The sequence below is a fragment of the Phacochoerus africanus genome, chromosome 2 (genome assembly GCF_016906955.1).
Source record: "Phacochoerus africanus isolate WHEZ1 chromosome 2, ROS_Pafr_v1, whole genome shotgun sequence".
Classification (NCBI taxonomy): domain Eukaryota; kingdom Metazoa; phylum Chordata; class Mammalia; order Artiodactyla; family Suidae; genus Phacochoerus; species Phacochoerus africanus.
The window spans coordinates 143,322,174-143,610,531 of NC_062545.1; the positions used below are offsets into that span (position 1 = coordinate 143,322,174).

At 44.5% G+C, this 288,358-nt stretch overlaps 1 protein-coding gene across 2 annotated transcripts; it reads left to right on the forward strand.

Moving 5' to 3' along the window:
* Window positions 1-50,229: 50,229 nt before the first annotated feature.
* Window positions 50,230-224,697, forward strand: ATP10A (ATPase phospholipid transporting 10A (putative)). 2 transcript variants are annotated; one of them, XM_047766857.1, is made up of 21 exons: window positions 50,230-50,912; window positions 127,424-127,628; window positions 176,629-176,714; window positions 183,381-183,487; window positions 183,839-183,970; window positions 184,985-185,115; window positions 187,703-187,955; window positions 191,473-191,690; window positions 193,377-193,415; window positions 196,328-196,898; window positions 202,207-202,310; window positions 202,389-202,515; window positions 205,083-205,267; window positions 209,870-210,203; window positions 212,898-212,974; window positions 217,292-217,417; window positions 219,876-220,076; window positions 222,423-222,503; window positions 222,598-222,702; window positions 223,095-223,282; window positions 223,426-224,697. In XM_047766857.1, the coding sequence occupies exons 1-21, from the start codon at window positions 50,449-50,451 to the stop codon at window positions 224,024-224,026; spliced, it is 4,335 nt and encodes a 1,444-aa protein (XP_047622813.1). In that variant the 5' UTR covers window positions 50,230-50,448; the 3' UTR covers window positions 224,027-224,697. The 2 variants fall into 2 exon arrangements, with proteins under 2 accessions (XP_047622813.1, XP_047622812.1); XM_047766856.1 differs by having other exon boundaries at window positions 50,231-50,912; window positions 193,377-193,571.
* Window positions 224,698-288,358: the final 63,661 nt, after the last annotated feature.

Below are 288,358 nucleotides of genomic sequence, written 5' to 3' on the forward strand. Positions count from 1 at the left end.
CTCCCCATGAAGGCATCACCAGAGAAAAATGAAACTACCTCCCCTCAAGGTCTTACTTTGTTTTTTAAAAGGGAGATGGGTTTGCTCTTATTTTTGGTTCTAAAACGCAAGGAATGTGGGCAGAGGATGGGGGAAGCCTTCCCAGACCGAGTTCCCAGACGCTTGATGGGACCGAGGCGCCTGCTCAGATGACTCATCTGGGGAAGGGGAGACAAGAAAGCAGGGGAAGGGGAGGCAAGAAAGCAGAGGAAGGGGGAGAAAGTCCCCTGGGGATGAAGGAGGCCAGGCTCCCGAAGGCGCTGGGGGCTGGGCCTGGGCCTCCTTTCCAGGACCCCAGCTTGTGCACTGGGTTTTCTTCTGTTCTGATTCCCACCCTCCCTCCACCAGCTGGAAGACGTGGCTCCCGGGGATCCTCTGAGGAGACCCGGGTCTCCTCAGAAAGAGGAGCAAAACAGAAAGCAGGCTGGTAAGCTGAGAGCTGGGTTTTAAAACCGCAAGAGAATTAGGAAGTGTTTTACCCGGAAGGATGTGGGCCAAACAACTTCCAAGTGGGTGAACCCCTCTGTTGGATGCAGAATTGTAATGAGGTTTAATAAGGCTCCACATAAAAGAGGAACCACTGGAAAAGCGGTTTTACACCAACAAAAACAACAATGCTGAGGTATTTTTAAAGCAGGCCAAAGTCCCCCTTCAGACAACTCCTTCCACCAAAGTAGCTGATCCACCTGCGAGAGCAGGAAAGGAAGTGGATCAGGGCATCTGGGGAAATAGCTTTTCTAGAGGGAGGCACTGGGAGGCTGCGGGGCAGGAGTGGGGGGTGAGGGGCATGGGGAGGGAGGGTCCCACAGCCCCCCAGTCCCTCCGGCATACGCAAGATTGGGCAGACCAACGCCTGAACCTCAGAGAAGAGGCCTGAGAAAGTGCTCTTTACTGCCTGCTGGCTTTCTTTCTTTTTTTCTTTCTTTGTTTCCTTCTCTTTTCTTTCTTTTTTTCCTTTTTTCTTTCTTTTATTTTTTCTTTCTTTCATTCTGTCTTTCTTTCCTCCTTCCTGTCTTTCTTTCGCTCCTTCTTTGTCTTTCCATTTTCCCTTCCTTCTTCCCTCCCTTCCTCCTTCCTTTCCCTCCCTTCCTTTTCTCTCTCTCTCTCTCTGTTTCTTCCTTTCTCTTTCTTTCATACACTAGTTGCAGCTTGGGTTCAAATTTCTTCACACACAAGGAGTTCCCGCTGTGGCACAGTAGGTTAAGAGCCCAGGTGTTTCTCTGCAGCAGCTAGGTTAGTGCAAAAGCATGGGTTCAATCCCTGGTGGGCACAGTGGGTTAAAGATCGGCTTTGCCATAGCTACAGCTAGTGTTTTATCCCTGGCCCAGGAACTTCCTTATGCCATGAGTGCAGACAAAAAAAAAAAATTGTCTTCAGACACAGGCTTCTGTTTCCAACACCCTCCAGGGAATTTTGGAAACCTCACTTAGGGTTCTCCTGAGACACTGAACCAACAGGATATAGGGATGTAGGGTTGAAATGACTTTCTAAGCCCAAGATAGAACAGCTCCTGCTGGCATTCTGGACGGGGGCGGGGGAGCACGTCAGCAAAGCTAAACTTAGATCATTTTTTTCATCCCTGTAGATGCTTCACTTGACCAGTCAGCCATCCAGTCAGCCAGTCCCCAAACACCAAGCCAACTCTGGGCCTTTTCACCCCAAGAAAGGGTGACTTGGTGGCCCCAGCCAATCGGGTATTTTTGATTTATCTCTTCCTTATTCTCGATACTTTACTATTATTTTTTTAATTTTGTTACTGAAGTATAGTTGATTTACAATGTTGTGATAATTTCTGCTGTGCAACAAAGTGATTCAGTGATACATGTACACACATCCTTTCTCTTTCAGATTCTTTTCCAACGTAGATTATCGCAGAATATTGGGTAGAGGTCCCCCTTGTTTTTTATCCTATAAACACTTCCTGCCTTTTGCCTCATTTTGCAGTTCTGCTTCCTGAAGTGTTGAATACAATTTGTATCACCTAAATTGCCTTCTTTAATCATTTTCAAACAATAAGAAGAGGCTTATGGAGGATTGGCTGGAAACACCGTGGAGACCAAGTCCTGAGACCTCATGTTTGTGAATGGGGGCTCCAGACCAAGTCTGAAAACCTGAGAACCGGAGTCTGATGTCTGAGGGCAGGAGCAAACCCCAGTCATATGGAGAAAGCAAATCCTTCCTCTCTCCCTCTGCCTTTCTGTTCTGTTTGGGCTCCCAGCAGGTTGGGGATGCCTGTTGTCTTGGGGAGGGCCACCACCTCTACGCAGTCTGCCAACACAGATGCTGATCTCTTCAGGAGCCGTCCACATAAATATACCCAGATCACATTTTACCAGCTCTCCAGGCATCCCTTAGCCCAGCCAAGTGAGCACATAAAGGTAACCACCATACTGTCCAAGCTCAGGGAAAGCCTCCCATTCTAACAAGTTCCTCCTATTAAAACGCATCAGGCTTGGAGTCCCCACTGTGACACAATGGGATCGGCAGTGTCTCTGCAGCACCAGGACACAGGTTCGATCCCCAGCCTGGCACAGTAGGTTAAAGGATCTGACACTGCCCCAGCTGCAGTGTAGGTTGCAGCTATGGCTGTGATCAGATCCCTGGCCTAGGAACTCCATATGCCATTGGGTGGCCAGAAAAGAAAAAAAGAAGTCAGATTTGATACTATCACCACTACTGTATATCCAGGGATCATAAAATTCCAAAACTCCAACAAAACCAGGCAGGTGGTCCTCTGCATATCAAAGTAGGAGGTGTGGGAGTTTTGTCTGGCTCTGAATTCTGTGCGAGATAAAGACAATACTGCAGGCTTTTAGGTGCAGATTCACCCCAACATCCCTTGCAATCAGCTAAGAGCCCTCAGATAGCTCTCTTTATGGAACTCAGAGATGCCAAGAACAGAGGGAAAGCCTGGATGATCCCTAAGTGTATGTGAAGCAGCACACCTGGATTCTAATGATGCTTCAAGATATAGCCTCAGATGCCAAGTGAGGACTCGGTCCACAGTCAAGACTCACAGGCCTGCCATAATGCCCAGGACTAGGGATCAAACTTGCACCACAGCAGTGACAACACTGGATCCTTAACCTGCTGTACCACCAGGGAACTCCATAAGTTATTCTTGATGACCAGGAAATGAGTGCCAGGAGTGTAATAATTCACTTGTCATAAAATCACCAGCAAAAGTGGCACATGACTGCAGTGTTCAGGAAGAAACTGTAAAAATGATTGAAGACGTCATGTTATAAATAGGGCTCGTGTTTAAAATCACATGTCAGGACATTTCCAAGCCAAACATTTCAGATATTAGAGCAAATGTCAAGGTTGTACCTTCAGTAGCTTTAATTTGTAAGAGGGCACATAAAAAGAAAAAAACCACTATAAATCAAGGATACTTTAGAATTATTTTTTTTTAATTAGTCTAGCTAAGATCTGTAGACACTCAGGAAATTGTATACATATGTGGAAGACAGATCTTTATTGAGTCTAAAAGCACTGTTAAGCATACCCAGGGGTGATATTCCTGCTGTGGTGCAATGAAATTAGCTTTTTCTTTGCAGCTCCAGGATGCAAGTTTGATCCCTGGCCCAGCACAGTGGGTTAAAGGATCTGGCATTCCCACAACTGCAACATAGGTTGCAACTGTGGCTCACATCTGATCCCTGACCCAGGAACTCTATATGCCTCAGGGGAGCCAAGAAAGAAAAAAAGAAAAGAATATTCAGGGAGGTGCCAAAGGACTTTGGCCCAGGGGAAAATGTGATGCCAGCCAGTGTGGAGGTACTCAGCAGGGCAGGAGTAGCCCTGGGACGGATCTGTCTGACCTTTCAGGATACAAGCCACCTCAAACAAATAAGATTTTATTGTCTCAAATAAAAATGAAAGATGGTTGCTCCCAGGTGGTGCAGCAGGTTAAGGATCCACCATTATCACTGCTGTGGCTCAGGTCACTGCTGGTCACTGCTGCTGTGGCTCGGATTTGATCCTTGGCCCCAGAACTTCCACATGCCATGAGGGAGGCTCAAAAGAAAAAAAAAATAAACATCAAATAAAATTTAAGAAATGAAAGATGAATCATTGAGCCTCTTTAGGAAATTAAAATTCTTTAAAAGACAAATGCTAGACATTTATATTGTTGGACTGCTAAACTGTATTCATCTCCCACTTGGTTTGACTTATCTTCAATCTCTACAAAACTCTTATCATTTGTTACTAAAGTACATTTTCCAATGACTTTACTGGACTAAATCTTGGTACGATGATGCCGTAATGTATCAAACACAAATGAATCTGGGGAAAATTAAGGGATGCTTTTTTTTTTTTTCTTTTTGAGTGAATAGTAAAAGCTCCACTTTGTACGGTGCTACATTTCATTGGTAAATGTCCAAATGGCACCTCTTCCATGTCAGAAGCTCTGTGAGACCACAGGCTTCTCGGTGACTGCATCTCACACTGGCACAGAACATTGTGTTGTTCTTCCTTGGAGGATGTCATGTTCGATTTATTTTTATGAAGAGAAATTATTCAAGGGAAAGTCAGAGGTTTTAAGGGAAATGGAATTAGGACCCACATGAGTTATACATGTGTAACTGAATGCCATTGAATGTTCTTTGGGAGTCTTTGACAAATTGTCATGCCATCGGGATGTTAAACCCTCCAGCTGCTTTCCTGGATTTCTAGAGAATTCCCAGAACCAGAATAGATCCCATCTTGGTTTTCTAAATCCTCCCACTACAAATGTTGGCTTCAGATAAGAAGTCTTCTTTAGCTGAGGGTGTAACATTATTAGACAGAAATTTATTTAGAACATTTTTGTGTCTAACCTACCCAGTACATTACATGGAATTGAATTCCATTTCTGCATGAATGTTAGAACTCTCTTTACCAATTAAGTGGTTGAAAAAGGTAGGGGTAAAAACAGCTTACCTTGGGCTGAGTGTGTCTCCTGAATGAAATTCAAAGCAGTGGCTCCTGTTTTAAAAGTCCAGGTTCTGTTCTCTGTGCTGCCTGCTGCCAGCCCCCCACCTTCCTCTTCCTGGGTGATGCCTAAACTGCTTGGGGCGCCCTCATGCCTTCAGCCTTTCCTCTTTTTCCCATCATCACAGTGCCTTAGGGGGTCCTTCTGCCAGCCATTCATTCCATACCTCAGCCTCATTGTTTTTTGTTTTTTGTTTTTTTTCCCCTTTTTGGCTATGCCCACAACAAGCAGAAGTTTGTTTCTGGGCTGGGATCGAATCAGCAACACAGCAGTGCTCAGAGCCACAGCAGCAACAATGCTGGATCCTTAACCCACAGCACCACTAGAGGAACTCTTAAGCCTTGCTGTTCTTAAAAGTCTCAAGCATTTCCTGAATGACTATTAGGTTTAGACACAGAGCTTCCTAATTTCTTAGAGTTTTCTATCAAATACAAATTGAAAGAAGAGACTTTTCTTTATGAAATTTTTTTTCAGAAAACACAGAGGAATGGGTTTGGCGATAGCTTAGGCAGTTAGTGTTTGAAGAGTGAAGAGTGATTTTCATTTTAAAAAAGTTAACTGCTTGTGGGAAGAAAGTGTAAAATAGGGCTAGATAGATGATAAAATGTCTGTTTTTATTTAAAGTCCAAGACAAGAATCCAAATGAAAAGCAAAGCAGTGTTTTGGGGTTAAGACATTTCTACTGTGAGTTTACCCCACAAGGAGGTCAAGCATGAGGCATCCTCTGAATCAGACTTGCCAACAAACCTTTACCTCCTGAAATTGGAGGTGCAGAGTGTGCCTACACCACTAGATGGCACCATTGCCCACCGCACACTTCAAATCTCTGGCCCATTTTTGCCTCCAATGGCTCAAAGAAAAACCCCCGTTTATACCCCACCCCCAGTGTCTTGTATTCAGTGTTAAAGATCACAGATGCCTCTTTGCCTTGGAGTTATGTGCTGCCTATCAGAGGCCATTAGCAGAGCTCAGGACCCTCTGCAGCCTCCTCCAGAGCTTGGAAGGTGGCTGGAGACTGGACCCCAGTTTATACTATGTGTAGAAAGTCATGCATGCTGATGGATCATCTGGAATCTCAAAAAGAGGATCTGATTCAAGAGAGAATGTGGAAGATTGTTCTGGAGAGAAGGAGGGCAGGTGCCTGGTGCCAGATTTGGGAGAAGTGGGAGCCATGCAAGGGAGCATCAGTGAAGGGAGAGAACAGCCTCTGGGTCCAGGCCCGGGATGGGCTAGCCAGAGGCAGCTGTGTCCTCTGGTGCCAGCAGCCCATGAAGACAGGTAGTACTACCCCATGCTTCAGACGACATGCTCACTACAGCTTCTAAAGTAAAGAGTTGATGGAGTTCCCTTGTAGCTCAGCAGATTAAGGATCCAGCATTGTCACTGGTGGGGCTTGGGTCACTGCTCTGGCAGGAGTCCAGTCCCCAGCTCAGGAACTTCTGCATGCTCTGGGAAAAAAAAAAGAAAGAAGAAAAAGTAAGGCCTGACCCTCAACCTAATCATGCACACTGTGCCTTATCCCTGTGGCATTTGTTTTTTCCAGCAATCCCACTCCTGGGTATGTATCCAGACAAAACATTCATTCAAAAAGATACCTCTATGTTCACACAGCACTATGCACAATAGCCAAGAAGTGGAAACAACCTAAATGTCCATCGATAGATGAATGGATTAAAAAAATATGATACATTTACACAATGGACTACTATTCAGCCATAAAAAAAAACCCAAAAAAACAGTGCCATTTGCAGCAACATGGATGGAACTAGAGAATCTCTTACTAAGTGAAGTCAGAAAGAGAAAGACAAACACCACATGATATCACTTATATGGAGAATCTAAAATATGGCACAAATGAACCTATTTACAAAGCAAAAAAAGATCACGGACACAAAGAGCAGACTTGCAGTTGCCAGGAGGAAGGAGTGGGATGGACGGGGAGTTTGGGATTAGCAGATGCAAACTTAACATTTGGAATGGATGGACAATGGGATCCAACTGTACAGCACAGGGAACTATGTGTGCTTGGGTCACTTTGCTATACAACAGAAATTGAAAAAACATTGTATATCAATGATACTTTAATTAAAACATTAAACTAAAAATTAAAAAAATAAAAATAAAGTAGGGATGCACGAGACCCAGAGTAAATGAGGTTCCAGGCCCTGAGCCGCAGAAGGGCAGGAGCGAGCCCCTGGGAAGAGCTATTACCCCGAGTGGGGGAGTGAGGGGCAGATACCACCCACCCTCCTTCTCAGCCACAGTGTGGGCAGGAGGCTACACCCCAGCTACTTCCCAAAGTGGGTGCACTGTTATGAAATGTTCACTACTCTTCAGGCAAACATTATCATCAGTAGCTTTTAAAAGCACCTCAGAAACTGCTCAAACCTATGAAGCACTGTCCTGGCTCCTGAAGCCAGTGGGTTTGTAATAGGGAAGAAAAAAATCTGATTCCATTTTGGATCTGTGTCTTTTTCTTTAACCTTTGCCTTCTGTTGCTTTTGCTGCAAGTTAATCTCTAAAGGAATGTTTCCTATGAGTTTAAAGTGTACATACTGGCCCACCTCTGGTAACCCTGTCTTCCATGCCTGAGTGTTTAGCTAAAATACCTTTGTTTGAGCTCATGGGAAGCAGCTTCACCAGGCCCACCTGTCAATGGCTGCAGGAAAAAAGAAATGAATGCATCCCCTTAGGAGGAGTCTAGCCTGAACAAGGAAATATTTGCCTCCATGAATTACCTTTTTAACCCTCACCTTCTCCTCTTTGTTCTATAAGAGAAACTAGCCTCCAAACCCAGGCACGATGGTTCTTTGGGACATGAGTCCACCATCTTCTCAGTCTGCTTTCTGAATAAAGTCGCTATTTGTTGCCCCAACAACTTCATCTACTGACCTGTCCAGCGATGAGCAGCATAAGCTTAGGCTCAGGCTTAGTCATTCTTGAGAGGCTTTTTCCAACAGCTCAGGACTGAAGGGGAAGGAAGAGGTGCCAGTGAGGCTGGGAGCCCCTCTGTGTACATCCTGGGACCCACGAGAGGACAGGAGAGAGCCCATCAGGCACTGGCCAGGGGGAGCGGAAGGCACATCAACTTTCCCAGTGCCATGCGAGGCTAACATTTGGGAATGAGACATCCAGGACATCACATAGGTGACAAGCCCACCCTAGGCGAGGACAATAGCCCTTTTAGGAAACAGGAGGAGGGTTCTTTGAGGGATTTAAACACATTCCCCCTCAGGGGCGCCTTCTGGGCGTGGCAGCCCTTGAAGGAAAAAAGCCAACCACATCCTTCACTGAAATTTACAGATTTCAGGCACTGGCTCCCCACCTTCCCAATCCCGACCGCAGGCCTGTGCTCTGAAGACCAAAGAGGCCACTGACTGTTATTTTAAGAGCTAAAATTTCCCAGAACCCTGGAATGCTCTGAGAACTCTCAAAGAAAGCTATTTCTGTTCTCTGACAATTTGGCCAATATTTAACCTTCTCCCTGAATCATCCAATTTCTTTCCTATGAAAGTACTCCCCAGGTTCCAAAGAGAAAGCTGCATTCATGATGTAAATGTTTTGAGTAACACATGGGTTAACACTGGCCGGGGTACTGGAGCTCCTGACTGTTGGGGGGTCATACACACTTCCACAGAAGCAGGTTCGGGGTAAGATCTCCTTTGATTGGGCTCTTCGTTCCACTCCTGGATTCACTGAGGTCTGCCACTGGTGTGGAAATGGTGTCTTCCTACCTCAGGTCACTGCCACCTTTATATAGAAAGACAAGAGAAAATGTGTTTCCCTACACCTGAAGCTAACACAACATTGTAAACCAACTCTATCCCAATAAAATCCAATTTTTTAAAAAAGAGGGAGTTCGCATTATGGCTCAGTGGGTTAAGTACCTGACATAGTGTCCGTGAGGATGCGGGGTTTAATCCCTGGCCTCGCTTAGTGGGTTAAGGATCTGGTGTGGCCACAAGCTGCGGCAAAGATGGGCCTTGGATCCAGCATTGCTGTTACTGTGGCATAGGCCTCAGCTGCAGCTCCAATTCGACTTCTGGACCAGGAACTTTCAGATGCAGCAGGTGTGGCTGTAAAAAGTGAAGAAAAAGAGGAGTTCCCTCATGGCTCAGTGGGTTAATGGTCTGACATTGTTGCTTCTATGGATCCAGTAGCTGCTGTGGTGCAGGTTTTATCCCTGATCCAAGAACCTCCACATGCCATGGGCATGGCCAAAAAGAAAAGAAAAGAAAAGAAAAAAAAATGTGTGTTTCCTTTATAGAGCAGGATGATTGAATACTTTCCCTATTGCTAATTCAAATTCACTTAACTGTGGGAAGTTTTTAATGTGTGAGATTAACCATAACCATTCAAACCACCCTCTTTTCTTCCTATTTAGTTTTAGAATTTGAGCATCAGGGTTGTGAGTTCCCCCGCTGGCAGCTGGCCTGTGTTCTTCCTGCCATCCGTCCCCACATGGGAGACTCAACTGTGCAGAGGGGCTGACTGGCAAGGAGGCCCAGGCCCAGATGGGGTCCAAGTACCTGAGGCTATGTTAACTGTAAGACTGAATGCCCACCAGTGGTTTGAGAGAACAGTGGGATAAGTGCTCTGAGAGGGGTCACTAGCCTCTAGGCAATCCCACAGTCACCAGTGTGTAATGAAGGCTCCTTGTTGACCCAAGGAAGCATTTTACCTTGATTCTTCCTGCAGTTTTTCACCCTTGGCAAGGTCAACACGAGGCTGGGTAATTCCTTGGTGCAGGGACCATCCTGGGCCTTGGAAGAGGTTTAGGGTAAACCTGGCCCTCCTCACTAGAAGCCATTCCCAAGTCAGGATACTGAGACAGCCTCTGCGTACCAGCAAATGTTCTCTGGGAGGGGGGGGGGTCAGGCCATCAACCACCCAGTGGAGAACCACAGGAAAGGGTTGTCAGGAAAGTGGGTCAGAGCTATAACATGAACTGGGAGGGACATTCCCCAAGGTCCTTAGACATGACAGCACAGGCTTGGACACCCTGCAAGGGACAAAGGGGAAATGTGTCCAAGAAAGAGAAGGCTGATCGTGCTGCAGGATGGGAGGGACAGAGGCACAGAGACAAGAGGGACAAGGTGAGGCATCTGTGTGCTCATAGATGGCCCACCCATGCTGCATCTGTGGGCTGCGCCTGTCTCTTCACAAACCTGCTCCATGTGGCCATCTGCACAGGTCCATGTGATCCCACTGCAGAACCTGGGCAGCATGTCACCCACAGGGATGAGTCAGAGGCACTTTGTGCAGGGCATAGGCATACTCTTCTGTGCCCAAAGTGGTCATCACCTGGTAAAGGACATCAGCAGATCAGAGCAGAGAGACAAATGTGTCCAACATCACGAGAGCACCCAAGCCTACGTCATAGGAGGGATGACAGAAAGAATTAGACTCACGCTTCTGAGAAAAGAAAATGACTTTGAACAATGTGACAGAGGCTGGGGGGTATCCTAGCACCTGAAAAATAAAGGAGGGAGACAGAACAGCTGCCTTCACACAGCTGAGGGCTCCCGGAGAAAATCAAATGAGGGTGATGGATAAATGGTCCTGGGAATGCAAGCCTCAGGGGAGCTGTCCATCCAGACGATTCTGAGATTCTCTGGTTCCATCCAATCTCCCCACACCCCTGGGGACCAGCTGCACCTAGAAAGTCATGGTTGGCTCTGAAGGCCACATTTCAAAAGGAATTCTGCAAGCCCGAACAGGCTCCAAAAAAGCATCGTCTTATTGTAAGCAGCATTGTCATGTTCAGTTTTGTATTACTAAGTTAATGGGGAGAGTTCTCTTCTGTCTCCCTTAAGAATAACATCTATAAGAGTTCCCTGGTGGCCTAGTGGTTAAGGATCCCATGATGTCACTGCTGTGACAAAGGTTCAATCTCTGTCCCAGGACCTTCTGCCATGGGTGTTGTCGAAATAAAATAAAAATAACATCTATAATTTCATCAGATTATAAAAAGTATTCATATTCTTGATGCAACTAGAGATTCTCATACTAAGTGAAGTAGGTCAGAAAGAGAAAGACAAATACCATATGACATCACTTATATGTGGAATCTAAAATATGGCACAAATGAACCTACCTACAAAACAGAAATAGACTCACAGACAGAGAACAGACTTGCAGTTGCCAAGGGGGAGGGGAAGGCAGTGGGATGGACTGGAATTTGGAGATAGTAAATGCAAACTATTCTATTTAGAATGGATAAGCAGTAAGGTCCTGCTGTATAGCACAGGGAACTATATCCAGTCTCTTGGGATAGACCATGATGGAAGAAAATATAAGAAAAGCAATGTAGCAGTGTATATATATGTGGGGGGGGGGCTGGGTAACTTTGCCATACAGAAGGAATTGGCACAATATTGTAAATGAACTACACTTTAATTTAAAAATGTAAAAATAAAAGTATACCTATTCTTTTCAGGATGTTTAGAAAATACAGATGCAAATAATCCCACCAACTGAAAAAATATTTTTAATATTTTAATGTTCTCCTATGTTACATTCCAAGATTTTTTTTTTTCATGGCTGTACCCATGGGTATGGAAGTTCCCAGGTCAGGGATTGAACCTGAGCCACGGATGTGACCTACACCATAGCTGCAGCAACACTGGATCCTTAGCCACTACGTCACAGCAGGAACTCCTTCCAAGATTTTTTCTATGCATACATCAGATTCCTACCTTCAAACATAATAAAAAGAATATTATAAATTCCTAATGAACTCTGGCTTTCCAGACATGATCTTCCAACTTTATTCCTGTCACTGTGAAATTCATCATTAATTTTGCATCTTTCCTAGTCAATTGAGCATAAAGAATAAATCAAAGCAGGTATAATTGGGCTAATGGCCCCCTTCAGATTTCTAGCTTCATGCTGATTTCGTTATGTTTGAGATGACCTCTCCTGCTGCATGCATGATTCCATTTTCTTCTCTGTTTCGTAAAATAATAAGGGCAAAATGTAATAAAATTATTCAAATAATTGCTCAAACCTTGCAAAGATGAAGCTGCCAAAATTAGACATTTGGCCAGCAAGCAGTGTCCCAATGAGAAGGCAAAAAATTCTGTTCAGTTGACATATAATGTGTTCAATCAGCCTGAAAGGGGGAAAAATGTAGGAAATCCAAGATCTTTATTTTTTCTTCTCCTAATGAGATGTATGTTGTATGTGAGGTTATAGATCCCATTCTTTGTATATAATATATGCCAACATTGCTTCTATGTCATTCACTTTTCCTGGAATGCAGATTGGAAATGGGTGCATAATGCTCATCTGAAGAATTTCCTAATAAATTTACTATTCCCCTTTAAGTAATGGTTATGGTAAGACAATTTTTATCATAAATAAATAATCATAAAATTAAAATCCTTGTAGAGAAAACTCAAGTGCATTGTTTTTACAGACAATATGTCTAGAGGTGAAATATGACTTTGAAAAGTAAGCATTTCTGTTATACTTGATCCATTTTGTCAAATTGCTTTTCTGATATATAATTCTTTGTTTTTTTCTTTTTATGGCCTCATCTGTGGCATATGGAAGTTCCTGGGCTAGGGGTTGAATAAGAGCTGCCTACAGCTGCCTATGCCATAGCTACAAAACTCAAAATCTGAGACACATCTGCGACTTATGCCACAGCTTGTGGCAACACCAGATCCTTAAACCACTAAGCAAGGCCAGGGATCAAACCCACATCCTCATGGACACTATGTTGGGTTATTAACCCACTGAGCCACATATATAGTTTTTTAGTGATGTACAGCCACAAGAGCAGGATATAAAGCTACCGTTTTATTTTCCCTACCTTGTTCATACTTGCTATTATCTCATTTTTTTCCCCTTTGATATTTGACAATAGGCAAGATGCTTATTTTTCTCATTTGCATTTTTATATCTGAGGAGTGGAAATTTCTTGATATTTATTAGGAGATGGTATTTACCTTTTGTGTGTTTTGTTCATTTTCTATTCATCAATATTTAGAATATTAGGCATTTTCCAAATCAAAACTACAATGAGATACCACCTCACATCAGTCAGAATGGCCATCACCAAAAAGTCTACAAGCAACAAATGCTAGAGAGGGTGTAGAGAAAAGGGAGCCCTCCTACACTGTTGGTGCGAATGCAAATTGGTGCAGCAACTGTGGAAAACAGTATGGAGGTTCCTTAAAAAACTGGAAATAGAATTGCCATATGCTCCAGCAATCCCACACTTGGGCATATATTTGTAATTTGAAAAGATACATGCACTGCTATGTTCATACTAGTGCTATTCACAATAGCCAAGACATGGAAGCAACCTAAATGTCCATTGACAGATGAATGGATAAAGAAAAAGTGGTATATATTTATAGTGGAATACTACCTTTCCATTAAAAAGAATGAAATCATGCCATTTGCAGCAAAATGGGTAGACCTAGAAATTATCATTGTAAGTGAAGTAAGTCAGAAAGAGAAAGACAAATATCGTATATCACTTATATGTGAAATCCAAAATATGACACAATTGAACTTATCTATGAAACAGAAACAGATTCACAGATGCAGGTAACAGACTTACGGTTGTCAAGTGGGTGGAGTGTTAGGGGGTAGGGAAGGACTGGGAGTTTGGGATTAGTACATGCAAACTATTATGGATAGAATGGATAAGCAATGAAGCCCTATTGTATAGCATAGGGAAATATATTTGATATCCTGTAACAAACCATAATGGAAAAGAAGAATTTTAGCATTTTCCTTGATTTCTGTTTAATATTTTTTGATAAAACTTATCTCTCTCCCAGTCCTCTCAAATTCTCCACCAATTGAGAAATCTGCCCATCAGCCAGCAAAAGACCTGGTTCCTTGTGGAGCTGGATTTCATAGGACTGGAGTGGGTTCTAAGAATAAACATTTCCAACCAGTGCTGAGAAATGCTGATGTGCCTGGTCTGGGGTGTGGCCACACACATGCTAGAGGCACCTGCCTACTCTGCTCCATCTCTGTGCTCCCTCTTCTCAGAGACCTTTAAAGTCACCTTCCTGTTACCAGATTAGGTCTGGATGCTCAGCACTCACAAATCAATACAGGTGTTGGTAGAAAGGAAAGATACTTTTAATCAGAATGATGTCAATCTGGGGAGATGGTGGACTCACTGTTCCCCCAAAACCACCTCCGAAGATTTTGCTTGGCCATGAAAGTTTTAAAGGGAAACAGAAAGTGATCTCAGTTAATCATGGAGATGCGGGGAGGGGGTGTCAGAGTGGTCACCATCCCCCACTGTGTGCAGACTTGTCAACCTGTGTTTTTTCTTCAGATGCTATCTTTGCACAGTTTGTTTGTGAGATTACCAAGGGGGAAGCCAGGGAGGATATCTATCTGGTCATCTCTTCATTACTTACTCTTCATTTCTACTTCCTTGATGTACAGAAAGGGCCAACAAATTAAGCAAGTCATGATGTGATTGAAAGATTTGAAAGGTGTGCTTAGGCTGGAGATGAGTGGAGCATGGGGGGTACTGAGTTTAAGCTTAACTACCACATAGCTCTGTTAAAGTGACAGGTGAGGAGTTCCCTGGCAGTCTAGTGGTTAAGGATCTGGTGTTATTGCGGCTGTGGTGTGGTTCAATCCCTGACACAGGAACTTCCACATGCCACTGGCACAGCCAAAAAAATCCCAAAACAAAGCAAAAAAGGAAGAATATTAAAGATAATAATAGAAAAATAAGGTGGCAAGCCAAAGAGGTCTCCTGCAGAGAGCTCTTTCCTGCCCAAAGCTGCTTACACTGGGGGTAGACAGTGCCTTTGCGAGGAGGACAGGGACACAGGCAGGTATGGGGTAACAGTTCTATAGGTTATGTACACTCTGAAAGTTCTTTCCCAAGTCTCCAAGCCTGAGCCCCCAGAGGTAGTTTGCCCAAGATCTCCTTCTATCACGCTTCCCCCACTTAGCATGTGCCCCACCCATGCCCAGTTATATAAAGGAGCATGAAAGAGAGCTGAACTACATGACCCTTTTGAAATATCTTTCTTCAACAGCTGGTAAAGCACCTTAATCCTGCTTAAAGCATCTTTCCTGCTCTTAACACACAGAGCTATTACTGGTGACACTGCTATTAGAAGCTGAGACCATGGTCTTTGTTGGGTTTCGTTACTTAGTGTAGCGGTGAGCATCACCTCGTCCACACTTCCCCACATTATAGCAAAGGATACACAGGGAGGGTTCGATGAGAGTAAAGCCAAGTGTCAGCTTCTAAAAATATCTTGTGTTCCTTCTCCCGACTGCATTAGGAGAGAGATCCTTAGCAAGAAATAAATGTCCCTCGAAACAGGCAGGAGCAATGCATGTTAAAGGCACTGATTCTCTTTGTCCTAAAAAGAATGTTTTTTCCAAGACCATCAGATTTTTAAAGATATACAATACCTGCAAGTAAGTAAATTATGAGCTTTCTTTCAGATTCTGTTTGTCATCATTCAATAAGGAAAGCAAACCTATGTGGTCAAATGAGAACATGAAATATTTATTCTAATCATAAATTCCCACTTTTATTTGATCAGATAGACTGGTTAATACGTTCTGCCATTTATTAACAAAAAGCAAAAATTATACCCTTGGTATGACAACAAAGAAAAGTTTGGTAATGATCTCTTTTTAAAAAAAAAAAAAAGAAAGAATTGGGATTTCCCTTGTGGCAAAGAAGCAGGTTAGGGATCTGGCATTGTCACTGCAGCAGCTTGTGTCACTGCTGTGACCTGGTTTGATCCCTAGCTGGGGAACATCCACATGCCATAGACACAGCCAAAAAAAGTTTTTTTAATTTTAAAAAAGGACTTATTTACTGATACCTTAAAAAATAATTATTTGGATTTTTTCTTCTACAAATGTATATTTTGTAATTCTTTTATTGTATCACCAAGACCAGTAATATTTTGTTCTTTTTTTAATTGTATGATTGCATTTATTTTTTTATTTTTTAAAGTTTTATTGAAGTATAGTTGATTTACAATGTTGTAATTTCTGCTCTACCACAAGGTGATTAAATTATATATATACACATATTCATTCTATTTCAGATTCTTTTCCCATATAGGTTATCACAGAACGGGTAGAGTTCCCTGTGCTATACAGCAGGTCCCCACTGGCCAGGCATTCCATGTACATCAGTGTGCATACACCAGTCTCACCCCCGGTCCGTCCCTCTCCCCCCACCTGTCCCCTGTGATAACCATATGTTTGTTTTCAAAGTCTATGAGTCTGTTTCTGTTCTGCAAATATGTTCATTTGTATCCTTTTATTGGATTCCACATATAAGTGATATTATACAATGCTTGTCTTTAAAGGTCTTGTTTAATTTTTTAAAATAATTCTTGTTTAACTATCACTGAAGCCAAACACTGGTGTTAAGTACTTGCTTGCCTCTACATGTGTTGAAGGTTTACCATGGCTCCTCATGTGCTCCTAACCCCTGCGTGTGAGTCTGGCTACGTATAACATTTCATCATCACAAGTTAGGTGATGCTGAACAGCGTCACTCTCCTGTTTCCATAACTTAATAGAACAGATAATTGAACTGTGTTTAATCAGTATTGTTGTAATCTTGACTGCTATTGGTAGTCTATCTTCAAAAACAGGTTCCATGACTTAGGTTTCAGTGTTTTTGTTATATTCCTCAAAATGCATGTTAACATTTATTTGCATATACAAACAAAGTTCCCTTTTTTTCTAACAGAAAATGACTGTGACTGCTGGTTTACCATTAGGTTAATGTGGCGGACTTTTTCTGTAGGTTGAATAATCCAAATCAACAACAGCTTTGAAGCTTGGAGAAAAATATAATGTATGTGATAAAAAGTGTTTTATCAAAAAAATGTGGTATCAGGAGTTCCCACTGTGGTGCACTGTTTTAAGAATCCAACTGCAGCAGCTCTGGTCTCTGTGGAGTTGAGGATTCAATCCCTGGCCCAGGAATTTCCATATGTCATAAAAAAACATAGCATCAGCCACAAAAAACATATCATCAGCAAATGTGTTTTTGAAAGTCATGTCTCAATTTTTCAAACTCTTTATTAAGAGCCTAAAAGTGAAAAAGAACCAAGGAAAGTTTCTGTAGAAGAAAATGTGTGCCTTGGAGGAGAATTCTTCACTGTCTAGACTATAGGACACATCCTTCCAGCATGTCTAATTCTCGACTGGTTGTGCCATTGAGCTATTTTACATCGCTGTAAGTTGTAGACAGCTTATCTCCCTGAAAAACACTTTATGCCTGTAGCCCCATAAACCGGCATCCTCTGGGGTCCAGCTAACTCCTCCCCACAAAAGAAGAGGCCAGTTTGCTTCATTTTCCGTTTTCTTTCTATATTCCAGATTTCTAATCTTGAATTCTCCTTTGAACTGGTTGTAATATCTTTCTAGTTCCCTCACTCAATAATGAGCTTAAATAAAATCTTTAACATGTCCTCCTTTTATAAATAGATGAGAATCATGATCTCACTTTTTTTGAAAATCATCTTTTCAGGTTGTTATTCCTGATAAAGCCTCTTTCTCAGAAATTGAGAAGGTAAATGACTTTACAAACCGCACAGTAAGTGTGGGAAACCCCCACAGTAAATGTGGTTTCCAACTTTTACTTTTAAGAAAATTGAATCAAGAAGTCAGAAGATAGAGGGATGACAATAATGTATAATGGTGGATTACTATGAGATTTGGAGCATGGAACTCCAAAGACATCCAAAGTGTTGACTATCATTGCTGTTATAAAAATAGCCCATTTACGTCAAGACTTTCCAACACTACAGCTATAAAAATCTAAAATAGGAATAGAGTCAAAGCTGAACTTTAGCACAGTCTAGCATCAAGTAATGGTCAACCGTGGGGACATGTACTAAACTGGAACATATCCTCATTTATTTCATTGTGGTGTGTTTCCAGTACAAATTTCATAATTACTTAATAACAGTTTTACTGCATTTGTGTTTTGATCCATTTACATCCATGTTCTATGACAGAGCGCATGATAGAATAATCAAAGAATATTAGGATAAAATTGTGGGAGAAAGTGGAAAAGAAATAAACAAAAGAAAAAAACTTACAATTTCCAGCTGTCAAAGTTTTGTCCTTCTATATATATTTTGTGTGTGTGTCTCTTTTTTTTTTTTTCTGTCTTTTTGCCATTTCTTGAGCTGCTCCCGCAGCATATGGAGTTTCCCAGGCTAGGGGTCCAATTGCAGCCGTAGCCGCCAGCCTACGCCAGAGCCACAGCAATGCGAGATCCGAGCCGCGTCTGCAACCCACACCACAGCTCACAGCAACGCCAGATCATTAACCCACTGAGCAAGGGCAGGGATCAAACCTGCAACCTCGTTCCTAGTCGGATTCGTTAACCACTGAGCCACGATGGGAACTCCTGTGTGTCTTTTTTTTTAGGGCTGCACCTGCAGCATAGGAACATTCCCAGGCTAGGGATGGAATCAGATCTGAAGCCACCAGCCTGTACCACAGCCACAGCAATGCCAGATCCTTAACCCACTGAGCAAGGCCAGAGATCAAACCTGGCTCCTCATGGATACTGGTCAGATTTGTTTCTGCTGAGTCATGACACGAACTCTGCTTCTATATTTTTTTAAGGATGATGGTGTATTTCATTTTACTAGAGGATTTAGATTTCATTTCATACATGCATTCTAACATACACACATAAAATACATATATATGCATATTTAAATGTTAATATTTGCAATATACCAGAAATTGCGTTCTTTTCAAATATTTAAACTGGGTAAAACATGTCAAGAGCAATTTGTGTAAATATGTGTGTAGTTCTTCAATGTACTTTGAGGAGTTTATGAGAAAAAGTTTGAAAGTCATTATTGTAACTACTGATGTTTAAGTTTAGTTGGAATGTCATTTGACATTCAGTTGCTTAAGTTCCTTTTAGGGTCAGATCCTGTGATTCTTCTGGTGATTACTTTTACTGTCTTGAGGCTTAGAGAGTACTTCCTTGTTCATTTATATAGTCTAGGGATTTTAATAGCTCCCAGGAGTGGATTGCCACAGACCACTTCCCCCACACATAGCTCTCTAATCACTCTTTCCAGTGGCATCTTTTTATGACCTCAGAAAGGCACTTTGCCCATCCTGGTTCTCTGCACCCCTGAGGGATCTACAAGTTTTTGGACTCACTCTCTAAAAGAATGTGTCACTTTGCATATTTAAAGCTGACATTTACCATTTTTAATAACACATTGAAATAGTTTCAAAGATCTAACTTTCAAGAGTGTGACGTGTGTTGACATTACAAAATGTGCATATTCTTTTAAATGTGTCCAACAGAGTCTAAATAGCCCCAAAATGTGATACCCACTATCATTCATTTTAAAAATGTATCAACAAGTTCCTCCTTAACAGCTTAGTTTTATTTTATGTATTTATTTATTTATTTATTAGCAGCACCCACTATATGCAAAAGTTCCCACGCTGGGGACCGAACACGTGCCACAGCAGCGACAACACCACCTTGACCTGCTGAGCCACCAGGGAACTCCATTCACAGCTCAATTTTATAGTATTCATTTTTCTCCTTCATGTGACTTTTTTTCACTCCCTTTCCTCACAGGATATTACTATAATCATTTCTATCATTTTAAAATAATGTTATAATAATTTTATGATGTTTCAAAGACTTTTGCAGATCACCATCAAGTTTTCTGCAACAAAAATATGCATAGGAACTTAACATTTTAGTTTTCTATAAACATAATGTTATATATCTCTAAATGTTAAATGATTTTTTATAGATTAAGTTACATTGTAATGATTATTAACATTAAATTTCTTAAGGCAAATAATTACATTATAACTTTTGACAAATATTCTTAATAGTTACTGAAAACATACATTTATCAGAAGCACATCTTATAATGAGGCAAATGGTCCTGAGTCTTTTTTGAGGCTATACCACATGTTCATGGATGAATATTACCCATCAGCAGCATGAGATAGGGTTTTATATCAATTGTACTCCCGTTCTTTTTTATATATGTCAGCTTGGAGAAAAACTTGATATTAAATTAAATCTTTTAAAGCTATGTCAATATGTGATTATAAACAGCAACATGTGTTCTGTGGGAGTCATTTTACAAGTAGATGTGTTTTTTTGATGTGTTCTTGGGAGAAGGTGAAGGCGACCTCTTACTTCTCTGCCATTTTGCTCCGCCTCCTCCAAAAACATGTGAATGGAAGTTTTGTCACAAAGATTTCAGAAGTCCCTGAAGGCTCAGTGGGTTGAAGATCCAACATTGACACTGCTGTGGCATGGATTTGATCCCTGACCCCAGAACTTCCACATGCTGCCGGTGTGGCCAAAAAATATTTCATACCTTCCATTTTATGTGCTGAAAATTACCTGGTGAATGATCATGATAAATTATCATCTGATCTGTCAGTTTGTAAACTGACTAGCTCTTCCTTTAGTTCACAGAAAGCAAAGATCTAGGACTCTCTCACTTACAGAAGGACTTGTGACTCCATTAGTCCTTCACTTTCCAGGGCTACAAACATCCCCTTTGGGCTGTTGTCCAGAGAGCTTTTACTTTCCATAGGGCAGATGCGTCAAGACCCCTCCTGGCCACAGGGAGAGAGGGGAGACTGTGGTGGAGGGGAGAGGAGCTTCCCCCTCATCAAGAGGAGGGTGATAGGTTTCAGGAAGTGGAGATCTGGACCATGGTTCCCTTGAAACTGCCTGTGTGCCCCTGGAGTCTGCTCCTTGCTAGGGTTTGCAGGTCCCAGTCTGCCGATGCTGCTGGCATAAATCAGGTGAGGACAGAAGTATATGGCCCCAAACACTCCCTCTCTCTCTCTCTTCTTTTTTTTTCTTTTTCTTTCTTTTTTTTTCTTTTTTTTTTTTTTTTTGCTTAAGTCTTACTCTGTGTTTATCTACATATTCAGCAAACTGATGCCCCTGACTATATGGCCAGTCTTACTGCTGAGGGCCCCACCCTGCTAGGCAGTGGGGACTTACATCCTGGCCATGAAGTTCAGTGGCCCTGGGTGAGGGGCAGGGGTGGACAAGGGCATGGCCACACTGAACACTACTAGAGAGAAACTGCACACTGTCCTCAGACCCCAGACCCCAGGGCACTCCCTTTCCAAATGCAGCCCACAAGAAATGAGAAGCCCAGAAGTCCCTCTCTCTATCCTGTCGCAAATCTGGTTCTCTTCACAGCTGAAACCAGGTTAGAGACTGTAATTTAGTTTTCAGCACAGTGTCTGATTTTAAACACAGTGCAGTCTTAGTGGTCATACTCACACTATTACTATTATTAAAAAAAAAAAAAAACCTACATATTGGAGTTTCCTGGTCTTAGCAATTAAGGACCCAGTGTTGCCACTGCTATGGCTTGGGTCACTGCTATGGCACAGGTTTGATCCCTGACCAGGGAACTTTTGTATGTAGCAGGCATGGCTAAAAAAATAAAAGTAATTTTTAAAAAAGAAAATTATCTGTCTCAGGACACATATATGATACACATGGATGCATGGTGGGTATCTATAAGCTGTATAATACTTTGTTTTCTTATGAAAAGATGATCTGAAGGTTTGGAGGCCTAGAGGTCAATGGCTTTTTTCTGCCAAGAACATCTTAATGTCGTCACTGAAGTTCATGAATAAACAGAACACACTTGGGCCAGGTTACTTTGTCCCACACGCATTGGCCAGCATTCCAGGCCATGGGAGAGCATGGCCTGCAGCCCAGAGGACTGGGTGGGCCGAGTGTGGGCCCAGGAGGAATGCCTCCAATGGGAAAGTGACCGGAGACCAGCAGAGGGGAGGCCCTCTGGGATAAGGAAGATAGGCACTGAGAACTTGAGGAGAATCTGGAGGCTGTCTGACAGTAGAGAGCTATCTCATCACCTTGTTTTTGGGTGACCATGTGATGTGACACACTCGCCCCTCCAGGCTGGCATCTCAGGCTCTTTGGGGATGACGCTTGAAGGCCCTCTGGGATGGGTCAGGGCAGGGGCCATTGGGTATAGTTCAGGACCCAGCTCTGGACAAGAGTTCCCTCCTGACCAAACTCTAGCCAGGCCCCTCAGAGCCCTTCTCTGGACTGAGCCTCAACCTGGGCCTATAAAAACTTGAAAAAACTAATCTAGCTTCTGGGATGACCCTGGACCCTGCTCACCCTCATTAAAGTGCCAGCCTGAGAAAACTCAGCCAAAGGAATTTAGTGTTTGTTCCATGCAACTCCGGGTGTTAGGCTCCTATCTCTGTAGAAGCTTAACTTTGATAAGTGCTAGTTAACAAACCCAGATGGGTTACAAGGGAACAGCCCTCACTTCCCACTTTTTCTAACTTTCCACATCCCTGGCTCTGCTGAGGACCCTCTTCCCCACCCAGACCCACACCCCTTTTCCTTCTTTCTCCCTTTAAAATGCTCCTCTACCCCTGAGCAAATAGACATGGTGTTCAGTTCATACTGGGCCCTTTCTCTATTTCAACAGTGTATTTTTGATGAAAATCTGTCCTTATCCTTTATTATTATTATTATTAATTTATTTATTTTGTCTTTTTGCCTTTTGTAGGGCTGCTCCCGCAGCATATGGAGGTTCCCAGGCTGGGGTCTAATCAGATCTGTAGCCACAGGCCTATGCCACAGCCACAGCAACATGGGATCCGAGCCGCGTCTGTGACCTACGCCACAGCTCATGGCAACGCTGGATCCTTAACCCATTGAGCAAGGCCAGGGATTGAACCCACAACCTCATGGTTCCTAGTTGGATTTTTTAACCACTGAGTCACAACGGGAGCTCCCCCTTTGTTATTTTTAGTTTTAGTTTTTTAGGACCACACCCATGACATATGGAAGTTCCTGGGCCAGGGGTCAAATTGGAGCCGCAGCTACTGGCCTACACCACAGCCACAGCAATGCCAGATCCAAGCCACATCTGCGACCTACACCACAGTTCATGGCAATGACAGATCCTTAACCCACTGAGCGAGGCTAGGGATTGAATCTGTGTCCTTGTGGATATTAGTCAGGTTCTTAACCCGCTGAGCCACAACGGAAACTTCCTGTCCTTACCTTTTGACTGGAGTCTGGTGTGTTTATCTTTGACGCTCTGGATCCAAGTGCCAGGAGGGGCTGCCCACCACACCCTGACCAGTGACCCTGCTGGCCTGCTCTTTTTCCTCTCTGAGGTTTTGGAGTGGGCGTTGGTTCTGCTTTGTTTGTTTTCCTGAGTTTCAGTCTGTCCACACATAGCTGTGGTCAACATGGTCAGCCCAGGCCAGCAACCCAGTCTATCTGGAGGCCCTAATTGTGGCCTCTTGCAGTCCAACCTGAGTCCCTCTGCCCCAGCAACAGCCATGGCTTCTCACCCTTCATCCAGACTCTTCTTTGGCCCCAGTCTCAGCCAACATGCCACCCAGTGATTGACATTCTCTCAACACCATACAGATGGTCTCAGATGGGTCCACACTTCTTTTTTACCCTCTTCCTGGCCACTGAGGCTTTCATTAGCATCAACTGTAGTTTTTCCCTTAACAGTGACTGCCAGTCCTTGTATAGGCCCTGCACCAGCCCTGACACTGGTTCCAGCATCAGATGCCCACAGGTCCGCACCTGCTCAGAGCCAGGTCCCTGGGAGACCAGCAGTCAGTAAGTTTGGAGACTCCACTCAGGATGCTCCAGTGAGCCTTTGAGATAGAAGAATAATGCACCAGAGTTTACTGAGCACCTCCTGGGCAGCAGCATTGAGACCAGAGCTAAGGGTGGTCTCATGCAATTCTCCAAGTCCTATCTGGGGAGGGATATGCTTTACCGTGTTCTATAGATGGCAAGAGAGGCCTCCTTAAGAGGTGAATTGTTTCTTGGATTCCCATTGCAGTTTAGCAGGTTAAGGACCTGCCATACTCTCCATAAGGATATGGGTTCAATCCCTGGCCTCGCTCAGTGGGCAAAAGAGATAATGTTGCTGCAAGCTAGGAACAGGTCATAGATGCAGCTCAGATCCAGTGCTGCTGTGACTGTGGCATAGGCCTCAGCTGCAGCTCTGATTCATCTCCTAGCTATGAGAACTTTCATATGCCTCAGGTGCAGCTGTAAAAAGAAAAAAAAGAGAGAGAGAGAGAGACAGACAGAGAGAAGCTTCTTTCCTGAAGATCTCAGAGCAGCAATGCTGAGTCGGGGGAATTCCTCACTGAGGGACTTCTCTTAGAAATGCCCCCTTGGCATGTGCAGTAAATCCACTGGATTCCTCTTGAGCTAAGGGACACAACTCTAAAGATTCTCATCCTATATTTGCTTCCTGTCATAGAATAAGCAACCATCACACTTAGCCACTTAAAACAGCAACTGCTCATCTTCTCTCAGCTTTGGTGGGCTAGGATTCTGGACACAGCTAGCAGGTCCTCTGCTTGGGATGTCACCAGGCTGAGATGAAGGTGTCAACATGGACGGTGGTCTCATCTGGAGCCAGAGTTCTCTTCTAAACTCCCTGGTTCCCAGCAGAAATCAGTATTTGTGGTTGTCAAACTGAGATCTGCATGCTCTTGTTGGCTGGAAGCTGGGATCTCTCAGCTCCCACAGGTCACACTCAGCCTTGAGCCACATGCTAGCCCCCCACAATCAAAACATGAAGCCTATCACATGAAAGAATGCTCACCACTGCAAACTATTAGAGAAATGCAAGTTAAAACTACAGTGAAGTACCACCTTACACCAGTCAAAATGACCATCACCAAAAAGTCTACAAGTAATAAATGCTCGAGAGGGTGTGGAGAAAAGGGAACCCTCCTACATGTTGGTGGGAATGTAAATTAGTGCAGCCTCCATACTGGAAAACAGTATGGAGGTTCCTCAAAAACTAAAAATAGAATTACCATAAGATCCCATGATCCCACTCCTGGACATATATCCAGACAAACTATAATTTGAAAAGATACTTGGACCCCCTCCGATGTTCATAGCAACACTATTTACAATAGTCAGGGCATAGAAACAATTAAATGCCCACTGACAGATGAATGGATAAGGAATACGAGGTATGTGTGTGTGTCCTATAATACACACACACACACACACACACACACACACACACACATATATATATATAATGGAATATTATTCAGCCAAAGAAATGAATGAAATAATGCCATTTTCAGCACATGGATAGACCTAGAGATTATTGTATTAAGCAGAGTAAGTCAGAAAGACACTGTGCATCTATCCAGGGAAAACCATGACTCGCAAAGACACATGTACTCCAATATTCATTGCAGCACTATTTACAATAGCCAAAACATAGAAACAGCCTAAATGTCCATCGACAGAGGAGTGGATCAAGCAGATGTGGTACATATACATAGTGGAATATTACTCAGCCATTAAAAAGAACGAAATACCAGCATTTTTAGCAACATGGATGGACCTAGAAACTATCATGCCAAGTGAAGTCAGCCATACAATGAGACACCAACATCAAATGCTTTCATTGACATGTGGAATCTGAAAAAAGGACAGACTGAACTTCTTTGCAGAATAGATGCTGTCTCACAGACATTGAAAAACTTATGGTCTCCGGAGGAGATGGTTTGGGAGGTAGGGGGATGTGCTTGGGCTGTGGGATGGAAATCCTGTGAAATCAGGTTGTTATGATCATTATACAACTATAGATGTGATAAATTCATTTGAGTAATAAAAAAATTAAAAAAAAGAAAGCAAAGGCAAAATACCATATGATATAACTTATTTGTGGATATAAAACACAAATCAACATATCTATGAAACAGACACAGACTCATAGACATGGAGAACAGACTTGTGGTTGCCAAGGGGGAGGTGGGGTGGGGGGGGAACAGTTAGAGGTTTGGGTATTATAAATAGGGTAGCTAAACAATAAGTTCCTACTACATAGCACAGGGAACTATATTCAATATCCTGTGACAAACCATAATGGAAAAGAATATTTTAAAAAATCCGCTAGGCTTCCTTTCCTTTTAAGGACTCACCCAGTTAGGTCATGCCCACCCAGATTAACTCAAAGTGAGCTGATTAGGGGCTTGATTACATTTACAAAGGCCCTTTTTGCAACCACATAATCTATACTATTCATAGGTGCTGAGTGAAAGCCCATCCCCTTCTCACGTGCAGCCCCTGCTCAAGGGGAGAGTGTTATGTAGAGCATAGATCATAGAGCGCAGGAACAAGGGGGCTCTTGGGAACCACTTTAGAACTCTGCCACCACATGCTCCATTACTGGATTCTGTCAGATCCTTCAGGGACCAAGGCCAACTATGGAATCCTTCATTCCCTCTCAGGCCCTGAGAGCAGTGAATCACTCACACTTGAAAACAAAGACAGTCACACACGTGTTTAGATGTTGCAGGGACACAGGTGTCTATGTGGCCACCACATAACAACTGGAGATAAAGAAAGAAGTGAGTATGCAAGTCAAAGGGTGCACCCCATTAAGCCGCCCACCTACCCTGCCTGCCATTGTACCATCCCTGCACTGAATCTGCCACCAGACTGCCCTCTGCCCCATTCTGAGACTCCTACAGCTTGGGCCTGAGTCACCAGCTGTGAAAGCCAAAGTTGGTCCAAACAGATGAGGGCAGGGCTCCACCTTGGCCCCAGTCATGTCAAATAGACTCTCCTCTACACTCAGCATGAAGACTGAATCAGTTCCCCCTTCTGACAAGCCATGCACCAACCCAGGCAAAGGAAAGGAGAACTTCCTGAGGCATGAGGGAGAGAATAGGTGTGGAGATGCAGATTCCAGAGAGGGCCGCTCAAGGAGATTTGAGTCCTTTCTGTGTGTTCAGTGAGAACTCAGAAGAACAGTGCCAAGTGTGGTTGAATATTCCTATTCAGCGCCACCAAGATGGCATCAAGTTTAATCCATCATTTTTATCATGTGATGTTTGCATACGGCAAAAGAAGAAATCCATGTGGTTTAGGGCCCACAATGAAAAATCAAAGTCCTTCTTCTCTCCCTCCAGCCACACTCCATGAGGTGACCACTGGCCCAGGTTGCTGGTTTCAGTTTTCTAAGGGGCAAACTTTTTGTCCTTTTGCTCTAAGTCCATAGAGATTTTCTCAGTGCCAGATTTCCTCAAGTCAGCAGCTTGATACTCAGCCATCCCCCATTTATTACCCTGAACTTCCTTTTGACTCACATTTATTTACAATGTTTCTAAATTCTAAGAACACATTCAAGTGCTCAGAGGCTCCGTTTTCACAGCAGTCTGTTGTCATTTTAAAGCTGTATCTTCCAGAGTTCCCTGGTGGCCTAAGGGTTAAAGATTCAGCATTGTCACTGCAGTGGCTCAGGTTCAATCCCTGGCCAGGGAACTTCTGCATGCCCCGGGCACAGCAAAAGATAAATAAATAGGAGTTCCTATCATGGCGCAGAGGAAAGAATCTGACTAGGAACCATGAGGTTGTGGGTTTGATCACTGGCCTCACTCAGTGGGTTAAGGATCTGGCATTTCCATGAGCTGTGGTGTAGTTCACAGACGCGGCTTGGATCTGACGTTGCTGTGGCTCTGGCGTAGGCTAGCAGCTTTAGCTCCAATTCGACCCCTAGCCTGGGAACCTCCATATGTCATGGGTGTGGCCCTAACAGGACAAAAGACAAAAAATAAATTAATTAATTAAAAATAAATAAAGCAAGATGTATCTTCCTATAGCATGAATTATGCTTTCTACATATATGTGTATGCAACATACATGTATATGTAGTTCACACATTATTATAATGCATTGTGTGTGTAAGTAATCATGTGTGTTCATGCCTTAGTTTTCTGTATATTACATATTACTTATGTATTAATACGTAGTAATATATATGTAATAGTAATGCATATACACATGTTACATCTATGTAGTATAGGCAATACAATATTTGTACAACATACATATGTGTTCAATTAATATTTATGTCAATTAGGTTTGTCCTACTCTTTAGCTTCTCTCTCCTTTGAAGTCAGCTTGTTCATCTGGCTCTTTCTCTGTGGTTGGTAGTCTTCCTCAACTGTGGGGTTTTCCTTTGAAGGGAGGCCTTAAGGGCTAGTGCAGGTGGTAAGGGAGAGGGCAGAATTTTCAGCCAGGCAGGCCACTCAAAGGTGCTAGGTGTGTGAGGGCCTTGTGCCTTGTTATTTAGAAGCCCCGGGTAGAAAGTAAGGATGCAATGCCACTAGTGGCCCCATGTAGTGATTCATTGGACTTTGCCATCTCTCCTGCTTTCATGCTGAGAGACTCAGGTTTTTCCCCCAGTCTGCCATGGGACAACCCCTGCTGACTTATGGACATCAGATCCTAGTTTGTACCTCTTTCTGCTCAAATTGTCAGATCCCACCTGCATTATCTCTCTCAAGACCTAAAAACTCACAGCCCACTGATGGGTCCTTTCCTGAGTTGTGCATCAGTGTACTTTCTTACTTTTCATTACCATCTTTTCTGTCATTTCAATAGGACTCCAGGAAGGATGGAGTTGCCTGGGCCATGTCATCATTGCCATCATCATTGTGTCCTTCCAAGGCCACCACTGCCTCCTCTTTCTCTCCATCTTGTCCTCTGAGACCTGGCATGTGGCACTGGCTGAGGGCTGGATCCTCTCTCACAGTGGGTACATGAGACTGCCATGCTTTCTCCAGGGAAGGGGAACCCAAGGTCCCACTTCCAGATTCTCTGATTCCATAGGTTAGAATGGAGCTCAGGACATCAGTAGGGACATCTGGTCTTCCCATGAGAGGGCTCCAACCACTTTCCAGGAATAGGGCTATGCTGGAGCAGAGGGGGTGGTGGTATCCAGATTTGACCCTCCTCCATCACTTACTGGCTGAGTGGCCTTGGGAAATTCAGTCCTACTCTCCAAGCTATGACAGGGAGGGAATCAGGGTCCCTCCCTCACATGGTTTGCCTGGATAAGTAAATGGTAAAATGCAGCAGAGGACAGAGCAGAGCAGGAGGAAGCCCCAGAGGTTCTGGCAGGTATACCCCAGCTTCTGCTCCTGCATTTGTGGGTTGGGGGGATTTCAGCTGGAGACTCTAAGCTGGAGCCTCTCAACCAGTGGCATTCAAGCTGTATTACTTACGTGGTATCTTCACAAGTCAGCAGAGTGTAGAGGACAATCAAGTTTTTCATAAAGAGACTTGGGTCTGATGCCACTTGGATCCTCCTGACAGCTTTCCCGGGTCATTTTGACCCCTCCTTGGACAGTGGGCATTTCACCATCTCACTTCTCTTACCCTCAGATAATGTGCCATTGCTAACCTACCATTCTAAGGACAACACACCAAGTGTGTTAGAACAATACCTATTTAAAAGAAAGAGCAGAAAGACTCTTCAGTCTCTGATCTTATTGTCTGATTGGAGTGGTTGTTGCATCTACGTGTGCATGTCTAAGTGCCTTAATGAGACGGTGTGCCCTAGAGAGTACTGCACTTCCAGCTAGGACCAAGTAATTTTTTTTTTTTAAGGGCTGCACCTGAGGCATGTGGAAGTGCCCAGGCTAGGGGTTGAATCAGAGCTGCAGCTGCCAGCCTACACCAAAGCCACAGCAACACTGGATACGAGACATGTCTGTGACCTATACCACAGCTCACAGCAACACTGGACCCCTAACTCACTGAGCAAGGCCAGGGATGGAATTTTCATTCTCATAGATACAAGTCCGGTTCATTACTGCTGAGCCACAATGGGCTAAGTAATTTTTGTTAAATACCTGTTCTTGGTAATAAACACCTTCAATATCTGTAAGGAAAACCCAAAAAGCTGCAGTGTTCCTAACCCTCATCTAGAAATAGAGACGTATTAAGAACCACATTTTCACCAGGAAGCAAACTTGGATAATAATTCCAAAGATTTTAAAGTAACTTCTGAAAGCTGAATATGAAATTGAGGCCATACACAGAACAGATCTTACTCTGCTTTGAAAAGGTGAGAAGACATCCACTGGTGATAAATAAACTGGTTGAGCTGAAATGAAAAAAAAGTTTTCTTTTCTGATCTAATACAATGGTTGGAAAAGGAAGCTGATTTGGAATATCAGAGCAGGTGGGTCAGAGTTCATCTTGATAAATTTCAAAGGAAAAGAATGACCTTGATTTAAATTGTTGGTACGTAGCTCTTCAAAAGAGAAGGGAGTTTGTTTCAAACTCCTTTCATACACCCTGCTTTCTTTTGATCCTGCCACAGAGCTAAAACATAAAACACATCATAACAAAACGGGTGTCCGTTTAAAGAAGGTCTACTCTGGAAAACATAACTTTATCAGAGAAAAAAGAAGAAGGGAAGGAGGAAGGGAAAAGGCAACTTGCATTGAGCACAGCAGTTCTAGGAATTAAGATTATTTCCTTCTGGCACAAATGCAGGAAAATGGGATTATGAAAAAATTAGAATAAAATGCAATTATTTGTTTCCAATTCTTATTTGTTGTTATTGCATTTCATATTTTAATGAAATTTTAGGGAAAATTAAGTTCTCCATTTCTCTTTTTCAAAGCTTATGACCATCCCCTGCCCCACCCCGAGTGAGTCTGCTCTGTGAATGCAGCAGGGTTCCACCAGGAACACCAGCTCATCCTCCTCAGCCCATAGGTCCAGGGGCTCTAACAGAACCCAGTCCTCTGTGCTGGGCAGGAGGCCCCCTCTGGGCTGGCTCTGGTTTTTCAGGTCATTGGCCAGCTTCTGTTGACCACTGAGTGGTCCTGCCTCACCAGCCCTGAGCAGAGTAAGACCAAGAGAAGAGAGGCTATGCCCCCACCCAGGAGAGTTTCTGTATAATGTGGGTGTGAATATTGAAGGCTTTCCAGAACTCCTTTCCGATAGAAACCATCTTCTCAGATTTATCTCTATCGTTCCTGGATATACCCTTTGGCTGTTGATTCACAGTGGAGCTTCCTCACTACATTATATAGTTTTCCACTCTTCACTACTACACATTGGACTCAGTCTCCAAGAGCCACTGGCTGTCCTACTTACCACATCGTTCTTTTGATCCATTGGTAGAATATTTGTTATATATAATAATAACAATAATAATAATGAGCCTTCAAATCCAACAATGTCTAAAAGTAATTATATGCCATGATCAAGTGGGATTTATCCCAGGTAGTCAAGGATGGTTCAACATTTGGAAATCAATGAATGTAATTAATCACATCAACAGATGAAAGAAGAAAAATCACAACAGGATCATACTAACAGAGGCAGAAACATCATTTGACTAAATCCAAGATCTATTCATGACAAAAACTCATAGTAAAATAGGAATAGAGGAAAATTTTCTGCAACTGGATGAAGCACACCTACCAAGAAAACCCTAGAGCTAATATCATACTTACTGATGAGAAACCAGAATCTTCCCAATGAGAGGAGGAAAAAGACAAGGCAGTTTGCTTTCACCATGTTTTTCTTTTTTTCTTTTTCTCCTTTTGGCCAGGCTCATGACATGCAGAAGTTCCAGGGCCAGGAGTCAAACCTGTGCCACAGGAGAAACCTGAGCCAGAGCAGTGGCACTAGCAAGTCCTTAACCCCTGGGCCAACAGGGAACTCCTTGATATTATTTTTAACTAGAACAATAGAGAATTGGTTATGGTATCTGAAATTGACCACATCCTTCCTGCCCCAAGATTAGAATATTCATAATGACCTTAGGGATGTATGTTTTCCATCTCATGAGTCCAGCTATCATTTCTAACATTTTTCATGCTATGCCCTTGGTTCTCCTCTCTTCTCATGTCTCCTCCCTCAACCCCAACACTGTTTTCTCCATCACCATTTATCAAACCTTCCACAAGCCCCTTATCTTCTAGTCTTTACACACTTTCTTCCCCTGTCTGAGTCTCTCCTACCACACAGCCAATTCCACTACTGGAATCCACTCCCTCTCCAAAGTCAAACACGAATGCCACCATCTTGTCAAAGGCTTCCAATTCCAACTGAATATCCCCTTCTTCTGTTTCATGGGAAACCTGGGATTCCAGTCCAGCCTTCCCCACAGCTATCCATTCCATGTGATCAAGTACTTTATTTATGTATTGGGTTCTGGCACAGGTTAGGTAAATTTCTCTCAGAAGGTCTGTACCTTTCAGTAACTTAGGGCTTCTTCTTGAGTTGTGGCAATTTATGTTCATTCTCCTTCACCAGATTGCAAGCTTACTGAGAGCAGACACTCCTGTACTTAGCTTTGTGTCCTGGGTTATAGATCAAGGTCAAAGGAAGCCAGTGTAACTACACACTCACTTCCTTCCAGATGGCTGCTTTCAGCACCTATGGGATGGAAGATATCTTGCCTTCAGAAATTATCCAGCAGTAAAAGAAGACCTGAATGTACACTTTGATCACAGTGTTCATATGGAAAGATAAAAAGAATCAAAAATAGTCAGAAAAACTCTGGAAGAAAATAACAGCAGAGGATACTGTCCCTACCAGGTAATAAATTATGTAATAAATTTTCTTTCATTAAAGAAGTGTGCTGTCGACAAATGAAAGGACAGCAGGCCAATTAAACAATATAAAATCCTTACATAGAACCAAGGACATATGGAGATAGAAAACGTTATAAAAATGACTTCATAAGTCAGTAAGTAAAGGATAGTGTTCTCAAGTTTCTGCTGTGATGCAATGGGTTAAGAATCCCACTACAGTGGCTTGGACTGCTGTGGAGGAGCAAGTTCAATCCCCAGCTAGACACAGTGGGTTAAAGGATCCAGGGTTACTACTGCTGAAGCTTGGATTTAATCCCTGGCCCAGGAACTTCTAAATACCATGGCTGCAGCTGTTAAAAAAAAAAAAGAAGCTAGCATTCTCAAACAGAAGTTTTTGGTATAACAGGATAGCTATATAGACGAGTGAAATTGGATCTATACCTCACTCTCTAGGCCAGAATATATTACATATGTAACAGAAATTTAAATGTAGAGTTTTGAAAACTAAGTTCTAGAGGAAAATAAGAGGAAACTTCTTTACCACTTAGAGGGAAAAACCTCCCTAATTATGACTCGGAATTCAAAGTGTAGAAGCAGAGTTTCCTGGTGGCATAATGGGTTAAGGATCTGGCTTTATAACTGTGTGACTCTAGTTACAGCTGTGGGGCAGCTTCTATCCCTGGGCCAGGAAATTTTGCTTGCCGTGGGTGAGGCCAAAAAGATAAAAATGTAGAAACAATGAAAGAAAATACCAATAACACTATAAAGACGCTTGTAAAAGACTAGGCAAGATACAGAGAGTTCACAGGAAAAAAAAATCGCAAATAACCCTTACCCATATAAAAAGAGGATAAGCCTCACTCAAAATAGAAATACAGGGGTGTGGTGGGGGTGGGGGTGGGGTGAAAAGGGTGAAGGGAGTCAATAGGCACAAACTTCTGGTTATAAAATAAATAAGCCCTGGGGATATAGTATATAGCATGATAGACTATGGTTAATAATACTGTACTACATATTTGAAAATTGCTGAGAGTAGATCTTAAAAGTCATCATCACAAGAAAAAAAAAATGTAATTCTATGTAGTGATGAATATAACTAGACTTAGGGTGGTGATCATGTCATATGTATACAAATATCAAAGCATTATGTTGTACACCCAAAACTAACAATATTATGTGTCAATTATATCTCAGTAAAAAAAGAAGAATGAAGGAAAAACTTGCAAATTACATTGGGATACACGTAATTAATAAGGGTTGAACCCTAGGTAGTTGAGTTAAAATAACTACTGTAAATATTATTTAGATTAAAATAAGTGTTGACATTCAAGTTCAGTTTTCACTTATATAATCAATTTGTATTTCTGTACAAGAGATATTGTGTTCGGCATGTAAAAATGATTGATTCTAATGAATTAGGACAACTGAAAAATGCAACTCTAAAATTATACTGCGTATATAATATAATCTTTCTTCAAACCAAGAGATTTACTTTCAGATTTACTTTCTTTTTTAATTTTTTATTGAAGCGTAGTTGATTTACAGTGTTGTGTTAATTTCTGCTGTACAGCAAAATGATTCAATTATATATGTATTCACATATATATACATTCACATATCTATACATTCTTTTTCATATTCTTTTCCATTATGGTTTATCAGAGGACATTAAATATAGTTCTCTGTGCTATACAGTAGGACCTTGTTTATCCTCTGTGTATAATAGCTAACCCCAACCTCCCACTCCATCTCTTTCCCAATCCCCTGCCCCTCATATTTACTTTCGAAGAGAGGGAAAACATTTTTGTAGACTTTTCTGGTTGTTCTGATTCTGACCTAAGCAGGAGTTGGTTCTAACAGGAGTGGCAAAGATTAGGCATACCTACTACCACAGGTATCTTTACACCACCCAAAGCAGACAGCAATAGCTGATCGTGGAGTGTTTAATCCTACAGAGTCTGGATTCAACTATAGAACATTTTTCAACCTAGTGCTCAAGTCCATCCCAAAAGCCATTCCTTAGCATCTATTGCCATTCCTGGCCTTTACAAAAACAGTTTTTAAATAGGAGTAGGAGGAAACATAAATGGTCACTGAGGGAGCATGACCACTTCTTAATTCAGACCAAAAAAAAAATGAGAAATACAAATTAAACTAAACAGAGGAGTTCCCATTGTGGCGCAACAGGGTCAGAGGTGTCTCTGAAGTGCCAGCACTCGGGTTGGATCCCCAGCCTGGAGCAGTGGATTAAAGGATCAGCATTGCCCCAGCTGTGGCGCAGGTGGCAACTGCGGCTTGGATCAGATCCCTGGCCCCAGGAATTCCATATGCCATGGGGCAGCCAAAAAAGCAAAAAAAAAAAAACAACAACAACAACAAAAAAAAAAAACCCCTAAACTGAGATACCTTTTCTCAACTACAAACTGTGCTTTGTGTGACAAAATCACAAAAGGTTGACAACCAACTGTGTAGGGGAGGGCATGAGGAAACAGCCACTCTCAGATATTCGGGGTGTAATGCAACACAGGAAAATTCGGCAATGTGGAGAAAAATGACATACGTATTTACTCTTTGACCCAAAATCATGCTTCTTGGAATTCAGCTTAAAGCCACACTTGCAAAAATGTGAAAAGATATCGGCAAAAGGGTATTCGTTGCAGCCAAGGGCCAGAAACAGCCCACGTTTCAAAGTAACAGGAACTGACTGAATGCACTGTGAAACGGTAAAAAGGAAGAAGGGCTCTGGGCAGTAGTGATGTTAAGGTTGTTGTGTCGTTCTCCTGACTTTTGTATTTACCTAAGGAAATTTTTAATCATCAAATGTTAAACACTATACTTATCTTTCCCCCCGAGATTAGCCAGGGGGGAAGATCACGAAACAATTTTTTCTGCTGATCACCTCAAAGCAAAACCCTGAGGGTGGCCTATGTCTGTTTAGGAGCTGGCCACAGCCTTCTGTTTGGGGAGTAGTGAATGTTCCGAAAATCTGAAAAGCATTGCTGTGTAAGACATATCCCTGGCTACATTACAGAGAAATATTTTGTTGCCATTGCAATTCATTCCCACTCTTCAAATTTACGAGCCTGGCGGCTTTTCCATTGACTCCCTCCACTGCAGCTGGCGTCCTCCCGGGCTGCCTACATGCGACCCTGTGAAATGTTCCTGTAGCTTGAGACACCTCCTGCTTCCTCAATACTTCACAGCCCCCAAGTCTGTCTTCCTATGTTCTGAGATGACACTGCTCATGGGGCAAGGACGTTCAAAGTTTCAGAAGGACTGTGTCACAGCCAAATACACATCCCACTCCTGTGGCACTAGAGAGCAACCTCGTAAATAAATCAAACTAAAAGAGATTGCATTTATAAATAAAAGGTTCTGGGGAAATTGCTAGCTGTTACTCAAATGGGAGGTCTGTTACATAAAAATGCAAGCCGTGTAGCTTCACCATCCCAAGATTTTTAAGCCCTATAAGTCTGGCTTGGCTCAGAGTTTGGTCCATCCAACTTGCAACTGGTATGAATAAACATTTCCATTCTCGCTTAAACACAGCTCCCTTATGCTTCCTAAGCTTTTATTTCCTTCCCCAATTCAGGAGAAGTAAATGGAAGGTAACAAATTTATCATTCTATAGAAATTTACCTTGTAACGCATTAAAAAAGTTCTGGCATTGGATGAACCGGCACATACTGAATTAAAGATATAAAAATTGCACTGGAGTTCCCATCATGGCTCAGTGGTAATGAACCCAACTAATATCCATGAGGACTCGAGTTCGATCCCTGGCCTTGCTCAGTGGGTCAGTGGGTTAATGATCTGGCGTTGCCGTAAGCTCTGCCTCGGATCCTGCATTGCCGTGGTGTAGGCTGGCAGGTGCAGCTCTGATTCAACCCCTAGCCTGGGCATTTCCATATGTAGTAGGTTTGGCCTAAAAAGACAAAAAAAAAAAAAGAAAAAAGAAAAAAGAAAGAAAGAAAGAAAGAAATTGCATTGAGGGCGTTCCCGTCGTGGCGCAGTGGTTAACGAATTCGACTAGGAACCATGAGATTGCAGGTTCGGTCCCTGCCCTTGCTCAGTGGGTTAATGATCCAGTGTTGCCGTGAGCTGTGGTATAGGTCACAGACTTGGCTCGGATCCCGCGTTGCTGTGGCTCTGGTGTAGGCCAGCGGCTACAGCTCCAACTCGACCCCTAGCCTGGGAACCTCCATATGCTGAGGGAGCGGCCCAAGAAATAGCAAAAAGACAAAAAAAAAAGAAAAAAAAGAAAAGAAATTGCATTGAGGAGTTTCCACTGTGAGGCAGTGGATTAAAGGGTCCTGCATTGCCCCAGCTGTGGCTTGTATTCAATCCCTGGCCTGGGAACTTCCATATGCTTCCATAAAAGAAAAACGAAAAAGAAATTGCAGTGAAGTTGTAAGAAAGAGGTGTAACAATATCTGCCTTCTTCCACCCAAGACCAAAGCTCTGCATACCCAGTGTCCAGGTAAACTTGCTGGTCATTTGGTCCAAGCTCCTGGCTGATTGCAACCTCCAAGAGGTTGCTTGACTCAGAGGATACCTTGATACCACATCTCTCATCATCCCCAGAGACAGAGCAGTGTCTGAGCTCCACCTCACACCTTTGCTCCCCACCCCCCATCATCCCTCTCCTCCAAGACTTGGAGAAGACTCACACCTCCTTCTCATTCTAAAAGACCAAGAACAGCCATGATTCTGTCTTAGAAAATAAGTTAAACGCAGAAGCCAAAAAAAAAAAAAAAGATATGTATTTTATTTTATTTCATTTATTTATTTATTTTTTATGGCCACACCTATGGGATATGGAAGATCCCAAGTCAGGGATTGAATCTGAGTTGCCACTGTGGCAAAATCAGATCCTTTAACCCACATTTATCAGTTCTAGTAGCTTTTGTGTAGAATATTTAGTCTTTATAGAGTATCATGTCATCTGCATATAATGACAATTTTACCTCGTTTCTTCTAATTTGGATGCTTTTATTTCTTTTTTTTTTTAATGACCTCACCCACAGCATATGGAAGTTCCCAGGCCAGGGAATGAAGCCACTGCTCCAGGCTAGGAATCAAAACTGTGCCTCTGCAGCAACCCAAGCCACAGTAGTCAGATTTTTAACCCACTGCCCCACGGCAGAAACTCCAGGATATGTATTTTAAAAACAAAAATACAGCAGACTAAATTTGAAAACTATCAGGCACTGGGATTACCAAAGAGGTACAACAGTTAGATGGGAAACCAAAAGATAACCCAAGGAGAACTCAGGCTTCTAAAAATTGAAATAGTAAACATTAGGGAGTTCCCTGGTGGATCAGCAGTTTAAGGATCTGACACTGTCACTGCTGTGGCTCCTGTTGCTGTTGTGACTCGGGTTTGACCCCTGGCCCAGGAACTTCTGCATGCTGTGGATGCAGCCAAAAAAAAAAAAAAATAGCATAAACATTAGGAAATGTTAAGTGCAAACTAGAAATTAGGTATGTAAGAGAATAGGTTAATGTATTTAAAAATGTAAAAAAAAAAAAAAACAGTTATGAAGTTTCCAAGAAAGAAGTTACCTGTCGTGGCGCAGCGGAAATGAATTGGATGAGGAACCATGAGGTTTTGGGTTCTATCCCTGGTCTCGCTCAGTGGGTTAAGGATCCGGCATTGCCATGAGCTGTGGTGTAGGACACAATGCACTTGGATCCCGCGTTGCTGTGGCTGTGGTGTAGGCCAGTGGCTACAGCTCTGACTAAACCCCTGGCCTGGAAACCTCCGTATGCTGCGGGTGTGGCCCTAGACAAAAAGACCAAAAAAAAAAAAAAAAAAAAAAGAAGAAGTTACCTGAGGAATCAACAAAGCAAAGCAACCAAAAGAATAGCTTGTGCATACAAGAACAGGAGCCTATTGGAGAAATAGCTGCATGTGATAAAAATGCAAATTAAAGCAAAAAAGTGCAATTTTATAACTAACAAGTTAAAGTATAGATAATGATAAAAATCCCAGGCTTTTGGGCTCTGTGGAAGCTGGTTCCCTTGCGTGTGTACATGTGTCCCCCATACCCTTGCCTCTACACCAGAAACACTTCCCCAAAGTGAGACAGAGCCCTCAGCCGCTGGCATGGAAGACAGAAATTGGGGGAGATTTTGAGTGGGTAGGGAACAGAACCAGGGCCTGGGAGAAGTAGGGTGAACTTGGCTGGAGGCATTGAACTGCTCCCCCTCACTGGTCTTGTCCTATTACCCCATCTTTCTCTGTCCTTCCCCACCCTGTCACTGCCCTGCCACATTCTCTGCCTTTCCTGATAGATGGAGAAGAGCAAATCATTACATCCTAATACCTGCATGTTGAGATAGTCTGTTGATATTAACCATGGTCTTTTCTCATGTCCCTGGTCTCATTTTTGCAGCAATCTGGAAAGTCTTGTCTCACTAGCTCAATAGTGTGAGGGCAGACAAATAAACAAAAACCGCCCTAAGATCAGGTGGCAATGAGGGCTTTGGAGTTAATCTGGGACAGTGATTAGAGAGAGAGAGGAGAGGAATGGGCAGTGGAGACCTGGCAAAGGGATGTCCAGGGTGGAGGAACAGCACATCCGAGGGCGGACACGGAGTAGCCTCAGTTTATTTAGAGTGTGTTCCTAGCTGGGAGGTCGGCACTGCTTGTACAGGTGTGAGCGATGAGGCTGTGAAGACAAACAAAAGCAGATGCTCTGGGTTTCCTTCACAGTAGGAAAGGACTTTTTGAAGTCTAGAGAGGACTTCAAATAGAGGAGTAACCTCTTCTGACACACAGAGTTAAAAAGATCCCTCTGGCTGCTGGGCAGGAAATAGAACAGAAGAATGATTTCCAGGCCAGATGGAGGCAGGAGGCCAGTGTAGCCTCTTAGGGGTGAGGGTGGTAGCTGCAGAGGTGGCACAGGTAAAGGATGCATTAAGGTTTATTTTGAGTGTAGAACCTATAGGATTTGTTTATATAGTATATAAACAAATTCTTCTTCCCACTGAACTCTTCTAGTTTACTTTCTTGATGTTTCTCTTTTTTAACTTTTCTTTAAAAAGACCTGAACTAAATGTCATAATAAATATATTATTTAAATATATAAATTGTCTGGAAAAATCTTCATGCCTTAATTTAAATTATTATAATTCCTTCAAATATAATTCAATATATTTTAATATATCATAAATTCTTTTCTATAATTTAATATAATTTGAATATATTATAAATTCTTTAGAATAAAAAAAACTCTCTGATGTTTGTGATAAAATTGTTTTAAAAATGTATGTGTTGTTCCATTTCTCTTATCAGTGTGCCAAGAGCCATTTTTCTTTTTTTCATTCTTTCATTCTGAATGAAAACACTTTTTTTTTTTTTCTTTTAGGGCTGCTGCTGCAGCTGCTGGCCTGCACATATGGAGTTCCCCAGCCAGGGATCAGATCCAAGCTGCAGTTGTGACCTACACTGCAGGAGCAGCAACTCGGGATCCTTCAACCCACGGTGCCCACTGGGAATCGAACCTATGTCCTGGTGCTGCAGAGGTGCTGCCAATCCTGTTGTACCACAGTGGGAACTCTGTAAATTGATTTTAAAAACTCTGTAACCTGTCCTGCCTTTAATCCAAAGCCTTTATTTTTGTTGTTGTTGTTTGTTTTTTCAGTTTACTGTTCCTTATTTTCTTCTTTACCATGGTAATTCTGTAGATGGGTTGGTCTTTTGGATCTTTTAAAGGATAAAAATGGTGTTGTTTATTTATTTATTCATTCATTCATTCATTTATTTATGGTCGCATCTGCAATATATGGAAATTCTCCGGCTAGGGGTTGAATCAAAGCCGAAGGTGCTGGCTATGCCACAGCCACAGCAACACCAGATCCAAGCTGCATCCGCGACCTACATTGGAGCTCACGGCAATACCAAATCCTTAACCCACTGTGTGAGGCCAGGGATTGAACCTGCATTCTCATGGACAGTATGTCAGGTTCTTAACCTGCTGAGCTACAATAGGAACTGCCTGAAAATGATTTTTAATGTTATTTTTCTGTGTTCTTTGTTAGCTCTGTATTTTCTTGGTGGAGACAAACTCACCTGTGTGGAGTTGGTTTCTTTCTTTGCGGCTACTAATTCTCCTAAAAAACCTGGTGACTCTTGACTGTTTGATAGGTCAAACTTACAACTGCAGGTAGAGACCAGAGATCCTAAACCTACCAGCACTTGAGAATCACCAGTGAATAACTAGTCTCCAGTGAGACTTGCATGTTGGTGTGGCTTTTGAAGCTCACCAGGGGATGCTCACATGCAGCTGGCACGTGGAAATTCCAGGGCTGGAGATTGAACCTGCTCCACGTAGTGACCTGAGCCACAGTAGTGACAACACTAGATCTTTAACCTGCTAGGCCATCAGGGAACTCCTGGAAAACATTTTTTTTTTAAGTATCCTTTTCTACTTCGTTATATAATATGTTCTCTTATATTTATGCGACATCCTTGCCAACTCACTTTCACCTGCTTTGTATCTCCAGGTATCCCTTTCAATCATCTGAAGATGCTTTCCCCAGCTTACAAGTACATCTATACATTCGTCTTTGAAAAAAAATATAACCTGTTGGAGTTCCCACTGTGGCGCAGTAGAAACAAATCCAACTAGTATCCATGAGGATTTGGGTTCGATCTCTGATCTGGTTCAGCGAGTAGGGGATCTGGTGTTGCTGTGAGCTGTGGCATAGGTTGCAGATGCGGCTCCAATTCAACCCCTAGCCTGGGAATGTCCATATGCCTCTGGTGCGGCCCTAAAAGAAGCAAAGCAATAACAACAACACCAACTATATATGTGTATGTATGTGTGTGTGTGTGTGTCTGTCTGCCTGTCTTTTTAGAAGGAGTTTAGTTTGGAGAAAAGGAAAACAGTTGTGCTCAGGCAAGCTTTCTAAAATAGAAATCTTGAGTCTCAGGAATTTGGCATTTCTGGGATTTGGGATATTATCGTGGACCATAGCCAATTAATTTAACCTAATATTCCACAGCTCTATACTTTGATCTTATTTATCTGTTTATTTTAGCCACCCTGCAGCATATGGAGCTCCTGGGCCAGGAATTAGATCTGAGCCACAGCCACAAACTAAGTTGTAACTGTGGCAATGCCAGATCCTTAACTCACTGTGCCAGGCCAGGGACTGCACCTGCATCCCAGCACTCCCAAGACTCTGCCCATCCCATTGTACCACAGCGGGAGCTCCTCATAGTTTTTAAGTGAAAATTCAGGCTTGTAAATTAAAGGTTGGCATCTGTGCCTGATTTTATACATTACAAATCTCAGAAATTTCTTATGCATTTTTAAAAAATATTAGGGGCAGGAGTTTCCTGGTGGCTCAGGAGGTTAAGGTCACTGCTGTGGCTCCCATCATTGCTGTGGCTCGGGTTCGATCCATAGGACATTGGTATGCTGTGGATTAGGCCAAAAATAAATGTAGAGGCAATCACAGAGTAAATATTAAATAAGTGCTATCATTTTATGAGGTTGAGAATGTGATTTTCACTCCATAAGTATTGTTAAGCAAGCATCACACCATCAAAATTCCTCATTCTTGGTACATGAAGGCTGGATGCACTTTTGAGGAGTGCATTCTGAAAATCTGGTTCTCCACATTTTCCAGCACAAATGTCACACCAGAGTCTCTGCTCTACGTTCTATTTTCCCTATCTCTAAGTACTGGCTTTTCATTAAATCATCCTGTATCTCTGGCACTGGGCCCCCCTGTAATGTTGAGCCTTCACTAGCCATTGGTTACTTGGCATCTGTTTGGTGTCCAACAAGCACCTCACACGTAACAGGGCTTATGCTAGCTGCGTATTTTCTTTCACAATTCTTGCCTGTAGGGGTGTAAAAATGTCTTCTTCCTCCCTGCAAGGTGCCATGGCTGGTCTAATAGTTAAATTGACAGAGGACAAATTAATAGGAGAAAGAGAAATTTAATTTTGTACATATGGGAGTCCCATAAAAAAAAATGAGATTCAACGAAGTGACTGAAGCAGGCAGCTTTTACACCTTTTGGACAAAGAAACCATATATTTGTGAAGAATGTTGAAGTGGAATGTACAGACAAAGGGATTTGGGCTTGGGGCAGGGAGGAGCAGATGGGGAAGAAATAACAAGATTCGTGTATACAGCCTTCTCGTTTCCAAATTCTGGTGATAAGGATGTCTGTTACCCTCCTGATACAGGGAAGTTACCTCCACGTGGGAGATTTATTTCCTGACTTCAGGGGGCAAAGGAGGGTCAGAGTGTCCCTTTGCACTGGCTGTTTCTCAAGTAACTTTTAACTCAAAATAATCAAGGTGCCAAAGTATCATATTTTAGGGTGACATATTCTGCCTGCCCTCATCCCCAAGTCATTAACTAAACTCTTGAGTTAACACTACCCTTAATCAAACATCCAACCTGTTGGCCAGTTAAATGACTCTACCCGGAAGACAAACTTTCAGTTGTTCGACTCTGTCTATTCATTCCCTGGGTCTAAGCCACCTCCTAATCAATTCACTACCTGGCCTGTTCCCACTGGGCTCCAAATCCATCTCTCATCTTTCAAAAGGGAAAATTCGTTCTTTCATCTCATGCCTGTACTTGGGGGCAGTCTGTGACTTCTGGCTGCCCTTGGAGCAAATCCAGAGAGGCCTGTCCCTTCCAAAGGCTGGCCCTTTGGTCTCCCTCCCACTCCCAACCATGCTCTCCTCCACCCACACCTGCTCTTTGACCCAAATGACATCTTTGGCTGGGGTACGTACACCCCTGTGTCTTGTGCCGCTGCTCCCGGGCCTGGTGACCAACCTGCAGGCCTCCCCCCAGGAGTCTTCTTGCTCCAGCAACTCAAGTTCCCAGCCGTGCATCCTCAACTTCTTTCTTTCTTTCAACTCCACACCCAGGCCCCCAACAGATCCTGCTTGCTTTGGTAGTTATGTTCCAGCCTCCACCACAGCCACCAGGCCAGAGCCACTGCCCCCTCCCCAGGGTCACTGCAGTGGCCTCTAATGGCCTCTCTCTGCTATTCTCACCCCTCTTCCTTCTATTCACAAAGAAGCCCATGAGCTTTGGGAACCTGAGTTCACTCCAAGTAGTCCTCCACCCAAACCCATCAAGGCTCCCCTTCTCTCTCAGCTCAAAGTCAAACACTCCTCCAAGGCCCTGCGGGAGCCCACTCTGAGGCCCTAGTCAACTGGCCTGTCTGGCTTGGCCCCGAACCCCATGGTCTCCTGCACTTGGCATTTCTTCCCCCAGACACCTGGGTGTAGCTTGTTTCCTCAGCCTCTGCTCAGGGCTGCTTGGGGGAAACCCCACCACCACCACTGCCACCTACTGCTGTAGCCACAGCGAGCCAGACCCCTCCCTTTGGGGCTCCCTGTGCCCTTCCATTTCCTGTGCCCTCCTTGTCGGAATTCCCCCAGGAGAACACAGCGTTCCTGAGAGCAGGGACTTAGCAGTGTTCCCAGAGTGGCTTGTTCAGTTGATGCCTATGTTATGGGACACCAATTCCAATGTGTGTGGTGGTGGAGGGATGGATTTCCCCCACACCATCAAGCAATTCTGTGACACCAGCTGGGAGGCCTTACAATTCAACTCAATGCCGACTCTGTCCACCTGGATATAGGGTCAGCTCCCACAGGGTAAGGGCACAGTCCCACAAGATTGCTCCCACTTCAAGCGGCAATCACAAGTTCAGGTTTGTCAGTTGAAGAATAAAATATCGTCTGTCCTATCTATAAAGAAAAGATGTCACAGTCAGCAGCATTGCAGTCACCTCCAAGCAGGTAAATCCTGAGGAACTCAGGGAAGAAACAAAGAACACCTGCCGTCTAGCAGCCATCAGACTGCAGCCACTCCCAATGGTGAGCCCTGAGGATGTGAAAACACAAAATCTGGCCCCAGACAGCTGAGGTGCATATCAAAGGAATGATTTCAGTGAGCCAAGACCTCTTTTGTTCCTGCAACCTGTCTTTGAGGCAAAAACTTCTGTATATCTTAGCTGCCCCCTCTCCTCCTTGGAGCAGTTTCTCAGGGCTACCTGAGATGTTGTCTCCTAGCCTTAAGTCCTAATTTTGTCCCAAATAAAACTTAACTCTCAACTTTCAGGTTGTGCATTTTTTTAAATATCATTTTTATGTTTCATTTAATTATTTTTATTTTACGATGACATATTTTTTCCATTATAGCTGGTTTACAGTGTTCTGTCAATTTTCTACTGTACATCAAGGTGACCCAGTCACACATACATGTATACATTCTTTTTTCTCAAATTATCATGCTCCATCATAAGTGACCAGACATGGTTCTACACAGCAGGATCTCATTGCTTATCCATTCCAAAGTTAATAGTTTGCATCTATTAACCACAGATTCCCAATCCATCCCATTCCCTCCCTCTACTCCCTGGCAACCACAAGTCTGTTCTCCATGTCCATGATTTTCTTTTCTGTGGAAATGTTCATTTGTGCTGCAAATTAGATTCCAGATATAAGTGATATCACATGGTATCTGTTTTCCTCTTTCTGACTTACTTCACTTATCATGAGAGTCTCTAGTTCCATTCATGTTGCTGCAGATGGCATTATTTTGTTTTTATGGCTGAGTAGTATTCCATTGTGTATACATACCACATCTTCCTAACCCAATCATCTGCCGATGGACATTTGGGTTGTTTCCATGTCTTGGCTATCTTGAATAGTGCTGCAATGAACATGCAGGGGGATGTGTCTTTTTTTCAAGGAATGTTTTGCCTGGATATATGCCCAAGAGTGGGATTGCTGAGTCATATGGAGTTCTATGTCATTTTCTAAGTTGCTTCCATACTGTTCTCCATAGTGGTTGTACCAGCTTACATTCCCACCAACAGTGCCAGAGGGGTTCCCTTTTCTCCACACCCCCTCTAGCATTTGTTATTTGTGGACTTATTAATAACGGCCACTCTGACTGGTGTGAAGTGGTACCTCATAGCAGTTTTGATTTGCATTTCTCTAGTAATCGGTGATGTTAAACATTTCTTTCCTGTGCTTGTTGGCCATCTATATATCTTCTATGGAGAAATATCTATTCAGGTCTTTTGCCCATTTTTCAATTGGGTTGTTGGCTTTTTTGTTGTTGAGTTGTATAAGTTGTTTGTATATTTTTGAGATTAAGTTCTTGTTGGTTGCATCATTTTCAACTATTTTCTCTCAGTCTGTAGGTTTTTTCTCTTTTGTTATGATTTCTTTTGCTGTGCAAAAACTTATAAATTTGATTAGGTCCCATTGGTTTATTTTTGCTTTTATTTCTATTGCCTTGAGAGACTGACCTGAGAAAACATTTGTAAGGTTGATATCAGAGAATATTTTGCCTATGTTCTTTTCTAGGAGTTTGATGGTGTCTTGTCTTACATTTAAGTCTTTAAGCCATTTTGAGTTTATTTTTGTACATGGTGTGAGGGTGTGTTCCAGTTTCATTGATTTGCATGCAGCTGTCCAGGTTTCCCAGCATTACTTTCTGAAAAGACTGTCTTTTTCCCATTTTACATTCTTGCCTCCTTTGTCAAAGATTAATTGACCGGTGGGTATCTGTGTTTATTTCTGGGTTCTCTACTCTGTTCCATTGGTCTGTATGTCTGTTTTGGTACCACTACCACAGTGTCTTGATTACTGTGGCTTTGTAATATTGCCTGAAATCTGGGAGAGTTATGCCTCCTGCTTGGTTTTTGTTCCTCAGAATTGCTTTGGCAATTCTGGGTCTTCAGTGGTTCCATCTAAATGTTTGGATTGTTTGCTCTAGTTCTGTGCAAAATGTCATGGATAATTTGATAGGGATTGCATTGAATCTGTAGATCATTTTGGGCAGTATGGACATTTTTACAATATCAATTTTTCTAACCCATGAGCATGGAATATGTTTCCATTTCTTTGAATTCTCTTTAAATTCCTTGATTAATATTTTATAGTTCTCAGGATATAAGTCTTTCACCTCCTTGGTCAGGTGTATTCTCAGGTATTTGATTTTTTGGGGTGCAATTTTAAAAGGTATTGTATTTTCATATTCCTTTTCTAATATTTCCTTGTTAGTATATGGAAATGTGACTAATTTCTGAATGTTAATCTTATATCCTGCTATTTTGCTGAATTTATTGATCAGTTCAAGTAATTTTTGGGTTGAGTCCTTAGGGTTTTCTATATTTCTATACATAGTATCATGTCATCTGATTACAGTGACAGTTTTGCCTCTTCTGTTCCAATTTGGATAACTTTTATTTCTTTTGTTTGTCTGATTGCTGTGGCTAGGACTTCCAATACTATGTTGAATAAAAGTGGTGGGAGTGGGCATCCTTGTCTTGTTCCAGATTTTAGTGGTAAGGCTTTCAGTTTTCCTCCACTGAGTATTATATTTGCTGTGAGTTTGTCATAAATGGCTTTGATTGTTAAGGTATGTTCCCTCTACACTCACTTTGGGAAGAGTTTTTATCATGAATGCATGTTGGACTTTGTCAAATGCTTTTTCTGCATCTATTGAGATGATCATGTGTTTTTTGACTTTTCCTTTGTTAATGTGGTGTATGATATTGATTGATTTGCCTATGTTGAACCATACTTGTGAACCTAGGTTGAATCCCACTTGGTCATGGCGTATGATCTTTTTTATATGTTGTTGGATTCGGTTGGCTAAAATTTTGTTGAGAATTTTTGCATAGGTTGTGCGTTTTTTTAAGTCGACAATTTCAAAAAGACATAAATCAGAAACAGAAAGATTGAAGAGATGCACAGGGAATGCAGGGAACATCCTACCTTTTTGAGCCAACCACACTCCCAGAATCTCCACATGATTGATTATTACCCTGGAAGCTCTCTGAACATCATCATTTTTTTTGGGGGGGGGGGGGTTAGGGCCACACCCAGGGCATATGTAAGTTCCCAGGCTAGGGGTGAATTGGAGCTGTAGCTACCAGCCTATGCCACAGCCACAGCAACACCAGATCCAAGCCACATCTATGACTTACACCACAGCTCACAACAACACGTGATCCTTAACCCACTGGGTGAGGCCAGGGATTGAATCCATGTCCTCATGGATCCTAGTCTGGTTCATTACAGCTGAGCCACAATGGGAACTCTGAACACCATCCTTTTCCGTGATCAAAATCTTTGGTTACTGATGATTCAAACTCCAGGCTCCTTCCCCCAGAAGTCAGTGGGTAGGGCTGAAAGTTCCAAACTTCTAAAGGTGTGGCTGGTTCCCTGGCAACCAGCCCCCATCCTGAGGGACTTTCCAGAAATCACTCCATTAACATAAAGCCTAGCTATGGTTGAAAGAGGTTTGTTATGAATATAAAGACCCCATCATAGCTTGTATTACATAGGAAATTCCAAGGGATTTAGGATCTCTGAACCAGAAATGGAGATAAAGACCAAATACGTATTTCTTATTATAGATCACAAAATCACACTGCCTCCTCTACTAGAACATTAGGTCCAGGAGACAATTTTTCCCTATGGTCCTAGTGCCTAGAATAATGCCAGATACACGGTGATCATGAACAAGTATTTGCTGAGTGAGGAAAATGAAAGGGGCTCATCCAGGGGCCAGCAAGAGGGCCTCCTTAGAGCTCGGTGGTCCAGACAGCCAGCCCCAGAGTCCATCCAAGCCTCATCCTAAGGGTTCAGGCAGCTGAGAGTGTCTGAGAGTTTAGCTGACAACACATTCAAACCCCAAACCTCTATGGAGCCATCTTAGAGAGGTTTACATACCACTGCACATGTGTCAGAAGAGAAGTAATTCCACAAGGGTCAATGGATCGTGCAGTGTGGAAACCTTCCAGGAGGCCAGATGAGTGAGGCCTTGGTAGAAATGCTGAATTTGGATGGGTGAAGAGCAGGTGGGGAGAGGTTCCAGGCTTAGGGAGCAGTGTGACTCACAGAATCTTGGAACCTTAGAGTGGAATGTAGATGGGACTGAACAAGGCCTGTTCTGAGAAGGGTAAGGAGACCTCTCCCCTGGGGCTGGCGGGGGAGGAGGGCGGGGCAGAGGCAAATCAGCAAGTTGGTGCCAGTTCCCCTGAGGGCCTCATCGGACCTCTGCCTGAGGAGTCAGCCTTTGACTTTGTAAGCAGAAGGGGACTCCTGTAAGCTCCTGGGTAAGGAAACAAACCCAATAGTCAAGCAGGTCAAATAACCACTTTGGCTACCTGGGGACTGGCTATAGCTGGGAGACTAGGTGGCAGGGAGACCCTCCCTGAGGCTCTAGGGCAACCCTGGGGATACTGTAGGGATGGGAAATGGAGTGAACCAGTAGGCCTCAGGGAATTGTCAGTTCAGCGGTTGGGTCCAGTGATGGTTGATCCTTCCCTGGAGGCAAGGGAAGTTGTGGTCCTTTATGTGCTGTTAAGACTCAGTTTGGAATTCCACTGGTCCACTGTGAGATCTGATTTCTCTCCCTGAAAATGCAGGCACTTCAGTCAAACCTTTCTCTGATCTCGGCCTCCACACATCAATATAGTGCACCTAGGAATGGGGGGGGAAGAGGCTTGATATATGACATGGGTCATTTTCTTATGACCTGTCACACTATCATCCTTAAGCTGGATTCTAGTAAACACTGTGGTCTGTGGCAGGGGTCTCTGTAGAGACGTGAGCCCCTGGCCTGTCTGGCTGGGGTGTAAGATAGGGTTTGGGAGGTGAGGACTATCCTGAGAAAGGGTCATGGAAAAGAAACAAATGATTTGAGCAAAGCCAAGGGAGTGACTTGTCAGCAGGCTCCGAGGGAGGAACCCAGGGCCAGCAGGTGTGGCTAAGGTGGGTCCTTTTGGCATTGACAGGGTGTCCCAATTCAGGAAGAGAAATGAGGGGCTGGCCTACAGGAGAAGGAGGCCAATATCCCCCTCAATCCAGACAGGCAGTACCTCACCCACCCCAGCCACAGTCTCTAGGACAAGAAACCCCTGCTTCTCATCTCTGTAATTCTAAAGCGGAAGGCCAAACTGTCACAGCTGTACTACATCTGCAGAAGTGAGCATTCCCCATACCTTCTGCCATGCCCAGCAGCTGCCCACCCTTTCTGATTCCCCATGAATATTAAGGGGTTGACAACAGTGCCACAGCAGCCACTTCTGCCATCTCTGTCACCCCCGCCCCCCATAGTCATCTCCAATGCCCAGTCTCTGTCTGAGTCACAGATGATACTTCCGAATAGAGCACACAAGGTCTATTTTGGCGCTGAGGGTTTACCAGAGAGGAAAAGCGACTGAAATAGACCAAACCAAAGCTTGCCTTTCCTCATTGAAATATCCCTCCCTTAAATTAAAAAAAAAAAAAATCCTATGTAGGGAAATAAGGAAAGACGATGATCATGAAATTTAAAAGTCTAGTTCACCCACGAAGTTAATCTGCAGGTAGGTGAAGTCTGGGCAGGGTGGGGAAAAGTGTAGAGGCTGCGGAGAATCCGCTGGGTTCTCCATAAAAAAGATTTAAAAATCGGATTAGCGTATGCCATGGCTCCTCTGAATTTTGATTCTAGTTAAATCCAGAAGAGGCTCCCAGGCTAGGTCCCCTAGACCCTTCCCTAGATGGGCCCTGGATGAGACCGCCAGCCGCCAGTGACTGCGGTGCCTTTTCTCCCACCCGGGGCAGCTTCCTCTCTCCTCCGCTGACGGGGCGCTTCTGCAGTGTGCTGGGACCCAACTGATGCTTCTGGGAAACGAAACTAAGCCGCTCTAAAGTTTCCAGCTTGACTTGTTTCCCGCTCTCTGCGATGTCCCAGGCGGGGCGCGGGGCGGGGCGGGGCTGGGAGCCGCCTCGGCGGAAAGGCCCGGACCCGTGCGAGGACAAGGGGGCTCTGTGTGGCGCCCGGCCCCGAAGGCCGGCTGGGCGGGGCGGGTGCTGACCGCGTCTCCGTGCGTCCCGCAGGCGGGGAGCCCGCGCCGCCGCACCCGGGCCGCCGGCGATGATCACCTAGGAGGCTGGCGCGGGCGGGAGCGAGCGGTGAAGGAGCCGGGCGCGGCGACACGCGGCCATGGAAAGGGAGCCGGCGGCGGCCGACGAGCCCGGGCCACCGGGACGGCGGCGGCGACGGCGGCGGCGCCGGGAAGGCAGGACGCGCACCGTGCGCTCCAACCTGCTGCCGCCCCCCGGCGCCGAGGACCCCGTGGCGAGTGCTGCCAAGGGCGTGCAGCGGCGGAGGCGGTGCGGGGGCACGCAGCACCTGGCCGACAACCGGCTTAAGACCACCAAGTACACTCTGCTGTCCTTCCTGCCCAAGAACCTGTTCGAGCAGTTCCACCGCCTGGCCAACGTGTACTTCGTCTTCATCGCGCTGCTGAACTTCGTGCCGGCGGTGAACGCCTTCCAGCCCGGCCTGGCACTGGCGCCCGTGCTCTTCATCCTGGCGGTCACAGCCTTCAAGGACCTGTGGGAGGACTACAGCCGCCACCGCTCTGACCACGAGATCAACCACCTGGGCTGCCTCGTCTTCAGCAGGTGAGCAGGGCGGGGCAGCTCAGGGTCCGCGCTGGGCCAAGGCGCTCCTGCGAACTTGGCGTCCGGCATGGCATGAGTGGTACCGGTCAGGGAGACCCGGAGAGCAGCTCAACTCTGGGCGGAGGACCGGGCCTCCAGGGATCAGGGGCCCAGGAAACCCTAGACTCAGCACGCGCGGGGATGCCCTGACCCTGATTGTTACTTAAAAGCCGCGATGGACCTGGAGTGATCCCAGGGCTGGAATCCAGCCGATGCTGGGTGTCCTTATTCCCAGCTGTCCTGCCTTATAAGTAAAAAGGAGGGAAATCTATTTCTTGGCTCCCTAGCCTGAAGTCCTGCCTCAGCCTTTGCCCAGGCTGTGAGGGCCAGGATGTTGAACATCTTCAACAACTTAGGAGTGTAAAGCTTGGTCTTAGACAACATCTCTTCTTGGGACAATGGAGTGAAACTGCCCCCAGGTTCTGACATGCCAGGCACAGACCAGATAAAAGGGCAGAGGTAGGAACAGCGGCATCCATGCACTGATGTGAGCTGTGGGCAGGCCACTCAGCTGGGTTCCATCCCATAGTTGATTGTTTAGTTTTTTTAAAAAAATTAACCCCAGGAGTTCCCGCTGTGGTGGCACAGTGGGTTAATGATCTGGCCAGTCTCTGTGGAGGCGCAGGTTGGATCTCCTGCCTGGTACAGTGGGTTAAAGATCCAGCATTGCTGCAGATGTGGCATAGGTTGCAGCCCCAGCTGGGGTACCATCCCTGGCCTAGAATTTGCATATACCATGGGGACAGCAAAAAAATAAAATAAAATAAAAAATTAACCCCAGTTTCCAGATGGAAAGACTGAGGCTTTGAGGGGTTTTTCAAGCCTTGCCCCCCATTAGTACCAGGTAATGTACTTCCTCTGGGTTTCTTCTGCTCCTTCTCAATCCCTGCACCTCCCTGAAGTTTCGGACCCTCAGGTGGGGCCTGTCTGGGATACTGCTGTCTCTTCTGTCTTTACACTCTCCTATCCCAAGAGAGCCTCCTGCCTGCAGACCCACCTTGGGGCTTTGTCTGCTGAAGGAGTCCACCTCAAGGCCACACCCCTCAGGAAGGCAAACAGTCTTGGCTTCCAACCAAAGCTCAGCCCATCTTTTTCTTCTATCCTCTTTGTTTAAGTCTTGGTGTAGAGGCTTCTGAGTGAAGGCCATTAGCCTTGTTCAGCCTCCATCACATGTAAGTGGCCTCCAGGAAGCCCCTAGTACTCTCAGTGGGTCATGGTTATTCCTGCCTCTTAGATAGCTTAGATGAAGACCATGAATGCCTTTGAGTATCCCTGACCCTCCCAGCAACACTGGTTGTACTTTATACTTATTTTACAAATGAGTACACAAAGGTTCAGAGAGGTTAAGTAACCTACCCAAAGCCACACAGCTGCTGTATAGTAGTTCTGGCATTTCATCCCGGTCTAACTGACTCCACAGCTTTTACAATATTCTGGTGCTTATGCTTCTTAAATTTATGTAAGAATTGCCTGAAGAGTTTATTAAAAACAACATTTTAAAAATCTGAATCAAAGAATAAACAATTTAACCATTCTCAGGCTCCATCCCCAAAACATCTGACAAGCTCATTTGGGATTGTGCCCAGGAATCTGAGTATTTAATTAGCAAAGAGGTGATGCTTATACAGTGGCCCACCTTTGAGTAATGCTGCCCTGCTTGCTTTCAAGGGGTGGCCATTGTCCAGTCAGCAAGCATGACGTTGATGGAAAGGGCTGTGGGATTTCCTGGCTCCTGTTCACCAGACTCCTGAAGCCGAGAAAGGAGGGGGCACCCTTACACAGACGTCCTTACTGTCCCCAGTGACAGCACTCCAGTCTTCTGCACAGCATGACCCTGGTGGGGCTCCAGGTTTAAGTCTTTATACACATACCACTTCCTGTTTTTACTGAGCTGGTAGCTCCTGTAACCTCGTTTTTAAAAATACCAAGGCCTCAGGAAACATCATTTATTTTCAGTTTATAACAACCATCACCCACCAACCCCCCAAAATGCCCACAAGAAAACTCAGAGTGGAACCCAGACACAGTGGGCTCCATGACCTCGAAAGTCTTCCTGGGATTCTGAAACCTTCATCTCCCCCTTGGTTCCACCCGCCCAGGTTCTCCCCTTCTACCCTGACCCCACCTGGGTTCTCAAACACTCAGTACAGTCCTTGGCAGGGGCAAGGCCTCAGGCGCTAGGATGCTTTCAGGAGAAGTTGCCTAGCCCCTCCCAGCTCCCAAGTTGAATTCCTTAAATGCTTTTCTGCAGAGAGAATGTGCCTTCTACCTGGGGAGGGTCTGTGGGTGTGAGATGGGTGACAGCTGTGTGTGGAGAGGAGGCCTGTCTGGAAGAGAGTCATCGCTCTTCAGAAATCAAGTCAGGCTCCTCCAGGCCCAGAAAGCCTGGGATTGGTGCTTGCAGGCCTGGGCTCTGAGGCGTGTGGATGTCAGAGCTCTCCTGTTGGTCTTCTGACCTGGCACCTGTTGCCTTCCATCCTCCTTGTGGCTGCCTGGTCACGCCTGCCCTGAGCTGTTCCTCACCGAGCCAGGACCCCACCTGGGGACCCATGGCACCTTGAGGTGTGTCCTCAGGGGGCTTGGGTGGGGATTCTGGCCCAGTGAGGCAGCTCAGGAGACTCTCAGAGGAGGGCACAAAAGCGAGGGGCACGTGATAGGGTCAGGGAGCCCTGAGACTGCAACCAGGTCTTAATCTGTGTGTGGGGGAAGGGGGCGAGGAGGAGGTGCGGCCTTGATGTCAGGATCTCGGTGGCTAACATTGAGACTGGCCCAAGAGTTACTACAGAGTTCCTTTAGGGCCTTTGGTTACTACAGAGACAGTGGGCGGCACAGCAGTGCACACTTGGTCTTCTGCATTGTGTCATTGCTTTGGTGGATGTGCCAATTGGAATTTAGTCAGAGTGCTTTTAAAGCAGAGAGCAACCTTTAGTTGGGGAAACCTTGCCAGCTGACACTGTCTCTAGACTGTGGCTTCTTTGGGACCTCCTCTGTGTTCTAACTACAGTGATTTTTTTTGCATCATTTATTTACACCCGTTATTTATGTGGTGTTTCCCAAATACCTGAGGTCTTGCATTCTCACTCTAGGAGACTCTCCCATCAGGCTTGCTAGAAGGGCAGGTTCCCAGTCCCCCCGCACCCCCCACCCCCGGCTCCGCACTGCAAGCCTGGGCTGCTGAACCCCTGCAGGTAGGAGAGCTGGCACCCACTCATGGCTCCATTTGCCCACAGAAATCTGAGTAGTAATCCTCTGTTTCCAGTGCCTGAGTGCACTGTATCATCTCCTGGATTTCAGACTATGTTTATGAAAATCCTCCTGAGCCACTCCAGCAGGACGAGAACGCAGTGGGTGATCCTGGGGGCTCATGTCCTGCCTGTGACTCCTGCCCCGCAGGAAGAGTCTGTCTGAGCATCACTCGGCTGTGGGCTGGTGGGATGGGGTGTGCATGGAAGACCTTATTGGTCATGTAGACCTCCTTTAGTGCCGGCGATGGCTGACTGGAGAAGCCACCTCCCTCAGGTTACAGATGGAAAGAAAGGGGTTGACCAGTTTCTCCCACCCCCCCAGTTGCACTCTGTTTCTAGTGCAGGTGATGCGGCCTCACGTTTCTGTTGCTGGGGGCTTGGACTTGACTTTAGATGATGGACACTGGCTTCCAACACTGAGGGAGCATCCAGGTGGGACAGGGCCAGTGCCACCAGGGTCAGTGAATGATCGCAGGGCCCAAGGCTGGAGGGGGCTGGCAGAGGAGAGGGGACAGGAGTGCGGAGCCAGCCCAGAGAGTGGGTTCTGGTGGCTGGAAAGCACAGAATGGTTAGAGAAGAAGGGGTTGGAGGGAAATTGAAGAAGAAACATTCAGAAGGGGATTTGTCTGGGATGGGTGAGAGGTGGAAACAGGGGGAAAGCACTGTTATCCACCTCTCCAACCATAAGGCGAGTGGGTGACACGTTAAAACCAGCCAACCTTACCCCCGCTGCCAGAAATGAAGCGCGCCTCTGAGGGGCGCAGCCTGAAATGGAGGTTCTGGGCTGGGTGCAGACCCTGCTGGGCCTGGACCCTGCATAAGCCCCCCTGCCTCACCTCACTCTATTTCCTAATTTGTCAAGTGGGGTGCTGGCCCCAGGTCCACATGCCCTTTCCGGCCCTGATCCTGTAGCCCTGAAAGGGAGGGGCCCTTGTCCTGTGGCCCCCCCTACCCTGCCTGGGTTAATGTGTAATTTTTGGATGACAGACGCAGGCACCTTTCTGTGTCTGTCTCTAGGAGGGTGGAAACAGCAGCACTTCTACATGTATTAACCTGAGGCGACCTTCCCCTGAATCTTTGGGGCCTTGGGTGCTCCATTCTTGGATTTGAGTGTGGCATTTCGGTATCTTTCTATCTTTTGGGAAAACAGGTGATCAGGGCACGGTCTAATGCTTATCTTGGAATTACATTAATTTTTGTCTCTTTGTTCCTTTAATTCTCACGCCGTTTCCCAGTTCATCAAGGTTATCTGTCCTACTTGCTTATCCTGGGCTTCATGATTTGTTTTTTCAGAAGAGCCTGAAATGAGACCCAACAACGTTTTCCCTTTGTTTTCTGTCCATTTATCTTGTCTCCACCCTCCTTTGCTCCCTTTCCTTGACAGCAGTCTCTTCCTTGCCAGCAGCAGACACACTTCACCCCTGGGAAGTACAGCATCTCTATCTTACTTGACGTAAAAGATTTGTGGGAGCAGGAGTTCCCATTGTGGCACAGCAGAAACAAATCTGGGGGTTCTCAGGCTAGGGGTCAAATCAGAGCTACAGCTGTTGGCCTACACCAGAGCCACAGCAACACCAGATCGAAGTCGTGTCCGTGACCTATACCACAGTACACAGCAAAGCTGGATCCTTAATCCACTTAGTGAGGCCAGGGATTGAACCTGCAGCCTCATGGTTCCTAGTCAGATTTCTGCTGCGCCAGGACAGGAACTCCCGTCATGTTAATACTGTGTCCCCAGAACTTAGTTATAACTGGAAGCTTTTACCTTTTGACCACCTTTATCCATTTCCTCCGCCCACACTTTTCACTTTCAAATTCCACATGTAAGTGAGATCATGTAGTATTTGTTTTTCTCTGACTTATTTCACTTAGCATAATACCCTCAAGCTCCCTTTATGTTGTTGCAGATGGCCAGATTTCATTCTTTTTTATGGCTGAGTAATATTTCATTTTATGTGTAGTTACTTTTGGAAGACATTTTAAAAGATGAATCTTGGAGTTCCCTAGTGGCTCAGTGGGTTAAGGATCTGGTGTTGTCACTGGTGTGGTGTGGGGGTTCATTCCCTGGACTGGGAACATCTGCATGCCACAGACATGGGCAAAAAAAAAAAAAGTTAAAATAAATGATAAGGCTTGGAAATATTGGGAGGGGCCTCTGTGACTGCTGGGGTTCTGCCCTTCACAATGGGGTGGGTAGGCCAGCTCCTTGTTGAACAACCTTAAAGAGGAAACCCAGTGTACTTATTTGTACAAGACTTACTTTGCTATATATAGAGCATTGAAAGAATTCACAGGAAAAATGGAGAACTATTTTGATCTCTGCTTTTTTAGACTACACTTTGCTTGGCTTTCTATGTTTACTTGTTTTGCATTTTTCCAGAGTACTGTCTGTATGCATTGCCCCTGACATACCCTCTAGGTTATTTTTCCATTGGGAATACTGTAGGTTGAAATACTTTTGCCTACCAAACTATTTTTGTTAGGCAATAATGAATTACTTTGCCCACTTTAATTCAACCAGTGGCAATTAAAACACCCTTAATGAGGTGGAGCCCTTGCTAGCAGTAAGATGCTGGGCAGATGCATCTCTTCTATGGCCCAGTCTCCTCCTTTAAACAGGAGGGAGGACCATGGCTTCTGGGCTGCTGTGAAAACTAGTGAGCTACTGAATAAGATTGCAGAGCCAAGCCCAGGGAGGAGGGTCAGTATTGGACCAGGGGAGCTGCAGTACAGTTTAGTAGGAACCTGCCACTGATAATCATTGTTGCTAAGATCTTTTGGTCCAAATTTTCTTAATATTGTTATGACATTGAAGCAGATATACTTCTAGCCAAAACAAAGACCTTTGTCATTTTGGAGTTCCCATTGTGGCTCAGTGGGTTAAGAACCCAGCATTGTCACTTTGAGGATGTGGGTTTGATCTCTGGCCTTGCTCAGTGGGTTAAGCATCTGGGGTTGCCACAAGCTGCAGCATAGGTCACAGATTCGGCTCGGATCTGGCATTGCTGTGGCTATGGCGCAGGCCAGCAGCTGCAGCTCCAATTTGACCCCTAGCTTGAGAACTTCCATATGCTGTGGGTGTGTCCATAAAAAGATGAAAGAAAAACTTTATCATTTAGCCTGTGTCATTTTTTTAAAATTTATTTTTTATTTTTTTAATGGCCATACCCTTGGCATATGGACCCTCCCAGGCCAGGGATCAAATCCAAGCTGCAGCTATGACCTTTGCCGCAGGTACAGCAACACCAGGTCCTTAACCTGCTGTGCCATAGCAGGAACTCCTAGCCCATGTAGTTTTATCCTGGGTAAATGGACATCTTTTGAAAGCATTTTGAAATATTGATAGTAGCTCGTGGACTCCCATTGCTAACTTCTTGGACCCCAGTGGCTCAAGCATCTTCTTAGAAATGCACTTCACTGGAAAAGCCTGATGGGGAAATGGTGATATTAAGGCTCTTTTTGTTTGGATTAATAATTAGAAAGCAGTGTGGAAGCTAATATAAAAAAGGGAGTGTGTGTGTGTGTGTGTGTGTATATATATGTATGTATATATGTGTGTGTGTGTGTGTGTGTGTGTGTATATATATATATGTATATATATATATGACTGGGGTCACTTTGCTGTACGGTAGAAATTGGTACAACTTTGTGAATCAGCTATAATTTAAAAAAAGAAGAAAACATTGTAAAAAGTTTTATAAATCCACTGGATTTGGTAAAACCCTTTTGCTGTGGTTTTAAAAACATCAGATGAGTTAAATTCCTTGACCTATTTGGTGATGTCTTTGAATTTCTCATTTTTCCCCATCCACCTTTCTGTGTAAAACAACCACCACCACCTCCAGTAAATCTTTGGTTTTTCAAAAGGAGAATAAGCCTTGAGCAGTCTGGGTGGACTTCCTCCCATGATGGGCTATAGACATGCAGGGCTCCTCAAAAGAGGACCTCACAGTCCTCCTGAGATCCTAGAATTTAGAGTAGGAGCATCCAATCAGCTCAGGATCTGCTTTCATTTTTCTTGCACATCAGGTTTGCCTCTTTTGGAAATAGACTTCCCTAGAAAGGCCCGGGTGTGAATAGACTGGAGGGTGGGCTGGGTCTTAAAAGTCTGCCCCTTCTAAAGCTCTGGGAGCCCCTGAGAACATAACCACTAGGCCACGAGGGAACCCCATTAGCACTTTTCTGTTTCTGGTGGAAATGTCTGCCTCTGAAGGGATCCAGTATCTGAAGGGTTGATGAAAGGGAAGGAAGCTCAGGCTGTCACTAGGCACTTGCCTCTCCCCATCTGTCCAGCCCTGTCTTTCTGCATGCTCCTCTGAAGGCTAAAGAAAGTCAGGTACAGGAGAGCTCAGTTTTGATTCCAATCCCTCTCTTTGGTCAGATGTGACACTGGGACTCTTGGTGATATCTGCCCTAGGTGTCAAGCTGCAGATGGGGATGTGGACATGGTCCAGGCATGTGGATCCCACCCATGGTTCCTTGGCTCCTGGTCCCACCAGCCTGGAACAAGGGCAGCACCCAGGCTGGGGGGCTTCTCCAGAGAGCGAGTGGGTGGAGAGGGTACCCTGGGGCTTTATTCAGAGGGTGTGGCTACCTCTCATCCACTATCTTCCAGTGCTGTTCTCTCCAGCTCCTGGGGAAGAGACACAGATGGGGCCTCTCCCCTTGCCCTTGGCCAAGCTGCAAACCATTTTCATTTGAGCTACAAAATCCTTCCACTCTCCATATTCCAATCATCTTTAAATAGCAGCTCAGGAAGTCTGTTGACTCAGAAAACTCAGAACACCCTGAGGCAAGAAGACAATGCAAGGAGAGAGTAAGTTGACAGGAGGAGGAGCAGCCTTCTTGGGGTGCTCTCAGCTTGTTTTTCTGAACAAACAAGCCGTTTTAAAACATATCCAAGCAATTTGTTTCCCACTATCTCCTATAGACAAATAAGGGCCGCAAATGTTCCCTCTTCTTTTAATAGCCTCAAGAAACACATGACATTTCTTTATTTTTGAAAAGAGTGCTTCTATAAAATTGCATGAGATTTCAGCAGATATGTCTGGTTTCTCATGACTAATGGGTAGAAACTGAGGCTGTAACATTCCAGATCACAGTTATCATCATCATCCTTTACTTTTCCTTCTTTAATTTGCTGTGACAGACTTTGGTCACATCAGATGTGCACGACTGTTCCTGGCACTTGTAAGTGGCATTGTAACATTTTCCACTTACAGCTTTTCTTTGGAAGGAAAACCATGGCTTTCATGTAGGGTGGAAAATTTGATTCATTATGTTGAGATCTGGTTGCAGTGTTGCTGTCTTGAAATGCTTGACACATGGCAGCAGGCTGGGGCACTGGCCCTTGGGCTCCTTCACTGCAGCTGAGCATCAGGACTGGGCCAAGTCCCAGGCCTGTGGTCCCCAAGACAGGGGCGTCTCCCTGGGGTCTGTGGATATTCATCATTGGTCACCATACTTCCCTGTTTCTGATATTACTTTCTTCTTTTTATTCTTTCTGTTTTCTGTCTCATGGATTCCTCTGCGAGTTCATGGGAATTCCCTCACTGTGTGTGAGGGGGCTGGAGGAGGGAACGCTGTGTGTGTCTGTCATTCTTGGCACTAGTCCCAACTGGTACATGCAGTGACATTTTAAATCTGTTCCTGCTTCTTCAGGCCAGTATTACCCTTGTCTTCTTGTCTGTGTTCAGATGCTTTGACATTTGGGGCCTTGGCTCCTCCTAGGACCAGCCAATTCCTAGAGATAGCAAAAGGCTGGCCTGTGAGTATGCAAACCAACCAATCCATAGGCCATACCCTATGAGCCCTTTCATCAGACTGTCACACTCAAGGCCACCATCCCCCTTCCCCCAACCCCCAAGGGGGATTGGGGTACCAGGCAGCTGGGGATGGCCCCTATGCCACAGAGCCCCTGAAATGGTTCCTGGGCCTGCTTACCCTGCCTCTCCTGGTCCTTCCCATGAAAACCACAGGAAAAGCTCTAGCCCATGTTTTCCCATCACTCCCTCTGCCTCCTGACTGACCCTGGTGCTTTCCTCGGTGGCCTCTCCTCCCGGGAACCCTGAGAAACAAGCTGTCTCTTCACTGACAGTGTGTTGGCCTCACCACACCTGAGTAACAGTAAGACTTGTCTCCCCAGAGCTACTGCCCCAGGCCCTCTTCAGCTTCTTGTGTGTCTGACATCACCTTCTAACTTACCTACCTGCCTTTGTCACCACCTCATCTGTGGTCTCTCTTATTGCCACCAGAGCTGTCTTTTTTCCTTGGACTCTTGAAAAAAGAGTCCAGAGTGAATCTGGACATCTTCTGCACCTTTCAAGCTGAGCTGCAGCCCTGGACCTCTGTGCGCAGGGCCCTGGGCCACCTGCTGTGTACATACCTGCAGCTCCTCTACCCTACCCAGCCTCCCATCCCCATCCCAGGCCTTTTCTCCAGGGCCAGGTAACTGCGCCCTCCTGCTGCCATCTGCCCCTGGAACAGGAGTCCCTCCTCTGTACCCTGGGTGTCTGTGCCCCACCTGATCTTGATCGTGAAGGCCACTCCAAAGGAGGATGGTTTTAAACCTTTTACTAATGAGTGAGTTCTTGCTCTACCTACATATGGAAAACCTTCAAGGAACACAAAAATTGTTTTTAAAGGAAAACAACTTTATTTAATTGCCCCATGATTACCTGAGAAATTAATATATCCCTTTGAATACTGGACATTACAGGGAGTTCCATGGTGGTTAAGGATCCAGCTTTGTCACTTCTGTGGCTCAGGTTGCAGCTGTGGCGTGGGTTCCATCCCTGTCCCCAGAACTTCTGTGGGCTGCGGGTGCGGCCAAAAGGAAAATAGGACATCGTAAAAATGAATATGGATGGATAGAAAAGTATTTCTTAAGCTTCATTATCCTCATCAGGGTTCCCAGTTCAAGAAGGGGCATAAAAGCCCTTTTATTTGTGTCATAATTTTACTTGAGGTTGGAGTTTATTAATCTTCCCTTTTGTAGAGGGTTCTGCTGGCTGGAGGCGGGATGTGCGGAGAAACACCAAGACTTGTTATCTCAAGGTCATTTCTATGGAATGGCAAATTCTCTCCCTTTTTGAAAGCATTCAAATTGCAATGTTAGGACATACAACCAGTGGGAACTAGTAAACATTCTATTGAAGTGGGTGGCACAGCCGTTTTTTAATCCCTGTGTGCTTTGTGGCCTGTGCCATTTGTTTCTCCCATTCTGGCTCCTTCGTGTTATTTGAAGTGATAGTAAAGTAAGGTGTCACCCCCACTTGATGTGTCCTGAACAGAACTTTCTAGTGAAGGGGGCTTTGACAGACTTTTGGCAGAGAGCCATACTGTCGTGTTTTTGACAAATACTTCAAAACTGTGCTTGAAGACCAGGGGAAGGAGGAAATAAGTGAAAAGGAGACTCCAGCCCTTTCCGACAGTGTCTCTTGAGCTTCTAGAATCAATCAGGAAGAGCATCCAGAAATAGCTTCTAGAATTAGTGGTACCTGTGGCAGAACTTGGGGGCTGGCGTGATTGACCCAGAGCTCAAACATGGAGTTTCGTGTAAGTAGCCAGACATCTGTTTATTATTATTATTATTATTATTATTATTATTATTTTATGGCTGTATCTGTGACATATGGAAGTTCCTGGGCCAGGGGTCAAATTGGAGTTGCAACTGTGGCCTACACCACAGCCACAACAATAATGGATCTGAGTCACATCTGCAACTTGTGGCAATGCCTGATCCTTAACCCATATCGATTGAACCTGCATCTTCACAGACACAATGTTGGGCTGAGCCACACGGCAACTCCTGTCTTCATTCTTGAATGTACCTGAAGCCCCTTTTCTATTCTGGATGCTGGGATGAAATCTGAGTAGATGGAAATCTGTGAGGTCAGGGATGAGGGGAAGGATGTTGAAAGAAGCTGTCTTCATAGGAACGTAAGAGCCAATGTGCAGGTGTGTGTGTGTGTGTGCATTTACTGTCATGAGGGATGCAAATGACAAACCCCCTCACAGAGAAGAATGTCTCTTTTCTGCACCAAACCTGGGCACTGAGATGGGAACATCATACATTCCATCTATACAGAGGCAAAGTTCAGTCGGCGTCTTAGAGAAGATGCTTTGCCTCCCTGCTCTTTAATTGCCTCTGCAAGAGAGAGAGTTTCTTTCCGTCTGTCTCTAGTTGTCTGTTTTGAAAATTTGTTTTAAAAATTTTTAGATTTTTTTAATTAAATTATAGTTGATTTACAATATTTCCTGCTGCACAGGAAAGTGTCCCAGTCATACACACACACACACACACACACACACACACACACAAAAGAAACATAAAAAAGGGAATATATATATATGTATATATACATATACATATATATATATTTTCTTATGTTTTGAAATTTGACATCTGCAGAGGCGTGTCCCCAGGACCCTCTGCACACCCTGACATGGGTTTGAGTGGTGAGAAAAGACGTTGGAATGGCCCAGCCATGTTGGGGCCAGTGGGGGTGGAGAATGGACCTTCTGCCCCTTGGGTTCACATCTGCTCTGGCACTGGTGGAAGCATGTGGAGTGACCAGGGTGGACAGGAGTTTGCACAGCTTTATGTTGTACCTCTGCTCCAACTTTAAGTTGCTTGAATATCCTGCAGCTGTTTAGAACACCAGGTTTTGAAATTCTGGTTGGCAGAGGAAGGTAACTTTAACATTTAAATAAAAAACTCCTTGATAATAGAGTCAGATTTTTAGCGGTAAAAGAAACCTTATAAAATCAGAGGTGGAGTTCCCACTGTGGTGCAGTGGATTAAGAACCTGCAGTGGCTTTGATTGCTGCAGAGGTGCCAGTTCAATCCCCAGCCTGGCACAGTGGGTTAAAGGACCTGGCATTGCCACAGCTGTGGTGCAGGTCTTAGCTGAGGCTCAGGTTCAGTCCCTGGCCCAGGAACTTCCACATTCTGCGGGTGTGGCCATTAAAAAAAAAAAAAATCAGAGGTGACATTTGTGCCTAAGGTCTGAAAGACTTGACATTAATCATATAGATAATGTAAATTCTATTCATCACAGGGTGCAGAATGATGCCTTGCTGATAGAAATATCTCAAAAGTACAAGGTGATGTTTTAGTTTCTTGCAATTCATTAAAACTGGTAGAAAAATTGAACAACAGACTTCTGGTTCCAGAGTAAGATGGCATAGATTCACTTTTCCCAACTCCTTCCTACCATCAAATCCTAGGAAGAATTCAGCAGACAGCAGACAGAAGACCCAGGAAGCTGAGAGATGAAGGTGGACTGGTAGGGGACCTCAGCACATGAGGAATGACTGTACAGTGAATTCTCTGGGTCTCCTTTTAATCTGTCATGTATGGCCAGCCTGTGCATGGAGATTCCCCTTAACTAGACCTGCCAACAGGTATAGACAGAAAAAAGGTCCTGTCTGGCCATAGGGGAAGCCCAGTGGAGACCTGGGAGACCCCTAGCCTGCTCCACATGGGGACCAGCTGTACAAGTGCCCCCTGCAGGGTCAGAAGCTCTGGTTCCCTGCACTCCACCCAATGGCATAAGGAGACCCAGGCCCACCTACTCACACCACAGCAGAAAGCAGTGTAGGGATATGTCTTCCACTCACTTAGCCCATGTACAAAAATCCAGAGTAACATAATACTAACTGTGAAAGACTGATGCTTCCCCTCCTAAGAATGAGAAGAAGACGATGTTTGACTCATCATTCTTACTTAATCCATTACTAGAAGTTCTTGTTATTGCAATAAGATATGAAAAGAAACCAGGAGTTCCCATTGTGGCTCAGTGGTTAACAAATCCGACTAGGAACCTTGAGGTTGTGGGTTCGATCCCTGGCCTCGCTCAGTGGGTTAAGGATCTGGCTTTGCTGTGAGCTGTGGTGTAGGTCACAGACATGGCTCGGATCCCGCATTGATGTGGCTCTGGCGTAGGCCAGTGGCTACAGCTCTGATTCGACCCCTAGGCTGGAAACCTCCATGTGCCATGGGTGCGGCCCTAGAAAAGACAAAAAGACAAAAAGACAAAAAAAAAAAAAAGAAAGAAAGAAAGAAAAAGAAACCAAATGCATACAGTTGGGAAGAAAAATAAAACTCAGTTTGTGGAAAACATGAAAATCCTAAGGAATCTACAACCCAAACCAAATCAAACCAAAACAACAACAACAAAAAGAGCTCATTAAGATTACAGCATACAGGAGTTCCTATTGTGGCTCAGTGGAAATGAACTTGACTAGTATCCATGAGGATGTGGGTTCGATCCCTGAATTCCTCAGTGGGCTAAGGATCTGGCATTGCTGTGAGCTGTTGGTGTATGTCAGAGACCTGGCTTGGACCCTCTGTTGCTGTGGCGGTGGTGTAGGCTGGCAGCTGCAGCTCCAATTTGACCCCTAGCCTGGGAACCTCCATAATGCCATAGCTGTGGTCTTTATTTTTTTTTATTTTTATTTATTTATTTTTTTTGTCTTTTTGCCTTTTCTAGGGCCGCCTCTGAGGCATATGGAGGTTCCCAGGCTAGGGGTCGAATCAGAGCTGTAGCCGCCAGCCTACGCCAGAGCCATAGCAACACGGGATCCAAGCTGCGTCTGCAGCCTATACCATAGCTCACGGCAACGCTGGATCCTTAACCCACTGAGCAAGGCCAGGGATCGAACCCACAATCTCATGGTTCCTAGTCAGATTTGTTAACCACTGAGCCACAACGGGAACTCCATAGCTGCAGCCTTTAAAAAAAAAAAAAAAGTTACAGCTTACATGTAAAGCACAGGGAACTATATTCAATCACTTGTGATGGAACATGATAGAGAATGATGTGAAAAAAACAGTGTATATATATATATATATATATATATATATATATACATAAATATATAAAAATATATATAAAATATATAAAATATATAAAAAAATATGTAAAATATATAAAAATAACTGGGTCACTTTGCTGTGCAGTAGAAATTGACAGAACATTGTAGATAGATCAACTGTAATAAAAGTTATTTTAAAAAAAGAAGGTTAAAGAAAGTTACGGTTTTGGGGAAAATAAGATTACAGCGAGATAGAAATCAATTACTTTTCTATATACTGACCATGGACAAATGGAAACTGAAATCATAAACACAAAAATACCATTTACAGTTGCTCCAAAGAAAATGAAATACTTAGGTATAAATTTACCAAATCTCATACAAGATCTGTATGATGAAAGTTACAAAAAGCTGATGAAAGAAGTGAAAGGAGGTCTATATTAATGTCGAGGCATACCATGTTCGTGAATCAACATCATAGAGATATCCGTTATCCCTAAAATTATCTTTAGGCTTAACATAATCCCCCTCCAAATCTCAGCATGGTTTTCATAGACATGGGCAGGTTTATTCTCATATTTACATGGAAAAGCACAGGTCGTAGAATAGCCAAAACTGTTTTGAAAAGAGTAGAATGGGAGGAATCCCTCTTTTCAATATTAATGCTTACTCTTGAGTTACAGAATTCAGTGTAGTATAGTATTGGCAAAGAGATAGTCACATAGATCAAAGAAACAGAATAGAGAACTCAGAAATAAACCCACACAAATATGTCCAGTTAATTTTTGAGAAAGAACCAAAAGCAATTTGATGAAGTATAACACTTTAAGAAATTGTGCAGGAAGAATTGAGTATCCATAGGCAAAAAAAAAAGGAGAGAGAAACAGACAGAGACAGAGAGAGAAAAAGGAAAGGAAGGAAAGAAAGGGAATAAGCCCTAAACCTAACATCTCATTCAAAAATTAACTCCATACATCTGAAACTGTATTGTAGTATTGTATACTTCAATGAAAAAAAATTAAAAAGTTAAAGAGATCATAGATTTAAATGTAAAACTATAAAACTTCTAGAAGAAAACACATATATATATTTATCTTTTCTTTTCGGCTGCACCTGAGGCATGTGGAAGTTCCCAGGTCGGGGGTTGAACTCACGTCACAGAAGCAACAGGGGCTGCAGCAGTAACTATGCGAGGTCCTTAGCCAGCCGAGCCACAGAGGAACTCCAAAAATTTTTTTTCAGGACCTAGAACTAGGCAAAAAGTTCTTAGACACAGAGTTCCCAGGTGGCCTAGCCGGGATCCAGTGTTGTCACTGCTGTGGCACAGGTTCTAACCCTGGCCTGGGAACTTCTGCATGTGTGGGCATGGCCAAAAAAAGTCCTTAGACTTGATACTAAATGCATTATCTATAAAAGGAAAAGTTGATTAATTGGACCTCACCAAAGTTAAAAACATTTGCTGTGGGAAAGAACCTGTTAGAGAAAGAAAAGACAATTTGTACAAAGTGCTGAAGACAAAAGTACTTGTATTCAGAATACAGAACTGTAAAAATTGAATGTTACAAAAATCCAGTTTGAAAATGGGCTAGACATGAGGAGAAATTCACTGGAGAAGATATGTAGATGGCAGTAAGCACATGGAAAATGGTCAGCATCTTTAGTAATAAAGAAATGCAGATGAAAACGGCAAGGAGATATCACTGCACATCTACTAGAATGGCAAGAATAAAACAGTGATAACACCAAAGTTTGCCAAGAATGCAGAAAAACTGGATCTCTCATATATTGCTGGTGGGACTCTAAGATACACCCATTCTTGGAAATAGTCCTTTTAAAACCATAAATAGAATTTCTTTAGGATCCCGACTGTACTCTTGGGTAATTACCCCAGAAAAACAAGAACTTATTTTCATGCAGAAACCTGTGCACAAATGTATGTAGATTAATTCATAATAGCACAAAGCTGCCAACAACCCAGATGTTCAATGGGTGAATGGTTAAACATACTGCGGTCCATCCACACCAAGGTACTCAGCAATAAAATGGAATGAACTATTGATACCCAATTTATCAACATGATCCCATTTATGCTGCATTTGTGAAAGAACATAATTCTGGAGATGGGGAACAGATTAGTGATTGTGAGATTAGAGGTTAGAGATGGGGAGAGTGGGTGTAGCTACAAAGAGGTACGAGGGAGCCTTGTATCTTAATGTGGTGCTTATACGAGGTTACAGGTGGGATACTGTGTAGAAGGACACATACCCACAAGGGTGCCTCTAAAGCTGGTGATACCTGAGTAAATTCTGTAGCTTATATTCTGGTCATTTTCCTTGTTTCAGTATTGTTGAATATTGTCTGGTTATGCAGGAATGCAGGGTGTTAGCCTGGGAGAGGCAAGCTGAATAGTGCATGGGCCCTCTCTCTACTTTTCTTAGCAACTTTCTGTGACTCTCTATTTTAAAATGAAAAATTTAGGAGTTCATGTTGTGGCTCAGCGGGGAAGAACCCAACATAGTGTCCATGAGGATGCAGGCTTGATCCCTGTCTTTGCTCAGTAGATTAAAGATCCAGAATTGCCACTGTGGCGTAGGTCATAGGTGCTGCTCAGATCCCACATTACTGTGTCCTGTGGTATAGGTCAGCAGCTGCAGCTCCAATTCGACCCCTAGCCTGGGGACTTCCATATGCCGCAGGTGCAGCCCTAAAAAGGAAAAAAATGAAAAGCTTAAAAGTGATCATTTTAGTATTAAGTACTCCAACTACTAAATATGAAAAGGAGATGCAGCAATTCAGGGTACCTAGGACCTGACCAGTGAGAACGTGAGGCTGCCAGGACCACGGCCTCAAGAGGAATCCCTGGTCTGCCAGGTTGCTGTGCTACTGCAGACCAGAGGGGCAGAGGAGGTGTGCCTGCCACTCTGTCCAGAGGTCCATGGTGTCTGACGTCACACGTCCCAGCAGAGATGTAGCACTGGGGAACGACATCTCGTATGGGTGTAGGTATAAGCATGTAAGACTTATTAATAACTCTAATTAAAGGCAAATAGAAGAGTCTTGCTTTTATTCCAGACCTGACTTTAAAGAGACTTGGTCCTCTGATTATAAGCAACATATATAAAACACTAGGGAATATTAGCTTACATGCCTGGAAATATCCACTAGTACTTTATCTTGGTGTCCTTTTATCTTATTATTATGAGCAGTTCAGAAAGTTATGTTGGAAGGGATGCAGTAAAGCATCCTGGAGTGACTTATTAACCCTGTCTCAATCCTGAGAGTGTCACCACCCTTTGCCTTTGAAATCGGTATTGTAACTGGATGCTGGGGGATGGCCAGTGTCCTCTAGAAAGAATGGGCCTGGGATATCAGCATATTGTTATGTCACAGTTGACACCTAGGTATGGACTCATTTTTAATATATTTACAAGAAATACGCTATAGTGCATCGAATGTTCCTAAAATAAAACAAGCTTTCAGCCAGAGACATTCACCTCTGCAAGACAAGCTGTACTCAACACTGGCCAGTGTCTTGCAGTCCTATGGGAAGATGAGGAAGTTCTCAATAGGAAGTGCCTCTGAAAACACCTTGATTGCTAACTGTAAAGAAAGGCGACTTCTAGAACATCTTGGAGGAATGCCCGGCGCTTTCCCTGTTTGCTCATGGGAAATAGGTTTTAAGGAAGTGCCACATGCAATATCATTAATTAAGAACCTTCACGCTTTTTTTGTTTGTTTGTTTGTTTTTTGTTTTTGGTCTTTTAGGGCTGCACTGGCAGCATATGGAGGTTCCCAGGCTAGGGGTCAAATCAGAGCTGTAGCCACTAGCCTATGCCAGAGCCACAGCATCATGGGATCTGATCCCTGAGTCCTCATGGACGCTAGTCGTGTTCATTAACCACTGAGCCACGATGGGAACTCCAAGAACCCTCACTCTTAATGGGATACTTCCCTTATAAGAGGCCTCAGGCACTCCGTTGCACAGGAGTTGAAATCTGCAGAAAAGAGAAATTTGACCTGCTTTTGAATAACAACCCTTATTGTTGGATTAATAAAATATTATATGGGGGGGAGGGGTGAGAGAGAGATGGGTTGGGAGTTTGGAATTACCAGATGCAAACTAGTATGTATAGGATGGATGGACAGCAAGTTCCTACTGTATACACAGGGAACTCTCTTCAGTATCCTTTGATAAGCCATAATGGAAGAAAATATGAAAAACAATGTATATATATATATATATGTATAACTGAGTCACTTTGTTGTAGAGCAGAAATTAACACAACATTGTAAACCAATTATATGTCAGTAAAGGAAATTTTTAAAAAATATTATCTCAGCTCGAATGGAGCTCTGTGGCCTTGAGCAGAGAGCTGAGTCCTGAAGCTGTCACTGGAATGCTGTATACTCTGGTCCAAGCTGGGGCCGCTCTCAGGCTTTCACATCCACCGTTTGGCTTGGAAAGTTGTTGCCCAGCCCAGGCGTGACTCTGCCAGGGATGTGAATTTGTCCCAGGGCTGCACAGGACCTGAGCTTGTTTGGGGTCCTGGGCCTGGATTTGGTGCCTACCTTCTGGAGGCAGGTAACCTGAAATGAGACACATTCCAAAGTGTCAGTTAGGCCTCTGAGATTCTTATTGCTGAGTCATAAGCACTTTGAGTGTGTTGGTTTCACATTGAAAAATCAGAGTATCCCAGTTTCTTTTGTGTCTGGATCAGGTCAAACGAGAACCTGAAAACCTCAGAAGACTGGACCTAGATGGGGTACACACTTTCTGAAAGGGTCTTCCCATGGGGCCAGCTCCATGGGACCCCACTGTAAAGGGAAGCCAGTTTGCATGCCTCTCTGACAGGTGTGCAGCAGAATTAAATACCTCTGCCATCTGGTCTTTGATATGCTCAGCTTTCTTTCTTTTTAAAAACTGGTTATCTACCCCATTTTGCTCCAGTAGCATCTTAATAATTTTCACGTATTTTCTTACCCTTAATAAATTTTTAACTAAGGATAATCCTGTGACAAAATAATTTCTCTCTATAACCACTATTTCTCTAAAGGTTGAAGGCCGTTTCATATTTAATGAGATGTACTAAAGTTAAAATCTCAGGGAGGTCCCGCTGTGGTGCAGTGGGTTAAGAATCCAGCTGCAGGGGTTTGGATCACTGCGGAGGCTCGAGTTCAAAGTGGGTTAAAAGGATCTGGTGTTGCTGCAGGTGCCATGTAGGTCACAGCTGCAGCTAGGATTCAATTCCTGGTTCCAGGAACTTCCATATGCTTCGGGTGTGGTCATAAAAAAAGATCTCAGTATGTTTGAGTTTTTAATTAAGTAGTGAATCTTATAAATTATAATATACATGAATCCATTCAAGTTAGCTTTCTCAATTGTATGGAAGGGGGAAGCAAGCCCTCCTGGGGAAACTGAATTAAAATCAGCTGGAGAGCTGCTTTTTCAGAGTCTCTTTGCTTCCTACATGACTATTTCCTCTTCTCCGCTCCCCATCCACTTTACTGCCCTGGTTAGTAGTCATCACAAGGCTTGGTCTCCTGGAAGGATTCTCAGTGGGAAACATGCTTGCTTCCTGCTGGTTTATTCTTCTGCTCAGGATAGAATGAGGTCTGCTAAGGAAGGCTGGTGACAACAGGCACCTCTTCTCTGGAAAGCAGCTGAATCTGTGCTGTTTGTACTCAGGGACTTAGGTGGACCCCGTTTCTACTTGGCTAAATTGGGGGTGTAATGACAGGCAGCAGTGTGGAGCTTCACAGACACACAGTGACACCTTCTGCTAAAGTTATGGCTGGAAGTCTCTAGAGCAGTCCTTATCAAAAGTGTGGTCCCTCATGGAAACAACCCAAATGTCCATCGGCAGATGATTGGATTCAGAAGATGTGGTATATATACACAATGGAATACTACTCAGCCATAAAAAAGAATGACATAATGCCATTTGCAGCAACATGGATGGAACTAGGGGATCTCATACTGAGTGAAATGAGCCAGAAAGACAAAGACAAATACCATATGATATCACTTATATCTGGAATCTAATATCCAGCACAAATGAACATCTCCTCAGAAAAGAAAATCACGGACTTGGAGAAGAGACTTGTGGCTGCCTGATGGGAGGGGGAGGGAATGGGAGGGATCGGGAGCTTGGGCTTATCAGACACAGCTTAGAATAGATTTACAAGGAGATCCTGCTGAATAGCATTGAGAACTTTGTCTAGATACTCATGTTGCAACAGAAGAAAGGGTGGGGGAAAAATGTAATTGTAATGTATACATGGAAGGATAACCTGACCCCCTTGCTGTACAGTGGGAAAATAAAAAAAAATAATAATAATAAATAAATAAATAAATAAATAAATAAAGTGTGGTCCCTGCACCAGCATCATCAGCATCACCTTGGAACTTGTAATAGGTTTATATTCCAATGCCCTGTCTGTCCCCCACCAGCTGATCAGACACTGCGATGGGTGCTTTAATCTGTCTTTGGTGCTTGCTGAAGTTGGAGCACTGGCCCCAGAGCAGTGGTGCCATCAGCTGTCCCCCTCCTCTTGCCCTTCATACTGCCAAGGGCAGTGCCCCCAGACAGGCTCATCTTTCCAAGAGCATCGTCACCTGGTTTAGCCCTCCCTGAGCCATCTTCCCTCCTGCCCAGCTCCCCTTTTAACCAGCTGTACAGTGTGTTCCCCCTTTAGTTTGCCCAAAGCCTGCCCCCTGTCCTAAGCTGTTTCCTGCGAGCCCCCCTGATGACTAGAAGCATACAAATGACTTCCATCCACCTTGCTTTTTGTGAATCTGCATGGTTTCTGGTCTCTTACCAAATAGTGCCCATTTACTTAAGATAATAGGATCTTAGAGCTTAAAGCGCATTGCAGCTTATTATACCTTTGCTTGTTTTTCCCGCCAGCATGCAGAAGTTCCTGGGCAAGGGATCGAACCTATGCCATAGCAGTAACCAGACCCCAGCAGTGACAGCACTGGTTGCTTAACTGGCTGAGCCACCAGGGAACTCTTATACTTTCATTTTTGTTCAGTATCATCTACACATATAAAGCCCAGTTCAGGCACTCTTTGGGCACCAAGGTGAAATATTGGCCTTTGTCTTTAAGGAACTTAAAGCCCAGCAAGAGGAACAGATGGTTTTGCTAGATGTATGGCTCTTTGCAAGTGACCTCTGTCCTCTCTCTCCTCTGTGAGTCAAGGGTGATGGTGGTACCCATTTCCTAGGGTTGCCATGAGAACCAGCTCCTATGAGACAATACCCGCGGTGTATGTAGGACACTTCATGGTACATAGTTGGCACTAATTAATTAAATAGCTATCTGAGAGGACAAAGAGGATGATCTGTCCTGGCTGCACTGCCCAAGAAGACTTCCTAGAGGAAGTGGGATTTACCTGGGTCCTTCAGGATGTCTTAGTGTTTGAATAGGTAGACTTGAGTTTAATAATGTGCCTGCACTTGATTGCCTTGCTTTAGTGATGTCTGTGGCAGTTCAGCCCACACCACGAGCCTTGAATGCTTCTTCCTTTGACGTTGGTGCTGCCACCTCAGTGGTCAGGGCGTGTTTCTTTTGCCACCAGACTTGTAAGTTAGTTGGTTCAGACAACCCTCTGAAAGGAATTTAGGGAAGAGAATTAACCACGAGGAAAGGGTGCAGAAAGTGGAAATGAAATGAAGAGATACACCTGGGAAAGGTGGAACAGGAATAACATAAGGAACTGGAGGGAAGGAAAAGCTGGAGGGGCTTGGAAAGGTGGGAATGAGGGATGCCCTTGAGCTCAAGGACTCTGGGATCACCATGGTGCACCAAGCCTGCACCGACTCCTGCAGCCCAGAAAGCTGCTGCCGATGCTGTTGAATGGGTTCCTGTCCCTTCCCTTGGGACACAAGGGGAGCCACTTCTGGGGGGTGTTGCCCTGTTGGGGCCCATCATGGATTCCTTTTTTTTTTCTTTTCTTTTAAAATTTTGACTTTGAAGTGCAGTGTTTGGTAGCAGTACTCTACTGGCAAGTGACCCTTCAGAAAATAAAATTGAGGACCCTACAATAAAGTCAGCCTGAACTGGCCTCTAACTCCTCCACCTTGGCTGCTATGGAACCAGATTTCCATTCTGTAGAGACACCAGTTTTTCCATTTCAGTATCTTTGGGGAGCCAGGCCAACCTGCATAGGTGCCTTATGTTCCTTTAATTTCCTTTCTCTAGGCAGGAGGCTAGTGCTTGCCCGCTTTTGTTTTATTTTTCAGCTTTCCATGTAACATATGAAAGTAAGGTGACTTGGATGCAGAGGTAAAATGTGCTTGAAAAAACCTGGAGCCCATTTGCAGTAGTTCCCGCAATCATAAAACAAAAAATGGAATCTGTCGGCACATCAACGACCTGGGTTGTAAAAATGCCAGTTTGGAATTCCAGGGATGGACCCAGAATGTCCTATCTTTGGGAGGCCCGTGCCCTGTTGACATGGGGCCTGTGTCCGCATGGGAAAGGGAGCTCAGTTCTCTACCCTGGAGGTGGTAGTTTGGACGTGAACCAGGTGGCTTAAAGCAATGGAAATTTATTCTCTCACTGTTCTGGTGGTGAGAAGCATGAAATGAAGCTGTCAGCTGGGTCATGCTCCCTCTGAAGCCTCTGGGGAAGAGTCTGTCCTTATCTCCTGTAGCTTCTGGTGGCTGCCGGCCGTCCACGGTGTTGCTCGGCTTGTAGCTACACAGCTGCAGTTTTTCTCTTCATCTTTCCATGTGTGAGTCTCTGTGTCTTTGTTTTCTTTACGGCTGAGGACAGCAGTATTTGGATTTGGGCCACCTTGTTCCAGTCTGGCTTCACAGTTAACTTGCCAAGACCCTGTTTCCAAATAAGGCTGTGCTCTGAGCTTCTGGGTTGGACAGGCCTTCTGGGACACTGTTCATTACAGGGTAATTGCCTAGTCACTTACTGACACTTGCAGGTCTCTGTTGAGAGGGTTTGTAGGTTCTCATTTATAAAGGATTCCATTTTGGTGCTGAAGATTAAGTGTTGCCTAAACTAGGCCTCTGTCCACCAGTGCTGAATAGACATGCAGAGACAGAGTTTGGGGTGGAGGAGGAAAAAAATCACTTTATTACTTTGTCAGGCAGGCTCCTGTCCTAAAGATAGGCCTACTTTTAGGAGACAATTGGAAGTGGTTTTTATAGTTTGGGAGTAGGAAATAGGGCCGCACATAAGGATCAGGTTAGATGTAAGCTTGCATTCTTCTTCAAAGCAGGTGTTTAGTGACCCTGGGACTGGTTCTGGTGGTCCTGGGATGAAGAAGACTTCATAACATTGTCCATTTGTTGGGGGTTTTAGTTTTTCAAAAGAGCTCCGAGGTATGGTTATGTGTATCCCCAAGGAGGAACCAGGATCCTGCCCCAAGGCTGCACCATTGTTTCTTGATTGTTCTTCCCTTGTTTTTGCATGCCCTCCCTTCCCTGATCAGCAGCTGTTTGAACCTACCCTTTGGAACTCAAGGAAGGTTGTGGAGGTTACCTGAGGCCTATTTCCTACAAACAAGAAATGGGGGACACAAAGGTTTTTGTGCCCAGGAGCCCCAGAGGGTCTTGCTTGGTTTCATAAATTGTTAAGCTTGGAGGGTTGTATGGCTCTTCGGAAATCCCTGACCATGCTTGTCTTCGGGTCAGCACCTGAGCAGGCAGTGAGGTGGTGCCCAGGGAGCATCTGGAAGTGCAGGGAGTGTCTTGGTCATGGTCTCTGGCTCCCCACACCTGGTGCAACACCTGGCATGTCATATGCTCTCAGTTGGAGCTTGTAGATAAATAAAAACTCAGAAAACATGCTGCATCAATCCATGTGGTATTTGGGGAAAAAAAAAATCCTTGAAGACACTCTGATTGCCAAGTATTTCGAGGATGTTGCTGGGTCAGCTTTAATTTCACGTCACTACCCACTGACGTGTGTTTTGAGAGAACTCCCAAAAGTGGTTCCCTCCCCTGTTAGGAATTGCCCGCCCACAGCATTCCCCTGGAAAGTGTTATCAAGGAGATTAACTGTGTCCAGGAATAAATCTGGTGGTTTTTGGAGGGAGCATAAACACTCAGAACTCGTTGCAGTTATGACGCGTCATTGCAGCATGAGTACCTTCTATGGGTGGATCCGTGCAGCCCCAGCTGCACAGGGCTTTGGAATGAGCTGGGCTTCCTGAGGAGAGAAAGGGCGTGGGCAGCGGTTCCAGACGTCCAGACACAGTGGAGGGTGCTGGGTCAGGCCCAGGGTGCAGCCTGTCTGCGGGAGGAGGTGGTAGGCGGTGGGGAGACTGGCTGCATTTCAGTGGATTTGTCATGCACCCTGAGTATGGTTTTGGCTCTGAATGGTGCGGATGGGCGGATGCAGGGAGTCTGGTACATGGTGAAGCTATGAAACTGAGGGAGGGTAGATACCTCCTCTGAGAGCCTGGTCAACTTGACCAGTTGTTCTTTGGTATCATCTGTACATTTGAGGAAATTGATGCCTTAGATTTGAAATGTCAACTTCCATATGCTGTTAGGTATTGGAGGACTTATCGAGTGACAGGCTTCCAAAAGCTAATTTTTATTTTTACTTTTAAAATTTTTCAAATTTTTATTTTTGGTCATGCCTTGTCATGAGGAAGTTCCAAGGCCAGAGACTGAACCTGTTCCACAGTAGTGACCCAAACCAAGTAGTGACGACACTGGATCCTTAACTACTATGCCACTAGGGAACTCCCTAAAGCTGATTTTTTAAAAAAAGGGTTTAATAATTAAACCAAAAAGAGGTAGTCTTGTAGTGTCATGCCTTTCTGGCTGTGGAATAATTACAGCCTTAAAGTTACAGTCTTAGAGTTCAGGACCAAGGACCTCCCTCAACCCACAGTGAGAGGAGGGGTCCTACAGAACGAAACCTGTCAGTCTAGCAGAGGTGTGGCATCTGGAGACAGATGCTGAGTCAGGGTGATGGAGGAAGGGGGCACTGACCGTTGGCACTGTCTCTCCTGCAGATAAGCCCATGATGTGCCTCTGCTGTGCATCCTTACACCCCTTCCCTTCATAGATGGATCCTGGCTCCAGATGATTTTCCCTCACTTGTCACTTCACCACTGACCCAGCTGGCCTCCTAGCCTTTACTCTGTCTAGTTCCTGCCATGGCCCCTGGTTCCATCACATGCCACATACACCCTCTTGCCAGCGGTCAGAGCAGTGCCTTAAGATCTAAAGGCACACAGGCTTCTGCTCAGCAGCCTCCCTGCCTCCACACCTGGAGGAAGACCCAAAGCCCTCTCTCTCGGGCCTCCAGGGCTCTGTACTCAGCTGGCTGTGGCCCGCCTCCCTCCCTCCCTCCCATTCATGCCCCCCACAGGCATCCCATCACACACTCCACCATTGGCTGTGCCCGCTCAGGACCCTTGGCAGCTGCCCATCCCAGAACCTTCCCTGAACTCCCTGACTTGCCCTACATAGTACTATCCACATCCGAGTTCCAGTGTCATATCCACGGGGAGCCCTTTCCTGCCCCCTGCTCTGTTTATCCTGACGGCACTCACAGCAGTCCACCTGCTACTTGTCTGAGCCTTTAGTTATTTTGGAGCCCCCTCCTGTTAGCGTGTGAACTCCATGGGTGCACACGTGGCTTCTTGAGGGGAGCACACCTGCCTCCAAAACAAGCTCACAGTCTACATACATCACATATATTTTAAAGAGCAAATGACGTCACAGTGCTCACTAATGATTGCCTTCCTTATTTAAGACTTTTTTTACTGGGCTCCCCATTTTTATGCATTTTTTAATTTGTAATTTAATTTAATTTAATTTTTTTTGTCTTTTTTGTCTTTTTAGCACAGCACCTGCGGCATATGGAGATTCCCAGGCTAGGGGTCTAATCGGAGCTGTTGTTGCTGGCCTACCCCACAGCCATAGCAATGCCAGATCCGAGCCACATCTGTGATCTCCACCATAGCTCACAGCAATGCTGGATCCCTAACCCACTGAGCGAGGCCAGGGATCGAACTGCAACCTCATGGTTCCTAGTCGGATTTGTTTCCGCTGCACCACGATGGGAACTCCTTATGCATTTTTTTAAGTGGGGCTAATACTTCCCTGCTCAAGTTAAAGGGATGCAAAGTCCTGATAGCACTACTCTTAGGGTGTGACCAGGGGTTGTCCCCATCCTTGTTAACATGACCTCCTGCCATGAAAACACATGAAATGACGCCCCCAGAGAGATGTGATCAAGCTTTGTAAAATTCTTTTATAAAAAAGCAGTCTTTTGAGTTCCCTGGTGGCACAGTGGATTAAGGATCTGGCCTTGTCACTGCTATGGCTCTGATTACAGCAATGGTGCAAGTTTGGTTCCATCCCTGGCCTGGAACTTTCTGTATGCTGAGGATGAAGCTCCCCCTCCCCCCAAAAAAACCTATTCACATATTTGTATTATTATAAGAAACATGGGAAAGGAGGGAGCATGCATGGCCTCCTACCCCTCCCCCCGTGTTGATTCTCTTGAGCACAAGTGCAGTCACAATATCTGCCACTGTGGTTTCTCCCACATGTGTCCAGCATGTGTAGGATGCTAGACATGGATGGCCTCATACGCAATGAACAGAAGGTGGCCAGGTATCACCAGCCATAGAAATATCCACCTTCTGAGTGGAGGTTCCATTTCTATAAATCTATCCTGAGAAAATCATTTTTAATGCAGTAAGATTCAAGTGTCCAAAGATAGTTTTTACAGCAGTAAAAACAGAACAGAACTTAAATTCTGCCACATTAGCATAATAGATATGATGGTATATTCATTTTTTGGAATATAATGTATTTATTAAAGTTTATTTATTTATTTATTTATTTATTTATTTATGGAGGTTCCCAGGCTAGGGGTCGAATTGGAGCTGTAGCCACCGGCCCACGCCAGAGCCACAGCAACGCGGGATCCCAGACGTGTCTGTGACCTACACCACAGCTCATGGCAACGGTAAATCCTTAACCCACTGAGCAAGCCAGGAATCGAACCCCAAACCTCATGGTTCCTAGTCAGATTTGTTAACCACTGTGCCACCAAGGGAACTCCTAAAGTATATTTAATAATACTTTTAATGACATAGGAGTACTTATATTTGAAAAAAAGTACAAATGATGTTTAATATAGGATGTTAAATTCGTTCCTGTTTTAGGCCCTCTTTTAACCACATTCTGTAAGTTTTAGTGTGTTGTGTTTTCATTTGCACTTATCTCAAAGTATTTTCTAATTTCCCCTGTGATTTCTTCTTTGATCCATTGGTTAGTCAAGAGTGTATTGTTTAAAGTCCACACACACACACACACACACACACACACACACACACACACACACACATGTTTTCATGACAAAAACTTTGACCAAAGTGGGTATAGAGGGAACACATTCAACATAATAAAATCCATTTATGACATACCCACAACCAACATAATACTCAACAATGAAAAGCTGAAAACCTTCCTGCTAAAATCTGCACTAAGACAAGAATGCTCACTGTCACCACTTATGTTCAGCAAAGTATTAGAAGTCCTAACCACAGCAACCAGACAAGAAAAAGAAATAAAAATCTGTCCAAATTGGAAGAGAAGAGGTAAAATTGTCATTATATGCAGATGACATGATATTCTGTAAAGAAAATTCTAAAGATTCCACACAAAAGCTACTAGAACTGAGAAATGAATTCAGTAAGGTAGCAGAATACATGATTAACATATAGAAATCTGTTGTATTTCTTTACACTAACAATGAAATATCAGAAAGAGAGTGTAAAAAAAATCCCTTTTAAAATTACATTTAAAGAATAGTTAGGAATAAACCTGATCAAGGAGGTGATCAGGTTGATAAAGGAAATTGGAGATAATTCAAAGAAACAGAAAGATATCTCATGCTCTTGGATTGGAAGGATTAAATTAATATTGTTAAAATGGCCTTACTACTCAAAGAAATCTACAGATTGAATGTGCTCTCTATCAGTTTACCCATGGCAGTTTCACAGAATTAGAACAAATAATCCTAAAATACATATGAAACCACAGTAGACCAAGAATTGCCAAAGCAGGAGTTCCTGTCATGGCTCAGTGACTAATGAATCTGATTAGGAATCATGAAGTTGTGGGTTCAATCCCTGGCCTCGCTCAGTGGGTTAAGGATCCAGCTTTGCAGTGAGTAGTGGTGTAGGTCACAGAGGCGGCTTGGATCATGCATTGCTATGGCTTTGGCATAGGCCAACAGCTAAAGATCCAATTAGACCACATAGCCTGGGAACCTCCATTTGCCTTGGGTGCAGCCCAAGAAAAGACAAAAAGACCAAAAAAAAAAAAAAAAAGAATTGCCAAAGCACTTCTGAGGGAAGAAGAACAAAGCTGGAGGCATAACTCCCCCAGACTTCAGACAATACTACAAAGATAGAGTAATCAAAACAGCATCATATTGGCACAAAAACAAATACATGGGAGTTCCCATCGTGGCACAATGGAAACGAATCCAACTAGGAACCATGAGGTTGCAGTTTTGATCCCTGGCCTTGCTCAGTAGGTTAAGGATCTGGTGTTGCCATGAGCTGTGGTGTAGGTCGCAAACGTGGCTTGGATCTGGCATTGCAGTGGCTCTGATGTAGGCTGGCAGCTGTAGCTCCAATTAGTCCCCTAGCCTGGGAACTTCCATATGTGACAGGTGCGGCCTTAAAAAACAAAAACAAAAAAGACAGATATATGGATCAGTGGAACAGAATAGAGAGCCCAGAAATAAACACACACACCTATAGACAATTAGTCTTTGACAAAGGAGGCAAGAACATACAATGGAGAAAAGACAGTCTCTTCAGGTAAATCAGTGAAGTTAGAATATTCCCTCAGACAAACTGTATGACTTACTTTTATCATTATAAAATATCAATTATATGCAGAATCCAAAATATGATACAAACGAACTTATTTACAAAACAGAAACAGACTTACAGACATAAAAAATAAATTTATGGTTACCAAAGGGGAAAGTGGAGGTAAGGGATAAATTAGGAGTTTGGGATTAACAGATACAGACCACTGTTTATAAAATAGGCAAACAAGAAGGACCTACTCTTTGACATAGGAACTATATTCAGTATCTTTTAATTACCTATAATGGAAAATAATCTGAAAAATAATATATATGTGTGGGTGTATAAGTGAATCACTTTACTGTACCTGAAACTAACACAACATTGTAAATCAAGTGTACTTCAGTTTTAAAAAGGAGTGTGTTGTTTAATGTCCATGTTTGTTTGTGTTTTCCAAGTTGGCATCTGTTACTGATTTCTAAGTTCTGTTCATTGTTGTTGACAATTATATAGTCGGAATGATATCCATTCTTTGAACATTTTGAGTCTTATTATATGGCCTGCTTTATGGTTGGTACTTCAGAGCATCCCATGTATACTTGGTAAGATGTGTGTTCTGTTGTTGGGTGGTGTGTTCTGTAGTTTCCTTATATTTCTAGCTAATTTATGCTAATTGTTCAAGTCTTCTTTTATTTACTATTTTCTGGTAGCTATTCTACTCGTTATTGTAAATCCTATGTTGTCGTCTCCAACTATTACTGTTGAATAATTTGTTTCATCCTTCAGTTCTATTAGTTTTTGCCTCATGAGTTTTGGACCATGTTGTTAAGTGCCTTTATGTTTATAACTGTATGACTTTTATCATTACAAAATATCCTTCCTTATTTTTAGTACCAATTTTAAGTCTATATTTCCTAATATTAATGTAGCTAATCCAGTTTTCTTTTGATTACCATTTGCATGTTGCATACTGTCTGGGGCCACTTTGTGCTGTTGTGCCAGGGTTAAGTTGGTGGGAAAGAGATTTTTACATCCTGCAAAGTCTAACAGATTTACTCTAAGGTCCCTGCAGAAAAAGTCTGCCAAATTCTGGAATATAGTAAATCAAGTAGCTATAGTAAATGAAAATTTTTTTGGTATAGTAATGTATTGGTAAAGGTGTTAGCTTAAAGTTTGCCTGCTACCACAGGGTTATTTTCGAAGGTCTAATGTCAAGAATAAATTCATCTGAATGTTTGGGTTGTGAGCAATGTATGTGTGTGTATGTGTGTGTGTGTGAGTTTTTGTTTTGTTTTATTTTTTTGCTTTCCTTATAGCAACTAAGGATCAATGATAGTTGAATTAATTCCAGCCATGTTTTTTGTGCTCTGAAAATTGTATAGTAACTTCCTTGGAAAATCTTGTACTTGAAACAATTGGTCTCCCCACTTAAGTTTAAGCATTTGAAATATAATAATATGAATTTCTGACTCCAAGAAGGAGGAATGCCTATGTAAGGGCACACACCTGGAGGAAGTATTTAAGCTTTCAGGTGACTTTGCCTTTCTGGCCTCAGTTTTGTCCTATTAAGTGAGTATAAGATAACTCCTGAAAATGCTCTGTGAAAATAAAGTAATATTTGTGAAAATTCCTCATAAATTATATGAGTAAACAATTTTCTGCTACTATTGTTATAACTAATATTGTTATTAGTGTATGATAGAGATGCCAAAGAGATTTTTTTTTTCCTGTGGCCAATACATAACATTGAGGCCAGAACTCTTGTAACTATTAACCTCTGCTTTAATTTAAAAATATTATAGTCTTTTCCAAACTCAAACTTCTGTTTCTCATTTGCTTTTGAGCACTCTTCTTTTTTTGTGTTTTTTGTTGTTGTTGTTGTTTAAGTATGGTTGATTTACAATATTATGTTAGTTTCCGCTTTACAGCAAAGTGATTCAGTTATATATACTTGCTTTTCAAAAAACATTCTTTTCCATTGTGGTTTATCATAGAATTTTGACTATTCTGTATCATGGGATATTCAATATTTGGTCTTCTTCCCATTTTAGAGATAAGGAATCTGAGCCTGGGAAAGGTTAAATAATGTGCAGCAGTGGATCTCCATCTATTAAGAGTTGAATTGGTAGTTGAACCTCTTGATCCCTCCTTCCCCAAGGAAGTGACTAGTGTCCTCCTGGCTAGAATCTGGGTAAACTAAGAAAAGAAAGAGCTGATAGTATGTGTGCATTTGGGAAGCTGTTGTTCCCTCTAAAGAAAAGATTTTCTCATTCACTTTTAGATACTTTGGTAAGATTAAGTATGTTAAATATGTTAAGTCAAATTTTATTTCTCCAAATGAATAGTATTTCCATTTTAATAGTTTTCATGCTATCAAAATTGGAAATTGATCTATTAAACTGATATATATTTATTTTTAATGGCCCATACCCATGGCATATGGAAGTTCCTGGGCCAGGGATTGAATCTGTGATTTATATCACAGCTGCAGCAACACCAGATCCTTTAACTCACTGAGCCAGGGCACAGATTGAACCTGCACCTCTGCAGTGACCTGAGCCACTGTGCTACAAACCCACTGTGCTACAAACTGGTCTATTTAAGTACAGATTTACTTAGCAAGCTATGGACTGCATTGTATGTTAAAATAGAGAGGAAAATTGCATTATAAATTTTAGGTGTAGAGATTAGTAGATTGTAAAACTCAGGCAGAATTTTTTTCCTACACATTATCAAATTCCAGAGTGAGGACACACACCTTCCGTAGCCCTGAGTGTCAGCTACAACAGAAATGCTCATGCCTATTCTTAGAGTAGATTTTTCTATGCCTAATGAGAATTATGCTTTAAATGTGGAGATCTTAGATCGTTTCACTTTGCAGATAGATCACACCTCAAAAATTCATACGGATAAGAGAAAAAAATAAGTTTTTCTCATTTTAAAGTTTTGCCTAATGTCATATTATCTCAGAACTATGTAGCATGATAGCTGACCTAGCAGGTTAGGGAGAAAAGTAGCCAAATCTTTAGCATGGTTGATGATTACTTTTTAAAGAGATATTAAAAGCATGGCAATATTTTTCAAAATATTAAAGAACTGTATACTTTAAAAAACTTGCACAGAATTCTGTATTTCATGTATTTTTTACTATGTCATTAACAGAAATCTGATTTTTTTTCTTTTCTTTTTTTTTTTTTTTTTTTTTTTTGCCTTACATGAAACCAATTTTATTCCTTAGGCACAGTCAGAAAGAAAAACTGAGTTCATTTGGTTTTTCATATTTTTTCACTGTTGTTTTAAAAGCAAAACCAGGAGTTCCTGTTGTGGCTCAGTGGAAATGAATCTGACTAGTATCCGTGAGGATGTAGGTTCAATCCCTGGCCTCGCTCAGTGGGTTAAGGATTCGGCATTGCTGTGAGCTGCGGTGTAGGTCACAGATGAGGCTCGGATCTGGCATTGCTGTGGCTGTGGCATAGGCCAGCGACTACAGCTCTGATTGGACCCGTAGCCTGGGAACCTCCATATGCTGCAGGTGTGGCACTAAAAAGACAAAAAATAAAAGTAAAACCAAAAAAGCAACATGTGATCAGTCATTTTATTCATCCTAAGTTTTATTATTTTGCAAGTTCTGTTCACCAACTTCATACATTTTTTTTTCTTTTTAGGGCTGTACCTAAAAAGGGGGGCTAGGGGTCCAATTGGAGCTATAGCTGCAGGCCTACACTACAGCCACAGCAATGCCAGATCCTAGCGGATCTGCGACCTACACCACAGCTCACGGCAACGCCAGATCCTTAACCCACTGAGTGAGTCCAGGAATCGAACCCACAACAACCTCTTGGTTTCTAATGGGATTGGTTTCTGCTGTGCCAGGACGGGAACTCCACATTTTAAATTTTACATTTTATTGATCATAAAGGAGTAGATATACCTAACTTTTAGAAATATTTTAAGGTTTCTTATTAAGTTATTTATTACAGGCATTCTAGATCCCTTATGATGGAAATTTCTGGTTAAAAAAGATTTATGTAATTTTCCTCTTTTTCTTAAAACTCTTTCCCTAAGACACAATTGTCAGAGTAACCCTCAGATTATCAGCCTAGAATTGGAAAGGTAAAATTCCCTTACATTTGCAAGAGTTTCAACTGAAATGACCTGTTGATTGGAAGAATTAGCCCCTGTAAAGCAAAATGTATCATTCTAAGTGGGGAAACTAGTTTCTTGGAAGAGTTAACATTTCCTCTAAAATGGCTCATAAATAAAACCAGTCTTTTGTTTGAACATTTCCAACATAATATCATTTTCTTGGGAAAAGCCACTTGTCACATGTGCAGAAAATCTGGTCATTCTAGTAAGCTTAATAAAGCACATCTGCAGAATTTATTCCTGAGTTTGGCTTGAGCTCTAAGGTTCTTTGCCATGCAAGATTCTGCAGCATGAAGCATATCTGCTAATAGAAACAAAGCGATGGGATCCTGCTGTGTAGCACTGGGAACTCTGTCTAGTCACTTATGACGGAACACTTAATGGGAGAAAAAAGAAAGTATACATGTATGTGTAACTGGGTCATCATGCTGTACAGTAGAAAAAAAATATATATAAATAAATGATTAAAAAAAAAGAAAACGAAGTTGATGCATTTAAGTTTTCCATCTTCCTCCTGCCTGACTGCTTTTGGCAGTGAGAGGAGTTGGTGGGAGGGTCTACGGAGAGTGAGTAGCCAGGCCAGGAGAGCCATGTTCTCCCCGCTGCTATCAGGTGCCAGGCTGGATAGGCATCCAGACCCCCATGATGGATGGTGGTTTATGCTGTAGAAGCCAGCTGGGCCCCCAGACATGCCCCTTGTCCCATACAGTTGCAGTGCTGTCTGACTTTCACAACCAAGTAGACATCAAGATTTTTTTACAAATGTCTTTTTATAAGTCTCTCTTTTTGAACTCTCAAGGCAGAGTTTTTTTTTTTATTTTTTATCTTTTTTTGGTCTTTTGCCTTTTTCTAGGGCTGCTCCCGCGGCACATGCGGCACATGGAGTTCCCAGGCTAGGGGTCTAATCGGAGCTGTAGCCACTGGCCCACACCAGAGCCACAGCAACACTGGATCTGAGCCATGTCTGCGACCTACACCACAGCTCACAGCAACGCCAGATCCTTAACCCATTGAGCAAGGCCAGGGATCAAACCCGTAACCTCATGGTTTCTAGTTGGATTCGTTAACCACTGTGCCATGACAGGAACTCTTTAGGGCAGAGTTTATGGTGGACCACTGGTTTGGACCTTGCTGCACCCATGGAATAGGCCCTCCGTCAACTCTGGTGATGCTATTTTAGAAGTGTTCAATATAGAACCTTGAAGAGCCACAGTCCCTCCTTTATGCAGTGAGAAATCAATGTGGTTATAAAATGAGAAAACAGGCCTAGATGTGCAAGTGGCTGGTCTGTAGCTACAGCTTCCAGCTGTCCTGTCCCTGTTTGTGTCCCCTCCCTAAAATGCCACACATACTTCTTCTGGTTTGGAGTTTGAGGTTATGTTAATCATTTTGAGTACCAGTAATCTCAGCTGATCCATAACCTCTGCTTAATGGATGAGCGAATAGGTATCTATTTCCAAAATTGTTTTTGTTTTAATGGAGCACACCTGCCTCTGTTTTATGGAATTGAACTTCAGAGAGCCCAGTGGGTTGCCATCAGCTTGGTAGAGGCTGAGGGGGTGGGGAGAATTCAAATTAATTGAATTGATTTTAACAATGGCAGGACAGTTCATTGTAATATCTTTTCTTCTTGAAAGGACATTCGTTTCTTGAGAGAACCTTCCTACATACATATTCTTCACAAGCCAGAAGGGGATTTTGTGTTTGGGAAGTGAACACCTTACACAGTGCAGATATTTGTGCATTTTCCCATTAATTTTAGCATATTAGTCTCATACTCTGATAAACTTCCCTGTACCAGGTTCTATGGCTGGTTCTGCCTTTGTCTTCTGTCTGTTCTCAAATTTGGAAATATAAAAGGTTTTCCTCTTTTTTAAAAAATTATTTTATTGAAGGATAGTAGATTTACAACGTTGTATTAATTTCCACTATATAGTAAAGTGATTCATATATATATATGTATACACATTATTTTTCATATTCTTTGTCATTATGGTTTATCATGGGATTTGAATATAGTTCCGTGTGCTAAACAGTAGGACCTTATTGCCTTATTGTTTATCCATTCTATATATAATAGCTTGCATTTGCTCACTCCAGACTCCCAACCCTCCCTTCCCCCAACTTCCCCCTCCCCACAGCCATGGATCTGTTCTTTATGTCTGTGAGTCTGTTTCTATTTTGTAAATATGTCCATGTCATATTTTAGATTCCACATATAAGTGATATCATATGGTGTTTGTCTTTCTCCGTCTGAGTTACTGCACTCAGTATGATCATCTCTAGGTCCATCCATGTGGCTGCAACTGATTTTCCTCTTTTTATACACAAACTAAGTTCCCAAACCAGAAATAGTTCCAAAGGAGGTCCACAGTGGCCTAGTTTAAATTTAAGAAGGCATAGTCATTTCTCCTTCAAAGTAAGGAACTCCCATCTGCCAGCATAAAGACGTGAGCACCTCAGGGGTCACAAGGAAGCATGTCTTTCCCAGAGTAACTTTAAAAAATTGCAGGAAAAGGAGGCACCAGTTGGACTAGGCGGTGCTAAGGAAAAGGGCAAATGGGGACTTGGACTACAGACCCAAAGGTGTGGATCTGCAGACGTCACTGGTGACACCAAAGCCATGGGCATAGCTTCTGGTGCCTGTCACTACTTCTGTGCCTGCAGACTCCCATCTGACAGCACTTTCCTTCTGCCCAAAGGCTTTCCATTCCCTTTCCTTGAGGACAGGTCTGTCCAGGATGAAGTCTTTTCATTTTCCTAAGTCTAAAAAAAGTCTCTTTTTTGTTTTCAAAATGTATTTTCACTGAGTGTACAATTATAGGTGGACAACTTTTTCTCTGAATACTTTGAAAGAAAGCATTGCTCCACTGTCTTTTTTTTCCCTTTCTCTTTTATTTATTTATTTTTAATCGTTATTTCCCCAGTATACTTTTTTTTCATACTGTACAGCGTGGTGACCCAGTTACACATACATGTATACATTCTTTTTCCTAACATTATCGTGTTCCATCATAAGTGACTAGACATGTGGCTCTCAGCATAACTACTCAGCATTTCCACCGTCTTTTTTGCTTCAGTGTTTCCAATGAGAAGTTTATCATTCTTATCTTTAGTTCTCCGTACGTAATGTACCTTTTTTCTCTGTTGTCATGATTCTCTGTCACTGATTTTTAAAAAATAATTTTTATTAAAAATTTAAAAGAAATTTTATCGCTATGCCCATGACATCTGAAAGTTTCTGGGACAGGGATTGAATCCAAGCCACATATGTGACCTACACTACAGCTGCAGCAATACTGGATCCTGTAACCCACTGCTCCAGGCTGGGGATTGAACCTGAGCCTCTACGGTGACCCAAGCCGCTGCAGTCAGATTCTTACCCCAATGTGCCACAATGGAAACTCCTCTGTCATTGATTCCCACCCCCTCCCCGCCCCCGCTTCGTGTCCTCCCTGTGTTTTTGTTCTTGATTTTTATAGTTTATTTGCAATATTCTGTCAATTTCTGCTGTACAGCAATACACACACACACACACACACACACACACACACACACACACTCTTTTTTAACCTTATCCTCCATCATGTTCCATCGCAAGTGATTAGATATAGTTCCCTGTGCTGTACAGCAGGATCTCAGTGCATATCCACTTCAAATGCAATAGCTTGCATCAATTAACCCCAAATTCCCAGTCCATTCCACTCTCTCCTCCTCCCCCTTGGCAATCACAAGTCTGTTCTCCATGTCCATGAGTTTCTTTTCTGTAGATAGGTTCATTTGTGCCGTATATTAGATTCCAGATATAAGTGATATCATATGGTATTTCTGAGTTATTTCACTTAGTATGAGAATCTCTAATTCCATCCATGTTGCTGAAAATGGCAGTATTTTGTTCTTTTTTTATGGCCAAGTAGTATTCCATTGGATATATGTACCGCATCTTAATCCATTCATCTGTCAATGAACATTTAGGTTGTTTCCATGTCTTGGCTATTGTGAATAGTGCTGCAGTGAACATGTGGGTGCATGTGTGTTTTTCAAGGTAAGTTTTGTCTGGATATATGTCCAGGAGTGGGATTTCTGGGTCACATCGTAGTTCTATATTTGGTTTTCTGAGGTACCTCCCGTTTTCCATAGTAGTTGTACCAATTTACATTCCCACCAACAGTCTCCACACCCTCTCCAGCATTTGTTATTTGTAGGCTCTTTAATGATGGCCATTCTGACTGGTGTGAGGTGGTACCTCATTGTAGTTTTGATTTGTATTTCTCTAATAATTAGTGATGTTGAGCATTTTTTCATGTGCCTGTTGGCCATCTGTACATCTTCTTTGGAGAAATGTCCATTCGGGACTTCTGATTGTGGCTCAGTGGTCAACGAATCTGACTAGGAACCATGAGGTTGCAGGTTTGATCCCTGGCCTTGTTCAGTGGGTTAAGGATCCGGTGTTGCCATAAGCTGCAGTGTAGGTTGCAGATGCGGCTTGGATCCCGAGTTGCTGTGGCGTGTAGGCCGGTAGCTACAGCTCTGATTAGACCCCTAGCCTGGGAATCTCCGTATGCCACAGGAGCGGTCCAAGAAATGGCAAAAAGACCAAAAAAAAAAAAAAAATGGAAAGAAAGAAAGAAAGAAAGAAAAGAAATGTCCATTCAGGTCTTCTTCCCATTTTTCAATTGGATTGTTGGGTTTTTTTTTTTTTGCTATTGAGTTTTATGATTTGTTTGTACATTTTGGAGATTAGGCCCCTTGTTGGTAGCATCATTTTAAACTATTTTCTCCCATTCTATAGGTTGTATTTTTGTCTTCTTAATGGTTTCCTTTGCTGTGCAAAAACTTGTCAGTTTGATTAGGTCCCATTGGTTTATTTTTGTTTTTATTTCTCTTGCTTTAGGAGACTGACCTAAAGAAAAGATCTGTACGGTTGATGTCAGAGTGTGCTTTACCTATGCTCTCTTCTAGGAGTTTTATAGTGTCTTGTCTTATGTTTAAGTCTTTAAGCCATTTGAGTTTATTTTTGTGCATATTGTGAGGGTGTGTTCTAGTTTCATTTATTTACATGCAGCTGTCCAGTTTTCCCATCACCACTTGCTGAAGAGACTGTCCTTTTCCCATTTTATATTCTTGCTTCCTTCGTTGAAGTTTGACCATAGGTGTCAATTAATGGGTTTATTTCTGGGTTCTCTATTCTATTCCATTGGTCTGTATGTCTGTTTTTGTACCAGTTCCACACTGTCTTGATAACTGCAGCTTTCTAGTATTGCCTGAAGTCTGGGAGAGTTATGCCTCCTGCTTGGTTTTTGTCCCTTGGGATTGCTTTGGCAATTCTGGGTCTTTTGTGGCTCCATATAAATTTTTGGATTGTTTATTCTAGTTCTGTGAAAAATGTCATGGGTAATTTGCATTGAATAGGTAGTTTGTTTTGGGTAGTATGGCCATTTTAACAATATTAATTCTTACAACACAGGAGCAAGGAATATCTTTCAATTTCTTTGAATCCTCTTTAATTTCCTTGATTAAGGCTTTTCAGTTTTCAGCATATAAGTCTTTCAACTCCTTGGTCAGGTTTACTCCTATGTATTTAATTTTTTGGGGTGCGATTTTAAAAAGTATTGTATTTTTATATTTCTTTCTAATATTTCATTGTTAGTATATAGAAATGCAAATGAATTCTGAATGTTAATCTTGTATCTTGCTATTTTGCTGAATTCATTGATCAGTTCAAATAGTTCTTGTGTGGAGTCCCTAGGGTTTTCTATATATAGTATCATTTCATCTGCATAGCATGACAATTTTACCTCTTCTCTTCCAATTTGGATACTTTTTTTTTGTCTTTTTGTCTTTTTTTTTTTTTTTTTTTTTTTTTAGGGCTGCACCTGTGGTATATGGAGGTTCCCAGTCTAGGGGTCCAATCGGAGCTGTAGCTGCCATCCTACGCCACAGCCACAGCAACACCAGATCCAAGCCGCATCTGCAACCCACACCACAGCCCACAGCAATGCCAAATCCCTAACCCACTGAACAAGGCCAGAGATCAAACCCACAACCTCATGGTTCCTAATTGGATTTGTTTCCACTGCGCCACAACGGGAGCTCCAAATTTGGATACTTTTTATTTCTTTCGTTTGTCTGATTATTGTGGCTAGGACTTCCAATACTATGTTGAATAAAAGTGTTGGGAGTGGGGCCTCTTAGTCTTGTCCCAGATTTTAGTGGGAAGGCTTTCAGCTTTTCTCTGTTGAGTATTATATTGGCTGTAGGTTTGTCATAAATGGCTTTGATTTTGTTAACATGTGTTCCCTCTATACCCACTTTGGTAAGAGTTTTTATCATGAATGGATGTTGGGTTTTGTCAGATGCTTTTTATGCATCTGTTGAGATGATTATGTGGTTTTTGACTTTTCTTTTGTTAATGTGGTGTATGAGGTTGATTGATTTGTGTATGTCAAACCATCCTTGTGAACCTGGGTTGAATCCCACTTGGTCGTGGTGTATGATCTTTTTTATATGTTGTTAGATTCAGTTGGCTAAAATTTTATTGAGATTTTTGTGTCTGTATTCATCAAAGATAATGGCCTGTAATTTTATTTTTTGGTAGTGTCTTTAGTTTTGGTATTATGGTGATGGTGACTTCATAAAATGTCTTTGGGATTATTTCTTCTCCTTCAGTATTTTGGAAAAGTTTAAAAAGGATGGGTATGTTTGGTAGAATTCACCTGTGAAACCATCTGGTCCTGGACTTTTATTCGTAAAGAGTATTTTTATTACACATTCAATTTCATTTTTAGTGATTGGTCTGTTCAGTTGATCTATTTTTTTTTGATTTGGTTTTGGCAGTCTGTATGTCTCTAGAAAGTTGTCTATTTCTTCTAGGTTATCAAACTTGTTGGCATGTAATTGTTCATAGTATTCTTTTTTTTTCCTATTTCTGCAGTATCTATTGAGATTTCTCCTTTTTCATTTCTTATTTTATTTGGGTTTTTTCTCTCCTCTTCATGGTGAGTCTGGCCAGAGGTTTGTCAATTTTGTTTACCCCCTTCAAAAAGTCAGCTCTTGGTTTTATTGATTTTTTTCTATTGATTTTTAAATCTCTATTTTATCTATTTCCTCTCTGATCTTTATGATTTCCTTCCTTCTGCTTTTAGGTTTTTTTTGTTCTTCTTTTTCTAATTCTTTTAGGTGGTAGTTTGAGTTGTTGATTTGAGATTTTTCTTCTTTTCTAAGTAAGGCCTGTTTCACTGTGAACTTCCCTATAAGAACTTCTTTTGTGGCATCCTATAGATTTTGAATGGTTGGGTTTTCATTATCATTTGTCTCATATTTTTTAATTTCCCCGTCGACCCATTTTTTTTTTTTTAGTAGCATATTGTTTAGTCCATGTAGTCAGTTTTTTTTTCTCATTTCTTTTCCTGTGGTTGATTTCTAGTTTCATGCCATTGCAGTCAGAGAAGATACTTGAAATAATTCCTGGGAGTTCTCATCGTGGTGCAGTGGTTAATGAATCCGACTAGGAACCATGAGGTTGTGGGTTCGATCCCTGGTCTTGCTCAGTGGGTTAAGGATCCAGAGTTGCTGTGAGCTGTGGTGTAGGTTGCAGACGTGGCTTGGATCCCATGTTGCTGTGGCTGTGGCATAGGCCAGCGGCTACAGCTCCGATTAGACCCCTAGCCAGGGAACCTCCATATGCCACAGGAGTGGCCCTAGAAAAAGGCAAAAAGACAAAAAATAATAATAATAATTTCTATACTCTTAAATTTATTAGGTTACTTTTGTGCTCCAATATGTGGTCAATCCTTGAGAATGTTCCATGTGCATTTGAAAAGAATGTATACTCTGATTTTTTGGGGGTGTAACATCCTGAAAATATCAATTAAGTCTAACTTTTCTATTGTGTCATTTAGGATTTCTGTTGCCTTATTGATTTTCTCTCTAGAGGATCTGTCCATTGATATGAGTGGGGTATTAAAGTCTCCTACTCTTACTATATTCCCATCAATTTCTCCTTTTATGTCTGTTGGTGTTCATTGTATGTCTTTGGGTGCTCCTATATTAAGGGCATATATATTGATGAGTGTAATATCCTCTTCTTGAATTGATCCTTTTATCATTAAATAGTGTCTGTCTTCATATTTCTTTATGGCTTTTATTTTGAAGTCTGTTTTGTCTGATATGAATACTGCAACTCCTGCTTTCCTGTATTTTCCATTTGCATGAAATATATTTTTCCACACCCTCACTTTCAATTTATATGTGTTCTTTGCCCTAAGGAGAGTCTCTCATAGGCAACATGTTGTAGTCTCTTGTTTTTTTATCCAGTCTTCCACTCTGTCTTTTGATTGGAGCATTCGGTCCATTGACATGTAAGGAAATTATTGATAAATATGCATTTATTGCCATTTTAAACCTTATTTTCCAGTTGATTCTATGTTTCTCCTTTGTTCCTTTTTTTGGGGGGGGGAGTTGGATGTTTTCCTTTTATTTTATGCTTGTGTCCTCTTCTTTTTAGTTTTTGTGAATGTATGATTTGGTTTTGATTTGTGGTTGCCCTGTTTTTCAAGTATGTTAACCCCTTCCTGTATCTGCTTGCTTTAGCCTGATAATCATATAGCCTCAAACACATTCTTAAAAGAAGAGAGTCTAGATTTTCTTACTTTCCTTCCCACATTTTATGATTTTGATGTCCTTTTAAAATATCTTCATGTTTATCCTTTTGCTGTTCCTTGTGTTTACTGCCACTTTTACTATAGGTGTTTTTTTTTTTTCCTTTTAGATCTGTGTACTGGCTTATTTAAGTGATTACTTTCCAATTGTGATTTCATCCATCCTATTTCTTATTACTTCCTTTTTATTAGAGGAGTCCTTTCAGTATTTTTTCTAGTGTTGCTGTACTATTTTAGTTTTTGTTTATTGGAGAAATGCTTTATTTCTCCTTCTATTTTAAATGATATCCTTATTAGGTAGAGTATTCTAGGCTGCAAATTTTTCCCTTTTAGAACTTTGAATATATCTTCCCACTCTCTTCTGGCCTGTAATGTTTCTGTAGAGAAATCAACTGATAGCCTTATGGGGGTTCCCTTATAAATAACTCTTTGTTTTTCTCTTGCTGCCTTTAGAATCCTCTCTTTATCTTTACTTTTACTATTTTTATTATAACATGTCTTGGTGTGGGCCTGTTTGGGTTCAACTTGTTTAGGGTCCTCTGTGCTTCCTGTATCTTGGTATCTACTTCCTTTAGATTTGTAAAGTTTTCAGCCATAATTTCTTCAAATATATTTTCAATTCCCTTTTCTTTTTCTTCTCCTGGAATCCCTATTATGTGTAGATTTGCCCGCTTTACATTATCTCATAGATCTCTTATATTGCTTTCATTTTTTTTTTATTTGGTTTTCTGTCTGTTGTCTTGATTGGGTGATTTTCTTTATTCTATGTTACAAGTCACTAATTTATTCCTTTGCATTATTCATTCTGCCCTTCATTGCCTTTAACTGAGCTTGCATCTCTGCAAATGAATTTCCTAATTTTTCTTGTCCCTTCCTTATATTTTCTAGTTCCTTTCTGAAGTAATTTGAATTACTGTTCATATTCTCTCTTAATTTCTTCAGTATTTTCACTATCTCCTTTTTGAACTTGGTTTCTCTTAGACTAAAGAGGTCTGCTTCATTGTTTGCTCCTTCGGGGGAAATTCTCTTGTTCACTTAACTGGGAATGGTTCCTGAGCTGCTTCATTTTGCTTATACTTTTCTTATTCTGTGTGTTTAAGGAAAACAACAGCTGTAGTCTTGGAGGGATATTTATATGTGAGTGCTCCTGGGCATTTTATGGGGGCTTACTATTTATTTTTGACATGAGGGCTGCTTTGGTTTGGATGCTTGCTGTCTCTTTCTTCAGCATGTCCAGACTTTTGTACCCTTGATAAGGTTCTGCGTGTGCTTCCAGGAAGATAAGGAGGATAGGCAGGCCCTGGTTGCTGGGCCCTTGACAGTGGCAAGGACCCCAGGGAGGTGGTGCAGGCTGCTGCTATTTGCAGGGCCCTGGGTAGTAGCAGTGACCCTCATGCCATTGTATGTAGTGCCCAGAGTGTTTGGCGGTGGCAGTAGCAGGATGTGTGTATTCCCAGGAGAATAAGAGCAATAATCGGTGGTGTTTGGTTGTAGTACCCTCCTCTGTGCTGACCTCTAAGGTGACAGGATCCATAGATGGTGCCTGTTCACAGACCCCTAGTGATGGTGGACCACGCCCACCTCTGGAGTCCGAAGTGACTGCCATAGTTTGCCCCTGGTGCCTGTAGATCACACGAGAGATGCCACATCATGCTTAGCTGCATAGGAGGCACCCTGCTGCCCTTAGCTCACACAAGAGGTGCCCAGCCACCTGAAGCCCACACAAGAGGTGCCTCACTTCTCCTAGACTAGGCCAGAGGCACCCCACCCTCTGAGAGTCTGCATGTGCACAAAGAAAGATATCCTTGTGGTGGTCTGCAGCTTCTCCTCTTGCCCTCCTCAACAATGGTGACTTTCTTTTCCTATGGGCCCAGGCCTCCTACTGAGTTTCCTTGGCTGTAGCACTGGTTTCCCCAGCCCATGGTGCACTGCCCCTAGCCCCTAAGGCTGTCTCCACACAGCCAACCCTTGTCCTCCCCAGAACTGACCTTTGGAGCCTGAGACTCAGCACCCACCCCCTGACCTGAGCGTCTCAGGCTGTGGTGTCTGAGTGTGGTGGTACCAATGGTTTGTGTGGCTTTCCCTCTGCTTTGCCCTCCTCAGTCCATCTTCTGTGCTTTTCTCCAAGACTTTGAGGTGCCTCCGTCTCAGCTGATCCCCCTATCAGTTAGGTGGCTTCTCAGCGTGTGGGTTTCTTTCCTCTTTCACAGCTTGGAGTGCTAGTCCCATCCTGATTCCTTTTTTCTTTTCTTCTCTTTCTCTCTCTTCCTTTTGTTCTAGTCAGTTATGTTGAGGGTTTCTTGCCCCTTTTGGAAGTTTAAGGTCTTCCACAGCATTCAATAGATGTTCTGTGAGAATCATTCTACATGCAAGTGGTTCTTTTTGATTTGTTTGTGGGGGATGGTGAGCACCACATCTTAATCCTCCACCATCTTGATCCTGCCTTCTGTCATTGATATTTAATCTTGTGATTTGCCTGGGTGTTGTTTGCTTCTTGTTTGTTGTGCTTGGGGTTTGTTGAGTGTTTTGAATCTATGGTTGTATAGTTTTCACCAAATCTGGGAAATTTTGGTCACTATTTTTTTCATTTTCTCTATCCCACCTCTCAGATTCTATTAGAGATATTGTCCAACAGCTTTCTGGTGCTCTTTTTATAGCCTCCCATCTTTTTAAAAAAATATGTATTTTTCAGATTGGATGGTTTCTATTTACATGTCTTCGAGGTCCTTTTTTTTTTTTTTTTTTTTTGCAATATCTAATCTGCCATTAATCTCATCCAGTGTTACTTTTCATCTTAGATTTTTATCATTTTCAACTCCTGAAGTTTGATTTGGGTCTGTATTTTGAAAATCTGCTCTGAGTATCTACTTAATAATTTAATCTTTCCTCTAGTTTCCTGAACATACCAATTGCAGTTATCACAACTATGCTAAGGTCCTACTCATTCTTTCACCTATATCATTTCTATATCTGTATGTATTCCTTGATTTTTGTATTCATTATCACTTATATTTTTCTTCTTTGCATGCCTGTGTTTTTTTTTCAATTAGTTGATCAAGTATTGCAAATTTTACTTTATAGGCTATTGGACACTTTTGCTCAATTTGAACTAGGAGACGTTCAACCCCAGATGATGACAACAAGGACTGTTCCTGGACCACTGGGAGCTTCAGAGATCATTCCTTGGCTTTTTTTTTTCAGGTGGTTCTTTCCCTGGCCTTGGGTCCTTTTCCTCAGCAGAAAACTCAGGGGATTCTCCATTGGCTTCCAGAGTAGCCAGCCTCTCTGGGCAGCTCTCCCTTTCTGGCACCTCACCCTGCAAACTGCATTGGCCTTGGTCTCCCTGGCTCCGTCCCCAACTGGGTTTGGGAGACTGAGGGCTCTGCCTTGTTCTCAGTCATATCTGCAGCCTGAGACCCTCCAGACAATAAAATGGGGCAAGGGTGAGGCTTACCTTGTTCACTTCCCTCTCACAGCTTTCTTCTGTCCAGTGTCTGAAAACCATCTTTCGAAAATATATTATGTCCCAGCTTCTTTTTTTTTTTTGTCTTTCTTTTTACTATTTCTTTGGGCCGCTCCCGCAGCATATGGAGGTTCCCAGGCAAGGGGTCTAATCGGAGCTGTAGCCACCAGCCTACGCCAGAGCCACAGCAACGCGGGATCCAAGCCGCGTCTGCAACCTACACCACAGCTCACGGAAACGCCGGATCGTTAACCCACTGAGCAAGGCCAGGGATCAAACCTGCAACCTCATGGTTTCTAGTCGGATTCGTTAAGCACTGCGCCATGACGGGAACTCCACCAGCTTCTTAATTATTTCATAGAGGAGGATAAATCCTGTACTTTTATTTCACTTGGTCAGAAGTGGAAGTTGGGGATCATTTTTGAAAATGGAATTATACTTTGTCTTTTCTAAAACTCTAGCTCAGAGGAATTCCCTGATGGCCTAATAGGTTAAGCATCTGGCATTGTCGTTGCTGTTGCACAGGTTTGATCCCTGGCCTGGGAACTTCTGTATATCTCAGGTGTGGTCAAAAAAATTAAAAAATCGGGAGTTCCCTTTGTGGCTGAGTAGTAATGAACCCAGCTAATATACATGAGTACGCGGGTTCAATCCCTGGCCTCTCTCGCTCAGTGGATCTGGTGTTGTTGTGAGCTGCAGAAGCAGCTTGGATCTGGTGTTGATGTGGCTGTGGCATAGGCTGGCAGCTGTAGCTCCAGCTCTGATTTGACACCTAGCCTGGGAACTTCCATATGCTGCAGGTGTGGCCCTGAAAATAAATAAATAAATGAATAAATAAATAAATAAATAATAAATAGTTTTAAAAAACCTCCAGCTCAGAGATTAATACTTTGTCTTGCACTGCAAAGTTTCAGAGTTTGAATCCCTGTGTTCAAAGAAAAATAAAGACAGCCTAGTGCCTAAAAAATAGCTTGTTTTAATTTAAAGTGGAACAGAATGAGTATTTTTTCCTCTGTGTTTAAGTCAGATTGATCATAGATAAATTAAAAGGCTTTGATATCATCAGCAAAACATTCTTGCCAGTCCAGGGACAAATGCAAGTGTTCTTGGAAAAGGTTCGTGGGTGTGCTTAGGGCGTCCTTGTTATTTTCCCTCACTTTGAATGAAAAAAGAACCTTATTTATTTTTATAGTAATGTTTCCTTAAAGTGATTGTGTAGCAACGGTAGAACATAACACTCAACATTACAAAGCAGAAACAAATCGAGCTTTGTACTCAGCCCAGGGCATGCTATCCAAACTACAGAAGTGTTCTTTAACACGGTAAGAATCTGAGTGAGGTTCCTGTTTCCTGACTTGTTATTTTTAAGTGTGATTGATACCATGCTCTTTATCAGAGAGTAGTTAGAAACTCAGGAAACTGTTAAAAAAAAAAAAAGAAAAAAAAAAGAAAAAAACTGACCTCAAACTCAAACTCATTTGGGCTTTAACTCCTGAGCATCAGCTTCTCAGTGCACCAGGTGGGCACTACAAGGTCATCTTAGCTATTTTATTTTATTTCATTTTATTTTATTTTCACACCTGTACCTGTAGCACATGAAAGTTTCCAGGCTAGGGGCTGAATCAGAGCTGCAGCTGCTGGCCTATGCCATAGGTACGGCAACACTGGATCCCAGCCACATCTACAACCTATACTGCAGCTTGCAGCAGTGCCTGATCCTTAACCCCACCGAGCAAGGCCAGGGATCCAACCCGAATTGTCGTACAGACAACGTCAGGTCCTTCACCTGCTGAACCAACCACAGCAGAACTCCTTGGCTCTTTTAAATGTTCACTGTCTCCAGAACAGTCAGTCCACTTTCGAGGAGCCAAGTGGGGTGAAACTCGGACTGGGCACTGAGCAAGCATTACCATTGTGCCAGTTTCTTTGTGAAGCTCTGAACTCTGCCTGCTGGCATCTTCCAGCCTGTGCCTTGGTTTCCCCAGCCACAAAGAGTAGAGAACTGTGGGGTGTAGCCTGGCCTGAGCAGATGCAGTGACAGGTGGAGCCAGCTGTGGTCCATCTGGATTTGGTGTGACCTTGGTGTCCGTGTGGCAGAGGACTCGTGGGCACCGTCTCCGTGAATTCCTGACCCCTGTGTTGTTTCTGGGTCCCCAAGTCTCTTCTTCCCCATAATCTCACTTGTGCTTTTTCGTTTTCTTCCTTGTAAATTTTCAGGTGGCTTTTCCACTTAGGCATTGATCCTGCCGCAAACGCTTAGGCAGTAAGGATGGTGGCCTGTGCCTTCTCTGCCTATGAGGAGCTGAAGGGGTGTTACTGGAGCTCTGGCGGCCCCGCCCTATTCATTTTCTTTCTCCTCTCTCTTCCCTCTCTATCTTCATTGCCTGCTTCTCTTTACTTTCTTCTTCTTCTTTCTTCTTCCACCTGTGCTTTATGTCTGGGTGGGATGCTTCACTCCCTCTGTGTCCACAAACTGGCCAGTCAGCAAAGTTTGCCTCTGGCCTTCATCTCCTTAATCATCAAACTCTGTGTCTGCAAAGAGCCTGCAAGAGCCCGAGTGGTCCAAGTCTGCCTGGGGCATCCTGGCAGCTCTCTGCTGGGCTCCTATGGTATCCGGGATGCTGGCCTTCCCTGCCTCCTGTGTTCTACCCACGCAGACCTCTCTAGGACCTATTCTCACTGGACCCCATTGTCTGGTGGCTAAAGGATGGTAAAGGTTGTAATTAGTGCAATGAAGTGAAATTCCTACTAAGGTGCTCTCAGGTCATCTGGGACCCCTACTGGATAGCATGAGTCCTCCACCTCCTTAAAACATAGGATCCATGGCTAGGAGAGTATGGCTGACTCTAGATCAGGCAAGTACTTCTCTGCTTCTGTCAGGTTTTGGTTAAAGGGAAGGCTGTGCTCCACTTGGCTTCTGGACATAATTTCTTTTTTTTTTTTTTTTTGTCTTTTCTAGAGCTGCTCCCACGGCATATGGAGGTTCCTAGGCTAGGGGTCTAATCGGAGCTGTAGCCACCAGCCTACACCAGAGCCACAGCAACTCGGGGTCCAAGCCATGTCTTTGACCTACACCACAGCTCACGGAAACGCCGGATCCTTAACCCACTGAGCGAGGCCAGGGATCGAACCCGAAACCTCATTGTTCCTAGTCAGATTCATTAACCTGTGGGAACTCCTGGACATAATTTCTGATGTGTCTTTTCTCCCCTTACCCCCATGGCTTTGAGGATGAATTAATTGCTGGTCACCCCGGGACCACCTCCTGGATCCCAGGACTGGTGCTTTCTGGGGAAGCCTTTTCTATCAGATCTGGGAAGACCTGGCCTTATAAGTCCTGGCTAGGACTGTTTCCTCAGTTTTTAGACTGTGGTACACATGTTGTTTGTTGTAGGCAGGTAGGAGATAAAGCCCTGTGGACACAAAGTCTGAATTTTTAGCTTGTCTGCTGTTTTCTTTGGCCACCTTTCATTGTGTATTTTTAACTTTTGCAAAGTGGTCTCTGTGCCCAGAGCTCTGTTGGCATTGTTACACATTGAAAACATACAAATAGATAGATGGGCATTTCCCAGAACATCTTTAGATTTAAAAGAACTGTAAGATATGCAAGAGAGGGGGTTGGTCTGCCCTTGAACTGTCTCCCAGCAGCTCTGAGTTCTAAGTGGTACAGGCACCTCAGGCTCTAATGGTCCATTTGGTAATTCACCCAGCCTTTGTCCCTGCACTCTGTCTCCTGGCAGCCCCACTGCTTTTGTAAAGGCTGTACTGTTGGGTGACCACAGCCAGGAAAGTTAAGGAAACTTGAACCAGCCCCTCAGGCTTTCGGCAACAGGTTTTTTAGAAGGTGTGCAGGAAATGAGGAGTTGGAGGATTGTTTTCCTGCTCTGACCTCCTCATTCCTTATTCCCCACCCTGTGACACTGCTAAGAATCACAGTGAGTTAGCGTTGAGTGATGGGGGAAGCTGCCAGCGAGACTTCATCTCTGGCCAATGACTCTGATGTTGAATATTAGACTCTAAAATACACTGTCATTCTTTGGAAAAAATGTTCTTGCAGTTAATTTCTTACATCAGGCTGTTTACCTTATGTGTCCTGGATCCACCTGAAGTACATAGAATCTTGGGTGTGGGTGACCCCGAAGCAGACCTCTTCTGTCCTGAGTGGCCAGCCTGGGTCGTAGAAGCACTGAGAAGGCGGAACTGAGAATTCAGGCCGTGGGAAAGGTGTCAAGCGGCTCCCCATCCCTTTCTCGTTTCTGCAGCAAGTCCTTATGCTAAAATTACCATGTGCTGCTGGAGACCAAAGATGAGCGGTGGTTGTGGAAACGTCTTACCACCTCCCAGCACATCCGAGGTCATGCACTGTTCTCAAGCACATGGTGCATCCTTAGGACCTTGTGTGAGTTTGAGGATGTCCCAGGAAGGAAAGGAAAATGAGTATAGATAAAACATTGATGGCAACCTTGAAGATAGACTTTAACACCCTCCCCCCACTCCAGTACCATTCCTGTGTAAATACGCCCTTTGTTAGTGTTAGCTCACAGCAGGTTGGTGATGAAGTGGATAAAGTTCTTAAGGTTTGCTGCTCATATGATTTTTTTTCTAGTTCTTGGTTTTAAAAGAAACTCCATTCCCTCCCCCCCCTTTTTTTGGGGGGGTGCTGCACACACCTGCAGCATGTGGAGATTCCCAGGCTGGGGGTCAAATTGGAGCTACAACTTCCAACCACAGCCACAGCCACAGCAATGCAAGGATCTGAGCTGTGTCTGATACCTACACCACAGCTCACGGAAACTCCAGACCCTTAACCCACTGAGCGAGGTCAAGGATTGAACCTGCATCCTCATGGATGCTAGTCAGCTTTGTTTCCACTGAGGCACAATGAGAACTCCTGAAACTCCATTCTTTTGAGAAAGTCAAAGTGAAGTGCGTGCCCTCCATCCCTCTCCCATGCGGTAACTGTCCCCTGATGCCTTCCCTGCCACCCTAGACTCTGTGTAGGAGTTACGGGTATTGCAGGCTTCCTCCCGTGTCCTACCTCTTGGGTGCTCCTCCGCTGGGACAAGTTTCAGGGCTTCTGCCATCCCCCACTCAGCTGGGCTCTTTCAAGGGGTAGACCTACCTCTCTGCCTCATGCCCTCTCATCTGTGGCTGCCCAGGGTGCAGAGTGTCCCAGGGCTTAAGAAGCTTCCGCAGGGTCAGGGGTCAGAGAACACAAGCAGGGCCCCTCCCATGTATCCCTCACATCTCTCCTCCCCACCACATGGGCCAGCTTCCTGAAGGACCCCACTGCTCACGTCTGACCTCTCTGCCCACCCCAGTCTCATGGCCAGTCAGGAAGCACAGCATGTCCTCCCAACCACATCCATCTTCCTCAAACCGTGGAAAGCCTGTGCTGATGTGAATACTTGTGATTCTCCCCAGCCTTTAATCCTAAAGCCAAGCCACACCTCTTCCAAGAAACTTCTCCTAGGTTCTCCCAAAGAGTATACAGCACTTGGCATTCCATAGATCCAGGCTGGGCACCCAAGGGGGAAGATGCTGGCAAAAAAAAATACACAAGTTGGGAATCACTAGTTACTTACACAAACTGCCTTCCTACCTAGGAAACAGGAAACAGATAGGAAAATGTTCCTAGGAGAGTTGTTGATCAGTTGTCCTGAAATACAGGTCTCCATTGCTTTTTGCCAGTTTGCTTTATGTCACTTTTGTTTTGTTTCATTTGCTTTTACTTTTGCCTTAGTACCTGTTTTTGATAACCAAAAGAAATCACTCTTGGGCATATATCCAGGCAAAACTTTCCTTTAAAAAGATGCATGCATATGCATGTTCATTGCAGCACTGTTCACAATAGCCAAGACGTGGAAACAACCCAAATGTCCATTGACAGATGATTGGGTTGGGGAGACGTGGTGTATGTATACACAATGGAATACTACTCAGCCATAAAAAAGAACAAAATAATGCCATTTGCAGCACCATGGATGGAACTAGAGACTCATACTGAGTGAAGTTAAGTCAGAAAGAGAAAGACAAATACCGTATGATATCACTTATATCTGGAATCTAATATATGGCACAAATGAACTTTTCCACAGAAAAGAAAATCATGGACTTGGAGAATAGACTTGTGGTTGCCAAGAGGGAGGGGGAGGGAGTAGGGTGGAAGGGGAGCTTGGGGTTAATAGATGCAAACTATTGCTTTTGAAATGGATTAGCAATGAGATCTTTCTGTGTAGCACTGGGAACTATGTCTAGTCACTTACAGTGGAGCATGATAATGTGAGAAAATAGAATGTATATTTGTATGTATAACTGGGTCACCGTGCTGTACAGTAGGAAAAAAAAATTGTATTGGGGAAATAATTTAAAAAAAAAATAACAACAACAACAACAACAACCAGAAATAGACTCACAAACATAGAGAACAGATTTGTGGTTACTAAAGGGGAAGGGGGAGAAGGGATAAATTAAGTATTAACAGATATACATGACTATATATAAAACGGGTAAACTACAGGAACCTACTGTATAGCACAGGGAACTGTACTCAATATCTTGTAATAAACTATAGTGGAAAAGAATGTAAAAAAAAGAATATATATATATATACACATATAGATGGAATATAAATATATATATGAATAACTTTGCTGTATACCTGAAACTAGCACAACACTGTAAATCAACTCTATTTTAATAAAAAAAATTAAAAAAAGAAAGAAATCCAAAGAGGATTTTATTTTGCTTTTATGAAAAAAGGCAAAAAGCAAAAATAGCATGCAGCGAGCTCTGTTAGAAGCAGTGCATACCTGGGCAGTGAGGGTGGCACCACGAAGCAGGCTCCTGTGAACCACTTTCAGCATCTCTGCATCAAGTAGCTTCAAACTGTGTGAGCATCTGCACTTTATTTTGTGCATCCCTTAGCCAGATGTGTCCTATGGTAATTACTTCTTCCCTTTCGCCATTTTGGGTCAGGAACGGTTTTGTAGGAATACTATACTTTTGGATAGTTGGCCATCCCATGGCATTTGGAGTTTCCAGGCCAGGAATTGAATCCAAGCCACAGCTTTGACCTATGCTGTAGCTGTGGCAATGCCAGATCCTCTAACCCACTGTGCCAGGCTGAGGATGGAACCTGTGTCCTAGCGCTGCAGACACTACCCATCCTGTTGGGCCACAGCAGGAACTTCCTGTTATCCTTTCTTGCTCATTTAATCATTAATTTATGTCTAGCTGCTTTGTCTAAAATACCCTCTATGGTGGTAAGGCCATAGTGAGACCTTGAAGAAAACAAATGCAACAGTGAGAACAAACCCTAGAACTGGCCCTCACTACCCAGGGGTGACTTGTAGCACTGTTATTTTCATATTGTGAAATGAAGGGCCTTTTACATGCAGGGAGTCAACAGTTAAATTTGGGACTGTCTGCTCTCAGCCTGCTGATGTATTTGGCATGTTTGACAGTAAATAGGATATATTTAACTTTCAATATTATTTAATTATTTGTTGCTTTTTTTCTTGCTAAAATGTTCTACTGCTTGTTTGTTGCTTGTTTGTTGCTTTTTTTCCTTGCTAGTATGTTCTACTGTGGTCTTCCTGAAAGAAATCTTTCATTTGAACTATTAAAAATTTTTTTACTGAAGTATAGTTGATTTACAATATTGTGTGAATTTCTGCTGTACAACAAAGTGATGCAATTATATATATATATACTCTTTTCCAATATAGGTTTATTACAGGACATTGAATATAATTCCCTGTGCTATGCAGTAGGTGCTTGTTATTTATCCATAATAGTTTGCCCCTGCTAATCCCAAACTCCCAATCCTTCCCTCCTCCATTCCCCTACCTTTTTGGCAACTACATGTCTGTTCTCTATGTCTGAGTATGTTTCTCTTATGTAAATAGGTTCTCTGTGCCATATTTTATATTCCACATATAAGTGATATCATATGGTATTTGTCTTTCTCTTTCTGACTTCACTTAGTATGAGAATCTCTAGTTCCATCCATATTGCTACAAATGGCATTGTTTCATTCTTTTTAATGGATGAGTAATATTCAGACACACACACACACACACACACACACACACCCCACATCTTCTTTACCTCTTCATCTGTCAATGGACATTAGGTTGTTTCCATGTCTCTGCTATTGTGAATAGTGCTGCTATGAACATAAGGGGGCATGTTATCTTTTTGAATTAGAGTTTCGTCTGGGTGTATACCCAGAAGTGGGATTGCTGGAGCATATGGCAACTCTATTTCTAGCTTTTCGAGGAAACTCCATACTGTTTTCCATAGTGGCTTCACCAGTTTACATTCCCACCAACAGTGTAGGAGGGTTCCCTTTTCTCCACACCCTCTCCACCATTTGTTATTTGTAGACCTTTTAGCAATGGCCATTTTGACCAGTGTGAGGTGGTACCTCATTGTAGTTTTGATTTGCATTTCTCTAATAATTTGTGATGTCAAACATCTTTTCATGTTCCTAGTGGCCATGTATACGTCTTTTTTGGAGAAGTGTCTATTTAGGTCTCCTGCCCATTTTTCAGTTGGGTTTGCTTTTTTTGTGTCATTGCTGAATTGAATGAGCTATTGTATATTTTGGAAATTAAGCCTTTATTCATTGCATTGTTTGCAAATATTTTTTTCCCATACAGTAGGTTTTTATTTCATTTTGTTGATGGTTTCCTTTGCTGTGCAAAAGCTTGTAAGTTTGATTAGGTCCCATTTGTTAATTTTCGCTTTTGTTTCTGTCACCTTGGGAGCATTCAGTCAAACTTTTCACCTTCACCTCCACTATAAAGATAGTTAACAAAATTCTAAAGGACATCATTTCAGAGTCCCAACTGGCACTGATGAAGGCATTTTTCTCTTCAAATGATTTGGTTAATTAGGACTTCCTTAAAACCATCATCCTGTGAGGAATGTTTGACTGCTGCAAGAATTTCAAAGCCTTCTTCAATTCAGCCAGCAAAGCCAACTTCACATCTGGGGGGCTGGGCCATGGGCAGGGTGAGGCGATGGGTGGCTCATAAGCCCATGTCCAGCCTGTGCTGTGGCCAGATGGACTGGGTGAGGAAGCCCACAGACAGGCTTCCCATCCACCCTGCCTGGTGCAGGTGCATTGGTCCCTTTCAGCGATCTGAGGCAAGTAATGGAGGAGAGGGATGGAGTTCGGGTCAATTCTTGAAATATGTGAAGATTCCATGAGTGGAAAAAGGGTGTTTTCCTGGTCTAACATGCGAGGTCGCCACACTTTGAAAGTCCTGAGAATGTCTCTCTTGCCTGTCTTTTGTTGCCTCCTGAAAAGCTGCCCGCCCAGCCCAGGTGGAGGTGGTCAGTGTGATGGAGATGTGGGAGCGTTGAGGGGTAGGCTGTGATCAGAACCATGCCATTTAGACGCACGGGAGAAAACGTGTGCCTGCCCTCCAGGTCTCCTGGTTTGGGCTGAAGGAATATTCCCAGTGGAGGGAGGGCAGAAAGTGTATCCAGGCAGCTGTTTCTCTTGTATTAGAAAATAATCGTGTTGAGCAGCTCTCAGTTGCTTCTTCTCAAAGCAGTAGGGGGCTTTTCTAATAATTAAGGTAAATGTCTTGGGAAAAACTATCCAAAAGAACTAGCAGATGTGTCTGTCATCCTCGATTCTAAAGTATCTTTTCCTCCAGTCTCTGTGAATTATGGGAATTTCAGGTTTCCTCTCTTTTCTTTTTAATAAAGGTAGAAGCTCATTTTCATGAAGCAAATCCTAAAAATGATTGGCAATTCCTAGAGCTAGGTGAGAAAAGTGTCCAACATTCCTTTTTTTTTTTAACCTATGGATTTAGCATTTCCTCGTGTTCTGCCCCTTGAGGGGAAACATAAGCCTCCAATCTGTGGGCCCAGGAGATAGAGAGGAATACTACCCACGTGTGTTGGGTTATAGGACTTGGGCTTTTATCTGGGACTTTCTTGTATGTTCATGCATTATTTTCCCCGTCAAAGTCCACAAACAGTCAGCTCTCTGCTGTTCTGACTCAGTGATCATGCAAAAATACGTGTGAAGTATGATGCAGTGGGTGGGCCCAGGTTTTTTGGTAAATGCTACTACCGACACATTGATTATGATGAAAGATGTTCTGTTTCCTAATGAGGCCACGTCTCTTTTCCTGGATCGCCACCCTTGTACATCAGGAAGCACTGGAGTTGATGCAGTGGGGGCCCTGAGGCTATCTGCACACTGGGCAAAAGTAGTCATTCAGAAATGGCTGGAGAAGCACTGCTGGGCAGGTGTCCAGGCCCCGTATGTGGATGATGTGGATGTGGAGGCTGGTTCTCTTGCCCTGCTGCATGTGCCTTAGAAGATTGCAAAAGAGTTTTTTCTTGTCCTCTGTTCCCACCTTGCTGTTTTCCAAACCAAGAGTATCTCTCTGCCTAGGATGTTTTGCAATCTGAGTCAATCTAAAAGCCAATACTTCAAACCCCTGATAGTTCTATATTTTGTTTTCTATTTGTAAAGAAAATATATCTATTACTCATTCAACTATTTAACAAATATTTATTTGACTCTATATATTTAATATTCAAAAGTGTGTGCTGTAAAAAATTCTGATTTGGTTCCTAAGGATAGTTCTGAGAGGTGACTCTCCTGTGTCATTGGCCTCATTTTACAGAGAAGATGACTTATGTTCATGTTCATGGTGGTTAGGTGGCTTATCCAAGCACACATGCTGGGTGGATGACAGAGTGGGATTTGGATGCTTCTGTCTTCATAGAACTCAGTCTCTTTCTACTCGACTTCCACACCTCTTAGTTGTCCTCATGTGTGTATCTGTGTGTACCCATCCATGTGTATGTGTGTGCACACCCCCGTACAGGCAGACATACCACACACACTCACTTGCACATACCCCACACACTCACATGCACACCCCACACACACTCTCACATGCGCACACACACACTCATACATACAACTGCACTCACACATCTCATGGGGTGGAGACGGACCAGCAGTGTGGATGGTGCTAAGGCTCATGGAGCCTCCTCATGCGCCTCATCCCCGTCTCTACTCGCAGAAGCCAGGCCATGGAGTTTTGGGAATTGACTAGCATGATCCAGATATGGTATTTCCTTTGTGGGTTTCTGAATTCGCTATTGGGTTTCATGGGCACTGCTGGCCTGTCCACTGTGGGCCATCTTGGCATCACAAGCAAGATGGCAGCACTTGGAACCCGAGGGTCACGTCCTTGTGGAACAAGGGCTGGTGACAAGGGATCTTAGGAATAGGACCTGATTTCACCCACCAGGGGACAGAGGCACAGCTATGTCATGGCCCAACACTGATTTCTGTAGACTGACTAGGACAGCAATGTTGGCTGCTTGTGCTGGTCATCACTGTCTTTAAAGAACTCTTGAGGGGTGTTCCTGTTGTGGCTCAGCAGGAATGAATCCAACTAGTATCCATGAGGACTCGGGTTCAATCCCTGGCCTCACTCAGTGGGTCAGGGATCCGGCATTGCTGTGAGTTGTCATGTAGGTCTCAGACTTGGTTTGGATCCCAAGTTACTGTGAACTGTGGTGTAGGCCAGCAGCTGTAGCTCTGATTTGACCCCTAGCCTGGGAACTTTCATATGCTGTGGTTGTGACCCTAAAACCCAAAATAAATAAATAAAAAATTTAAAAAAGAACTCCCAAGGTGGTGATTTGCTCTAGAGACTCAGCCCTTGTGTCTGAGAAGCACGGAGGGCAGCATGGGGATGTTCAGAGGGCACAAGGACATCAACATCCCCCCTGCTCCATGTCATACCTTGTCCCTGAGCCCGCAGCCTGTGTCTGACCAAACGAACAGACACTGAATGGCTGAACGAGTGAATGAGTCAAATGAGGGAAGTGCCCAGCCAGCATGTGTAGTTCCTAGGGGGCCACGTGGCAGACAGCTCGAGGGACAGGAAATAGAGGCTGCAGAGTCATGACCCACGGCCCGGCCACATTCCCACTAACCACTGTCTCCCATTGGACCCTGAGGCCCCTGTGTCCACTGTGATGTGACCAACCTGGCCTTGCCCTCTCACTAAAGTCCTCGAACCATGAGATCAGCAGGTGGAAGCTGACTTCTTCAAACTGCACATTCCTCAGTATATTGGCCACACCCACCTCACATCTAAAATGTGGTTTTATGTGACGTCTATTTATGATTCATTTTAGGCAGAGTAATGGTCCCCTAAAGATGTCTGTGTCCCAGTCCTCTGAACCTGTAAACATTTTTGTTTACATGACAAAGCACAAATAAGGTGGCTCATGAGATGACCTTAAGAAGATTATCTTTGGTTTTCTGGGTGGACTTCTTCTTATTTACAATTTGGTAACCTCTCCTTCCAGCTAATTCCTGCTGACTGGTATGAAAATCACAGGGGGTCTTAAGGTGAAAGGAAAAATCAAGAGAGAGCCAGTGGAGCTCAGTGAAAGAGACCTGATGCCACATTATTGAATTGGAGGCGGAGGAAGGGCTAAGTGCCAAGGATAGGAGTGACCCTGGAAACCTAGGCGAGTTTGCCCCTGGAGCCCCTGGAAAGGGATGTGGCCCTGATGACACCTTGATTTAGGCTCGGTGAGGCCAGTGGCAGGATTTCGACCTCCAGGACTGTAAGGCAGTAATTTGTATGGCTTTAAGCCATTGCGCCTGTGGTCATCTGTGACTGTCACCAGAGGAAACAGGTCCACAGTCCCAGGGCTCTGGCTTAGTGTGTCCCTGTTGCCCCGGCTGCAGAAAGGGGAGCCCAGGGTCCTGAGAGAAGCTGCCTCAACATTTCCCAGACCAGCGGTCTCGGTTTTCAAAGAGGCAAGCCCAGCTCTGGGTTGCAGTGTTAAGACAGCACGATCTGTACTGCAGGGACAGGCATAGGTTTCCCCCATGCACTTTGCCCAGTTTCTGTTCTGCTCTCAGATGACAAGCATCCAGATGGAGCATTCCCAAATAAAGTCTTGGCCCCAAAGCAACACTGAACAGACTTGAAAGGGGAAAATAATTTTACAAGTCTCCCGGTGAACAGAGATGGCTCTGTGTGTGGTGCTAGCCTACGTCAGCCACGTGCCCCCGTCACATGGAGCACATGTTCCCTGTGTTGGTAGAAAAATGTCCGTGAGGTCTTCCCTTTCAGACACGGGGAGGTTCTCAGCCTTTGGCTCAGGGCACGTGTGCTGCTCGCCAGCTCAGATCACTTAGCAGAGTGATGAGATCAATAATGGAGAAGATTTATGGCCATGTGGCCACATGCTCTGCCAGGCATGTCGGGCTTGGGGATTAGTAAGGAAGGTTCCCCTGGCACCCCTCCTGCCCTGTGGTGCAGAAGGACAGTAGCCAGGAGAGTCGTAGTTGCAGCAGGGGCCAGGGCAGGGGGCTTTCTAGAGCAGAAAGGTGTGTTTTCTTTAAAAAGCTGTTTGATGCTGGGAGGAATCCTTTTACCAAAATGAGCAAATTGAGGCCTGATGGATGGGGAGCTAAGGGTGACAGGCGTTGGCTGCCAGGAGGGTGACTGGGTCGGCATTCGGGGCTCTGTGTTTGCCTTGACCCCCATCCCCCAATGGCTGGTACCCAAGACACCCTCACAGCAGCCCCGAGTGAAGAGCTGAGCTCAGCCCTGCACCCACCCACTCCCCACCCCATCAGTACAGGTACTGTCACTATTCCCTCCTCTGCAGATGGGGACACAGACTGTGGCCACACAGCTCCTAAGTACTGACCCTGGGGTTGAACCCGGGATCTGGGGTGTGACTGGCTGAGTAGCCTCAAATCCTTGTGTATGCAGGACAGCGAGAAGCTAGTACACGTTGCTGGATGTACTGTCCGGCCCATCTGAAAGCATCTGTCCCCCTGGGGTCACAACACACACTGGGCTCTCCTCCCTGGCTGTCACCCAAAGGGTTTTCTTCTGTTCAGGTTGGTTACCTAAGAGGAGACACATTTTCCTTTCACCCAGAGTGACTCCCCGAACCCTCTGCCTTGTGGCCAAAGCTTTAGGAGGGGGAAAGTCTCAGGACTATTCGGTCAGCTAAAGTTACTCAGATCTGGGGGTGGATTAAAGGTTCGGACTTTCCTTCTGTGAAAGCTGATGTTGAACTACTAGGAATAAAATAAAACTGAAAAATAAATAAGGTGAGAAATAGATGGTGAAAGTAGTTACCGTGTACTGATGTTTGAAATAAAGCGATTTTGTTAGGACGGGTGGGAAGCCTCCTGAGTGTTCCAGAGTGAGAGGTGGGCTGCCCGAGGAGCCCCCACATGTGACACTAGACTCAATTTGCATTGTTGGGGGTGTCCATTGCTATTGCCATTGTACGTTTCTAAGGAGGGGAGGGGGCCAGCTGACCAGAGAGAGGGGCGGGACACTCCCACCAAATCAGGTTTTGCCCCAAGGATTTGTGTTGCTGAAACCTGGCCTCTGTCCACTGGTGCCAAATGGAAACACAAAGACAGAGTTTGGGTGCAGGAGAGAAAAACAGCTTTATTGCTTTGCCAGGCATAGGAGGCCACAGCAGTTTAACACTCTAAAGACTGTGCCCTCCTTTGGCAGAGAATAGGAAGTGGTTTTATAGTTTGGGAGTAGAAAATTGGGCCTCAGATAAGAGTCGGGGTAGATGCAAGCTTGTATTCTTCAAAGCTTGTGTTTAGTGGCCAGGGACTGGTTCTGGTGGTCCTCCTCTCCGGTTTTCATTTGTTGGGGGTTTTAGTTTTGCAGAAGAGCTCAAAGATAATGTCATGTGTATCCCTTGAGGAGGAACCAGGACCCTGCCCCAAGGCTGTGCTTTTGTTTCTTGACTTTTCTTCCCATGTCTTTGCATCCCCTCCCTTCCCTGATTAGTACCTGTTTGAATATGCCCTTTGGAAGTCAGGGAAGGTCACAGAGACTGAAGATTATGCCCTAAGAACAAGAAATGGGGGACACAGAAAGGCTGGTGCCCAGGAGCCCCCACAGGACCCTGCTTGATTTCATCTAGAGCCTGTTCTTTTGTTGGGTGTCTGTCACCAAGTCCCCTGTGGCCCTGGAGCCCCAGACTCTGCCTCCCCAGCCTAGAATTGCACATTGCAGGAAGTAGAAAAGCCTTTCTTCTTTGGCCAATTTGAATCTTCTGTGCTGTCCTCCTCATGCCCTTGGCCTTGCTATGGAATGTCCACAGGCGGTAGTGTTGGTGGTGGTTTAGTGTGTGGGGGGGTAGGTACACTGACCTCATGCCCATATGGGCAGCAGGTCGGCCCCTTTTCATGACCATGACCAGCTGGAAAGTGTCTCCTCAGCGTGGGGGGCACCTGTCCTAGCTTTCCTGGCAGTGGGGAGGGACTCTGGGCCCTGGGGTAGGCTGATGCACACTTCTGGCCCAGGAGCAGTGGCCTTGGGGAGGAAGCCACCCTAGTTTAGAATCCAGTCCCTTGCAGCACAAAGCACATCTTGCACCTGGCACCCCAGCAGGCTGATATGCCTCTGAAATACTTTGATTCTGTTGCTTTGGGAACCAGCGCTTCCAGCCAAGGCAGGGCAAAGCTGCCCTTAGCAGCAGAGTGTCCAGTGTTGATGGAGTGGAGGGCGTGTTAGTAAGTTATTAACTCCAAGTGAAGGGAAAAAGGCAGAGGCCAGTCAGGGAGGGCCTCTCTCTTTGGGGTCATGAAGTTTGTGGCCCACATTCCTGGCCTGACAAAGTCTGCAAGGGCCGTGCTTTTAAAAGTAGCTTAAGACTAAGTTTGTAATTGGCCACAGAAGTCTTATGTTCAACCCATTCTCAGAAAACTTCTTACTGGGGGGCACAGTCACTGTGGGGATAAGGATGTACGCTGGGTGTGGAAGCCCAGCCACGGGTGAGACTGGGCAGCTCATCCTCTCTACCCTGGGGTCTCTGTCCCCTGCCCTCAGGCCAGCATCTCTGGTTAAGCTGGAAGCCCAACCTTTCATCCCAGGAGGGAAGGATGATCCTTCCTGGCTATCCTGGGTGACTGTTCCCATTGACAGGGGCATGACCACTGCTCACCCTTGGCAGAGCACCCATCTCCATCAGGAGAGAGTCTGCAATTCCGGATGTTTCAACAATGTTCAAACAGTTTTTGTTTGGAGTTCCTGCTGTGGCACAGGGGGTTAGGAATCTGACTGCAGTGGCTCAGGTCGCTCTGGAGGCAAGGGTTTGATCCTTCACCCAGGAACTTACATATGCTGGTGGGCACAACTGGAATAAACAACTACAACAACAACAGTTGTTCCTGTTTAAAAGTCCTTTCGACTCAAATCACTGGGGAGAATCAAGGGAAGAATCTGTCTCCCTAATTTCAGGAGGCTATGTTGACAGCCCGAAGTCATCCTGATTACATGCTTAGAATTGGGCCAGAGGTGGCCAGTTGGCAGGCCTCCCTGCTGTGGGGCTGTGTGATGGTAGGGTGGGCTCAGCTGTGTGACAGCGAATTGGTGCTGAGGGGCTGGGAACCTCCGGTGTATTTAGTTCCTTGGAAGGGGTGCGCTTCTTACCTTTGTATGTTTATGGATGGGCCAAAGATGCTTTGTCTGGAACTAGTTGTAACCTGCTAATTTCCCAAAGAAGAAAAGAAAAGTTTTTTTCTAAATAGAGATAGGCGAGAGTATCTATGATCCAACAATTCCCATTTCTAAACCATTTAGATTATTGTCCCCCTCCCCAGAAATCTGAACTTGGAAAGCATGTTTGGGGCTTCCTTTCTCTATGTGGCTTTGCAGCAGCTCCCTGTGAGTTTTGGGGCACCCGTGAGTTTGGGGGCATTGACTTAACCCCCTCTGACCCTCAGCATCTTCATCCTTCAGGTGGGAGTGGCACCACCCCACAGGGCCCCTCGGAGATGGACCAGTGACCGTGACTCTGCAGTGGCCTGTGGGGTGTCCGGCGCCCATGGCACAAGGCAAAGGTGACTGTCCGCATGGCCAAACTCACCGTGTTTTTCCCCGAGGAGGGGGTTACATCAATTCTAAACTCCACCATTGTTGATCATTCTCAGGAAATTACTGGGTGCAGTCAGTTTCCCAAGGTTACTTGCTGCTGTTACTCCCAGACTGTGAGTTCCCAAGGTCTCTGACATCACCACACAGACTGTATCAGAAGAACTCAGGTCACCACAGCATAGTTTGATTCATATTTGAACATTTCTTCCCTTCCTGGGACTTAATCTCCTGAAGCACAGGGCACGTTCGAGGTCTTTCACAGACTGTGCTTGGCACGACTGCAATAAATAGGTTATGGAGAAATGTTACTTACCACGGTGATCTCATATAGAGAAGAGGCTGCCTTTGTGATTCCTCATTCCTCATGGTGGGAGGAACCCAGGGTGGTGGTGGTCAGGGACTGACCTGAAGGTGAGTGCTTTTCAACGAGCCCCAGAGAGACTCCCAGTGGTGCAGGGAGAGGCGCAGGGCTGCTCTGACCCAGACGCTACCCGCAGCGAGTGAGAAAACCTGTCCACCTTTCTGGCCCTTAGTCTCCTCCAAAAGTCAAATGAGAGAGAGGGACCTTGTCATCCGTGAAACCTTCTCACCTTCAAAATGCAGACAGAGGAAGCAGGGGGCTCTGGGGAAATGGAGGCCTGGAGTCAGACCCTTCACCCCTCCAGAGCTTACGCACAGGAGCAGAGTGGCCACTGGCTCTCTGCACATCTGGATCGGGCTTGGTCTGTCTGGGTCCAGGGATAGTGCTGGCTCAGATTCCCCTACATGTCACAGGCATTTGAAAAACAGCTCCCAAAAGCCCTGGGTGGGTCCTGTGAAGCAGAGTGTCTTGAAGGAAGCCTCACCCTTTAGTGGGAAGGCGGCCATTGGTGCATGCAGGCATGCCATCAGTGGTGGCATTGGTGCATGCAAGGGTGACCTATTGCCCTGGCATCCAGTGTGCTTTTTATTTACCCCTGGGGCTGGGAGAGGCTGCCCAGAAGGCCTGGATGATCTCCATGCTCCTTGCTCTCTGGGGGCCCCCTTCGCCTTCTCCAAGGTGGGGACCTGCCATCACTTTGGAAAACAGAGCAGAGCCTGAACATGCTCACCCCATTCTCCTATGGGGCCTAGCCACCAGGAGAGGAAGGTGTTTTGAGCAAAGGGAACTCATGCCCAGAGAAACAGCTGCTGAGGACAATGTGGATCCACAAAGAACTACTCACACTAACCCAGGGAGCAGTGAGCATCCAGATGGGAAGTGGGAAAGATCATGCTGAAAATAGGAACCAAGATCTTAAACTACCTAGGAATCAATTGAACATGAAGCACTCAGAACCTTCATGAAGGCAACTCCAGTATCTTTTTGAAAGATGCAAGCAAGCAGGAGGCTTGCAAGTGGCCATGGTGGGAGAGTGAGTTCTCCAAGAAGACTGTGCCTGTGGTGTCCTGCAGCTCTGCCGATAAGGTTCTCTTGCAATTGAATAAAATGGCCTTGGAGTTTATAATGCCCTGATATAGCCACGATTTTTTTTAATTTTTTATTTATTTTTTAAATTTTATAGTGGTTTTTATTTTTTCCATTATAGCTGGTTTATAGGGTTCTGTCAATTTTCCGTACAGCAAGGTGACCCAGTCACACATACATGTATACATTCTTTTTTCTCACATTATCATGCTCCATCATAAGTGACTAGATACAGTTCCCAGTACTATACAACAGGATCTCACTGCTTATCCATTCCAAAGGCAATAGTTTGCATCTATTAACACCACATTCCCAGTCCATTCCACTCCCTCCCCCTTCCCCTTGGCAACCACAAGTCTGTTCTCCATGTCCATGATTTTCTTTTCTGTGGAAATGTTCATTTGTGCCATATGTTAGATTCCAGATATAAGTGATATCAAATGGTATTTGTCTTTCTCTTTCTGACTTACTTCACTTGGTATGAGAGTCTCTAGTTCCATCCATGTTGCTGCAGATGGCATTATTTTGTTCTTTTTTATGACTGAGTAGTATTCCATTGTGTATATATAAAACACATGTTCTTAATCCAATCATCTGTCAATGGATAGCCAAGATATTTTTTTAAAAGATGAAACGGGGGTACTTTTCTTGCCAGTTAGTGAAACCTGGGCTGCAGCATGATGTTGTAGGTGCCCTGCAGAGGCAGGAGCAGGAAGTACCTGGTGTGACCCAGCCAGGGCCCTACCTTGGGGCTGGCTCCACTCAGTGGTGGCAGTGATCCAGCCCACAGTGCTGTGGGACCCAGTGTCACTGTGTAGACATGGAAAAAACAAGATGATTGCCTGAACATGATAGATAAGCCCCAAATGATATTGTATGCAAGAATGATAGAATGAGTATTTAAGTTCAGTGGGAAAGGATTGTTTAATAATATTTATACAATTGGCTGTCTGGAGGAAGCAGGTTGTACTGTATAAAAATGAACCTCTGGGAGTTCCCGTCATGGCGCAGTGGTTAACGAATCCGACTAGGAACCATGTGGTTGTGGGTTCGATCCCTGGCCGCGCTCAGTGGGTTAATGATCTGGTGTTGCCGTGAACTGTGGTGTAGGTCACAGACGTGGCTCGGATCCCGCGTTGTTGTGGCTCTGGTGTAGGCTGGCGGCTACAGCTCCGATTAGACCCCGAGCCTGAGAACCTCCCATATGCCATGGGAGCGGCCCAAGAAATGGCAAAAAGACAAAAAAAAAAAAAAAAAAGTGAACCTCAGTTTGTGTAAACGCTTGAATATTAAAAAAGTACTCTGCACTCCCCCACAAAAAACAAAGATGCAACATATATAGTCCAGAGACACAGGGGATGGACTTTCTTAGCCAGGCCTAGAAAACTCATATGTATTTAACTCTATAAACATTTTAAACTGTTAAATGACAAAACACACCATAAGCAAACATTAAAGAAGAAAAAAACTTCAGTGAAAAATATGTTCAAGGTGGAAGACAGTAAAGGGGTTAATATTTTTAATATAGAAGCCCTCACAAATTAACTTGTCAAGAAGGAAGCAAACAATATAATAGGAAGAACAGGAAAATAGGCAGTTAATTCCCAGAACAGGTTCAATGGCCTAGGAGTCAGGCAGGAGCAGTAAAAAGGTAAGATTTCCTGTCTGCCTTATCAGACTGGTAGGGGGCAATTTCAAAAAGAGGGAAAGAAGCAGCTCTTGTTTGCAGAACCAGGATGGCAGGTACTCTTAGATATCTCTGGGGAAATATGGATTGTTGTAGCCTTTTGGGAAGAAATTGTTAAAAATACACAGACCTCTCCCAGCTTTAGGGATTTGCCCATTTGTGAGAACGCTATACCAACCAGTGAATTAAGTTAGAAGATAGTGAATTAGGGTAGAGCAGTTACCTTGAAAACTCTGAAAGTGCCCCCGAAGTGTCTTGCATGCTTTACAAATGGGCATTGTTATTTTTTTCTTTTTTTCCTTTTTTTTTTAATGGCCGCACCCATGGTATGTGGAAATTCCAGGGCCAGGGATTGAATCTCAGCCTCAGCAGCTGTGGCAATGCTGGATCCTTTAACCCACTGCACCGGCCTGGGGAATTGAACCCTTACTTCTGCAGCGACCCCAGTCTCTGAAGTCAGAGTCTTAACCCACTGTGCCAAAGCAGGAACTCTGCGATCAATGATATTATTGAGATGATGAAGCTGATCTCTGTGATTTGATGTCCACTGAGATATTTTCGAGACTGTTCTGTGAAACTCAGAAGAGACTGCGGTAGAAACAATTTGTCCAAAAAAAAAAAGTTTTATGTTAAAACTAAGAGGTTTCTAAGGAGTCTTGGGTTTTTTTAAGTTTCATTTTGTTATCACAAACTAGTACGTTTCCTAGGAAAATTCCTTTCTTCTGGATATTCAGTGTGGCATTGGAGTGAATAATTGTGGGGTCCCAATGCAGTCCAGTGTGGGCTGGAAAGTCAGCATCCAGCCTTCATTCTACAGAAGCCAGAGGCCCTTGGAATCCTGGACAACTTCCCCCAGCATCCTCTGCTTCTAGTATTAGATTACGAATCCATTAGCCCGTCTCACCCAAAGAACAGCTGTTTCAGTTTAGGGTGAAGAGGAGGCACATTCTGGAGGTTATGCAATATATGTGGCTCAAGTTCCTGATGCAGATTTTGCCATTTCTCTCAAATGATTTTTTTTTTTTTTTGGCTGTGCCCACTGCACACAGAAGTTCTCAGGCCAAGGATCAAACATGAGCCACCCAGGGAACTCCATGCCCATATGATTTTTAAAATATGTTGGTCCTATAAACATTTGCTTAGCAATCTTAGAATATATATCTCAAGTGCAGTAAAGCAGTGGTTGTCGACCTGGGGTGCTTTTGCCCCCAGGAGGCCCTCGGCTGCTCAGACTTGTGGGGAGGGGCTGCTGCCTCTCTTGGGTGGAGGCCAGGTACTGCCCAAGACCCATGGTGCAGGCCATGCTCTTCGAAAAGAATGACCTGGCCCCAAATGTCAGCTGGGCTGAGGCAGAGAAACCCTGCTTTAAGGCCATTGTCTCTCTCATTGTGGGCTTTCCCCTTCTCTGCCTGTTGTGTAATGGGTGTGTATTAAATTCCGAAGTCTCGACAGGTTTTTTTTTAAAGTGCTGTGAAAACTGTCCCTGTCTCTGTCTCCCTCTTTCTCTTCATGCCCCACCCCCCCCCCATGTGTCCACAATCTGAATTGTGACTCCACAAAGGGTTTTCTTATCCCCAAGACAGCAGAATTTGTCACAATGATTATTCCACGAGATTCTTGGATCTCTTGCTGTGACCCTCCCATTTAGGGCTTGCCTCACTGCATCCTGTTTTCTCATTTGTTCTCTTTGCTTAAAAAGCGTTGTGCAGCTCTCCTCTGTGTGGGCCAAAGGAGTCCTTCCCTCAGGTCATGCTTGGGAGGCCTGACCACTCGATTTGCATGTTTAGTTAGTTCTGTCATCTTCTCTTTTTCTTAAAAAAAAAAAAAAGTGTTTTGTGGTCCTTTCTAGATACTTTATGTTTGACCCTACCTCATCCTTGAACCATTTGCTGGAAAAGAACATGCATTCAACTGTCTTGCCTGTAAGATGCATCCATCCTAATATGTTGCCTGTTGGGACACATCCCAAAATTTCTGGCTTAAGTCTGTTTCTGTTGGTTTAGTAAAGGAAGCATAACTTTAGCTAGGACATGCCTTTCTTATCCAGGGGATGTTGTACCAACAGGAAATGCGATAAACTGACAGGTGAACCTGAAGCAGCTTGATGTTTGGAAAGAGTTTTCCTGTACCCGGGTAATTGTTCCATGTCCGTGATGTCATCCAGAATGCTGCTTATTCTGATCTTATGTGATCTTATTTTCTATATGACTATACATTCAGCACCACCCAGCCAGGTGCTTCATTTTCTTAACTGCTGTGAACAATTACACTGTCTTTCTAAGTTAAGAAAACAGAAGAGCAGCTCTTGTTTTAATTACAAACCACACATCAAAGTTGAGATGTAACTGCTGTAGTATTTCTGATTTTATTAGTCAAAATCAAACTCTCGCTTCACAGGTAATAGGGAGAAAATCACACAGAAAGATGGAAAGGAAGGTCAGGATAGAGATGGTGGCCTCTCTCTTGAGGGGTCTCTGTGGGCTCTCTGATGGGAGAGTGGGCAGCCCCCAGGGGCCAGAGCCAAGGCTGCTGGGGTCAGCTGTAGACCGGGTCTAGGGAGGGGACTGAGGACTGTCTGCAGAGCAGGACCCAGGGCCCATAGTTCTGGCTCCTGAACCTGGCCCTTCTCTTCCTCTGTGCCTCTTGCTCCAGGTGAGTCCTTACCTTGGTGACATAGGGCTGACCACCTCCTGAGCCCCTGACCCTCAGTGAGAGGGTACTTGTCAGTACTGATTGTAAATATTTTCCAGGGAGGGTTTTTTTGAGAAAGGGTGGGCAACTTTGTGCAAAAGTGACAGCTATGGGGTGGGGGTGAGGTTTCCCTCTTTGAAAATGGCCATGCCTCCAGCAGTATCAGTTGTACCCTTCCCAAGGTGAGCGCACTTTTTTTTTCCTTTGGTGAGCTGCCGAAAGCCGTGAGAGTAAACCTTTGTCCAACTCCAGCCACAACCCACCAGCCACCCTTCAGCCCAAGGGTCCCTTTGCAGGTGGCTACAGTGAGCCCTGAGCCCATCTCTCAGTCTCCGCACTTCCCAGGTTGTAGCCAAGACCATAGTTTGGTGACTTCTGACCTTGTATGTGGCCTGGCTCATTATTTGCAAATAGGCAGGTGTTCTGGCCAATGGACTGAAATGTGTTATTGCATGTCAGGGTCACATACCACCTGGGTCCGGAACTGCCTCTTTTCCACCCTTTTTCAAGCATAGCAATAATTCATTTTCAGACCACATCAGTCTCTTGGCCTACTTTTCCTTTACAGGGAAAGGAACAAACTTTTGGTGTTTCACATTTTGGCAATGAGAATATTGCCAAGTTGTCCTCCTTGGGCCACAGATGAGGTGTACTTTCAAAACCTGACCTCCCAGAGGCTTCCCGGGCCCTGGAGTCAGCCAGATTTGGCCCTCAAGGTGCCCTTTTCTGGGGTGACTTTGGACAGGTCAGTCTGTCCACCAGAGAGTGAGAATGTAGTGTTAGGACTGAGTGAGAATTTGCTGGGGGGAAGAGTGTAAACACCCTGCACAGTGCCTGCTCCATGGTGGGCTGTACCCATCGTCCTGTTGCTGATTAGGGCTATGCTGATGTGTCAGTGATGATGGAGGTTTGGTCTTAGCCTCCAGCTCATGTTGGCTGAAAGCCTTGTCCCAAGGCCATTAAGCTTTTGTGAACCTTGTGCAGACAGCCCACATCTGGAAAACATTTCCCATTTTTCAAACGACTGAACTTGCCCTTCGCTGGGCAGGAAATTCAGCTTGCCCTGGAGTCATGAACAGGTCTGGAGTGGGAGGAAGAAGGGCCAGAGGTGTTTGGAAAGGTGACCTTCAATCTTAACGTGTGTGCCGTGTTCAGGTGTGTGCCACTGAAGGTTGTTGCCCCACAAGAGGAAATAAAAATGCAGTGACTATGAGCACACATTTGGGACAGTTTTCCCAGATGTGTTCACTTGGCCGTGGGATGGAGAGGCGTTGGAGTGAAGGTGTGGCCCCTGGACTCCTGCCCATGGCTGCCTGCGGCTCCCAGCCCCCACCACCGCTGGCTTGACCTTCCCTCCCTTGTCCCCACTGTCCCTGCTCACTTTTATCACTGTCTCCTTCTAGCCAGCTCTTTTTCTGGTAATTACAGCAACAGTGCCTACAGTGGTGGTCCTGTCACCTCCATGCATGAGCCCTTTTCTACCTTGGTCTTGAAAGCACCTCCCACCAGCCCCACCAGTGCCTTGGACTCAGAATTGCTCACAACTGGATTCTGTTCCTTCCCACAGAGGCCCCACTCCTGGGTGAGTTGAGTGGTACCCACATTCCAGCCACCAGGGTTGGAGAACTGAACACCCCATGCCTGTTCTCCTTCATCATGATGTCCAGTGACCTCAGTGGTACAAAGTCCCATGCTTGGTCTTTCTTCCATTTCTGTTTCTGAGTCTCATGATACCTTTAGCTCTGCCTCTGCCTTAGCTTTGGTTTGGGCACTGCCTGTCTAGCCTCTCCCTAAATTCCACTCTTTAGTATAAATAGTCCCCTTGGGGTAGGGTAGGGTATGGGTTAGGCTAAGATTGTTTTCATCCTTTAAGAGCTAAATTCAGATACCCCCTCTTCCAGGAGGCACTCCCTGATTGCCTAATGAGAATAAGTATTCTTTCTCTGAGCCTTGACTGGTACTTAAAACATAAGTGAGGGGATTGTACTTTCATCTTTATGCCTTGTTTTCAAATGGATTTGCTCAAACCTTAAAAACCCTCCATCACGGAGTTCCCTCTGTGGCACAGAGGTTAAGGATCTGGCATTTTCTCTGAGGCGGTGCAAATTTGATCCCTAGCCCAGGATCTTCCATTTGTCTTGGGCGCGGCCAAAAATGAAAAAAAAAAAAAAAAAGGCCTCCATCTCTTCTTTATTTTCCTCACTCTTTCCTACCCATGCAAACCCCAGACATGCTCCTTTGTTGACTGGTCTTGCTAGAGGAGAGGCAAGTTTAAGAGAGGAAGAAATCAGGTGAGGTGAGTGAAAAGTGCCTTCTTTATTCCTATGCCACCGTCGCCAGCACCTGAGCATGGTGTGGGTGTGGTGAATGGTAGGAGGGCAATGGGCGGGGTGTTTCCTCTTTGCAGTTGTGAAAATAATATGCAATTGAATTAAAGCCAGCATTTTTGGAACAAAGGAAAGTATATGGTAAAATATGGCCACGTAAAGTTGTTAGATAATGTAATGGTAAGAAAATCAAATATGTATTCAAGTTATAAGCACTTCAGACTTCTCATTCATTTCCTAAATTACCAAGAAATGGAAGAGGCAAGTGTCTCCAACGGTAAGATGCCCTGGGAAGCTGGCTTCATGCGTGTGTCATGGGTGTTTCATGGACACGCTTAGAAGTGTGAGCAGCCTGTCACCTTGTCACTAAACTGGAATGGTCATATCACATTACAGGGGAGAAGTCACCTGCTGTGGGTGGAATGGAAAATGGGCATGTGTCTTCTTCCTTTTCCTCCTTTCTCCAGCTAGGAGGACTCTCATAAAGGGACATACTCATGTGAATCTGCAGACCAGGTTGGAGACAGGGATTGTGATGGGCCAATTATTGTTGTGATTGTCATTGTACAGGGAGCAGCAGTGGGTCACCAGGGATAGTAACTGGTTTATCAAGTTTGGAATCTGTTGTCACCTTAAAAAAATAAAGATGTTCTTTTGCTATTAGGGGAAATGGTAACCCTATTACCGAGATGCAAATCCATTTGAAAACAAGACTTTAAAGATGAAAGTACAATTCCCTCAATTCCTGCAAGTGCCCATTTAAAAAAAAAAAATTATGTAGGTTTGTTTGGTTTTATGACACAGATCCTACCTTCGCCACATTGTGTTACTGAATCCAAACCCGCACTGCTCACCCACGACAGGCCAATAAATCGAGAGATGGTTATTGGGACAAGGAATAGTGATTTTTTTTGGAAAGCCAGCAGACCAAGAAGGCGGTGTATTTGTGACCCGAAGAACTACTTTGCCTGAGTTAGAAGTCAGGCTTCTTTTATACTAAAAGGGGAGGGAGTAAAAGCGGACATTTCCTGGTTCCCATCAGCCTCAGGAGAAGATGTGTTACTCATGGATACTAGTTGGATTTGTTACTGCTGAGCTACAAAGGGAACTCCATCCCCACGTTTTAACAGGTTCTTGATACCCTAGGATGGGCTTCCATTTTGTGGGGAAAGAGAAGGGTGTTTGGCTTTAAACCAGACTTGCTTTGCATTCCTTTCCCATGAAGTAGTCCTTGCTCAGGTTGGCAGATTATAATGCATAAAGAGTTTTCAGTTTGCTGCGCCCTGCAGAGGACCAGACTACCTCCAGCTTCTGCTGTGGGCAGAAGACAGGAATGGTGTGTATTTGCTTTCTCTTGCCTTGTGACAAGTTTCCAAAGACTCAGCAGCTGGAGACACCTCAGAGGTGTGCTGTCACCATTTCTGGGAGCAAGAGTGTGCTGACGGACTGGCTGGGTGCTCTGGCCTGGGTCTTGCCAGCTGTGGTCCAGTGTTTTCCAGCTGAGGTCTTGTCCCAGGCTTGTTCAGGTAGTTGGTGGAATGGAGCTCTGGTGGTGGTAGGCCTGACCCCTGCTTTTACTGGCTGGTGGCCAGGGCCACTCTCAGTCCCCTGGCCCTGATCGTGGGGCCCATTCCATCAGGCCCACCTGCTGGTTCCCCTAGGTACTCAGCTCGTAGTTCACTGATTGGTCACCTTCAAGTCCACTGCGGGAGTGACTTCTCCCACATGCACAGCCCCCACCTTACTGGGGCCAGGCCAGGGCGTGCACACCAGGCCTGGGGATCTAGGGGCCATCTCAGAATCCTGCCACCACGTGGTAGGGGGTAGCACCTATGCTTAGAAGAAATGTCACAGGGGCCAGCTAAACAGTGCCACTTACTAAAAGTGCTGTCAATAAATGCAGAGAATTGATGATTGGGATGATTTTAAACCTGGTATCTCAGGAGGATCCCCTGGCCCCTGGAGAAAGCCAAGCACCTGCCTGGTTGAGGTAAGAATTTGGAGGTTTCTCTGTGTACACCCTGGAGACTTTTCCCTTGGAGGGGAAGGGTCTTGTATCCTGTAAATGGCATCCACTGTGACCCGAGGAAACAGAAAACAGTATGAAATCATTTACCTGCTGCTGGAAGTCTGTAAAGGAGAGTTATTAGGAGGCTGGTGTTACAGTGCAGTGTTTGTTTCTGTCTTCTCTGTGAAGCTTTTCCTGTGCACAGACCTGGGGGCATGTGGGACACATGCTGTGGAAGTCTCCTGGTACAATGCCCTCTGTCACTTTGTCCTCTGCTGCTCCCCCTTTCCTGTCCTTGTCTTTGTAGCCTGGGAGCCACCTCTTCCAGCAGGAGTCATGGCAATGAAGTGACCAGGTGCTAGTCTGGGGGGGCTGCCATGACAGCACCACAGATGGGGTGGCCTAAATAGCAGTTGTTTGTTGTCTTACAGTCTGGAGGCTGGACATTCAAGATCAAGGCCTCGATGGGACTGGCGTCTCTGCCGACGGCTGTCTTCTCCCTGTGTCCTCGTGCGGTCTTCCTCTGTGCACATACCTTCCTGGTGTCCCTCCCCTCTTCTCTCTTTCTTTTTTTTTTTTTTTCTTTAATTTTTATGGCTGCACCTGTGGCGTTTGGAAGTTCCCAAGCCAGGGGTTGAGTCGGAGCTGTATCTGAGGCCTACGCCACAGCCACAGCAACAGCAACGCCGGATCTGAGCTACATCTGCAACCTATGCCATGGCTTGTGGCAATGCTGGATCCTTAACTCACTGAGTAAGATGGGGAATTAAACCCACATCCTTAGGGAGATAGAGTTGGGTCCTTAACCTACTGAGCCACAACAGGAACTCCTCCTTCTTGTTATAAGGACTCTGGTCACATTGGATCAGGGTCACACCCTATGATCTCATTTTGACTCAGTCACCCCTTTAAAGACCTTCTGTCCAAATACTGTTGCTGGGAAAAAATAAATATTATACCTTCCCCATGAAAAGGAGGGATACTCATATATATATGTGTGTGTGAATATATATATATATATATAAAAATATAAAAAATATGTATGTTATCCATAATGTATCTGTATATATGTATATACATACATACACTTGTAATATGTAATATGGTATATTTTTCAAACTGTTATATAATGCATATAATGTATGTATTATCATATGAATATAATATATAATTATATTATATATTAATATATAATAACACTACATTATTTTATTGTATATACGTATAATAAAAATATATGGGTAACGCAGATGGGGGTTGCAGGATCAATGTAGGGTCCAGACTCAGTGCCGGGAGCTCCAGCAGGAATAGTTGAGAGGACTATGGGGCTTCAATGAGGAATCTTTGTCTGTTGAGGTGATGAAGGAATTCTGTGATGCTGTTCTGCCATGAGCGATGCCAACTCTGGGTTTTTAAGGGTCTTGCCATTTTAGGGTCCGTGGGAGCTGCAGGGCCTTTTTCCTTGCAGGGGTCCTGGGGCAACTCTGCTGCCATTCCCTTTGTTTTCCGTGGCTGAGGCCAGTCTTCCCGCCAGGATGTCACCTCCTCATCCATCGCTCCATGTTTCCAGGGGGGAGTGGAGTGGACTCTTGTGCCGTCATCAAAATTACAATTTTTAAAACATGCTCTAAAAAACAAACAAATAAAAAAAGGAGCTCCTGTCATGGCTCAGCGCCGACAAACCCAACTAGTATCCACGCCGACACAGGTTCAATCCCTGGACCTGCTCAATGGGCTAAGGATCCGGCGTTGCAGTGAGCTGTGGTCCAGGTTGCAGGTGCAGCTCGGATCCTGAGTTGCTGTGGCTATGGTGTGTAGGTTGGCAGCTGTGGCTCCAGTTCGACTCCTAGCCTGGGAACTTCCATGTGCCGTAAGCATGGCCTAAAAAGACAAAAAAAAAAGTAAAATAAAAACATGCACTGCTGCGTTGGGCAAGCTAATGTTTTAAGACTTCAAGGCAGATGGAAACTGGCTTAATTTTTGATGAGTTTTATGCATGGAATATAGCTAAGATAAACTGAATCCAGACAGCATTGCGCCCCATCCTCCACTCCACCGTCACTGCCCTCTGCCTGTGACCTGGGCCTGTGCAGGACCACCAGTCACCTGGAGCCGTCCAGCTGGCTCTCAGCATGCACTGTCCCCCTCTGACTGCAAACTGACAGAGTTTCAGGAACTTTCTTCTGGGAAGAACGGGCCCTTTCAAATTCCTTTGTACTTCTGTGGGAGGCCAGCGAAGGGCCCTGATAAGGAAGAAAGAGTAAGTGAGAGAAAGTCAAGGTTTGACTTTTAGAAAAGGAAATAGGAACATGGTTAAGTCCTGTTTGATCTGTCACTCATCAAGGCTCTCATCTGTCCATTGGAAAGAGGTCAGACTGTGACAGTGAGCCAGCTGTGCCCTTGGGCTGGGGCAGGGAGACAAGTCACAGATGGAGAAGGATAGTGAGAACCTGGAGAGCAGTGGGAAGAATTCCCTTGTGCTCAGTGGGGGCTTGATTCTGTAGCCCCCAGGGGACACTTAGTGCCTTGGTCTTGCCTTGAATTTATTTTTGAGTACAAAGTTGTATCTAATTTATCTTTGTTGGTCCTATAGTGACCAGATTATGGTGGATCTTGAATGAAAGGAATGAAAGAAAATAGAGGCCACCTTTCTCTTCAGTATCTGGGGCAGTATCTGGGGCAGTGATGGAGCCCCTGGAAGTTTGCCATAAAATAGGGGAATAAAACAAAGGTCTGACATTTTCAGTACTTGTCACCCAAGCTCAGGACTTGGATCCACCTTGAGTCCACCTTGAGTCCTAAATTCTCTGCCTAGATTCTCTCTCTGGGAGCTCAGGTGAGGCAGGTCGTTTTGTGAGGCAGGGACCAGTGACAAGGTCGTGGTGAAAGTGAAATGTGTTTTAGGACTTTTTATTTTCATCAAGAGTGTGGTCCAGAGGATTTTTTGATGCACTTTCATCATATAACATGTTGAGATAAAGATAAAGTCTTGTTCCTTTTTTTTTTTTTTTTAATTTGTGCTTAAGGAAGGCATGTGGAAGTTCTCTGGCCAGGGAGTGAACCTGAGGCCTAGAAGTGGCAACACCGGATCCCTAACTTGCTGCACCACCAAGGAACTCTGAAAAATGCCTTTCATAGGATTAATTAGCCCATTTTTCCAGAGTTTAAAAAAAATCAAAAGCAGAAATCTACAAATAACAGTTTCTTTCTCCTGTCTATTAATAAATAGTAAGTAACAGGTGTTGAAAGCTGACCATGGTGGGCACTGTTCTGAGTGGTTGCCTACTCGATCTTGAGTGATGAGGAGAGGATGCAGTTGCTGTGAGCTTCGTTCTGCTGATGGCACAGAGGTTCTACTATCTGTCTGTATGGATTTGTCTATTGTAGGAACCTCAGAGAAGTAGAATCAGGCAGTCTTTGTCCTTTTGTAACTGGCTTATTCCATGTGGCATAATGTCTTCAGAGTTCATCCACATTGTAGCCTGCATCAGAACTTCCTTCCTTTGTGTGGCTGAATAATATTCCACTCTATGGGTATACGACATTTCGTTTATCTGTTCAGCTATTTGTGGGCGTTTGGGTTGTTTCCACTGTTGGACTACTGTGAGTAATGCTGCTGTGAATATGGATGTGCAGATATATCTATTCAAGTCCCTGATTTTAATTCTGTGGGGCATCTACCTAGGAGTGGAAAGTTTAGCCATTTTAAAGTGGACAGTGCCGCAGCATTTAGTGCAGTCAGTGTTCTGAAACTATCACCACTACCGAGTTCCAGAACATTTAAATCACCCCAGTGGAAACGTCTACCCTATAAACAATTTCTTTCTCTCCATCTCCCTCCCCTCAGGCCCTGGAAACCACTAATCCACCTTCTACCTCCATTGATTTGCTTTTTCTAGATATTTCATGTAATTAGAGTGGTATTATATGTGGTTTTCAGAAGTCTTCTTTTCTTTTTTAATTTATTTTTTGTTACTAAGGTATAGTTGATTTACACTGTTAGGCCGATTTCTGCTACACAGCAAAGTGACTCAGTCATACATATATATATACATTCCTTTTCTTATATTATCTTCCATCATGGAGGAATCTTTTTAAAAACACTTCTGATTATGGAAGTTTTCAACATATCAGAAAATGGCACCAAGTATTCCATGAGTTCCCAGATTTGGCCCTGATGGACCCCCTCCAATCCTGTTAATGGCCATCTCTTTACCAGGGAAGAGAAGCAGTACGTGAACCGATTCTGGAAAGAAATCCGCGTGGGAGACTTTGTGCGTCTTCGCTGCAATGAGATCATCCCTGCAGACATCCTGCTGCTCTCCTCCAGTGACCCTGACGGGCTGTGCCACATCGAGACGGCCAACCTGGATGGGGAGACCAACCTGAAACGGCGCCAGGTGGTCCGAGGCTTCTCCGAGCTTGTAAGTGATCTGGCACATCCAGGGTCCCAGGCACAGCATCCACTGGTCTTCCCGGGCTGGCCCTCTGGGCCTTAGGACACCTGCATCCCCTCTATCAGGCCAGGATGATTTTCCTAGTGGACGGGTGTGGGACTGAGGGTCTGAGAGGACCCCAGCCGCCCTGAGCTCATAACCGGGCTTGAGGCTGGGGTGGAACAGAACCCAGGTTTTGTGACTGATTTTCACTGAACACTTCTTAGATTTGGGGTCCCTTTCGAGTCACAAGGGATACCTAGGCCCTGCTGGCTTTCAGCATTTGCCCAACTGTTCGCTAGCTGGCAACAACAGCAAAAGTAATGACCTGACCCCAGCTTAGGCTCAGGAATTTTTCTCCATGAGAGTGTTCTGAGTTCAGTGACATTTCTATGACTGAATTCTTCTGGCTCAGAGGTGCTGGGCCTGTAGGAGTGAGAAGTCAGAAAGGGAGCAGGGCTTGACCACCTGTCCCCACCCATAGCCTTGTGGCTGGAAAATTCAGACCCCATCGGGGGTTTCCAACCTCTGTCTCACTTCAGGTCTGCAGAGGCTGCAGGGGTGACAACTCTCAGGGACAGAAAGGACCTTGAGTGCCCAGGGGTCAGGAGGCATCTGGCAGGGCAGAGAGGCAACCCACACCTTGTTCTCCTGACACTGAGCTGCCCATGTCAGTCAGGCTGGGAGCCTTGCCCTATAAGGTGCCCAAGGAAGTGAGGGCCAGCATTTCAGGAAGGAAGCCATGTCCTCTATCACCTAATGGGTGTCATTCAATGTCAAATGCTGGGGATTTTCACCATCTGTCTTGGTGCCCTCTCTACCAGTTCCTCCAGGAGAACCAGGCCTTGGAGTCAGGACTGGGAGGGGTGGGTTCTGGAACTGTTGGCTTGTTTTAGAGCTTGGGCTCTCCCTGGGGCATTGCTGGCATTTGGGGTGGGGTGTTCCTTGGGCAGTATTATTTTTGGGCACCCCTGCCCCCCACTATGAGTGTCCATGCCATTTACCCTTGGTCACCATGACAGCCAAAGGTGCCTCTATGCATGTGCTAAGGGCCAGATGACATCCCACATCCTGGGGCTCCCACCTGGCCTTGGCGGCAGGACATTCTGAGCCTGGCTGTCACCCACCTCCTGCAAACTGCCTAGTCCTCTTTCCCAGCGTCTGGATTCTCCTGCCCTCACTTCCTCCCACCCCTGTGATTTCTCCATTTTAATCTCCTTTTGTGCCAAGAATGCTGTGTCAAATCTGTCTTAGAATGAGGAAAAGCATACAGTAAACAACAGAAATGGTATTTTTTTTTGCCACACCCATGGCATGCAGAAGTTCCCAGGCCAGGAATGGAACCTGCACCATAGCAGTGACAACAACAGATTCTTAACCCTCTGGGCCACCAGGAAACTCCCCTAAATAGTAATTTTTTTAAAGGGGTGCTCTCTTTTACCAGATCAGGAGAGTTGGAGACAGTGCTTGTTAGGGACTCTCAAGGCCCAGGATCCGGTTCCGGCTTCTGCACTGACCGTGCTCCAAGTTTTTGTAATAAATGTGGGCCCACCTTCCAATGCCCCTACCTCTCCAGGCCCTGTGTGCATGTGCTCTGAGGTTGTCTCACCCAGGCTTCTTTCCCTAGCCTCCCCCAGCCCCCAGAACCCAGAATTCCCAAGCCCTCTCCAGGGTACAGCCAGGCATGGCAACAAGCCCTAAGGTCAGCAGGGATAGACTTAAAAGGACACAGTGACTGCACGGACTCCATTTCCATCCTGGAGGGGCAGCCAGTATACACAGAGGGTGCCTATAACATAAAGGAAAGCACAGAAGCATCTGATGGATGAATGATCAGGCAGTGTGGAAGGTCTGGCTAATTTGGGACCGGATTTCAGAGGGACCTGTTTGGGTGGCTGGTGGGGAAAGCCATGAAGGTGCATCTCCTTGATTAGCTCTTGAGAACAACTTCCTTATTTCCTGTCTTCTGATTTATTTTTTCAAGAATTGAACCCAGTAAAATCAAAAAGCCTCTTCCTCCCACTTTTTCCCCAAACAAAATCTGGAACACTAGATAGCTGAATGGTTCTTTGCATAAATACCCGCTATTTGTAAGACTGATGTAGAAAATTCCCGGATGGCTGCAGATAGACACATCCTATGTCCCCCTCCTTAGGGCCCAGGGAATGTCTGAGGACGTCAGTGCAGCTGAGGTGTAACGTAGTCAAGATGTTCAAAATTAAGAACCAAAACAATTTTGATTAAAAACAAATTTCTTGGAGTTCTTCCTGTGGAGAACTGGGTTAAGAATCCCACTGCAGTGATTCTGGTCATTGTAGAGGTGCAGGTTTGATCCCTGGCCTGGTGCGGTAGTTTAAAGCATCCATTGTAGCCAGATATAGGTTGCAGCTGCAGCACGAATTCAATCCCTGGCCCAGGAACTTCTGTATGTCACAGGTAAAATAAATAAATAAAAAGAAGTTTCTTAATCAGCACCAAAATACATGCACATTCAATATGCATATAATATTCAACATGCATACACATTCTTGTCCCTAATATTGGTATATTTCTTCACCGTCTGTTTTTTTTTTTCCCTTCTTTCCCTAAGGTCCAAAGGCATTTTTCTGGTACCTGAATTCATGCATTATTCATACATTATTATTCTGAAATATATGAACTACCCTAGGCACAATGGAGATAGGAAATCTCTGGCTTTTAAAAGCCTGACAATTGGAAAACTAAAGTTCTGAATGCAGCATTACAAAGCCAAGAACATTTCAGTCCTGTGTGCTGAAGTGGGTTTTTCATGGACGGAGTCTGCTGGCCTCTCAGGCAGGTGAAGAGCAGGTTCCTATCCAGTATACAGACCATGGTGCCATGTTGATGAGTGGGCAGTTGGAAGTGACAACCCTTAGGAAAACTTAAATTGGAGGTGATTCACAAAACTTGGTGAGGAGGAGTTCCCATTGTGGCTCAGTGGGTTAAGGACCCAACATAGTGTCCATGAGGATACAGGTTAGATCTATGGCCTCGCTCAGTGGGTTAAGGATCCAGAGTTGCCACAACCTGTGGCATAGGTTGCAGATGTGTCTTGGATCTGGCATTTCTGTGGCTGTGGTATAGGCCTGAGCTGCAGCTTCAATTTGCCCCCTAGCCTGGGAAGTTCCATAAGCTGCAGATGTGGCTGTATCTTTTCTAAAAAGAAAAAGAAGAAACTTAGGTGAAGAATAAGAGGGGACCTTGACATTAATGTAGGGGATGGGTAGATCTGTCAGGGTCCATTGTGGAGGCAGAAATCACACCTGGTTCATTCAGGGAAAGTTTGATGTAAAGAGCTCCTCTTGGGGGATACATAATAAGCAGTGACTCCCCAGAAAGCAGATGAGCTGATAGAAGGAATATCAGGGCCCAGGATCTGAGATAGTGCCCAGGGACGAGGCCACCAGGCCTGGGTCTTGTTCTCATGGCCAAGGGTATGGCTGTCCCTCTGCCAACAGAAGTCAGCTCTCACAGGTTCAGAGGAGCCATCCACTGGAAGGTGCTGGGCCAGGAGCTAGGGTGGCTCCAGCCACCACAGTGGAAGACCAGGGGTGGCTCTCCTGGACAGCAACTCCTTGGAGTCCAGGCCTTATGCATGCGGGGGTTCAGGAGGGGGCCAAAGAACAGCAATCCTGGCTGAGGTCTGAGGCTGAGCCTCAGGGTCCTGGTTTCCCTGAGCTGAGAGCTGGAGAGAGCTTGTGTGGGCCAAGACCTAGAGAACAAATCCACTGGCCCCTCTAGCATCCTCGGTTGCTGTAGCAAGAAGGAGGCTCCTCTTCCCAGCCTCTCCAATTTCCAAAGTCATTTATGAAGGGCTTGTTTGCTTGGAGGAAGGATGCTAAGAAAGAGGAAGGTGGTGCACATGCTGTGGGGGTCTGGTCACTTAAGGCACGGGGACAATACCTAGAGGTCCCAGGCCCCCTCACCAGCAGACACCCAGACTGGGGCAACGAGAAGAATCCCATTAGGGAGCTGTGTTTGGAAAGTGGCCTTCTGGGGTTGGAGGGGTGGGGAATAGGGAGACTCCCAGAAAACAGGCTTAAATATATTCTATAGGCTAGGGTGGGAGGGTTTGGGTGTCAGGTATGTGTTTGAGGGAAGGACACGAGTCAGAAGGTGTCTCAGAGGTGGAAATAGGATTGTATTTAATGAAGAGCATTGGATAAATTGCACAGAATTGAGGGGCTAGAAGCACTGCTGGGGTGGGGTCTGCCAGACCCCTGAGTCCAAGGACAAGGCCCCCAGACACCTTCAACCACCCAGCCATCTTGCCTCTGGAGAAGGAAACATAGACATTGGGACTTCAAAATAAACATTTAATTAAAAGTTGGGGTCAAATTGGCTATCCTGGAAATAAGTGGAACCTCAGAGCTGAACATGAGCTGTCACAAAAAAGCAATTCATATTTGTTCCGGCTTCCTGGGGGCCAGGCCTTATCATGTTTCTCTCATTCATAGTGGTGCAGACATTTTTGAATCATATTTTTAAATACAAATTGTGAGGTAAATGATGATCATACACTTTTGTAGATGAGAAACAGAAAGAAAAGTCAAGAGATTCTATCAAAGCCCCACTCCTCTGCCCCTTAAATCAGAGTAGGGTCTGGCAGCTCCTGGGTTGGCAAGATGAGGTTCTCCAGTGCCCCATCTTGCCTGTCACACTGGGCATCTGTGTTGCTTCACCCCACATGTTCATTCAGACGTATGGCCCTGCCTGTGATGCTGCATGCATTCAGCCTCTGTACGGGGAGAAGTTTATAGTTCGTCTGCAACATTTGCTCAGTCATTTCTGCAGAATTGGAGTTCCATGGCCAATAATTTTATATAAAATCTTTCTTTTTCAGACTCACTTTTTTTTTTCATTGTTTTAACAAATATTGATTGAGCACCTACCGTGCTTCAAATGCCATTCCAGGCACCCACCAAAACAGGCAAACATCTTTCCGCTTGTGGCAGTGTGCAGCGTGGAAATAGGTAAATCAGGCAGAGTTGGGGAGAGATTCTTGCTGAGGAGAAAGCAGAAGCAGGACCCTGATGTGTCAGGTGGTTTGAGAGTTTCAGAGGGGGTGGGGCAGGCAGGGAGCCCAGCCCTGAAGCTGTGCAGGCCATGGAGCCATCCAGGAGGTGACTTACGTGTGGGTTAATTTCCTGGGGAAAGAAACACTTCTCCAAATTTTCTCTTGGATGGACCTGTGGGATTGTTGCCCACACCCGGCTACACCCACGGGGCCATCTGCTTCCCGCAGTTTGGAGCAGTGATTGTAAGGCCTGCAGGAAGAGCTGAAACCACAAGCCTGCCAAAGCCAGCACTTCCCAGGCATGTGTGGGTGTGAGCCCACGTGTGTGCACGTGTGCTCAGCATGTGCTCCTGGTGATATTAGTGTGGATGTTTACAAGGCTGGAAAAAGTCTAATCAGCACTCCTTAAGAGATGCACATGTCCAGGCCAGCATGGATCCTAAGGCAGTGACATGGCTTTACCTCCACTTTGCACATACATTTTACTAAATTCCCTGCAGCTGGGTGCGAGGCTCTCTCAGGCAGTGACAAAGCTCAGTCCTCCCCCAAGTTACTTGGCAGAATTCAAGGAACTTGGAGGAATGCCTTTAAAATTCCAAATATGTAGGAAACAAAACTAATATTTTTTGTTCCTGCCTACACTGTGCTCCCTAAGTTATCTCTCCCACAGGAAAACTAGTGGTTTGTAAGATGGTTCATGCACCAAAGTTTCTTTTTCCTCAAGCTTTTTGAGTAGTCTTTAAATTAGCTGCGTTCTCTGCTGTGGGATTGAAGAAGGAAACCATCTGTCATCTAAGCAGAAAATAAAGACAGCTGGCTGGGTGTGTTAATTGGATCAGTCAATATCAATCCTTGACAAATAGATTCATGGTTTTTTTTAAAACGTAATGAGGTATAGTCATTAAGCTCATAATTTATACTGTGGGATATTTTTGATCTCAGATTTAACCATCACATACTTTTGTGGAAAGATATTAAATAGGCAACAAGAAAGACTGTGAGAAAGAAAATTACTTTGAGTATACAATAACTATGTTTGGACTAAAATTTTAATTCTAGCAAGTGTGGATATGCAAAGAAATTCCATGAGGTAGATAATACAATAATCTTAGACATACCGTGTTTTATAATATCAAGTGTGTTTACTTCATGTGGAGTGTAAATTTGGTTGTATAATAAGATGTTTGGATTTCTAATCCTTGTGACTTTGCCATGAATCATTTGCCTTGAACCCATGGTGTCGCAAAGCATAGGTAACAAGTCGTGCTTGGGATCATGTTACAGGGAGTGAAACACTGTAATCTTAATGAAAACAATTAAATGCCATGAATTTGATAATAGGAGGCTCATCTGAAATGTTAATCCTAAAAGATCTTATTACAATGTCTGGAAACTTGAACACTGTGTGCATTTAACTTCATGTTTTTTGTGTGTGAAAGTGGTCATTTTTTTATTCTAGGAGAAAGGCAAGCAAAGCAGTAAGAGGTTTGTGTTCTATTTAATGGTGGTATACAATGTGAAATACTGTTTCTGTACTTTCATTGTTAAAAAAAAGGATTTTCTCAAATTCCAACTTTTCTAAATGTAGTTGAATTGCATCGGCAATTGCAAAGGGTTTGAGGCTGTGTGTGCACGAGTATGTGAGCAGGCATTTCTTTGCCAGTAGAAAGAGCTGGTAGCATAAGATACGCCCAGTTGGCTGTAAGTTCCTCCTCACAAGTGGGTATGGGTGTGTATGTAAGCACATCTGTGAGTGTGTGCATGTGTGTGTGCCCACATGTGAGTGTGCAAGTGTGTGTGCAGTCATGGGTATGTGTGTGTGTGTGCAAGTGTATGTCCGAAAGAATAAAGCAAAACGATTGGAACATGCCCAAGTTACCACTTTCTACCATCTTTGAAGAGAAGATAAATATGCTTTCCTGGGCTAAGACATGGTGTTCTAGAATAAGTTTGATCTGGAGGAGCTCATTCTTGGGGGATCTGGAATTTTCACTCTGGTTGTTGAGCATCTCAACAGCACGCCTTAGGCTACATTGCCTGGTGGTCCCATCTCTGTGCAGTGGACTGTGGGACCCTTTGTCCTTTGATGGGGCATCGTGCTTGAGGTCCTGTCCCTTCCCCTGGTTTTCTGAGCAGAGCCTCCAGCAAGAGGAAGATCCTTGTTTCCACAACACAAGACTGGTCACCATAGCATTTTGACTGTTTTGAGTTATCCTCCTTTTGTTTTGTACTGTGGAAAGCTCTAGTTCCCCATTTCACTGAGAATTACTGAGGGAGTGATATAAAGCTTTTGACTTGCCTGAGCTGCTGCAGGAGAAGGCAGTGCTAGGTTCTTGTTTTGACATGAGTTCTTCTGATTGACTGTCCTGTCCACCAGGGAGACCAGAGCAGGGATCCTTATCCACACCTATGGGGTCATCACGGCATCTGTGTGAACCACTCCTGAGAAGGGGATCTGTCTTTAAGAGGAGGAGAGCTGTACTGCAGAGCAGGACCTGGCTGGGGGTAGATGGAACCTTGCTCCTGACATCTCCGTTGAATCACATTAAGATACACCTAGGGATTTTCCAGCAGTGCTGACAGATAACCCATGCTGTGGAAGGCGCCAGGATGCAACTTCAGTGTCTCAGTGGGTGTTGTTACCCAGCTGAGGTCAGGTTGAAATGCACTTCTGTAGCTTGTGGGTTTCCACTGAAGCCACTTGCAGTAACAGACATGTTAGAACGCCACCCCCTCCCCCTCTAAAAGAGTGTCATTGCCGGTGACCGGAAACCCTCCCTCCCCAACTCTCTGTTCCAGAGAGGACCACTGAGATATGGCTTCATGGGTTTTGTGAGTTAAGAATTGGGCCAAAGCTTAACACACAGACACACCAGACTTACCTTAACAGAAATATCCATGTGTGATTCTTGTGTCCTTGAGAAAAAAGGAAAAAAATTAGTTCTCACTCATTTGTGACGAGTGACTTTTCAGCAATTCCTCTTGCTGTTGGTTAGAAGTGAGCCCTTTGGTTTGGGTGGTAAACAAGGCCAGCTTCAAAGGACCACAGATCTAGGTTTGTTTTGGAAGGAACTTCAAATGGCTAGTTTGGTCATCCGGCCTTTATCGAGTGTTCTGGAGCCTTGACCATCAGGCAGGAAATCTTGTAAGGACAGATTTTATGAGGTTGACACGAGGACATACACTGGGGTATTGGGGAATGGGGGGAACATTGCACCCTCAGCCCTGGAGACCCTCCCCCAGGATCCTGGTGTTGGCCTATCCAGGCTAAAGGTAGGCAGGGAAGGTGTGCCAACAGGGTCCAGCTCTGTAGCCAAGTTGGGACCATTCGTCTCGTCTCAAGCATTAGAGACTGGAGACTCAAGGGCACTTGGATTCAACAAGGGGGAGCCAACCTGCCTGTTCTGAGTGGTCCCACACATCATCCCTCCAAGGATACAGGCATGGTTGTGACAGCTGCCTACCAACCGCAGGGTTGACAGGAGACTCTGAGGCTGGCACTATGCAGAACCCAGAACTGGGGGGCTCCATGCTGGTGTCCAGAAAGCTTATGACCCTTCCAGTAAGACTAAGGAGACCCACGCCTTCACCACTCCCCTGGGCTGGGGTACCAGCTGATGCCCTCTCGGCAGTCCCCAGGCCTCTTTGGAGCCTCTCAGGTCACTGCTTCCTTTGATTCTCTTAACTCCAGGAGGGAGGTGCCCATTCCCATGTGATAGATGAGCTCTAAGACACACAGAGGCTCAGCCTCTCGGCCCAGTGTGGGGCAGAGGGCAGCTGGAACCCAGGGCCACCTCCAGGGAGCCTGTTGCCAGACCATTGCCATTGACCATTCAGGATGAGGAGGGCCAGGCTAGGCTCATCCAGAGTCATGGTAAATACTGGAAGAAACTGAGATTTTCTCTGCCAATAAAAAATTTATCTTCTGCAAGTGATGATAGTTTCTGATGCTCCTGACACATGGACTTGGGACTTCTGAAACTGGGGCAGGACACATATAGGTCAGTGTGATGGGCCGGAAGGTTTTGCCAAGTTTCTCTACAAATGCAGAAGGTGGTAGCACCTTGAGCTCAGTGACCTGCCTGTGCTAGAGATGGGATTCCTCAGTATCCAGCTCTCTCTGGTCCTATGAGGGGGACTGTTTCTCCTCTACTAGGCATGCCCAGGCCTGTGGTCAAGGCCCAGAGGTACCAGTCGCCTGAAACTGCGGGGCCCCTGGACCCAATGAACTGAGCGCGCATTCTCCCAGTCTCCACAAGATGTCACCTTGAGCAACAGGATGTACGCAGACTTGTATCAGGGCCAGAAAGAGAGAGAGGGACCCTTGTGTAGGTGGTCTGAGTCCAGCTCTCCAGCCCCAGCTCTGAAACACCAGCCCCCAGCCCCTCATGGTGCCTTCTGCTCCTTCCAGGATTTGTTGACAGGAGCCGGTGAGTGTAGACACCAGCTGAAGTTTTAGCTTCAGGCTTGGGGGCCTCACAGACGAGATCCTTGGGCAGGGATGGCTGAAGGCTTTGCCTGGTTAATTCCCAGCTTCTGCACTGTCATGTTTTCACTGCATTGTACTCCTTTGCCTGGATGGCCACAAGGAGCACCAGATGGTGCTTAAATGGTGGATATGTACTGTCTGGCAACCTGGAGGCTGAAAGTTCAGGGTAAGGTGTGGGCAGGGCTGGTTCCTCCTGAGTCCTCTCTCCTTGCTTTGTAGATGGCTGTCTTCTCCCTGTGTCCTCACATGATCATCCCTCCAAACCTAACTGTGTCCTAGTCTCCTCTTCCTATAAGGACATAGGTCAGATTAGATGAGGGTCCACCCTAGTGAGCTCATGTTAACTTGATTACCTCTGTAAAGACCCTACCTGCAAATAAGGCCACATTCGGAGGTGCTGGGAGGTAGGACTCTAATATATGAATTTGGGTGGAGCCAAGGGGCTGCACAATTAACCGGTAACAGTGGTTTCAGGGTGAAAGTGAGAGTCCTTCCTGAAGGTATCATGCTGATCACCTCGACTCACTGTTCCAAATGCCTGCCTTTCTGATGCTGGGAGGAGAAAAATGCTTTCTCTTGATGAACTTATTGCTAGAAACTTGATCCTTAAGATGTCTGCAGAAGGCTGAGACAGGTGGCTTTCTCTAGCTGGTCATCAGCCAAGCAGCTGAAACTCAGTATATGCATATATCATATATTAGGAACTCTGTGACTGACAGTGGGTCGAAAAGACCGAGAATTTTACCATGGAGCAGATTTCAAAAATTCAGCTAGAGTTCTTTTAAGTATTTCTGTGCATGTGAGTGTAATTCAAGGTATTAATAGTTAAGGCTAGGCTTCCTGCTGTGTCATAATGGAATCGGCAGCATCTCTGCAGAACCAGGACACAGGTTCGATCCCCAGCCCGGCACAATGGAGTAAAGGATCTGGTGTTGCTGCAACTCCAGCTCTGATCTGATCCCTGGCCCCATATGTTATATGCTGTGGGGCAGCCCCCCTACAAAAGGAAAAAAAAAAAAAAACCTAATGCCATGCCAGGACAGAAACCCTTTGTCTTCCTTTCCCTTACTAATGTTGAGTGAAAAACCTTTCAACTTCTGAGAAAAATCCCTTTTTTTTTTTTTTTACGTTTTCATTGGAGTATAGTGTATTTATAATGTTGTGTTAGTTTCAGATGTACAGCAAAGTGATTCAGTTATATATATACACTTTTAAAAGATTTCTTTCCATTATAGGTTATTGCAATACCAAGTATAGTTCCCTATGTTATAGACTAAAAGCTTCTTTTGATCTTAGAGTTTCCTTCAAGAAAGATGTCATTTCCGATAAACACGGTATCTTGTGTTTTTCCTATTCATCTGTTCATTTTACAGGATAGAAAGGATTTCAGAGCTTGTTTTATTTACACCATTAGTAAAAAGAGATCTCTTCTGAGAATCATTTTGGAAAAATAAGACCTGGACCTGAGGGGCAGAGAAGGGCCCTCTTTAGGGTGTCTGGACGGAGGAAGAGTCTGGGGCCTTGTGGCTGCAATGTCACACCTGTCCTGGCTGGGCTTTCTGCCCAACTTGGAGTGTGTTCTTCTGATTCCACTCCTGTGACATGAGGGGAGCAGGAAATGTTCATTTTTATTCTAAGCAGAAGCCATTTGTTCCCCTGATGTCATCACCTTTCACCAAAAGTCCACAGTGAATCAAATTGAGCTGCCGTGGCAAGAACAGGCCATTTGAGCACCCCTTCTGTCTATACCCACCCCACAGCTCAAGGGGCTCCCCTGACCTGACCTTCCTCTTGGTCATGGCCACGCTTCCCACTACGCAGTGTTCAGCATTCAGTTATCTCTTGGCCACTCCATCCCAGCATTTGGAGCTACCACTGACCTAACCCTCCCTCCCTGAGTTCAGAGAGCTGGTCCGAGTCCTATAGATTCTGCAGCACAAGGCCCTGGATCCCGATGGTCAGCCTTGCGCTGCAGAATCTATGCTGGGGATGCCTAGAGTCCTTCCATGCACCCATGCAGGCTGGCACGTCAGATTCATCCTGAATACGTGACTTTGAAAGGTCCCCTTTTCTTCAGCTGCTTGAAGAGCATCGCCCCTCCCCTCCCACAAGAGCTCTTCAGAACTTTGAAAGCTGCTGGCAGCCTGCCCAGGGCAGTGGTCGCTATAGCTGACTGCCAGGCACGTAACCACTTCGCAGCGTTTACTAGTGTTGTTTCCCTAAACCTGTCCTGAGGGTGCACGGGATCCCGGGCCAGCCCCCGGCACTCTGCCTCCCTTGCTGTGGGGTGGGCAGGCACTGGTCCTTCCTAGGCTCCCCAGGGCTGAGGACAACTGCCCTGAGATAAGAACAGTTGCCTTCCTGTTTTACAAATAAGGTGGCCCAGGTCCAGAGAGGTTAGGTGGCTCCCCACCCCATCCTGCAGCTGCAGGCAGGCATCCTGGCCTCACACCAGTCCTGCAGCGCCCCCGCCTGCACTCACCCTGTACGGATGCTTGGGTTCACCCTTTACAGGACAGCACCTGACGTGGCTCCTCCTTGCACCTTCCCAAGGTTGTTGCAGTGTATCCATGTGGCGTCTGCCCCCCACTGACGACCCTAGGTGCTGTAGCAGCAGCTGCTAGAATCAAGTCCAAATTGCTGCTCCTACCTTGGCACTGGCTCAGAAGTCTGCAGCAGGGGTGGGCACTTTGGAGCACCATGGCACAGTTATGAGACAGCTCTTTGGGCCTGAGTGGGCAGAAAGGAGATGGATTATTATCCAAAAATCTAACTATATTGTGCTGTGTAGCAGAACAACACATTTGGGTTTTTTTTTTTTTTTTTGGAGTCGGGGGTGGTCTTTTTGGTGGTGGCATACAGCAGCTTGATGTGGGATCTCAGTACCTAGACCAGGGATTGAACCTGGTCCACAGCAGTGGATGCACCTGACCACTAGGCCACCAGGGAACCCTCCAGGTCTGTTTAGAGAGATACCAGAAAACCAAGGCAGGGCAGAATACATGATATGTGTTTGTCTATATATGTGTTTCTATGTAGAGATAGAGCAGGTAGGGATGGACATGCACACATGTATCTGTGGCTTCCACTTGAGGTTTGATTTGGTGGGAGAATGCCAATGGTTTGAGTGGAAAGGTTGTTTCCAGGGCCTTTGGGGTACAGACCTCACTGAATGGTGGTCCTCATCCCTGGCTTTTTTCCAGGAGGCCTTGCTGAGCATGGGGTGCTCCGAAGTCCAGCAGACACCGAGCTCTGGGATTCTGGAGCTGAGTAGAAGGCTCTGTCTCACCCCAGCTGGTCAGCCAGAATGATGAGGGATCCTGGGCCTGTGGGCAGGCAGACAAGACCACCTGGGCCTATGTCATGTCCCCATGGAGCCTGCTGCTCTCAGGTGGCAGGGACAGGAAGCATTTGCTTGTGGGGAGGGTGGCCCTGGGAGCGACTGGATCACTGTTCCCACAGCAACGCTGCACTTGGGCTTTTAAACAAGCATGACAGTTGTCATGGGATCTGACCAAGATGTGGAGGGAAAGCTGAGCCCTGGCTATCTTTGCTCTGCACTGCTTGAGAAGAGCAGCTGGGGGTAGGAGGGGTGGGGTGCTGTCCCCCTCACAGGGTGGCAGGATACAGCTTGTGTTGGTGAGGACCCGGAGGCTCTGAAAGGCTCTTTCAGTGTTCACAGAGTTACTAAGTAAGTACTTGATATGCCAGGCACTGAGATGAAAACAGAAAAGGAAGCACAGGTTAAGTGACCTGAGCTACTGAATGGAGCAGAGCTGGATTTAAATTGAAGCCTGCCTGAAGCAGTAGGAGGGACATGGCCCAGCCTCCAGGCTCCCCGACCACTCCCCAAACCCTGCCCTTATCCCCTATGGGTGGGGGGATACCAGGCATGCAGTTTCTCTGTGTATGTCAGCCTTGCCTGCCACATTCCCTCTAAGACTTTCTAGGAAGAACCCAATTAGAGTAGAAGCTGGCAGAACTGGGGAGGCTGGCTTAAGACTGCAGCCCCTCAGTAGTCCACACAGAGTAGAAATAATGCTGACCTTCTGTGGCGTGTGAAATGGCATCTGGCTTCCTGGCTTCCTGCCTTCCCAGCTTCCCAACATTCTGCCCCAGTGGTGGCTGGCTCTTCTCACCCCTTCTTGCTGACTCAGAGCAAAGCCCTGTCTTAGGAGGGGCCATGTGACTGCAGGGGCCCAGGGAGGAAGATGCTGGTGGACAGTTGGTCATCTGAGAGGGAAGCCCAGGTGGGCTTAGTCACCCCCAGTGCCCAGGAAGATGGGGGCCTCAGGAGGGTACCATGGAGAGCAGGCTTTGGGATCTACCCATGCTGGCTTGTGGCCCAGGAGGGTCATGTGACCTTCCAGGCCTCAGTTTCAAAACCTGCAAGATGGAAACAGTGTCAGAAGTTCTTTCCTGGCAGGCCAGACCCTGGATGTAGCTTGAAGGGCCTCTGTAGGGAAGGTGGAAGCGGCCCCTGTGGGCCTCTCTGTGCAGAAGATCCTGATAATAAACACAGTATGTCTGTCCAAAGTGGGAGGCGTTGCCTTGGGCTCAGTGAATCCAGAGCAGAGAGAGAGAGCTAGAGGGTTTGGTATAAGAAAAATCGTGCAGGGTTCTGGGGAGGAGGAGGCTGCAGCTTAGAGTGGCTTGGAATGCCAGTCTGCAAGTGTGGGATGCTGGTTTCACCTGACATCCTAGTGCAAGAAAGCTGGAGTAGGAAGGGCAAAAATCAGGCACCCAGGGGGAGGGGAGCTGCTCCTTGACTCACCCGCAGGGCAGGGCTATGTGCTTCTAAGGCAAAGTCTCAGTTTTCAGAGGGAATCCTTTTGTCACATATTGTGGCTCTTGGCAGGTATTCCACAGAGGAAGGGAGGGTGCTGGCTTGATGTGCCAGGGACAGTTATGTTACACAGATCTGCAGCCCAGGCGCTGGGCCCTTGGTGCTGAGCTCAGCAGACATGACACCCCAACCCTTGCCTCCTAGTGCTGACTTCATTACCGGGATCCACGGAGCCCCCAAGGCTCTCTGGAGATGCTCCATTTCAAACCCAAGGATGGTTGTAAAGGCCAGGCTTGCAAACAGAAAACAATCCAGAAGCAAACCTTAATTTATGTTCACAAGCCTCACACACATTTACCAGGCACACTGCAGAGTTCTCTGCCATTGGTAGGCTGGAACCAGCATCTCTTGGCACCTTGAGTCCGAAGCCAGAGCCCATGTGGTTTCTAGTATCACAGACAGGGTACTCAGAAAGAGTAACAAACCGGAGTTCCCGTTGTGGCGCAGTGGTTAACGAATCCGACTAGGAACCATGAGGTTGCAGGTTCGGTCCCTGCCCTTGCTCAGTGGGTTAACGATCCAGCGTTGCCGTGAGCTGTGGTGTAGGTCGCAGACGCGGCTTGGATCCCGCATTGCTGTGGCTCTGGCGTAGGCTGGTGGCTGTAGCTCTGATTCGACCCCTAGCCTGGGAACCTCCATATGCCGTGGGAGCGGCCCAAGAAATAGCAAAAAAAAAAAAAAAGAAAGAAAGGGTGATGAACCCTAAAATGTTGTGGTGCAGTGTATTGGGGTCCTCCAGAGAAATGGAACCAATAGGGTAGATAGATAAATAGATAGATCAATCTCTATATATAATCTCTTTGTATATCGTTTTCTATATCTATGTTTATCTCTCTCTAAGTCAATATCTATATGAAATCTCTCCATATATGTGTGTTTATATGTTATATATTTGTGTGTGTGTTTTTCTCTAGAGAGATATAGGAATTTATAGATCTCTCTCTCTCTCTACATATATATATGTATTTAGAGATCTATGCATATAGAGAGAGATTTATTATAGAAACTGGCTCACATGGTTATGGAGACTGAGAAGCCCATGATCTTCCATCTGCAAACTGGCAGAAAAGGCCAGCGGTATAATTCTGTCTGAGTCTGAAGACCTGAGAACCCCAGGAGCCAACAGTGTGAATCTAAGCCTAAGCACAGAAGACGAGGTGAGAGGTCTCAGCTCAAAAATGAGGCAGGAGAAAGGGTGGATTCCTCCTTCCTCCATCTTTTGTTCTCTTCAGGCCCTTGGTGGTCTGGAGGATGAACGTGTGTGCAGTTTGGACGGGAGGGGCCTCAGAGCCCTCATGGTCCAGTGATGTCCTGGTCTAGATGGTCAGGGAGAAAGAGAAGTCAGGGTCAGACCAGACTTGGTCAGAGTACCAAGGCCATGTCATGGATGGCCTCCCCTCCCCCTACCCAGACTCACTGACTCCTGAACCCATTCACCATGACTCTGTCCCTCCCACTTCTCCTGTTCCCTGGTGAGACCCTGGGATGGAGTCCTCCCACTCAAGCAATCAGTCGAGGTCAGAAGCAGGAGAGTCCAGGGAGCTCCCTAGTGGCTCAGTGGGTTAAGGACCTGGTGTTGTTACTGCTGTGGCTTGGGTTTGATCCCTGGCCCAGGAACTTATGCATGTTGCCTGAACCTCCACTCCTCAAAAAAAAGAAGCAGAAGAATCCACACTCAAAGAGTACTTAGGGCCAAAGCAGAGGTACCAGAACTACCTTCCTCTGCCCTTTCACTGGTCATACTCTCCAAGGAAAACCCCACAAAATGCCAAGAAAACACAGGTGGTAGTTAATTTTACATGTCAGTTTGATTGGCCCTGGGGTGCCCAGATTAAGCATTGTTTCTGGTGAATCTAAGTGGGATGAGCCTTTGCAGCAGTGGACTCTGTAAAGCAGATGCATGGTGCATCTTGTCAGAAGCCAGCACTAGTGGAGAGTTTGTGCGTGCATTGGTGTCTTTGTTAAAGTATCTATAAAATGATCGGCAGCCTGGAAGAGAGGGACATTTATCTGTTCCTTCTGTTCCTCGATTTTCCTCTGCTTTGATCAGGATGAACCAGATTAGCTGTCCCAGAAGGTCTGTGAGTGCACGTGGCGGAATTAAGTACACCGCACCACCGACAGACCAAGCCCAGCAGGAGCTGGGAGTGTCCCTCCATGTGCCCCAGAGGACAGAACTGCAGCTGCCCTTGCTGCCCCAAGCAGCAGGTGCCCTGAGAGCCTGAGAGGGAGCAGAGGGTGGGGCTCTTCGGCAGGGAGGAGAATTGCCATCTGACTTCATACTGTTGGATAACAAAGAGGTCTAGTTTATTTGCTCAGGTTTTAATCCTGAGAAGTATTATGATCAGAAGGAAAATGAGTGTTGCTAGCCAGTTAAGCGTGGGATTTGGAGCATCATTCTAGGTCCGCTGCTTTTTATCCACTTGGTGGACCGGGGGGCAGCTGCTGACACCAGCGTTGCCAGAGGAAGAGAAGCAAAGGAGATGTGCATGAGAGCAGCATATACAGTGCAGCTATTCTCTGTGATCCGGAGCCCCCTTTCTCCATCCACCCCATCAAGCTAGATACTGACACTGGGGGCAAGAAGAAACATAGGGAAAAGGAATGATGTTTTTTTTTTTTTGGCCACGCTAGAGGCATGCAGAAGTTGCTGGGCCAGGGGTCAAACCCACGCCATATCAGTGATTCGAGCTACAGCAGTGACAAGGCCAGATCCTTAAAACACTGAAGATCAGGGAGTTCTTGTCGGGGTGCAGTGGTTAACGAATCCAACTAGGAACCATGAGATTGCAGGTTCAATACCTGGCCTTGCTCAGTGGGTTAAGGATCTGGCGTTGCCGTGGGCTGTGGTGTGGGTCGCAGACGTGGCTCGGATCCCGTGTTGCTGTGGCTCTGGCATAGGCTGCTGGCTACAGCTCTGATTCAACCCCTAGCCTGGGAACCTGCATATGCCATGGGAGCAGCTCAAGAAAACGCAAAAAGACAAAAAACAAAACAAAAACACCGAGGATCAGAAGGGTTGTGAGTGGAAGCTGCGCTGAGCCTCAGGTGATAGGAAGTTTAGACCACGGGAGGGGCAGAGAGAGCAGATGTGGATGGAGGCTTGGGGACCACAGTGTTTGAAGGGATGCTGGAGAGCTACTCCGGGGAGGAAGTGAGTTGCTGCAGGCTTGGGCCTGACCAGCTGCTGTCATCTGGGATAAATTGTGCTCAGCAGTTGCTGATATTCAAGAGACAGACAAATAAGCTTATGTTAAATGAATGCTCTAGAACGAAAGGAATATCTAGTCCCAGTGAAAATAATTTATTTATTTATTTTTTTGATTTTGTTTTTATTTTTTTTATTTTTTTTTAATTTTCCCACTGTACAGCAAGGGGGTCAGGTTATCCTTACATGTATACATTACAATTACATTTTTCCCCAGCCTTTCTTCTGTTGCAACATGAGTATCTAGACAAAGTTCTCAATGCTATTCAGCAGGATCTCCTTGTAAATCTATTCTAAGTTGTGTCTGATAAGCCCAAGCTCCCAATCCCTCCCACTCCCTCCCCCTCCCATCAGGCAGCCACAAGTCTCTTTTCCAAGTCCATGATCTTCTTTTCTGTGGAAAGGTTCATTTGTTCTGGGTATTAGATTACAGTTATGAGTGATATCACATGGTATTTGTCTTTGTCTTTCTGGCTCATTTCACTCAGTATGAGATTCTCTAGCTCCATCCAAAAAAAAAGCAGAGTACACATTCTTCTCAAATGCTCATGGAACATTCTCAAGAATCAACCACATATTGGGACACAAAGCTAACCTCAATAAATTTAGGAGCATAGAAATTATCTCAAGTATCTTCTCTGACCACAATGCCATGAAATTAGAAATCAACCATGGGAAAAGGAAAGAGAAAAAACCTACTGCATGGAGACTCAACAACATGCTACTAAAAAACCAATGGGTCAATGAGGAAATCAAGAAGGAAATTAAAAACTACCTTGAAACAAATGATAATGAAGACACAACCTCTCAAAATCTATGGGATGCTGCGAAAGCAGTGCTCAGAGGGAAATTTATTGCAATACAGGCCTTTCTCAAAAAAGAAGAAAGATCCCAAATTGACAACTTAACCCTCCACCTAAATGAATTAGAAAAAGAAGAACAAAAAAGGCCTAAAGTCAGCAGAAGGAAGGAAATTATAAAGATCAAAGAAAAAATCCATAAAATAGAGACTCAAAAAACAATAGAGAAAATTAATAAAACCAAGAGCTGGTTCTTTGAAAAGGTGAACAAAATTGACAAACCCCTGGCCAGACTCACTAAAAAGAGGAGAGAAAGAACCCAAATAACCAAAATTAGAAATGAAAAAGGAGAAATCACAACGGATGCAGCAGAAATACAAAAAACCATAAGAGAATACTATGAACAACTATATGGCAACAAGTTTGACAATCTGGAAGAAATGGACAATTTTCTAGAATCTTACAGCCTGCCAAAACTGAATCAAGTAGAAACAGACCAACTGAACAGACCGATCACTAGAAATGAAATTGAAGAGGTCATAAAATCACTCCCTACAAATAAAAGTCCAGGACCAGATGGCTTCACAGGTGAATTTTATCAAACATATAAAGAGGAAGTGGTGCCCATCCTCCTTAAACTCTTTCAAAAGGTTGAAGAAGAAGGAATACTCCCAAAGACATTCTATGATGTCACCCTCATTCCAAAACCAGAGATACCACCAAAAAAGAAAACTATCGCCCAACATCATTGATGAATATAGATGCAAAAATTCTCAACAAAATCTTAGCCAACCGAATCCAACAACATATCAAAAAATTATACACCATGACCAGGTTGGGTTCATCCCAGGTTCACAAGGATGGTTCAACATATGCAAATCAATCAGCATCATACACCACATTAACAAAAAAAAAGTCAAAAATCATATGATCATCTCAATAGACGCAGAAAAAGCATTTGACAAAGTCCAACATCCATTCATGATCAAGACCCTCGCCAAACTGGGTATAGAGGGAACATTCCTGAATGTAATCAAAGCCATTTATGACAAACCCACAGCAAATATAATACTCAATGGGGAAAAACTGAAAGCCTTCTCACTCACATCTGGAACAAGACAGGGATGCCCACTCTCACCACTGCTCTTCAACATCGTTTTGGAAGTCCTAGCCACAGCAACTAGACAAACAAAAGAAATAAAAGGCATCCATATAGGAAGACAAGAGAGAAAACTGTCACTGTATGCAGATGACATGATACTATACATAGAAAACCCTAAGGACTCAACCCCAAAACTACTGGAACTGATTCATACATTCAGCAAAGTAGCAGGATATAAGATTAACATTCAGAAGTCAGTCGCATTTCTGTATACCAGCAATGAAATATTAGAAAAGGAATACAAAAATACGATACCTTTTAAAATTGCACCTCACAAAATCAAATACCTCAGAATACACCTGACCAAGGAGGTAAAGGACCTATATGCCAAGAACTATAAAACTTTAATCAAAGAAATCAAAGAAGATGTAAAGAAATGGAAAGATATTCCATGTTCCTGGATTGGGAAAATCAATATTGTAAAAATGGCCATACTACCCAAAGCAATCTACAGATTCAATGCAATCCCTATCCAATTACTCAGGACATTTTTCACAGAACTAGAACAAACAATCCAAACATTTATATGGAACCACAAAAGACCCAGAATCGCAAAGCAATCCTGAGAAACAAAAACCAAGCAGGAGGCATAACTCTCCCAGACTTCAAGAAATACTACAAAGCCACAGTCATCAAAACAGTGTGGTACTGGTATCAAAACAGACAGACAGACCAATGGAACAGAATAGAGAATCCGGAAATAAACCCGGACACCTATGGTCAATTAATCTTTGACAAGGGAGGCAAGAACAGAAAATGGGAAAAAGAAAGTCTATTCAGCAAGCATTGCTGGGAAACCTGGACAGCGGCATGCAAAGCAATGAAACTAGAACACACCCTCACACCATGCACAAAAATACACTCAAAATGGCTGAAAGACTTAAATATACGACAGGACACCATCAAACTCCTAGAAGAGGACATAGGCAAAACACTCTCTGACATCCACATCATGAATATTTTCTCAGGTCAGTCTCCCAAAGCAATAGAAATTAGAGCAAAAATAAACCCATGGGACCTCATCAAACTGAAAATCTTTTGCACAGCAAAGGAAACCCAAAAGAAAACAAAAAGACAACTTACAGAATGGGAGAAAACAGTTTCAAATGATGCAACCGACAAGGGTTTAATCTCTAGAATATATAAACAACTTATACAACCCAGCAGCAAAAAAGCCAATCAATCAATGGAAAAATGGGCAAAAGACCTGAATAGACATTTCTCCAAAGAAGATATACAGATGGCCAACAAACACATGAAAAAATGCTCAACATCGCTGGTTATAAGAGAAATGCAAATCAAAACTACCATGAGATATCACCTCACACCAGTCAGAATGGCCATCATTAATAAATCCACAAATAACAAGTGCTGGAGGGGGTGTGGAGAAAAGGGAACCCTCCTACACTTTTGGTGGGAATGTAAACTGGTACAGCCACTATGGAGAACAGTTTGGAGATACCTTAGAAATCTATACATAGAACTTCCATATGACCCCGCAATCCCACTCTTGGGCATCTATCCGGACAAAACTCTACTTAAAAGAGACACGTGCACCCGCATGTTCATTGCAGTACTATTCACAATAGCCAAGACATGGAAACAACCCAAATGTCCATCGACAGATGATTGGATTCGGAAGTGGTGGTATATATACACAATGGAATACTACTCAGCCATAAAAAAGAATGACATAATGCCATTTGCAGCAACATGGATGGAGCCAGTGAAAATAATTTATTTCAAGAATTCTTTTCTCTTTGGGGCGATGGAAATGCCGAATGGATGGAATTAGGTGGTGATGATGGTTGTACAACACTGTGAATGTTCTAAAAAGCCACCTACTGGAGTTCCTACCATAGCTCAGCCATAACGAACCCAACTAGTATCCACGAAGACTTGGTTTCAATCCCTGGCCTTGCTCAGTGACTTAAGATCCAGCATTGCCATGAGCTGTGGTGTAGGTTACAGACTCGGCTCAGATCTGGCTTTGTTGTGACTGTGATGTAGGCCGGCCACAGCCTGGCATTCGACCTCTAGCCTGGGAACTTCTATATGCCACAGGTACGGCCCTAAAAAGACAAAAAATTAAAAAATTAAAAGCCACCTAAACTGGCTACAATAGTGAATTTTATTTTCAGTGATTTTTTTTTTTTGTCATTTTGTTATTTCTTGGGCCGCTCCCGCGGCATATGGCGGTTCCCAGGCTAGGGGTCGAATCGGAGCCGGAGCCGTAGCCACCAGCCTACGCCAGAGCCACAGCAACGCGGGATCCAAGCCGCGTCTGCGACCTACATCACAGCTCACGGCAATGCCGGATCGTTAACCCACTGAGCAAGGGCAGGGATCAAACCCGCAACCTCATGGTTCCTAGTCGGATTTGTTAACCACTGCGCCATGTCGGGAACTCCCAGTGATTTTTTTATGCAATAAAAAATTATGCATAAAAAGAAAAAATAAGAATTCTGTGTGCAGGCAACCAAGGCTTGTCAAAGTCAAGCCCTTGCTCTGGGCAGGTTAATTTTGCTGTAGAGTGAAGTAAGCGTAGGTGGAGGATCTGTTATTTTCTTTCAGAAATAAGTTTCTCTCTTCGTAAAGTGAAAATAGCCTGGGAGAAGTCTGATGACAGTGCCCTTGAAGGACAATTAAGCGGTTGTTTCACCTGCTCTGAAAGGCTTGTTGAAAAAATAATGTTAGGGAGAGTTAGTGTGTTGCTAGGGGAAAAAAAAATCCAAACAAAATGTCTGCCATTTAATTATCAGTTGCAAACTTCAGCAGCCCTTTCATTTTAAAAACTGCTTCATTGAGGTGCATTTGATATACAATAAACTGCACATATTTAAAGTGAGCAATTTGACATATATTATACACCAGGGAAACCATCACCACAGTCAAGTAAGAGGACACATCCATCACCCCTAGAAATTTGTAATCCCTCTCTCCCATCCTTCCCCGAGGCCCTGGACAAACATTGATCTTCTTTCAGTCATTACCCATCATGTTGGATTTTCTAAAGGTTTATAAATGAAATGATAAAGCTGGTACTTTTTTGTCTGGCCTTTTTCTCTCAGTACAAATATTTTGAGACTCATCCCAGTTGTTTTGTGTTACTAATTTGTTTCTTTTCATTGCTAGTAGTATTCTTTTATATAGATATGGCTCAGCTATATATATTCCTTTATATAGATATGGCTCCATGCATTTATTTTTTATAGATGTGTGGGTTGTACAGTTTTTGGCTGTTACAAATCAAGGTGCTATGAAAATTCATGTCTAGGTCTTTGTATGGAAATAGGCTTTCATTTTTCTTAGATAAATCAAATACCCAGGAGTGGAATAGCTGGATTTCATGGGAGGTGTCTGTTTAACTTTTCCGAGAACTGCCAACTGCTTTCCCACGGGGCTGCACCATTTTGCATCCCCACCAGCTTGTATGAGAGTTCTGGTTCCTCCACATTCTGTTTTTGGTGTGGTGAGTTGGCCAGCCAGTATTTTTATTCTAAATGTGTTTAAATAGGTATTACCATAAAATTAGCTTTTTGCCATTGTTAAGTGTACAGTTTAATGGCATTAATTTCATTGTGTTGTGCAAACATCACTACTATTTCATTTCAAAACTTTTTATCACCCCAGATGGAGCTCTGTCACCCTTAAGCTGTACCTCACCACTCTCCTGGTCCCTGGCAACCTTTGATCTACCTTCTGTCTCTATGAATTTGCCTATTCTATATATTTGTATAAGTAGAATAATACAATATTTGTCCCCTTGAGTCACTTATTTCACTAACAGTTAGGTTTCAGTTTTCATCCATGTATCAGAAATTTATTCCCTTTTTACTCTAACATTCCATTGTGTGTATATAGTACACTTTGTTTATTCATTTGCTGATGGCCACTTGGGTTTTTTCTACCTTTTAGCTATTGTGAATGATGCTGCAGTGAATTTTGGTGTGCAAGTATCTTTGAGTCTGTGGTTTCAGTTCTTTTGGGTTTTTACTTAGAAGTGGAATGCTGCATCATATGGTAATTCTGTGTTTAGCTTTTAGAGGAACCATTGAACTCTTTCCATAGTGACTGCACATTTTACATTCTCACCAGCAATGCACAGGGGTTCCAATTTCTCTAGATCTTTGCCAATACTTGTTATTTTCCTTTAAAAAAGTGACAGACATCCTAGTAGATGGGAAGTGGTATCTCATGGTTTTGATTTCTGTCTTCCTAATGACTGATAATATTAAGCACCTTTTTTTATTGAAAATTTGTATATTATATTTGGAGAGTTGTCTGCTCACGTTCTTTGCCCACTTTTAAAGTAGGTGATTGTCTTTTATTTTTCAAATTTAAGAGTTCTTTATATAGTCTGAATAGTAAACCTTTTACAGATGTATGATTACAGATTCTTTTAGTCTATAGGTTGACTTATCAGTTCAATGGTAATGTTCTTTCATTCCCAAAAGTTTTAAATTTTGGTGAAGTCTGTTTTATCAATTTTTTCTTTTGTCGCTTGTGCTTGTGTTATCATAGCTGAGAATCTATTTCTAAATGCAAGGTCAGGAAAATTTACCCCCATGTTCTTCTACGAATGTAATGATCTTACTTTTATATTTATATCATTGATCCATTTTGAGTTATTTTTTATATGTGATTTGACTTAGGGGTCCAGCTTCATTCTTTTGCATAGGGATAGCCAGTTGTCTCAGCATCATCCACAGAAGAGACCATTTTTTCCCTAGTGAATGGTTTTGGCATCCATTTCAAAAATGATTTGACCCTATATGCAAGGGTTTGTTTCTGGGCTCTCTATTCTGTTTTGTTAGTCTATAAGCCTATCTTGGTTTTTCATTTTTGTTTTATTTTGTTTTATAGGGCCATACTCATGGCATATGGAGGTTCCCAGGCTAGGGGTCAAATCGGAGCTACAACTGTTGGCCCATGCCACAGCCACAGCAACTCAGGATCCGAGCCACATCTTCGACCTACACCATGGCTCATGGCAACATGGGATCTTTAACTCACTGAGCGAGGCCAGGGATCGAACCTGCAGCCCCATGGTTACTAGTTGGATTAGTTTCCTCTGTACCACAATGGGAACTACTGTAAGCCTATCTTTATGCCAGTACCACACTGTTTTGACTATTGTAGTTTTGTAGTAAGTTTTAAAATAGGGATTGACAGAACACTGTAAACAAGCTGAAATGGGAAAAATAAATAAATAAATAAATAAATAAATAAATAAATAAATAAATAAATAAATAAATAAAATAGGGATGTGTGAATCCTCCAATTTCATTCTTTTTTCTTAAGATTGTTTTGGCTTTCAGGGGCCCCTTGGAGTTCCACATGAATTTGAGGATTGACTTTTCCATTTCTGCAAAAACGGCTGTTGGGATTTTGATAGAGACTGAACTGTATCTGTAGATTACTTTGATTAGTATTAGCTTCTTAACAGTAGTAAGTCTTCCTATTCATGGACATAGAATGTCTTTTCATTTATGTAGGTATTCTTTAATTTTTTTTCAGCAATATTTTATAATTTTCACTATACAAGCCTTTCATCTCCTTGGTCAAATTCATTCCCAGATATTTTATTCATCTATATGCTGTTGTAAATAGAATAGCTTTATCAATTTCTTTTTAAGAATGTTTGTTCCTAGTGTATAGAAACAGCTGATTTTTATGTGTTGATCTTGCACCCTGTGACTTTGCTGAATTTATTAGCTATAGTACTTGAGGATTTATTGAGACTTTCTCTATATAGTATCATATCATATATCACTTTTTTAATAGATACAGGGCTATTCAGCTTTCCTTTTTCTTCTTCAGTGTATATTGGTAGTTTGTGTCCTTTAAGAAAATTTTCCCTTTTTGTCTAATTTGTTGAATTTATTGACAAATTTTGTTCATACTCGCTCAATCCTAATACCACTAATTTGAGTCTTCCCTTTTCTCTCTCTCTTTTTTTCTTGATAAGTCTGACTAGGAGTTAATTGGTTTTTATTGATGTTCTCAAAAGGAAAGCTTTTGATTTCAATGATTTTATCTCTTTTTCATTTTCTTTTTTTTTTTTTTTGGTAATTTCCATTTTGATCTGTATCACTTTCTTATTCTTACTTTGTTTTGGAGGGTTAACTCTGAGGTTACTGAATTGAGACCATTCTTCATTTCTGATGCATGAATTCTCTTCTGCTTTAGTGGAATTCCACATGTTTGTGTTCTTATTTTTGTTCAGTTCAAAACACGTTCTGATTTCCATTTTTATTTCTTTTTGACCCATAGGTAATTAAGAAAGATGTCATTATGTTTCCCAATATTTGTACATTTTCCAGAGGTCTTTGTTAATGCTTTCTAATTTAACTCCATAGTAGATAGAGAACATATTTTGTATGAATTCAACTATGTTAAATTTCATGATACATGTTTTATTATCTAGAATATGGTCTGTCCTGGTAAGTGCTCCATGTGCTCTTTTTTTAGTAGTGTGAATTGTGCTGTTGTTAGGTAGAATATTCCATTAAAAATCAAGCAGATCATTCTGGTTGATGGTATTGTTCAAGTTTTCTATGTCCTGATTGATTTTTTTACTACTTGTTCCATGAATTATTGGAAACAGCTATTGAAACCTCTGAATATAATTGTGAATTTATCTATTTTTCTTTGCAAATCTATCAACTTTGCTTCATTTATTTTGAAGCTTTCTTTGGGGAGGGTATTTTGACCCCTATATCCCTATGAAATAACTTTCTACATACTTAGCAATACTCTTTGCTCTAAAATTTACTTCTCTAGTAGTAATATAGCCATTCCAGCTTTCTTTTGACTGGTGTTAACATGCTGACCATGTATGTATTTATTTATTTTGCTTTTTTTTTTAGGGCCACACCCTTGGCATATGGAAATTCCCAGGCTAGGGATCGAATTGGAGCTACAGCTGCTAGCCTCTGCCATAGGCACAGGAGTGCAGAATCTGAGCCACATCTATGACCTGCACCACAGCTCTCAGCAATGCCAGATCTCCAACCCACTGAAGGAGGCCAGGGATTGAGCCCACATCCTCATGGATATTAGTAGGATTCATTTCTCTTTTATTTTCTTTCTCTGTTCTCTTCTTTAGCTGTAACTCTTTATTTTGATGTTTTAGTAGCTACTTCAGGGTTTATCTTTAACTCATCACAGTTTATCTCAAGTTAAATTATTCTACTTCACATATAATAAAACTTGGTAGTGCTTACATTTCTTTTCTCTCAGCCTTGCAGCCTTTGTACTAGTGTCATCATACAGCTTACTTTTATAAGTATGTTAAACACCACAATACATTGCTATAATTTTTATTTACATATATGTATTAAGAGATTTAAATAAGAAACAATACGTATCTATCCGTGTAGTTACCATTTCCTGTACTCTTCAATATTTTGTATAAAGTCAAATATCCACATGGTACCATTTTCTTTCAACCCAAAGGACTTTAACAGTCCTTTTAGATAGAGTCTATGGTGATGAGTTTTGTTTTTTTTTCCCAGCTTTCGTATATGTGAAAACATCTTTCTTCTTTTCTTTTTTTCTTTATTTCTTTCTTTTTCTTTCTATTTTTTTTTGGCTGCACTTGCAGCATGTGGAAGTTCCTAGGCTAGGGATTGAACCTAAGCCACAGTTGCTGCCTGAGCCGCAGCTATAGCAACACCAGATCCTTAAGTCTCTGTGGCACAAAGGCACTACCTGGTTTTCTTTTCGAAAGATGTCTTTTCTAGGTATAAAATTCTAGGCTGACAATATCTTTCCTTTCAGTGCTTTAAGGATGTGGCTCCACTGCTTCCTGCTTCTGTTATTTCCAGTGAGAAATCTGATGTCATCTTTATTTTTGTTCTTTTATATGCAGCATAGTTGCTCTGAGGATTTTTGGTTCTGAGCAAATTGACTATGATGTGCCTTTGTAGTTTATTTATTTATTTCAATTGTTTTTAGGGCTGCACCTGCCACATATGGAAGTTCCCATGCTAGGGGTTGAATCAGTGCTATAGCTGCCGGCCTGTGCCACAGCCACAGCAATGTAGGATCCAAGCTGCATCTGTGACCTACACCACAGCTCATTTGGCAAAGCTGGATCTTTAACCCACTGAGCGGGGCCAGGGATTGAACCCACATCCTCATGGATACTAGTAGGGTTCATTTCTCCTGAGCCACAGTGGGAACGCCTGTGGTTTATTTTGTAACTTGGGGCTTTGGATTCTTGAATCTGTAGGTTTATAGTTTTTATCAGATTTGGAAACTTCTTGGCTATTACTTACTCAAATATTTTTAATATCCTCTTCCTCCTTTGAGGGATCTAAGTATTGAAATATTAGGCTTCCTGACTTTGTTCCATTAATTCACCAATGCCCTTTTCCTTTTGATTCTTAGTCTCTTTGTATTTCATCTTGGGTAGGTTCTGTTCCTGTCATTCAAGTTCATTAGCTTTTCTTTTGGCATTTCTAATCTGTCAATTTCTTCCAACTTATTTTTCATCTCGAACATTATAGTTTTCATCTCTAGGTGTTTAATTTAGGTCCTTTTTGATACCTTTCCTGTCTTTACTTAAATTTCCAATCATAGGAAATCTAGTTATTACTATTTTAATATCCTTTCCTGTTAATTATAACATCTGTCTCCTTTCCGGATCAGTTTCAATGGATTTATTCATACTCATTATGGGTCTTATTTTCCTGCTACATATTTGGATTTTACATTATTGGGTGCTGCCTATTTTCATGTTCTTTAACTATTCTCAAACTTTGCTCTGGACTGCAGTTAAGTAACTGAGAATAATTTGATTTTTCAGTTGTGTCCAAAGCAGTACTCATTTAGCACCAACTATTCTCCACACCTAGAAAAGGGAACCCTCCTACACTGTTGGTGAGAATGTAAATTACTACAACCGCTATGGATACAGTATGGACATTCCTCAGAAAACTAAATACAGAACTACCATATGATCCTGCAATCTCATTCCTGGGCATATATCCAGAGAAAACTATAATTCAAGAAGATATAGGCACCCTAATGTCATTGCAGTGCTATTTACAATAGCCAAGACATGGAAGAAACCTAAATGGACCTAGAGGTGATCATACAAGTGAAGTAAGCCAGACAGAGAAAGACAAATACTGTATGGTGTCACTTATTTGTGGAATCTAAAATATGGCACAAACGAATCTGTCTACAAAACAGAAACAGACTCAACAACAGAGAGAACAATCTGTGATTGCCAAGGTGGGGTGGTGAGGGAATGGAGTGGAATGGGAGTTTGGGGTTAGTAGATGCAAACCATTACGCTTAGCATGGATGAGCAATGAGGTCCTACTGTATAGCATAGGCAACTGTATCCAATGTCTTGAGATAAAATATGATGGAAGATAATATAAGAAAAAGAATGTGTGTGTGTGTGTGTGTGTGTGTGTGTGTGTGTGTGTGTGTATTATTCTTCACACCTGAGTACTTGCCAATGCCCGTGGATTATGCATTTTCCCAGGCTGGCTGGTGAGCACAGGTACCTTTCAGGATCTGTGTGAGCCCAGACACAGTGCCCTCTAATTCTTTTCAGTTGTTTTTCTCCCTACCGCATGCAGTTCCCTCACATGCTAGATACTTGAGGTGTACCCTCTGCATGTCTCTGGGGTTCTCTGTGCACTTTTCTCTTCTGTGGTGCTCTGTCCTGCAAACTAATTCTCCTAGTCTTCTTGGACTCCTAGGTCCAGCTTCTTAACTGAGGAAATCTGCCAGCTGGTTTCCCGTCCCACTGTCATGGCCTGTAAAGTCTTTTAAAGCAATAATCTGGGATGTTTGTAGGACTCGGTTCCTTTGTTTTCCATCTTTCAGATGTGTTCAGTATCTTGCCTATCTTTGGTTTATATATTTTGTCTGTTGCTTTCGATGGTAGGTTCAGTCTGGTCTCTGTTACTAAAACTTGAACTTTAAAGAAGTCCTGAACTTTAAAAATCTCCTGCCCTGTAGAGGATGCCTTTTCCATAGATACTGTACTTGTCTTTCAGTTCACTCAATTACACATGCCCAACCTCTTCCACTGAACAAGGCAGTCAGTTCGGCAAGAAGAATGCCCCTGAGGAGGATGGCCTCAGCCTTCAGGGCATTTATGGTCATGGGGGAGTTTACATGGATTGCGTTCATCCAAGCAGGAGTTAGTGAGGCTCTTAACAGTGTAATGGAAGAGAACTCAGAAGCTGGGGATAGAAGAAAATGGCTTCAGACTGAAGATGAGATTTTAAAAGTCTTAAAGGATTTAGCAGATCCTTACATCAGTATAGAAAAAGTCACCTCTGAATAGTACTTTACAATTGGCAGAGTTTCATACTCCTCTCTCTTAATGAAATTACGTGGATATTGGAACAATTGAAGGAACCCCCACCCCCATCCCTGGCATAGGATACAGCTTAAATAGGATAGGGTGTTAAGAAAGCCTGGAATGTATTCAGAAAATAGAGTGTTTTTCAGTTGGTGTACAGGTGCAAGATGGCAGCAGATAAAAATTCTGGGGAATGAGACGGTTAGGAGGCCATTATGTCAAGGTGGTAAATGACAGGTAAAGGCATTTATAGTTAATTTCTTAGGCAGCAAGGGTCATTGAGGAGAGCATGGGATCAAAATAATAGAAGCTATGGATTTTGAAATTAACTTAGAAATAGGGTGTGGCAAGGATGAGAGTGCAGAGAGAATAAAGGTTAGAAAACCAAAAACCATTTCAACTGCTACCTCTTCTCCATTCTTTCTGAGTTTTCCTTTTGATCCTATGCCATCTTGTTGCCTTGAAACAGACACTGGAGAAAAGCTCTGAGTGTAGGCATTTATGAGTGTGTGGGACACAATTCTAGGAAACACAGATAGAGGAGTGGAGAGTAAAACAAGGGGGGGAAGGCAACCAATCAAGGGTTCATTGTCAAGCAGGTACCACTATGGGCACCTAGAGCTGAACTGCAGCAATTTATTAAACTGTGGGAGGCGGTATGGACAGCCACCTCAGATTCACCTGCCTGAGAGGATGGATGTTCATATGCTGATAGCTGCCATTCCCACACTTCTACCCTGCCCTAGCAGAGTGGGCTCTGTTAGTCCCCCAAAGCCCTCTGGTAAAGAAAGGCAGGTGCTGGCTGTGGAAGGCAGACAGTGACTAGGATGTACAGGACCCCTCTCCGCATAATTCCCAACCAGCTCATTCTCCACATCTGTCAGTTCTTCAAAGTGGAGGCCAAGACAGTGTCTTGTGCAAGAACAAAACAAAAGATAATTGTTGATCCTGAGGCCATAATTAATATTCACTATCACTCTCTTCTTCCAGATTCCCCTTCCCCTCAACCAGCTCATCTGTTGGTCTAGGCTGTCTGCTTGGTAGGGTGACCCAGATCTCTTCCTTTGTTGGCCATACTTGCTGCAGCTGCCCATTCAGTGTCATCAGTCATGGAAGCATCAGATATGCCCTAGCAAATTCTCTAAATTTCGAACGTACCCCTCCCTTCCCCCTGCCCCTTGCAATGTAGTAACCCTCTCTACTCATTAATGTTTTGGCTTGAGGAGCCTGGGACAGGTGGCAGCCATAGCATCAGGTTAATGGACAGGTTTTCTGATAGAAAACCATGCCCTCCTCGCATCTTCCTCAAGGAGCAGGACTTCTAGTCCAGCAGAACCTATAGGTAGAGGTACAGGAAACACCGATTCCCCATAAGGTCACTGGGGAGAGTGAGTGCTGAGGAGAGGGGCCATTCTGCTTCCATACCATCTTGACAGATAATCCCAAACGGTTGTTCTCCCTAAAGGTCCTCACTAAAGCTGCGAGTTCACTCTGCACCAACTCCTCACCAATACTTGGTTATTTTTTTTTTTTGGCCATGCCCACAGCATGTGGAAGTTCCCAGGCCAGGGATCGAACCCATGCCATAGCAGCGCCCCAAGCTACAGCAGTGACAATGTTGGATCTTTAGACCTCTGAGCCACAAGGGAACTCATACTTTTTTTAAATTGTCAATCTGATGGGTATATGGAAGTATCTGATGGGTATATGGAAGTATCTTGTTTAATTTGTACTTTTCTAATTAGGGCTATTGAATCTGATGGGTATATGGGAGTATCTTGTTTAATTTGTACTTTTCTAATTAGGGCTATTGAATACCTTTTCTGATGGGTATATGGAAGTGTCTGATGGGTATATGGGAGTATCTTGTTTAATTTGTACTTTTCTAATTAGGGCTATTGAATACCTTTTCTGTTTTTTGTTTTTTTTTTCCTACTTAGATATTACCTTTTATAACATAACTATTCAAGTCATTTGTCTAATGTTCCTTTTGGTTATCTGTCTTTTTGTAATTACTTTCAAAGTAATGTTTTACATAATTGTTTTCATAATTCTTTCATAATTATTTACAAAGAATTCTTTGTGTATAAAAGCCTTGTGCAGATATTTTCTCCCATTCTTTGGCTTGCCTTTTCACATTTTCTGTGGTGTCTTTGGATGAAGAAAAGTTATTAGTATTTCTAGAAGTTTATTGGTCTTTTCTTTTGTGACTAATCCCTATAGGTTCCTGTTTTATTTATTTATTTATTTATTTATTTATTTATTTATTTATTTATTTATTTATTTATTTTAAATGTCTGCACCCTCAGCATGTGGAAGTTCTTGGGCCAGGGATTGAATCCAAGCCACAGCTGTGACCTATGCCCAAATCCTTTAACACAAAGGGGTTAAACCCACAGGGGCTGGGGAGCGAACCCGTGCTTCTGCAGTGACTGGAGCCACTGTGATAGGATTCTTAAGCTGTTGTGTCACAGCAGGAACTTCTAGAGTCCTTTTCAATAAATCTTTCCTTATCTAGGTATCATGAAGATGTTTTCCCGTTAACTTCATAAAAGCGTTATTATTTTATCTTTCTTTCACGTTTAGGACCATAGTCAGCCTGGAATTGATTTTTGAGAGGACTTCCTTTTCCCATATGGATGCCCAGTTATCCCTAAGTCATTTATTGAAAAGACGCCCCTTTTCCCAGAGCAGTACCCCCGTATCAGATGACCATCACGCACAGCTAGTGTTTGGAGGCCTCTCTGCCTCTGTTCGGTTGTCTGTTCTTACTCCAACACTGCACTGCATTAATTGCTCCAGCTTTCTGATAAGTGTTGTAACATGGTTGACATCTTCCTCCCACTTCCCCACTTTGTTCTGTTTTCAAGAGTGTCGTTACTATTCTCAGTTGTTTGCATTTCCATTCTTTTAGAATTAACCTGGTCCTAAACAAATTTCCAAAGATGTTGGCATTTTGATTGTGATTACATTGAATATATCAATAAATTTGGAAAGACAAGAATTGATACTTTTACAGTTTTGAACTCTCTAAATTCATAAATTTTATGTATTTCTCCACTTAATTATGTCTTCTTTAATCTCTCTCAATAATATTACGTAGTTTAAAAGAGTCTTTGTACATTCTTGTATTTAACCCTGGCACAATGCTTTTGTTAGCTCGTTATAATGTGTAAATGAAACGTGTGCATTTACAAAGTAGTAAATGCAGTATACATACATCTATGTGTATTTAAGTGTATACAATCTGTAGAAATACAATGGATGATCTTGTTTTTAGAAATCTTGCTACATCCACTTATTAATTCCAACAAGTTTTGTGGGGATTAGTTTAGATTTCTATACCTATAATCATTTCATATGCAATAATATGCATTATTGCTACCTTTCCAATTATTATACTTCACTTCTTTTTTGTTTCCCCATTTGCAAAGGCAAGGACCTCTAATACACTCTTGAATAAAAGTGGTGATAGCAGACATCCTTTCTCTGATATAAATCTTAAGGGGAAAAATTTGAACATTTCACTACTGTATGATAATTCATTATATTACTGAATACCATTTACTGACTAAGGATGAGCCCTTTAATTCTTATTCTGTTAAGAGACATTATCATGAATGGATATTGAATTTATAAAATGCACATTCTGTTTCAATTGAGATGATTTTAGGATTTTTCTCCTTTTGTGCTAATGGGGCTAATTACACTGATTTTTCTAATGCTATACCAACCTGGAACATTTGGACTATATCCACTTACCTAATGTATTATCTTTTAATATGTATTGTTGGGCTTAGTTTACTAATGTTTTATTAAGAATATTTGCATAAATAAGATAAGCACGCAGTTTTCTGTTTTCATAATGTGCCTTTTGGATTTCAGTATCAAGCTGATATTGGCTTCAGAAATTAAATTAGGAAGTATTTGTCCTCATCAGAAGTTTTTTGCCTTTCTTTTTTTTCTTAAATACTTTTAATATATCCAAATAGACCCTTAATTTCCCTAAAAGCAAGCAATATCCCACAAATTTTGATGCATAATATATTTAATTTCATGTAGGTAATTTTATGTCAATTTTTCTAGTGACATTTTTCTTTGACCAGTTGGCTCAAAGAAATAATAAAGAATTTTATTTTTTAATTTAAAGGAAATTACTTTTAAAAATCATTTTCTGTTTGTTGTTTATTCTATTTTAATTGAATTCTGTATTAATTCATTTTTTGAGATTTGTTACTTGCTTTATGGCTCAGAATGTGGTCAACATTTATAAATTTTGTGTTTGCAATTGAAAAGACTGTATTCTATAATTGTTGGGTGCAGTGTTATAAGTTTGTTAATAGAGCTGTTCAAATTTTCTATACCTTCCAGATTTTTTGTCTGTTCCATCAAATACTGAGAAAGGAATATTAAAATCCCCTGATTAGGAATTCCCTGGTGATTCAGTTGGTTAAGGATCCTGCATTGTCATTGCTGTGGCACAGGTTTGATCCCTATCCCTGGAACTTCTGTGTTGCCATGGGTGTGGCAAAAAAAATTATTTTTAAATCCCTTTAATTTTTTTTTTTCTTTTTAGGGCTGCACCCGCAACATATGGAAGTTCCCAGGCTAGGGGTCGAATCGGAGCTACAGCTGCCGGCCAATACCAGAGCCACAGCAACGCAGGATCCAAGCCATGTCTTAGACCTGCACCACAGCTCACGGCAACGCCAGATCCTTTACCCACCCAGCAAGGCCAGGGATCGAATTTATGTCCTCATGGATCTTAGTTGAGTCTGTTACTGCTGAGCCATGATGGGAACTCCTAAAAAATTTTTTTAAGTTTGTAGATTTATGTCTCCTTTGTTTCCGTTAATTTTTGCCATCTGTAATTTGAGGTTATGTTATTGGGAGTATGTAAATTAAGAATTTTTATTTTACTTTTTGTCATTTCAGATTAACCCTTTTTCTGTATAGTTATGTTTTTTGATTCAAAATCACTTTATCTAAGATTAATACAGGTACACTAGTTTTATTTTTGTTACTCTTTGTCAGATATATATTTTTTCCTCTCATTGTTTTCTAGTATCTTTATATTTCTTAAAAATACCATACTGTTTAGTGTTTAAAAATTCATTTTATCTTCATATTTTCACTAAAAGAATTTACATTTACTTTTTTTTGATAATGGTTTTTTTTTTACATTTACTTTTAATGTTGTTGGGAAGTGTATTTGCATGTGAAGATTCTTTTATTTGTTCTCTCTGATCCATTTTCCTTTCTTCCTCCATTTTCCCCTTGTTTTAGATTGAGAGTTTTATTTTTCTTTCTTCAGTTGGGTTGGAAGTTATACATTCCTTTACTCTTATGTTAGTGGTTATATTAGAGATTACAGCATGCATCTTTGACTACCAGTATTTAGTAAACATGAATTGATTTTTACCTTCTTACTGGACAATGCAAGGAACCTTTTTTTTTTTTTTTTTTTGTCTTTTGTCTTTTGTCCTTTTAGGACCACATCTGCGGCATATAGAGGTTCCCAGGCTAGGGGTCTAATCCGAGCCATAGCTGCCAGCCTATGCCACAGCCACAGCAACGCCAGATCCGAGCCTTGTCTTCGACCCACACCACAGCTCACGACAATGCTGGATCCTTAACGGACCGAGCAAGGCCAGGGATCAAACCCGCAACTTCATGGTTCCTAGTCAGATTCGTTTCTGCTGCGCCACGAAGGGAACTCCGGAACCTTTTTTTCTAACATCTTTTTATTCCCTCTTAACTTATATGCTCTTGTAGGCACGTGTTGTCATCACATCTGTTTATAAATCCCCCGAGACATCATCCTTATTATTTAATACAGTCTCCAGGTATTTACATTTGCCTGCACATTTACCATTTTGTTGCTCTTCATTCTTCCTTGCATCTGAACCCTTTTATCAGGGCTACTTTTCCTTCTCTTTGAAGAGGACTGTTTTGAAGAGTACTGATTTTCTTTAATTCTAGTTTGCCAGTGACACATATTCTCAATTACCTTTTAAGATTTTATCTTCTTTGGTCTTCAGCATTTTAGTGTTGTGTGCCTGGGGATAATCTCCTTTTACCTATTTAAGGTTTTTTGGATCTGTGGTTTGGTGCTTTTTATCACAGTTACTAAATTCTCGGCTATTATTTCTTCAAATATGCCTCCTGCATAATCCTTTGTCTCTTTTTCCTTCTGGAGCTCCAGTGACAAATATGTCAGCCTTTCCCTCTCTCTCCTCTGTATCTCTTACTCTGTCTTCTGTTAGCTTTCACCCTCTAGTCTCCCCATGCTTTTTATTTTTTTAATCTTTTTAACTTCATTTAACTTTTTTTGGCCATGCCTGCAGCATGTGGTGGTAGTTCCCGGACCAAGGATTGAACCCCTGCCATAGTACCTTCTGAGCTGCTGCAGTGACAATGCCGGATCCTTAACTGGCTGCTCCAACAGGGAACTCCTAGTTTCCCCATGCTTTATTCTAAACATTTTTCCTAACTTTTTTCCTACTTTACCAATCTTCTCTTCAAGTTTATCAGATCTTTTATTGAACCACTCATTGAGCTTGTCATAGGTTTTTTTTTTTTTTTTTGCAGGACTAGCTGTTTTTTTGTTTAATTTTTATTGAAATACAGTTGATTTACAATGTTGTATTAGTTTCAGGCATACAACAAAGTGATTCAGTTATATAAATATTTATTTTTAAGATTATTTTCCATTATAGGTTATTACAAGATATTAAATATAATTCCATATGCTACACAGTAGGTCCTTGTTGGTTATCTATTTTATATATTTTAATCCCATACTCCTAATTTATCCCTTCCCCTTCCTTTCCCCTTTGGTAACCATAAGTTTGTTTTCTCTGTCTGTGAATCTCTTTCTGTGTTGTCAGTAAGTTCATTTGTATCATTTTTTTTAGAGTCCACACATAATTATAATTGTCTTTCTCTGTCTGACTTACTTCACTTAGTATGATTATCTCCAGGTCCATCGATATTGCTGCAGATGACATTATTTCATCCTTTTTTATGGCTGAGGAATATTCCATTGTGTATGTATGCCACATCTTCTTTATCCAGTCCTTGTCAGTAGACATTTTGGTTGTTTCCATGTCTTGGCTATTGTGAACAGTGCTTCAGTGACATTGGGGTGCATGTATCTTTTTGAGTTATAATTTTCTCCAGATAGATGCCCAAGAGTGGGTTTGCAGAATCATATAGTAGTTCTATTTTTAGTATTTTAAGGAACCTCCATACTGTTCTCCATAGTGGTTGCACCAATATACATTCCCACCAACAGTCTAGGAGAGTTCTCTTTTTCTCCACAACCTCTCCAGAATTTGTTATTTGTAGATTTTTTGATGATGACTGTTCTGGCTGGTGTGAGGTGTTTGTTGTTTGTTAGGTTATGTTTTAGTTTCTAGCTCTTCTAAAATGTCAGCCTAGTCAGTCTCATATTTAGCTTCACCACAAGTGCGGTAATTTAAAATTTCTGTGAGCCTGATCTTAGTCTTGTTTTTGTTGATTCTTATTGCATGATGCCTGATCTTGTCTTATGCTTGGTTATCTCTGAGTATATTTTTGACATTGTACTTGGAAATTTGTTTTTTTATAAATAATTTGAAGACTAGGGTTATGTTTTTTTCATTAAGTGAGGACTTTTGTTAATTATCTGAGCATTCCAGCAATCTGGAATCACCTTAGTCCTATACCAGTGGTTGATATTTTCTGGGTCACCCATTTGACTCTAAGCTGGAGAGCAGTTTGCACAAAGACTCACTCTTCTAGTTTACTCTTCCTCCAGGGTTCAGTTCTTCATGGTTCCATGAAAAAGCATAGCTGTTTTCCAGGCCCCTCTGTTTGTGAGTTCTGGGGTAGGCAGAATAATAGCCCCCTAGGGATTCCCATGTCTTACCCCAACCTCAGGATATGTTGTGTTACATGAGGAGGGAACATTAAATTTTCAAATGGAATTAAAATGATTAATCAACTGTCCCTGAGGTGGGAACTTTGTCCCTAATTATCCTCCACTATTGAGGCCGGCTCCTTGTAATCCCAGGGGGTCTTGGAAGTGAAAGAGCAGGCAGGTCAGTGAATATTGGATGCTGTGTAAGAAAGAGGGCCTACAGCTGCTGACTTTGAAAATGGAAGCTGTGAGTGAAAGAATGGGAGTGGCCAGAGAAGCTGGATGAGGCAAGACAGTGGATTTTCTCCTATAGCTTCCAGAAGGAATGCAACCCTATGGACATCTTTGGTTTTTTTAGTTCAGTTAGGCCCCTTTCCAACTTTCTACCTGCAGACCTGGAAAATAGCACATTTGTTACAGCAGCAGAAGGAAACTGACTCAGGTCCTGCACTCAGCAGCCCCACTCACTTTTCCACTAGCTCTTTCAGAGACTGAAGACTCCCTGAAGGCAAGAGAGACTCTAAGACCAATCTCAACTCTCCATACTTTTGTCATTTTTAGATCTTGGTTTGATTCTTCTTCACCGTCTTATTAAATCTCTGATTCCTGTGGGCAGGTGTTTTGAATATTTTTGTCATGGTCCATGCACGTGGGTTGGAAGAATTTCCAGACTCATAGCAGGTGAAAAGAAAGAGTTTGTTGAGATAAGAGTTGCTGCTAGTGCAGTGGGATGACTTCCTGATGATCAGGGAGAGCCAACCTTCAGTGTGTGGTTATGTCTGTTTTTATAGTCCAGGGAGAGAGGAGAGGTCTTTTGATACACCTGCTGATTGGTTGGCGAAAGAGGGTCTTAGGATACACTTACTGATTGGTTGGAGCCGTATCAGGCCCCTATAGGGGCAGGGTGAGGAGTGGGCCACATACCTTCCTAGTAGGGCCAGGAAGGAGTAGGCTAGGTTGCTCAAAGGGGGAGAGGTGGTATTACAGTGAGATAGATGAAGTTCTGATAAGGGTCTGGTAATTCTTGTCTTGGCCAGAGGCTTTGAGTTCTACCTCCTTGAAGAGGCCTTGAAGTACCACAATTTCGTCCAGTGTTTTTGTTTTCCCACAGGCAGACATTTGGTCCAAATTGCCTATCTTTAATGCTAGACATTTTGTCCCCTTTGAATCCCAGTGACTGAATTGAACTTCTGATTGTGCTTTAGAATTTCATGCTCCTGCTGACATTGGGGGTCATTTCCCAGGTTAGTGCTATATTCTGATGGTATGACAATTCAACAGCCATTTTTGTGCCTTCAATAGGATTGGAAAGTGTAATCAGCCATATTGAAACCTTAAAAAATTCATTCAGCAAACTTTCAATAATAGTAACCGGGCTATTAGCCTGCTAAATTCTGAGGTCTCTGTGCTGCTTTAAGTGACTCACTTCCTAGTCTTTTTTTTTTTCACTTTTTTTAGGGCTGCACTCAAGGTATATGGAAGTTCCTAGGCTAGGGGTCGAATTGGAGCTACAGCTGTTGGCCAACGCTACAGCCACAGCTATGCAGGATCCCAGCAGCATCTGTGACCTACACCACACAGCTCATGGCAACACGGGATCCTTAACCCACTGAATGAGGCCTGGGATCTAACCTGAAACCTCATGGTTCGTTTCTGCTGCACCACAACAGGAACTCTTCACTCCCTAGCCTTGACAACATCTTCAAAAACTGGTTTGGCATAGAAAGCTCTTGGCTTAAATATTTACTTGTAACTCTATTAATGTTCTTAGCGATATTGTTTGTATTTTGACTTGTAAATCTATTAATGTTATTAGCGATATTGTTTGTATTATTTGATATTGTTTTGCAAGATTATTGTTTCTGATATTACCAAATGTGTGACTATGCCTCCAACAAAAATAACGATGGCTAGGCTCCTTGAAGCAGCTGATCAAATGTATTGTTCTTTACCAGATCAATGATTGTACTCATGTAACTCTAGATACGGGAAGATGCAACAAGAGAGAATATTTGCCTGGACCATAACAGACTAGTAAGACCTCTGAGGTCCAGAGACTTTTGGCTACTGTTAATAATGCCTGGTCTGGTGATAGCATGTTGAGTGGCTTATCAACAAAATCTTCATCAGACCTGGGAGTGAGGGCTTGAGACAAGTATTTTCAGGAGATTTTATGAGCCCAATTCTTGCATCTCCTTGTATTTAGAAAAGCATGAAAATCCTTCATGGTGATGTCTGCTCCTCATGACTAGCAGCACAACCTTCTATAAAATGTGTGCTTGGTTGCATGTACCTTCCCCTTCACCAAAATCATATGCATACTGACCTCCCCACTACCTCTTCAGAGCGGTGGTTCAGAACTATTTGAAATGCTTTCTCCCAGACAATGGTCCTCATTTTGCCCCAAATAAAATTTAACTCTCAACTTTTAGATTATGCATATTTTTTAAGTTGATAAATCCTTAGCTAACCGCTTCTTTTTTTATTGCCTCCATCCTGATTATCTGCTAGCACTAGCAGTATGACCCCCTCCTACATGGTCACCTTTGGGCACTGCCCTCAGGATCCACTTGGTTATAAATATACTGGAGGCTCCAGTTCCCTTCAGGCCACCTTGTAAGAGAAGATGGCCTTTTCTTCAGCTAAGCTGTCTGCTCCATGATCTCCAAAGCCTGATAGGTTCACACCCTGCTGCTCTGTCTGTGCCCACACGTCACACCTACCTGTGGTGATGAAAGAGGGACAGGATCCCTGTGGTTGGAAGAAAACCTGTCACGTGGCAGAGCAGAGCAGATCAGCTCAGCAGTGCAGATCCAGATATGTTTTATGCAGTGGCACCATGTTGGATTAAGTACAGATTCTTTTAAGAGGGCTTTTTTAAAGAGCAGCCCTCATTTAGGTTTTGAAGTTGGTTTTCTATAAAAACAACTCGTATTGCTTAACTGTCTGAATGCACAGCCAGCCCTTAGATATTCTTAACACATTTGATAAAAGAAAGAGCGGGGCTCTGCTGGCAATCACAGCCCACAAAGGCAATATGGGGCATTTGTAGCCAAGAGGGAAAAAAACCTTTTGATTTTGAGAATCCAGGCTCAAACCCAGTACTCTGAGCCTTTGCATTTTACCACCCTCTAAACTAAAGCTTTGAGGCTTTTTGACTGTGAACCAGCAAAGGATGAAAAGGCAGGGAAGGAAGGGAGGGCTGGCTCCTGCGTTTCCAAGCCAGATTTAACAAATGAAAGGCTGCTTTCTACCTTTATACAAAGGGAAGTCCATTTGATCTCTAGAGGCCAGACTTAAGGAAGGAAAATTTGCAATTAGAATAAGAAGTCTGCAGTAGGACACCCCTAGACCAGGTCTCTACCATCTGTCCAAGGTACTGGAAGCCTCCTGTGAAGCCCACAGAGGCCCGCTGCCTGCCTATCTCCCGGTCCCCATCAGCTTTGTTTCCCTGGAGATGATGATGGAATCAGGAGTGGGTGTGGCTCAGAAAACCCTCACGTGCTGTGCTGCCTGCCATCTAGAGCTCTGTCCTGGGCTGCTGTGCCAGCTTCCTTATGCACATATACATTTAGGGCATGTCAAATGATACAGGCACACTACATTAATTGTAGACTAATGACAGGTGTTTCATGATTATTTCTAGTCTATTCGTGTCTCTGTCGGGGATTAAACTCCCAGTGTTACACTAAGTCTGAAACTGATCAGAGAAAAGATTCTTTGGTTTAAGGTTCCTGATAAATTTGCTGTCACCTGACTCCAGTACCAGAATGCTTTTGGTTCATGTAGGTTTTTATTTAATAAAAACTGACTGAGCACCTACTGTGTGGCAGGGGATGCTGTGCTAGACCAGACACTTGCCCATTTCAGGTTAATGGATTTGTTGACTGAAAAATATGCACAACCTAAAAATTGGCTGATACTTTTTATTTGCTGAACAAAACTGAGGACTTCAAGCCTGGGAGGCAGCAGCTCAAGTAATGCTGAGAAAACTGCTCCTGGAAGGCCAGGAGGCAGCCAGGATATATAGGAGTTTTTGCGGCAAAGGGCAGGTAGTCTGAACAAAAGATTACTGTTAATAAAAGAAAACCAGATATCTCAAATTGGGAATTTAGCACTCTTTTGTGTTTGGGGAGATGCAAGGATCTAGGCTTACTGAAAGCATTCCTTTGATATGCACCTCAGCTGTCTGGGGCCAGCATCCTGTGTTTTCACATCCTGAGGGCTCACCTTTGGGAGTGGCTGCAGTCTGATGGCTGCTAGACGGCAGGTGTTCTTTGTTTCTTTCCTGAATTTCTCAGGGCTCACCAGCTCACCCTTGGAGGTGGCTATACTCACTGATGACTTTGACATCCTTTGTTTACTGATATGGCAGACAATATTTTGTTTCTCAGGTTGAAAATACTGATTTGGCAATAGAGTCTTTGCTGTCACTAAGTAAGTTCACTCATTCTTCATTCATTCTCTCATTCCCTTTTGTGAATGCCCACAGCTTGGACAGGCATGTAGTAAATATAGTTTAGATTGAAACTGGAAAACAATGGTTGGAGTAGTTATTCTATTAGTTTGGGCTATATGCTTTGCCAAAATTAATGCAGATGTTGTTCACCTTTTGTCAATAAATAAGCAGCTAGATTCGAGGCTAAAAGAAATCATTTCATATTGCCATCAAGTGAAATGCACTAGTTTTGTTTTTGTTTTTGTTTTTTTGGCCATACCCTTGGCCTGTGGAAGTTCCCTGGCCATTGATTGAACCCCTTCCACAGCTGTGACCTACACCACAGCTGTGGCAACACCTGTGCTTAACCCGCTGTGCTATAGGGGGAACTCCTGCACTCATTTGTAAAAGGGGCTGTGCTTTCTGGAACACAGTGAGGCCCTACCAGCCCCCCTGGCAGCCCCATCTGCCTTTGTATCAGGTGAGGGGTGTCCAGTAAGCAAGGGATCTCGGTCTCCAAGCTCGGGCCTCAAGGAAACAGAGCTCCTATTCTCAGAGAACCTGAGGATAGTGAAGGAGAAATGTGGGGGAGGGCAGGTGTGCAAGCTCAGAGCAGCAGGATCTGCCTGCCCCACCTAGAGCAGAGGGCTGTCACATTCTGAAGCTCAGGCAGCAGTTAACTGGGTGGAATCAGGAGGGCGGGCAAAGTAAGCCATGTGGAAAAGTGTAAGCCTCTCCAGGGCACCTGAGTGCAGGAACAGGTGTTCATTGGGGGCAGGGCAGCCGACAAGGTCAGCTTGCCCCCCCCCCCCCCCCGCTTCCCGCCCCGGGGCAGAGCCTGATTGCTGTGTGGAGGTGCAGAGTTCATCCCTTAGGGCAGCAGCTGATGTCCAGTGATCAGCCTTCGAAGGCTATGGTGGGGCAATGGTGCTGAGGCTGGAGGTTGTTGGGAAGCCCAAGTCCCTTGTGTGCAAGAGCATTGTGACAACCATGGACACAAAGGGCATCTGCAGGAATATAGGATTGGTAACAGAATCTTCCTGATGAATCAAGCGTTTACTCAATGACTGGTCTGGGCACTGCTCAGTTAGACAGGGCGCTCCCCTGGGTGGTTGAACCGGGGACACCTCTCCTGCACAGCTGGCTATTCTACCTGAGGAAGTGCCAAGCAACAGGAGGAAATGGATGCTTGGCATCTGTGGAGGAAAGAGGGGAAGGACCACCCTTTGGGGTGACTTAGTTACAAGCTTCTCAGCTGCTGCAGTTTCTAGAGAAATGCAGGTTCAAGAACAGGGCCCAGGGCGCTCCCCTGTGTCACTGCACTGCCTCTCCCTTTCCACCTAATCGCTTTGTCTGGAGAAATTTGAGCAATGTTTGGAGAATCACAGCAGAAACCATGAATATTTTGTTACCAGTAAGGTGCTTGTTTGTATGCGGGGGCTCTGCAGTGAGTGATGTCAGCTGCGCTTGGCCAGGGATGCTGCCTATGCTGTGGCCAAGCTGCAAAGAGCGGGCAGCTTGGCTAAGGGCCCATGGGTGTGACAGCACTATGGCAGGTCATGCTGCCTCTGCAGCACCTCGCAGTACCCTGGCCATCACAGCTGAGGTGGGCGGGTGGTTGGAATGACCTCAGCATGCATGGAATAGTGAATTCACAGAGTTCCAGTGACCTCCAAGAGCCAAGTCTAAGTGCCAAGAGGCCCACATTTCTTTTTTTTCATATTCTTTTCCATTATGGTTTATCCCAGGATATTGCATATAGTTCCCTGTGGTATAGGACCTTGTTGTTTGTCCATCCTATATATGATAGTTTGCATCAACTAATCCCAAACCCCCAATCCTTCCCTCCCACCCCCTCTCCCTCTATCTTGGCAACCACAAGTCTGTTCTCTGTGAATCTGTTTCTGTTTTGTAGATAAATTCATTCATTCCATATTTTAGATTTCACATATAAGCGGTATCATAATTATATTTGTCTTTCTTTGTCTGACTTATTCGCTTAATATAATCAGAATCTTGCTGCAAATGGCAGTATTTCATTCTTTTTTGTGGCTGAGTAATATTCTGTTGTTACCTCTATATCCATTCATCTGTTGATGGACATTTAGTTTGTTTCCATGCCTTGGCTATTCTAAATGGTGTTCCTATGAACACAGGGGTGTTTGTATCTTTTTGAATTAGAGTTTTGTCTGGATATATGTCCAGGAGTGGGATTGTAGGATCATATGGTATTCTATTTTTAGTTTTTTAAGGAACCTCCACATTGTTCTCTTAGTGGCTGAACCAATTTACATCCCTAACAGCAGTGCATTAGGGTTCCCTATTCTCCACACCATCTCCAGCATCTATCTTCTACAAATGGAAGAAGCCCACAGTTTCTTAACTCAGAAGTACTAGAGTAAATCCCAGGTCTCCTGACTTTTCACTCCAGTTTTTCAGCTTTACATCCCCAGCATTGCTGAAGATGGGAAGGGGGTATATCTCATTGATGCATGTTTTTGAAACCATGAAAACTTTAAGACTTGTTTAAGTTTCTTTGAGAATTTCTGTAGAATTGATTGGCTTATTATACAGAGCATCGTCTTTTCTTGTTAACAAGAGATATTCTTGGCGAAGCGGGGACAGCAGCTGAGCTGGATGTCTGAGAAGCCAAGGAGCCTCCCTTAGTTACTCCAAGGTCTCTTGACCTTGCATGACCTTGGGTATAGTCCTTAATCACCCACATTAGAGGTCCTAAGGAAACTGACCTCCTAGTGGTGCTATTGAGCTGTTCAAACATCGTAGTTGTGATTGATGGTGATGATACAGATGATGGGGTACAGAGGTGCCCTTGGGTTGCTTAAGCATGATGCTGTCTGTATTTGCTCTGAAATCCCTGATTTCCGAGCTGGGTTCTACTTGATGATTAACCTGTTTCTTCACCATCAATTCTCAATGTTTGTTTATATTTTTCTTTTAAAAATTTTTTTGGGAGTTCCCATCGTGGCGCAGTGGTTAACGAATCCGACTAGGAACCATGAGGTTGCGGGTTCGGTTCCTGCCCTTGCTCAGTGGGTTAACGATCCGGCATTGCCGTGAGCTGTGGTGTAGGTTGTAGACGCGGCTCGGATTCCGCGTTGCTGTGGCTCTGGCGTAGGCCGGTGGCTACAGCTCCAATTGGACCCCTAGCCTGGGAACCTCCATATGCCAAGGGAGCGGCCCAAGAAATAGCAAAAAAAAAAGCCAAAAAAAATTTTTTTTTGATGGTAACATATGCATACCACCGAAATATACCATTTCAACCATTTTTAAATGTACAGCTCTGTGAAAATAAGTACATCCCCACTCTTTCACAATGGTCACCACCATCCATCTCCAGAAATTTTTCATGTTACCCAACTGTATCTGCTTGTTTCCTTCCTTCCTTCCTCCCTCTCTTTCTTTTCTTTTGTCTTTTTTTTTTTTTTTTAAACACAGTCCCACCTGCAGCATATGGAAAGTTCCTGGGGTAGGGGTTGAAATGGAGTGGCAGCTGCAGGGATGGCAGCACTGGATCTGAGCCACACCTGCCACCTGTGCCACAACTTGCACAGCAATACCAGATCCTTAACCCACTGATGGAGGCCAGGGATAAAACCTATACCCTCATGGACACTATGTTGGGTTCTTCACCCGCTGAGCTACAGTGGAAATTCCTGCTTTTTAAAAAATGGAATTAGTGTACTTGAGATGGAAATGCAGACTAGACCCTCTGTTCGTGCCCTGGGGCTGAGTTGACAGAAGTTTGGATGACCTTGAAACCAGTTGAGTATGAAGCAGACGGGTAGATGATTGCATGCAGGGATAAATAATTTTTTTTTGTCTTTTTGTCTTTTTTTTTAGGGCCACACCCAGGGCATATGGAGGTTCCCAGGCTAGGGGTCTAGTCAGAGCTGTTGCAGCCGGCATACACTACAGCCACAGCAATGCCAGATCCAAGCCATGTCTGCAACCTATACCACAGCTTCCGGCAACGCTGGATCCTTAACCCAGTGAGCGAGGCCAGGAATTGAACCCTCAACCTCATGGTTCCTAGTCCAATTTGTTTCTGCTGCGCCAAGATGGGAACTCCATAAATAAATTTCTTAAATGGAGATATTATGATATGGCCAATTAAGTTGGAAACAATCAACCTAAGCAGAATTTTCCCATCCAAAAGTTGGGCTCCAGATGTGAAACCCTTTTAAAATGGGAATCTTAAAGGTGGTTTCTGTATTAGTTTTTTAGGGCTACCCTATCAGAATACCACAGATGGAGTGGCCCACACAACAAATGTATTTTCTTGAAGTGCTAGAGGCTGCAGTGTCCAAGATCAAGGTGTCCACAGGGTTGATTTCTTTTTTTTTTTTCTTTTTAGGGCTGCACCTGTAGCATATGGAAGTTCGCAGACTAGGGGTCAAATCCGAGCTGCAGCTGCTGGCCTACCCCACAGCCACAGCAATGCCAGATCCAAGCCACACTTGTAACCTACGTTGCCGCTTGTGGCAATGCTGGATCCTTAACCCACTGAGTGAGGCCAGGGATCGAACCCACGTCCTCATGGATACTAGTCAGGTTCTTAACCCCCTGAGCCACAATGGAAACTCCAGGGTTACTTTCCTTGAGCCCCTCTCCTTGGCTTGCAGACCAAAGAGTGTCTCCTCCCTTTTTCTTTCCACGGTCTTCCTTCAGTGTGTCTGTGTCCAAATTCCCTCTTTTTATAAAGTATGCCAGACAGATTGTATTAGGGCTCATGATGATCCCATTTTTAAATTAGTTATCTTTTCAGAGACTCTGTGTCTGAATATGATTTTACATTCTGAGGTCCTGGGAGGTAAGGCTTCAACCAGTGACTTCTGCGAGTGGGGGTGAGGGGACACAGTTCAACCATAACAGTCTCTAAAGAGCCCTCCAGTTCTAAAAATCCTTCCCAATTCCAGACAAGGTAGATGAAGCCAGACATCCCGTGCCTTGGACATGCACATTCCCCAGGCGCATGGTTATTGGTAGAACATTCTGAATGCAGCTCTGACACCCCGGAGACAGAATGTTCTACCGTTTCTGAGCCATGCACGTTACATTTTTCTTAGAGAGAAAGAATAATAAACAGAGACAGAGTATTTTAAGTCTGCCCTCCCAGTCTGCCAAGAATAACCCTGGTCTGTCATGAACCTCACTCCCTTCATGGCCATCCTGGACCCTGTATCTGCAGATGTCTGCTCTGGAAAAGGCAACCAACTGGCTCCAAGATAATCCACAAGCCTTTCCCCTAAACACAGGGCTCCTTGAAACATAGCCTTACCCTGAAGCAGAGCCAGAGGCCATTTCAGTCCAAGGGTAGAGGGCCAATGGTTAATTGAACTTCAAGAAGAGCCTTTTAAAACTTTTCATTCCAGCTGTTGAATTGAGCTACTACTATGTAATGGGTTCTTTTCATGTACAGGGCACACTGGAAAATAGTCAGGACTGATTTGGGAGTCATGACCTTTCAGCCCTATTCTGTGCTGGGAAGGGCATGGTCGTGCTGAGTGGTAGTTACCAGGGAGGCTGCCAATGAGGTTTATGCCACTCCTCAGATTTTTAACCACTAGCATTTGCGTGTGTACGTGTGTGTGTGTGTGTGTGTGTGTGTGTGTGTGTGTGTGTGTGTGTGTGATGATATGATTGTGTGAGCAAAGACAGTTCCCTTTGTTACTATGTTATGACGCTTGGTGGAGAAAAGACAATGGCCGGCCTCATCAAAGTGAGCTGATTTTTAAAAAGCCACAAATCATGCTCAGTTATTTATACGAAAGCTGTCCTCCCCATATTGCTCTCCTCTCCCGTATCCTACTCCCCTTCCCTACTCCTCACCTCTCCAGGAGAGATAGGCCCTCCTTCATCTCTCAATGTCAAATGCCAAGTGGAAGAAAGACTTTCTTTTCAAGTGGTGAGCTGTTGTTTTTTTCATCAGGCAGAATAATAAATCATTGGCTTGCACATTAGTTATTTTATTTAAATGTTTTCCACCAAGTGTCTGTGAAGAATTTTTAGCACACATTGAAGAAATGATATTTTTATTCTAAGTTCATATTTTCTTTCTTTCTTTTTTTTTCTTTTTATGGCCACACATGTGGTGTATGGAAGTTCCTAGGCTAGGGGTCAAATTGGAGCTGCAGCTGCCAGCCTACGCCACAGCTATTGCAACACCCCGGATCCAGGTCACATCCTCAACCTCTGCCACAGGGCTCCTTGAAACATAGCCTTATCCTGAACTTATGACAACAACAGATCTCCTACTGAGCCAGATCAGGGATCAAACCTGCATTCTCACAGAGACAACATCAGGTCCTTAGTCTCCTGGGCTACAATGGGAACTCCCATTCTAAGTTCCTATTTTCCAGATGGAATCTGTGTCTCTGAATCTGTAGAGAAAGTTGGAAGGTGCTGGTCTATCTTAAGAAACTCACTCATCCCTTCCTGCCTCCACTGGCTTCCTTTGCTCTCATCTCATATGCACTTAATTTGCATTAGAGCTACAGTCATTTGGGCTCACTGACAGCTGTCACTCATTGAAAAACAAAGATGCAGGGGCCAGGCACCGTGTGTGTGTGTGTGTGTGTGTGTGTGTGTGTGTGTGTGTGTGTGTGTGTGTGACTGACTCTGCACAAGCTATAACGCAGAGTCCTTCATGAAATGTCCCTGCTGTGGGTGTAAGACAGAGAAGCAGTCACCTTTTAGATGGACAGGCCGAGCCCAGCCCTCTCTAATGTCTACATGCTATTATTTTAGGTCTCCGAATTCAATCCTTTGACGTTCACCAGTGTAATCGAGTGTGAGAAGCCCAATGACGACCTGACTAGGTTTCGTGGGTGCATGTGAGTATCAGACTCTGCCTGTGCTTGCCCTTCTCTTTGTCAGACAACATATATGTATGCAGTCGGCCCTTGAACAATGAGGGGCTTTCTGTGTGAGTTCTAGCCTTCTGCTTTGCTGATGCGAGCAGCATCATTGCCCGTGCCCAGTCCAGGGTAGGCTTCCACTCATGCTGGAGTGGGGGAGGCAGTGAATGAAAATTGTTGAACAGTGAAGGGGGAGTGATGGCCCATCACCTGCTGTAATTGCTGATTCTTGCCTCAGGATGGACCAGAACTTTGAAGTGTTAGATTACCTCTTAAAGGAACTACCTAAAGGAGGGTAAGACTTGTAAGAAAAGTGCTAAAATGTAATCTGTAAAAGCTGGGGGAAGATACTCCACCGTCTGTTTCAAACTGGCCTGCTGTGGATTTCCCGGACCCAGCAGCTTCATGCACAGGTCATGGACCTCAGCATCTCCCAAGATCCCCAGGGCCACATGGGCAGAACAGAGCAGATGCCAGGTTTATACAGACCGTGAAACGATGACTGTAAGGCGGTGGGAGCAGCCTCTAGGGTCATGCCTGCTGATGGGGTAATTTTTTTGGTGCCACCTTCCCCAAAGAACAAGCTAGACCCCCTTCTCCAGGCTGTACCCTGGCTGCATTCCCCTGGTCTGTGGAGCTCTCTGAAGCCCTGTGTTCAGCCCACACCTCACACCCTCATTGCCTGCCCCAGACTTGGATTAGCCCTGGAGGGGATTCAGCCCTAAGTCAGCTGTGCTCAGGGCTTCCCTCAGGAGCCAAGGCTGTGTTCAACAAGGGCATCAAACATTCCCGGTTTAGTGCTGAAGCTGGCAGACTCTGGAGCCCACACTTTCCAGCAAGATAGCTCAGCAAACTCCTCAACTTGACTCCTCTTCTGCTGGGGAGAATCCAGGAGCCCCTTGTGTCATGGGTACAAAGCTTTGTCACTTTAATCCACGGAAAACTTTTGGAAGGATGCATGCTTAATACATATGGGCCACTATTATGGTCATTGCTGCTGTCATTAACATTTCTGTGACCATGTTGCTATATAATAATATGGTATTTTTGTAATAGTGTAGAGCAGGGAGAGAGAAGAGGCAGAACAGAGGCCAAGGAGAGATTTCAGATGTTCCCTGGGGAGGGAGAGCCAGTGGAAGAGGAGGCTGGGAGGATGGTTTGTCTCCAGTGTATGGATCAGGAGGGGCTATAGGTGGAGGGAAGATGGGGTTTGCGGTTTCCTGAATTTGAGGAGTTGGCAAGTGCATCTGGTGGAGCAACCCAGCTGGCCGAAAAAAATATATATGTGTTAGGAATTCAGGCGAGTAGAAGCTGAAGATAGAGGTTTGGTGACCCTCTTTCTAGATGGCATGTTTGAAGACGGGGGAGACACCAGGCCAACATGGGACAGAGGATTTGGGGAAAGAGGAAAGGAATGAAGACAAAGCCATCCCAACAGTCAGGAGCAGGAGGCTTTGGCTTGGATGGGATGCCGTTCCAAGGTCAGTGCCCAGTGGAGGGGGCACAGATGGACATTTAGGAAGGCAGTCTGCCATGGACCTGGCATTGAGATGGTGTGTAACCACATCAGCTAGACTCCAAAACGGGAATATTTTCATTTTACTTTTAGCACCTTTTTTTTTTTTTTTTGGCCGTGTCCAAGGCATGCGGAAGTTCCCTGGGCCAGGGATTGAATCTGTGCCATGGCAGTGACAATGCCAGATCCCTAACCCATTGAGCCACCAGGGAACTCCTACCCTAACACCTTTAACTGATATTTACATCTTGAGAAAATCTAACATCGGCACAAAACACAGTCGGGTGATTTTTGCGCTTACATAAATAAACAGAAACCTGAACAGCTATTGTTTTAAAGGAAACTACACTTGGGACTCGGCAGAGGAAGCAGTTCTCTCCTTTCCATGCTCCCTACTTGTCAGTTGTACCCTCCAAACCAGATCAGATGCTCAGATTCCAGTGTGTGGGGGCGCTACTAGCCAAGGGTCCATTTCCGAGGAAGGGGATAGGGCTTAGGGCAGCCACAAGGCTTAGGAGCAGCTGAGCTGTTGTCACCGTGAGGCCCAGTGGTCCAGGGGGAGGAGTGGTCCCTGGGGACTCATGTTGAGGCTGCCTGGGAAGGCTCATTGCCCTGGTCAAGGGACACAGCTGGCTCGGCACTCTCCCCAGGAGGAGCCAAGAGGCATGCCTCAATCCTTGCTCGCCTCTGTCCACTCCTCTCATGTCCTTCTGACACCCCTATGGACAGGACCCACCCGGAAGCTGAGGGGCAGGCAGCCTCAGCATTTGCCAGGGATTGAGGTAGGTGTGGGTTGCATAATATTAGAAGTAAGGAGCCCATCTCTACAAATGGAGACAGGGAAGCAGAAAAGAATAACACAGAGTCTCCTGGCTATGGGGCTGGTAGAGAACTTAGCATCAGCAAGTTCCTGAGAGCTGTAAAATGTGAGCCCAGGGTAGCAGGCCACATTCCCTCAGGCAGAGGCAAGCTCAGTCTGCTCTGGGCCGACAGACAGCGTGGGTGGCAGACATGCAGTATGGATGGCTGGGGCCCAAAACCTGTGCAGGCAGGGCCATCCTGGGGCACAGAGTGGCCATGTGTACCAAGAGGAATTAACCTGTACCCTGAGACATCGCTTGGTGCCTGGGTGAGAAAGGGATGGAGGGATCAAAGCTGGTGACATCCAGGTCATGAGAGCTGTGTTATAATCTCCAGCAGAGATAACTGGAAGCCTGAATCAGGGCACTGATGCACAGATAATGGGAGAAGGAGGGGGATTAGAGAAATAGCCATGAGGGGGTACAAAATCGAGGACTGATGTCTGAGTGGATATAAAGTGAGGAAGCAGGTGGAGAAGGGCACCAATGCTGCTGGTCCCAGTGACCAGTCAACAGTGGAGCTTCTTTGGGCAACAGTAGAGCAGAGGCCTGGGCGCTGGAGGGATGTGACCAGGGCAGGGGCTGGCTGCAGGCTGCTGCTGTCCAAGGTCCCCAGCCTTTTGTACCATAGCCGTGGCGGTGGGGGAGACCAGGCAGCTCATGCTCCTTGCACCTCTGTGTCTGGACTGATGGATGGTGACCCCACTGCAGGCCCTGTGAGCTCCTCCCGTGCTGGGACTCAGATGGACAAGCACTGACATGTAAGCCCAGTACCAAGAGCACAGACTGTCAGGAGATACAGCCTCTCCAGAGAAAGAAGAGCCAGTCAGGATATCTGTGAGCTGATCCCTGCCACTTTCCAAGGAACCTGCACAGGGCATGTCCTGGGTCACTTTTGTCAGTTTTGATTTTGAAGAGATTGGTTGGATGAGTCAGGTGGCTTGGGGACCTGAACTGGAGAAGCTCTTCTCACTGGCTCAGATTAGATGTTAAAGGATGTATCCATTTGTTCAGGCTGACACAGACCTGGCAGCTTAAATAATAGAAATATATTGTCTCGTGGTTCTGGAGGCTGGAAGTCTGAAATCAAGGTGTCAGCGGGACTGGTGTCTCCTGAGGCCCCTCTCCTTGGCTTGAGGATGGCCACTTACTCCCTATGTCTTCACATTGTCTTAACTTCTATGCCTGTCTGTCTTTGTGTCCAAATCTCTTCTTAAAGAGACAGCAGTTGGATGGGGTTAGGGCCCATCCATGTGACCTCATTTTAATTTAACTCTCTCTTTAAAAACCTAACTCTAGGAGTTCCCATCGTGGCTCAGTGGTTAATGAACCCAACTAATATCCATGAAGATGCAGGTTCGATCCCTGTCCTCGCTCAGTGGGTTAAGGATCCAGCATTGCCGTGAGCTGTGGTGTGGGTCGCAGATGCGGCTTGGATCCCACATTGCTGTGGCTGTGGCATAGGCCAGCAGCTGTAGCTCCAATTCAACTCCTAGTCTGGGAACCTCCATACGCCGCGGGTGTGGCCCTAAAAAGATAAAAGACAAAAAAAACCAACAACGAAACAACCCTAACTCCAAAGGCAGTCACATTCTGAGATACTAGGGTTAGGACATAAAAATATGAGTTCCAGGGAGACACATGTCAACCCATAAGAAGGAGGGAGGTGCTGAGGGCAGTGTGATGGGCTTGCATTCTCGTGCATGTCTTCCTGGAGTTGAGCTTTGTGCCTGCAGGGCCCTGGGCTTGTTGGCCCTTGGCAGGGCCTTTCCCCCTCAGGAGACCAAGGCAGAACTTGAGCTGCCAAGCACCACTCTCCAGCCTTCCTCCCCTTCTGATGCAAGGCCACTCATGAGAGCACAGCCCCCATCTCAGGGTGTCTGCAGCTAGGGGTCCAAGCTGATGCATCTGCCGTGATCAGCTCTGGTCTGGCCTGATCTGATTAGAAAGCACAATCATTGCTAAAAGGTGTAGGTCACATGAAAGGAAGCTTAATGAGATGCATTTTTCTTGTTTCTGCTGAGTTCATCTCTTGTTGCGAATAAGCATGTCTGGAACTTTGGTTTAGAGGCTTCGCTCTCTATTGCTGTCTTGAGAGATGGTTTCCATGCCTGGCTGTTTCCGAGAGAACCACGGCCATGGCATCCTCTGACTCCAGTGGCGGCAGCTGGATCCTGTGTGTAATGTCTTACCCACACGGGCCTCTTGATGCTTTAGCTGGCACTGAGGTTTCCAGACTTGAATCTCTTTTTCAAGCAAAATTTGACACTGTTCTGCAGTTGCTAAGAGAGAATGGGGTCCTCGCACCTCCTCCTGCATGCTCCATTGCAAGAATTCTGCAGAAGTGCCAGCGGTGTGTTGGTCAATGACAGGCTTGTAGGAAATGCGTCATCCCCCCAATCCCCCACATGTGTTTTGGCTTTATCTTTATCATTTAGCATCTTTTCTTAGCCATAAAATATAATGATTTTCCTGGTTGTGAGGAACACAGGTTATGTCTGAGGTTGACAGGTAGCCCTACCCCTCATGATGGTGGCCAGGGTCCAGATGTGGCAGGAAGTGCTATTTTCCTGGAATCCTTGCGGGCTTCTTCTGACCCTGTACCCCTCCACACCCACTCTGCTCCCTGGTCAGGGGGCACCATGTCATAAGCTGGTGGGAGGGGTGACACATTCAGGAGTCCTTGGTGAGCTTCAAGAATGGCAGAGGAGTTTGGGTTGTAGGCGTGTGCGGGAGTGCTGTCCACCTGGGGTGAGAAGGTGGCTTCTTGGAAGGCAGTAGCTCTGCCTGAAATAGGTTAGGCATGGATCCTGCTCTAGTTCTGACAGCTTCCAGGGCTCCCCCTTGTGACCCACTAGTCAAGCTCCTGAGACCTCATCTGCCCTACTGTGGCCCTAGCATGGGACAGTCCTCTAACAGGAATGAGGGTGTGACCATCATGAGTGAGTCAAGAAAAAGAATTTGAAAGCCACTGCAACATGGGATTGCTCTGGATCTAAATAACAGTGAAACTCAGTTTTATATATTGTGAATATATAAAACTGAATTAAAAATCACTTTGCTATGTACCTGACACTAAAGCAACATTATAAATAAACTATATTTCAATTTAAAGAAAAAGAGAGATTAAAATTTTTAAATAATAAATAGCTGTGAATCTGGATATATAAAATTGTCTCATGGAATATACCACATTTCAAATTGAATTTATTAATATTTCTAATAATTTTATGACCTTTTATAAGCAGAATAGGATGTGGAAAGTATTGCTGCAGAGTTCCTGTTTCAGCTCAGTGGTAATGAACCCAACTAGTACCCATGAGGACATGGTTCAGTCCCTGGCCTTGCTCAGTGGGTTAAGGATCTGTGGTGTAGGCTGGCGGCTACTGTCCCAGTTCAATTCCTAGCCTCGGAACTTCCATATGCTGTGGGCGCAGCCCTAAAAAGACAAAAAAGAAAAAAGAAAGCATTGCTGAAACAAATATTACCTCCCCTTTCTAGAGAAATGTTTGTATCTTTGTGACGGCATGAGGTACTGGTGAGGAACGGTGTTGTCTGTGATGAGTAGGACATGGGTGGTCACCACCTGGCAGGGCCTTCCTGGGCCAGCTTCCCACCTCCATCCACAACTTCTTGGCTCTGCCCTCTCTGGCTGTGGCCAGTCCCTGTGGCTAAAAGCCTACCATGGTCCTGGTACCAATTCTGATGTGTGGGTCTTTTCCACACCAAGCAATTCTGTGACACCAGGTGGATGTCACAAAATGTAACTCTGCCTGCCTGGGGATGGCTCTCGATCCCAGAAGTTGACTATCTCGGTCCTTTGTCAGGAACAGGAGGACTTAAAGAACAAATATTAGAACAAAACATATTCCTAGTGCTCTGATCAATTAGGAAATAACCAGAATTTTAGGAATTCTGTGCCAGGAACTGGAATCCAAGTCTAACTATTAGAAGAAAAGATTGTCCCAGCACCTCTGTTGGCATAGGTGTCAGGAGTTCTGTGTAGGAACTGGGGGCAGAGATGAAACCATATATTTCCTATTTCACAAAGCCCATGGGCAAAGTAAGTCAACAGACATCAGGCTCTGGAGGGTTTCCAGAAGCCTGGTTGCTGTGAGCACCAGCCCCATCTCAACTCCTGCAGAGGTCCACTGAGATCCTCCGCTCCTCCAGCCCCAGTCTAGGCTTTCCTTCCCAGGGTGGAGCAGCTGGAGCTGTGAGGCCATGTATGCACCTGTGTGACAATGGCCAACTATTCCTTGACAGCATACATGACAATGGGAAAAAGGCCGGGCTCTATAAAGAAAACCTGCTGCTTCGAGGCTGCACCATTCGAAACACGGAAGCTGTCATCGGCATTGTCATATATGCAGGTAGGCTTGGTGGACTGGGTGTTCTTGGGCGTTGCTCCCTGATGGTTTTGTTCTTTTCTTGATTATCAAAGGACATAAGCTCATTGTAGAAAACCAGGAAAGAAAGAAGCAAAATGTCTAATGCTATCTGGACGAGCATCTTAGTGTATTTCTTAGCATCTCTTAGCATCTTAGCATGTTTCTTTCCAGGCATTTCCCCAAGGTGATTACATATTTAAGATTAATTGTAGAGCCTACTTTTTGGATGGAGCTTATCCTGTAAGAGTCATTAGATGGCAGCATCCTTGTCTAGTCCACAGAGTCAGCATAGCCCCTCCCTTAGCTGCTGGGCATTGATTTACCTCCCCGCAGGACATGAGACCAAGGCTCTGCTGAACAACAGCGGACCCCGCTACAAGCGCAGCCAGCTGGAGCGGCAGATGAACTGCGACGTGCTCTGGTGTGTCCTCCTCCTCATCTGTATGTCTCTGTTTTCTGCGGTTGGTAAGTCTCCCAGAAGGTTCACAGTGAGTGGGTGCTGCTGGACAGCCTCCTGCCAGCTGCCTCTGACTCCTCCTGACCCAGGGCTCTGATTAACACACACTCACCACTGACTTGGACTCTGGGGATATGTGCATCATTGTGGCCACGTGCAGAATGGGCTTGGCAGAGTCGTGGTTTTCGAGTTGGCAGCTTTTTGGGTGGGAGAAGGGTTTAATCATGCCAGTAGTAATGAGTCAGGGGGAGAAAATGTTAGTAACCTGGTAATGAACAGGAATCATAGCAGCAGAAGCACCAATGCTACTAATGGAATCTCCATGAAACAGGAAGCCTGTTCTTTAGGTCCTAAGAGGAGGCTGTCAGGTGGTACAGATTCTGATGCTCTCCAGCCTTTGGTGACCTCCAGACCTGCCAGCTGCTTTGGGAAGGGAAGTGCATTGGGCCTTCAGCTAGGTGATCATCCCCATGTCCCTGCTCAGCTGTCACCCTGCACCAGACGGGGGTGGCATGGGCTCTGAGCTCAGTGGTGAAAGATGCAGGTCTGTGGGGCATGCAGAAGGCTCTGTCATCACTTAAGCACAGGGCTCAGTTGATGAAATAATGTGAGTTGCTGTTGGCTTCTTAGAGTCTGTAAATGTGAATTTTACATCTCCAAGAAGGGACAAACCATAATGGGCAGCATCCAGAGCCTACAGAGACCAGTGTTTTGCCAGGCACACAATGGGAACTTCCTTTCCAGGGGGCTTCTCATGGGCAGCTGTGACCACACATCCAGTTCCTGAGTTATGGTGCTATTCAGTGCTAACAATGAGGTGAGGCAGAATCCAAATCCCAGGGCCTTCCAGAACTCTGATCATGGTGCCAGTTCCATGGGTTTTTTGCTTTCTTAGGTGGCAAGATGGGCTCAAAAACCCCAATGCGCTTATGTCCAGTTGTAGAGTTTTGCTTTGATTTGCACTAGCGGGGTTCTTATTTTCCTGGCAGGTGAATGATGTTTCTCTTTAAATGTTGCTACAGGACACGGACTGTGGGTGCAGCGCTACCAAGAGAAGAAATCATTATTTGATGTCCCTGAGTCTGATGGTACCTCTTTATCCCCAGTCACGGCTGCCGTTTACTCATTTTTGACAATGATAATAGTTCTGCAGGTAACAGTACTAAGTGCCATAGGACAGTCGCCTTACCTTTCTGATGAGAACTTAAAGTCATCATGGTCTGCTAAGAACCTTCTACAAATTCTGCATCTGGGGGAGGAGTTCTCCTGTGACGCATCAGGTTAAGGATCCTGCTGGTGCTGTCACTGCAGTGGCTCACATTGCTGCTATGGTTCAAGTTCGATCCGTGGCCTGGGAACTTCCATATGACATGGGAGCAGCCAAAAAAAAAAAAAAAAAATTCTGCATCTGGGAGGAGCAGATTCACCCACCTACTGTGTTGCATTTTGTTTTCCCACTTGAATTTATCTAAAGGGTCTTTTCTTGGGTGCTTTTCAAGTTAAAATTCTTTTTTGCTGTTCTGAAGATTCCTAGGCTTTAAAGGATTGTTTTGTTTTGTTTTTGCTTTTTAGGGCCACACTTGGGGCATATGGAGGTTCCCAAGCTAGAGGTCTAATCAGAGCCGCAGCTGCCAGCCTACACCACAGCCACAGCCATGAAAGATCCGAGTGTCTGTGGCCTACACCACAGCTCACGGCACCACCAGATCCTTAACCCACTGAGCAAGGTCAGAGATGGATCCTGCGTCCTCATGGATGTTAGTCAAATTTTTTAACCACTGAGCCACAACAGGAACTCTAAGATTGGTTTTTTTGATCATTGTTTTTATTTTGTCTTTCTATTCTGTTACTTCTTAAAAAAAAAAACAAACCCTACATTTTATTTTGGAATAATTTTAAGCTTTATAGACAAGTTGCAAAAAAATAATATGGTGTGTCTCACTTCATGTGAGCATATTACTATACTATGGTACATGGTCAGAACTAAGAAACAACTTTGGGAGTTGCCATTGTGGCTCAGTGGGTTAAGAACCAGACTAGTATCCATAAGGATTTGGGTTGAACTCCTGGCCTCATTCGGTGGGTTAAAGGATCCTGTGTTGCCACAAGCAGCAGTGTGGGTTATAGATGCTGCTCGGACCTGGCGTTGCTGTGGCTGTGGCTTAAGGCTGGCAGCTGCAACTCCAATTCTACCCCTAGCTGGGAACTTCCGTATGCCGCAAGTACAGCCGTAAAAAGGAAAAAAGAAAAAAAGAGAAAAGAAACCAACTTTGCTGTGGGCTAAACTCCAGAAGGCATTTGAATTTTGCTAGGCTTACCACTAATGTGCATTTTCTGTTCCAGGAGTCAATTCAGGATATCACATTGCATTTTGTGGCATTATTTCTATTGTTATATTATTGTATTACTGTTGTTAGTTCACATGCCTCTGGAACAATTCCCCATCACTAACTGAGAATCTACGCCCTGAAGGTCTTTTAGTGTGGAGAGGGGCCAACATATTTGCCACTCCTTAGGAATACAGTGAATAGAAAACATTGGCTTAGTCTTTGCCTGAAAGAGGAGCCCTGCTGCCTTTTATCATGTGTACTTCCTACAAGGAAACAGTCTTTGTTAACTTTCCAAATTAGTCTCCTTTAACTTCTCAAAGTAGTCTCCTTTTTAAAATTTATTAATTTTTTATTAAAGTATAGTTGATTTACCTTGTGCCAATTTCTGCTGTACAGCAAAGTGACCACATATATATACATTCTTTTTCTCATACTGTCTTCCATCATGTTCTATCCCAAAAGACTGGATATAGTTCCCTGTGCTGTATAGTAGGATCTCATTTCTTATCCATTCTAAATGTAATAGTTTGCATCTACCAGCCCCAAACTCCCCGTCCATCCCGCTCCCTCCTCTTTCCCCTTTGTACTTCCCTTGTGGCCTAGAGCAAAGTAGTCTTCTTTGATGAATGCAAATTTTATAGAACAGAAGCCTGTGTTAGTGCTGTAGTAGGTGGTGGTGTACTAACATTTACTTAAGTTACCTAGAGAACCCGGTTAGTCTGGATGAGAAAGTCTGAGCTCATAAATATCGGTTCAATACTGTTACTCCACAAAAAAATAAAAAACTGAAGCATTGATGTCGTGAAGGTTCTTCTTGAATCGTGAAGATTCTTCTTGAATTGTCAAAGCATAACTGTGACTATTCTTCTCAAAGCCTGCTTCTGCTCTGCTCTGTATTGCACGAGATCCCGGAAATTGTCCTTTGGCGTAAAACCAGCCTCTGAAAAACCTCTCTTCTGAACTGTGGGGCTGTATCTGTGCGACAGGCAGCTCCTGTTGCGAGAACCCCGGGACAGCCTGGGTGCGAGGTGACTTTGCTTTCAAGGACTCTGACTATGACATGTGTTTTTTCCCCTCTTTTCTCTCTTTCCTTTCCTAGCTTTTCTCAAGCACAACTTAGTAATATGAAAACACTTGCTTCTGTCCAAGCCCTGGTTACCATACTTCCAGATATGATAGTGGATTTCCGCTCTGCAGTGGCACCGTAGGCTGTCCTAGTTTAAACTCTTTGCCAGTGTCCTAATACTTTCCAATACTGACTCTAAACCAACCTGTTTAAGCTCTTAAAGGTACAGTATAGTCCCTCCTTACTTGGCTGTAGCTACTTGTCATTTAAATAGATTGAACTGATTCCACAGCTCCCAGGTCCTGAGGGTCATTCATTCATTCTCTGTGCCTCATGTCTCCTAGGTTTTGATCCCAATTTCCTTATATGTCTCCATCGAAATTGTTAAAGTGTGCCAAGTGTACTTCATAAACCAGGACACAGAGTTGTATGACGAAGAAACAGACTCGCAGCTGCAGTGCCGAGCTCTGAACATCACGGAAGACTTGGGGCAGATACAGTACATCTTCTCTGACAAAACTGGCACTTTAACTGAGAATAAGATGGTTTTCCGAAGGTGCACTGTATCTGGAATTGAATATTCTCACGATGCGAATGGTAAGTCTGGGGACAGGGGCTCCCAGCCTGAGCTTGACCAGAGAGCTGCTAAATCATCTTTTGTGTCTGTATGTGCTCTGTACACACACACACACACACACACAGTTTCAGGGATTGCTTATTTTTCTGAGAAGATAACAAATTATTTGTTTAGGTTAATGAACTAAAAAAAAAGAAATATTCAAACAGAAGTCTGTATATCTTTCCAAAAGTCACAGAACAAAGTACATGTTGAAAATGTTCTTTTCTAGCCGACACTTTATGAATTACATGGTGAACTGATTAAATTCTGATATCTTTGACTAGTACCCGGTCACAGGTTTTAAGATGTGAGTTTAGTCAAGCATTTATTCCTGTAAACCCTCTATATATCACCAGATTTTGAATTAGTATGTGAATCAACACCTGCCAGAAAAGCTTTTGCTGCTTTTTGAAGGAGAATACAACAACAGAAAGGCTGTCAGAGCAACTCTGGACCAGCATCTATAGCAAAGGCACCTCCTCATTGCTAAGGGCGCCCTGCTGACTTCGCTATCTGGTGTAGTGGGCATTGGCTTAAACACTCATTTTCTGCCAGACCAAGCAGAACCAAGGAGGGCAACCTTGGGTGAGGAATTCAGTTCAAAGGCATCCACTGTCTGTCACACTAAGAGGCAAAGAGATGTTTCCTTTGTTACTGGTTGATCTCCTTGTTAATCAGCTCAAAATTCTCAGCAGGGCATTGGCAGTTTATGCTGCATTCTTTCCTCTGGAATACAACGTCCGTCCATGTCTGTCTGGAGAGCTAGAGGGAATTTAGGCAGTCCCGCCTCCCACCTCTCCTTCCCCATCCTTGGCTGCCTCCATCCCTCTGAAAGCACAAGGGAGCCATTTGCTTCCTAAGTTGTGGGGTGACTGGAGCCAGCCACCCCCCCCCAACCAGGAGGGGTTCCCCACACCACAGTAGTATTTCCGGGGCCCTCACACCTCTGAGCGGACATCTGCTTTACAACCAGGACTCCCCTTCTTTCCTGTGAGAGCATCTGAGAGGATCAAAGAAACCCTGCCACTGAAACAAAAGCAAATCCAGAACAGGGGATGGCGTGGGGGTGGGGGTTAATAAGAATCTGTTCTTTAGGGGTGTTTGTTGGGAACGATATGTTGGAAGCATGGGATTTTTGTGAGTTCTATAAAACCAAGAATTATCATGATATCCACGAACGAACATCCTCACGTAAAATGAATCATATTAACAGAAGGCCCAGGAACGTAACCAATTTATTTCATGTTTTATTTGACAATCCACATAAATTGTCAGTAATAGTATCTCATCCACTGGCCTCCCTCTCTGGCTCCCCTCTTCCCTGACTCCTCAGCCTGTCGCAGAAGAGCTCGTTGGCCTGAAAACAGAACTCAGCCTGGTTGTAAAGGAGTTAGAGGACCCAGATCTGGAGTCAGGCTTTGGGAACTGGAGATGAGGCTGTGGGCAGAATCCCAAGTAGGATTACAGAAGGGTTTTGACAGGAGTCACATGTTTCAGCACAAAACCAGAGGCCACTTGACACCTACCCACCGCCGGAAGACATAGGAAAGCATTTCTCGGGAAGACAGAAACAACCGGATGTCTCTGCAGCACTTTTTGTTTTGTTTTGTTTTGTTTTTTTAAATGGCTGTACCCATAGCATGTGGAAGTTCTCAGGCCAGGGATCGAACCTGCAACCTAGTAGCAACCCAAGCCACTTTAGTCAGATTCTCAACCCCCTGCACCACAGCAGGAACTCCTGCAGCACATTTTAAAGTAAAGCTGCCATCAGTGACTAGTGGGCCCCTGGGGCCAGAGCACCATCAGCAGCTGCTCCCTGGATCCCACCTCTCAGATCTTGTTAGTAAAATGAATTCAGTGGGTTTGGCTCTGAGCTCACGTGTACCTGAACCGGCTACCTTGAACATGGGTATGTCTTTTTCTACCTCATGTCCTGGTGACAGTGCAGGGCCAGGGCCAGGCATCACGTGCTCCTTATCCCCATCTTCCCCAAGGACACTGAGGGCATTGCTGCAGCCACAGCTGGTCTGAAACTGCTACGCAGTCACAGAGCACAGACACAGTGGCAGTGGCCTGAGGGATGGCCACTTGCAGGCTAACATCTGACCACTGCTACGGGAAGGTGGGCTGGGCAGGTGTACACCTGGGAGGCTGATGCCACACCCCTAATGCCCAAGCTTAGGAGCAGCACTGGCCCGGTCCAGGCTCTGCCCTTCCTTGCTATCCACTCACCAGCACACTGTTGGGAGCAGCAGGTATGTGTAAGAGCTTTGCTCCTCGAATGAGGAGCTCCCTGAGTTGGAATCCTGGCATTGTCAGTTATGTGGCCTCATGGCGATGGGCAGGTGACTTCCCTTTCCTTATCTCAAAAGAAAAGTCTTTCCAAGGAAGCTGCTGAGTGCAAAGTCTGGCCCACAGGACAGACTGCACCACGTCATGTCCAGACTGAGACCCTTTCTCCTGGCCCCTCACACGGGCTACCTTGTGCTGCCATAATTCTTAGAAGTTGCTTATTTGGAGGGAGCAGGCTTCCTGACTAGTCTCCTGTTGCTCCTCCCTGATGGAACAAACTGAACGATCTGGGCAAAGCCAGGAAGATGTGTTAAGAGCCCTCCATTAATAAGTACAGCAGTACAGGTGCACTTCTGTGAGTCACTGAGAGCTTTGATGGCCCCTGGGACCATTGGTCCCCAGCACCCCCTAAGGACTCAGCACAGGATCACAGTCAAGGTCCTCTTAAGTGGAGTTCTGCTGGCTGGGTCTGAACTCTGGTGGCATTCATTCTTCTGTGCTATGTGACCCCAGGAGGACTGTGAGCCCCTCTGTTTCATAGAGCTTCATCCTTACAGAATGAGTGCGGATGGTACCCATCCTCTATCTGGCCCTGAGCAAGGAGCCCCCTCAGGAGAGTGCAGTCAACACAGCCTGAGAACCATTATTTATGTGTGACTGCAAGGCAGATGCCAAACATGTGATCTGTCCTGATGGCCCCAGGGAGCAGGTGGCCCTGTGACCCCAGGATGAAGGTCAAAGCCCAGAGCCCAGCTACCTTGTTGGCCAGGCCTTCCTCCCAGCCACCTTCCTGCCAAGGCTGAACAGAGGCTCTGTATGTGAACCCATCTCTATCCACATCTGACTTGTGTGTGGGATGCGGTGGCCTCTGTGCCATCAGGGTCAGGATTCATGCTTTGGCCTCACACGGTCCTGGGTGCCATCTTCACCCCCTGCCCCTGCATCCTGCATCCTTAACAAGCTGAGACCCAGTCTCCTGATCTGTGAAGTGGGGTTGAGAACATCAGTCCTATGGGATTGAAGGGTGCATGTAAATGAGAATGTCCTCCATCCCTCATGGAAACATAGCCTTATCATTAGATAGCAAGGGTGGCAAGTGCCTGGGGACGCCCTGCCTGGCAACTCATGGAACTGAAAACACACTGAATCAGTTTCATGTCCAGCCTCCCCATGACCTGTCATTTCGTGTCCCTCTCCCCACAGCCCAGCGTCTGGCCAGGTACCAGGAGGCGGACTCAGAGGAGGAGGAGGTGGTGCCCAGAGGGGGCTCGCTGCCCCAGCGTGGCAGCACTGGGAGCCATCAGGGCACCCGTGTGCTACACAGGAGTCAGAGCACCAGGTCGCACCGGCGCACAGGCAGCCGTGCCGAAGCCAAGAGGGCCAGCATGCTGTCCAGGCACACGGCCTTCAGCAGCCCTATGGTAAGTCTGTCAGCCATCCCTCTCGCCATCACCTTCCTGGTCACCGAAAGTGTCTGTATCTTCAGGGTACAAACAAGCTGTTGCGGGGAGTTACCTCTGTTCAGTAAGGGGACATTCTTCTGGCCAGTGCCTTTTCCCCACACCACTGCACTTTCTCCAAGACGGCTGCCTTACCTGGCTTTTCAGGCTGGGGATTGCTGGGGACCCCCTTCCAGAGAGGAAGTCTGTCCTGCCCTAAGAAATGAATAAAATATCAGAGGAAGAGGAAGATGACAACTGTGAAAAAGCAAAGTCAGATTAAAAAAAAAAAGTTAATTAGATGAGCCTGAATGCAATAAAAATCCTTTCTCCCTTGCCTTGTCAGCAACCCAAATATTTGTGGACCATTCTCATCAGGCAGGGGAATTTACAGAAGTGCGTGAATGACAATCTCTAAAAAGTCCTTTCACCTCTAAAATTCTTAAAAACCAGAGAAGGAGAATCTATTGTGCTCATGTATGGCGGCCTCATTACTTTCTATCCTTAGAAATCCTATAGAAACTGCCATTTGAATAGAAGTCACTGAGAATTGTGGTCACTGGTGGTCACGGGACACATGGACGGGGGTCCCTCACCCTGGGCAGGAGGGAGGCTGTGTTGGAACAGATTTTTCTGACATAGATTTGGCAATATTGGTCGAATATTTGAAATGTTCCGACTTTCTGATCTAGGAAGTTAGTGCCCAGAAGCTTATCAGTGTGTTATCTATGTCAGCAAACACTGGAAAAAAATGTACCCAGGGTTAAAGGAAGTCTCAAATACATTATTTATGTCCATTTTGAAACTGGTGTTTTTCAAATAGCTCTTAAAGGCCTGGTAAAGACAAGGTAATGTAATGTTTTAGAGAAATGGAAAATATTTTGATTCTGTAAAATGTGTAGAAAAAAGACTGGAAGGAAAGGCAGAAGCATGTGTTTCAAAAAGTAATATTGCCTTAAGACGGTGTAATAGAGATTTGTTACATTTTTCTTATTTTCTTATTTTTCCAAATCTTTCCGAGTAAGAAGCTTTACACATAATGCTATACATAATGTATACATAATTATTATACATAATGTTATGTATAGTAATATTTTATAATATACTATATAATACATGTCATGTTATATAATACATTATTGTACATTATGTATTATATGTTGTATGATATTATGTAACATACAATGCAAGAATAATACCCATTCTTGGATGTATTGTTTTATAAAAAGAACATGTGTATCTTTTTTTTTTTTTTTTGGCTGCACCTGGATTATGTGGGAGTTCCTGAGCCAGGGATTGAATCTGAGCTGCAGCTGTGGCAATGCCAGATTCTTTAACCCAGTACATGGGGCTGGGGATCAAACTTGTGCCTCCACAGTGACTGGTACCCCTGCAGTCAGATTCTTAACCCACTATGCCACAATGGGAACTCCCATGTGTATCTTCCTATGTATAATAATATATTCATTTCATTTCATATGTCAGCTGTATATTCTAATACAGTTAAGATTATATAAAATCTGTTATTATAAAATGACATGTGCACGTGTGAGATGAAGATCTGTTTGCAGCTACTGGTAAAATCAAGGTGCCCTAAGTAGTCAAACCCCAAGACACTTGGCAGGTAACTGGGTCAGACTGACCGCTTGTCCTCTGTGTTCTTCCCAGGAGAAAGACATAACACCTGACCCGAAGCTTCTGGAGAAGGTGAGCGAGTGTGACAGGTGCCTAGCCTTCGCAAGGCACCAAGAGCACCCACTTGCCCACCTCTCGCCCGAGCTGTCTGACATTTTCGACTTCTTCATTGCACTCACCATCTGCAACACAGTGGTGGTCACATCCCCGGATCAGCCAAGACAAAAGGCAAGTTCTGGAGCATCTGTCATGTGAGCCCACAGAGCCCTGACCTTGGGTGTGACCCCACTGTCATCACTTCTTGAGAAGGAGCCCCACTCTTCCCTTTCCTACAGGAGCCTGGGTCACTCAGCATCACTCCCAGGTTTGAAGGGGTGCACTTGGGGCTTCAGACAGGGTAAACCAGCTCAGTAGTTCTGCAGTGACATCCCCAGACTTCAGTGGGCAGGTGCCAGGGTCGTGGCCAAGTGGGAGAGGACAGACAGTCAGAGACAGCTACTGAGCCTGAGACACAGAACAGCAGTTCAGCCAGAGGTGTGCAGGGCCAGGAGGAGGCTTCCCCCTGTTGACCAGCGCCTTGGGGTCCTAGATTCTTATCGGAGAAAGTACAGGATGGGCTGGGGCCTACCTAAGCTCTTGGGGGAGCTACCTGGACTTGAATCCTGACTTCACCACAAGCCAGTTGCCTCCTATGTCTTGGGCCCCTGGTCTGGGATGTAGGTCAAAGGTGGAGCTGTAGGTAAGGGTCTCGGAATAGGACTTGGCACATATCTGACACATATTTAACATTAATAAAGGCCTTTGGAGTTCCCATCGTGGCGCAGTGGTTAACGAATCCGACTAGGAACCATGAGGTTGCGGGTTTGATCCCTGGCCTTGCTCAGTGGGTTAAGGATCCGGCGTTGCCTTGAGCTGTGGTGTAGGTCGCAGACGCGGCTCAGATCCCGAGTTGCTGTGGTTCTAGCGTAGGCCGTAGAACCCCTAGCCTAGGAACCTCCATGTGCCGTGGGAGCGGCCCTAGAAAAGGCAAAAAAACAAAAATAAAAACATAAATAAATAAAGGCCTTCAACACTGTCATTCAGTAAGTAGTTGAGACTCAATGAGAAGTTGCTTAAGGTGGTGGAAATAGCAATAGCCAAGTTGGGTTTGGTTGGCGTTAACGTCAAGGTTCTCTCCAAAATGAGGAAGGTTTTATGTGCAAAAGAAACCTCTATCACCCAAGTGCTCCTCAGAAGGTCCTCCAGGTGGGCCAGGTGGTATTGGGTCGAGGGGGTCATGGTGAACACCTAAGTGTGGCAGTGCATAATTCAACTAGGAAACTTTAAATGGCTCCAAAGAAGGTGTTCTGAGATGTATGTTCGAAGATAGGTGTTCTAGGTTGGATGTATGCCATAGGCCTATCTCCTGAACCCTGCCCTCCACCCCAGACCCTTTCCCCTCCTCCTGAGCCAGACATTCCAGGAGGTCCCACTGGTGATGCCATGGGTGATGGAGGGTGAACAGGGGGCCTCCACTCCTTCTGAGGCAGCAGTGTATCTGGCAGCAAGGCTGACCACCCCCCACCCCCCCGCCCATGGCCTTGTTCATGCCTGGCAAGGGTACGAGGCCTGGTAGGTCCCAAGCCGACAGGCCCCACCACTCAGAGACCACTGGCTGTGCCATCAGCCCTGAATGGGGATGCTTGTTGCTGCAGCTCACCTCTCAGTGGCCTTGGCATCCCAGCGGTCTGGCCTCTGGGCTCTTCCGCTGCCCTGTATTCAGTCCCTCTGGTATTCCCTGAGGTATCTAGTTTCTAGGTTACCCTATCTGATGGACCCAGGCATTGCTGCAGTTACTGAGTAAGAGAAACTCTGATAGGACTAAGGTGTGTGCCAGTGGTCACACGTGCAGTGAGTTCCATGTAGGGAGCAGAATATTTAATTGCTCACCTTTAGACTGCAAAGGAACTTGTCTCTGGATGCCTCTTCTATACCCCTATATGGGCGGGTACTACCTGGAGGATGTTTGGAGGCAGCAGGAGCTCCAGCGTGGCTGCCTGAATCTCCTGCGTGGACATGCAATGTAAAGTCGTTAAAGGACCAAAGAAAAATCACTTTTATCAAAATGAGTCCTCTGTGCCTTGTTTTACCAAATGCCTGACTTTTCTGGAGGCTATTACTATAATTCACAACTTCAGACCCATGGGCAAAATTACAAAGATTTAGAGATTGATTGTAATTCAGCAGTTTAACTGTTTCAACATTTGCTTTAAATCCATTATCTAGCAGAAAAGTAAAATTGGTATATCATACCAGCATTAGTAAACAACACTGATTTAAATAGTGTTGCTCTGTTGTTCCCTTATTGAGCATTTTAAAATTTTAACAGTTGTATATGTATCGTTTTATTGCTTTCATTCCTTGCTAGAAAAGATATAATTTCCTGTGATTTTTTTTTTTTAAATATTTGTTTAAAGATTTGGGTCCTGAATTTGTCTGTTTCATTTCTTTAGACAGATTCTTTTGGGTTTGAGAATTTTTTTCATGTATTTAAATGTTTTATGGACGTAATTCAAAAGAATGTGGAAATTGGTCTGTTGTTCAATGGTTTTTTAATTGGAAAAAAATTAAAATAATAAAAAGCCAGGTAGTGGTAGGCCCACTCCTCTGAATGTTTTGGTAAAGCAGTGGGACACTGCATTGAGGGGATAGCTTCAAAGCATCAGGCACCACCAGCCACCAGTGCACTGAGTCCATCCAGGGCCTAGGTCTTGCCCCCCACATCCTGAAAGAATGAAAATTGCAGAACCTTTGTTAGAGGCAAGAGTGGAAGAGGCGGAGGAATAATCTTAAAGACTAAGCTCCAGCCCTGGTTGCAGTTTTCAGTGGGAAATGGGAGATCTATTTTCCCAGCCCCTACTGGGGAAGTGGAGGGAGGCCCTATGGGAGTCACGGTGGGGCCTTAGGGGAGAACCTCACTCGCCTTCTGACTGCTTCCCTGGCAGGTGAGGGTGCGCTTTGAGCTGAAGTCCCCCGTGAAGACGATCGAAGACTTCCTCCGGAGGTTCACGCCCAGCCGCCTGACCTCTGGCTGCAGCAGCATTGCGAGCGTGGCCACCAGCAAGTCCGCGCACAAGTCAGGGTCCAGCCTCCTGTCCACCCTGGCCAATGACGGTGCACTGCTTGGGTTGGAGGAGAGGCTGGGCCCTCCGGCCCCGGGCCTTACCAGCAATGGCTACAGCAGTGGGGCAGATGGCTGGGCCCAGCACAAGGTGGCGAAGGAGCCAGAGCCTGAACAGGAGCTGCGCTATGAGGCCGAGAGCCCTGATGAGGCAGCGCTGGTCTATGCAGCCCGAGCCTATAGCTGCACGCTCGTGGACCGGCTGCACGACCAGGTGTCGGTGGAGCTGCCCCACCTGGGCAGGCTCACCTTCGAGCTCCTACACACGCTGGGCTTCGACTCCATCCGCAAGAGGATGTCGGTGGTGATCAGGCACCCACTCACGGACGAGATCAACGTCTACACCAAGGGTGCTGACTCCGTGGTGATGGACCTCCTGCTGCCCTGCTCCACAGGTACCTTGCTCCCCTTGCTCCAGGGTCAGGGGCCCTGGGGGGGCGAGGGTGTCGGTTCCCAGAAGTCAACTCCTCCCCCATCGGCGCTTTGGGTCTCTGGGTGGCCATTTCCTCCCTTTAAAGGGTTAGGGCTGGAATGTACCAGATGCTGGTGGGGATACAAGGCTTCAATAGGTGAAGCCACCTCAGAATAATGTGATTGAGGATTACTGGGGGGTGAGGCCTAGTAATTTTTAAGTTTTTAAATCTGTCTGATGAAAGTTAAGAATTTTTAGACTACAAGTCCCAGAAGTTTCCTTTCTGCCCTGTGATTGCCTGGACCTCAGACACCTATGAAGCCCAGGCCATGGTTTTCAGCCCATTTGTGGGGCTGCCTCAGGCTTCAGTGGGGGCTCAGGTAAGTGGGGACTGCTGGCCTTTGGCCAACTTCAGGCAGAGAAGCTCCATCCTGGTCTTCTGTGTGCTAGACTTCCTTGTAACTTTTCAGTTGAAAAAGAGGAGTTCAGAAACCACTGCTGGTGCTCTACACTCCTTGGTGTAGAAAGTGGAACTTTGTTCAGCAGAAAGGCTTGCACTTCTCGCCAGAAACAAATGCTTCTGGGGCTTGGGAGGGAGAAGGCATGGGTCCCCACTGGTAAACCTGGTTACTCCTCCCTCTGTACCCAGAGGACAAAAGGGTCACATCTGACCTCTAGGGGAGAGAAACTGGATAGAAGTGAGGATGCTGCTGGTGATGGAGGGGGACCACCTGGAGCCTGACCCCCTACAGCCTTTCTCTCCTGTATCCTGGAAACACCTCTGGGTACCACCTCTATGAAACCTAGTATGCTGAATATGCCCTTTTGGAGCTCTGGAACAGAAAGGGGGGAATACCACTCTGCTTCCCATGGTCCTCTCACCATGATCTCAGTGCTTCAGTACAGGACTCACTTGGGGCTCCAATTAAGGGAAAGTGCACTAGAGGGTCTCGTCAGACAGGAAATCCATTTTCTAGTCTGTAGAAAGCGATTGCCTCCCAAAGGCAGCTGAGCGATTTGCAAATGTGTCTCTGAAAGTGGTTTGCATGGCCTTTCTTGGGAAGGGCCTACTTCAGGGCAGAGTTTTGCCTTAGCAGCCCTGCAGTGGTTCTGCCCTAGGGCGGACATAGAATCCAATGTCCAGGTTGATTTTGCATTCCAAGGGCATACTTCATGATGAAATTTGATTTTTGCATTCATGCAAAAGAAGAACAGATAGATATGGCAATTATTCTGGGCAGATTTCAGTCTACTGCAAAAATATCACCTTTGTCCTATTCCACAGCCTTGTATTAAAGACAGTGTAATGGACCACTGTGTTTCAGACTTGAACATGTACAGTGGGTCATGAATAGGGAAAATCCTGAACCAGCACTAGCCAGCAAGGGTAGGAGGGAGTGACAGGAGAGGCCTACCCCCACCCTAGAGAGAGGGCGGGGAGCCTGCTGAGCTGTGCAAGGCACAAAGGAGCAACTGAAAATGTAGCAGCAGTGGCCAAATTTGTCCTTGGCTGGCAGTCCATTTTTTTTCTCAAGTTTTATTTATCTGTTTATTTTGGCCCTAGCAAGTAGCAGCTTGATATGGGACCCCAGTTCCTAGTCCAGGGATTGAACCTGGACTACAGCAGTGAAAGCGTGAACCCCACTAGACTACTGGGGAACTCCCAATGCACTTTTTAAAATACATAGAACGCCTCAAATTTCTTGACAAGGCACAAACGAAATTTCTAGCCCTCAGAGTCGACTTCAAGGTCAGGGGGTGCGGGGAGCCCATGGGCAAGCTGGGGAACCTCCCAAACCCCTCCATCTGGTCCTGCTGCCCCTGCATAGGTTTGTTGTTGCACCCACCTCCTCTTCTGCTGTCCACCTCCTCCCATGGGTCTCTGGGAGGAATTAACTATAGGTGAGAAAGAGCAAAGTCTTCCATCCATTGCATCACGGAGCAGACAGGTCAAAGCATGACATTATCCAAACCATAACACTGAAGGGAGCAAATTAGTAATAAGCAGTTTGTGTGGCTCTCCGCCCTTCTTCGGGAATTTCCAGGCAGTGTCCACTTTAAATAGATTTGAGTAGAGATGATCTATGAGTAGATTCCAAGCAATTTAAGATTCAGGACATTCAGAGCCCCCTGTGGTTTCCCAGGTGACAGGATGGCTCTGGGGTAATTTTGTAGTTATTCACCAGCGATACCCTGGCAGTGTGCATAAGCTTTCACCTTGGAGGGGTTGGCGGGGTGTGGAGTCAAGCAGACTTGCAGATGGCCAGGCTGCTCTACCTGTGTGCAGGTTATCAAGTGAGGAGGGCACCACCTTTCTTCACAACGCTTTTACCCAGAAAGGCATGAGGAGGCTCAGCTGATAATGGATGGGGAATGTGTGTATTCACAGGATGTGGCTGGGTCTTGCCCCCCCAGTAGTAGGTTGTGGGGGATCGAGTAGAAAGCCTGGACTATACCTCACCCTAGTATCTCCAGACCACTGTTCAAATCCCAAGTCTACAGTTATGGGTCAGGTGACCCTGGACAAGTCACTCTCCCTGTGCCTCACCTTCCCTCTGTACAAAGAAATCCGGATGCTGAGCTCACAGGAGAGCCCTGGCCAACCTAATAGCCCAGTGCCTGGTGTGTTATAGACATAAAGCATAAGCTGGGTCCCTTTTCTTCGCTCTGGTTTCATCTCCAGACTTGCCCGAGGTTCAGTCCAGTTGCCATTTTGTGTGGTCATTAAGGCATAAAGCTGGGATGGCTCCACCCACTCCAAGGGCAAGGATGGAGGAGGAGGAAGGCGTGCCATCAAAGGGGTTACCACGTCTCTCCTTGCAGGGCTGCCTGGGCTCTGTCCCACACAGAAACATGTCAGTGTTTTGTGTGACCACACTCTCCTCCAGGGCATCCTGGGTCCTGAGTGGCCCTGCCTGCCTTCTCTCTCTCATTAGTTTTCTCTTGACCAGTGTGGTTAAGGGCAGCATCACAGCCCCTGCTCCTTCCCTGCAGTGCACCCTTACCCTCCCCCTCCAGACAACTCAAGTACTTTATTAGTATTAATTCCAGAGCCCCCTCAGCCACATGTGTCTTTGCTCAAAGAACAGTCAGAATCTGGAATAGCATTATCACAATACCAGGAGTAAATTGTAGTCAAAATTAAGATGGCTTTTTCATCTTTTCAGGAAATTTAATTTCCTAAAGCAAAGTGATCTAGGGCAGAATTTCCCCACTCTCTTTCTCTTCACTAAGAAGACTCCTTAAGGAGTCTTTTCAGATTTTTTTTTTCCAATTGTCCCCCCTCTGACATTTTAATGCCACAGTTATGCTGTAGCTCTCTTTATGTACGCTTTGTGTATTTGTGCTTTATGCTTTTTTATGCATAAATCTTTTTATGATTTTTTTTGTCCCCAAGGGACCAATCTTTGGTCTTTTGGGGACACCATCTTCTCCCTGGAGAGCACAGGTCTAGGAGATTAAGAGTGTTTCTCCCAGGTCTTGTTTGTCAAGCAGCTAACTTGGACTGTAGACGACCTTCCCCAGACCAGGGGGCTCACCACTGGAAAGTAGGGTTACCAGATTTAGCAAATAAAATATATTGAGAGTCCAGTTAAGATTTAATTTCAGATAACTGACAAATAATATTTTTAGTAAAAATATATCCTATGTGCTGTTTGGGCATCTGATATTCTGTCTGGCAACACTGCTGGTGTAGAGGGGATATAAACTGCACTTCTTTCTATTAAATATGATTTTTCATAAAGAGAAGTTTATGTGCCTCCGTTTATGTCCACCTCCTGGACAAAAGGACACCAGATCACTCTTACTGAAGTCTTTTTGGTTCATATGAGATTCTCATTTCAACAAGGGGTATTAGAAATAGTCTAAAATATGAGGTTCTTTTTTTAATTTTTAAATTTTATGTCAAAGCATAGTTGATTTACAATGTTGTATTAGGTTCAGGTGTACAGCAAAGTGATTCAGTTATATATATATACATGTATCCATTTTTTCTCAGATTCTTTTCCTATGTAAGTTATTATAGAATACTGAGTAGAGGTCCCTGTGTTATACAGTAGGTGCTTGTTGATTAACTATTTTATATCTAGTAGTGTATATATGTTAATCTCAAATTCCTAATTTATCCCTCCCTTCTTAAAATAACATTAACTCTAAGTTTTATATGGGATGTGTATAATACTGACAAATAATGAAACAGACATGAGATAAGTCTAGTCGTGCAGATGTTTTCTGGGTGCCCCGTACTGGAAGCTGGAATAAATCATAGCAAAAGGATGTGCTTGTGACATTCCTGCATAATGAATTGCAACAAAATTCTGGCCGGCTCTCCAATTACATCCAGCTAGGGCAAGGCAGTATAGGGAGGTCCATGTAGTCCTCACTGGCTCTGAAATACACTAACTTATAGCATACTTTTATCATGCAAAAACTAAAGCACCTTCTGCTTCTCACTCATAATCATTGACCCAAAAACACGGTAGACTTAAGAAGGTATGTGTTGGGAATGCCTGCTGTGGGGCGACAGGATCACTGACATCACTGCAGCTGCAGGATGCAGGTTCAGCTCCCAGCCCTGCACAGTGGGTTAAAAGATCCCGAGGTGCCACAGCTGCAGTGTGGGTCGAAACTGTGGCTCAGATCTGATCCCTGGCCCGGAATCTCCATATGCCACGAGGCAGCCAAGACAGAGTCAAAAGAAAGGAAAAAGGTGTGTGTTACTTTGCAGTGGACTCCATAGTTGGGGGAGGCTCAAAGCATTTCTCCAGTTTGGTAAAAATAAGCAGTGAGTCTGCTCCCCATCTGGGTCTACAGGAGATAGAAAACGGGGTGGATGCTTGGAAAACTCTTACTAGTTGGTGCTAATTTCTTAGTGTTTTAATTTTTTTTAAATATGGTTTAAAAAAACAACATGCTATAAATCTTAACCATTTTTAAATGTACAGTTAGCTAGTGAGTATATTCACACTGCCTTGGGACAGTTCTCCAGAACTTTTTCGTCTTGCAAAACTGAAACTCTGTATCCAGAAAATCTACTTTCTCCCCAAGCCCCAGCCCCTGGCAACCACCAATCTACTTTCTGTCTTTCTAAGCGTTGATTACTTTAGAGACCTTAAAATATGGCTGTTGTCTTTCCTGGGGTGGGAAGACAGCTCAGCTCCATCAAAGGGTAGTATAAAACGCATCAGCAGAGTGACTTCAGTGGGCCCTGGGGTCTGGAGAGGTCCAGGGCGGTCCACTGAGCTCTGTAGTAATCTCTCACCCGTGTTTCTGCATCTAATCCAATTTAGATGACGCCAGAGGACGGCATCAAATGAAAATCCGAAGCAAGACCCAGAATTACCTCAACCTGTATGCAGTGGAGGGCCTGCGCACTTTGTGCATCGCCAAGAGGGTGAGGGGGCGTGGCTCTGTAGGAGGGGCGGGGCCGGCCACTGGGCTGTCTCTGCACTCATCAGGGGGTCTCTCCCAGGTTCTGAGCAAAGAAGAGTATGCCTGTTGGCTGCAGAGCCACTTGGAAGCGGAATCCTCCCTGGACAACCGCGAGGAGCTCCTCTTTCAGTCTGCCATTCGCCTGGAGACGAATCTGCACCTGTTGGGTAATTACGCTCAGAGCGGGTATCTCATGCCATGGTGTGGAGTTTGCGAGTCCTGGACGCTGAGGTGCCCTGGCTGTAGTCAGCGGCAGCTCTGAATGTGCTGGGCTTGGTTAAGAGTACTTCTGGCCTGACGCTAGCGAGAACCCCAGATGGGCTGTCCTCAATTGAATGCTTTGGCAGTGGCCTGTTTCTGGGGCATTCCGTGTGCCAACCTGCTGGGCAGATCAACTGCACCCAACTTGCTTCCCCTGAAGCCCTGCCTTCCCACCAAAAATAGAGATGAGGAGCAAGCCTTTTCAACAACAGATGCTTGTAAGGCTACCCCCATTCCAGGAAACAAACAGAAGCAGTTGGACTCCAATCAGGGCTGCATTTTACATCTTGTGCATGTTTCATGGATTCAATTTGGGTGCAATTCATTTTTACTCAAATATGCTCATATTTCCTACTGAGTTAATAAGAGTATTTATAAGAGTATTTATTACTTTGGTATTTATTTAATTTAGTATTTAAGTATTTAATATTTAGTAGTGTATGTATTAAATTAGCTGGGTCTTTGTATGTGCATGCTCTCTCTCTGCTCTCACCAGGAGCTCCTTGCGACAGTGTTGTGTATACACCAGCCCCCAATCCCATGGTACTGGTGATCAGATGATACTCCTGAGGCACAAAGAAATAGGGGTTCATCTTTTAACAAGAAAGGCTGTAATTTATTTGGTCCCCTTTCCTGGGCAAAGGAGTTGGAATACCTGAATATCTCCATATGGATATCTAAGAAAATATGCATGTGAATTAATATTCAGATATTTAAGAGTATTACATATAGACACTTTCTACAATTTTCTATTTTGCCTATGGTGTCCTATGGGAGACCATGCACTATTCAAAAAAGCCCGAGGATCCAGAGGCCCAGAGGCATTCTGAGCGGTATCCTTGGGGGTGAATTAAATGAAACACTTGGAAAATGGCTGTGCCTCCTCTCTGCTGTCAGGGTCTGATTTCCTGAAGCAGATTTTCTGTTCACACCTGGAATGTGCTTCTCTGAAAGACACTATCATAGACCCATGGGAGGTGGGTGGGTCCCACTGGTTATCCTGGCCCACCTTGATGACCTCCCCTACCAGGGGCCCTCCCCACCGCCCCGTTCCCCCCCCCATCTCCACCACCCCGTCTAACTTCTTGACATCATCCTCTACGCACCTGCCGTCTCATCTGTTCCAGGCAGAAAAAGGGAAATGGAGTCTGTTTTAGTTATTTCAGGCTGCTCTAATAAGAATTCCATGGGGCTGATGGCTTAAGCAACAGACATTTATTTCCCACAGTTCTGGAGGCTGGCAGTCTCAGATCAAGGTGCTAGTCAGTTTGATTTCTGAGAAAGGCTCTTGTCCTGGTGTGTAGGTGGCTGGCTTCCTTCTGCATCCTCACAGTGTAGAAAGGTTGTATCTCATGCTTTTTGTCATAAGGGCACTAATCCATTCATAAGGGATCCACCCTTATGACCTAATCACCTCCCAAAGGCCCCACCTCCTAATGCCATCACCCTGGGGATTAGGACATAAACCTACGGATTCTTAGGGAGGACACAAACATGCGGTTCATAGCAGCACCCCAGCACAAGGAGCAACGGGACAAGAAGTAGGGCTGATGCAGGTCCCTTGGGAAGGAAGAGACCACCTCACCAGGTTGCAAGCAGAGGGAAAAACTGAGGCTGGCCTAGAGAACACTTTGTTGCTCCAAGTTGTATATTTTCCCCAATATATGGAAACCTGTATGGGAAAATCTGCATCTTAGGTGTTATGTCTGGAAAAATCATATTCAGGATAATGTTGCTTTCAAGAAATAATAGACCTCTGTGGTCAGTTTCAGCAGCAGATGGTAAACAGGGTTGAGAGCAAGCACTACTGATGTCATTTGCCAGAAGCTTTGTGTGGGATAGGTAATCTTAAAAACTTTTTCGTCCATTGGAGCTCCTGTTGTAGCTCAGCAGAAAAGAATCCAGCTAGTATCCATGAGGATGCCGATTCGATCCCTGGCCTCACTCATTGGGTCGGGGATCCGGTGTTGTTGCAAGCTGCTGTGTAGGTCATAGACAGCTCGGATCCTGTGCTGCCTGGGCTGTGGTGTGGTCTGGCAGCTGTAGCTCCAATTCAACCCCTAGCCTGGGAACTTCCATATGCCACAGGTTTGGCCCCAAAAAGCAAATAAAATAAAAATAAACCTTTTTCATCCCTTGGTGTATGGGTCATTCCCACCATCTTTCCACAAGCTTTGTTTCCAAGTTGTCTGAAAAGTTGAAAGTCAGCTGACTGTTAGGAAGCACTGGAGGTGCTCTGCACATCCAGAGAGTTATGTTCAGTGCCTCCCAGTTATTCCTACTGTGTGAAGTCAAGAGAGCTAGTGGATGAGAATCACCCCATGCTTCCAGATGAGTTGGACCACAAGCAGGGTCCAGTCTGCAGGGGCTGGCCAGTACCTCTACTGTGTTGGAGTGTGGCATTCATGCCTGTCGGGGAGGGGGTGGTGCCCATGAGCAGGGGACTCATCCATACCATTGTGTCTTTGACCAGGTGCCACTGGGATTGAAGACCGCCTGCAGGATGGTGTCCCTGAAACCATTGCCAAGTTGCGTCAAGCAGGCCTGCAGATTTGGGTTCTCACCGGGGACAAACAGGAAACAGCCATTAACATTGCATATGCTTGCAAACTATTGGATCATGACGAAGAAGTCATCACCCTGAATGCCGAATCCCAGGTGGGTGGAGTCCCAGGTGGGTGGTGTCCCAGAGCCCTGCCCTGCCTGGGCAGCCTCCTACCCCACCAGCCCCAGGGCAGAGCAGGAAGGAATGCCTGCCATTTCTGGAAGTGGGCCTTTGCCCTCTGCCTCTCTCTTTACACCTGTGCTGTGCTTCTGGCACTTAGAATGCGGTGCTTGTCATTGTCTCAGAGTCTGGGGAATTTAATGGGATTTCTTAGTTTCAAAGGAATGCACATCTGGACTTTATAATGCAAAGTTCAAGCCACATTTTCCTGACACACCATCCAGCTAATAGTATCAGAGAGTGTTTTTCATGTGGTCAGGTGGAGCCAAGGCAGCATGGTTATCCTCAGGATGGTTGTCTGACCGATGTCCCAATGGCATTGGGGTTTTAATTCATCATGTCTGTCCCCAAGTGTGGAGGGGAGATCTGCTTTCTATGGGCCCTGGCCTGGGCTCTGAGTCCTTGATTGACTGCCCCTTGGAACATCTCCAGAGGATGACAAGTCCAACTTTTATGGCTCATGCTCTTGGTATCACACTAAAGATGTGCCTAACCACAAAGATTTCTCCTATATTTTCTTCTAAATGGTTTATAGTTTAGTTTCTCAGCTTTAGACATAGTCCATTTCATGTAGAATTTTTTGTAAGGTGTGAGGTTTATGGCAGACTTCATTTTTCTGCATGTAGCTGGCCAGTTAATCAGGCACCATTTGTGAACAGTCTTTTTCCTTTGTTGAAAAATCAGTTAGTCCCGGAGTTCCCACTGTGGCTCAGTGGAAAGGAATCTGACTAATATTCATGAGGACGCAGGTTCACTCTCTGGCCTTTCTCAGTGGGTTAAAGATCTGGTGTTGCCATGAGCCGTTGTGTAGGTCAGACATGGCTCAGGTCTGGCGTTGCTTTGGCTGTGGTTGTGATGTAGGCTGGTGGCTATAGCTCCAATTTGACCCCTAGCCTGGGAACTTCTGCATGCCGTGAGTGTGGCCCTAAAAAGATAGGAAAAAAAAAAAAGAAAATCAATTCAGTCCTATTTGTGTGGATCCATTTCTAGACTTTCTATTCTGGTCCATTGATCTGTGTGTCTGTCCCTTTACCAATACCATGCTGTCCTTTGGTTTTTTGTTTTGGCTGTGCCCACAGTGTGTTGAACTTCCTGTCCCAAGGATAGAACCTACACCACAGCATTGACTCAAGCTGCTGCAGTGACAAAACTGGATCCTTAACCCACTGTGCCGCAAGGGAACTCCTGTGTTTTTTTTTTTTTAATATAAATCTTAAACTAGGTAGTATTTTGTTTAATTTCCAAGTACTTAGTGTTTTCCTGTTGTATTTCTGTTTGATTTCTATTTTAAACCTATTCTATTGTTTTCAATTCATTATTGTCATAGAACATGCTTTTGATGATTTTAATTCTTTTGCATTTGTTCTTTTTTTTTATTTTTTTTTTTTTGTGGCCGCACCCAAAGCATATGTAAGTTCCTGGGCCAGGGATTGAATCCGAGCCAAAGCTACAACCTACATATGCTACAGCTGTGGCATTACTGGACCCTTTAATCCACGTGCCGGGCCAAGGATTGAACCCATGCCTCTGTAGCAACCCGAGCCACAGCAGTCAGATTCTTAACCCACTGCTCCACAGCAGAAACTCCCATATGTTCTTTTTTTTTTTTTTTTTAATGACCCAGGGCATAGTTTATCTTGGTGAATGTTCATATGTGCCTGAATGTGTTTTCTGCTATGTTGTTGGCTGGTGGGTTAATAAGACCCAACTGAGAGATAGTATGATTCGATTCTTTTATAAGAGGGGTCAGCAAATTGTAGCCTATGGGTCAAATCCAACCTACCACCTGTTTCTATAGATATTTGTTGGAACACAGCCTTCCCCATGTTTTTATGTACAATCTTTGTCTGCTTTTATGCTATAATGGCAGTATTCAGTAGTTGCCATAGAGACCGAATGACCTGAAAAGAGTGAAATATATACTCTGACCGAAAATAGCCACTCCAGCTATTCTGATTTCTGTTTGCATGGCATACCTTGTTTTATTCTTTAGTTTATAATCTACTTATAGCATTTCATTTGAAATGAGGTAGGGGTTTGGGGGGAGGTTGGTAGTTAGGTCATGTTTTCATTCATTCAGACAGTCCCCTTTAATTTGATATGCTTAGATCATTTACATTTATTATAATTTTCGATATGTTTGGATTCAAGTCTACTCTTTTATTTCTTGTTTTCTTATTATTCTGTTTTCAGTTTCTCTAACACGAATTCTTTTTGCCTGTCTCAGGCTGACTTCTGGAAGGAGGTCACTGTGCACAGCTCATACTTACAGAGTGTGGGGTTATATTCCCCCTCCTTGAGCATAGAGAAATTACATAAACTACTTAATGTAGTCCAACAGTGAACACATAAATGGAATCCAGTGAACTTTTTATTTTGGTTAAAATGTTTCGGCGTTCTAAAACTTTTATTTGATTTTTCTTTATATCTTCTCTTTGTTTCCTGAGACTTCTTTTGTATTAAGTTCTAGAATGGTCTCTTACTCTTGGAACACTTTTGTAGTGGCTGCTGCAGAGTCTTTGTCAGATAATTCCAGTCTGTGGGTCATCTTCAAACTGGCTTCTGTTGATTATCTTTTTCCACAGGCACTGAAAATTTTCTAGTTCTTTATATGCTAATAACTTCAGAGTTCTATTGTGGGCATTTGTAATGGCACTCTAGTCATTTTATTTTAATCATTATTATTATTGTTTACAATTTTTACTAAATTATTTTTTAAATTAATTTTTAAAATTAAAGTATACTTGATTTACAGTGTTGTTCCAATTTCTGCTGTATGGTCATTTCAAATTCTACGGAGAATGGGGATTTTTTTAAGTCAGTCATCTTGGGTTCAGGCTGCTTGCTCTGAACAGCCTCGGGGTGTTGGTTTCAATGTCAATTTTGTTAAGTCTTTGCTAAGCTGTTAAAATCTGTCTCATCTCTTTGCCAAGCTCAACCCTCTCCCAATTTTTCCATTACTTTCTGATTCTCTGGGACTCCCTCTGGCAAGAAAGCTAGGGTTGGAGTTACCTTGATCTGCCTTGTACTTCTTCCCTGACCCTGACACAGGGGCCAAGTGGTGGTGGGTCAGACAGCATGGAGGACAGCACTTACCTTGCCATTCTGGATGTTCTGATGGGAAGGAAGGGCCACCTCCCTCAGTGTCCTCAGCAGCAGATGGCCCTGTTGTTCCTGCTGCTTCCCCCAGAGCAGAACTGCCTGGGGCTGTGCGCAAGAGAACAGAGGAAAAAATAAATAAAAATGTGGTTTCCTCCATCTTCTCTGAGCATTTGGAGTTCTCTTTTCCACTCCTCAGGCCAGAAGTAGAAGGCTTCTCCAGGAGCTGGGGCATACTCTGTCCCTGCTGTGGAGCCCACCTCCAGCTTCCATGATGCCTGAGTCCAGACCAGAGGCTGCCAGAGTGACAGTAGAAACCTCACTGTTCAGTGTCCTCAGAAGGCTGGCCTTCTTCCCCAGCCTGACAACTGCTGTTTGCTCTGAGTCCTCAACATTGCTCCAGGAATTGTCCAGATGCCACAGCTGCATTCATGGGGAAGGCAGGGCGTGCTTGCTCCTTCTTACCTTGTCAGTGCCTTGAGCTGGGACCAGATGATTCATGCTGTTTCTGAGATGAGATCCCACATTCTCTGCAAGGCCTTCCTGGTCGCCACCACTCCCAGCCCCTACCAGAGGCAAGCCTTTCCCTCCCTCTATCCAGTGACACTTTGCAAATCCTGGTCAGTGACTTGCTATGGTCATGGATGAGTGCACATGTGTCCGTCTGCCTGCCTATCACCCACGACCAATAGCTGCATGTTCTTGGTCTTCTTTTCCCTAGTCCCATTCACATTCCTAAATGTAAAAGGTCCCCGGTAAGCGCTTGTTGGACACCGCTGGATTTCCACGGTGCATTGCAGGAAGCTGGTCACTAACCCACCGTCTATCCGTGAAGAACTAGGAACCACTTATGTTCCCTGGAGTGTGTTCATTCCTAGAAACACTTATCCCACCTATGCCTCTGTCCCCTGACCCTGCAGATTCCCCAGTAAGTTCCCCTGTTCTTTTTGGAGCTCTTGATACAGCTTTAGAAGGGCACAGCCAATTAAAAGCCGCAGTAATTATGCTTTTTACTGGTCAACTGCAGAGCTTAGGGAGACACTGATTACACTTCTTTTGCTTTTGCTGGTGCCTCACTAGGAAACAAGAAGGGCTGCATAAGGGCCTCCGAGGACCCACAGGAAGTGCTTGGAAAGCTCCTGCAGCCTAACCAGTCAGCAATTCATAGTCCACAGTCTGGCCAGGCCTCCCAGAGTGAAGGTGCTCTGTTCTGACCTCTACACAGGATAATGAAGTCATGTGGGCTCTCATAGGAACCCTAAACTGACTCGATCTCTTACACGTTGAAAGTTATCCTCTTCCACTGGCTCCCCAGTTTCAGGAGGGTGGCCTTCTGGGCAGAGCCTGAAGCCCAGGATCCTCAGATGAGCTATAGGGAATAACCTAGTCTGTGATGTGGCCGAGTGAACCGCACCAACCTCTCATGTTCATTTCAGGAGGCATGCGCGGCCCTCCTGGACCAGTGCCTACACTACGTGCAGTCCAGAAGCCCCCACAGTGCCCCAGAGAAGACTGCCAGCAGCGTGAGCGTGAGCTTCTCGCCCGTCTGCCCGCCCTTGGTGACCACCACCCCCAGCCCCAGCCCCAGCCCCAGCCTTGTGATTGATGGGAGGAGTCTGGCCTATGCCCTGGAGAAGAACCTGGAGGACAAATTCCTCTTCCTCGCTAAGCAGTGCCGGTCTGTCCTTTGTTGTCGCTCGACTCCCCTGCAGAAGAGCATGGTGGTGAAGCTGGTCAGGAGCAAGCTTAAGGCCATGACTCTGGCCATAGGCAAGTATCCACACCGGCCAGGCAGGGCCTTGTGTGAATGAACAGCCCCCACCTCGTGCAGCTGCTTCCTCTTGAAGCCTCCTGAATTTCCTGCCTTTTCCATGCTATGCCAAGAGCTTCCTTGCTCTTTTTTCTATTTATAAAATCACACTCAGTGCAATAAAGCAGCCTGTTCCAAATATAAAGCTTAGATATGAAAACCACAAAATACACTAGCAACTGATATAGATATTAGAAAGTCAATAATAATGTAATGATGGTTTAAGATGAAGCTTCTTACTGCTTCCTGGGAGGCAGTAGACTACTGTCACAGGCAGCCATGGCCACAGCGGAGCCCTGCACATGAAACACTATCCCAGGCCCTTTGCAGGTGCCTCTGATCTCTGTGAGCTGCCTGGAGTCCAAGGCCCTGTAATGCTGCAGGACCCAGAGGCTCAGTGGTGATCAGAACTCCCATTGCTTCTTGTCTGCTGAACTTTGTTTTAAGACAAGCATCTAATTTTTTTAAAATTCATCCTAAGGTATAAATAGTTACTAAATTTTGCATCCTTCCCTTAAGGGTTGTGCATCTAATGGTGGTTTTTCCTTCCTTCTCTGCCCCTCTCCAGTGGTCACCTGTTTCCCCCCAGGGCAGCATCCTTGCCCACCTCCGATTCAGGTCGTCTCCCGTGAGGTTCAGGGACTTGGCAACGCCACCTGCTGGTGAGGGCCGGGAGAGACTGCGGGTAGCCTAGGAAACGGGAGGCTCCCCAGGGTCCCCGGATATCCAGCATAGAACAACCTAGGTGAGAGATGGCTCTGAAATAAAGCATCCTCACCAATCAGTAACAATTACCATATTTTCTACAAAAGCTCTGGGTCAGTCCCTCTTTGCTGCTGTGGGGATGGCTGCCCTATCACTCCTCATCAGGACAGTTGAGGCCTCTGTAGAGCTTGGGTCTGGGGTGGGATGGCCTTAGCAGTGTTACCATGGAGGCGGCCCTGCACTCCAGAGGGCTGTGGTAACTGTTAAGGGGAATGATCATGTTAAGACAGGCAGCTTTCCCATGGGTGGCCCCTTCTCAGGGAGGCTGTCCCGGGACCACCTTTCCCTCCTGTGTCTGGAATGGCTTTTAGGTCTCTCTAACAAATGTTGGAGTCAGGAGCCAAGGAGTCTGCAGGCTACCTCTGCACCCTCACCGCTAACTCTGCTCCTCTACCATCCACTCTCTGTGGTGATATGAGGACAGTGTACCCAGTAGGCTGCTGTGAGACAAATGATAAAGCACATTTTTAGTGCCTGGTCAGTGCCTGGCTCAGCCACTGAATCACAGGTGTGTGGCATTCATTTAGGAAAATGGAGGTAAAGCCTCTGCTGGTTAAAAAGAAAAGAAAAAAACAGGAGTTCTGTGGTGGCTCAGTGGGTTAAAGATCTAGCATCGTCACTGCTGTGACTCAGGTCACTGCTGTGTCGCAGGTTCAGTCCCTGGCCTGGAAACTTCCATATTCTCTGGGCACGGCCAAAAAAAAGAAAAAATTCAAAATAGAATCACAAAAGGGAAAGTAAGGACCCATCAGAACTTTAGCTCATTTCTTTCAGTGAGTTGAAGTGTAGATATGACTTATTCTTGGGCATCCAGCAGTTAATAATCCAGAGAACATCACTGCATACATATCTCACTTTGAATGGGACATTCTTGGAAAAGCTGCGGAGGTTATTGCTTCACATAATTTCAGTTGGACAAATATTGACTCATCACCCATGTTGGGCCCAGTGCAATAAAGAACAGAGAAATCACGGGAGAGAGATATCCTGGAGTCATGGTTTTAGTCATTCCAGAGTTGTGTATCTGCAACTCTGTGTATTTGAAACATGGGAGGTACTCTGGGACTTGTGCCCTTTTGCTGCCCTGTTCCAAGAATGGTCACTATCACTGAGTGACAGTGACTCCAAGTCTCTGCTTGCCTTTCCCTGAAGGTGTCGAGAGTGCTGTCCTGTGCTCCTACACTTGTTTTTATTTGGCTGCGCGGTGGCATGCATAAGTTCCTGAGCTGAGGATCAAACCCATGTCACAGCAATGCCCAAGCCACAGCAATGACAATGCTGGATCCTTAACCACTAGGCCACTAGGGAACTCTAGCTTCTATGCATTTTCTATCAGCAATGTGACTGAATAAGCAGGAGGTCTCCTTTATCACATACTCAGAGACCCCAAGGGTGAGCACAGTAGCTAACAAGCTAGCTGGATGTGGGTGTGCAAAAAGAGCCCTCCAGTTTGCTGGGCAGATTCCACCTCCTATCATCAGTTTTGAAAACCACTGGTGTGCTGTGAATTGGAGTAGCCTTGGCTAGTATGCTATATGTGTGACCAAGTCTGGAGTAGTCAAGGGGATAACGATGAAGATGGTTGTCCTGTCCCTCCCCATGCTGGATGCCATGTGAAGAGCTCTCTTGGTTTGAGGAGCCAGTAAAGCAGAGCACATTCTAAGTGGGAAGGTACATGCTGGCCGCTGCTTTCTGTCATACCTCCTGGTCCAAGCATCCTGCCATGCTGCTTCTGCCTGCATCACTTGGTTCCATAGGGATTCTTCCTCACTCCATCCTAGGACCCTCCACAGGACCCCAGCTCAAGGACACCCCATGAAGATCCATCAAGCCCATTTGATTCCATGGATCTCAGCTCAAACAATTCTTCCCACCTGTGCTGTTTCTAGGAGACGGAGCCAATGACGTCAGCATGATCCAGGTGGCAGATGTAGGCGTGGGAATCTCAGGCCAGGAGGGCATGCAGGTAAAGACCGAGGGGCCCTCAAGCCATGCTGGCATTCCTGTGGGTTCTGTCCAGCAGAGCTAAATATTGGACTTCAATACATTCTGATAGGAGACCAGGTGGCCGGTGGCACTTCATGGGTGTAAAGCCACGTGCCGAGAGCAGGTGTCTGTAAGTATATGTCTGTGAAAAGGTGGGAAAGAGTGCAGCAAGGTGAGTCATCGCCTTCCTCTGGCTGTCAATGCGTAGAAGGCCCTCTTTCCTGCCCCTAAACATTAATGGTACCATTTGCTGGAGTACTGTTGCAACCTAGTGCCACTATCCAGATGGAATGTAGCCATCTTGGCTTGTGTGAAAATTCATCTCTGCACTTTTTTTTTGTCCCTGTCTTTGTCCTGGACCTGAGGTCCAGGCAATGAACCAATGAGTTCATAAAAAATGTTTCTTTTGGATAGAGCTTTACAATTTCTGGACCTTTGATTAACTTTGAATTACAGTATTTTTAGCTTGGTGGTGACCATAGGGAACAATCTATACAGTCGTCTTTTAAAAGTCAGGATGTTGGTCACTGTTTGGTCATTGGTTGATCTGTCCATTGATGCATTCAGTTGGTAATTAGCTATTGAGCATGTATAGATGCCTGGCCTGTGCAGGCTTCTTGATTTCCTCACTTGATACTGAAATCAAAGTGGGATGGAAAGTCCTGAGCCCAGAAGCACAGTCATTCCATCTCAGGTCCATCCTCCGCACCTTCCAACTCTCCTCTTCTACTCCACTGGTTTGTGTTCTGTTACTTGGCATATTTTTTCTTCCTCCACAAAATTGAACTTGGAGCCCAAGTTGGAACTCATCCTTACTTCTTCACAGTGCCATGCCCATGGGGAAAGCCTCACCAGTGGCATATGGAGGTTCCCAGGCTAGGGGTTGAATCAGAGCTGTAGCTGCCAGCCTACACCACAACCACAGCAACTCGGGATCTGAGCCACGTCTGCGGCCTACACCCGGCAACACCAGATCCTTACCCCACTAGCGAGGCTAGGGATCAAACCTGCAACCTCATGGTTACTAGTCAGGTTTGTTTCTGCTGCACCACAACAGAAACTCCCATGCTGAGTTTTTCAGCAGCATTGCCTCTTGGCCCCCATTTTCTAGAGTGAAAAGCTACCCAAGGTGGTGCCATAAACCACAGGTGCAGAGAAGTTCACCCAATGAATCCACTTTTTATTGAAGACTCCAGATCCAGCATGTGGGTGGGGAGGGAGGGAGCCACCACCACTACGTGTCCTCAGGGCCGAGGGAGGCAGAGGTGTCTGTGAGCCATAAGAGACTTGGTGAGAACAGCTGAGCTGTAGGGCTCGAATTGAGGTTCTGAACAGACATGACTTTGGGATAGGATATTACTGGATGCTTCTGTATTTGTTTATTTATTTATTTATTTAGGGCCGCACCTGCAGCATATGGAAGTTCCCAGGCTAGGAGTCCAATCACAGCTGCAGCTGCTGGCCTGTGCCACAGCCACAGCAACACAGGATCCAAGCCATGTCTGCAACCTACACCACAGCTCAGGGGAATGCCAGATCTTTAACCCACTGAGCAGGGCCAGGGATCGGCCCCAACTCCTCATGGATACTAGTCGGGTTCCTTTCCACTGAGCCACAATGGGAACTCTGTTTCCATACTTATTTAAAGCTATACTTCTTTATGGAGGGTGCAATGTGTAAGACAGTGGTAAGGTTGTACCCCTTTTGACTATTCTCAGGGGCTCAGGTCACCCAGGGGAATGTGGCTCTGCTTGCATTTTAGTTGGTCTGATAAGCAAAGGGACATGATGCTGAGCCCTCTGGGAGATGTACATGGACCCAGGGAGTCCAAGGGTGGTCACTGAGGAAGAGTGAGGTGCTTGGAGCTCCCCACTCAGCCGGGGTGGGAAAGGGGTCCTGGGTGGGAGCAGAGGAGACCAAGGAGATTCTGTAGCTTTGAGACGCTGAGTCTTCCATGGAGTCGCCTGGTCTGATACGTTTGTTGAGTGCCCCACAGGCCAAGAACTGGCTGGGAACTGGGGTGGTAGAGGGACCACAACATCCCCTGTCCTCACTCTCATGGAATTTTCAGAACAGGAGGTTAGAGAAGTATTTTAAACTTAGGAATTCCCTAGTAGCTCTGAGGGTTAAGGATCTGGCATTGTCACTGCTGTGTCATGGGTTCCATCCCTGGCCCATGGCTAGGGCATGGGCGTGGCCAAACAAAACAAAACAAGACAAACTTACACCAATAGTCATAATAGAAGTGAGTGCTATGAAAGAGAAACACTGGTTTCCTGGTTGAGGATGTGACAGAAGGCTCTGACCTGGCTGGCAGGAAGCACTGGTGAGACCCCCTTGATGGAGGAACAAGCCATGTGTTTGCAGCCCAGATGTGGAGGTGGGAAGTTGTGACCAAAGGCTGGAGAGGCAAGCAGGGCCTGAAAGAGAGCTTCACCTGCACTTCTCAAGAGTCAAAGCTGCTTCTCAAAGACCTCCTAGTCCTCTCCTTAACTCTATTTAACAACAACCCTTTGACGGTTTTTTGTTTGATTTTGGCTGCCCATGGCATATGGACTTCCTGAGCCAGGGATCAAATCTGAGCCATAGTTTTAGCCTTGGCAACTCTAGATCTTTAACCCAATGTGCTGGACCAAGGATTGAACCACCACTCCAGAGACACCTCTAATACTGTTGCACCACAGTGGGCAGTCCCCCTTTAAGTTTTTTGATGACTCCCTTGAGGCCAGGGACCCTATGTGATCATGTCTATGTCTCTAAGTCTGTGCCTGGCAACTGGAAAGTCTTAATGTATGATTTTTGAGAGGATGGCTAGGAGGATAAATGAAGGAAGGAAGGGTGCACAAAACCCTTAAGATACCTGTATGTAGATAGGAAGAGATGTAAAGACACAATTTGCTTCCAGATCCTTAGTTTGGGGTTGGAAAGCATTGTAAGGCTTCAGACTTTTCTGATGCACGGTGATGTTATTCTGTTCCCCAGACTAGACAACATCAAAGGTGACCTACTCTTTTCCAGGTGTTATTTAATTATAGGAAAGTCAGTTAAATTTTAAAAGCAGACATGTTTTTGTGTGGAATAATCCTCCAAAGAAAAGCAGAAATGTACTTTTTTTTCCTCCCTTTTGTCTTTTGAGGGCTGCACCTGCAGCATATGAAAGTCCCCAGGCTAGGGGTCAAATCAGAGCTATATCAGCCAGCCTACGCCACAGCCCCAGCAATGCAGGATCCGAGCCTTGTCTCAGACCTATCCCAAAGCTCATGGCAATGCCTTAACCCACTGAGCAAGGCCAGGGATCAAACCCGCATCCCCATGGACACTAGTCAGTTTCATTACTACTGAATCACAACGAGAACTCCAGAAATGTATCTCTTATTGACATTTTCTTTGATTTTTTCCCCCAAATGATTAAATTCACTTTTCAGTGTGTTCCAAGTGGTTTGGGGGCACAGAAGGTGTTATTTAGATGGCATCTGTATGGCCCAGTTAGTTTAATTGTGGAGAGCATGGTGTTCAGCAAAGTACGGGGAAGCTTCACCCCCAGGCATCTTTCCTGTCTGGAGAGGAAGCCTGCTGTCCCTTGTCCTATCAACATCCAGGACCCTGCAGTGGACATCCTAGGACTGAACTGCATGGAGGCCAGGGGAACCAAGGCCCTACACTTGCTCATTATTTGTGGCTCTAGGGGAGAACAACCCAGAATGCACCTCCAGGACAGCCAACTGTCTTAACGCTGGTGCATACATATGGGCAACTTAGGTTCATCTTTGGGTTGAGAGCCTAATATGATTTAGATGAATAAAACATCAGAAGGTTGGAATAGAAGGGAAATGTCATGCATCTCCATATTTTTGTTTACCTTGTTAAAAAAAAAAAGCATGGGAAAGAAAAAGCAAAAACTTAAACAAAAAATCCATCAATTACATATATTGGAAATCTCAAATGAGTCCTCTAGAGCCATATCCCTGAATGAGGGTATTGTTGAGATTGGACCCCCCCCCCCGCCTTTTTCTTTGTAATGGCTGCACCTATGGCATATAGAAGTTCCCAGGTGAGACCAGGGATGGAAACCATATCCTCGCAGAGACAGTGTCAGATCCTTAACCTGCTAAACCACAATGGGAACTCCGAGATTGGACTTTTCTTAAATGCAGGCCATCATCAAGGGAGACAGTGGTCCAGCCAGCCTTGGCTGGTCACATGTGTTCAGACTGGATTTTTCCATCCACATCGCACCTTGTGTTTGGGTGGAGGGGGATCTTAGATGGCCTATAACGGGAACTCTCTCCCTCTCAAGGCAGTGATGGCCAGCGACTTCGCAGTGCCCAGATTCCGGTACCTCGAGAGACTCCTCATTGTTCATGGACATTGGTGCTACTCCCGACTTGCCAACATGGTGCTGTACTTCTTCTACAAAAACACGGTAGGTGTGGGAGTTCCCATTGTACTGCAGCAGAAACGAATCTGACTAGTATCCATGAGTATTCAGGTTCCATCCCTGGCCTTGCTCAGTGGGTCGGGGATCTGATGTTGCCATGAGCTGTGGTGTACATGGCAGATGTGGCTTGGATCCCAAGTTGCTATGGTGGTGGCATATGCTGGCAGCTGTAGCTCTGATTTGACTAGTAGCCTGGGAACTTCCATATGCTGCGGGTGCAGCCCTAAAAAGCAAAATGAAAAACAAAAAACCAAAAAAAAACATAGTAGGGGTTTGATGCCAGGATAGAGGATTTTAGCTATGAAAGGCCTGAGAGTCACAGGGCCCTCACCTGAAAGTGGCCCTTAGGCCACCTCATTGGTTCCACCCTCCTTAGCCTTTGTGGATTCCCCCCATACCTGGCCTGGCCTTGTACCTGGAATCTGAATTCTCCTGCACTACTGAGGGAGAAGGTTGAGGAAACGGGTCCATCCAGGAAAAACATCCATTCTTCATCTGAAAACAAAACGAAACTCAAGAATTGAATTCTACTCTAATTCCTCATGAAAATTTCTCAGACGGAGAGGAAGGCATTCAACATTTCAGTTGCAAACGAGGCCCAGAGCGCCACCTGGAATGGGCCCAGCCTCCTGCCTGCCAGGGAGAATCTGTCCTCATGGAGGGAGGAAAGGAGGAAGGAGAGCCTGATTTTACTCTAAGATGCAGGGCCTTGTTAACAAGCGCTTAATCTACTTGAGAAGTTCGAGGATAATCACCCTGCCTCCCAAAGTGAGAAATTCATTAGTTTTAGGAATAAGTTGGCCTTCCTTTCCAGTCAGGAGCAGAGAAGAAAAGTTTCCATAGCAACAGTGGTTTAGGTTCTAAGGCTGTTCGGTACTACAGGAGGAAAAAAAAAATCTCAATTATCTAAATGCTTTTCCTCCTCTTTGTTTGACCCCACTTGTTCACTAGGTGACTCATTAGGCATCACCTGAGGGGGTGAGAGAGAGAAAAATCAGGAGTGGGCGTGAAGAGGGAAGAAAGTCAGTGAAAAAGCCCAGTTTGTTGATTTTTAGGGTGGAAGGGAACAGTGGCATTCAGTCATAGACTGAAACAAGTCCTGGAGGATCTATATCATTAGAGGTGCTGTCCATGTAGACTGTCATTGTTTCTGAGCTTTGGAAGAAGCCATTTTTAGGTCAAGAAACCAGAGCTCAGGGAGGTTATGTGACTATGTCAAGGTCAGACATGTGCACCAGCCGAAGCTTCAGAACCCACACCCAGGCCGTTGCCTGCAGGGCTCAGCTAAGAATGTTCTTCTACAGTGGCTCTTCCAGGCTGAGACCTACAAGTGGTTAAACAAGTTGGGTTTATTACTCATACGATGACCACAGTCTAGTCATTGAACACCTTGGACCTCAGTTTCCTTTTCTCTAAATAAGGTGAACACACTAACCCTGCTGGAGCCTCAGACAGAGGAAAGAGCCACCCTGCTCACAGTGACAAGCACGGACCATCGACAAGCCTCTACAGTGTGCAGGGGGCTTTTGAGAGTTCTTCAAGGTGCATTAGTCACTAATCCTCCCTGCAACCCCATAACTAAGTACCATTGGTGCACCAGTTTCATGGACAAGGTCACTGAGGCAGAGAGGTGCTAAATGGTCTGTGTCAGGGGCACAACTAATAAGTGTAAAAATGCTTTGCAATTGCTAAACTGCCATGCTCCTCCCCGCCATAAATGCACTCAGGCCAGGGATGTTCGGGGATCAAATAACAGTAGGATGAGATCCACCCAGCTCCACCTACCTTGCACAAGAAGAGGCTCTTCCACCTCCCTGAACCTTCCTTTCCTGCTCAGGGGAGCTGCAGGGACCAGCGATGATGCCTGTAGCTTACCTTCCAACAGAGCACTCAGCAGATGCCAGGGCTCTCAGTCAAGGCAGCAATGTTGATGTCATCATTGACTTTACTGCCATGCTTGTGTGAGTCAGGAATTGCACATGGTTCCTCATCAGAAAGAGGGAGGCAGGATTCGAGATGTAGCCCAGGTAGGTTTAGTTTAGTGCACAGCGAGGGGTGCCAGGAAAGAAGCCTGGTGATGGGTGATGCACCCAGCTGGCCTTCTTGAGATGTGAACCACTCTAGACCCTGCCAGACCTTTATTTTGTTTTCTGTTACCATCTGTGGCCATTTTGGGCACAAGACCTCATCCCACCAAGGGCTGTAGGTGGGAATTCCTAGCTCCCCTTGTTGGTCTTTGATGTTTAAGGGATCAGGGAGGGTGCAGGGAGGAGGAAGAGAAAGAGATAAAGGGCACCAAGGGTAGGACTGTCTTTGGTGAAACCATCTGCTTATAAAGTCAGTCTTTACAGTCAGACTTTGCAAGCCCCTTGGCTCCCCTGGCCAAGAATCTGCAGAGCAGCTGAGAATTGCTCATCCCCACTCTTCCCCCTCTTGGTCACAGATGTTCGTGGGCCTCCTGTTTTGGTTCCAGTTCTACTGCGGCTTCTCTGCATCTGCCATGATTGACCAGTGGTACCTGATCTTCTTTAACCTGCTCTTCTCGTCGCTTCCCCAGCTGGTGACTGGGGTTCTGGACAAGGATGTGCCCGCTGACGTGCTGCTGACCAAGCCACAGCTCTACAAGAGCGGCCAGAACAGGGAGGTGAGGCTCCCTGTCCTCCTCCCAGAAAATGCCAGTCCCTCACCTCCCTCTAAAGGGACACCCTGGGGAGTTCCCATTGTAGCTCAGCGGTTAACGAACCCAGCTAGGATCCATGAGGATGCGGGTTGGATCCCTGGCCTCTCTCAGTGGGTTAGGGATACGGTGTTGCCACGAGCTATGGTGTAGGTCTCACATGTGACTTGGATTCCGAGTTGCTGTGGCTGTAGTGTAAGCCAGCAGCTGTAGCTCCAATTCAACCCCTTGCTTGGGAACTTCCATATGCTGCCAGTGCGGCCCTAAAAAGCAAAAAATTAAATTAAACTAAATTAAATTAAATTAAATTAAATTAAAAATAAATGGACACCCTGGGACAAACAGTTACAATTCTAGACGCTGACCAGTGGGAGGAACACAATGAATCCTGTCTCCTCGACTGTGCAATGCTCTAAGTAGAGAGAGATGACTGGTTGCGGTGATGGTATCAGGGGTGTATGCAGGTGCCCAAACTCATCAAAATGTACACATTAAAAATGTACAGATTTTGTATATCAATTTACTTAAGTAAAGCTTAAAAGAAAGGCAAGATTAAAAAAAAAAAAAGAAGAAATCTCCGGGAGTCCAAGGAAAGCCCCCCCTTTTTTTTTGGTTTTTAATGGCTGTACCCACAGCATAACAGGGAGTGAATCCAGGCTGTGGCCACAGCAACAACAAGCAGATCCTTTAACCCACTGTGCCAAGCCAGGGATGGAACCCACTCCTCTGCAGTGACCCAAGCTACTGCAGTTGTATTCTTAACCCAACTGTGCCACAGCAGGAACTCCAGGAAAGCCCATTTGGAATCTTAAGTCAAGGTCACATGTGATCATTGCAGCCAGAGCAGAGATTTTTCTAAAACACCCCAAAGAAATGTGATTTACTTTGAATGAGGTTTAATGAGAAGAGTACCCCCTAGGGAAACCCCAGAAAGAACAAGTGAATACCAACAGATGATGTAAATACAGGTTTACCTCAATACACCACGTAGATTGACATGCTAATTACTAGCTGTTCCTAGCCAGCCATTAAAGGAAGCCCTGTTGGAATTACTCTATGTGCGCCAAGGTAACGGAACCCTACATCTCTCACAAGGGTCTCTAATTCAGAACTGATTTGCTGGAGAGTTGACTTCCCCTCAGGCAGCCTGGGGTGGGGGCTAATGAGGGTCAGGAAGATAAGGAGGCCTCTGCTTGTCACCTGTCACCTGGGGCAGCTCCTGCACTCAGTCAGGCCTCAGCTCTTATGTGCCACAGGGAGTTTGTCCTGGGGGTTCAGGTGATAGCAGGAAGGGCCTGGCTTTCCAAAGTGCCCAGTAAATGCTCATCTATCCACTCCATTGCCCTATGGGCCGGCACCAGCAGCTCAGAACTCAACAGAGTTAAATACAGAATTGGGCACCCAGACAGTGAAGACATGATTAGTCCATTTCAAGGTCATTGTTGCCCTTGGTAAGCAGCTGTTTGATTTTAACATTAGGAAACATCCATCATCTAATTTCAAAATAACTCACCTTTAAGAAACATTCTAGGGGTTCCACCAACAAAGAGAGGCAAAGCCCTGACAGAGTAGAAATAAAAAGACTCAGATTCGGAAATAAATTCATTTTTATCAGAACAGAAAGAGATTCACAGTCATAGAAAACAAATTATGGTTACCAAATGGGAAAGGGGGGTAGGGAGGAGATAAATTAGGAGTTTGGGAGTAACATGCACACACTACTATTTATAAAACAGGTAACCAGCAAGGACCTACACAGAGAATTATAATCCATAGTTTCTAATAATCCATATGGGAAGAGAATCTGTATGGGAAGAAGATTATACACACACACACACACACACACACGTAACTCAGTTACTGTGCTGTGAGCCTGAAATTAAGACAATGTTGTAAATCAGCTATAGCTCAATAAAAATTAAATTTTAAAAATAAAATTAAATATATAAAAAATATATATATAGTCACTCTATATATATAGTGTGTATGTCTATATATATATATATAGAGAGAGAGTCTAAAAAAGGTTAAAAAAAGAAGGATTCAGATTGGGGACGATGCCAGAATTTCAGAGGAATGTTCCCTCATGCGATTTAAGAGACATTTTCATTTCTCTGGTGTTGACCTTGAACTACTGGAGCAGGTCTTGTGGGTCCAGTTGCTCTCAGTGAGTCTCCAGGCCTTTCTGTAATGTTTTTCCAGCCACTTGCCCTCCCCCAAAGTCCTGAATGGCAAGTCTCCCTGGGTGCTTGACTTTTGCCTTAGGGACCCCTGTGACCAGCTGTCACCTCTGAGCTTGTTTTTGTGTCTCAGGAATACGGGCCTTGCACATTCTGGTTGAATATGGCTGATGCTGCCTTCCAGAGCCTGGTGTGCTTCTTCATTCCCTACCTGGTAAGTTACCAGAACCTTGTAAGTTGGCAGTAGCCACAGCCTTTCCCACCAGGTCACCTGGCCACATGCAGACACAAGACCTTCTGTCTTTCAGGCTTACTACGACTCAGACACAGACATGTTCACCTGGGGGACCCCTATCACCACCATCGCTTTGTTCACCTTCCTGCTGCACCTGGGCATTGAGACCAAGACCTGGGTGAGAGTTGCGGGCGCTGTCCAGAAGGGGCTGGGCCATGTACCTTCACCTCCAAACAGACTCCGTGCAATCCAGCAGGGCTGTGAGCAGACAGGAGTGCAAAGCCCATCTCACTGTGACAAGAACAAAAACAGATCCACAGACCGGCCACACAGACCTAAGCTCAGGGTGTGGGAGCAGCTGCAGCCTTGGTTCTGGGCCCCTGCCCACTGGAGCCCCTCCACCCCAGGCTCCCCTTCCCTCTCCCTCCCCCTGCATCCTCCTGTGTTCAGGCCAGTCCAGGGTTCCCATAGCTCCACGCCCCACCAACACCCTGTTTCCATCAAGCCTGCTTGTGGAGGACCAGTGGATTGTTGTTGAAATAAAACCCTGTCTTTCTCTCCCCACCTTAGACCTGGCTCAACTGGACAGCTTGTGGCTTCAGTATCCTTTTATTTTTCACCGTGGCTTTGATTTACAATGCTTCCTGTGCAACCTGCTATCCTCCATCCAACCCTTATTGGACCATGCAGACATTAATGGGAGACCCCGTGTTTTACTTGACTTGTCTCATTGCACCTGTCGCCGCACTACTGCCCAGGTGGGTTTGTGGAACATTGACCTTCAGGTCCTCTGTGAGCCCTGAGAGCCTTTTCCTTGCTGTGCTCCCGCACTATCTGAGTCTCAAAAGCTCAAAGGCACCACTGCAGCAAACGATGACAGTTTTCTATGTGTTCTTTCCAGATTGTTTTTCAAAGCCCTACAGGGAAGCCTTTTCCCCACTCAGCTTCAGCTGGGACGCCAGTTGGCCAAGAGGTCTCCCAAGAAACTCAGGGCTCCCAAAGAGACCTCTGCTCAGGAAGGCCTCCCAGGAGAACCAAGAACTGAACCGTCACAGCAGGGGAGCCTCGGCACCTCCAGGTCCTTGTCCCAGGACTGCAGCTCGCAGGCAACCTGGCCTGCCCAGCAGCCGGCCTGCTCCCCAGAAGCCAGCGGGGAGCCCAGCGTGGTGGATGTGAGTGTGCCTCTGAGGGAGGACGCCCTTCTGGAAGGGCTGAGCAGCCAGACCCCAGGGTTGTCCTCGCCAGGGGAAATGATCCTGGAATGTCCTGGAGACTCCAAGATGAAGCCCACCAGCACCAGCAGAGCAGCCCCCCTCTCATCCATCTTCAACCTGTCCGGCTTCAGCTCACTCAACTGGATTTCCTCTCTCTCATTGGTCAGCGGGCTGGGAAGCGTCCTACAGTTCTCCCGAAGTGGTTTACAGATGGACAAGCAGGACAGCGAGTTCTTGCCTAGCCCCCTTCCGCCAGACCAGAACCTACAGGCCACAGACTATTTCTAGGAGCCCTTCCAGAGCCTGCGGCTGCTGGTGGCAGTGATGAAAACCTCGAAATGCTCTTTTTTTTTTTATAACATAGACATTAATATTATTTATGTTTCTTATTTGCACAGAAGAGTTCTAGTGAGATGTATTTTATGTATTTCCAAGGCTAACACAGGAAATGAAAGGTACCAAAAAGAAAGTTTATTTTTTAAAATTTCTAAGTAGAGTATATTGAAGAGAAAAATAAGAGCTTTAACATATATAAAAGTTTAAAGGAGAGTGACACTTGAAAGGGTGTGTTTGGATTTATTTTTTCATCTCGTTTTATAAGAAAATGCATTCTGACCGGTTTTCTTCAACTCATGTGGCCTTTGCTTTCCCCAAGTGTAAACATGTGTGAGCACAGTGAACCCTGGGCGGGTGTGGAGGGAGGGAGGAGGTGGGCAAGTACACAGCCCCAGCAGATCTCCCTGCCGTCTGTTTCTCGATCCCACCACTAGGGGGTGGGGGGGGCTTTGCTCACCAGGAACAGGAAAGTGAGAACTCCAGGAAAACCTACAGAAGTTCATCCCCGTGCTCATTTTTTACACAGGCATTAGGTAAAGATCACCTGCAGGTATTACAGTTCCCATGTAAGGCCTTGCCTGTCAAAATCATAACAGCAATAAACAACCTTCACTTTGCAAAGAGAGCGTGTCCGGTTGTCACTGTTGTGTGATGTTAACTAATGTTATTAATGTGACCTAATGTTACCGAAACTCATGTTCATGTGCCCAGTGCAGAGTGAGGCCAAACAAATGGGAACTGAGTTTGGAGCAGATAAAGGTTTATTGCAGGACCAAGCAAGAGCATTGGCGGTTCATGCTCAAAAATACCCCAAACTTCTCGAAGCGTTTCAGCAAACTTCTTTTTTCCCCCTGGCCACAGCCACAGCAGAAGTTCCTGGGTCAGGGATTGAACCCAAAAGCCACAGCAGTGACAATGCCAGATCCTTAACTGCTAGGCCACCAGGGAATTCCTTAGCAAAGCATTTTGAAAGGCCAGGTGAGGGAGGGCTGTCCCAGGATACAACTATCTGATTGGTTGGTGGTGAGGTAACAGGGCTGTTAACATTATCATCCTTAGGCTCCAGAAGGTCTGGAGGCCTGAGCATCTGATCATCAAGTAGTTCATTTCTTCCATTTGGTGGTGGTTCCAGCCTCTGAAGAATTCAGGAAATACGCATCAGATACTATTGTCTAGGTATTTCAGAGGAGAGCTAAAGCAGAGAATTTAGGGGAGGGGGTCTGTCCCGGGAAGGCCCTGTAGGTTCCTGTTCCATTACACTAACAGAACATGTTTTGAGTACTGAAGGGCACTTCCTCATGGCAAATCCTTTTAGATGCCATAAAAGAAACAGCTGGGTGACATGCAAGCTGCACATGGGGACACTGTGGCATGGCTACAGCACAGCTTCTGGAAGCAGGCATCAGCACCCACCAGACCCTTCCTGCCAAGAGGCTGGGCTTTTTAGGTGTGTGGGTCTTTAGGCATTTGTCTTCTTGAGTTATTATTTCTGTCTCTCTAAACAGAAAAACAGAGAAGAAAAAGGTAATAAGAATCCAAGACAGGAAGTTCTCTCAAGGCTCAGCAGGTTAAGGATCTGGCATTGTTACTGCAGTGGCTCAGGTCGCTGCTGTGGCACAGGTTTGATCCATGGCTTTGGAACTTCTACATGCCCAAGGGTGTGGCCAAAGAAAAAATTTAAAAACCCAGGCAATTACATAGCATTTCCTCTTTAGAGCACCCCTGTCTCTGACTTTGCCAACCATTGTAAGTTGACTGCTTTTTCTGCTTGGGGATGTGAAGAGAGCGGGTCCTATGGCTGCCTGTCCCTGGAGCAGCAATGTGCAGAGGTCAGAGGATCTTGAGACTAAGCAGTCTGGAGCACAGCATGCCAGAAAAAGTGTCTGGTTACCCACTGTGTGTGTAGCCCATTTCACGTGACCAAAAAAAATGCATCCCACCTGGACAGATGGAAAGGAAAGTCAGGGCTCCTGTCTGCAAGGTCAGAGAGAGGTGGACTCCAGGGCAATTGAACACACAACTCAGACCTAGGCTTTCCCCCTTCTCCCTGCACTCAGCTTTCCAAGGTCAGCTTGATGCCAAGGCTGACTCTGTTCTTGGTGATAACATAGTTGGAACCATCTTAAGGCAGGGCATAGATGGGCTCCAGGCTAGACGTTTACTACCGACCACCTCTTTATCCTTTGGGATAGAAATAACAAGAGGAATGAGCTAAATAACCAGGCTTTTGTCTCCTGTGGATACTTTAAACAGCAATGGCAGGGACAGGTTTAGTTTAGTTCTCTTATCATAATAAGTGAAATAAGTCAGAAAGAGAAAGGCAAATACCATGTGATATTACTTGCATATGGGAATCTAAAATATGGCACAAATCAGAGTTCCCACTGTGGCTCAGCAGGTTAATAACCTAACATAGATTTCATGAGGATGTGGGTTCCACCCCTGGCCTCGCTCATTGGGTTAAGGATCCAGTGTTGTCACAAACTGTGGCCCAGTTCCCATATGCAGCTTGGATCCAGTGTCTGGTATTGCATGGCTATGGCTGTAGGCCTACAGCTGCAGCTCAGATTTGACCCCTAGCCCAGGAACTTACATATGCTGCAGGTGCAGCTTTAAAGAGAAAAACATATATAGTTACAGATATAGCTAGATCCTGGGTCAGCTAGATTGACAGTAAACCCACAAATGTTACCTTCTCTTTGGAATCCTTTCCCTAGTTAAAATATTAGTCCAAGTAAATAATTAATATAGTCCTGTAATTTCTAGAATTCTGTCCTTTTAGGATAGGCCATCCTGGGTTTTAAAAAAAAATACAATTTGAGGTGATGTCATAGATGCTGTGATGTGCCACCCAACCCCAGGTCCAGTTAGGATGGTAGCACTTACTCAACTCCTGTCAGTGTTGTACCAACAGCTCTTTGCTAAGTCCCTCTCAAGAAAGTGCCTTCAGCTAGAGAGACTTCCTTCCCAGGCTCACATTTTCTCTCTGATTTCAACCTGCATCTTGGCTTATGTGATGGTACCAAGGCCTGGCCTCCTGCCTCAATTTTGAACAGTGTTTAATAAGAGTCAGTCAAGCCCCAAAGCTCCTTGTGGGACCAGCTGACACTTCTGTTATGACCTCATCTCTGTTCAACAATTCACTGCCCAATCTTGCTTCCTTCATGTTCCAGCAAATGAGATTCTGAGAACATTCCCCAGGAGACCTGCTACACCAACCTCAGTCTCAGAGAATCCCTATCTCAGACAACTCCCAAGTCAGGAATAGATCCTTCTCAATGCGATTTTATCTTTGCAAACTTTGCTTGTGCCTCTATTGTGTTCCAGCTGTCATTTTTGTCTTTCTGTTTTGGAGATGGAAGTCCCTAGTTTTATGTTCACTTCATTTTTTTTTTGTCTTTTTAGGGTCATACCTGCAGCATATGGAAGTTCCCAGGCTAGGGATTGAATTGGAACAGTAGCTGCCAGCCTACACCACAGCAACATCAATGCCAGATCCGAGCTGCATCTGCAACCTGCACTGCAACTCGAGGCAACACCAGATCCTTAACCTGCTGAACAAGGCCAGGAGTCAAACCTGGATCCTCATGTAGTTGGGTCCTTAACCCACTGAGCAGCAATGGGGATTCCTATGCTCACTTCATATTGAACTTCCTTCAATATGCATGTGCTATGTGCTATGATCATATTTTCCTAACTAGAATCAGGACTCCCACTCTGGCATTTCCTAGATAGCACAATGTTTTAAGTGGGAGTTACATGGAAATGCATGGATCTATAGCCCATTAAAAAGGAAAATAAATTACCATACAAGAAATATTAATAAATAGAAAAATTTAAAGTATACAAATGATTAGATTTATATCCCCCTTCACACTAGATGCGGGAAAGGGGGAACAATAACAATAAATAACAGAGGGACACAAATAGAAAACAAATAACAAGATGGTAGACTTGAAATGACCATATTGATAATCACATTAAATGTAAGTAAACTAAAATCTTCAACTAAAAGACAAAGATTTTCAGACTATTAAAAAAGTAAGATCCAATTACATGCATTTGAAGTATAACGATATAGATGAGTTGAAAGTACAAATAATATGAAAAAGGAATAACAAAGAAAGATGATATAATTGTATAAGGAGGGGCAATTACATAACGATAAAAGGTTATCTTCTCTGGAAGATATAATCCTGAATGCTCTCCACCTGATAACAAAGCTTCTAAATACATGCAACAAAACTGACAGGAGGGAGAAATAAGAAAAAAGTCACAAATATAGCTCAGAAATTTTCTCTCAGAAATTAATAGAATGGGTAGAGAAAAAAGTAGTTGTAGAAGTTAAAATATCATAAGCAACTTGTTTTTGTACTTGTGACCGTGCAGTGAGTAGACAATATAGGCTCAACTGTAAACCTCCAGTGGCCACCAGTCTGGAGAACCCAGCACCTCCTCTTCAGCTAGAAGTGTATTAGACCAAGAAGGGCCAAGGAGGAGCTAGTGTTGGGGCATGTGGACAGGGAGCAGAAACAGGGGCAGGGAAGGTCCTGGAGTCCCTGGCTCTCATGAGCTAGGAAGGCAGGTGCCCTTCCACCCACCTGGCTTTGCCCTGCCCTCACTTCCTTGTCTGTGCCCCCTGCCCAAGCCCCACACACACTGTGTTGGCCCCAGCACTGTGACTCTGTTTCATCTCATCCTGCATTTCTTGAATCTTTACCAAATAATCTCTGTACTGGGGCTTGTTCTTAAATCCTTTCCTTAAGTGTTCACTATGCTACTGCATTAAAAGTGGTTTTGGGAAGTTCCCATCATGGCTCAGTGGTTAACAAACCCGACTATCATCCATGAGGATGCTGGTTCCATCCCTGGCCTTGCTCAGTGGGTTAAGCATCCAGCATTGCCATGAGCTGAGGTGCAGTTCGCAGATGCGGCTCAGATGCCGTGTTGCTATGGCTGAGGTGTAGGCCAGTGGCTACAGCTCCAATTCAACCCCTAGCCTGGGATCCTCCATATCCATGGGCACAGCCCTAAAAAGACAAAAAGACCAAAAAAAAAAAAAAGTGATCTTGGGTTGGGGTCCATTCATACATAAATCGAATTTGTCTCCACCAGCCACTTTTTTCTTTTCTTTAATGAACCGATGGCCTTTGGGCGTCTGAGCAAGCCACAAGCAAGACAACAGTATTTGGCCACTTTGTTCCTAGCCTCTGGACCTTGATCGTATTCAGAATGAAGAGTAAGAGGGCTGCCTCTGCCCTGGCCAGGGGTGATGTCTCTGTCACATGGACCATTACACAATTCCCTAGCATCTGTCCCAGGAGGATCTGCATGTTATGACTCCTTTTTGATCTTAACTCTGCAGTTTTAACATAATTACAAGCTGCTTTATTTCTTGTGTGTGTACGTCAAAGCACTAAAGTGCTGTTGAGCAATTTGATCTTCGTTTATACCTAATTGAGCAAGTGTTTTGGAACAATCACAAAATATTTTCAAAACACTTATAGTGGTAATTTTTTTCCTCCTATCCTCATTAATAAAAACAGCTAGGGACCTTCACTGGAACATTTATGACACAGTTCAGACACTGGCTGGCATAAGGAAAACCTCTGTAACCAAGCCCAGTCCTGCTCAGCACTTGGTGGCCCTGGCACTGTGCCAGGAAGGTAGCTCACTGCCTTATGAGGTTACTTAGCTGTCTTCCTACCCCTGACACACTGAGTCAGGATAGATTAGTCACCACCTCAAATCAGGGTGGATTTTAAGGAACTCTGGCTTTCTTCATAGTTAGGATTTTCACTTTCTCCAGTTCTTCATTTTTTTTGTTTTAATTGTGCCTTGACTTGCATTGCTATTTAATGTATGTGTTTATATGTCAAGTATTTAAAAATCAACATTTAGGTAAAGGGAGGTTGAGAACCATCTGTCATCCTCAGTTCTTCCTTTAAGCAAGCACACAAGGCCCAGGTTGCTCACAGAATTGAACCTCTTCCTGATCCTCACCTGTTCCCATACTTTTTGGTGGGAGGGTGGGGTCAACCCTAGCTATGGGGGAGGCCAAGCAAATGGCTGTGCTCAGGAAGTGAAGAGCTGCCTTCTGGTCTGCCTTCCACATGTCCAGCAAGGCTGCCTTCCCTGACACCCCCGGCAAACTAGTCTTTTATCTCAGAAATTAATATTTCCTAGTCTATCATTTAATTATTTTTAGAAGAGGTGGCTTTTTCATTTTAAATATTTTTAACTCTTCATCTTGCTTTTCAAAGTTAAATGACAATAATAAATGGCAAAGATACACTGGTCGTGCTGGCTCCAATCTGTAATCCATGTACAGGGATGCAAAAATGTTGTAGGCTGTCAGGGCAGATCCATTACCCTGGTGGGATGAAGCCATGAATTTTGAGGAGAACTGGCCAGAGATAAGGCCACTTTATCAAACAGAAGAGAGGTTCATGGTTAGCACAATTCTAATTGGAGCTTAGGGGTCATAATTGTAAACAGAAGTCCATATTTTGGGTGGGAAGCCAAGGTCTGTAGAGGTGTGTTATCAGCCTTTTTCTTTTCCTGAATTCCACTTTGGACCTGAGGTCAAGACATGTGCCTCAGGTACTCATTCCCAGGCTTTGGGGGTACAAGTGGCTGTAGGAGTTTCTCTATTTAGAAAATGTTTTGGAGTCTTGACTCTGCATCGTGGATGGCTTCTGGCCCTGGTGCCCCATCAGCTCCATGCCCTGCAGCCACCCAGAGGGGACACCAGGCCACCTTCTTCTTTCCCCTTGGGCCCTGCTGATGGACCAGGGTCATGAGGCTCTTGTCCATCTGCAGCAACTCAACAGCTTCAAAGGAGAGAGTCCCAGGCCCGGAACACACATAGAGTCTCATCACGAGTTCTTTCCATCCACAGAGTGATTGTCAGGGGCACTTGGCCTTTCTGCCTTGCATTACACTTACCTGGCCAAGGAAACAGGGCTGCTAGAGCTGTGAAATACCAGTCAAATGAGTGCCAAGATGCCCACGTGGGCCATCACCCCCTCACCCACAGCTGTTTCTCTTGGCCTCTGCAGGCACAGGTGACTTCAGGACAGTCCCAACAAGATGAAGCAGCAGGCTGCCTAGAAAGGACTGAGGCTCCCCCAAACCTCCTGCACTTTGGACCCTCCCAGATGTCACCCTAAGTATCTCTTCATCAGGTTGTCCATCTGCATCCTGCATCATCTCCTCTAGCAAACTGATAGACAGAAGTGAGTATTTCCCTGAGCTCTGTAAGCTACTTAACTCTAGTGAATCAATCATACCCAAGGAGGGGGTTGTGGAAATTGCAGATTTGTGGCCAAATTGGACAGAATTTGTGGGCAACCTTGGGATCTACTACGTGTAACTGATACTTGCATCAGGGACGTTCTTGTGGTACTGAGCCTTTAACAAATGGCATTTGACATAATCTCTCAGGAGATAGTGTTAGCATTGAGTTATATATTAGGATATCCAGCTGGTGTCATGAAGCTGTTTGGTGAGGGTAAAAATCCACACATATGGTGACAAGTGTCAGAAGTGAAGTGTTCTGTGGGAGACCCCTAAGTATTTGCTGAGGCCCTGACCAGCATCATCACTCCTTGTGATGGGTTGAATCATGCCCTCCCCCCACCAAAAAGATGTGATGAAGCCTTAAGCCCCACTAGCTCAGAATGTTACCTTATTGGAAAGAGGGTAGTGGCAGATATAATGTTAAATGAGGTCACTCTGGGCCAGCGTGGGCCTGTGGTCCCAATGGCTGGTGTCCTTAGTATAGAGTTACACAAAGGGAGATGGACAAGTGTCTCAGGAGGCAGAGATTGGAGCAATGTCGCTGCAGCTCCAGCCATACCATGGATGGTGGGTACCACCAGCAGCCAGGAAGGGGCAGGAGAAGATTATACCCAGAGTCTTCAGAGGGAGGACTGCCCCCTGCTAACACCTTGACTTTGGACTCTAAGCTTCCAGAACCCTGAGACAATGCATATCTCTTGTTCCAAACCCTCTAGTTTGTGTATTTTGTTACAGTAGCCCCAGGGGACCAAACAGGAAACTCCTGCCAGGAAAGCTCCCCTTAACCCCTCTGCTCCTTTCCTCTGCTTTGAGTATCTGCCCGGAATTCTTCCCCCTCCACACCCTGGGAATGGGGGCAGACCCAGGAATGCCAACCTCAAGAATCTCTTCTGCCAACCACACTGCATCTCCTTGGGATCTGAGGAGCCCACTGCCCAAAGTGAGGTGGCCTTTGTCCTTGGGCCCCTCACTCAGCTAATGTGCATCTTACTTTCTGGCTGAAATCTGGGAAAGGGGCAGGGGGACACAGATCTGCCTCCAGCTTTCCTTTCCCTCCCCCCACCCACCCCACGTGGTTCTCCACCAGGCAACACTGGAGCTAGAGTGGGCTCGCTTCCCTTTCTCTTCCAGGCTGGTCGTCCCGGGACTAGTCCTGGCCAGTAACACCATGGGAATCTTTAGGACATGACTGTATCATCCTGTTGCCTTGCTAAAGTGGGGAAGTACATTCTCCTTGGGCCTCGGGACTCTGACGTCATATGGGAGAGGCTGCAAAGATGCAGAACTTGAAGGACTTCATATTTAAAATTTGCAAAATGTCTTTATTTTGTATGTGTGAAGCAAGAAAAAAAAAGGGGAGGTGGATGGGGTAGGGGCACTTGTCTGAGTTAAAGGAAGCGTATGTCCCAGTAAAGGGTCATTTTTATCCTGCCTTCATTATTTTTTTTTTTCTTTTTTTCTTTTTTTTAGGGCCACACCGTGGCATATGGAAGTTCCCAGGCTAGGGGTCAAATCAGAGCTGCAGCCGCCAGCCTATGCCACAGTCACAGCTATGCTAGATCCGATCTGTGTCTGCGACCTACACCACAGCTCATGGCAATGCCAGATTCTTAACCCACTGAGCGAGGCCAGGGACCGGACCCAAATCCTCATGGATCCTGGTCAGATTCTTTAACCGCTGAGTCACAGAGGGAACTGCCTTCATTCTTGTCCCTGCCTCTCCTGCTACCTCAGGTCTTGAGAATGATGGAATTTAGTGTCAGGATCACCCTGTTACCCTTCATACTCCTAAGTTATAAAGGGAGAGAATTTAAAGGCACAACTCTAGGAAGGCAATCATGATAAATATCACCAGTCAACAAGATGTGGTATATTTACTCTCTCCCCATGAGGTTCGTAAATTTATTATAAAGCACAGCTATCATGGCAGACAAAGATCATGGTCATGTGCAACTACAGAATAATCAGAGATATGTCTAGAGGTGGGAATTCTCAGGGAGAAGATAGATGGAAATTGCCAAGGGACCATCTGGCTTATACATTCTCATTACTGAAGCCCCAGCCTGGCTGTGGGTCCCAAAGGAAGCCATCTCTGCCACAGCTGAATGGCCTTGTCTGTGACATCAGTCCCTCTAGACTCTCTCTAGCAGGGCACATTCTCTATGATTGAGCAGGACCCTAGGCAGCCAAACCAAAAGAGGTGTGCCCAAACAACGCCCTCTGCCTGCCTCTTGTCTGTAGAAAAATTGTAGCCTCTCAGGCCTTCCTCAAGTCCCAAAGAGTAAGTTTAAGCAGAGAAGTGAGAACATGCAGAAGGAAAGAAAAACAGTCAAGCAAGACAAAATAGTAGCTAAAATTACTATTTGGCCATTAAACAAAATCAAGGACTTTTATTCTTCCTCAAGGGCTCTAGATAATATTCTGAGCCATGTCCTTTGAGCTGATTTGCAGACCGTATTTTCTTTCACTACAACCCCTGTCAGTAGATTGGCTTCACTGCTTGAGGGCACCTGGACCCAAATGGTTCATAACCTCTGCACACTGTGGTTCTACACATGTTAGTGTTGCTTCCAAGATTGTAAATCCCATGACAACAGCGTTGAGATCCCCCTCATCTTCTAAACAGCATTATTTAATGAATAAATCAAAAAATAATACAAAGTCACATGATGCTTCTTACATTACTGATCATGATTATGTTTGTTATCAGTGTGTAAAATATACCCAGAGAGGTAAAATGGAGCCATCTGACAGATCTTTGACAAGAATAGTGAGAAATTTAATTCTAATTTAAATTTTAATTTCATAAACTGAGAAATTCCGAGCCACTGTTAGCTTCTACTGAGGTAGGGGTGTATTCATGGTGTTGATGGAGAAGGTACATTCTCGGTGCCTCTTGGCAGGGCAAGAGGGAACAAGGGAGATACCAGGATGAGTTCTTTCCAGGACATTCCACACTGTCTAAGGAATCTGTTCCAGGCTCCCTTCCGTCCAAAATGATGTCATAGAGACTTACTTTTATTTCATGAGTCTTCCTAAAACCTACATTGAAAGTGGCTTCCATAATGCCCAGGATGGGTTTCCCCCAAGTCTGGGAGATGAAAATTTACCCCTTTCAAGACCACATTAACAGTAAAAGCTGTCACCATGATGGGGACACCTGGGGCTGGGAAGGCTGCGATTCTCCACTGGCCTTTGCCTTCCTGGCCCGCCTCCTTTTGTAAAGCTCTCAAATGTTCAGCCAACCTCAGCCTAATACAAAAGGGATCTTTGGCTACTGCTCATGGCAAGAAACCAGCTCTGAGCAAACATGAGAGGACCCTGCTGAATCCAGTGGGAGGTGTGACACTTGGGCGTAGCAGCCAACAGTGGCTATGGCCAGAGGAGTGAGAAATAGCCTCTAGGACATGCAGAGGCTTCTTCAGCTCAGACCCCTTCCTTCTCCCCATGCCATCCATCATTCATGAAATCCTGTTAGTCCAGCTTCAAAATGGATCCAGATGCTGCCACCTCTGTCCGCCTTCCCCAGTCCCTGCATCATCCCCCTGGGACTGCACTCCACCATCTCTGCCCAAAACAGGGTGCAGTGAAAAGCTACGTCAGAGCCTGTCCCTGCTTTTCTCAAAGGCCTCCAGTGGCTTCTGTGTCTCCCCAAGAACCACAGTCCTTGCAGGGCCCACAAAGTCCGACATATCTGTGCCCCCTCCATTCCTCTCTCATCTCCTCCACTGCTTACTCTGTCCTCAAGGGGACAAGCAATGGGCCGTGCACCTGTCTGCATGGGGGGCTGCTCCCTCTGCTTGGACGCCAGGACCCAGGTGTGCCCTTGGTTAATGTTCTCTTTAAGCCAGGAGACCCCCCTGGACACTGTGTAACACTCACCTGTCACCTTCCCCTGCTCCCTGCCACCACCAGCACACCCCACCTTCCCTACCCTGCTCAGCCTTTACTTTTTTCCCCAGAGTAGCCATCACCTTCTGGTAGACTCTACTATTCCTTTTTATAAAGATACTCACTGGTTCTGCTTCTTCTTACTACACAGCAAGGGCCACAAAGTCAAGGATCTTTTTCTCTTTACTTCATGTGGTGTCAGTGCCTGACAGTAAGCGTTTGATTACCAAGGCATTCATGTTTTAAAAAACGTTTTAGGCCTTTGATCTATTTTGAATTAATTTTTGAATATGGCATAAGTTAAGGCTTTTGCCCCAGGGAATGGAGTGAATATGGGTGAAATTACCTATGCCTCAGTCCAGCTAGAGTTCTGGAAATTCTTGTGGTGGGATGGACAGAGTGCCATTTACCACTGTCTGGCCAGGTCTGCAAACATCATTGGTACTTGGTTGTTTTTTTTTTTTTTGTCTTTTTAGGGCTGCACCTGCAGCATATGGAGGTTCCCAGGCTAGGGGTCTAATTGGAGCTATAGCCACTGGTCTACACCAGAGCCACAGCAACACCAGATCGGAGCCATGTCTGCAACCTACATCACAGCTCACAGCAACGCTGGATCCTTAACCCACTGAACGAGGCCAGGTATTGAACCTCTGTCCTTATAGACACTAGTCAGATTTGTTTCCTCTGAGCCAGGGCAGGAACTCCCCATTGGCACTTGTTTGTTGTCTCTTAGAATCTTAGGTGAGGTTTGTATTAATGACATACATACATTTCCAGCAAAACAGAAGCCATTAGGCATCATATTTACTACAAAATCATTGGCTTAACACAAGGAACATTAGAATTAGAGCAGTGCCTTAATTTTACAGATGTCAAAAATCCAAAAATGGCAAAACTAAAACCATTAAATCAATGGAGAGTATTTAGTAAGAGTTTATTCTGCATATGAAAACAGGTTACTGGGAGCTTCCAAATTCAAAGTGATACAAAGCTCAGAGCCAAGAAGTTACAAGATGGCTTTTAAAGTAAAAACGAATATTTGTTATTATGATAGGGGTTTCTAGATGGCAGGAGATTGGCTAAAAGTGATTATTTTATACAATTTTTAGGAAGATGACAAATTTCTTTTAAAATTGCCAGAGGCATTTATATGAAATAACCTAAATTAAATTTTGCTTTTGTTCATGAAATTAGCTGGGTGTAGTTTTACTCGCATGGCTTAAATAATTTTGTTTGCTCAGAGAATTCTGAAGTCTTGTCTTTTTTTTTTCTTTTTCTTTTTCTTTTTATGGATGTATCTGTGGCATACGGAAGTTCCTGGGCCAGGGATCAAATCTGAGCTGCAGCTGAAGGCCTGTGCCACAGCCATAGCAACACCAGATCCCAACCACATCTGCAACCTAAGCCACAGCTTGCAGCAACACTGGATCCTTAACCTACTGAGTGAGGCCAGGGATTGAAACCATATCCTCACAGAGACAACGCTGGGTCCTTAACCAGCTGAGCCATGGTGGGAAATCCTCTGGTCTTTATTTTGTATTTGATTTTAATACAAAGGACAGATTCAAGCTCAGAGAGGTTAAGTGCCTTTCCTGAAATCACACAGGTTTGCATATAGTGGAATCAGGTCTAGACTGAAGAACTTGGATTCCTGTTTTACTTAAAGAAAAAGAAAAGAAAAGAAAAGAAAAATAAGGATAAAAAAGAGGGGGTGGGGTAAATGAAAACAGAGAAAGAGACCAAACAAACAAACAAAAGCCCATAAAGCCTCACAGTATATGATGAATGGCTGGAAAATTGATGAGTCAAAAAATCTGGAAAAATATGTGCAAAATGAAGTTTCCTAAAATGTTTCCTCAGACGACTGACCACATATGAAATCCACTGGCAAAGTCTGAGCAGTCCTGTTCCTGAGCCTGTGGAAGGAGCTTATATTCATATTTTGCACTTATATGCTGAGGCCTTGCAACATTTGTCCCTTGTGACTTTTCTCTGGACTATTCTTGTCATAACCACATATTGCCCATGACCCCATAGGGCCCTATTCAAGAGCAATCTTTGGCATGTCAGAGGCACATTATGAGAGGGTCTACCCACTGAAATGTTGGATCTCTTCCAAGAGAAAGGTGAGGAGCTCTTTAAGGGCCAGCTGCATTTTGGAATCCATTGGATCTACTTCCTCACAGTGCCATGCACCACCAAGAGGAATATGTGTCTGTGGCAGCTGCATGGTCACTGTCACTGTCACAGGCAGCAGAGACCTGGAGATGTCTGTGGGTTATACAGATGGCAATGCACATAGCACTTCAGTCCTTGGGAAGCAAAATCACATGGGAAGGCTTGACAGCTGAGCACAGTTGGGTGGAGGCTTAAGGGCACCTCCATAAAAAATTCTAAATCCTTGACTTCATCCATTACTGTCCCTAAACATCTACTTGTCAGGTTTTGGTAGCTTTATTTATTTATTTATTTATTTATTTATTTATTTATTTGGGTACCCCGAGGCATATGGAGTTCCTAGGCCAGAGATCAGATTTGAGTTACAACTGGGACATACACAGAAGCTATGGCAACACCTGATCCTTTAAACCGCTGTGCCAGACTAGGGATCTAACCTGCATCCCAACGCTGCAAAAAGGCTCTTGATCCTGTTGCACCAAGGTTTTGGTAACTTTTTAAGTAATTTTCAGACAACTGCAGCAGGTCTAGGGCTGCTGCCCGCCCCCTGCCGCCCCAGGGTCAGCAAGGACATGCACAGTGCTAGATGTGCCTATAAGCTGAAGCTCTGGAGGCCTGTCACCCTGCACCATGCTATGGGCAATGGGCCCACAGCAGCTCTTATGGGTGTCTGCCCCAGGGGTGGGGGGTGTGAATCTGCCAGTGGCTCAAGACTAGGTCAAAGGCCAGAGGGCGTGAGTTGAGATTCACCTGCTGCTGCTGCTTCGGGTAGCCAGGCTGAAATATTCACCTTTGAGGTAAATGCTACCCTAACTAATTTGAAATATGCATACAGAAGAGAGTTTATGGCATATCTATGAGATCTATGAGATATATATTGGACACATATGCTGTGGTCTGAATGTTTGTATCCCCACCCCCCCAAATTTTTCCGTTGAAATCCTAATTCCTAAGACTTAGGAAGTGGGGCTTTAGGAAAGTGTGCCCTCATGAATGGGATTAGTGCCCTAGAAGAGGTGATACCATAGGAATTCCCACTGTGGCACAGTGGGTTAAGGACCTGGCTCTTTTCTGAGGAGTTGCCTGTTCAACCCCTGGCCCGGCATGGTGAGTTAAGGATCCAGCATTTCTGCAGCTGTGGTGTAGGTCATAACTCCACCTCAGATTCGATCCCCTGACCAGGAATTTCCATATGCCAAGGGTGTAGCTGAAAAAGAAAACAATAACAAAATTATTTTAAAAAGGTGACACCAGAGAGCTTGCTCTGATCTTGCCCCCCTAACCCTGTCCCGGCACTATATGAGGACACAAGAAGGCAGCTGTCTGAAAACTGGGAAGAGAGCTCCCATCAGGAACCTTCCATTCTGACACCTTGATCTTAAACTTCTAGACTCCAGAACTGTGAGAAATACGTTGTTTAATCCACCAAGGTTATAGTATTGTGTTTTGGAAGCCCAAGCAGGCTAAAACACTAGGTCATATCAAATTGTCTCCCAATTTATATATCCACCAGAAGAATCCTTACCCTTTTTAAAAGACATTTTTTTTTTTTTCTCAAGAAAACTATGGTCTTCTTGATAGAGTTCTCTTTCTCCCATCTTGACTGGTAGTTCTTCTGGGTCATCCCTCTGTCACCTGATCCCCATGACAAGGCCTGGAGGACCCCTGCCTGGTTCAATCTCAGGGCAGCCTCCAGAGAAAGCACTGCAAGGCCAACTGATCATGACTGATGTGTTTTATTCACCTCAGGGCGTCTCCCATGATACCTTTATGAAGCCAATGAAACAACAATTCCTGCCTGGGAAAGCACACATAGGCACATAGCTTCCATTTAATTTCACAATGTTCATCATCCTCAGGCCCCAGCCCAGCTGAATAAGTTTTATTCAGCCTGGAGAAGAAGCCTGTGTGAGCATTTGGCCCTGACTAAAGCTGGGGCTACACGGCAAAGTGAATGATGAAACATAAATACTTAAGCACTTTCAACAGAGAAGAAATAATGGCAAAAGAAAATGCAGAGTGGCAGTCAATTTCAACAGCAGAGCAATCCTTGAGGCATGTTCATTTATTTTGTAAAGAGTTACTTGCCAGCTCCATGAGCTAGGCGCTGTGCTTGGATACAGAGCTGGCTGTGATCGACATACAAATGGAAGCAAGTGTGTTTCTTTAAGAAGGAGGACACCAGAAAGTCAGTGCCTGAAGGTTCCATCTGCATTGTCCAGCAGTGGGAAATTCAAATGACGAAGGGTCCTTGAAAGTTACCCAGTTAGCCTACCACTGTTCATAGAAGCTGGAAGGAGATACAAGACTTCTAGGTCAGAAACAAAGAATCTCATCACACATGGCACTGTTCCCCTTGCCCCCAAAGTCCTCATGGGTGATATGTCAGGCCCAGGAGGATACTGCCAACATGGTTGGTCTATAACCACAGCTGAAGAACCCTGGTGTAGGAAACTCCCAGTCAAACAAGAGGATTGCTAAGCAACTTACCTAAATCACAACAATATCCTATCTTGATCAGGAAATAATTGGACCCTCTGCCCTGCAGGGAGACACTATCTCTGTCTCCCAAAGTTGTTTGCTACACAGACAACTTTGGAACGATAGTCCAGGACAAAAGGTGATAGAAGATGGGCAGAAATACAAGAAAAATTACCTACTATCAAAAGAGGATAGCATTTCAGTTCCCGGATGTAGACACGGAAACTAGGGTGCAGAGGGGTTAGGGTCTTACACACTGATGGGCCTTGGACTTAAAGCAGGTCATAAACCTCCAAAATGCAGAATCTGCCCACTGTACTGGTAGACTGGGGTGGTTTGGAGTTAGGTGTGGAGGATTTGCCTGGAAGAGAAGGCACTGGGGTGAACAGCTCATGCTTCTGGCAGTTGCATCTGGAGACAGAGGGCTGGTGAGCTGCAGCCTGGGTGAATGAGTGGGTGGGGACAGGGAGGTGGGGTAGGGCAGTGGTGGAGGCGAGTGGGAAGCTGGGCCAGTGCAACATGTGAAGGGCTTGCCAGCCAGGCCACAGGGGCTGGACTTGGTCTCCTGCAAAAGAGCAAGCTGGCAAGCTGTGCAAAATGCCTAGCCCTTCACGAGCATGCGTTTTCCTGGTAGCCACCTGGGTCCTACTCCATCCCAGAAAGGTCAAGATGGAAACTAAGAAAGGCAAACACAGGGTCAACATTTTTCAAAAGGTGTTATGTTGCAGATCAAGTTTGAGATAGAGGCAGGGAGACACATATTCTGTCCTGTATCTCTAGCATACCGAGATGAAAGTATCCAAGAAAAACTAGAAACTAGAAGAAACTCTAGAAATTAGGCAGAATCCTAGAGGGAACTGGGAGCTCATCAGACATCAGTTGTCTGTAGCAGATAATTGACATTTATCCTGAGCACCACATCCACTGAATTAAAGGGTTGAATAAACAAGTCCCTATTCAAAGTTACTGAAGTCAAGAAAGGTGAACTCCAGATGCTTTGTTCCTAGTGTAGGAAACACAGGAGTAAACCCTCAAGAGCAGTAGGTTGAGACCCATCCTTGACTGCAGGCTCAGATATCCTCTTCACCTCTTTCCTTCTCTCTCCTTCTCAGGACCATTTTCTCAGGACTGGGTGATGGGGGGAGCTAGGTCCTGGGGCTGAGTTCATCTCACTGCTTCCAGAGAAGTTCTACTGGCTGAATGGAGGAGGTGCTGAAAACTGCACATCATGGTGAACTGTGGATGGCATGTGGCATCTTCCTTGGCTCACCATCCGTTTTCTTCATCCTCACTGCCATCTGAAGGCTGGATTCCTGGCTCAGGGAAGGTCCAGCTTGTTTTTTCTTTCTTTCTTTCTTTCTTTAGGGCCACACCTGTGGCATATGAAGGTTCCTAGGCTGGGGGTCAAATTGGAGCTACAGCAGCCGTCTCTACACCACAGCCACAGAAACATAGGATCCGAGCCACATCTGCTACCTACACTGAAGCTCATGGCAACGCCAGATTCCTGAGCCACTGACCGAGGCCAGGGATCAAGCCTGCAACCTCATGGATACTAGTCAGATTTGTTTCCGCTGTGCCATGAAGGGAACCCCCAGCTTGTTCTTTCTTAAGGTTTCAACTGACTTGATGAGGCCCGCCCATAATATGGAGGTTCATCTGCTTTACTTAAAGTCTACTGATTTAAATGTTAACCTCAGCAGTTCCCCAGTTAAGGTCTGGCATTGTCACTGCTGTGGCTCCTCGTCCTTACTATGGGGATTGTGTTCAATCCCTGGCCTGAGAACTTCCACATGCTGCAGGCAAGAAAGAAAAAAAAAAAAGGAAAGAAAGAAAGGGAAAAAAAGCTCATCTTTTATGAAAAAAAAAGTTTTTTTCACAGAAATATCTAGAATGATGTTTAACCAATTATCTGGGGCCCACCAAGTTGGTACATAAAATTAACCATCACAAATGGAACATGCATGAGCCTCGTATATTTCACTCTGAGCTTCTGAGGAGGGAGAGGAGGGGAAGGGTATGGTAACCTGTCCTTTAAGCTGTGAGCCCATGAGAGACCAAGGGAGCAGGGAAGGTGCTATTGGGGGTGGAAAAGAAAGGAGGACTGCGCCTTGCCTTGGAGGGAGCGTTCAGATACACCAAGAGGCTGCCTTCCCATCCAGATAAGATGGGCTGTGAGGTGCCCCCCAGGTGAGTAAAGGCAGCGCCCCAGGGTGCCCAGCCCTTTGGCAGGCATCATCCCAGATCCACAGGCGACATTACTGTTCTTTTCATCCCACATCACAGATGAAGCTGCTAATGTGAAAAGTGGACACATCCAGGTGCACACAGGTGTTGTGCAAAAAGCCAGGACAATGCTCAGGTGTGCCTACTCCAAAGACGGAGATGCTTTCCCACTTCACCATGCAACCTCCCTCCTTATGAGAGTGGAAAGAGCCCTAAGAACTGAGTTTGACATGAACAGGACTTTGGAGGGAGGGCCTACCAAGCTGCAGTCTTTTCTCACTTAGCACTGGTGGCTCAGCAAAGGGAGGGAGAGCTAGATCCCCAAGCCCGAGACAAAGGCACCCACTTCCCTGCTTGTTCACATCAAGAGGGGGCTTATCTGTCCTTTATTACCTGATAGCTATAGCCTCAGTGAGAAGATTCTGATTTCTTCACACCTGAGGACTCCCATTACTGGGAGGATTGCACACTGTCAGCAGGTACGTGATCCCGAGGCAGGCTGGACACCCGCTAGGCTGGGCCTCCCTCTCCTTCCAGAGGCTCTTTGGGATGTCATTGAGTTGACCCTGCCCTAACCTCCTCCCTGCCAAGAGGCTGTGAGTTTGCCTTCTAGAAACCACTGGGAGAAGCAGGGGTTCACGTGGCTGGTATGGGGGCAGCAGTGGCTTCTGGCCATGATGTCTACACATTCAGCTCTGCCAACAGGTCAGCCATTCAGTCCCCCAACCCTATAGTCCTGTTGGGAACTATTCCCAGGCAGAGGACAGGACCTGAGGGTCTGTGAGCCTGAAGTTCAAATCCCCTTGGGGGACAAATTATCCTGAAAGAGAACAATGAGACTTTCAAAAGAGAGGACAATATGCCAGGGACCCACGTCCATGCCTGTCTTTTGGGTTCAGGGCCTCCTGGGAACACCAGACTAGGAACACAAGAAAGAGGCATGGACAACCTCTGTGGGCTGGTCGATGACAATTTCAGAACCTGGCTGAAGGCACCAGCCTTTCCAGGCTGCACTGCGGCTCTCAGTTAAACACAAGAAGTTCCCTTGTGACGCAATGGGTTAAGGGTCTGGTATTGTCACTGCTGTGGCGTGGGTTCAATCCCTGGCCTGGGAACTTCCATATGCTGTGGGCCCACCCACCTCCCCCCCCCCAGAAAAAGTCAAGAAGGACATGCAGAAAGAAAGGCTGTCAGCCCTCCCTCTGTGAACCCTCCTAGGGTGTCAGGACATTTGTGGGAGACTCAGTCCCACCCACCTGTGAAAGGAGAAGTCAGGCTTTCTGAACCACTGAAGAAGAAAAATAAAAGCACGTTCTGATATACCCATGACCTCAGCCACACCCTGCCTTATACACAGCACAACTACATGGCCACATGTACTCACCCACAACCACATTTACACACTCACTGGGAATCACCCAGATCACTACGTTGAGAACTCATGAGTTATCCCATCCACACACACTTGAGGCCCCTGTGGCTGGCCAGACAGTGAAAGACACTCTCTAAAGAAGGCAAAGGTGGTGTCTCAGGTCTCCAGAGGCCTTGCACTCACCCCACATCAGACCATGGAACCAGGGCCCTTTGTGCACTGAAGCCCAGAGCTCTGCTCAAGGGGGTGTTTCTGGCCCTAAAGGGCTTCCCACTTTGATGGCGGTTCAGCCCTCAAAGTTCAGATGCCTTAAATGACACAAGCCAACAGAGAGGGAGAGAAGGAAAAGATGAAGAGCAAGACTCTTCAGCAATCTGGAAGCTCCCTCAGGCCACTCAGAGACAGGATCCTGAATGCAGGACAGAGCTGGGCTAGGGATCCAACTTGGGGGCTGGGAGGCTGCCTCCTGAGGGGCCCTAGCACTCAGCTTTGAAAAAGGTGATTCCTGGGTCAGATTCAGTGATGGACAGATTCTGAAAATAGCAGCCACTCAACCCCTCACCCCTGACCCCGCTATTCAAGGGGCCTGGAGTACTCTTGCAGGAATGTGAAAGGTAAATACCTATTGGATTCCTGTTGCAGAAACACACAAACAAAATCCATGTGACCCTCTTTCCTAGAGTCAGTCTTCCTGGAAGACTCAAGGGAGGCCCAGCCACAAAGACACAAAGATGGACAGGCCATGAGGTAAATGTGGGAGCAGCCAGGACTCTGAGCAATCAGACTCCTTCCCTTTTCATGGGCTCCCCTGAAGTCCCTCCCCTGGGCAGCCCAGTCCCGAAAACTCCCATCCTCCTCAGCTTGACACCTAAAATGTAGATTTAGGGAAATTGGTGGTGGCTTAAAAAAAATATCCTAGTAGAAGACCTAAATAGACATTTCTCCAAAGAAGACATACAGATGGCCAACAGACACATGAAAAGATGCTCAACATCACCAATTATTAGAGAAATGCAAATCAAAACTATAATGAGGTGTCAGCTTACACTCGTCAGAAAGGCTACCATCAAAAAGTCTACAAATAGAAGTTCCCTCATGGTGCAGTAGATTAAGGTTAAGTTATCACTGTTGTGGCTCTGGTTGCTATTGTGTCATGGGTTGGGATCCCTGATGCAGGAACTTCTGCATGCTGAGGGTGCAGCCAAAAAAGTCTACATTTAACAAATGCTGGAGAGGGTGGAGAAAAGGGAAGGTTTTTACACAATGTAGACAAAGTAGGAGGCTATGTTGTTTGTGGAAATGTAAGTTGGTGAAGCCACTGTGGAAACAGCATGGAGGCTCCTCAAAAAACTAAAAATAGATTTACTATATAATGCAGCAATCCAACTTCTGGGCATATACCTGGACAAAAATATAATTCAAAAAGATACATGCACCTCAATATTCAAAATAGCTAAGACATGGAAGCCATCTAAATGCCCATTGACAGAGGAATGGATAAAGAAGATGTAGTACATAAATACAGTGGAATATGACTCAGCCATGAAAAGAACGAAATAATGCCATTTTGCAGCAATGTGGATGGACCTAGAGATTCTCCTACTAAGTGAACTAAGCCAGACAAAGACAAATACCATAGGATATCACTTATATGTGTAATATAAAATATGACGCAAATGAACTTATCTACAAAATAGAAACAAGTTCATAGACATAGAGAACAGACCTGTGCTTGCCAAGGGAGTGGGGAGGTAAGAAAGGGATGGACTGAGAGTTTGGGACTGGCAGAGGCAAATTATATACAGGATGGATAAACAACAACGTCCTAATGTATAGCACAAGGTATTCAATATCCTGTGATAAAACATAATGGACAAAATATGAAAAATAATGTGTATATGAGTGTGTGTGTGTGTATAACTGAATCGCTTTGTTCTACAGCATAAATTAACGCAACATTGTAAATCGGTTATATTTTAATACAATAACATTTTTAAAAATCTGCTACTTGGAGTTCCCATTGCAGAACAGTGGAAATGAACCCAACTAAGAACCTTGAGGTTATGGGCTTGATCCCCGACCTCGCTCAGTGGGTTAAGGATCCAGCTTTGCTGTGAGCTGTGGTGTAGGTCGCAGATGCAGCTTAGATTCTGCATTGCTGTGGCTATGACGTAGGTCTGCAGCTGTAGCTCTGATTGGACCCCTAGCCTGGGAAACTCCGTATGCTGAAGGTGCGGCCCTAAAAAAGCAAAAATAAAAAATAAAAAAAAAATCTGCTGCTTTTCTGGTTGACCCCAAATGGAATACCTATCAAACATATCAGGGGCACTAGTGTGACCTCACAATAGTCAGCTGCCTTGTTTGTTCCTTGCGTGGTTGTGAACATATAGCCTGTCCTGCTCCTGGATTCCACAGGTCACATTTCAGATCCACACTGCCCACACCCTCCACCACCCCTGCCCGGTGCATGGGTTTCTATAGAGCAGAGGCTCACAGGATGTTTGCAGATATGCTACTCTATGCATTTTTCCAATAGAGCTGCTGTTTAAATCAGGATCTCACTATTAGCCCAATATAGAACTTTTCTAAAAGGGGTTTTGTCCTCACTACAGAAACTCAGAAATTTAGGTTTTACCTGTTTGAGCTTTTGAACTAAAAAGAAATTTAAAAAACAAGGAAGGATATTGTTTTTTGCACTGGCGCATCCAACACTGTTACACTGTCCCTATCATGGACTAGAAAAGCTAAAATAAGCTCGTTGCCACCTTATAATCTATTTATAAGGCCCTCCCTGCCTGCTTGATTGTCACATCCTATTATTACAAAGTCATCTTTGGTCCCAGTTTGTATAATAACGAGAACCGCCCACCCGCGGTTATTTAGTTCTTGATTGGTCCCAGCGGTGGTTTTGTGAACCAGCGGACAGATTCGGCCTTCCAAAGGAGAGCAGGTTTAAAAGGAACTGGAGGCACAAAGGGAGGGTGACGTCACAGCCCTTTCCTTTGTTCAGAGCTGAGGGGAGGGGAGCGAGGCGCTCCCTCCTGTCCCACCCGCCTGCAAGCAGGCTCTTCCCCCCCTGGGTCCCTGACCTTTCTCTTGTCCCTCCTGCCAGCCCAGACGCAGCTCAGCAAGGCCAGTCCTGATTAATTTTCACCAAAGAGGAAAAGGGGCCCTTCCAATAGGCCTGGACCATTTCCCTCTAACAGACAGGCATGGGGACAAGCCCCCTGGCCCTCATCATCTCTATGCCCTTTCCTCCAATGCAGGAGCCCCAAGGCCATCTGGGTCCCTGAGTCACACCTGGTCACATGGTCTCCTCCCTCTTCCTGCCACCTGCCTGGTGAGCTGAGTGGGTTGAGCCAACTCCAAAGGCTGCCAGTCATGGAGGGCCCTTGGGTCCATGTCTCCATCACCTCTGGCCTGTTTTCCTATTCATATTTTTTCTCTCTTCCTCTCCCCAGGGTCTTAGTTTTCTTCTGATATTTTATAGAAAGGTATATACTTTTCTCTTTTTAAAAAAATTTTATTGGGGAGTTCCCGTCGTGGCGCAGTGGTTAACGAATCCGACTAGGAACCATGAGGTTGCGGGTTCGGTCCCTGCCCTTGCTCAGTGGGTTAACGATCCGGCGTTGCCGTGAGCTGTGGTGTAGGTTGTAGACGCGGCTCGGATCCCGCGTTGCTGTGGCTCAGCGTAGGCCGGTGGCTGCAGCTCCGATTCGACCCCTAGCCTGGGAACCTCCATATGCCGCGGGAGCGGCCCAAGAAATACCAACAACAACAACAACAACAATAACAACAACAAAAAAGACAAAAAAAAATTTATTGGGAGTTCCCACTGTGGCTCAGTGGGTTAAGAACCCAACTAGTATTCATGAAGATGCAGGTTCCATCCCTGGCCTCACTCAGTGGGTTAAGGACCCATGGTTGCCAAAAGCTGTGGTGTAGGTTACAGGTGTAGCTCAGATCTGGTGTTGCCCTGGCTGTGGCGTAGGCTGGCAGCTGCAGCTCTGATCCAACCCCTAGCCTGGGAACTTCCCTATGCTACAGATGCAGCCCTAAAAAGGAAAAAAAAAAATTTAATTTTATTGAAGTATTGTTGATTTACAATATTGTATTAATTTCTTCTGCACAACAAAGTGATTCAGTTTTATATATATATATATATGTATGTATTTTTCATATTCTTTTCCACTATGGATTATCATAGGATATTAAATGCAGTGCCCTGTGATGTATAATAAGAGCTTGTTGTTTATCCATTATATATATAATAGTTTGCAGCTGCTCATCCCAGGCTCCCAATACTATAAAGGGTTATATTGTTATATTTTGCATTTAATAAGAGGGTTTTTTTTTCTCCTCTCAATAGAAGAATTTAATTTTATTGTCACAAAAACATCATCTGTGAGGTAACATGTAAGCAGGGACCCTTACCCCCATTTCACAGACTGGGGAACCTAAAACTAGCTAAGAAAGCAAACATGCTAAGTCCACGTAGTGAGGAAGAGCCTTGGCTCTTTTAGTCAGGGAAAGAACTATGGGCTGCAGATCCCAGGAGACCCAGAGTTTCTAGCCTGTCAGGCCCTCTGCAGTCTGCAATGCTATCCTGAACGTAATGCCCATTCCTTCTGAATTCATAGGAACTTGCCTGTTACATATTTTCTCAATTGGCAGATACTGAAAGAAAAATCACCCTCTAGGGAACGTGCACAAATTTTTTTTCTTTTCACTCAAAGGACCTCCTTATAAAGGGTTTAGAATCCCAGAAAAGGGGCAGACACTCAATCATCACCATTTCCCAAAGTGGGGTGTACATTCTGCTGCTGATACACAAGATAATTTTCAGGGCTACGCGGGAATATTTGGCCACACCAGAGGCACATGGAAGTTCCCATACCAGGGATCAAACCCATGTCACAGCAGCAACCTGAGCCACAGCAATGACAATGCCAGACCCTTAACCCACTGAGCCACCAGAGAACTCCTACCCTGACATTTTTATTTTTGTTTGAATGCATTAGCTTTCTTTTGTGATTCTAGCATTAAACTTTTTAAAAAAGACTATTCAAGTAGAAAAGTAGGGTGATAGTAAAGAAAAGGCTGGTTGGTAGGTAACTAGCTCTGCAGGCCTGGGGAAGTGCTCATCGTAGGAATGGAGGACATTTGTCCATCCCTGTGCTAACACTGTGCTGAGTTAGGCAATCAAGATGTTGAAAAGAAAATATTTGAAAATGAACCCATTATCAGCCACAGAGTGTGAGGTAACCTGTGCTCAGGACAACTGTCAGAGGGCCAAGACTGGCCCCATGACTCTTGCAGCCTTGCCAAGAAGACCCCCATGAGGGCAGTGCAGCAAAGAAAAGCCCTGGCACAGTTCTGCCAAATTTCCTCTCCCCTCAGGGTTGCCGTCCCTGTGCCCTGGGATCCCCCTGCTCCCATAGGCCAGAACCCCCTCAGGACCTGCAGGCTCCTGAGGCTGCCTCCCCCAGTGGTCAGAAGCTGCTCACTCCCACATCCCCACATGAAGGCTGCATCAAGGGAAAGGTTTACTGTTTCCTAAAGGACATGCCATTTTAGCCATCATCAGGCTTTGGGTGTCCAAGATTTCACTTCAGGTGATTCACTTTTCCTTACGTTGGACAAGTTGTAGTCTTTCCAGCAAAGCAAAGTTTACATTTGAATCTCCAACAGTAGACCAAATAGATTTCATTCATGTGGGCAATTGGATGCTTCTTGGGCCAGAGGAAGGATTAAAGAAAACAGACAGAAACAATAAAAGTAGGTATGTCTACAGAGACCCACACCAGCACAGGGGCTGATGCAAAAAATTACAAAGGTCCAAAGTATCAAAGCTGGAAGGGCCAACCCAGGGAAAACCTGTGCCCCATGGTTAGAGAACTCAGCCCAGAGAAGCAGCAAGCAGGCCAGGCAAGGAAGTGCACAAAATCCCCAAAAAGAGATTCCGTGGTTGCCTGTCATGTTTCCAAATATACTGTGGCAGGTTTGCAGTTTGCAAAAGCAGGTTTGCTTTTTAAAATTCCCCTTCTCTTGTTTTGTAAAAATGAAAATATGAGGAGGAGCTTGGTTATGAGTTGAATTGTGCCCCTCCCCAAGTCATATATTGAAGTCCTACTGCCAGTACGTGAGATTGTGACCTTGTTTGAAACAGGGTCACTGTAGATGCGATTAGTAAAGATGAGGTCATACTTGAGTAGGGTGGGCCCCTCATTCAATATGACTGTTGACTTTATGAACCAAATGTAACATGAAGAAGAGACAACAACAACGCACAAAGAGGAAAGAAGATGGAAAGAAGCACAAGGAGAAGGCGGCTGTGGGCAAGTGAAGGCCTCAGAAAGAATCGACACTGCCCATGCCTCCATCTCGGACTCCCAAACTCCAGGACTGTGGGACAACACCTTTCTGTTGTTTAAGCTGCACCATCTGTGGTACTTTGTTATGGCAGCCCCAAGGCAACTAATGTATGCTTCCTGTAAATTCTCTATGCTACATATGAAGAAAAACAATTTAACAGGAAACGAGTATAATAGAAAAAATTGGGGAGTTCCCATTGTGGCTCAGGGGGTTAAGGACTTGACGTTGTCTCAGTGAGGGTGAGGGTTCCATCCCTGGCCTTGCTCAGTGGGCTAAGGATCTGGAATTGCTGAAAGATGTGGCATAGGTTGCAGATGTAACTAGGATCTGGTGTGGCTGTGGCTGTGGTGGAGGTTGGCAGCTGCAGCTTCAATTCCACCACTAGCCCCAGACCTCCGATATGCCACAGGCATGACTGTAAAAAGAAAAAAAAGAAAAGAATTTTCCTTTTCCACTGTGACCTAAGGATCCATGTCTATCATACCACCTAAAATTAAATTTTATTCCCAAACACCTTGATTGAGAAGCTTTATTCTGGTAGATGTTGTGCAGCAATGGATTAGACACAGGCTCTCTTTTAATAATTAATTCAGGTATAATTGGTGTACAATAAGCTTCATGCGTATAAAATATATAATTCATAAGTTTTGCCACATCGCTACACATTGTGTGTGAAAGCTTCAGCACAACCATGACAGTGAACAGATCCATCTCTTCTAGAAATGTTTACTATCCCTTCTGTTATCGTGCTCCCATCTCCTTCCTTCCTTCTTTCCCCAATGCCACCCCCATCCCCAAGGAACAAAGGATCTGCTTTCTGTCTTTTCTAGAATTTTATGTAAATGGATCACAGCATGTCATATTAAAAACTTGCTTTGCTTCTTTCAGCATAATTATTTTTGAGATGTTTTTCTCCCATGTGGTTGCCAGTATTGGTCAAGCATTTCTATTTATTGCTGAGGAGTAGTCTATTATGTGGATACGACTGTGTTTATTCATTCTCTTCTTGACAGACATTTGGAAAGTTTCCAGTTTTCAGTGATTACAAATGTGCTGCTGTGAACATCTGTGCATTGGTCTTTACATGAACATCTCTCTTGGGTAAACACCTAGGAGTGGAATGGTTGGATCATATGGTAGGCGTGTGTTAAAATTTTTAGGAGATTGCCAGAAGTCTTCCCTAAGCGCCATACTCTGTGGCTCTCCCACCAGCAGTGAATGAGCTTTCTGGTTGCTTCACACCCTCGCCCATGCTTGCAGGGTCTCCTTTTTTTATCTACTCTGTTCTACTTGTACAGTGGTATGTCACTGCATGGCCCAGGGACTTTGGCTGGGCCACGCCAAGGAGCCTTGTAACACAGAGACCCTGTGGAACTAGAGTCACATTGTAAATGGGGGACCTACCCTTGCTAACTCTCAAGGGAATAATGAACATGGTGCCGAAAAATCTAATGAGCCATTTGATGTCTCCTGATACAGAAAACACATTGCAGGTGGATTAGACCTGCATTTAAAAAAATCTCTCAGGTAAAAAGTGCTATTGTTTGTTCCACAGCAAAAATACTGGAATGTGTGAACAGAACCTAAATATGCAAATGCTCCCTCCACCTCCCCCCTGGGCCCCAAGGCCTGTGCTGCTGACCACCCCTGGAGATACTGAGCCCTCCCACACGTTAGCAGCTCTGCCTGGGTGTCCCTGCAGAGAAGCTCCGCCCACTCCCCCCTTCCCGCCACCTGCCACATTATCCACCAGGCAAACTCCCTCTGTTGGATCCACAGAGAAGAGACGCCCCCAGTCTGTGAACCAGCCTCTGCCTATGCAGCTGCTCCCGAGTGCGTGTTCTTACGGTACCTGTCACAGGTTGGCCTTCAAGCACCTGAGAGTCCCTCTCGGGAGAGGACTTTGCATTTTGGGGGACTATGTTCTCGGGACCCAGCACAGAGTAGCAACCAGGCAGCCTGTGCCCAGTGAAAGGAGTAAGCACGTGGGCCTGTCTGACAAGGCAATATCGCTGTGAGTGGCCATCCAACCCTGAATGAGTTAAGCTCGTGGTCACAGCCCTCACTGCAGCCTCCCAGGACAGCCTCTCTGGGCTCTCCCACTCAGGGAATCCATGGGCTGCTGTTCAGGGCCTGGGGCCCTTAAATGATCCTTCGAGAAATGCGCCTCTTCGGAGTCTGTGGCATTTCTCTCTCTTTTTTTTTTATTGTTTGTTTTTTGCTTTTTAGAGCTGCACCCACAGCTTATGGATGTTCCCAGGCTCGGGGCTGAATCCAAGCTATAGCTGCTGGCCTATGCCACAGCCACAGCAACTCTGGATCCAAGCCACATCTGTGACCTACATCACATCTCACTTGGACACTGGATCTTTAACCCACTGAGCAAGGCCAGGGATTGAACCTACATCCTCATGGATCCTAGTCAAGTTCATTAACCGCAGAGCCATGAAGGGATCTCCAGGGTCTGTGACATTTCTGTCCTGCCCCAATATGCCTTGCTATTACTGTATGCCTTATTTAAACATTACCTAACCCCATGACATATGAATGGAGAAAGAGTTGTTGCTATGAAACACAAATTCACAGCTTCGGAAAGACTCAATAATGGTAAATCATGAAAAAAAAAAATAATAATGTCCCATTATGTGTGCATGGGGGAAATGTTTAAAGCTGAGAGGAGTAAAAATCCATAAGAATTCTGCATTTGGAGTCTTATGCAAATGTCTTGGTTTCTTATGTCACTTTGAATAAGTTTAAACTGGAGTATATGCAGATGATGCATTATGGCTGTGTGTGCTTTGGATAGAAAATGTGGATTGGAAATCATCAAACCAAATGATTATCACATACATCTATGTATGTAGGCTTCAAGTTAAAATTTTATATATAGACATACATATATAGACATGCATATATGCACATTTATGTACATATGCGTATATGTGTATTTGTGTGTGTATGCATATATGTGTGTGTACAAACACACAGACACACATGATTTTCTACTTTAAGTAATTTGGGCTATTCACTCACCAGCTACTGGTCTCATAGGCATTAGATAAGAAAACGCCCACTCTGGAGTTCCCGTCATGGCGCAGTGGTTAACGAATCCGACTAGGAACCATCAGGTTGCAGGTTCAATCCCTGCCCTTGCTCAGTGAGTTAACGATCCAGCATTGCTGTGAGCTGTGGCTTAGGCCAGTGGCTACAGCTCCGATTAGATATCTAGCCTGGGAACTCCATATGCCGAGGGAGCAGCACTAGAAAAGGCAAAAAAAAGACAAAAAAAAAGAAAAGAAAAGAAAACTCCCACTACATGCATAATTAAGTACATATGCCTATGTAAATATAAATACGTCATAAATATTTGTTTATATACATTAAACGTCTGTGTAAACATGCTTTGTATATTGAATATTTTTTTGCACATAAATACACAGTATATAAATTGAACATTTGTGTTTGTATTTGAATTTCCTCCATCCTTGGCCTTTAAGCATTTCTAGGACAGATGGTGGTCACCATTGGGTTCACAGGCAGCCAACTTTTGAAGTCAAGCTTGGTGTTCAAGATGTTTATCAGGGGAAATTTTGGGATCCTCACCTGTGGCAGGAGGACAGGAAGCAGGACCAGGTGGAGGAGAAGTCAGGATGAGAAGTGGCCCAGCAGTCTTGGCCAGTGCAGGAGCTCTGGGGCGATAGTGGTCTGAGTTGTCCTAAGTTGGACAGAGATGGTGATCCCTGGACCTGCCACAGGACATGGACCCCAGGGAGGGAGGTGACCCTGGGTGGGATGGCTCTGTGGCCAGGGCAGTCCCCACGTGGCTACAGGCTGCAGGACAGGCAGCAAGCCCTCCATCAGAGGGATACTTGGCAGCAGAGACTAGCATCTTCACCAGGGGTGGTTGGCTATCCTCCAGAAAGAGTCTCACCTATCACATGGACAAGATTCCAAAGACCCTACCAAAGCATCTGGATTGATAACCTGCTCCTTGACTTACTTTTACATCATTTCTCCTTTCCTTAACCTCGAAATGCCACATAGGACAGATCCAGTCCCCCCAGTGGAGAGTACTTACTCCTTACAAAGTGTTGAGGAATATTTGTACTGAAGGCTCAGCTGTTCTTGGTCACCAGAAGCTAGGGCACACACAAGGACACACACATATACACATGTGCTTGGTATTTATTGCCAAGTGGCTGTGCCTTGCTAATTACACACAAGTCCCAACCTGGAACTGGGTAGAGGTAAATTTCAGTTTTCTAAGTCCCCATCCTACTCAAGGATTCCATGAGTCCACAGCCTTAGAGAGGGATGACTACTCTACTGTTGGGTGAGAAATAGAAACACAAGCGCATTGGGAATTCCCGTTGTGGCAGAGGAGAAATGAATCTGACTAGTATCCATGAGGATGCAGTTTTAATCTTAGGCTTCGCTCAGTGGTCAGGAATACAGTGTTGTCGTGAGCTGTGGTGTAGGTCACAGACACGGCTTGGATCCTGCATTGCCATGGGTGTGGTGTAGGCTGGCAGCTGCAGTTCCGATTAATTTCTAGTCTGGGAATTTCCATGTGCCACTGGCGTGGCACTGAAAAGCAAAACAAAACAAACAACAAAAAAATATACAAGCAGGGACAACAGGTTACTACCAACAGGTTACTACAAGTACAGACCTGGTGGGAATCTTGGTTGCTCAGGACATGTTTCTTTACCTCTTCGAAACTTTCTTTTTCTTTTTCTTTTTTTCTTTTCTTTTTTTTTTTTTTTGGTCTTTTTAGGTCTGCACCTGTGGCTAGAGGCCTAATCAGAGCTGCAGCCACCGGCCTATGCCAGAACCACAGCAACATCAGATCTGAGCCATGTTTACGACCTGTACCAACAGCTCACGGCAATGATGGATCCTAAACCCACTGAGCAGGACCAGGGATTGAACCTGCAACCTCATGGTTCCTAATCATATTCATTTCCACTGCGCCACAACAGGAACTCCTAAACCTTTCTTTCTATTCCCCAGCTCTATAAAGTGACCAGTGAGATCACATGTTCTAAAGTACATGTTGCTCAATGCCTGGCAAGAGCGAACTTTAGAAAAGCAGTAGCGGAGTTCCCATCGTGGCGCAGCGGTTAACGAATCCGACTAGGAACCATGAGGTTGAGGGTTCGATCCCTGCCCCTGCTCAGTGGGTTAAGGATCTGGAGTTGCCGTGAGCTGTGGTGTAGGTCGCAGACGCGGCTCGGATCCTGCGTTGCTGTGGCTCTGGCGTAGGCCGGCGGCTACAGCTCCGATTCAACCCCTAGCCTGGGAACCTCCATATGCCATGGGAGTGGCCCAAAAAAATAGCAAAAAGACAAAAAAAAAAAAAAAAGAAAAGAAAAGCAGTAGCCACAACATTGTAAATCAACTCTACTTTAAGAAAAATTTTTTAAAAATTTAAAAAAAGAAAAGAAAAGCAGTAGCTACATTTTCAGATACCACTATGTCTGCAAATATGCTAAAATATATAAATCTGTGTACACAGAGAATTCAAGAGAACAGTAGTTATTACTGGATGGGGAGAATATGGGTGAAGTTTTTTCCCAATAAATTATTGCCCATGATTTTTTTAAAGCAAGGAGATATTACATTTGTATTCAGAAAGAAATGCAATTTTAAAAATAAAATTAATTAATGTTAAAAAAATCATATTGAAGTCAACAGAATTGTCAATTTCGTGGCCTAATTGACCCACTTCAGGAGGACAAGAGTACTCAGGAGGCAAATTTTTCCAGGCGATCCAGAGAAGCATAGCTCTGGGACAGTGATTAACAATGCCCAGGCCCTGAGCCAAACTAGAGACACTTCCACCCACTCGTCCCCACTCTGCCTGTCCCTTAGCTGCCAGGTCCCTTCTCCAGTAACCCCAAGCTCTGTTTCTTTCCTTCTGAGCTCATGCTCTGGGTTTCCTTCCCCAGCCTCCCATCCTTGTCCTCTTTGGAACAGGGCCCTTATTCTTCCCTGTAGTCCAAAGATTGGAGCCCTTCCCTAGCACCCAAGACAGCAACAGGGACAACAAATTCAATACAGTATTCACAGCAGGAGGAATATGGCTCTGTAGGTAAGCCTCTAAATTTGGTGTAATTTGTTATAAAGCTATAGATAATACAGTGCTATAGGAGCATGAATAAAAGAAGGATCTTTGGGAAATTTGTGTTTTCCAAGATATAGTAATCAAAAATTATGCAAACATATAAAAATGCGTAGTTTCAGGAGTTCCCGTTGTGGCACTGTGGAAACAAATATGACTAGTATCCAGAGGACGTGGGTTCTATCCCTGGCCTTGCTCAGTGGGTCAGCAATCCAGCATTGCCTTGAGCTGTGGTATAGGCTGCAGATGTGGCTCATATCCCAAGTTGGTGTAGCTGCAACTGGCAGCTGTAGCTCCAATTCAACCCCTAGCCTGGAAACCTCCATATGCCACAGGTTTTGGGTTTTTTTCTTTCTTTCTTTCTTTCTTTTTTTTTTTTTTGCTTTTAGGTATGGCCCTAAAAGCAAAAAAAAAAAAAAAAAAAAAGCATGGTTCGAGATAAGTAATTTTATGAGACTTATGTGCTGCCTACTGTACTAAAGAGGCAACTTCAGATAAGTAATTTTAAAATGCAGTTGCAGCGATGTTAATATTTTCAAGTGATTGATAAAAATTTGCTGACCTGAAGGAAAAAATATGAATTAAGCAATGTGGCCCTTGAATACAGAATTCCCATTAATATCCCCCTAGAGAAGGCACTCTTAGCCCTTGACCATCCTCAGAGAGGCTCTCTACCAAAATGTAGTCATCCACACACAAGACACGGCCCTATTTTGTAAGAGCAAGTGAGAAAGGCAGTGTGTGACACTCCAGAAAAATAGATTGACTGGAAATTCAAAAAATGCACGTTTTCCTTTATTTATTTATTGTCTTTTTAGGCCCGCACTCACAGTATACAGAAGTTCCCAGACTAGGGGTTGAATCAGAGCTGTAGCCACTGGCTTACACCACAGCCACAGCTACTCAGGATCTGAGCCAGGTCTGCAACTTACAATCACAGCTCACAGCAATGCTGGATCCTTAACCCACTGAGCAAGGACAGAGATCCAACACATGTCCTCATGGATACTGTTGGATTTGTTACCACTGAGCCATGACGGCAACTCCAGTATTTTCTTTTAGAGCCGAGCTCTTAAGTATAATTCTTAGTTGCTCTTTGAAATCTGTAGTTCTCAAGTCCAGGATGAAGTCCTCCCAAGACAGCATCTTCAAAGATACTGTGATGATGAGCTCTTTCTCCACTTGGAAATAATTTTAACAGTGAGTCTAGTGGCTTCCCTGAAGCTGTCCACCAGACTAGCTCAAAGAAATCCTGAGCACCTGAGTGGGCAGTGTTAACCCAGCTCTTTTCTGAGCTCCCAGGAAAGTTGTCTGGCTATTATGACAAGGGAAAGATGTAAGGGTCCCAAGGTAAATATTTCCTGGGTGGGTTCCCCCAGCAGAGGACTGGGACTCCACTCCTCTTATCATAAAAGGAGGCAAAGGAAAGAATTTATTTGAAGAAAGGATGCCTCAGACCTCACTGAAAATGTGATCTGTACTTTTACAGTTAGAAGTGTCAGTGGGACAGTGGGGCATTAAGGACCACTAGGACTCACCATTGTGAACTAGACCAGGAGAGAGGACAATGCTGGCACCTGGTGGAAGTCCAGTTTAGGTTGGGGTCAGGGGGTGCTCTGGAAGATCTCCTAGGGACTTCAGGGAAGCCCTGTGAGAGAGGCTGGGTGAGGGTGGAGCCAGAAAAGCATGATGCCATGGCTGTGAATAGCACATAGAGCATCCCACAGACTGGCCCTCAGCATGATGCTCACCTCCAAGCCATGTTGCGGCGAGTGTTTGTTCTGTAAAGGAGGCTCAAAAGAATCAAAACTGGAGTTCCCGTCATGGCTCAGTGGTTAATGAATCCAACTAGGAAACATGAGATTTCAGTTTCGATCCCTGGCCTTGCTCAGTGGGTTGAGGATCCAGTGTTGCCATGAGCTGTGGTGTAGGTTGCAGATGTGGCTGGCATCTGGCATTGCTGTGGCTGTGCCATAGGCCGGCGGCTACAGCTCCCATTAGACCCCTAGCCTGGGAACCTCCATATGCTGCAGGAGCGGCCCAAGAAATGGCAAAAAGACAAAAAAAAAAGAATCAAAACTGTAAGAATTAGACTGGGCTTCCTGTGTCAATAGTCTGGAGTAAAATCTGCTCTGGTTAAAATGTGTCCCCTTTGCTCCTCATGGGGAGAGGAAGGACAGGGCTCCCATCATATCCTGCCCATTCCAAGACAGTTGCTAATCCCCTTCAGGGAGAATTAGAATGTGAGGCTTCAGTGCTATCTTGGTGCTTGATGGGTCCTCTGGTTCCAGACATCAGGGCAGCGCTTTGCCCCTTTGTCCTAGGAATGGCTTATGCCTACTTATACCTTCAGCACTTATACCTAAGTGCTGATGAGAGGGTTGCCCTAAACTAAGGACAAAGGTGCCTCCAACTTCTCCCTTCTCACTCAATAAGGCCACTGCCTCCATGTCCTGGGACTGTGAAGAGAAGCCCTGCAACTGAGAGGATAGTCATGATGAAAGATAAAGGGATCTCTGTGACCGTTCAACGCAGGCTCTGGCTTCACTTTGGCTACAACACTTTGAAGTTCAGGGGCCTCACAAATCTAATGAAATCCCCCAGGTGACTACAGAACAAATTCAAAAAGGTGATGAAATTATGAAAGGGTGTTTATTTGGGGATATCCTGACATTCGCAAAAAAAAAAAAAAATTATGGTTGACTTCGATATTTCTAAAACTAGCAACTTAAAATTTTCCTTAAAAGTGTTCTCAAACTTCAAAAAGCACTGCCGTTTCCTGTCCTATCTGAGTTCCAGCAAGCTCCAGAGTGGGCTAAGATGCACATCAAAGCTCTCTATTGGCTTGTCAGTGATTTATCAGATCAGAGTCAAGTCACAAAGGAGACCTTCCTGCCAGAAGTCTCAGAGCAGAAGGACGCATCTTTGATGGATTCTGTGGGAGAGGACCTGATTCAAACATTCAAATGCAATTAGTATTTTGGGAGAGATGCAGGAAAGACTTGGAGCGGGTGGTAGTAGCAAAGTCAAAAGGGAAGGAAGACAGCCAGTGGGATAGGGGGGTAAAAGGGGGGGCTGTATCACTAAACAAGTAACCATGGGAGCAGCTGGAGTTCAGTCCCAGTGGGGGTCTCTACCTACAATGGAGAAGACACCTCAAAGTTATTCCAATCAAAGGATGAGGAAGAACTGTAAATTATTAGCATAAATTTTAAAGTTCATTTTTATACTATGTGATGCCAGTTTTCCATGCAAATATCAGCATTAACTCATGCAGAATCATCAAAATTATACACTTCTACTTAGCAATTCACAATACATCTCTTACCAAAATGGTGGCTGCACAAATAACACCTCTTTTTTTTTTTAAATGGTCACACTTACAGCAAATGCACCACAACTGCATACTACACTGCAGCTGCAGCAGCGCTGGATATATTAACCCACCGTGCTGGGCCGAGGATGCAACCTGCACCTCTGCAGAGATCCGAGCCTCTGCAGTGAGATTCTTAACCCACTGCACCATAGCGAGAACTCCTAACTCCTCTGGTTTTATTTTACATCTCCATGGGTGTCAGTTCACCACCCCTACACCAGCTACCTTTGGCTCACTGGTCAGTAAGCATGGCCAGAAAGAAAATGTGGGTTGGCCTATCATTGTTTCCTTCTGTCTCTTCACTTTTAGCAATTGATTGGCTAAGAGGGGGAAGTAGCAAGAGTAAGAAAGATGATGGGCGTCCTTAATTGTTGCTCCTGAAAACTTCTCGGTGTGCAAAGCAAGTTCTGGTGTGATCAGAAAGTGTGGCCTGAGAGAGACAAGATGGCGGAGGAGTAGAGGGACACGCTCGCCCTCTCCCACAAACACAACAAAAAAAAGCACATCTACAGAATAAATGACTCGCACAGAACAGCAACCAATCGCTGGCAGAAGAACCTAAACTCCAATAACGGCACGAAGTTCGTGACATTACGGGGCAGAACGGGAGAAAAGAGGAGAGTGAGAGAAGGTGAACCCAAGCGGGACGGGCGCTCCCGAAAGGGAACTGTGGAGGAGAAAGGGATCCCGCACCCTGGAAAGTCACCTACACAGGGGAAAGATCAAACGAACCGGAGGAATCTCCAGATTCAGAGAAGAGTGTAGCAGTAAGTTGGAGTACGGAAAAGCCAATCAAGAACCGAACGGACCATCTGAACTATGGGCACAGTCACCAAAAATTGAGATGCCTGGGTGGGGGCTGGGCACCGAGTCCTCGGCTCCAGAGGTTAGTCCCCGGGAAAGGGCCAGGGGACGCCTGGGTGGGGGCTGGGCACCGAGACCTAGGCTCCAGAGGATAGTCCCTGGGCTGGGGGGGCGGGGCAGAGCGGAAACTGCTTGGTAGGTCTAGAAACCATTTGACGGGGCAGAGACTGACTGGGAGACTAGAAAACAAAGCTGTTGCAGAGGAAGGGAGCAATACTCTAGGGGCGGGGAAGTGGAAAGCCGCATCAGAGGGAACCTGGGAAAAGAGCCTGGTCTGCGCCCGTGCTGGGGAGGGGAGAGAAGAAGGGGTGGGTCCCCATAGAATACCCCCCACGCCACAGCAAGCTTACAGGCCCGTTAGCTAGCTGAAAGCTGTGCTTCCCAGTACATCCCCTCCCCCCACCCCCACCACCCCCTGCGCTCTCGCCGAACCTGGGGCTGCCTGCCATCCAGGAGGGCTGGCCTCAACAATTGCCTGAAGCCTACCACCGCAGGGGCTGTCCCTGCACAGGCCTGCTTGCCCCTTGGAGGGGCTACACTTCCGCAGAGTAGCACCAAATACCACCAGCCCCCGAGAAAAGGCCTGCAGCCCAGAAAAGCTAGAACAAGCCCAGCCAGGCAGTGAATAGATTTGCCTAATTCCCGGACGGTTTTTCTGAGTCGGGCTGCCCCGGAGAGGAGCCTCTTCGGTTTCCAGCGGCCCTGCTACCCGCCCAAACCCCCAGAGGGTGCCTTAGTGGATCAGCTGTATAGGACTGCCAGCTCCAGGCAGGACCCCCTACAGCCCAGAAAAGCTGCAACAAGCCTGGCCGAGTCGGGAAAAGATCTCAGGCGGTTTTTCTGAGTCAGGCTGCCCCGGGGAGGAGCCTCTTCATCTTCCAGCGGCCCTGCTACCCACCCAAGCCCCCAGGGAGTGCCCTAGTGGATCAGCTGCATAGGACTGCCAGCTCCAGGCAGGACCCCCTACAGCCCAGAAAAGCTGCAACAAGCCTGGCCAAGCCAGGAAAAGATCTCAGACGGTCTTTCTGAGTTGGGCTGCCCCGGGGAGGAGCCTCTTCAGTTTCAAACGGCCCTGCTACCCGCCCAAGCCCCCAGGGGGTGCCCTAGTGGTTCAGCTGTATAGGACTGCCAGCTCCAGGCAGGACCCCCTACAGCCCAGAAAAGCTGCAACAAGCCTGGCCAAGCCAGGAAAAGATCTCAGACGGTCTTTCTGAGTCGGGCTGCCCTGGGGAGGAGCCTCTAGGGTTTCCAGTGGCCCTGCTACCCGCCCAAGCCCCTGGGGGGTGCCCCACTGCCGTGGAATAGCTGCTCAGCCCCCTAGAAGAGCCCCTGCAGCCCAGAAAAGCTGCAACAAGCTTGGCCAGACTGTGAAAAGATCTGCCTACATTCTCAGGCCATCCTTCTGAGTTGGGCTGCCCTAGGGAAGAGCCTCTTAGGTTCTCAGTGACCCAGATAGCTGCTCCGGCCCCCAGGGGGTGCTACACTCCTGAGGAACAGCTGCCCAACACCACCAAACCCCTGCAAGAACCCCACAGCCTAAAAACACCAGACCAAGCTCTGCATGACCAAGTGAAATCTGCTACCATCGTGGTGTGGACCTCCCAGTCCTGTCTGCCCTCAGGAAGCCCTCCTTTGCTTCAAAGAAACACTGTTAGCCCCATCAACACTCCAGAAAAGCCACACTGCCTCAAAAAAGATTGACCAACAACGCTAGCCCTCAGGAAATATTCCATGGCAGTGACAAGGCAAACACTGCCCGATAACGGAGAGTACAACTCCCTCAGGAGAAAGAAAACAACAAGCAAGATGAAGAAGCTGAGAAACCACCCCAAGTCAAACCAACAAGAGAACTCACCTAAAACAGTCAACAATGAAACAGATCTCGGCAGTCTGACAGACCTGGAGTTCAAAAGAGAAATAGTGAAAATACTGAAGGAATTAAGAGAAGATATGAACAGTAATGCAGATACCCTCAGAAAGGAACTAGAACATATAAGGAGGAGCCAAGAAAAACTAGAACATTCATCTGCAGAGATGCAAACTGAACTAAGGGCAGTAAAAACCAGAATGAATAATGCAGAAGAACGAATCAGTGATATGGAAGATCGAATAATGGAAATCACTCAATCCGATCAACAGACAGAAAACCGAATCCAAAAACTGGAAAGCAATATAAGAGACCTATGGGATAATATAAAGCGGGCCAATCTATGCATAATAGGAATTCCAGAAGGAGTAGAAAAAGATAAGGGGATGGAAAATATATTTGAAGAAATTATCGCTGGAAACTTCCCAAATCTAAAGGATGCTGGGTTCAAGATACAAGAAGCACAGAGGGCCCCAAACAAACTGAACCCAAATAGACCCACAGCAAGACACATCATAATAAAAATGGCAAAAATTAGTGATAAAGAGAGGATCCTAAAGGCAGCAAGAGAAAAACAGAATGTTACCTACAAGGGAACCCCCATAAGAATATCAGCTGACTTCTCTACAGAAACACTACAGGCCAGGAGGGAATGGCAAGAGATATTTAAAGTGCTCAAAGGAAAAAATATGCAACCTAGAATACTCTATCCAGCAAGAATATCATTTAAAATAGAAGGGGAAATAAAACTTTTTTCCAACAAACAAAAACTTAAAGAATACTGCAACACAAAACCCAGGTTAAAGGAAATATTGAAAGGGCTTCTCTAAACCAAAAAGAAAGGAAGGAAAGGGAAGAAAAAAGAAAAGAAAAAAAAAAAAAGAAGAAGAGGAAGAACTAGGACTGAGGAAACCACAATAAGAGAGCAGTCACTCAAATAAGCCAGCATACAGATTTAATCATGAACAGGCCTCAAACAAAATAAAATTAAAAAGAAAAAATAAAAAAGAGTCATCAAAACCATAAAATGTGGGCAAGGGATGTTAGGAAGTAAATAACCCTTTTTGTTTGTTTGTATGTTTCTCTTCTTAATTTTAATATAGTAATGAAGTGTTTGAACTTACAGGACCATCAGGCTAAAACACACAATTATGGGAAGGGGTTAGCATACTTAAAAAACAGGGCAACCACAAGCCAAAACCAAATATTGCATTTGCAAAAAATGAAAAAAAAAAATACACTCAAGCAGATAATAACAGGAGACCATCCAACCAAAAAAAAAAAAAAAAGAAAGGAAGAATGGAGAACCATAGAATCAACTGGAACACGAGGTTCAAATGGCAATAAATAATCATCTATCAATTATCACCTTAAATGTCAATGGACTGAACGCCCCAATCAAAAGACACAGAGTGGATGAGTGGATAAAAAGGCAAAAACCTTCAATATGCTGCCTACAAGAAACTCACCTTAGGACGAAAGATACATATAGATTGAAAGTGAAAGAGTGGGGAAAAATATTTCACGCCAATAGACATGACAGAAAAGCAGGAGTCGCAACGCTCATATCAGACAAAATAGACTTTAAAACAAAAGATATAAAGAAAGACAAAGAAGGACACTACTTAATGATTAAGGGATCCATCCAAGGAGAGGATGTTACTATCGTCAACATACATGCCCCAAATACAGGAGCACCCAGATACATACAACAAATATTAACAGACATAAAGGGAAATATTGATGAGAATACAATCATAGTAGGAGACCTTAATACCCCCCTCACATCAATGGACAGATCCTCTAGACAGAAAACCAATAAAGCAACAGAGACCCTAAAGGAAACAATAGAAAAGTTAGACTTAATTGATATCTTCAGGACACTACATCCAAAAAAAGCAGAATACACATTCTTCTCAAATGCTCATGGAACATTCTCAAAAATCGACCACATATTGGGACACAAAGCGAATCTCAATAAATTTAGGAGCATAGAAATTATCTCAAGTATCTTCTCTGACCACAATGCCATGAAATTAGAGATCAACCATGGGAAAAGGAAAGAGAAAAAACCTACTGCATGGAGACTAAACAACATGCTACTAAAAAACCAATGGGTAAATGAGGAAATCAAGAAGGAAATTAAAAACTACCTTGAAACAAATGATAATGAAGACACAACCGCTCAAAACCTATGGGATGCTGCGAAAGCAGTGCTCAGAGAGAAATTTATAGCAATACAGGCCTTTCTCAAAAAAGAAGAAAGATCCCAAATGGACAACTTAACCCTCCACCTAAATGAATTAGAAAAAGAAGAACAAAAAAGACCTAAAGTCAGCAGAAGGAAGGAAATTATAAAGATCAAAGAAGAAATCCATAAAATAGAGACTCAAAAAACAATAGAGAAAATTAATAAAACCAAGAGCTGGTTCTTTGAAAAGGTCAACAAAATTGACAAACCCCTGGCCAGACTCACTCAAAAGAGGAGAGAAAGAACCCAAATAACCAAAATTAGAAATGAAAAAGGAGAAATCACAACGGACACAGCAGAAATACAAAAAACCATAAGAGAATACTATGACCAACTATATGCCAACATATTTGACAATCTGGAAGAAACGGACAGTTTTCTAGAATCTTACAGCCTGCCAAAACTGCATCAAGTAGAAACAGACCAACTGAACAGACCAATCACTAGAAATGAAATTGAAGAGGTCATAAAATCACTCCCTACAAATAAAAGTCCAGGACCAGATGGCTTCACAGGTGAATTTTATCAAACATATAAAGAGGAAGTGGTGCCCATCCTCCTTAAACTCTTTCAAAAGGTTGAAGAAGAAGGAATACTCCCAAAGACATTCTATGCTGCCACCATCACCCTCATTCCAAAACCAGACAGAGATACCACCAAAAAAGAAAACTATCTGCCAATATCATTGATGAATATAGATGCAAAAATTCTCAACAAAATCTTAGCCAACCGAATCCAACAACATACCAAAAAAATTATACACCATGACCAGGTTGGGTTCATCCCAGGTTCACAAGGATGGTTCAACATATGCAAATCAATCAGCATCATACACCACATTAACAAAAAAAAAGTCAAAAATCATATGATCATCTCAATAGACGCAGAAAAAGCATTTGACAAAGTCCAACATCCATTCATGATCAAGACCCTCGCCAAAGTGGGTATAGAGGGAACATTCCTGAATATAATCAAAGCCATTTATGATAAACCCACAGCAAATATAATCCTCAATGGGGAAAAACTGAAAGCCTTCTCACTCCAATCTGGAACAAGACAGGGATGCCCACTCTCACCACTGCTCTTCAACATAGTTTTGGAAGTCCTAGCCACAGCAATAAGACAAACAAAAGAAATCAAAGGCATCCATATAGGAAGAGAAGAGATCAAACTGTCACAGTATGCAGATGACATGATACTATACATAGAAAACCCTAAGGACTCAACCCAAAAACTCCTTGAACTAATTAATAAATTCAGCAAAGTAGCAGGATATAAGATTAACATTCAGAAGTCAGTCGCATTTCTGTATACCAGCAATGAAATATTAGAAAAGGAATACAAAGATATAATACCTTTTAAAATTGCACCTCACAAAATCAAATACCTCGGAATACACCTGACCAAGGAGGTAAAGGACCTAGATGCCGAGAACTATAAAACTTTAATCAAAGAAATCAAAGTAGATGTAAAAAAATGGAAAGATATTCCATGTTCCTGGATTGGGAAAATCAATATTGTAAAAATGGCCATACTACCCAAAGCAATCTACAGATTCAATGCAATCCCTATCCAATTACACAGGACATTTTTCACAGAACTAGAACAAACAATCCAAACATTTATATGGAACCACAAAAGACCCAGAATCCCAAAGCAATCCTGAGAAACAAAAACCAAGGAGGAGGCATAACTCTCCCAGACTTCAAGAAATACTACAAAGCCACAGTCATCAAAACAGTGTGGTACTGGTATCAAAACAGACAGACAGACCAATGGAACAGAATAGAGAACCCAGAAATAAACCCTGACACCTATGTTCAATTAATCTTTGACAAGGGAGGCAAGAACATCAAATGGGAAAAAGAAAGTCTATTCAGCAAGCATTGCTGGGAAACCTGGACAGCTGCATGCAAAGCAATGAAACTAGAACACACCCTCACACCATGCACAAAAATACACTCAAAATGGCTGAAACACTTAAATATATGACAGGACACCATCAAACTCCTAGAAGAGGACATAGGCAAAACACTCTCTGACATCCACATCATGAATATGTTCTCAGGTCAGTCTCCCAAAGCAATAGAAATTAGAGCAAAAATAAACCCATGGGACCTCATCAAACTGAAAAGCTTTTGCACAGCAAAGGAAACCAAAAAGAAAACCAAAAGACAACTTTCAGAATGGGAGAAAATAGTTTCAAATGATGCAACCGACAAGGGTTTAATCTCTAGAATATATAAACAACTTATACAACCCAGCAGCAAAAAAGCCAATCAATCAATGGAAAAATGGGCAAAAGACCTGAAGAGACATTTCTCCAAAGAAGATATACAGATGGCCAACAAACACATGAAAAAATGCTCAACATCGCTGGTTATAAGAGAAATGCAAATCAAAACTACCATGAGATATCACCTCACACCAGTCAGAATGGCCATCATTCATAAGTCCACAAATAACAAGTGCTGGAGGGGCTGTGGAGAAAAGGGAACCCTCCTGCACTGTTGGTGGGAATGTAAACTGGTACAGCCACTATGGAGAACAGTTTGGAGATACCTTAGAAATCTATACATAGAACTTCCATATGACCCCGCAATCCCACTCTTGGGCATCTATCCGGACAAAACTCTACTTAAAAGAGACACATGCACCCGCATATTCATTGCAGCACTATTCACAATGGCCAAGACATGGAAACAACCCAAATGTCCATCGACAGAGGATTGGATTCGGAAGAGGTGGTATATATACACAATGGAATACTACTCAGCCATAAAAAAAGAATGACATAATGCCATTTGCAGCAACATGGATGGAGCTAGAGAACCTCATACTGAGTGAAATGAGCCAGAAAGACAAAGACAAATACCATATGATATCACTTATAACTGGAATCTAATATCCAGCACAAATGAACATCTCCTCAGAAAAGAAAATCATGGACTTGGAGAAGAGACTTGTGGCTGCCTGATGGGAGGGGGAGGGAGTGGGAGGGATCGGGAGCTTGGGTTTATCAGACACAACTTAGAATAGATTTACAAGGAGATCCTGCTGAATAGCATTGAGAACTTTGTCTAGATACTCATGTTGCAACAGAAGAAAGGCTGGGGGAAAAATGTAATTGTAATGTATACATGTAAGGATAACCTGCCCCCCTTGCTGTACAGTGGGAAAAAAATAATAATAAATAATTAAAAAAAAAAAAAGTGTGGCCTCTTGGAGCTGTTTTCTCCCCTTTACCCAGTCATAGATGTGACACTCTTATCTTGTACTTGCTTTCTCTGGTCAGCCTGGGTCCCTAATTCCTGGGTTTGTGGGACATCGGGAATGCTCTGGGGAAATGGGGAGGCAGGGAAGGACAATGGGGGCCACCCACTTCGTGGGGATCTTCTCTGCTCACACACATGCCCTGGGCCTCATCACCTTCACTTACAAAACACTAGCCCAAGGACAGAACTACTTGAATTTCAAGATAATGACAGCAGAGCATGAGACCAGGTGCAGGGCCCTTCTCAAGGTGGGGTCCTCCTGGGGCTGGCCCTGGCTGGGCATTTATCCATCAAAGCCCACATATGGGACATTCAGGACAAGCCAGGTAGGGAAACAGAGTGAAAGCCGTGGGCAGAGATGCAGTATTCGTCATTTGCATTTGGTATGTAGAGGTAGGTGCTGGAGTATCTGTGGACACTGGTTTGTCTCCAAAAACATCTCTGAGATTAAACAGAAGAGCGTGGCATTGCGGGGTTTGCTGGGTGCTCTGGGCTTGCCATTCCCTGTTATGGAGATGAAAGTCAGGAGATTTGTCACGGGGGATTTACTTTTTCTGTGTCTGTCCCATCAAAGTGAAAGTCACATAGGCTCCCCTCACTAATTGGCCTCTTCCTTCTCTCTTATATTTTTATTTTTTATTTATTTTATTTTATTTTTTTGGCCACATCCAGGGGATACGGAAGTTCCCGAGCCAGGGATTAAATCCAAGCTGCAGCTTCGACCAATGCCACAGCTGCAGCAATGCTGGATCCTTAACACACTGTGCCAGACTGGGGATTGAACCTGTGCCTCAGCAGTGACCCGAGCCCCTGCAGAGACAATGCTGGAACCTTAACCTGCTGCTCCACAGTGGGAACTCCCCACTCTTTTTAAAACTTGAGGTATACTTTCTTTTCAATATAATATTAGTTTCAGGTTTACAACACAGTAATTCACAATGTTTAAAGATTATCCGTTTATAGTTATTATAAAATATTGGCTATATTTCCTGTGTTGTGCATCACATCCTTGTAGCATATTTACTTTATATAGAGTAGTTTGTACCCACATGCTTTTTTCTTTTTTCTTTAAAATTGTGGTCTATCACAAGACATTGAATAGAGTTCCCTGTGCTACAGTAGGACCTTGTTGTTTATCCATCCTGTGCATAATAGTTTGCATCTGCTAATCCCAATCTCCCAATCCATCCCTCCACATGTCTTTGTTTTGCAGCCTGTTGTGTGCATTTGAGACTGTCACTGGCTGACAGCCATTTGCGAGGTGCCTATAGCACTTGGCTGTGCAGGAGAAGGACAGGGGACAGCCTCTGTGGGACAGGAACACAGGAGCAGAAGAGTAGCCGGAGGCCAGAAAAGTCAGAGCCCGCTGGGTTCCCAGAATCCACTCAGCCTAATTGGAAGCAGAGCCTACAGGGGGAGGAGCTGAAGTGGGTGGAAAAAGTTCTCTCTATTCTAATTCCAAGTGCTAGAGAGGCTTTGGTGAACTGGGCTGACTGCAGGGAGAGTGTACATGTCGATAGCCTTATGCGTAAGCAATTTGGTGATATGTATTTAGAATTTTAATAATGTTTATACCCTCTGCCCTAGAATTACACTCTCAGGAACTGATTCTATACACATTTATTGAAGTATCATTCATCTTGGAAAAAAATTGTAGAAAACTCAATAATAAAAAACATCTTCCAAATTCTCAGGTAAAGGAATGCTGTGAGGCCAAAAAACTATTATGCTTTGGAATAATAATTACAGAGTCAAAGAGTTCACAATTAAACTGACATGCTTCCCCATTTGCCCATCAGAGTTCTGATCTGCACACATGACCCTGGGAGAACTTCTCATGGTCACTTCACCCATAGCATAGCAACTGGACAAATCTGGCAGTGACACTTTATGTGTTGTATTAACTGGTAGAGGAACGGCGCATGTCTACCAAGCGGCTCTCTGGGAGACTGGTTCTGATGACAGCATCTACAAACTTCACTAGTGTAAATACTACCATTGTGGCTGATTTTAAGCCACAGCATGAGGGTGGATTTGGGCTGAGATGAGCACAGTTGCTCTCCTGAGCCATCCAAGCAGACTCAGCCCACCTCTGGGGGAAATACGACATGGTGGTGGTAAGGGTCATTGTCTTCATTCCATGGTTGGAAGTAGTTTTCTGCTCTTTTCTGTTGGGGGAGGGAGGGTGTCTGACACCCACTGGGCACCACCCCCAGAGAGGGCGACTTTTGCACTGGAGGCAGGTAGGAGACCCTTTGTGGAGATGGTGCCTTTCCATCGCTGCCCAGCAAGTGCGCTCCTCCCTTGAGGCAGAGGACCAGTTCTGATGCCTCACCTTGCTCCTTCCAAGACTGGACAGGATAAGAATGGGGAATAGCCAGGGCAGACAGATGTGTTAGGAGGCTTTAACAGTATTCAGGAGCAGAAACCAGGGGCTAATGGAAAGGAAGGGCAAAAACTGGCAGAGGAGGGGGCATCTGCAGGAAGCACTATGTCCTTGTGCCCTGTCCTGACAAATGGAAATGTGCAGGGGAGAAGGACCGGTCCGGGAGCTATCTTGTTGCCGGACTTCACTGCCCAAAGTTTTCAAGGGATGCAAGCATCATTAATGTAGATTAAGAGGAAACCAGTGCCAGCTGGTGGAAACCCCATGAAGAGAGGGGGCATGTGTCCATCCTTGTCTGTCATGCCCATGGCCTCCTGCCTCTAAGCTGCAGTCACAAAGCCCATCACCAGCAGGGCCCACAGCCTCAGCCGTTGCATAGTGTGCCTGAGTTGGGGATCCTCCTTGGTACAGCAAAAGTGGCTGAAGTTATTTCCAAACTCAGATTATATTTGTATACTATGATGGTTTGAATGTTTCTCTGTCCCCATATGTTAAATCTTAAATCACTCAAAAGTGATGGTATTAGGGGCCTTTGGGAGGTGATTAAACCACAAGGGTCGATCCCACAGGAATGAGGTTATACTTTTATAAAAGAGGCTCCAGAGAGCTATTTCAGCCCTTCCACTGTGAGGACACAGAGAGAAGCTGCAGGCTATGAACCAGGATGCAGGTCCTCAGCAGGAGATCCTGCCCACACCTTGATCTTGGACTCCAAGCCTCTAGAGCCATGAGAAATAAATCTCTGTTTATAAGCCATCCAATCTGTGGCATTATGTGATAAAAGTCCAAAAGGACTAAGACAGATACATTCATTCACTCTCGAACACTTTCCCCATTCCATCTGACCACCTGTAGAGGGCCACGTCTCCACTTACTCTATCCAAGCCTCTGTACAGGATGAGGACAGAGCCAGTGCTGGGGAAATGCTTTCTGTGAGGAAGAAGAGAAGGAAAAACCCAAGGAAAGACTTTAGTTGGGAGATGATGCCTGGTCTAGCAGAGGTGAGGTGAAGAAACCAAGGAAACAGGTGAAATAAAAAATTCAGGGGATGGACTTCCTGTTGAGACTCAGCAGGTTAAGAGACGTTGTCTCTGTGAGGATGCAAGTTCCACCCCTGGTCTTGCTCAGTGTGTTAAAGATCTGGCATTGCCATGAACTGCAGCATAGGCCACACTGCAGCTCCAATTCAACACCTGGCCCAGGAATTTCCATATGCCACAGGTGTAGCCACAAAACGGAAAAAAAAGAAAGAAACTCAAGGGAGATCTTAGAGGTTAAGGATATGGTGTTGTCATTGCTGTAACTCTGGTCGCTGTTGCTCTGGCTAGGGTTCGACCCCTGGCTCAGGGACTCCATATGCTGTGGATGCACCGGTTCAAAAAGAAAGAAAGAAAAAGAAATTCAAGAGAGGCCAGATGCAAAGAGCCTCATGTAACATAATCAAAAAGGGGAGATGGGCTTATACCTCATCCCTGGCCTTGGAACTCCATGTGCCATGGGGCAGCCAAAAAAGGGAATATTTTAAAAAGAGAGAACAAGTGGTTGGCTTTATGTATCAGAAAGATTGCTCTGGAAGTGGTAGACCAGGCAGACGTGATAGGGAGAAGTTGGAGGGTTAGACAGGGATGACACTGCAGACCAGTTTAGAAAACTGAGGGGCACTGGAACAGGGTGAGAACATTGGGGGCGAGGGCAGGCCAGGGAGGCCAGGGCAGGAGGGGGGCACTGCAGAAAGAATGCATGTCCTATTGCCTAAGGATGTATTGTGTTTCTTCAAGAATAAAAGTTGAGTTCCCACAGTGGCTCAATGGGACCGTTGGTATCTCTAGAGTACTGGGACACAGGTTCGATCCCCAGCCCGGCCTAGTTGGTTAAGGATATGAAATTGCCCCACCTCCTGCTGCTCAGATCTGATCTCTGGCCCAGTAACTCCATATGCCAAAAAAAGAAGAATCAAGGCTGTATTTTGAAAATATTTTTTCATCCATCCTAATTGGTACATCCCCAGTTATATTTTTTTCAAGTTAGAAATTTGTGGTAAATCAAAGGAAAACACCAGCTTAGCATGTGCAAAAAGACCCCAACTGCAGTAACAGGTCCCGGAGAAATGCAAAGGCCCAGGCTACCCTCTGCCACGCATCTTCCCTCCCAGGCACTGCCCACAGGTTGTTCTCCCCCTTTCTGACCGTGCTGTAAGCTCAGTCCTCTATAGGTTTTAATGGCAGGGCTCTGGGTTAGCATCTCCACCCATCCAGACTTGGAATGAAAGGACAGTGAGAGTAACCCTACCTTTCCATACTCCAAATTCTTTTTATTTGTCCTAAGTTTCAGGTCTTAACTCAGGAAATTTCTTCTGAGCTATACTTTTCTTGCTCCAGTTCTCTTCATGAAGTTCCTTTTTATGTCAGCAAACACTCTTCAGGAGGTAAGAAAACAAACCTGGACTTGACTATCTAGCAAGGGGTTTTAGCTTATGCTGTCTATGGGATGCTAACTGAATCTATTTTCCTCCCAACTTTTTACTATGAAAAATTTAAACACAAAGAAGACTTGAAAGAATACTACAGTGAACATCCATTCATCCACCAATGATATTCGATATTCTACATTTTGTCACGTGTTTTTCTCTACCCACCTAACCTATCTGTACTTTTTTGTATCATTATAAATACATTATAATATCATCATAATTAACATAATTGTATAAATACAATATAATATCATTATTATTATAACATAATAATGCATTATCTCTTCAGTACGTATCTCCTAGGAAAAAAACTCTCCTTTATGACTACAATAGCCCAATCACACTGAACCTTGATTCCCTAATATCATCTAATACCCAATGCATATTAGCATTTCCCGGTTGTCTCCAAAAAGTTTTGGGTTTTGTTTTATTTATTTATTTATTTATTTTTGGCAGGCCCCATGACATGTGGAAGTGGGGCCTGCCAGGGGCTGAACGTGAGCCACAGCAGTGACAACTCCAACTCCTTAACTGCCAGGCCACCAGGGAACTCCCCAAAATGATTTTTTATAGCCCAATCTTTTAAAACAGTGTGGCTACAGAGTTCCCATTGTGGCTCAGTGGACTGAAATCCCAACACAGTGTCTGCAAGGATTCGAGTTCAATCCCTGGCCTAGCTCAGCGGATTAAGGATCTGATGTTGCCGAAAGCTACAATGTAGGTCACAGATTTGGCTTGGTTGCTGTGGCTGTGGTGTAGGCTGCAGCTGCAGCTCTGATGCAGTTCCTAGCCTGGGAATTCCATATGCCACAGGTGTGGCCCGAAAAAGAAAAAAAAAATGTAGATACAAAGAAGATTCACATGTTTCATATGGTGGTTACATCTTCTTAATCCCTTTGATCGTGATACTTTTTTTTGGCCTTTCCCATGGCATGTTGAATTTCTTGGGACCAGGGATCAAACCCAAGCCGCAGCAGTGACAAAACTAGATTCTTAACCTGCTGTGCCACCAGGCTGATTATGTTTAGAAGACACCAGGGCAATTGTCTCATGAAATGTCCACATTCTGAATATGATGGGGATGTCATTTGTGGCATCATTTGACTTGATGCTCTCTCTCTCCTGTAAACTAGAAATCAAAACAGAAGCTTCAGTGAGATGTAGTGTAAACATTTTCATCAAGAAGGATTTGACTTGACTGAAATGTTTCCCAAGTTCAAACTATACCACATTGGGTCTGATAGCTCCAAGGTCATGTTGCAGCTGTGTCGAAGGGTCTTCCTCTTCCTCCCTCTGTGTCTGGGTTTCAGAACAGTGGTAGTTACTTTACTGAACAATCCATGAACATCGGCCCTGAAGTTCACGTTGCAGATATGTATTTAAAGATGCTTTGGGGAAGATCCCATTGTGGCACAGCAGAAATGAATCCGAGTAGTATCCATGAAGATGAGAGTTTGATCCCTGGCCTCACTTGTGGGTCAGGAATCCGGCATTGACATGAGCTGTGATGTAGTTCACAGACATGGCTCGGTCTCAAGTTGCTGTGGCTGTGGTGTAGGCTGGCAGCTATAGCTCCAATTCAACCCCTAGCCCGGAACTTCCATATACTATGAGTGCAGGCCTAAAAAGAAAATAAATAAATAAATAAAAATAAAAAAATAAAGATGCTTTAGTATCAAAATAACCCAGGAGTTTATTTAGCACTTTGGTCCCTTGAGTTTCCTTTAGCAATAAACCCTAAATTGAAGACTTTTTCGAAGATCTCTTTTTCACTTTCTTTCTACATTGATACCTTCTAAGGTTACTTGAAGAACTAAAGTCAAAATCAATACAAAACTCATTCTTTTCTTGTGATATTGCAGTAAATACAATAGGCACATGAAATTTCATTTCCTCCAAACTATTAAAAAAAAAAAACAGAATCAGGACAAGGGAGTTTCAGCAGTGGTATATTAAGCTGATCTGTAACATTGGCAAAATGATACAACAGCTCTTCCAAGATCATGTAGGTAAGTCCCAGCTTGTATACAAGGGCAATTCTACAGACAAATATAACCCAGGGTGACTGCAGGCAGCCTAAGACCATCTGGAAGGGCTTTTCCTTCCAGAGCAAACTCTAGCACTATAGGTAGATTGTGGTTTAATATGTATAGATCCAAATTAGTCATAAATGTTTTATTGTGGGAATACATACATGACATAAAAATTACCATTTTAACCTTTTTTTTTTTTTTTTGCTTTTTAGGGCTGCACTTACGGCGTATGGAAGATCGCAGGCTATGGGTTGAATTGTAACTACAGCTGCTGGCCTACACCACAGCCACAGCAACACAAGATCCCAGCTGGGTCTGTGACCCACACCACAACTTATGGCAGAGCCAGATCCCTGACCCACTGAACAAGGCCAGGGATCGAACCAGCATCCTCATGGAAACTAGTCAGATTGGTCTCTGCTGTGCCACAATGAGAATTCCCTTAACCATTTTTAAGTACACAGTTTCGTGCATTAAGTACACTCACATGGTTATGCAACAATCACCACCATTCATCCATTTTCCGACTCTTCATCTTCCCAAACTGAAACTCTGTACCCATAAACTACAATTCCCCTTTCTCCATTCTCTCCCCAGCCTGTGGCAACCAACACTCTAATTTCTGTCTCTGTAATTTTGATTCCTCTAGGTACCTCATGTAAGTGGAATTATACAATATTTGCCCTTTTGTGGCTGGCTAATTTTACTTAGCAGGTAAAATCCTTAGTTCTCAGGATTCATCTGTGTCATAGCAGGTGTCAGAATTTTTTAAGGCTGAACACTATTCCACAGTATTTATAGAACACATTGTGCTTATCCATTTATCTGTCAATGAACTTTTGAATGTTTTCCACATTTTAGCTATTGTGAATAATGCTGCTATGAACATGGATGTAAAAATGTCAGTTTGAGCCCATGCTTGAATTCTTTTGGGTATATACCCAGAAGTGGGACTGATGGATTATATGGTAATTCTACATTTTGTTTTGATTTGTTGCAGATAATTATAATTTTTAAGTATAGAAAATAAAAGTATGGTGAAATTTCTGTACATAATAAAGAAGTCACAAGGATAATTTACACATTTCAGTTGAAGTTATGTTTTTCTCAGGAAAAATAGAACTTATGAAGCAGCTTCTTGCTCTCAGTTTCCAAGATCATCTTCTCAGGGAACTTGTGCATAATTCTTGTTAGGACTCATGTTGACACCTCCAAAGTGGGCCAGGCAGCAGGGAATAGTCCAGGCAGATGGACAGCCAATTATAAGAACCAGTAGAATAGATGACAAAAACATTCACAAGGCTGCCAGATCCAGCAAGGTACAAATTCCAGAGATATTATTAATAGGAAGAAAGGAGGTAAATTTTAGTCACTGGCCCAGATAAGCTAACTCAGGTAGAAATCCTCAGGCTCTGAGGATATAGAGTGAAAGTCTGTATATTATATTGGCCATCTTTTTTTTTTTTTCTTTTTGTGGCTATACCTACAGCATATCAAAGTTTCCAGGCTAAGGAATGAATTGGAACAGCAGCTGCAGGCCTATGCCACAGCCACAGCAATACTGGATCCAAGCCACATTTGCGACTTATACCACAGCTTGCACCAACACCAGATCCTTAACCCACTGAGTAAGGCCAGGGATCAAACCCACATTCTCATAGAGACAACACTGGGTCTTTAACCCACTAAGCCACAATGGGAAATCCTTGGCAGTGTTTTATTAATCAAGGCAATAGAGAGCACAGCATGTCAGAAAATGGGCCAGTCTCTCTCCTTTTTTTCCAATTCTTTTTTTGGTTTTTATTCCTTTCCAAGGTCAGAATAGAGAAGTCTGAGGAGAGTTTATTCTTTGATGTTGGTGATAAAGTGGTTTCTGAAGAAATAGAAGAAACTGAAATCTGAAGGAGAAAAAAAAAACTTGTATACAAGAGAAATGGAGGCAAACTAGTAGCTAATGAGCAAATGGATACACACACACATATGTATATACACACATATATATATGATAAGGAGATACATATATATACATATATATACATATTTATATATAATATATATTTATATTTATATATATATATTCTCCTTCTCTGAATCAGTGGATTCCAATGTCAGCAGACACTTTGAAATCTGTCACTGAACTCTGGAGCAGGACGTTAGGGCAAAGTCAGCCAGCCCCCAAATGACTTGGGGGAGGTTCTGGAGTCCAGGAACAGAACAGGGAAGGCCAGCAGCTTGTCTCTGCCTATAGGAGATGAATGATTCCCTCTGGAACTTGAGCCACCCAGAGATATGCAGCTCCCTCAGCCCAGAACCCCATCTGAACCCAAATCTATTGGGGATATTCTTCAAATAAAGTGCCTAGGAGTGCTGAGTTGCTGTTGGTCCACAGACTGTCCCAACAGAGCACGGACTCTCCATGGACAGCAGGAATCACCAAGCCAGCCCTGGATGGCTGAGAAGAAAGACTACAAACAGAAGTCACTTCAGTGCGGGGAGGGTTTTCCTCCTGAGGCAAGATTAAATCACAGGCCTCAACGTGGCTTTCCTCAGCTGTTTTAATTTACATCCCATTGCCCATCACATGGACAGCAGCTAGAGTCGTGCAGAGGAGCTGCTATTCACACAGACGTTGCACAACCCACAGGCTCCTTCACATGCCACCTCTTTCTGCCACATGGAATCAGCAGCAGAGAGCCAAGGGGGGCCCTGCATTCTGACAAAATCAGGCATGCTTTTGCCTAACTGTCCCTACTCCTCTGGACTCTTGGCCCTCAGTGTTCCCATTCAGCCTTGCTGACCCTCACAGCATGGAAATTCAGGTCCAGAGGACAAGGCTACATGTCTGCTGCTAGAGTCCACGGTGCCCAGGGCGCTGGTGGGGGCAGATGGGGTTCAAGTCAGATTTGTTCTAACAATGCTTCCTTCCCCCTCAGCAACTACTGATGACATTCCCTTTAGTTCTCCAGGGAAACAACAGTCTACACTGTGGGGCTCATGTCTCTCACCCTTTTCCCATCCCAGCCACATGAACTGGACCAAAAGCCCTCCTAAAGAGGTCGTTCACCTGACTTTTTAAATGAAGAGTTATTGGATCTCCTGAAAAGGGCCTTAGTGTAGAAAACAGGGCACATAATTGGGCACTTAATAATTGCATTCATAGTCCATGTAAATTGTCCTCAGTGACACTCGTGTCATACTGCGTCACTGGGCTCCTTACCAAGCTCAGGCTTGGAAGCAAGTGATCTCCAGATTTTTCATTCATTCATTTATCTGTTCATTCCCTCAGTGCTTTCCACACACCACATCTTTGTTTGAGGCATTTGCTTCTATGCACTCTCTCTCAGCTTAGAATAATGAGATTTGGGTGTAGTGGAAGAATGTCTTTAAAAAGATCTGCAGTACCTCCCTACAAATCATAGACGATTAACCTATAACTGCTTTTGGAACATTCCAAGGCACGCATAGAAACTTTATCTTCCAAAGCACTTAGGTTTATGCTATTGGAAAGAACATTATATTCACAAAGGGGAAAATGCTAATGCTAATATGTTTTTTTTTGCTTCAGTATCCATAAATCAAAACTGACACTGATAGCCCAAATTATCATGATTTTTAAATTTTCCCCAACTATGAAAGTAACAAATGGGTCCAGAAATGGCAGATTGAGCAGTTCAGACCAACCCTTGCTCTGAGAAAAACTAAACTATCTGGATGTTGCTAAAATATATCATCTTAAAAGCTTCCAAGAGCTAACAAGGGAGTAAAGAATCCTCAGACCACACTTTGAAAGAAGACAAGAACCAGAAAAGGTAAGCCAAGGGCTCAGAGATATTTTGCTCTATGACTCCCTCTATAAACAAAGAAACAGCAGAAAAAGTGATTTCAGGTAAGAAGGAATCCAAGTCAAATCTCCAGGCCTCCTGAAATATGGCTACAAATAGACTACACCGATGTGAAGTTAGGACTCCAAAGGTCAACACTCTCAGGATGAGAGTGAACATAGATAAGCTGGTATTTAGACCTGCAACCTGACTTTGAGTTGTCTCTGTGGCTCAAGGAGCCTCAGGTTCCAAACTTGGGTTAAAGGAGTCCAAGCTGAGTGGTGCACCCAGATCCTGATGCAAAAATGAATGTTACATCCAGAAACTGGAGCATATATTACACCCCTACTAAAAGGAATCCTACTGGGGAGTGAGGATGCAAAAATGAATGTTACATCCAGAAACTGGAGCATATATTACACCCCTACTAAAAGGAATCCTACTGGGGAGTGAGCTATAGGATACATTGTTAAGGGAAAATGAAAGACGGAAAAAGTTTGCAGCATTGTAGTCTTCATTTACCTGGTCAGGGTGGGAATAATATATATATATGTATATATGTTTATGTGTGCTTATATTTTTAATCACAGAGTAAATAATAGGGTTTTTTTCAATGTAGTGTGTTTTACAAAATTGACTTTGGAGCTGTATGCTTTCTACAGAACAAGACTAAAAAAAAAAAAAAATTCCTAAAAACTCAAAGCAAAGCAAAACAAATGAAGTGCAAAGATAAGTAATCAGATAATTGGAGATTTATTGGTACTGATCCTCTAAGACTGATGTGTGTCGGGGCAGGGGAGAGAGGCAAATTAACAACCAAGACATGGATAGGAAAAGCAGATAGAGATTTAAAGTCAATGAGGTTAAGTAAAAGCCTATAGTGTTGGATTTGAATTGGAAGTAATTATGTGAACCCACAATGTATATCTTTAGTTAACAAGTTTACATAGTTCTGGAGTTCCCGTCATGGTGCAGTGGTTAATGAATCCGACTAGGAACCATGAGGTTGCGGGTTCGGTCCCTGCCCTTGCTCAGTGGGTCAAGGTTCCAGCGTTGCCGTGAGCTGTGGTGTAGGTCGCAGATGTGGCTCGGATCCTGCATTGCTGTGGCTCTGGCCTAGGCTTGTGGCTATAGCTCTGATTAGACCCCTAGCCTGGGAACCTCCATATGCCGCGAGAGCGGCCCAAGAAATAGCAAAAAAAAAAAAAAAGTTTACATAGTTCTATTTTAGTGCGCTGAAATGGCACAGAAATAATGAAAAATCAGTAGGCATGGACACAGACTGTAGTCTAGTGCCCAGATTGTGGTCTCTAACTACCATTTTCCAATAAAAGGAAGCAGAGTTCATCAGACAAATGGTTTTGATGAAGAAGGAAGTATATTAGACGAGCAGAAAGCAAGGAAGCTTTTAAAGTCTCCTAGGGTCATGCCAAAAGGACTCAGGAGTCCATCTGAAGAGGCTTCCACCGGACAATGAGAGAACTGTAACCTCGAGAAAGGTAATAATGCCACAGGCTAAACCATATCAAATATATTAAGTCCACAAATTCATAAGGATAACAATAGTAACAGCAAGAACAAAACTCTGGGCTCATTTTGCTGATGCCTGGAGGCCAATTCATTATTTTGGGATAAAGGGAAAGAATGAAAACTTTTATTCTGTCTTTGCTATTCAAATTTTACATAAAGGCAACCAGACAACAGATGAGAAGTGTTTATTTTTTTAATTTTTTTCATTATTTTATTTTTATTTTTTTAGGGCCGCACCTGTCGCATGTGGAAGTTCCCAGGCTAGGGGTCAAATAGGTGCTGTAGCCCCTGGCCTATACCACAGCCACAGCAATGCAGGATCTGAGCCATGTCTGTGACCTACACCACAGCTCAAGGCAACACCACATCCTTAACCCATTGAATGAGGCCGGGGATTGAACCTGCGTCCTCCTGGATACTAGTCAGATTTGTTTCCACTGAGCCATGATGGTAACTAGGAGAAGTGTCTTTTTTTAATTGAATGTTGCGTAAATATATACATATATACATGTGTATATGTATATACTATTTTTCAGATTATTTTCCATTATAGGTTATTACAATATATTGAATATAGTTAGCTCTGCTATATAGTAGGTCCCTATTGTTTATTTTGCATATAGTAGTGTAGTAGCATGTATCTGTTAATTCCATACTCCTAATTTATCCATTCCTTGAATGGATATAGTCTTTCCTAAATGTCCATCAACAAATGAATGGATAAAGAAGAAGTGATACATGTATACAAAGGAATACTTCTCAGTCATGAAACTGAGACACTGGGGTGAGCATGTGTGTGTGTGTAAGGGTGGAAAATCCTTCTGTTATACTTCTGTTCAGATTCTGTGGACTAGGGTTAGATCTCATACCCATGCTCTGGCTGCAGGGGGTGGGGAAGTAAGGACTTGATACTTTCATTGTCTCTGGTGAAGTGTGGGCTCTGGCAGCGGGGAAGACAGGAATGATTGATTGACGATGGGCAATTGATAAATAGATGAAACTTTTATTATTCACAGAGTATATGATTGAGTATGGAAAAATCTGTAAATAAAATAGAACTTGAAAAAGAGTTTGGCAAGTTTGATGGATTTTAAGTAAAATATAACACAATTGCATTTTTACATATCTGCAACAAATATTTAAAAAATATTTTTCATAGTATATCATTAGCAACAAATCTACAATAGCAAAAGTCTAGCAATAAATTTAGTAAATTCTGTTATAAAATACTATGAGAAATTACAATTTTTTATTGAGAGATTTGCAAAAATGATTTATGCAAATAGATAAATACTGTGTTTACAAATTAGAGGACGGGTTATAAAGATTTAGTTTTTCCCAAACTAACTTATAGATGAGAACCCAAAATCCCCAAGGGGATTTTATGGAATTTAATAAGTTAATTCTAAAATTCATTTCCATCTGCAAAATGCCAAGATTTTGAAGACCCTCTGGAAGAATAAATGCAAGTTGGGCTTATTATAAACTTGTTATAAAGCTACAATAAGTACAATGATGTGGTAGTAATACAGAGACAGACAAAAAGACCAGTGGAATACACCAAAGACCCTCACAAACTAATCAGTCTTGTGCAGAACGACCAGTTTGACCACCACCGGGCCTCTCTCCAGTTTTATTTATTTATTTATTTATTTTCTCATGATTGGATGGCCTTATTTTTTTTTTTTTTGGTCTTTTTTTTTTTTTGCTATTTCTTGGCCCACTCCCTCGGCATATGGAGATTCCCAGGCTAGGGGTCCAATTGGAGCTATAGCCACCGGCCTACGCCAGAGCCACAGCAACGTGGGATCCGAGCCGCGTCTGCAACCTACACCACAGCTCACGGCAACGCCGGATCGTTAACCCACTGAGCAAGGGCAGGGACCGAACCCACAACCTCATGGTTCCTAGTCGGATTCGTTAACCACTGCGCCACTACGGGAACTCCTCTCTCCAGTTTTAGATTATCCTTTCTCTTACCCCCAGTGCAGGTTCTTAAAATTGACTGCTGCCAGTTACAGTCGCAAAACTCTGTCTCCTTCCTCCTTCCTGGTCCTTATGTGAACCTAAATAACTCTTGGATTCCCTCTTTGGCACATAGCTCTTTGTGAGCTGACTTCACTCTTTCCACTCTCCCCTTCAACTTCTTGTCAGAACACAGCCAACTGATAGCCTCTCACTGGGGAAGTTATCAATTGCCCATCATCAATCAATCATTCCTGTCTTCCCCGCTGCCAGAGCCCACACTTCACCAGAGACAATGAAAGTATCAAGTCCTTACTTCCCCACCCCCTGCAGCCAGAGCATGGGTATGAGATCTAACCCTAGTCCACAGAATCTGAACAAAGAGTATAACAGAAGGATTTTTCACCCTTACAGACATTTTCTAAAGTGTTTTTTGGCCATCCATATGTCTTCTTTGGAGAATTGTCTGTTTAGATCTTCTGCCCATTTTTTGATGGGATTGTTTGTTTTTTTTTGGTATTTAGCAGTGGGAGGTGTTTATAAATTTTGGAGATTAATCCCTCATCAGTCGATTCATTTGCAAAGATTTTCTCCCATTCTGTGGGTTGTCTTTTTGTTTTGTTTGGTGTTTCCTTTGCTGTGCAGAAACTTTTATGTTTAATTAGGTCCCATTTGTTTATTTTTGTTTTTACTGTCATTACTCTAAGAGGTGGACCTGAGAAGATGTTGCTGTTGTTTATGTCACAGAGAGTGTTTGGCCTATGTTTTCCTCTAAGAGTTTTATAGTATCTGGTCTTATATCTAGGTCTTTTATGCATTTTGAGTTTATTTTTGTGTATGGTGTTAGGGAGTGTTCTCATTTCATTCTTTTCCATGTGGCTGTCCAGTTTTCTCAGCACCACTTATTGAAGGGGCTGTCCTTTCTCCATTGTATGTATCTTCTTGCCTCCTTTGTCATAGATTAGTTGGCTGTAGGTGCGTGGGTTTAATTCTGGGCTTTCTATCCTGTTCCACTGATCTATATTTCTGTCTTTGTGCCAGGACCTAATGGTTTTGATGACTGCAGCTTTGTAGTATAGTCCGAAGTCAGGGAGCCAGGTTCCTCCAGCTCCATTTTTCTTTTTCAGGAGGTCTTTAGCTATTCTGGGTCTTTTGTGCTTCCAAACAAACTTTAAAATATTTTGTTTGAGGAGTTCCTGTCACGGCGCAGTGGTTAATGAATCTGATTAGGAACCATGAGGTTGTGGGTTCGATCCCTGGCCTTGCTCAATGGGTTAAGGATCCGGCAATGCCATGAGCTATGGTGCAAATTGCAGATGCAGCTTGGATCCTGTGTTGCTGTGGCTGTGGCACCAGCCAGCGGCTACAGCTCTGATTCGATCCCTAGACTGGGAATCTCCATATGCCTTGGGTGTGGCCCAAGAAATGGCCAAAAAAAAGACTAAAATAAAATAAAATATTTTTTTCGAGGTCTGTGAAAAATGTCCTTGGTAATTTGATAGGGATTGCATTGAATCTGTAGATTGCCTTAGGTAGTATAGTCATTTTCACAATATTGACCCGTCCAATCCAAGAGCATGGTATATCTTTCCATCTGTTTGTGTCATCTTTGATTTCTTTCGTCAGTGTCTTATAGTTTTCAGAGTACAGATCTTGGGTCTCGTTAGGTAGGTTTACTCCTAGGTATTTTATTCTTTTGGATGCGATGGTAAACGGGATTGCTTTCCTAATTTCTCTTGCTGACCTTTCACTGTTAGTGTATAGAAATGCCATTAATTTCTGTGTGTTACCTTTGTATCCTGACACTTTGCCAAATTCACTGATGAGCTTTAACTGTTTTGTGGTAGAGTCTTTGGGATTCTCTAGATATAGCATCACGTCGTCTGCAAACAGTAATAGTTTTACTTCTTCCTTTCCAATTTGGATGCCTTTATCTCTTTTACTTCTCTGATTGCCATGGATAGGACTTCCAAAACTACGTTGAAGAGTCGTGGCGAGAGTGGACATCCTTGTCTCGTTCCTGATCTCAGCGGCAAATCTATCAGCTTTTCACCATTGAGAATGAGGTTAGCTGTGGGTTTGTCATATATGGCCTTTATGATGTTGAGGTAGGTTCCCTCTATGCCCACTTTCTGAAGGGTTTTTCTCAGAAATGGGTGTTGGATGTTGTCAAAGGCTTTTTCCACGTCTACTGAGAGGATCATATGATTTTTATTCTTCAGTTTGTTAATGTGGTGTATCACATGGATTGATTTGTGGATATTGAAGAACACTTGCATCCCTGGGATAAATCCCACTTGGTCATGATGTCAAATCATTGTAATGTATAGTTGGATGTGGATTGCTAGCATTTTGTTGAGGATTTTTGCATCGATGTTCATCAGTGTAATTGGCCTGTAGTTTTCTTTTTTGGGGGTATCTTTGCCTGGTTTTGGTATGCGGGTGATGGTGGCCTCATAGAATGAGTTTGGGAGTGTCCCTTCCTCTGCAATTTTTTGGAATAATTAGAGAAGGATAGGTATTAACTCTTCTCTAAATGTTTGATAGAATTCACCTGTGAAGCCATCTGGTCCTGGACTTTTGTTTGTTGGAAGGTTTTTCATCACAGTTTCAATTTCAGTACTTGTGACTAGGTGGTCCATCTTTTTTGTTGCATCTTGGTTTAGTCTTGGAAGATTGTACTTTTCTAAGAATTTGTCCATTTCTTCTGGGTTTTTTGTTTTATTGACGTATAGTTGCATACAGCAGTCTCTTATGACCCTGTGTATTTCTGTGATGTGTGTTGTTACGTCTCCGTTTTCATTTCTAATTTTATTGATTTGAATCCTCTCTCTTTTGTTCCTGATAAGTCTGGCTAAGGGTTTATCAATTTGTGGATCTTTTCCAAGAACCAGCTTTTCATTTCATTGATCTTTTCTATGGTTTTCTTTGTTTCTAGTTCATTGATTTCTGCTCTGATCTTTATGATTTCTTTCCTTCTGCTAACTTTAGGTCTTGTCTATTCTTCTCTCTGGAGCTGCTTTGGACATAAAGTTAGCTTGTTTACTTGAGCTTTTTCTTGTTTCCTGAGGTGGGCTTGTATTGCTATAAACTTTCCTCTTAGAAAAGCTTTGGCTACATCCCATAGGTTTTGGAGGGTTGTAGCTTCGTTGTCATTTGCTTCCAGGTATTTTTGAATTTCCTCTTTGATTTCTTCAGTGATCCATTGGTTGTTTAGTAGCATGTTGTTGAGTCTCCACGTGTTTGTGTTTTTTGCAGTTTGTTTCTTTTTTTCAGTGGTATAGTGTTGAGGTCTGAAAAGATGCTTGATATGATTTCAATTTTCTTAAAGTTGCCAAGGCTGGATCTGTAGCCCAGGATGTGATCCATCTTAGAGAATGTTCCATGTGCACTTGAGAAGAATGTATCTTCTGTTGCTTTTGGATGGAATGTCCTATAAATATCTATTAAGTCCATCTAGTCTAATGCTTCCTTCAGGGCCTGTGTTTCCTTATTGATTTTCTGTCTGGATGACCTGTCCATTGCTGTAAGTGGGGTGTTAAAGTCCCCCACTATTCTTGTGTTATTGTTGATTTCTCCTTGAAATAAGATTGTTAGCAGTTGCCTTATACATTGTGGTGAACCTATGTTGGGTGCATAGATATTTAAAATTGTTACATCTTCTTCTTGGATTTATCCTTTGATCAGTAGGTAATGACCTTCCGTGTCCCTTAGAATATTCTTCATTTTAAAGTCTATTTTGTCTGATATGAGTGTTGCTACTCCAGCTTTCTTTTGATTCCCATTTGCATGGAATATTTTCTTCCATCCTCTCACTTTCAATTTGTGTGTGTCCCTAGAAGTGAAGTGGGTCTCTTGAAGGCAGCATGTGTATGGTTCTTGTTTTTGTATCCATTCAGCCAGTCTCTGTCTTTTGGTTGGGGCATTTAGTCCATTAACATTTAAGGTAATTATTGATATGTATGTTCTTATTGCCATTTTATTGATTGCTTTGCATTTGGTTTTGTTGATCTTTTTTCTTCCCTTCTTCTCTTGTTCTCTCTTCTTGTGGTTTGATGACTGTCTTTAGTGTTGTATTTGAGTTGATTTTTTATTTGTGTGTGTATCACTTGTAGATTTTTAGTTTGCAGTTGCCCTGTAGTTTTGATATAGGAGTCTGTAAAAATATGAGGTTGTTTTAAGTTTTTGGTCTCTTAACTGCAGGTGCATCTCCAGTGTCCTGCATTCGTACACTCCTCTTCTCATGCTTTCTGATTTTGGTGGCATAATTGTGCATGGACGATTTCTCATCTTTACTGTATATGTACCTTTAGTGGTGAGCCTTGTCATTTGCAGTATTTTTGTTTCTGGTTGTGGCCTTTTCTTTTCTGTTGAGAGAAGTTTCTTTAGTATTTGTGTAAAGCTGGTTTAGTGTTGCTAAAATCTCTTAGCTTTTGCTTCTCTGTGAAGCTTTGGATTTCTCCTTCAAATCTGAATGAGAGCCTTTCTGGGTAAAGTAATCTTGGTTGGAGGTTTTTTCCTTTCTTTACATTAAGTATATCATGCCCCTCCCTTCTGGCCTGCAGAGTTTCTGCTGAAAAATCTGCCAATAATATTACTGGGGTTCCAATGTATGTCATTTGTTTCTTTTCCCTAGCTGCTTTCAATATTTTCTCTTTGTCTTTAATTTTGGTCAGTTTGATTAATATGAGTCTCAGGGTATTCCTCCTTGGGCTTATTTTATATGGTGCTTTTTGCACTTCCCAGATTTGAGTGAGTGTTTCTTTCCATGTTATGGAAGTTTTTGGCTATTATCTCAGAAAATATTTTTTCTGTCCCTTTCTCTCTCATCTCCTTCTGGCACCCGTATAATATGGATGTTGCTGAATTTAACATTGTCCCAGAGTTCTCTGAGACTCTCTTCATTTGTTTTCAATCTCTTTTCTCTTTTCTGTTCTGCATCCATGATTTCTACTAATCTGTCCTCCACCTCACTCATTCATTCTTCTGCCTCCTGTATTCTGCTATTGGCTGCTTCTAATTAATTTTTTATTTCAGGTATTGTATTTTGCATCTCTTCTTGTTTAAGTTTTATATCTTGTATCTCTTTTCTCAGTGTTTCCTCTAAGTTATCCATCTTTGCCTCCAGTTTATTTCCAATGTCTTGCATCATCTTCAGCATTGAGAGTCTAAAGTCTTTTTCCTAGAGGCTGAGAATCTCTTGATCACTTAGCTGTTTTTCTGGGGTTTTTTTCTTTCTCCCTCATCTGAGTTATAATTCTCTGTCTTTTCATTTTTATAGGTTTTTGGTGTCTTAACCACTTTACAAATAATAGAGTTGTAGCCTCTCTTACTTCTGGTGTCTGCCCCACTTGTGGCTGAATTTCGTACAGGGGTTTGCTGTAGGCTTCCTGATGGTAGGGACCAATGTCTGCCCACTGGTAGGAGGAGCTGATTCCTATCCCTCACGTGGGTGGAGCTTTGTCTCTGGGTGAGATTAAAGGTGGCTGTGTGCCTGGGGGTCTTTAGGCAGACTTTTTACTGAGGGGCGTGGCTGTGATCCCACCTGGGTTGTTTGGCCTGGGGCTTCTCAGCACTGATGGGTGGGGCCAGATTTTCCCAAAATGGCCATCTTCAGAGAAATGCATGCTGCTGAATATTCCCAAGAACTTTGCTTCCAATGTCCTTCCCCCACAACAAGCCACATTCACCCCTGTTTTCCTAGGAGGTCCTCCAAGAACTGCAGTCAGGTTTGACCCATGGAAGACTTTGCTTGGCCCTGGGTCCCAGTGCACATGAAAGTCTGTGTGTGCCTTTTAAGAATGGGGTCTCCATTTCCCCCAGTCCCATGGAGCTCCTGTGCATAAGCCCCACTGGCCTTCAATGCCAGATGCTCTGGTGGCTATTTCTCCCATTGCTAGATCCCCACACATGGGAGTTTGATGTGGGGCTCAGAACTCACTCCTGTAGGTGAGTCTCTGTGAACCAGTTAATTTTCAGTCTGTGGAGCTTCCCACCAGGGAGGTATAGGGTTGCTTATATCGAGTAATCACCCCTCCTACTTCTTGATGTGGCCTCCTCTTTGTCTTCTTGAATAGGATATCTTTTTGAAAGGTTCCAGTTCATTTGGTTGATGATTGCTCAGCATTTGGTTGTAAATTTTGTTGTTTTTAGGAGAGCAGTTGAGCTCCAGTCCTTCTATTCAGCCATCTTAATCACACCCTCAAGGGGATGATTTCAGTGAACCCTGACTCTTGCATCTTCCCATATATAGAAAAGTGTTAAATTCATTAACTTGAGATATCTCTCTTTCTTTAATAGTAATCTCTTGATGCTCTGACTACCCAGTTTTTGCTGTAAAACCCACTATATATCCTGGGTCCTCCCTTATCTCTTCACCACAGTCTCTTCTTGCTGAGAGGCTGTGTCCCAGCCTTAAGTCCAGAGTTTTGTCCACCAAATAAAACATGAATTCTCAACTCTTAGGTTGTGCACTTTAGAAAAATTAATTGAAATAC

Bases quoted from the DNA above. Each gene is read 5' to 3' on its own strand.
- ATP10A (XM_047766856.1), top strand. From the start codon at position 50,449: ATGGAAAGGGAGCCGGCGGCGGCCGACGAGCCCGGGCCACCGGGACGG. The intron at 176,715-183,380 runs GTGAGTATCAGA...ATTCCTTGACAG, and splicing joins ACTAGGTTTCGTGGGTGCAT to CATACATGACAATGGGAAAA. The intron at 183,971-184,984 runs GTAAGTCTCCCA...ATGTTGCTACAG, and splicing joins GTCTCTGTTTTCTGCGGTTG to GACACGGACTGTGGGTGCAG.